At 41.4% G+C, this 288,358-nt stretch overlaps 5 protein-coding genes and 4 long non-coding RNA genes across 14 annotated transcripts; 2 read left to right on the forward strand and 7 right to left on the reverse strand.

The window, feature by feature from the left end:
* The first annotated feature begins 1,194 nt into the window (after positions 1 to 1,194).
* col4a6 (collagen, type IV, alpha 6) lies at positions 1,195 to 146,096 on the forward strand. 3 transcript variants are annotated; one of them, XM_082528136.1, is made up of 49 exons: positions 1,195 to 1,301; positions 1,451 to 1,575; positions 1,732 to 1,777; positions 86,153 to 86,230; positions 107,603 to 107,737; positions 108,774 to 108,818; positions 109,060 to 109,179; positions 109,300 to 109,356; positions 110,587 to 110,631; positions 110,815 to 110,877; positions 111,275 to 111,310; positions 111,438 to 111,479; positions 117,357 to 117,446; positions 120,842 to 120,895; positions 121,009 to 121,071; positions 121,217 to 121,261; positions 121,844 to 121,897; positions 122,762 to 122,828; positions 122,909 to 123,019; positions 123,107 to 123,247; positions 123,576 to 123,614; positions 124,508 to 124,603; positions 124,868 to 125,025; positions 125,177 to 125,359; positions 125,984 to 126,167; positions 127,270 to 127,314; positions 128,946 to 129,017; positions 129,540 to 129,647; positions 131,048 to 131,266; positions 131,419 to 131,577; positions 134,428 to 134,598; positions 135,357 to 135,500; positions 136,038 to 136,160; positions 136,758 to 136,939; positions 137,019 to 137,082; positions 137,710 to 137,784; positions 138,223 to 138,330; positions 138,438 to 138,548; positions 138,680 to 138,751; positions 139,130 to 139,249; positions 139,340 to 139,456; positions 139,653 to 139,814; positions 139,937 to 140,035; positions 140,152 to 140,304; positions 142,464 to 142,580; positions 142,662 to 142,853; positions 142,954 to 143,125; positions 143,219 to 143,333; positions 143,479 to 146,096. In XM_082528136.1, the coding sequence occupies exons 2-49, from the start codon at positions 1,565 to 1,567 to the stop codon at positions 143,737 to 143,739; spliced, it is 5,124 nt and encodes a 1,707-aa protein (XP_082384262.1). In that variant the 5' UTR covers positions 1,195 to 1,301; positions 1,451 to 1,564; the 3' UTR covers positions 143,740 to 146,096. The 3 variants fall into 3 exon arrangements, with proteins under 3 accessions (XP_082384262.1, XP_082384264.1, XP_082384263.1); XM_082528138.1 differs by lacking the exon at positions 127,270 to 127,314; XM_082528137.1 differs by lacking the exon at positions 123,576 to 123,614.
* LOC309703377 lies at positions 131,474 to 150,406 on the reverse strand. Of its 2 annotated transcripts, XR_014275882.1 has the most exons (5): positions 149,962 to 150,406; positions 148,735 to 148,830; positions 137,796 to 137,978; positions 131,724 to 132,228; positions 131,474 to 131,561 (listed from the first exon to the last, which is right to left on the reverse strand). It is a non-coding gene; the product is annotated as an uncharacterized lncRNA (long non-coding RNA). The 2 variants fall into 2 exon arrangements; XR_014275883.1 differs by lacking the exon at positions 149,962 to 150,406 and having other exon boundaries at positions 148,735 to 149,048.
* ankrd46b (ankyrin repeat domain 46b) lies at positions 147,002 to 154,686 on the forward strand. The gene is made up of 4 exons (XM_082528156.1): positions 147,002 to 147,126; positions 151,197 to 151,539; positions 153,305 to 153,463; positions 153,788 to 154,686. Exons 2-4 carry the CDS (start codon positions 151,229 to 151,231, stop codon positions 154,002 to 154,004), a joined length of 687 nt encoding a protein of 228 aa, XP_082384282.1. The 5' UTR covers positions 147,002 to 147,126; positions 151,197 to 151,228; the 3' UTR covers positions 154,005 to 154,686.
* Positions 154,687 to 158,694: 4,008 nt separating this feature from the next.
* On the reverse strand, positions 158,695 to 162,404 carry LOC309703277 (uncharacterized protein). Of its 2 annotated transcripts, none has more exons than XM_082528028.1 (3): positions 162,321 to 162,404; positions 161,266 to 162,239; positions 158,695 to 159,044 (listed from the first exon to the last, which is right to left on the reverse strand). In XM_082528028.1, the coding sequence occupies exons 2-3, from the start codon at positions 161,956 to 161,958 to the stop codon at positions 158,781 to 158,783; spliced, it is 957 nt and encodes a 318-aa protein (XP_082384154.1). In that variant the 5' UTR covers positions 161,959 to 162,239; positions 162,321 to 162,404; the 3' UTR covers positions 158,695 to 158,780. The 2 variants fall into 2 exon arrangements, with proteins under 2 accessions (XP_082384154.1, XP_082384155.1); XM_082528029.1 differs by lacking the exon at positions 158,695 to 159,044 and adding an exon at positions 160,563 to 160,706.
* A 28,034-nt stretch (positions 162,405 to 190,438) lies between these two features.
* On the reverse strand, positions 190,439 to 192,958 carry LOC309698396 (uncharacterized protein; the record flags this gene model as incomplete). The annotated part of the gene is made up of 2 exons (XM_082520808.1): positions 190,439 to 191,780; positions 192,251 to 192,958. The coding sequence occupies 2 exons, from the start codon at positions 192,956 to 192,958 to the stop codon at positions 191,562 to 191,564; spliced, it is 927 nt and encodes a 308-aa protein (XP_082376934.1). The 3' UTR covers positions 190,439 to 191,561.
* Positions 192,959 to 194,146: 1,188 nt separating this feature from the next.
* LOC309696930 lies at positions 194,147 to 194,916 on the reverse strand. The gene is made up of 2 exons (XR_014273703.1): positions 194,869 to 194,916; positions 194,147 to 194,349 (listed from the first exon to the last, which is right to left on the reverse strand). It is a non-coding gene; the product is annotated as an uncharacterized lncRNA (long non-coding RNA).
* Positions 194,917 to 195,459: 543 nt separating this feature from the next.
* On the reverse strand, positions 195,460 to 196,612 carry LOC309703282. Of its 2 annotated transcripts, XR_014275842.1 has the most exons (5): positions 196,467 to 196,612; positions 196,252 to 196,341; positions 196,044 to 196,163; positions 195,816 to 195,965; positions 195,460 to 195,502 (listed from the first exon to the last, which is right to left on the reverse strand). It is a non-coding gene; the product is annotated as an uncharacterized lncRNA (long non-coding RNA). The 2 variants fall into 2 exon arrangements; XR_014275843.1 differs by lacking the exon at positions 195,460 to 195,502 and having other exon boundaries at positions 195,807 to 195,965.
* A 19,882-nt stretch (positions 196,613 to 216,494) lies between these two features.
* LOC309703276 (uncharacterized protein) lies at positions 216,495 to 217,904 on the reverse strand. Its single transcript, XM_082528027.1, has 2 exons — positions 217,149 to 217,904; positions 216,495 to 216,809 (listed from the first exon to the last, which is right to left on the reverse strand). The coding sequence occupies exons 1-2, from the start codon at positions 217,848 to 217,850 to the stop codon at positions 216,522 to 216,524; spliced, it is 990 nt and encodes a 329-aa protein (XP_082384153.1). The 5' UTR covers positions 217,851 to 217,904; the 3' UTR covers positions 216,495 to 216,521.
* A 60,369-nt stretch (positions 217,905 to 278,273) lies between these two features.
* Positions 278,274 to 284,037, reverse strand: LOC309703303. Its single transcript, XR_014275846.1, has 2 exons — positions 282,170 to 284,037; positions 278,274 to 280,355 (listed from the first exon to the last, which is right to left on the reverse strand). It is a non-coding gene; the product is annotated as an uncharacterized lncRNA (long non-coding RNA).
* Between the last annotated feature and the right edge of the window lie 4,321 nt (positions 284,038 to 288,358).

The following is a 288,358-nucleotide window of genomic DNA, read 5'->3' on the forward strand; positions in this document are numbered from 1 at the left end:
AATAGTACAGAATAAAACCTCCGTCCTATAAAAACGTACCTGTTGTCTCGTTTCACACGCGCCTTCCTCTAAATGTGGTGTGAAGCATAAAGACTGTTGCATGAACTTATATGAACACATGCTGCTGAAGTTACTGTGTGATCAAACTGTATGTGCACACACTGGGACTGATAAGCACACATAATCACAGTAAGCAACCATCTCAGCATCCAACCTTTGCAATATTACACTATCTATGTTACAATCACTGGAGTGAAAGAAACCAGAATCAAGACCTGCAGTGGAATAATTTAAAGGTGCACTTTTTGGGAGGATTTTATTGTGAATTTTTAAAGCATCACAGGTGAAGTGATTCTTGCATTTTTGTATGATTTAAAAGTCATCTAATCACAAGTTGGACTTAACATTTTCTCATCTTAAAACATGAAATACGTTGTGTAACTTTCTAAAAACTTTGAAAGCTCTACACTAGTAAGTTTGCTAAAAAATTCTGAAATCAAATTTGATGAAGTACCTTAGTAATGTTATAGTGCAAGGTTATAACTGTAGTGCTACCGGGTTTATGGTTAGGATTGAAATTGGGACTGTAGCAAATAAACATGTGAATAAAAACTATATAGCAAGTCCAAAACCGAAGAGGACCTAGTTAGGATCCTGTGGTGCTAAACAAGCTGCAGAAAAGTCTATGCCAGAAACACAAGACACAAAAATTTAAGATAATGCACTGTAATAAAGGATTTTATAGCCCCTCTAGGGAGAACACGGTGTTGCAAAGCTTAAAGAGTACTCTGCTTAATTCAAGAAGTTTTATGCATTAGCAGAGATCAGGGCAAAGTACACGTGATCCCTAACACTGATCTGCGGTTAAAGTTTTTAAATGTATCATAAGGAGGGTGTTTGGGTGAATGGTATGAAAACACAGTTATGAATTTTAAGATCCATCATGTTGATTCTTTGGGGACTAATTTTGCATAAAGTGTCCTAAGGTCATTTTAAACTTCAGTAACCACCTGAGCGCTAACAACGGTGGGGTTTTGTTTTTATGTGGAATAAAAGTCTTTGTAGTCTCTGAAAGAACTTCTGTATGTTGTTGCTTTTTCACTGATTAAAACCTGGACTGCAGACTTGCTTTACACCGCTGTGCCTCCTTTGCTGGTCCGAACCGTACTTGGTATGTGGGGGTACCTCGGTGGCAGTCAGAGGCATGGAGGCATGTGCTGGCCCCTCCTCTTCGCTGAGGCTGCTGAGTTGAAGCGCACCAGTACGAAGTGCGCAGCAGCGACTGCACCGCTGAAACTTGGGTGAGTTGGACAAGCTCTGATTTTTATGAAAGAAATCGCCAACAAAACGTGTGATTTCAACGCTGGCTGGCTGTTAATGCTTGGAGCTTTATGTGTTAAAATCGGGGTCAGTAGGACTGCTTCTCTCCCTCTCTCTCTGTCTCCGGTAGATGACAGGGGTTTTTTGAAGCCGTCGATGAGCGCGTTTGAAGCGGTGCCTTTTTGGTGAAGATAAGGGGATCGAGCTCTACCTGTGGTCCCCGCCTTCCGCCAGTCGGATCAATATGAAAGTCCTGTAAGGGTTTATTTTTTGATTTCTTTTTAAAACGGCTCTGTAAACGTATTTCTGCAAAGTTAATTTTCGGCTTTGCAGGCTGCCTCTGCCGCTGCTGTACCTGTCGACTAATAAGTTCGGAGGGAAATAACTAAAAGACTTATTTTTGTTTTGCAGGATTTGTGTGATCGCGCTGACCTTCGCGGCGAGGTCTGCACTCGGAGTAAGTCCCTTTCGTTTACTGTGCCACTTCCTCAGGTGGAGAGGATCCCCGCTTGGTTTATTTAGCGCAGATGAAACTCTTAAACACCCGATTTAGATGGAGCTGTGTTTCGTGAAAGAGCAGCTGAGCTGTGACCAAAATGGGGAGCTTGGTGTCTCGTTAAAAACAAGTGTGATAGCTGCTTGACTTACAGTGTTACAAAGTTACTGTCATACATCGCCGACACGCAGGTCATCCATGCTGTGCATGGCCTCTGCCTGAGGCATATGGTGATACTTTTATACATTTCTATTATATTTTCTCTAAAAAACTGTATTTATTAAATAGAGTCAGTCTTTCAGTGCTATTTGTTATTGTCATTTAAAGTAAATAACATTTGCATACGAGCTTGTTGCACCGTTTGTGCCAGACACTGCACGGTATGTGGGTCCCTTTTTTAAGCTTTGAGCTGGAGTCCACATTTTTGCATCGAAAAAAAAAACCCAGTTCATATTTGAGTGGGCCCGCTCGCAGTTATTTGCAATTCAAAGCCCGCCCCGCTGATGAATATTAAGAATTAGGAGGATATCAGCCCTGCGTGCCTTTCCAAGCCACACCTTTCTGCTCACTTGATGAGGTTCTGCAGAGGGGATTGAAAATAGTGGAGGGCTTTGGTACTTCAGGCCCACTTTGTTTCTGTTTATTAATCATTTCAGTTGCACTTTATAATAAGGTTCGCAAAATAGGGTGCAATTCCTCTAGAGGAGAATGGAAAATTATATTCAAGATTCAAAGATTCAAAGTGTTTATTGTCACGTGTCACAAGAGAAAAGGCTTTTCTTTGTGCAATGAAATTCTTTCTTTGCTGTCCACCAACAGATGCCGGTTAATGTATACAATAGAAATATAACATATAAATACAAATAGTACAAATAAATAGCTGAAGTGCATTTTATCTGAAACTGCAGTGTGTGTGTGTGTGTGTGTGTGTGTGTGTGGGGGGGGGGTATTTTCTAATCTTTTAACCTTGCCTTTTTACATTTACTTATGCATTAAATTTCTGTGCATCATTAATGCTTTACTATTCAGTTGTCCTCTTATATTAAATATAAAAATGTGATGAGGACAGCTCTCTCTCTTTTCTGCTTACAAGAAAAATTAAACAGCAAAAACTGCAGGCTTTGGGCCCAAGTGATCTTATAACACATCGTTCCACGCCCTGTCAAACATCCATGGTGCACACCTATTTAATGCATAATAAAAGTGTAAAAAGAAACAACCCCCAAGGTTAATCCACTACATGGTATGGCCCGCACCCCTAAAACTACAGCATACCTACAACGTACGATGTAAAGGTTTTTTTGTTACTCTACTAAGTTATGCACTATTTAAAATTTGATTTGTATCTCCTGTAAAATACCTAAAGTTACAAACGTCTTAAAAATACTTCTAGTATAATTATTTTTGTGTTCAGTATTGTGCAGTATTTAGGACTGCATCTCTACTGCGTTCGTTTACTGTTTTAAAATTAGATTATGGTGTGCACTTATCCATACAGTTATGTTTATCTGGTGTGTGGTGGAAATGTTGTGGGGGCTAAAAGTTCAAAGACAGGTGAAGAGCTTATAGACGTCAAAATAGCTGTTTCGTTGTTGTCCTCTTGCTACAGAAAGGAACACATACTGTACCAAACAGGATTAACAGCAAAATAAAACAACACAATGCTGCTTTAAATATCAAGATATGTAAACATTTAACAATCAGTGTATCTCTATGATTTATCAGCAGTTTTACAGATGTGTTTTGCATTTTTGTAACACATGAAGTGATATCAACACAGATAAAAACCATAATAACCTTCCAGTTGCATCATATTGCTTAAACAACTAGATATTAAACATTTAGAACTTCTTATAAATGGAGGAAATGTGGGAAGAAGTGGTATCCTTCATAAGGTGAGATAATTTTCTTATCTCACAGCTGCATAAACCTGTTAAAAACCAGTTGGAAATCCTTGGAAATTCGTTGGTCTAAAGCTGGATACAGGGCTGTATGTCCTACAGGAGTAAATGAGAAGTTGGGGTCTTGCATTCCTTAATTCCATCTTCTTGACATTGGTGGAAAAGCAAACAATCAAATGAACAGAAGTGGAAATGATAGTTTACTCAGGTTCACACCTGTAAAGAAGCTGATTAAGTTGTGAATGAAGCGCCGAAACCATTACAATAAAAATTAGAATAAGAAAGAGCAGCGGCGTTGTTTGATGATGTCAGAGGTCAAAATTGGTCTTTTCTCTGGGGAAGCCATTGAAAATACAGCACATAGTCTCCACAACTGACAAAATATCAGATCATTGTGTAGATATCGCTGGGCAGGAGCATTTAAAATGTGTTTGACTTTGTCATGCTGGAGAGGATCAGGCTGGCCTCTAAAGGTTTGCTCACTGTCTTTAGTAGAAGGACGAAGTAAAAAAGGAAAAAAGTGCTATAATGCAGTAATTACATGCAGTTTGATCTTGAGCTCTCCCAGCTGAGGGAGTCGCAGGAAATGCCGCTCAGGTTGTGCTTCAGCAAAGACCGACTGACATTAAAGTGATTCAGCGGCAGAAAGCCTCCTGTATCCCAACAGGAATCAGCTGATGGAGCTGCACTGACTTTGAATTGACTCCTCCACCCACTTCCCGCCTCCCTGTTGTTTTGTGTTGTGTATGTGTGTGTGTGTGAGTTGGTGACTGAGTGAGTGACAGATGACTTCATTGGGTGGTCTTGCCTTTCATAACCATGGTAGCTAAGTCTACCGCTGTGGTAGTGCGTGCTAAAGTTTGTTTTGGGATGAATTAAAATATGAAGTTCATTCCTGTCTCTGCACCACTGAGTGCAGGAAGGTGTTTATCAGGTGATGTCAGCGTCATCAGATAAAAGCAAACACTTGTTTATTTCTCAATGGCACAGAGCGAGAAGATAGCCCAAGTTTAGGGTGAATGCATTACTTGCAGAAGCCCAACTCTTAGTTATTTGGAATCTTATCTGGGCATATGTAGTACTAGTATAAGTTAGCATGTTGTAGTTGTATAATATAGTAGCAGTAGATATTCTGAAAGGAAAAATAACAAGTGCAAAGGATTTGATGCAACACAAGATTCGCATTAAGAAGAATTCTGAGTAAAAGCATTTTTGGGTCGTGAAGTTTTTTTTCCTGAATTTTGAGAAAAGTCAGAAGTCTGACTCCTCATTGTTCTTACTGTCCTCCAGAATTTTTATTTAAATTTCAGAATTCTGGACGATAGCTTGAAAATTACAGTGTTTTCTCTCAGAATTACTACTTATTACGACTTTTGTTTCTAAATTTTTAATTTAAATCATATTCCGATTCAAACTCAGAATTCAGATTTTTTCTCTCATCATTCTCAAGCAAAAACCCAACGCCGACACCCACACACGAAAAATAAAACAACGTTTTTGTCATTTGGACGAATCCAGTTCCATAGGTTCCAATTTATAATGTCGATAAGTTAGGATTTGTTAATAACTTTTGTGAGTTCTGGTTGCAGTTGCAGAAGTATAAGGTTTGTGCTCATGAAATGATCTGGAATAACAGGAAAATGCACTGACTTCTGTCAAATAAACCCAAAGAATCTTTGCCTGCCACTTGACCACTCACTCTTACATCTACGAGTACTCAGTGTCGCCGTATTATTTAGTCTAATCAGATAGTTTGCCCTATTTTATCAGATATTTACTTTCCATATTTCATAATTAATTTTAATCTGATTACCAGCTGATGCAGAAAATAGCCACCTCCTCTACCCTCCCTCCCTCCCCCCTTGAATTCCTGCAGTGCTTGGCAGGACTTGTTTCCCGCTCCCTGCAGGTGCTAGAGTGGAACATTCCAGAGACGCTGAGTGAAGGGACCAATCACTGCTTGATTTGTGGGTTCTAGACCCTACACAACACAACAGTCCTCCCCCCACCTCCTTCTTTCTTTCCCTCCTGCCCTCCTCCTCGCCTTTCTTCACCCAATCATTACCCCCCTCCACACCCAGTTTTCCTATCACTTTTTGCCCTCTCTGTTTCCATAAGTCAAGCAATCCATTACCAGTTGATTTGTGGTGTGAATAGTAGTTCCCCACAACCTTTGCCTTTTTTCATTCTTTCTTTAAAAAAAGCTAAAGTGTGATTGATTACTAAAGTAGTGCTCTCCTGTTTAATCATTATTTAGATGCATTTAGGTTGTTCAGTTTATCAAAACAGTTATTATGATAATTGGCGGATAAATTTAGTCAATTTCAAATTAAAAGTATGAAGATTCTTCTGAGTTTTTGGCTCTTGCTCAAATAAAGGAGATACAACATTTTGCTCAGAGAAATGTAAATGGCAATTTTTCACCATTTTCTTATACTTTAGGATCAAGCAATTAATTGATTAATGAGTCATCTGTTTGGGTTAACAGGAGTTATGGCTATATGTTACAGAAACGTCCACACTTTCTTCCCTGATAATTTATTCAGTTAGAAGGTTTTAAAAATGTGCCTTCAGGGCTTAAGTAAGAATTTTTTTGTCGAGTTCAATGTCACGGTGAGGTCATACTGTATAATTCTCACTTTTCAAGGACCTGTTGTATAACCTATGTGAATTATGTAAGAAAGAGGACAGGGTGCAGATTATGACAGATTTTCCTCATACAGTAAATTCTTAAATCAGCCTTATGTCGACAAATCATAATTAAGGGGAACCTGTTAAAAACGTTGCTGTATTTAAGACAGAAAACAAAGATGGTGGCATACAGCCATACTGGGAAAATGTAGTGAAATGAAAGCTGTTCGATCTAATTAAAATGATTTAGGACTTTTCCTCAGGTTGAAATACTTCAGGGGTTGCATATGGGTTTTAGTTTATACGTGCCACAAGTGGCAGTGGGAACGATCGAGACCATAGTGTAGTTTCCTCATGGGAAGAAGGCTTGGGACAGGATGAGATTAGTCAAGTTTATGAAAAAGTTCTGTTGTTGTTTTGAAATGTGATAAAGAGCCACCTGGTCAATCTGGAGCGTGACGTTTGATGTGACCGGGTCGTGCTGCGCTCTCTCAGTTCTCTCAGGCAGACGCCTCTTCTGTCTCTGCTATTTTAACTCTCTCATCTTCTTCATGACGGCCTGCCATTCCTTTTTTTGTTAAATCAGTTTTTACTCACTCGTGCCATTTTTCTGGTTTCTGCTTATGACTTCAAAGCTGGAATCCCCCCCCCCCCCCTCAGGTTTACTTAAAATAGGTAACTAAGTGCCTTAGGAACACTAAACCAAACATAGCAGCTTTAATATGTTGTAGAAAAGCCTAGACCATTCCTCTCCCACACCCACTGATAAGACTCTACTACCTGTGTGGTGCTTGCAAGCACTGGTGCATGTTTCCCCATAAAATCATTCACATCCGCTTAGGTCCACTGCAGGTGGGATGAAAGACACCCTGAGCCTTTTTTTTTTTGTTACCGGGAAATACCCTCATCTAATTATGTAAAAGGAAATGCTGGCTTCTCATGATGTTACAGGTACCATGTACACACATTTCTAATCTCATGTGATGGGAGAGCCAAGAGTCAAAAACCAGACAGAGAAGGTCTGAATGAAACTTCACATAAAATAATTGCGCTGAGTGGTAGCAGAGCACAGTGGTAATGTATATGCTGAGAAACTGTCCATTGCATTCTCTACGTCTAAGTTGGTTTACCTTCAGATTACCTTCAGTTATATTGGCCTGATCAAATCAATCAGATGAAAAGCTGTATAATTTATAGGTTTGATTGATCTTCTTCATTTGCTTCTCTCATCGCCTTCGCCTTATTATGTTATAATTCAGAAACACTGAACTGGAAAGTTTCTGCCAGGAACTGGTTATGTTGATTCCTAATAATGGCACATAATGAAACAAGAAGCATGTTTCATCTTTGGGGAACTATGTTTGTGTTACTCCTGTACAGAAAATATTATGGAATGGTAAATTATCACGAGACAGTCTATATACAGCCAAATCTCTTGATTTAACTTGTAGATTTTAAGGTTTTAATACGTTCTGTTTCGGCTTCAGTAGTGGTGGTTATGGGCAAATATGCTGGAGACGTTAGCACTGTTCAAACTTCAGGATCTGAACCTATCATTGCTCTGGTTTCTGTAGGTGCAAAAGACCAAGTAATTACCAATAACAGGCAAGCGTGAAGACATCTGCACTAACCGTCTGATGATGGACTTTGAATCAAAGCGGACTTGCTGAGGCAAAAAGTATAATCCAAACGTAATGACATAGTATAATGAGTAAAATGTACTTATACATAAGCGTATAGTCATGTCATTGAGAGTTCAAGAATGAAGGTACAAACCACACTGGACTACAAAGAAGTAATACCTCTCAAGGGTGCAGTAACATTACCCTTGAGTGTACAGGCCCGCTGACAAGCTGTTGTTTCCCTAAAGGTACAATAAGATACTTTATTTTACTTGGAAGTCTACAGTGAGGGACCCAGCATAGATCCACTTGCATCTATGCAGAAAAATAAATGGTTCAGTTGGATGGATTAATTGAAAATTAATAGAAACTTGAGTTGGAAGAAGTTTTTTTTTGCTGGAAATAATGTCAACACTGTCAGACACCAGGTCTTTTTCTTCTTTGAATCCTTATTTAACAGAGATTTTGTAACACTGTTTCTGTTATGCAATCCAGCTAAAAGCCCTGATTGTCATGTTTTTGCATTGATCCATGTTTGATTTCATTGCTGTGAAAGTGAACATTGTGAATATTATGTTTTCTTAAAACAGTTTAAAAGCTATGGTTAGAAGCCATGAAACATCTTTTATTGGGTGCGGATCGTGTTCAGGATGATTGAAAGTTTGTCTTTTATGTGTTACAGAAGGTGTGAAGATCGTTATCAGACCTGCAGCTGGGATTTGCCAATATTGAACCCGTTCACTACTGGCGCAAACTGGAACGACTGTGTTTTTGTCTGTCAACTGTTGGTTTTAGCGTCACGGTTGAACTCATGTTATGGCAGTTATGGCAACATTCCCCTCCATTTGCCAATTCTTGGCACAGCTACTTTCACATATCAGGTCTGCCTCATTTTCTTTTGATCAACCGCATGCTGTCAGGTTGTCCCACGATTGGCCGCGGTAAACTCAGAGGTCAGAGTTCGTCTGAGCACAACAAAGGCAGCGGGGGTTTGTGGCTGCAGCGACAGCTTAACATTCCTCCGCCCACTCTCTCCAGATTTGTTTATTGCACTTTGTCCTTTGGTTTTTTGCCTTTCATGAAAGGAAGATGAGCAAATTCACTGCAGATACAGCTAGAGCATTTAGTGATATAAAGAAAAGAAAGGAGTGGGGAAGGAAAGGGGTGTGGGGTGTGTGATGATGTCTTAGCTTGTTTGATGGTATCTTCTTTTATCCTGAAACAACATATTCCCCCACCTATGTTAGTTTGTGGTATTTCATTATTTTTAATAAATTGTGGTTCTCTGGCAGAAATTGGCTGAGTGCCCTCTCCAGTTGATGCCAGACAAGTTGATGTCCCAAGTGGAGGAGTATAAGTATCTGAGGTCTCGTTCATGATTATGGGTAGATTGGCAAACGGATTGGTGCGACTACGACAGTGACGCACCAATCCGAATGCTATACCAATATGCTGAAAAGAGAGCTGAGCATGAAAGTGGAGCTTTCAATTTACCTGCCAGTCTATGTTCCTGTCCATGTCTACGGCCACTAGCTCTGGTGACCAAAAGAACGAGGCTGCAGATAGAAGTGTCTTAAATTAGCTTAATTTGAACGGTTGCTTCAAACAGGAGCACAGGGTAAAGAACCTGGCCATTTGGGAAAGTCTCAGAGTAGAGCTACTACTTGTCCACATGGAAAAGAGCCAGTTGAGGTAGTTTGGGTCCTACCGAGAGGAAACCCTGAGGCAGAATGTCTCTTACGTTGGGCTTGGGAAAACCTCAGTATCCTGATGAATGAGCTGAAGGAGGTGGCTGGGAAGAGGGAGAACTGGACCTCTATTCTTGGAACCCCGACGCTGAATAGTAGCAAACAAAAAAACAACCAAAAAACGATGGATGGATGGATAAAGTGATGGAGGAAAACTAAGAGCTTCATCACCTCGCTTTGTATATCTGAGCCTTTTACTGTCTTAATCTTGTAGTTTCCTCACACCAGTCTTGTCATCCCTCTTCAAGCTAGCATTAGCTTTAAGATTAGCTTGGCAAAACCTCTTCATTTAGCATAAAAAGATAACAGCTAACAGGTAAAATGAATGATTTAGCAGGTAAATGAACCACGCATTTCTTTAAGGAGTCGGAGGAGTCTCCGAGCTAAAAGAGGAGTAAATACTTGATATATCTATTGCAAATAAATGCTAATAATACTCCAAGAATTCAGGATGTGTAAATAGAGGCGACATTGTTAGCATTTTAGCCGTAAGAAGCTTAAATTCCAATTAAAAAAAACTTAGTCTAGCATTTCTTTTTCTAATCTACAACTGCTGTCAGGCTATTTAAAGAATGCTACTCTGTTGACAGCTGTAATATTTAAAGAGCTAAGAGTGAACTAAAATGCATCACAATAGTAGTTTATTTTTTAAATTATGATCAAATCGTGACCAAATGTTCACCCCTGTTGTTAAAAAGAATGACCAACATTAAGACATAATGATCTCATAATGATCTATGAGTTGCTTATAGGCCAAACTATAAGCAACTTTCTATATAAAATCATCATATTAGTGAAGGAAACCCTTAAACCTTGCATGTTGTACTGGCTGACATTTCACCTCTTTATTGTGGACTATACCGCATTTGTATCATAGACATAGCTAAAACTGTGGCCGATACTTTCCACTTTTTTGTTTTGTGGCTTCCTTTTTATTGATTTTACAGTTTTTTACAGACGCTAGGACACATTTCCCAATACTTAGGTCACTTCTGCAAAACACTTCACACAACCCTCCTAACTGACCGTCAGCTTGGCAAAGCAGTTCATTTCACATTCAAAATGCACTACAACTACCAAAACACTTTATTCAGGTCTCAAATAAACTCATTCTTCCAGAACACTAGCAAAGGTTGACAGCCGACAAACACACTTTGTCACCCACAAAACAATGACCTAAAAAACACTAACAACATGTAGCATTACACAGTGTTTTCTTGTGTAAAACAAGGACACATCTCTGTTTATAATTTCAATATATGTTACTGGAATGAATCAGACATCATGCAGAATTTGTTAATATTTGTTTATGTATTTTTATTTTTTTGCACTAAGTAATCCCAAAATACAAGAATTTGTATACACACCATCCACTGATACACATACAATAGTAATGCTATTCTACTCCGTCTCCTCCATTTGGCCACAGGTTCTCATCCACATCACATCTTATGTCATCTAGGGCAATACACCTAGGAAATAATCGTCTGGCATGCCAGAATTGAAGGAGTTGAAAAATTGAAGGAGTAACACCTGTGTAGATGTTCATCTACAATGAGAATAAGCTGTGGCTGGTTAAACTGCATTTTTAGATTTAAAATATGTTTCAATAAAATATTGCTGTTGCATTTTGCTGTCTTTTCAAGTTTTGCATTGTGTTATTGTTTTGGCCATAAGTTTAACAGTTTTGAAAACAGTATGTAAGCACATGCAAAATGTCCTGTCCGTACAAAGATTTTTGGCAGTTGTTGTGTCTGAGTGAGAAGATAATTCATGAAATTTGAGAGATGTAGTCATTGAATGCATTTTGTGCCAAAACAATGATAACTGATCCTCAGTTTAGCCCACATAGACTTCTGTTGTGCTCACTGTGTGAGGAGTTTTGCAAACGTGACCTAAGTATTGAGAAATGTGTCCTAGCGTCTGTAAAAAACTGTAAAGCAGAAACTATAGCAATTTAACCTCCCATCCTCTGTAGACTTTCAGTTTCCTTTACCTTGATGCTCAGTTTTTCCCCCCACGACACCTTTACTTTGGCATACTGATGCATGCCTGTGCAGGAGAAACACATCTTCTTTTGTTTGTCAGTATACTGTGGTGGTGGTCTGGAAAATGCCCCTGTGGAGACAAGGTGTGTGTGTGTGTGTGTGTGTGTGTGTGTGTGTGTGTGTGTGTGTGTGTGTGTCTGTGTGTGTGTGAAGAGAGGCTTTGTCATTACTGCTAATGTTCTTTAATCGACTCATTATTTACCCACTGGAGTCCACAGTAATGCTGCTGTTGTGAGTAGTAATGGCGCAGGTTGCTGGTTTTGTTTAGGGTGATGTATCTGGCTGGCAGCTAATGTAAACTGAACCAAAACAAATGTGTGCACAGCTCTAATATCCTGTTTAACTTTACCTTTAGCAGGTTGGTGTTAACTGCTGGTTTAAAGAGGGAAAGCTCAACTGAAGCAGTCCTGTTTGTCTTTCTTTGCTTTAAGTTAATTTGCCAGCTCAAATGAAGTTTATCAAATCGCTAAAAGGAGGAATTATAAATGCAGACAGCATTTTCAGTCATTGTTTTCTTGTTGTTTTGCAGCTTTTGAAGCGTTTTTATCACAGATGGAGAAAGCAACCCCTTAAAGCAACAAATGTGCGTTTGTGAAGCTGAAATAAATTCTTTATTATAGGAACACAAACATTATGGTAAATAAAAGACACATTTACACTATGACCAGGAAGTTTTTCCCTATAAAATACTCTATTTTTATTCTAAACTTTAGTGTCATATCTCATAAGTTCTTCATATTTTTGTTAATTTATTGTGAAGATGCATGAAGTTCATGAATGAAAACAACGTTTTTTCCTTCCAGAATCAATTCCAGAATTTTTCCCTTCCTATCCCTTGTATACTCCTTGGTTACTGTAACTGCGGCGAGGTAAACCTGGCGACAGCCCCACTATGACAGGAACACTATCATTCGCACGTCAGATGTGTCACGCATTGTGTGCTATTACCGCCTCAGACTCAGGCTGTCCCTGTAATTACAAATACTTCCGCTCTTGTTTTTCCACCTCTTTGTCTCACACTCATCCTTCACTCCCTCCTTTGTGCCAGCCAGGTAATCCAGGCATCCAGGTAACCACCTCAGCCCCACCCGCTTCTGCTCCCGCCTTTCTTCTTTTCCTCTACTTCCTATGAATGTCACAACTTTGGTGGACTGCCCCGACCTTTGTCTTTCTTCTTCCTTTTTTTTTAATTTCACCCGTTACGCTTCCCTGTCTCCCTTTCTCTTGGTTCCCTCTTTTGTTATGACTTCACTGGAGGCAGCTTCCAAAGTTAATGATGCCACTGCTTTGCTTTGAGGAAAACACTGCCTGCAGGCAGGGAAGTGCCACAGCTTATTGCTGTATGTCAGTCAGACACTTCAATGAAGGCAGTAACTTGCAGATATAATACTTGTTTTATGGAGCTGACTTCATGTCTGACCACAGTTCCTGCTCTGTCATGTTGCCTGCAGAATAAATTGACTAGTGAACTCACTTTTAGAGATCATGCATTGCTCTCTTTCCCTAGACATGATTTGCTCTCACAGTTCCCTACATTTGTAACTCTGCTAAAACGCTATCTGTGCTTTTCTCTTTGAACTTGCTACATAACAAACATTACTCCCATTTTTGTTTGATGTAGGCCAGGAAAACGAAAGTAAGTGGTTTAATTATAGGATAGATTAACAGTTTATTACCCAGGTCACATGCTTAACTCAAACATGGGAAACAGAACAGAGGCTTGAAATCCAATGAACTTAAGAGTAAGATGCAGAAATTTCAAAATAAAACAGGAAATGACTACATGGAGCATCAACATTATGACAGTTACACTAAGCACACCTTAAAATCACAGCTTAAATCTGTCAGCCACTGCTTTGCGGCAATCAAACAGTGAAATGTATTGTAATTCTTACTTAACTGCATCTGTAATTAATTTTTATGTGTTTTTTTCTATTAAATGTCACATCAATCGGCACTCTGTGGGGTTTAAGGTCCTAGCGTGGTGGTGAAAAGAAGTGAAGGATGGGCTCACTCAGTAACCTTTGTCAACCGGCGGGGTTTTGTGAGCCACCATAAATTAGAAAGACTTCCCAATTTGTCTCTTAGGCCTATCCAGAGGGGGAAATACCACATGACTCAGGTGTAATTTACTGTGCTTTGTAGATGAAAATGAAGTTACCATCCATGCCCGGCAGTTGAACCCAATCAGCACTGTTCATCATCTGTGCAGCAACCCCTCTTTACTTTTTTGCAGCTAAGTGTGGTTTTCTTGAAATATGAGCTATATCAAGTAACTTGTCTTGTAAATTCTTTCAGTTTATCAGTCTTCATCTACTGTCAGCCTTTAACGTTTTCTAGCAACGCATGAAAATTCAGAGACCTCATCATGGTTCAGGTTTTTCATGAGCGTATCTTCTAGAGTTGTTTACAAGCCAGTCTCTGCTGCGGTTGAAGTCCTTGGAGAGGATATTTTCAGGGACTGGGTCACTGCGTTCTCTGGCACGCGCCCCAAAACCTGACCTACTGTCGGCAAGGACTCCGTCTACACTTGCAAACCCCGACCCAGTTTCTCATGTGCTTACTCATACCTGACTGCATGACTGTGAGGAAGTGTAAGACAGCTTTTGGCAGGTGTAAAGCTGAAAGTCGCATGCAACAAAGGACCTAGTTTCTGTTTCTAGTTCAAAGAATTTCTACTGACAACATAAACAAAAATTATAGTGTACTATTGTGACAACATGACTAATAAAATACATTTTATTGCAGTAATAAATAGCCTTAAACCAAACCTAGTTTTGCAAAGCTGCTCCTCGTGTGTCTTTCTTACCTAAAAACATCAGTTTATCCATTTAATGAAGATTTTCAGGACTTTCACACAAGTGGGCGCTGACTGGCACTGTTGGCTTTGGCTTCAACCCTGAGTTTTAAACTATTAGCTTTAACTGCACTTATTATGGGGTGATGGGCCTCCGCTAGTCCTCTGGCTCAGTTCCCTGTTACCCGCTATGGCCCCAAACAGTCACTAATGAGGGGAGGTAAGGGGTCGGGGGGAGACAACAGCTGATAACTGTGATCATTTATGATCTCAATTTACATTTGAACATTTTAAAATATCCCTCGTCTGTGGTGCTGAGGTGGTCGTAAGCTTCCTAAAGCTGGGGTGTGTTTGTCAACACAGCGCAGTTGCCACTCATATTTATTTAGCCGGCTTGTTCCTAAAATAGCAACTCACTCACTGGCCTAGCTTCATCTGCGTGTCCGTGTGTGTGCCCAGTGAAAGGGCGTGAGCGAGGAGTTCATTATTTCTGAGCGGTGAGTGAGAAAGTGAGTGGGCGCATGTGACAGAGGGGACACAAAGACACTATTAACTCGTACAAGTTCTGTTTCTGTTATAAAGGTGTTGCACGTTGGTCTACAAATATGAAACAAATGGCTAAAAATCTGTCGACCATGACTTCATCAGACAGTGAATTAATTTGACTTAAATCAGTCATGATTGACTCTATTAAAGCAACAACAGTTTCTGACTCATGCTCTGTTTTTGTCCAAAATATAGCAAAGTCAGCAAAAAATCTGGTGTAAAACAGCCATCAGGTCACTTTGGTTAATAAGTTACAAATGTTTGGGCCTCAAATGGGACTAACTCGCTGTCGTCCAAGTACCAGTCCATTTACTCAACTTTAACACTGTAAATATATCTGATAAAACCACCTGCGCGAACATCCTCTGTGGTTATATTCTGTGAGCCAACAGTAACGTGCTGCACAGCATGCTGTGTATATGTACACTTCAAACAGCAACAACATGTAATAATTTGCTTCAGCATATTTCCATTACATATGATTGATATTGATTTGGACAGTTCACAAAGCTTTATCTACTCCCTATATATTTGCATTACTACCATGATCAAAGATTATAGCAGGGAAGGAAGATAACATCACTTCCACTCAGTAGCACACCATACATGCTTCATCTATTAGTTAATACACTTTCTGCCTTCCATGATCTCATCGACTCTCCAAGCAGAGCCTGTTTTAAATCTTTCCAGCCGAATTAGCTGTTTGACATCGCTTAAAGGTTTATGACTTGCAGCCTGCCGTTTGAACATAAAGGTCTTGAAGTGATATTGAGGTCGACACACCAGTTCGATAAGCCATACCCGAACCTGCAGGTGCAAACACACTTAAAAGAAATGGTGCCTTTCTTTGTTTCCGTAGGGCAGAAGATGAAGTGATACAAAATTTGACTGACATAAGTCTTCTGATAATTTTACAGGCCTGTAGCAGCATGAGTGTGAGGAGTGAGGTTAGCATGGGGGGGAAAAGCCTGTAAGGACCCAGATTTTACAGCCCGGGCTCGAAAAAACCTTATCGAGTGTAAATTTCAGTCCTTTTGTATACTTGAGGTGAACTGAAGGTTTGCAGATTCCTGTTTCTGTTCACGTCTTTGTCTTCATATTTGTCTTATTCACGACAGGAGCTCTTTCAAACAGTGGCACCAATAATGTACATAGAGTAACCTTCCAGCCTGTGCAAGTGGAATGACGAGGTATTTGAAATATTTTGTACACAGTATAAGCTTATTAGCTGTGTACTTCAAAACAACCTCTGCCTAAGCTAAAAAAGCTCCTCGTGTACACACTGACCTTGTGAACGTGTCCTTGCTCAGCTTGGTTAAGAATGAACTGACGCTTTAAAAAAAAAATCTCAACAATATATTCATTTAGATCATTTAGTAATGTTGCTTGAATCACTGGCTCTCTTCCACAGTGTTTCTTCCTGTTAAAAGGGAGTTTTTCCTTCCCACTGTTGCTTTTTCAACGAGGGTTATTAAACGTTTTATAGACCAAGCAGTGCATCGATTAATTATTGCAGCTCTTGTCTTTTTGAAATTATGACAAGCACATACTTTCCTTAAATAATCGAGGGTGATAAAATGTAACTGAATGACTACCAACAGGTTGGTGTAAGAGAGTCTCACATGTTTTCGTTCATCAGTGCATCTCACCAGATAACTTTTAGTCCATTGTGACACACAGCGGGGACAGGTCTGGGCTTGGGACTCGTCAGTCTGTGAGACCTAATAGCTAATGAACCATTGCCATGGGCAACATGCGCATTCCATGTCATCGCCATAGCTACTACCACCCCTCACCCCTCCGTTTCAGCCTATACCTCCCACTCCTGCTGCCCTACAGCCCCTCGAAGAGGTCACACACCTGTCTGCACCTCGTCTTTCTTCTACTTCAACTTCTTCTTCTCTTCTCCCCTCATCTCACATTCTCTCTCCTATATTTTTTTCTTTTTTTTCCCATACTTTGGACAGTTTAACCTGAATAAGAGCGACCAACCAAGGTCTGAATGATGGAACAATAAAAGTAATCCTGTAACTTTTGGAGAGCAGAAGGTTAGAATAAGCACAATATTTTTGCCACAATCACCTGTTTTATACTAGAACATATACATATCCTTACAACTCTCAGTTGAAATACTACTGCTACTATTATTGCCTAAATCTAGCCAAGTAGTTTTTAAACGGAATCATCCAGTGAATGAAACTCCCTAACACTATAGTCAGACAAGGTAAAAGATTTATTGTGACAGGATAGTAACCAGGTCTGTCACCACTCGCAGTTACCATCTTCAAAGCAACTTTGGTGCGTCAAGATGGCAATAAGGCGGAGTCAGTCTTCTATCAGTTTGTGACTGAATGGACTCAAGTTGGCAATGAGATGCAATGTGTTTATAATGATATGGCAAACTTTGTCAAAAATACCAAATATTTTTGTTGGTCACCACAGCTATTGGGTTTCGGTTTTCAGCAGCAAAAAAATTGAATGCAGTCAGTGGGCAACCACCAGTTTTACCTAGTTGCAAGAAGTTTGCCGTCTTATTTTTATTCTAGTGTGACTGAGCCATTACAGGACATGAAATGTGGTATCCTAGCTGCCAAACCTATAGTCCACCACTATTTGTTCAGCCTCCAAAAGCAACTCAAAAGCAAGCAAAACAAAAGAAACTCATCAATTAAATCTTAATTTAGTTTTAACCGGTGAGAATTTTTGGTTTTATTATAATTTTCAATCAAATTTGATCATGCAGAGACCTGATGTGTACAGATAGAATAGCTCCAACAATATATTAGTGATATCATAAAACAAGTATATTATAAAATGTGTTAAGGATGTTAATACAACATGCTTAAAACTCAGTCAGCTCTCATCTTCAAAGCAACTTTGGTGTATCGTGCCAAAAATGTACTTAAAAAGAGAGGATGACACGTTCACTTTGAGCCTGCTTGGCTTATGGAGTTTCTTCTAGAAGAACAGTGACTCATAGCTATCATTTAAAATTTAACCCCATATATGTAGTCATAGTTAGTGGGAACTCATCCATCTTTTAAAGCTGTCGTGTGCCAGAGGTCTCTCTATTTGTTTAGTCTGAAAGTTGTTTTGTCTCACGAGGATCTCCTTCAAACAGAAAAAACACTTGTAAAATCACACATGAGTCACAAAACCTTTAAGTCACATTCCAGCTGTGTTTGACAGTTTAAGTAAAATAATATATGCAGACTGTCGTGTGACAACAGTTAAAGCTTAAGCCACAGTCCACAGTTAGAGCTTTCATTTTGCATTATTCTCTGCACAGCACAAAAAGGTTTCTGCTGCCACTTAAATCAACTTTATATTTTGCTTGTTGAACTTCCATCTAGTCTGTTTATGTTTTTTCCCGATGTGAGGTGTTGTTGATGTAGATGTAGGTGATAGCAGAATGGAACCACCATTTTGGTTTCATGACCAAAGATATCACCACGATTCCATCAAGTTGGTCGTCTTTTGCCTGGGACAGCCCAAAGTTTGTTCATCTTTATTTCTATCCTTTTCCATGTAGTCTGCTTCATCATCTATAACTCTGAGCAGACTGTTGTTTCCACGCTACTTCCTCTCCTGTGATGAGCCTGATGCAAACAAGCTTCTGCTACTTCATCTTGATTAGATATTTGGTTGTTTGTTGAAATACTAAAAGTCTAGTTTTGTTTGGCATGGTTTATCTCCATGTGTTTGGCTTTGGTTAGTTAGTTTTTTGGTTGATTTGGCCATGATCAAAGATTCTTTCATTCATCATGTTGCGTCTGGGATAGTCCAGTGTTTCATTAGGCTTTGTGTATTTTTTTCCTGTGAGAAGGTGGTCACAAATACACAGGTTAATTCTTTCCAAAAGACTACAATACCTATAAATCAGTCCATTGGAGAAACCTAATTCTTGGATCACTCCGAAAAGCTGTGAGGGCTGCTGGAGGTAAGAGGTAAGACTGAGTGCCAGCAGGCACACTGTGTGGTAATACTGCACAAGGGTCACTGTTAAAAGGGCAGAAGTCATAATGTTACATTGAGGAATTAGCTAGCAGGAGAGGAGAGTCAAGAGCACAAGTGGGATCATCATCACGCTATGTGATAAAGGTAAACAGCCTCTTTTGGTGACCTTCAGTGACCTTAAAGTTTAATCTGTTTACTGACTTGGAAGTGTGTTTTCTCTGGGTTGTAGCTGATAAGAGGAGAGATGACTGATGGATTTGCAGGTTAGTCAGCTCGGTGCAGCAGGATGTGACCACAGATTCACCTGCTGTCCGGACAGGTGAGAGACAAACTAGAGATTTTCTAGCTGAATCCAGGAGGAGAAGGCATTTGGATTTATCAGTCCAGCAGTTGGAAGTTTCACCATAAACTATGGTTATTTAGCATGTAGCTATAATGTATCCTAACTGTAATGCTACCCAGTTCAGTTGGTGACTATGAAGGTCCACTTGAGCATCCACCATTGTGATGGTATCTACATGAGAGAGTAGAAGAGAAAAGACAAAACAGGTCCCCCCTCATTATTTTTAAACTATGGTTGAACTTTAACTTTGGAATGGGATAATTCTTGCCCAGCCGCTTTTGCTCAAGCCATGGCCTGAGAAAGATTACACCAAAAATAAAAGTAAAGATAATGCAAGATAATAAATGCCTCAAATGACTGAAGAAAAGTTGGATGACCTCAAAACAGAGGGAAAAATGAGGCCAAGACATGTCACTACTAAGAGGGTCTGTTTAAGCCTGACCTCTCCTACAATTTTGAGAAATACTGATGGACTGATGTAGACCTCAGCTGGTGATATGGAGATAATGTCAGTCAATCATAAGAGTAATGAGTCTTTGGAATTGATGAGGTCAGTCAAGGCTCTCAAAGTCGAATCATCTTTCTGGGCAGCTGACTCACAATCTAAGAAGAAATGGCTTTGGGGGTGAAACTGTTGGTCTTTTGATGGTATTGGTCTGAAAATACCTTTTAAATCAGCCTTATTCTGATGAGCCACCAAGTTGCTGTTTAAGATGAACTTTGTCTGATCTTTATGTGTTAACTGGAATCCATTCCAGGTTACATCCATCTTAGACTTTGCCCAAAAGCTAAGATTTTATGTGACAAAGATGGATTCTCAAAAACACAGGAGGTATGTAAAAAGGTGAAGTTAGCTGGTACAACTTCAAGAGATGAAGGAAAATAAAAGGCAAAAACATACTTACTTGAGTTACTTTCTAACTCAAAGTAAACCAATGCTACGTCTCCCCTTACCTTAACAAGCCTTCCCACCACTCTTTTTCTTACCATGTAGGTCATTGTTTATGCGTCAGCAATAACTTTAGCTGTGCACTCTCAGTGTTTAACCATTAGTATGGGCATTTGGTTTCCCTGTTTATGTTGAATCTGCTATCATTCAAGGACTTAAAATACTGTTTGGATCACAAGATTCTCTTATTTGTAACTATATGAAAAAGTTTACACAGTTTAGTTTAGTTTAAAACTGGGCTCAAATATATATGTAAGACCAGGTCAGAGCTGAAATTGACACCGTTGTGGAGGATCTCTCCAATAAGCTGAACTAAGTTGTGCTTAATATTAGTCTTTTCCCTTTATAAGCCAATTCGACTAGACTAAACAGCAGTCCCAGTTTCTCATGTGGTCCCTTGGGATAATTAATTGATTACCCCTGTTATAGAAGGACATTGGTTAATGGTAACAGGGCAACCCGTGTTTTTTTTTTTGTTTTTTTTAAACTTTGCTGTTGGAAAGTTAATTTTGGAGAGCCAAACCGTAAAAATGGACAAATCTTTGCACAGGAAAGAGTTTGGTTTTCTTTGAAGCACATAAGCTGTGGTACAAGGCATTAAAAAGTAGAGGTGGGAATCACCATATATCCCACGATACGAAATTATCACGATACTTAACGCACGATACGATATTATTGCAATTTTTAAAAATATTTTGCGATATTCAGATTCTGTACATAAAGGTAAACTTTATCAATATTCATTTTATCTAATATCAAAGTCTCACACTCAGTCTCTCTCATTTCAGTCAGTTTTATTGTTGACAAACTGAACGGTTTGTATTACAGTCTAGTCCAACTTAACTGAATGCAACCATCTGGTACAATTATAGCTATTCTGAACTATGCAATTTATGAAAACTATGCAGCCCCTTCAGCAACTGAAGAATTTGAAAGTAAATTAAAACAAAATATAATTTTACATTAAATAAAAAAGTTTTAAACTTGATTAAAATAAAACATGTCTTAAATTAAAATAAGTAAACTGTCATGTTTATTGCTGCCAAAAAACAAGTTAAACACATTTGGACAGTGAAGGAATGTCAGGATTCTTGTTCAGAAAAAGGAGCTGATCAACATGCTCTGAAGTCAGAGTTCCAGTCCACAAAAACTTTTTTTGTAACAAAATATCGATTTGTGCTGTCTCTGTATCGATACATTATTAGCAAACAAAATATCACGATACTACACAGTATCGATTTTTCCCCCCACCCCTATTAAAAAGGTGGTTAAGAGAGTTGTCATGTTATGTTTTTGGTTTTGATGCTGAACTGTCTGTCCCTTATATGGAACCTCTTACTGGTACATGTTAATCCATGTTAGATATTAATCCAAAACTGTGTTTATGTTTGTTTATAGATAGGGAAAATGCCCCCTCTAGTGTTGATTCTTTCTTTGATGAATAACATGTTAAACACGCAAAGCAATTTGATACACGGTAGTTTGAATTCAGCGGTGTTGGAAGCATTAACTTTGACCAGAGTTTATCCTTCGGCGGAGCAGATTGGTATGCGAGATGCACAGAGCCGTAGTTGTACATTTACCTGCCCGGACTATTCCTCCCTTTATTGAGCTGATGTCAAACGGACACCGAGAATTCCATTCCCTCCACTCGTCTCAGCCACTCCACAGATAAGGTCAGAGGTCAAGCAGAAGAAGAGAGGGGAGTGGAGGGGTGTTGGTGGTTTGCAATGAGTGTCCTTTATTATCCCTGACTGTTGTGTTAGTTGGCAGGTTCCTCTGTATGTCGCTGGGTAAGGGCGAGGGAGGCAAAAAGAAAATAAAAAACTGCAGAGAGATAGAAAGGGGGAGGAGGAGGGAAGGATGTTTTTCTTTTTGGGAATTCCTCAGGGATTGCTTAATTGGCCGTTAAGCCAAACAGGTTGATGCCTTAGTGACTGCATCATGATCATGATTTCGGTCTGATCAGCACAGACTGTATTCCAGAAACACATTTATGTCGGCTCAGGCTTCACAATATCGCAAAGTCTTGTCTTTTTGTGACTTACAGACATATCAGACTGTGTGCTGCCTTCCAAATCATTCATATTTGTGACCCTTTTTTTTAATGGCGAGCACAAAACACTTCCAATTGTAAAGATTTTTTTTTATAGGAAAACGTTCTGTTTTTCTGGATCTGTTTCTTTTATCTTTGACCAAATAAACACTTTCTTGGTGATGCTATGAGGTAATCTTTAAATTATGTCTCTATTAGTGACCAGAGAAACTGCAATGTAGGGCATGTGTGACTGCTAAGTTACTAACCAGCAGGTTTCCAATGCCCCTTGACTTCCTAGTTGGATCCATGCCTTGCTTGTCACATCTCACGTCTCCAAACAGCAAGATGGCAACAGTGAAAGTGCTTCATTCGAAGCCTCACAGCAGGAATTAGCTAACCAGTAGGTGTACAGCCTATGCACTCTGTGACTGTACGCAGGTGAGTGGGGGGTTTTCACAGATGAGTCATCAGTTTTCGCCCATTATGGCAAAAAATTTGCACAACACGGCTACAGACTGGGTTTTCATGCCCAAACTGTAGCTAGGTTTCTCAATTGGGCCATAATTGCTTTGATATCATGTAGTCTGTAACCAAACCTGTAAAAAAGTTTTTGTCTTCATTTTCTATACTCAGCAGGATCAAACAGCTTCTCATACATCCACCTTGATCATCAGCCTATACTTTTTTATTTAAGTATGGCTAACTTTCTTACATCATTTCTTATATCAATGATTATATCATTTTAGCGTGGTTTGATCCAAAATTACGCTTTCTATTGCCTTTGTTGTTTTTGACTCTCCCTCAATCCCCTTGTATTCATTAGAAGAGTGGTGTCTTACTTGTGTAAAAATGAAGTAGAGAGGCTGACAGCAGGCAGCTTGTTCAGGCAGGACTTCTGTAGTGTGCGAACCTGTGATGCCAGCCAGGTGTGTAAAGCTCAGCTAAGTCCCTGCACTGCTTTTAAAGAATGGCTTTCATTTCACAAAGCAAACAGTGTCCATCATTCACCCATCTTTTTTAATGTCCGCTGCAGTGTCACTTGTTTCAAGAACGTTCTTAAAGAAAGTGATGATTTCTTGTTTTTGAAGCACATCACTCCACCCAGCTCCTGGTGCTGAATCTATGTAATAATGTACTTTTCAGGAGATTGTTTAAACAAGTGGGTTTGCAGGAAGTTGGATACAGTTGTATACACAGTGGTCTTCCAATTAAATTATAGATAAAGAGCATTTCCAAACACCTGAGGTACTATAGCCACGGTTGGGTGCCCTTCAATGCAGGGAGGTGATCCAATATTTATAGTATGTGCAATGTGTGCATATACACATGCACAAAAAAATGAAAAAGATATAAAGGAAAAAGAAAGGTTTCGAGGAGTTTAGGAGTACTAAGATTTTACAGTATTAGAGCAGCACTCACTGTTTATATCTTAAACATACTGTATTTTGCATTAGTGACTAATCGCATTAAAAAATTTTATTCACACTTACAATGGAAAGAAGCTGGCTACTGTTGGCACACATAAACTCCCATGTTAAAATCCCTAATTTAAAAACAACTATACAAAGTGTGAACGTTTTTATAACTCACCTATTTCAGTTGTGCTTAAGTTTGCTTTCCTAAGGGGGCTGTTGCTGACTAGCATATGTTGCCGCAAGTAGCTGGTACCTGTAAGCTAGATTTCCTGCCAGCCTTACAGCTCTGTGCTGCGTTTTTTAATGAATGAAAATCTAGTATTTTATTTGTATTTTTAACACTAAAGCAGGTATCTTTGTCTTTAGAATGCATCCACACAGTTTGAATACGCAGCTTGCTAACCAAACTTGCTACTGTTAGCAAAAAACGTAGCATCCCGCTGTCTAAACATGGTCACTTCTGTCTTCAAAAATGAGGCTCTATAACTAAAACTGTGGCTGTAAAGCCCAATGTGTGATGTAACTTTTTCTGTTTCACCAGGAAACAGAAAGTATTTTTAGCAGAAGCTCCACACCATGTGTTTGTACCTGTTACACTGACATGTGCGTCTTTTGGCTCTTCTGTTCCCTCTTGTTTTCTAGTTGTACTCTTTACTCATGACTGCCATATGTTTACCATCCTCATACCGTACATTCTGCCCCTGATATTTCCATTACAACTATCTGTTTACATACAAACCATTAAGCTGGCGCTGTAAGTCTGTAAAGATACACACTGTCACTTCCTGCCTTTCAGAAACTGCTTTAAACTTTTAGCATTTCACTAAACTCTGCTGCAGTGTGAGAATGCACATGTTTATTAAAGACCACCAAAAGTATTGCAGCTCACACGCACTTCATTCCTGGTTTAGCATGTCTGCGCGAGCAGAAGCTGAGTGCTCAGGTAGCTCAGTGTCCTTAAGGAATGTGTAGTGTGTTCTAGGAGTTCGTCTGCTATGCTTTGTTTGACTCTGGCCTCTGATTTTCCTTTGAGAGAAGACAAATTAACGCACTTTGAAGCAGAACTGAATCAGTGTTGCTTAAGGGAGGGTTGTGCAAAATGCTGCAGCTAGGTTGTTGACAAAATCCTCCAAGTATTCACATGTGACACCATTGCTTTTTCAGCTACACTGGCTTCCTGTTGAATTTAAGGTGCACTTTAAGATCCTGGTCTTGACATTTAGAGCCCTGCATGGACTGGCACCAGCCTACATATTTGATCTGCTACAGCCCTATGTCCCTAGCAGGTCCCTGAGGTCGTCTGATCAGGGCTTACTTGCTATAAAACAGACTAAGATTAGAACTAAGGGTGACAGAGCTTTTGCCACTGTGGCCCCGAGACTGTGGAGCTCTCTCCCTCATACATTAAGAACTGTGGACTCTGTAGTTGTCTTTAAAAAACAACTCAAAACTCACCTTTTTAAAACTGTTTTTGGTTAAATTTCTGCCTGTTTTATATTGTCTGTTTTACCCTTTTATTATTTGTTATCTTATGTGCAGCACTTTGTGATTCTGTCTAGAAAGGTGCTAAATAAAATTTTATTTTTTAAATTTATTTATTTTTTGATGATGCTTTTTAAATATCTCTTGTTTTGTCTTAGAGACAAAGGCAGGCAATCTCTAAATCCCTGTCATTTTTGACTTGCCTTAGTTTTAAAGCACTCTAACTTAAGTTCTCTTTGTGAGCTCTCAATCATCCTTATGTTATGTTGATTTTCACTGGAAGTGTTGACTTGAGAGCAATGGTAGTAAACTATCAGTTGTTTTTTTATATATATAGTTTTTTCAATCTCTGTTTCAGTTCATTGTTAGATCTGGATGACAGCCATATCAGCATATTTACAACAGTTTCTTCTGTGGATGTTATATTTGATTGTGTAAGATAAAATCTTCACTTCGTCAGACATCTCTTAAAGTTAGTGGCTCATCTTCTGTGGTTGAGTGACTCATCATTATACTCCGCGTCACTTTCTTCTCCATACTGATACTGATGTTTTCCCTGACTTTCATCATCAAGCGCAATCACATTTTTCTTAAACTATTTGAAATGTTTTTAGCATATTTAGGTGGTTTTATCATACAGTTCTTTACATGGGACATCGCAGTTATGAAAAGCAAGATGTACAGTCATGTTGAAATAGCAGGTTTTCACATCCATACCTGGGAATATTACAGACTGGAAAATGTCCAACACTTGCGCTTTTATACAGGTGTTCACACTCAGTGCTGATCAGTGCAGTCGATTTGCAGCACCTGCCTGTGACTTACCCTCTTAATTCTTATGAAGCCAGTAAGGATATATGTAGTTTTTCAGAAGATTGGACAGAGTCCTATGGATGGTATGTCAGTCTTTAGACATAATACAGTGGACTTGTTAAAGTGTAACCTTCCTATAACCCAACAGCATGACCACAACCATGATGTTGTTTGAGTAATCATTAACAGATTGTGTAAAGTTTAAAAAATGTTGGAAGCTCCGTGAATGAATGGAAGTTATATATTGTTGTGTTATCCTGTGGGTTGAACAGTTGATACCATCATCTAAAATTAACCTTTTGATATCACAGCCATGAGGATGTGGATTTAGAAAATCCACCAACTAAGCATATTTTACCACAATAACCTATTAACTTGTTTTTGTCAAACATACAGTTTGGTTGGTATATTTCACTGAGAAGTCAAAGGGACGCTATTATGGTGTTTTCTAGAATTACATTCTTGTTGTTAGACTTTACTATGATACTTGTAAACTGGCCATTGATGGTCTTTGACTGTAGGTGCAGGCGACTGTAAAAACAGCATATTTAGAGGGGTGAAATTCGTTAAATGTTTTGTTGACAGAAAAAAGGCATGGCTATGGTCTAGAAAAATTAGCTTAAGGCATAGAGAAACGGGTATGTGTGTGTGTGTGTGTGTGTGTGTGTGTGTGTGTGTGTGTGTGTGTGTGTGTGTGTTTGAAAAGCTGAAGAATACAACCAGTGTGTTTGCAGATCAATTCGCAACTTGTCCCTTGGTTCAAAAGCACTGGGATAGATGGAGGGGGCAATGTAGTGAAAGCAGGGGTGACAAGGAATCAAGGGAGAAAAAAGGGAGCACGTCCATACTTGAAACTTGAGTAATTACTACGTATTGCTAAGTAATATACTAAGATACTAAACCGGAAAATAACCATTGATGCATGAGTTTGTCCATTGTAGACAAAAGTAAGCCCACAGAATAAAGAGTTTAGCATAAATGGGTGAATGTGGTTTTAATTGTTCTTTGTGTACTCAAAATTCTGTAAATAGAGATATCTAATAAAGACATAGCTAGGCAGATATATAGAGGAGCTGCTGAGTCCAAAGTTGGTGAGATTCTCCCTGAGATGCTAAAAGCTCTGCAGTGTTGGGCTGTCTCAGTTGACATTCCAACATGTCCATTGAAGGACAGTGCCTGTGAACTGGCAGACCTGGGTAGTAGTTTTCATTTTTACAAAGAGGGACATGGTAATTCTGTGCATGGTAAATGTTCAGGTATGGATGGATTTGTTTGACTGGTACATCTTTAAGGGGCATCCACTTCCACACAGGAAGTGATTTGTCACAAAGTGGTGACAAGAAACCGTAGAAAATCAATGACAACTGGCAATGCGAAGTTGATGGGTCCAGAGTCCAGGTCTGATTACTAATAAGAGTGAAGAGTGTCGTTGACTGACATGTGACTGGGTGGCAAATACATTAATAGAGTTACCTAGGCAACTGGACCAACTGAATGTCCAATAGGGACTTACTATTAGTGACAAAGTGATGCTTGAGGTGCAAGTCACTTCCTGTGTTTACACACCTGAAGTGTTAAAAAACGTTTGCAATGCCAGACTTAATTACCAGATCCAGATACAGAGACCTGCTTTTACATTTGCAGCAGTCCATTAATGAAGTCATCAGAATAAACGTTCTTGTTCATGCCAATGTCACACCTGTGAGGGGTTTTTATGCTTTCTAGTAACATATTTTTGCTCTGTTTAATGGAAAGAAAATTGCTTTTTCTTCATGCTGCAGCAGCCCCCTCATGTCATGGATTATTTGGTGGTCTATATCTAACTCAGTGAGACAAATGAGAAATATCTCTGTGGATTAAATGGATCACAACACAGGGGTACTCCGTAGCCGATCTGTTAGTTGTGTGTTTGAGTGTGTGTGCTGTGTATCATCTGTCTGATTTTCTCCTGTTTTAATACCTTTTGGCCCAGGAATTAGGCCTGTAGTGCATACCTGTCTGATGGCTTCTTGGCACAGCGTGTGCTTGTGTGAGGGCATCCACAGCGCTGAAAAAAAGGAGTGTCTGTATTGTGTGTTTGGGGACAGATCTGAACAAAAAGGGCTCTGTTTGTTGAATTATGAGGAAGTTTGCAACAACTGGTGAAATCAGAGCTTATGTGACAAAAACAATAAATATTCACAGTGTCAAAGTTTAAGCTACCGAAGAATAGCGACACTTTTTTTGCCAGCTTTAAGCAAATCTTAAACTGTCATTTTCAGTTCGGTCATTCTTCCGCGCAGTCACCCAGGGAACTTGTGGTCTCCGTTTCACTTTCAGTAAATCTGACCTCTCTGCGAGGTTATGTTAGCCAAACGTCACCCTACCTTTATGTACGCGGTTGTTATGAGTGCCCAGCTCAAGGTGAAAAAGCAGAGCTGAAGTTTGATAGAGAGATTCCCAGCAGCTGCCTGACGTGCACACTCACACGCTGCAATGCATGCATTCATTCAGTGAAGGACACCTACTGCCTTCTCCGCCAGTGTCTCCGTGTCACTCGGCCTCTTCCTTGACAAGCTGCTGTGACATTGCTGTGGCTTTTCATGTCCCGCCTTCGCACTCTGCGGCCAGCTTCCACAGCACATAGCTCAGTGACTGTGCCACAGAGTAAGATGAACAAGAATCCACTGAGTTCGCTGAAACAAAATTGGGGAAGAAGCATCAAGAATGCTAAAAAGTTGACAAACAAAAACCTATGGCACAGATATTTTATATGATTACGAGAATATCCTCCCAAACAGTGTAACAAAATGCAGTAAACATAATTTTTGGCCAGTTATCTTTTCTTTGTGAATGCAAATGAGTGTGTCACATGCTGTAAATGCAGTGATTGTTGTGGACAAAAACAATATATATGTATTGATCAATACTTAGACTTTTAGTGATTAATCACATCTGCCTGTGATTATCAGTGTTAAGGGGCGTCCACACTTTGAAGCTGAGGGTGATGGTGGACATTCCAGGTTGTCTAGGTAACTCAGTGATTTATTTGTCACCCTGTCATATGTCAAACAGCAGTATCCTTTGTCCTGGGGTCTACATGTCGTTCTCCTCCTGTTAGGACATGCCTGGAACACCTCATTCAGGAGGCATCTTAGTCCACCTCAGCTGGCTGCTCTAGAGGTGCAAGATGCGACCAATCAGAAAAAAAGTTGAATGGCACTAATGGTATTCAGTCAGAGGATGAACTGCGCAGAAGCTCATTTTGAGATAAATACAGATTATTTTGAGCTGTAAACCATGTAAACCTGTAGAAGTGGGCATAATAATGAAGTCAAATACATCTATCATCATCTCTGCAACCTGTTCTAGTTGGGAAGCTTTTATTTCCTAGGATATGTTGGTTTTACAAGATTTGTGTGTGACAATTTCAAAATGTATATAGAAATAAGTGCTGACTGAGCTCATCACACTCTTGCGTTACTTACCTACGCTTATTTTGAAACAGCACATGTACATTAAATTAAATCTAAGCACGCTGCTCAGAGTACATGTCAGAGACGTATAAACACAGGTGTTTATGGTTCATGTCAGCTGATGTTGGTGGTCCAGTCTTCCTCACAGACATATTTGCTTTATGTTGATATGGAGGCTCTACGTGAAAAAGACTGCTGTGGTCACACAGAGTTGTTTAAAGATTATACAAACCCGCGAGAGAGGCAAATGGATGGAGAGGCAAAGATGGAATGAGTTGTAATATGGTGATAGTTTACCTGAGATTTGCAGTGTTGTGAAGTTTTGTGTCTGTGGAATGCCTTTATGTATGTGCTGATGGATGGCTTGTAAACAGAAGTGTACAAACATAGCTGCACTGAAGCCATCTGGAGGACTGAGGGAGGCCATTTTTCTTCAACCAGGTGTTTTGCAGCAGCGTTTATTTTCATGCTCGAGGATGTCAGTTTCTGAACACAAATAGTTAAATTTCTTAAGTTTGTGTCATTCTCTCCTTTGATTTGTGCAACTGCCTTTTTCTGAACTTACACATTTGTGGTCATGTAGTTGATGCTTTTCTTCTCTTTCAATTACAACTTACTTGTTTCTTCCGAATCCTCTCAGTCGTGCACCTCTCTTCAGTCTCCGTTTTTCACAGTAGCACAGAGGAGTGTGGGTTTCCATCCTTGTCCTCACCTGGGGCTGCAAATTGACAGCTGTACTGACTTGCGATTGGAGGAATGTGCAGAGGACAAAAGTAAAGAGGACGATGATGGGGAGGTAGGGAAGGGGGCTGTGTAGAAAGTAGAGCAATGTGCATTTGGGATGTGCTCCCTCTTTTCTCCCACAATTCCTTGTCATACCTCCTTTCACTTCCACCCCCACCCACCCCACTCCTCTCTATGCATCCCAATCATTTTGAACCACAAGACAAGTTGTGGATTGATATGCCATGTACACTGCAAACACACTGGTTGCATTCCTTAGCTTTCAAACACACATGCCTGTTCATCCATGCCCTAACCTAGTGATTGTCCTGAAGTTTAGCCATGCTTTTTTCCTGACAACAAAAGATGTTAGATGAATTTCACCCCTTCCTTTCAGAGATAAACACGCTGTTTTTACAGTTCTCTGTGATGCTAGTCAAAGGCTTCCATCCGAGACAGGAATTTCTGGGAAGAATGAACAAGGAGAAGAGGGGTGGAAGGTACAGACAAAAAATTGAATGAGGTAGTTCAAGCAAACAACGAGGTAACAGAGGTTAAAACTGATCATCTGTAAGAGAGGTGATGGAGTGATAAGAGAAGCTAAAACACCTTGTTTCAGACAGAGCTTGAGAGCTTGCATGAAGGGCCAGTAGAAGATAAAGACCAAAACATCTGGCTTGTTGATGTAAAGCAATTCTAGTAAAGCCTAAGAATGAAAATGTGAATCTAGAAATGATTGTAATGGCTGCCCCTTATCTTATCAGTAAAATGTACCAAAACAAATAGGATATCTGACCGGCGATCCTTACCTTACATAATAAAGCACCTTGAGGCAGCTGTTGTGATTTGGCTCTATGTAAATAAAACTGAGTTGACTTGAACTAAATTGAAGCCAACCAACCAAAGCTCCAGTGTGAGCTGAAGGCCACCACCTCACAAAGTCAGTGGAACCACATCATCTGCAAATAGCAGAGATGAGATCCGGAGTTTACTTGGTTTCCTCCTAGAAAGTCTCTAGAAATTCCAATTTTGTCCATCTTTTTCTACATATCCAAATCACACTGATTGTGGTGAGTGGTGGGATGCACCCTGGACAGGTTGCCAGCCTCTTGCAAATAAAATTGAGTTCTGAAAACATTAAGCATCAGCATCAAGCTTGTCTGGTGTGAGGGTTTGTAGAGTTCCTGTCTTTAAAATCAATAAAAATGAATCGCCCTTTTTAAGCTTGAAGTTAAAGAAAATTAAATCCCAATGTGATGTATTCAGAAGTAACATCTGTTTAACATCTGTACATATTTCTGCCCATAGTTCATTAGACCTTTGTCGGACAAACACAGTCGTAGGACATATTTTGCTCATCTTGTCATGCAGGAGCAGAGGCAGAAGGAGCCTCATGACTCTGGTAAGCCATGCTGTAGTTTAAGAAACAGACAGCTCTATTAAATAGGGATTTTTAAAAGCACACTATATTTAATGTATTAGTGTGTATCATTGTGTAAGCTTTGCAAACAATTTGCAATTGCTTGCATTTCTGTCTCTGATTGTTGCACCACACTGCCTCCCGTGAACAGAGGCACCTGAATATTTTTGGCACCCCCACCCCGTCTGTGCTGCGCCCCTGACTCTGGGTCACTCAGACAGATAGGTTGATAATCTGACACTCCTCTCTCTCTGGAGCCGACCGTCATTCCGTCCTGGTTATTTTGAACTGAGAGCAGCAATTACACAAAGGGTGGTCTTGGTAACCATTAAAATAGTACTTCCTTAAGTTCGTGTGTTTATTGGATCTAAATAATCTACATGCCTGATCCTTTCAGCGCCTGTCACTTGTTGTCTCCTGATGGATGCTATTTCAGTGCATCACCTGGACCCTGTTCTGTGAATATGGTGTCAATAATCCAAACTAATGTACTGTTTTTGTTTGCTTTGGGTTGATTTTTTTGCGTCACATGTTTTAGATCATTTTTCAATTCTATTTGGGGTTTTGAGATGACCTGGAAGCAGAAACTGGGCTTGTGCTGAACAAGTATACGCTTGTGACAGATTGTAATACGGCTGCACAGTACTTAGTTTAAGCCTGATAATTCACCTTAAACCTTCTTCGATCAAGAGAATACTAAAAAGACACCATGACAGATGAGTGTCTTCATAGAATCAGAGATCTTTGACTGAAGCTTTGAAGCTTGAAGTTTTTTTTTATCCAGACACTACAGATTTAATCTCAGTCTGGCTGTGTGTGACACTGAAATAACTTCTATTTAAATATGAAAAAAGACTGGAATATGCTCAATAAAATGGCAATAGCACCAAACTCAATGAGGTAGGTGGATAATGATGTGGGTACTCATTTCCAATCTTGTCCATTCTGGATAACACTGACAAAAAGCTTTGCATCTTTAACTCTGCCACCTCCATCTCAGCCTCCTGTCTGTGTCAATGCCACTGCTATGACGTAAATCACAGCAACTATCACTAACATCTTGCAAGCCTTCCTTTTCACTGTTTCCCCTAAACTGATAAATATTGACATGATAGCATGAAATTCTAGTTTTGTGTAGCGTTAGTGAGGGCCAGCTAATCAGAATGAAGTTTTCTTGTTAATCTGGAAGACTTCTCTCTGTGATGAGGTTTCAAGTCCTTTTTAATGTTTGAAAGAATCCAAATGAAGTAAGACAGATAAAAAAAGGGCAGCTAAATAATGTGAGCTCCTGCGGGATCCATAGAAATATGAAGTTGCTGAAAGGGCAGTTACATTAAACGGGACACACATCCACACACCCTATATATGCACATTAAGATAAGATAAGATAAGATAAGATAAGATAAGATAAGATAACCTTTATTAGTCCCACACGTGGGAAATTTGTTTTGTCACAGCAGGAAGTGGACAGTGCAAAAGTTATGAGGCAAAAATTAGAATACAATAAGAATAAATACAGTACACAACTGTACAGAATAGAATAAAATAAAATACTATATACAGTAGAATAAAATAAAATAAATATACAATAAGATAAAAATAGAATACAAATACAAATACTATATACAACTGAGTAAAAATACAACGATGACAGAAGGATTATTGCACTTAGTATAATTTCATATGTATGGATGTGTGTGCTTGATCAGTTAAAGTCTTTATTATGGAGTCTGACAGCAGTGGGGAGGAAAGACCTGCGAAATCTCTCCGTCCCACACCGTGGGTGCCGCAGTCTCCCACTGAAGGAGCTGCTCAGTGCTGTCACAGTCTGCTGCATGGGGTGGGAGATGTTGTCCATCAGGGATGACAGCTTAGCCGCCGTTCTCCTGTCACTCACCACCTCCACTGGGTCCAGAGGGCATCCTAGAACAGAGCTGGCCCTTCGGATCACCCTGTTCAGTCTCTTCCTGTCCCCAGCAGAGATGCTGCCGCCCCAGCAGACCACGCCATAAAAGATAGCAGAAGCCACAACAGAGTCATAGAATTTCTTCAGGAGTGGGCCCTCCACTCCAAACGACCTGAGTCTCCGCAGCAGGTACAGCCTGCTCTGCCCTTTCCTGTAGAGGGCGTCTGAGTTATGAGTCCAGTCCAGTCTATTGTTCAGATGAACACCAAGGTACCTGTAGCTGTCCACAGCCTCAATGTCCATACCTTGGATGTTCAGTGGTTGCAGTGGAGAATGCTTGTGCCTGCGGAAGTCTACCACCAGTTCCTTGGTTTTACTGGCGTTGATCTGGAGGTAGTTCAGCTGGCACCAGTCCACAAAGTCTTGGGTCAGACCTCTGTACTCCTTGTCGTCCCCATCAGTGATGAGGCCGACTATTGCAGAGTCATCAGAGAACTTCTGCAGGAAGCACTGGGTGGAATTGTGGGAGAAGTCTGCAGTGTAGATGGTGAAGAGGAACGGAGCCAGAACTGTTCCCTGTGGGGCCCCCGTACTGCAGACGACCCTGTCCGACACACAGCCCTGAGTCCTCACATACTGTGGTCGGTCGGTGAGGTAGTCCAGGATCCAGGTAGTGAGGTGATGGTCCACTCCAGAGTTCACCAGCTTGTCCTTTAGAACCGAGGGAAGAATGGTGTTGAAGGCACTGGAGAAATCAAAGAACATGATTCTCACAGTGCTTCCAGCGGTCTCCAGGTGAGCGAGGGAACGATGTAGGAGGTGAATGACGGCATCATCCGCTCCAATGCCAGGCTGGTAGGCAAACTGAAGTGGGTCCAGTGATGAGCTTATTAGGCGCCGAAGCTGAGCCAGGACCAACCGCTCCAGGGTCTTCATCAGGTGGGATGTCAGAGCCACCGGCCTGTAGCTGTTGAGGTCCTTGGGGCGTGAAGTCTTTGGCACTGGTACAACACAGGAGGTTTTCCAGAGCTGTGGGACTCTTCCCAACCTCAGGCTCAGGTTGAAGAGGTGCTCCATCACCCCACACCCATTAGGCCTGTAGATGGGTATTTAGACCAGGAAGCTAAGCTGATAATTGTCTGCACAGCATGCCAGTACAATGTGTCGCATACCTCTCTGTTGGTGTGCAGGAACACACACACCAGTGCTACAAAACATTTATTGCACGCGTCTCTCTGGACACCTATTGTTGTCTATCCATGGAGGGTTGCAAATGTCATACTTTGATAAAGCATAAACCCTTAGAACTCAAGAACAAAGAGATAAAAGAGTGGGATAAACAACCAAAATGTTGTTCTTTGTCGCTACTGGACACAGTGTAACAGTGACACAGTGTCCATGTTTCACTGTGTGGCAGGCAGGATGAGGACCCAAACGCAGGGCTTGGAACACGGAAAATTATACTTAAAATAGCAGCTTCTTTTCTGGGAAAACTCAACACTGAATACAGGAAAAAACTAAACTAGAAAATTAGGGAACTAAACTGGGAAAGAGGTGATTTGCTCACAAAAAGTGTTACCGTAAAAGCAAACCTCTCTCAGAAGGCTTGTTTCTGAAGTTTCTGAAGTTGTGTCTAATCTTAAATCACATGATTCCTCATGGTCATGGCCTTCAAAGGTGTTTTTACAGTTATGTCCTTTTGTCACCCACATGTACTGAAGGAACCTTGGATTTAAATTTGGTATATACATTCTTAGCCTGTCTTTTATCTTCCTTTTGAACTTGACATAGAACCAAAGCAGCTATGTATTATTGAGACTCATGATTTGTCTCAGCCAGCTGTAGAGGTTAGATTGGAGTCATGTATGGAAAAGCACCAAAGGGTGTGTTGCACAATAACTAAGAAAAAGTCATTTTTTTAACCTTTCATTTTTGAGTCATTGGTTTTTCTCTTTGCTCTCTCTCTTTGTGAAGAGCAGGGTGAACATGAGAAAAGTCACGTTTAATACAGAATCCAGAAATGAGAGTACTAAGGCATTCATCTCCAATGTGACATGCTTATTGAGGGTCACAAATTTAACCTCACCTAGCTAATCTCATTAGTTTAACTAATGCTCTTCTGATGCAGATTGTATATTTAAGCTGTTGTAGGCTGTTCACAGTCCCATTTCAACCCCAGTATATTGAAAGGCATAGAGGCACAGAACTGAGCCATACCACTGAACGTGATCACCACTCCAGATGGAAAATATTTTGTTTTTGACTAATTAGATTTTTTTCCTTCTGTATGTTAAATAAAATTAGAGAATTCTTTTCTTTGATAAAGCATCGGTCCAACTCTGATCTAATGCTCTTTAATTCCCTTTTAGCCTCAAGCTGCTTCTCAGAGGATTCCTTGTTAGTTGTCATAGATGATAATCTAATGTTCATTCAGAGCTGCCACTTGTCTGCCAGTGTTTGTTTGAATACCCACATCCCTCTGGGATGCAGTCTAACACTTCCAAGCCGGTATGATAGATTGCAATTGACAGGTTGAATGGTTTGCAAACTGCCTGTCAGCCAACATGCAGCTGAGTGATAGATTGCGATCAGACAGCAGGGATTGTTGAATTCCCGTCAGGAAGGTGTGCCTGTTTGACCAGTGGTGCAAGAAGAGCTGGAAGTGATGGAGGGTTTGGGAAGGTGGAGCAACTGCCTCCACTGTTTTGTCACTGTCTAGATGTCTGTTCTTCTTTCCCTAACTTTATACATGCTGTAAGCTTTTGCTTTTAAAAAAAAAAGCATAAAGTGTGCGTGTTAGTGGCAGCCACCAGTGCAGCGCCCAGGGAGCAGTGTGTAGGGACGGTCCTTGCTCAGGGGTACCTCAGGGTAGCCATTCAGTGGAGTCGAACCCCCCGACCTTCCGATCATGGGGCCACCACTCTACCTACTGAGCTATCCCTGCCCAGGGATTACTTGGTGTACACCATGGTAAACTAATTTAACTAGCTTGGACTCGTCAAATACACAGCTTTGACTTTATGTGCTGCCAGGCCCATTGCCACAGGTGTATAAAATCAAGTTCCTATCCATGCAATCAACCTTTACAAACATTTGCAAAAGAAAAGTTAAATAAATATAAATAAAGTTAAATGTGGACCTGAAATAAGATGCCACTATTACACAGAGTAAGCCTTCTGCCAAGTCAAATTTCTTCCTTCCCCATAGCAACTTAGCCATGAAGCACACAGTGGTGCATGCCAACACTCTGCTGACTTATTAAATGCAAAGTCCCAAACTTCCTCTGGCATTAGCGTCAACACAACAGCTGTGCGCCGGAGTCTTCATGGATAAGCAGCTCTTAGGTGTAGGTAGGTGTAATATATAGGTGACCCAGTGCCTTTATGCATACTGTGTAGCTTGGTTGCCCAGAGAGATACTTGTGAATTTGTGGTGAAAATTTTTTTTAAAGTAAATGAACTGGTTCTTATATAACACTTTTCTACTCTACCTGAGCGTTCTATACAACATGCTCTATTCACTCTTTCACACTAGCACTTTTTTCTTTGCTTTTCTTTTCTTAAGTGCTTTCAATCTAAAATTCACACATCGGGATAGTATGCCCATCATATTTGGCATGGAGGCTGGAGCAGCAAGGGACTGAGCCCTTTTCCACTAGTACCTACTCGGCTGGACTTTGCTTTGGTCGTTTTTTCCATTACAATCGAGTACCGCGTGATGTGCACAGGGTTGTCATAGCAATGTGGCAATATAAATGCCACAGCAAAGGAGGATGTTGAGGTGATGGGATACCTGCTCTTCGTTTTATGGCTTTTTGTCAGATTGGGACACCGTGGTGTTGTTTTTTGTTGTGTGTGGCCATTTCCCTCATTGTCGGGTTTCAAAAAGGGCTCATCAAGTGACACCACTAACTACCCAGTCAGTTGAAGCCTCTGATCGCCTCAGATCGCTTGGATCCCTGAGCGAGTAGGTACTAAAAAAGCATCTGGTACCAGGTATTACTGTACCACCAAATGGAAGACTTGTAAATCCAAGTTGAGGGTGCTGGTTTGTGAGCACCCTTGGCTTTGTGTGTGAGCAGGCAATTTCCTGTCCAAAACCCCCAAAATAATATAAAAAAAAAAATGAGTCGAGCCCTGCCAAGTCGACCAGAGTAGGTACTGGTGGAAAGAGCGGATAGAGGACTTGCCTTACCCCTTAGCCAATGTGAGGAAAAAGTTCTTGTCTGTTGCGACCAAAGATCCAGTTCATTTACTTTAAACTATCTGAAGGGAAGCCTAGCCATTTTAGTTTCATCCCACACGTCCTACTCCCAAAGTAATAATGCACAACTTCATGATTAACTTTACTATTAACTAACTTTAATATTAAATTGGAAGTTGTGTGTTATGTAAAAATATTTAAACCACTTCTTATCAGGCTGGAAAGATGTTTATTTTTATTTGTAGATTGTATTGTTCTCTTTTCGGTCCCAGCTGTTTCCACTTGGCAAAGCCACAAGTCAGACTCTTGGCCAGGTAGAAACCCCAGAGATGAATGTCACGTGGCAATAATAGTATTAAAGATGGTGTTAAAGATGGACAGCAATTAAATCAGTAACGAAAAACACACATTTTTCAAATATTTCTCTAAATTAATCTTCTCTGCCACCCAAACCTTTCCCCTCTCTCTCCTTGCTTCCTTCTGCTGCATGTTCCCTTCATTCCTAGAAACCTGATTTGTGATTAAAATTCTGTACAGGATTAGCCTCCAGATACATAAAGACAGGCTTCAACAGGAATTTCTATACATTGTGTTGCCTTTAGCTACACTTTGACATGTGTAACACACAATCTCACACAAACAAATAGAAGTTTTTACTTGTCAATACCTTTCACTCGGCACTGTCACCCACAGGTTTATACAAGTCCTACAACACCACAAAGAGAGATTGCAATCACCTTGCAATCTACCTTTTCCTCACATACTCTTTTTTTCTCCACCTTTCCTTCCATTTGCTTCTATTTTGTTGTATATTAAGGTTATGATTTTGAAAACTGCCATGCTTTATTGCTAGGTTTGACTACAGATGTACTGATTTATGCTCAGGTGTACAACAGAGCGAGCACGAGCAGCAGAGTTTCATTATGTACGATTTATGATCTAGGAACATGTCAGTAACAGGTTGAGTGGGTAGCATGCTCCTGCTTGGTCACCGTGTGCATGTGTGGCTGCACGTGTGAATTCTGCAGTCATCTATGAACACCCTTGAAATGTGCCGTCTCGTGCAAGTGCAGATGCTAAATATTATAGTTTAAGGGTGCACTTTTAGTGCCAGTTTAAAAATTTCACTTGATTTAATTTAATTTCATCTGCTCAAGAAAAAGTGAAAGAGAGATTATTTCTTTAAAGGGACACATAGTCCTTGTTTCAGTTCTAATTTGCATTATGAAGCAAAATCAAAAGATTTTGTGACTCTAACCTTTATATCCAACTGCCCCTTCATTTTCTTCAGGGTCATGGGGCTGTCAGAGAGTAAGATGCATCCATGACAGCTCCCCTATGAGATGCGTGCATGTCTTTGGACTGTGGGAGGAAACTTGACTACCAGAGAAAATATTTTATCATCAGATTTGGCTCCTTGTCAGATTTAACAAACTGCGGTTCTTTTAGGAGTCAAGTGGGAGATCCGGGCAAAACAGGAAAAGACAAGAAGTAGTTGAAATCACTTTATTCAATCAGGAAACTATTTAAATGACCTATGGAAAGCACTGGTAACTAAAGTGAGAAAGCATAGACATGAACCTGGAAGAAATGGCAAATCGGCAGTACAGGAGAAGGATGTTAGACAGGGCAGAGTTTCCAGAGAAAGTGCGTCCACAGTAGCATGATGCAATCCACTTCTTACTTTGTTGTATATTAATGTGCTTTTGTTAAAGGTTTTCAGTACAGTATTTATTGCATCAAACATTTGAAGACATTTAATGTGCAAAATGAATAAAATCACTTAAATTAATAATAATAAGTGCAATAAAAAGGTTCTGAAGAACGAAGAGTGACTGGACCTTCATGTCTCATCCAAGAGGCTTCTTCTAAACTTTAAGGTTTTAGTTGTTTCTTTATTTTTTTGCCCATCCTTTTTAACCTCCCAGGACCCAGCGTCCACATATGTGGACATCACATTTTGGGTTGTGTAGACCAAAATGCTAAATTTTGCTCTACAAGGGCCTGATATCCACTTATGAGGACATTATACTGCCACATTGAAATTTAAAAAGAATATCCTCATATGTGGATGTCATCTTTCTCAGAAACAAAAATCAGATAAAAAAAAATCTCGTAATTATTTTTTTTCACATTCATCAGGATCCAATGAGCCCAAATACCAAAGAGAAATTGAAAATGCATGCCATGAACAAGTTCTTAGGAGGATAAAGTCAGGGTTCCCATTTAACTTTAGCATGTTTTGTTGGTCAAAGTCTGATTCTCTGTCTTCTTCAGCCCCGCCTCCTCTTTGGCGTTGCAGAGATATCCATCACCGTTCCTGACATTTTTCAGCATGACATTTTTCTGATGTCTGCAGAGAACAAGAAGACAGAACATAAATATTAGTCATTGCAGTTTTAACCGTCTTTTAATGCTTTCAGTGAAAGTGAAAATCAAAGATTTTACACTGTACAGCTCAACATGAAGACGAGATCTTTAAATACAGTCTCGGTGTCTGTCATGGTCCTGGGTCATTTTGAACCAGCATTCTTAGCTTTCCTGTGGTTTTGGATTTTGTTACTTCTTTATGTTCCTAGGATTGTTCGGTTTAGTTTATTTGGATTCCCTCTGCCCTCTGTCTCCTTGTGTCTGTGCTTATATTGTGGTGTTAGTTCTGGTGCCATGTTCCCACTCCTTGTGTTCCCTGTTCTCCTCATCCCTTCATGTATTTCTTCATGTTCCCTCTCTCTCTCTCCCCAGGCTGTCTCTGTGTACTTCCTGTGTTACTTTTAAGGTCCACATCTTGGTGTCAGCGTTTTCAGTTTTGTGTCCTCCCCATCCTGTCAAGGGTAATTGTCCTCAGCTTTGTTCCCCGTGTGCTTCAGCTTCCCTCATTACCTGTGTATTTATGTCAGTCTCCCTCTGTCCCATGTCGCATCGTCCCTCAGTGTTGTGTGTGCTTGCCTGTGTTCCTCTGTGAGGTTAGCTTAGCCCAGTTTAGTTTTGTATCTCCATGAATAAAAAGCCTTCTTTTACTTTACTCTTTTACTCCCCGTGTCTCGTGAGTCGTGCGTTTTGGTCCCCCCCTGTCTGCACACAGCCATTTCCTGACAGTTTCAGTCCATTTAAAGTCTTTCACTCAGTCTACAGTGATACTCGTTTAAACTGTGAACTCTGAATGTGGAAGAATACCTGAGTAAACAATTAAGTTTTACAATGAAGTGTAAAACTATTTAAATGTGGTTAGTGTACTTACCGTCGGTGTGGTTGTAGGCTGTGAGGTGCTGCCCGGTGGTGGTGGTGATGGTGTGGAGACGTGCAGGTGGACAGCAGAGCGGTGTCTCTCTGTCTTCTCCACGTCACAGTAATACACTCCGTCGTCTCTGAGCTGAGCTCGCTTCACGGTGAGGGACAGGTCTCCTCACTGGTTCCAGTCTGATGGTATGGACACTCGGCTTTCATCATAGCCGTCCCCGTAGGTGATTTGCTTAGACCGAGGATTCAGCTCCAGCACCAGCTCTCCGTCTCTCCTCCAGCGCACAGATTTCACAGCCTGTCCAACTGTAATGGAGTGACATGGCAGCGTGGCATCCTCTCCCCGGAGTGCGACAACTTTATAGGGTAGAAAAACGTGCAACTCTTCCAGCTCCCCCCTCTGTTTGTAGTTGCAGGTAAACGGGTAATAGCCGTGATCGTTGAAATCTGCTCTCTTTAATATCAGAGAGTCAGAGCTGTGAGCCATGTGGTGCCACCCATCAACTGGTGGCGGAGTGTACATTTTCCCGTCTTACACTCTTCTATGAGGTAAAATCTAACATTGTCTCCTATAGTGGCCTGGATCAGTTTACCAGACACCCAGCTGATAAAAAGAAAAAGAAGTAGTAGAAGGAGATGCATTCTGAGAGCGGAGCATCTACCTATCAGCTGGCTTTTTATTGTCACAGTGAATGGTGCAGAGGAGGAGAAGTATGTAGTGGAAGAGAGGAGGAGTCCAGTGGTCAGGCAGGCGAGCAATTAGTATGTAATGTCAGGAAATACTGAGATAATGAGCTGATGGGCTGGCGAAGACTGGTCCTTTTCATTTGGAGGATGTGTCAGAAATTAAAGAGCGGGACCACGGCTCCAATCATTTCCCTTAGATGCTATAAAGAAATTCACTGTATAAAAGGAGTAGTGAGATGTGTGTCTGTCCGTGTGTCTGTGTGCAAGCATGTATTTCACAAGCTTTTGAGGATTATGCCAACAGATGGAAAGCTTTATTAAGACACCAAATTTCTTAAATCTTTTATTTCTTTCTGCATTTATTTCTGTAGGAGCTGATTAGTCACATAACAAAAACCTCTCTCCAGCTAGACTGTGACATCTGTCTTTGGTGAATTTTTGTAGGAAGCCAAGTGATATTTCGCTGCAGTGTTAAGGTGTGTCCGATTTACACAAGCAGCTCACAATCTCTTTTGGATGACCTGTTTTGTGTGGGTGGCACTTCTCACACATTGTTGAGGAAACCTGTGAGAATGCAGTTAATGCGTTTTGTGGACTCTCCTGAAATCTATCCATGTCCAAACGGACAAAAATATTCACAGCTACATGGAACCCAAGTGTTCATGGCAAGCCTCGCTTTTTTGCCAACATGCCAACCCAACACATTTTTGCTTTGCGAGAGAGACTCATCTGTCTCCAAAGCTAAACACACACCCACCCATTTTGCTGGTGGTCTTTGTAACTCCATCATTTTAAAAATGTTGCCAGTAGTAGTTAATCTCCATCTTTTCTTAAGTGTTAAAGTAGCAAAGTCGGAGGTCATGTTTAACTTCTGTATAGGTTACAATCCATTCCTAATGAAGGCACATCTTAAAAGCTAGAGAGAGAAATTTCTGCAGAAATTTGCTGACAGATAGTTCTCATCTGTGCTCAATCAAAAGAGCACCACAAGATTGGCATGTTTTCCAAAAGGTGTCCAAATACTAGGAGGGGACTCATTCGACTCCATGACAGCAGCCTGTGTGCATGCCTTTCCCTTATGTGCTGCTGTCTCTTTCCGTTCTGGCTTGTTGGATGTACAGACAGTGTACAGAAAACCAAACAAGATGAACCGATCAACTAAAAGTCTCAAACTGCATTTAAGGCTGATGGTTGATTTTGAACGAAGGGAAGAAATTGAATCGCAATCCATCAAACAGTATTCAGCACAAATATCAGCTTGATGCTAGTAAAGGAAAAACCACAGGGTCTCGAGAACTTGAAAGAAGGAGGCGACTTGACTTCTTTACATTTTTGAAGATTTTTCACCTTTCATGCAAGAGGTTTCTTCAGAAAAAACAGGGGATATCAAGGGAATAAAAACGGGGAAAAACTCTCATATGTAACTCTTACCTGGAATCATTATTTCGTCAACTGGAAATATTGGAAATACTAAAGCCAAGGAGCTGGCTGGATAGATCATGCGGGAGTGAGCACACACAACATCACTTTCTTTAAATTTGCCCCTAACCTAATTGAACAACACCGACTTTCTCCTGCGGTCCCGGGTGTAATGTCTGGAAAGGTTTAGGGGGAAGTTAAATGTGATTCAAATCTGATAAAAGTGTCTGGTGCAGTCCAGCTTGTGTATAAATACATAGTAGAGATGGTGGTACTGCTAGATCAACCCATCCAATAGCTGTGGAGACATTTTCCTAAAAGATAAAAATGACAGCTTTATGGTGGTCGTTGAAGAAAAGGGGAGAAAGCAAGGAGGATTCAGCCTTGGTGCACATTGACTGATTGCACCCTTCTAATATTTGTTAGGATATTTGACAGATGGTACAGAAGTTTGTGGTTCTCAAGAGGGAAGCTCTTCCTTTTACTGATAAGTGATGGAAACATGCACTGTAGCGCTGTGGAGTCCTTTCTCTGGCCTTGAAGAACAAGATGATCAGTCGCATGAACATTTGATGGTTAACTGCACATTACCATTACCCCATTTGTAGACGTATGTACATACAAACATTCAAACACACATGCAAGCCTTTCTTTTTCACATACACCTCTGTAACTGGCTTTGCTATGGACCCACAGGATTACAAGTCGGATGACCAAACCTTTGGTCTGTCACTCAGACTCGAGCAGTAGATCCTAACCTTTGTGGCTTGTAACCCCTTCTAATAAAGAAACTGCCAGCTCTTATCACTGATTATGGCCTCCTCAGAACATGCCTAAGAGCTGTTGTTCAGTCTCCAGCTGGATCATATGACTATATTTTAGAGGCACGGTGGTTCAATGCTTGCATTTGCACATACAGCCAAATTGATAATCACCGCTTAACTTACCATTCATATCTGGGGGAGGAAGTTGGGATGCTCAGGACTCCATGCGGTAATTAGAAACATGGTGATAAGAAATTGTTAGAATATCAGTACAAACTATAAAAACATGTTTTTCTTTCAAGCTATCTTCTCATTAGCTTGACATAAAACTTGACATGAACTTGAAGTGTAGCCAGGTTAGAGACAGCTGCCAGGACTTTAAAACTACAGTTGACCCTTAGTTTTAAAGTCCTGGCAGCTGCCTCTAATCTGGCTGTACAAATCTCAATCTGTGTTGGTCTGCAGAAGATAATGGATGTGGTTTGTGTTTACATTTCTGGCAGAGTGACATTTTTATTGGAATACACATATTCATAGTTTAACCTAAATTTAACGGTTGAATTCAGACATTGATTCTTCATCCCTAATAATTTTTTCACCCTAGGTTAATATTGAGCAAATTCTGAAATCATGACTTAATATTCCATAATTTCCATTATTTGTGAATGTTTGTATTGTGGGGCTTGCACGTGTTTGGGCATGAGTTAAATGCATGGAAATTATTGATGAGATAACAAAAAACATGCTGTGTAATTGCAGTGATGGGTTTCCCACCAGCAAGATTAATGGCTTCTAGATAACACACACTAACAAACACACACATACATGCACATGCAATCTGTCACCCATCTTCTTTTCCTTGTGGGTGGCCTTGGTGTATTCACCTCGGGAGCCTAGCTGTTAAGAGATCAAATATACACGCACATTCACACTCTCAGATACACACCTTTACTTGTACACTTTTGTAAATCACTCAAATACTTGCTTTATTTTGTCCCTGCATGTGAGTCGGGCAACCTCAACCTTGAACAAAAAAGAATTAGCAAATTCATCTAGAAAATAGCTTGTAGTTACATTTGAGTATTAGTTGGGGTTTAGTTTAGTTTAGTTAGGGTGCTACATTTGGTCCATGCTTTGGATTGGTATACAAATTTGAACCATGACCTACTTACAGGAGTGTTTCAGATTCATGAAGCAAGGCCTACAAGCCTCTTTAGAAGGGGGTGGATTTAAAAAAAATGCAAAGATTTAAAGCAACCTGACACCTGACAAGTCACAGGTTCTCATCTATGGCTACAATGCCACAAGCTGCAACCCAATGTTAAGCTAACGTATACGTGAAACCCAACCTGTCTTGCTAATACATTTACTGATGTGTTAAGCTAATGTTGAAGCTAAGCTAATAAACATGTGCAATTTGAGCTTCTTGTGTCCGTTTAGCTTTTAGAAGATTTGGAGTACAAAAAGGAGATGAGAGGAATACCTGAAAGATTAGAGTCTCTGTTTTCCTTAGACTTTGGGTTACACAAAGCCAGTCTTTTTTTTAATTAGGCACACTTAATATTGAATTTCAATAAATCCATCTTGGATGAAGATGATAAGATGCAGTTGGGGCAGACTACAGTTTATAATGCTGTTGAACTTTATTGGATAAAATCTTTTGTTTTAAAATTTAAAACATTACATTTAGGTGTCTAAAAATCAGAATGCATTATTTTACGTCATAGATTAGACAAACACAAATGTATCAATAAAAGTTTACAGGGGATAAATTTCTAGAGAATATATGACATACAGCCACAAATTTATCTGCATGCTAGTTCTGATTCTAACATTAAAACCACTGTCAGGTGGCCGCATTCAGACCAAGAGCACTTGGCAGCAGCCTCCTCCAACAGGACAGTGCAACCTGCCACAATAGCTTAATAAACATGTCATTGATCATTGACAAGTTATTGATCCAGCTTTCAAACCATCCATGTCCAAAAGCTGACTTGATAACCTAAATTTATGTTTTTTTGCAACTAAAAGTAAATACAAAATTGCCTAAAAGATGATTAATGAACATCATTGGGATTGCTAGGTCTGGATTGTTCCTTCCACTGGGCCCTACATTTTTACTTGTAACTTCCCCCTCCCACACAAACGAATGAAAAGGCTGAAAAATTATAGTCATCCCCATCTTTTTAACGCTTGTTTGTGTCGTAGCCTTCTTAATGTCCTGTGATAAAAGGGAGAGGTGTATTAGAAATGCCATGCTCTTATCAAACTAAATCCATTAGCTCTCAGCTTTAAACACCTGCCCCGCCCTGATCTCATTTACCTCTGTTTTTCTTAAAAAAAGGACTATTTAAGTGGAGCAGTGTCCTCCCTCTTGAGCCAGAAGTATGCCTCTGACCTACAAAGTCACCAGGTTTTTAATTGTCTCCACAGGGGCCCCTTAAGCCCTTCACATGAAGCAGAGTGGTGCCTGGGGCCCATTCTGTTTAAAACCTCAAAGGGTACCACCTTAACTGTATGTGTGTGTGCGTGCGTGGGCATGAAAAACAATGTGTTGGATGTGTGTGTGTGGTCTGCTATCAAATAGAAATCAGCAACAGGTTAAAGTCTGCTAAAGAGGTAGCTAGAAACTCATCGGTCCCATACATGAGTGTGTGTCTGTGGGTGGGTTAAGACCCCCTGCAGAGTAGACCGGTGGAGAAGATGAGCAGTGCATTGTGATGTGCTGTTTTTACCGTAGCTAAGGAGAGAATAGCATTACCATCCAAAAGGCCTTCTGTTGTGCTTGGAGAACCTTTAAGTGCTGCTCTGTTTCGAGCTACTTTTAGTGTGTGTGTGTGTGTGTGTGTGTGTGTGTGTGTGTGTGTGTGTGTGTGTGTGTGTGTGTGTGTGTTCGTGCGTTACCTAATTTTTATTTAGATCATTGAAAGTTGTCTAAAACATAAAAAGGTTGTTTATTAATCCAACTTAAACTCAGTTTTTAGGTCATTAGTGTGTTTTAGTCTTTACAAGTATACAGCTTATATATAGCTTGTATGGGAGAATCACAGTGGTCCAGTGGTTAGCACTGTTCCCTCATAGGAAGAGAGTCCTGGGTTTGAATCCACTGGCCAACTTCCTGTGTGGAGTTTGCATGATCTCCCTAAACTTGCGTGGGTTCTCTCTAGGTGCTCCAGCTTCCTCCCAGAGTCCTAACATGTGCAGTTAGGCATGCAGTTATGGAGTTGGGCTAATTGGCGATTGGCATAAAAAGTGCATTGTTTTTTTTTTTGATGGATAGTTTACAGTGGGGCAAAAAAGTGTTTAGTCAGCCACCGATTGTGCAAGTTCCCCCACTTAAAATGATGACAGAGGTCAGTAATTTGCACCAGAGGTACACTTCAACTGTGAGAGACAGAATGTGAAAAAAAAATCCATGAATCCACATGGTAGGATTTGTAAAGAATTTATTCGTAAATTAGGGTGGAAAATAAGTATTTGGTCACCTCAAACAAGGAAAATCTCTGGCTCTCACAGACCTGTAACGTCTTCTGTAAGAAGCTCTTCTGTCCCCCACTCGTTACCTGTATGAATGGCACCTGTTTGAACTCATCATCTGTATAAAAGACACCTGTCCACAGCCTCAAACAGTCAGACTCCAAACTCCGCCATGGCCAAGACCAAAGAGCTTTGGAAGGACACCAGGAAAAGTATTGTAGACCTGCACCAGACTGGGAAGCGTGAATCTACAATAGGCAAGCAGCTTGGTGTGAAAAAATCAACTGTGGGAGCAATCATCAGAAAATGGAAGACATACAAGACCACTGATAATCTCCCTCGATCTGGGGCTCCACGCAAGATCTCATCCCGTGGGGTCAAAATGATCATGAGAACGGTGAGCAAAGATCCCAGAACCACACGGGGGGACCTGGTGAATGACCTGCAGAGAGCTGGGACCAAAGTAACAAAGGTCACCATCAGTAACACACTACAACGGCAGGGAATCAAATCCCGCAGTGCCAGACGTGTTCCGCTGCTGAAGCCAGTGCATGTCCAGGCCCGTCTGAAGTTTGCCAGAGAGCACATGGATGATACAGCAGAGGATTGGGAGAATGTCATGTGGTCAGATGAAACCAATGTAGAACTTTTTGGTATAAACTCAACTCGTCGTGTTTGGAGGAAGAAGAATACTGAGTTGCATCCCAAGAACACAAAAAAACATATAAAATGAGCTGTAGATCAACATTGTGTCAGGGCTGCTCGCTGTCTTTATTCTGCAAAGGTCATGGACTGATTCACAGACACATACTTGCAGAACTAATAAAAAAGGTACATTGCTTGTGTGCGTGCATGTGTGTGTGTGTGTTTGCATTCATTGGCGAACGGGTCAATAGCTTCACATCAGGACAATTTATTGACTCTTTTGCATCACTATGAAAGCCATAAATTACCGGAGTGATGCTGATCAGCTTCCCAGCCTCCTTTATTTCCCCCTCTGTCCGTCACTCTTTCCTCCCCCGCTGTCCATCTGTAACCCCCCAGCCCCGCCTCTATCTTTCTTTCTTCATGAGTCTGTGTGGAGGCTCATTCAGAGGGCACTGGGGCAGAAGGCTCTGACAGGAGGATGAAAGAGACAAAATTAAAGTGACCAGCAAGCAACGGGGAGGAGGCAGCAGAGGAATTTCACATCAGAGCGTAATAATGTTGTGTTGTAGCTGTGTATAACGCTCACAGCAAATATCTGTTTTTTTTTATGAATAAGTTACTTTAAATAAAAACCAAAAAACCTCTCACAGCTAATTTTCACGTTGTCACTGTATTCATTCCTAAAGCAGCTCCAAACATGATCTGTTGGCGAGTGCTTAAATGAAAACACACTACTGAATTCTTTGTTCTTGCAGTGAAAAAAGCCATGTAGTGACAAGTTTAAATTCCCGTTTCTCACAGCCCAAAGAGATGATAAACTTTGTCCACCCCCAGGTGTTCAGTTCACAGTGACATATATGAAGAAAAGCAAAAATTCGCCTCCTTGCCAACAGTTTTTTTTTCAGTTCCCCAGGCAAAGATATCCAATAATGCCCAACCGCCGTTCCTTTATCCTTCATTCCTCACTACATTCCTCTCCACAACTATGTCTTCTAACTTTTAGGCCTGCAGGCCGTGCAGATGTACCGATGTGCCGAACACATATAACATTTAAAAACACGAAACTGACCTGGTCACAGAGCTTCCAGGATGTGTGTGTGTGCATGTGTGGTGGTGTGTGTGTGTGTTCACAGACCTGCACATGTCCTATCACCTGTTCCAGGTAATTAAGATAATTTCAGCAGATGTCTTCAATTGGAGTGTAATTACAGAGGTATTTCTAGATAAAGACAGACTTTGTGTGTGTGTGTGTTCATGTGTTGCAGAGGTGTTGTTTATCCCATATGTGTTCATGAACACATGAAAGTGATGTGTTAGCTGTGGGCTAAAATACCAGCATGCACACATTAGGTTCAGTAATACTGTATTTAGTTTAGTGCATGATTTTTATGAATGATATTCTTAAAGATACACACGTAAAATCATCAGATTTTCTTGCTAACAGAGAACTCAGAGGAGTTTTTAATATGTATTTCTTTGCTGTTGAAGCTCAGGAGTTTCTTTTTTTTCACATTTTCTTAAAAATGGTGCTTCATTGGATGTGGTGCATTACGTATGTATATATAAATATGTCCATGGCATGACCAGTGATATTGGGACTCATTTGTTATGTCAAGCTACTGCCATTTAATGTTGCTAAATCTGGGTTGTTATAATATTAAAGAGCTGTCTGTCACTTTCAGATGAAATTTATCCTAAAAAAAACTTCCTCCTCTTCTTTTAGCTCTTCTCAGTTTAGTTCATGGTGTCAGTTGCTAGTTTCAAGTTTTCTTCAACAGTGTTTATTTTGTATATTAAGCCTCCTGTTGTTGTAAAATAAGCAGTGATTTCACAGAATTTCACCAATGTGTGAGCATACAGTGTTCTCAGTTTCCCGGTCAGCTCAACCTTTTGCTCGTGTCATATGGGTTCAGTTAACCAACGCAACCCAAATCATCAAGCGGAGACCTCACAACAGCAGTCCACAAACCAGTGGGTGGACTATGAGCCATCGTTTATATACTGAATGATTTCAACAGGATAATAAAAAAAAAATCCTCATAAGCAGGAAATAACTGCACCAATTTGTCCCCCAAAAAGCAGAACTCTTTGGTCCTGGGTCAGTTTTGTTGTCAGACTTTCTTCCTTTCAGGAGCTTGTTTTGAAAGTACAAGCTGCTCCATAAAACATGACCAAAACGACATTTAGAGCATGTTCTGAACATCTAATGGGCTTGGAAAGAAAAGCAACAGGACTTTTTTCAGCTGTCTAGACGCTTAAAGAAGTCATGGCCTGGTTGACCGAGAACCTACACGTCCTGTTCTGGATATTTTTTCCACTGTATTTTAACTCATCACTGAGCTTTTTTTCACTTGATTATTAGGTTTAGGCACCAGGAATTCCTGAGTTAGATTCAAGACAATTTTGTGGCTTTGACACATGATCCCCGAACACTGAAAAAATGATGCCTACCCACTGCGCTTAAACTTGTTCTTCATGAGCATCCTTGTGTGGGAGAAAGAATTTTGTACCACTCCTGTCATAATACAGCAGTGTTTTGTGACCCAGACATGAGAGCAGGACAGCTTGACATATTAGGGCACGCAGAGAACAAATGTAAATAAAAGCAGAGTCCGTAATAAATGCAAGAAATTAGCTGGTGACTCCAAAGTGCTTCTGCATAAGTGTTTATTTCTCTGTGCACATTCATTGCGTGAATGCATGGCAGCACATGGTTAAAGAACCTTAACATACTGGGACAATAAACAGATAAGGACAAGCTCATGCATTTCCAACCTAAAATATGCACGCACATTTACACACTTTGGTGACATTGTTGAGTTGCAATGGTGTAGAACTGTGCATAGGGGCATTGGGGGCAAACAGAGTCAGGCAGCTTCTCTGTCAAATGCGGGCATGTCCATTCAGCGCTCCCATCTGTGATGATTTGGAATGAACTGCACTGAGGTCGAGAAGAGTGCCATCAAATATCACCTTGTGTTTGTTTTAAGGGCCCGTCTGCATTTCCATGATTGGGCCAGTTGGGTTTTCAGTAATCCAAAACCTTGCCAAGTGGACGTGTCATTTCTTGGTGTGATTTTTTTCTCCTATTAGTATTATCATTATTATTATTTTTTGTTATTAATGGTTTTATATTATTATTAGTCAGCAGGTGCTATTTTATAAATGAAGTTGGCTCGACTTGATTTGAGTTGCCAAGATGAACGCCAAGGAGAGGTGTTCTGCAGACGTTGCCTGACCCAAAGTTAGCACACATGTACGTAAGCCGTGACAGAACGATGCCTATGAGTGGATACAAAGAGCAAACTGGGTGAAAGGTTTGAACAGGCAGGAAATTTTAAAGACGTGTGCTTTACATTCCTACTTTGATAGACAAACATGTGAATTACAGGCAGTTGCAGACGGGAAATTTACTGTAAACATTTCTTAAGTCCCCCTTTTTATACCAGTGTATGTCTAAAACAAACACACAATACATCTGCACAAAAACCTAGTCCAGGTGAGCATCCAGACAGGATGTGACCCTCCTCGTCTGTCCACGCTCCGTCTTGACCCCTGCGGTGTTTGGCTTCGAATCAGGATGCTAGCGTGCATGAAAAATTCAAACGAGCAACTCATTCAGAGGAACCCCTCCCGCTAATAATATCTTGTCAATTTCTATTCACTCAGATTTTCAGTCTTCCGGGAACAAGCAAACACCCACTGCAGCGGAGATCAAAAACAAAAGACTCTTAGTGCCAAAGTAGACTTTCTCAAAAATTGTTGGCAGGACAAAAGGTCACATGGTGCTTGTATGGTCTTGTGTCGAGTCATTTTCTTAACTGTTATTCTGGGTTGTTGTTTGTGACTGATAAAGGATAGTCAGGCAGCCTGTTTTTACTTCAGCTGCACTAAAGGCCTGTCATCAACTGTGTAATTGAGGGAATGTTTGAAAATACTACAAAATAGACAGGTGCTATTAACATTTCCAAAGCCCAAGGCGATGCTTCCAACATACTTTCTACAGAGCATGAAATTCTCACAGTTGACCAGTCGTTTGTGTTGGGCACATCGACATGTTATTTACAACTAAAGATGCTCCAAGGAGTTCATTCCTTTGCGGGAAACATTTGCTTGTTTAATACATTTAAACTGAGAACGTATTGGAAAATGTTGAGAAATGTGACATCTCTCCAAACTATTAAGCCCACTGATCATGACCACCCGCCACTGCAGTTGAGAACACGACATTCCTGATCTCTCCGATTCACGTCACTGGAGACCCACTTCTCCCGTGCCCTTGTTCCCCCTTCCTCCTGAGGTCCTTCCTCTACTTCATGGTCAGGGAGTTGGAAGAAAGGATGAACTATAAACTCAAAGGAGGGATTCAGTTCGTCTGGTGATAACTGAGTTTTTGAGTTTTCTAAAATAATGTAGCGGCTACACAAGGGTCATCATAACGTTAGTGCAGGTGGGGAAGAGACTGTCTGGTTGTCTGTTCATAATCATAGTCATCCTTATTTAAAGAAAAGAAAAACAAAGACAGATGCATTTAATCCTTCATTTCAATAACCGGATCTCTAGTTCTCACTTTGTAAGGCCTGACTAGACGTCTCTTACACGGAAACAACATCGGCATCTGCGCGTCTAGGATTCCCTCTTTGTCGTTTTGACCTGGGGGCGATACCGCCAGGGTTTCAGCCATGTTTGCCGGCAATCTGTGTGATTAGGTTCAAAAGGAAAGCAGATCTGAAGAGAGACCTTTTGCTACATACCTGATACAAGCCCCCCCACCACCATCACACACACTCGACTGCACACACCCTTTCTGCACACTCGTATGGTGATGAAGGACAGCTATGTCTGTCTCTTGTCACATCCTGTCGCTCTTGAGAAGATAAAGAAGACATGCAAAGTACACACACACAGACACACACTCAGTCTGTACTTGGCAGCCAGAGAGGTGAGATTGACATCTTGACTTTGGTGTCATGGATGGCTGGTTTTATGTACGACATAGCTCTATATAATAGACATTGTAACACGGTAATTGAACAGTTTATTAATTATCATTTCAAGCTGACAGCTATAAACTTATTTTGAGGTTTCCAACAATGTTGTAGTGCATTAATTCATCAACACCCTCCTCTGTTTTTTTCCTCCCTAACTTCCCCATCAGTGTTTATGGGCTGCTTTATGGTCCCATTAGTTTCTCCACTGGTTGAAGTGCCTCCCTTATACACCATATTTGCCTGAGTCATCACAACCCTGACATAACTTTAGTTCTGTCCATGTTCAGACAGGATAATATCGAGCTGAGGCGATAAAGTGGTTGATAAAAAAGCAGAAAGATTATTGTGTCTGGGCCCTTGACGATCACGTAGATCATTTATTTAAACACAGTGTAGGAGTGGAGTACCTGAGGGGTGCAGACTTACACACCTGGTTTGGAGTTGCTCTTCACTTCCTGGGTCACATCAGCCGTCACCTTGAAGTGCTTCAGGGGAAGAAACATCTGGTCGAGAGTCTGATGATTCAATGGTTTTGGTTTTGGGATTTAGAAAAGAAGCTAGGGCCAGTGTGCTGGCATTAGGAAGTTTCCTACAGCAACTTTTAGCTAATAACCTGATTAACCTTACACTTGCCTCCATTTTTTCATTTTTTAAAAAATATTTTCAAATTGCTATTTTTCCAGCTAAGCAGAGCTCCACCCACAGCACAAACATCAACTTATTTAAATCTATGAGAACCTGGACATATGGAGATTTGTGGGTTGGAAATGAGGTTAAAGGGAAACCACTAGTCTAGGAAATTTGCGTAACACTGACACTTTTATGAGTCTTTTGTGGATTGTCAGGATGAAATACAAGTCCAAGCATTCTGGTTTGCTAGTTTCTTAAAGTTTTTTGAGCTTTTGTAAAGTCTATTCGAAGTCTATTAGAACCAAGATTACAGACCTTCAAACCAAAACATCAGTTCTGTTGTTGCTTCTTTTCATGCATAGTTATTTGCCATTAGTTTGCCAATAACTTTATACATTGGAACGAATTAATTTGCCTCTGATTACAAGTCCACCCAATTCCTTCTACATATAATTGTACCTGTTGATATTTCTGCTAAATTGAGAAGTTGTTGACTTATTTGCATTTGTACATAACAGCAATGCTAGGCTAATAGCCTACAGCCTTTTCTTTCTTTCTTCAGTGTAGACTTGCAGTGCAAAAGTAAGACAGGTGCTTTGCGACAGCTAGATTTCATGCTGTATCGGCTTGTGTGTATATCCAAATATGCTCTGAATGCTTGCAAAACCAATGTCACTAATATTACTCAAAATATGTAAAATATCATGATATAATTTAGCTGTTTAAAAAAAGGACATGAAAAGGCTGGCAGATATTTGCTGTTTGATGCACACCGACAGTGAAATCAGATATCATATCGCTCATCAGATAGAGGGATTCCTTGAGTGCTGTGTCTTGATCTAAGACACGTAACCAACAAAAACAAATGAAGGAGCTGTGTTAGACTTTGGTGTTAAAAGACTTTCTAAGCAGGAGAATTTGTGTGATTATTACAGGGAGTGCAGAATTATTAGGCAAGTTGTATTTTTGAGGAATAATTTTATTATTGAACAACAACCATGTTCTCAATGAACCCAAAAAACTCATTAATATCAAAGCTGAATGTTTTTTGAAGTAGTTTTTAGTTTGTTTTTAGTTTTAGCTATTTTAGGGGGATATCTGTGTGTGCAGGTGACTATTACTGTGCATAATTATTAGGCAACTTAACAAAAAACAAATATATACCCATTTCCATCCATCCATTCGCTTCCGCTTATCCTTTTCAGGGTAGCGGGGGGCGCTGGAGCCTATCCCAGCTGTCATAGGGCGAGAGGCGGGGTACACCCTGGACAGGTCGCCAGTCTGTCGCAGGGCTAACACATAGGGACAAACAACCATTCACACTCACATTCACTCGCACATTCACACCTAGTGGCAATTTGGATTATTCAGTTAACCTATCCCCACAAGCTGCATGTCTTTGGACGGTGGGAGGAAGCCGGAGTACCCGGAGAGAACCCACGCAAACACGGGGAGAACATGCAAACTCCACACAGAAAGACCCCGGCCTGATGGTGGAATTGAACTCAGGACCTTCTTGCTGTGCGGCAACAGTGCTAACCACCGTGCCACCGTGCTGCCCCATTTCAATTATTTATTTTTACCAGTGAAACCAATATAACATCTCCACATTCACAAATATACATTTCTGACATTCAAAAACAAAACAAAAACAAATCAGCGACCAATATAGCCACCTTTCTTTGCAAGGACACTCAAAAGCCTGCCATCCATGGATTCTGTAAGTGTTTTGATCTGTTCACCATCAACATTGCGTGCAGCAGCAACCACAGCCTCCCAGACACTGTTCAGAGAGGTGTACTGTTTTCCCTCCTTGTAAATCTCACATTTGATGATGGACCACAGGTTCTCAATGGGGTTCAGATCAGGTGAACAAGGAGGCCATGTCATTAGTTCTTCTTCTTTTATACCCTTTCTTGCCAGCCACGCTGTGGAGTACTTGGACGCGTGTGATGGAGCATTGTCCTGCATGAAAATCATGTTTTTCTTGAAGGATGCAGACTTCTTCCTGTACCACTGCTTGAAGAAGGTGTCTTCCAGAAACTGGCAGTAGGACTGGGAGTTGAGCTTGACTTCATCCTCAACCCGAAAAGGCCCCACAAGCTCATGTTTGATGATACCAGCCCAAACCAGTACTCCACCTCCACCTTGCTGGCGTCTGAGTCGGACTGGAGCTCTCTGCCCTTTACCATCCAGCCACGGGCCCATCCATCTGGCCCATCAAGACTCACTCTCATTTCATCAGTCCATAAAACCTTAGAAAAACCAGTCTTGAGATATTTCTTGGCCCAGTCTTGACATTTCAGCTTGTGTGTCTTGTTCAGTGGTGGTCGTCTTTCAGCCTTTCTTACCTTGGCCATGTCTCTGAGTATTGCACACCTTGTGCTTTTGGGCACTCCAGTGATGTTGCAGCTCTGAAATATGGCCAAACTGGTGGCAAGTGGCATCTTGGCAGCTGCACGCTTGACTTTTCTCAGTTCATGGGCAGTTATTTTGCGCCTTGGTTTTTCCACACGCTTCTTGCGACCCTGTTGACTATTTTGAATGAAACGCTTGATTGTTCGATGATCACGCTTCAGAAGCTTTGCAATTTTGAGACTGCCGCATCCCTCTGCAAGATATCTCACTATTTTTGACTTTTCTGAGCCTGTCAAGTCCTTCTTTTGACCCATTTTGCCAAAGGAAAGGAAGTTGCCTAATAATTATGCACACCTGATATAGGGTGTTGATGTCATTAGACCACACCCCTTCTCATTACAGAGTTGCACATCACCTAATATGCTTAATTGGTAGTAGGCTTTCGAGCCTATACAGCTTGGAGTAAGACAACATGCATGAAGAGGATGATGTGGACAAAATACTCATTTGCCTAATAATTCTGCACTCCCTGTAGACTGCTGTTGGATATGTGTCAGGCTCAGAAACTCATCTATATTTAGATGTAAGATGTTTGCTCAATAATCTCTGAATACTCTGGCACAGTTTCCGCTGTAACAACACAATGTTGTTCTTGAGTTTGATGTTTTGCAAAGAATGAAAATAGCTTTCTAAGAGTAAGGAAATGAGGCTTTAAAAGGGAAGAATTCACTTTTAGATTTTTGTAGGAACCACACCAAAAAACCTTCAAAGCTCATATCTGGCAGGCCTATAACTGTGTCTCTGATCTTTTTAGATCCCTCGTGATCTTTATCCTGAGATCCAAACTGACTCCTAATCTACAGTGAACAGTTAAAGTGGAACGTGTGAAGGTCAAAATAAAGCGGGATTTTCCCAAAGTAGTGTTTATCAGCATCTTAAAAAGACATACAGTGTCTGACACCTGCTGCTGGGTTAGATGTACTTTGTTGGTCTGGCAGTTGGGGCAACATGTCACATTGCCAGGCTTGTGTGGTGTCGTCCTCCTGCTGCTTGTCTTCATATCATTTTGGACCAAGTTTGCTATGGTTGGTATCAGTTGTGGGATGTGATTTCATTAGAAGGTAAAGACCCTCACAGCGACACAGATGTGATCTGTAGTAAGCATAAGCATAAACGACTTTGTGGAAGGTCAGTTCATCATCCCGTGAATGGACTTGTTCTCCTCTGTGGCCTCGGTGTGGGTAGAGCACCAACATCATTCAGCTCTCCACCATCACCAGCTGTGGTTCAAGACTCAAGACAGCCGAATGACCCTACAATCAAGTTACCCAATACAATGTTGTTGCGAATGACTTAACTACCTGCAAGTCTACCTCGACACAGATAGCTTCAGTGGTGCAGACATGCCCAGCTATTGCAGGGCAGTCTCCATAAAAAATAGCAGCCTTCTTTTGCAGTGTGGCATACAGCAGCTGCAAGCTTCTGTGTGTGTCAATCTCCGATCTACCTTGGTTACTGGATGTACAACTGGTGTACCAACTGCTCCAAACTGGCACGGCTTTCCGAAACACTTTGGCCTACTTCAAGAGCTGGTATTATGCTGTGTTATTAAAATGAATGCTTTTAGGAGATATCTACTACAGATAGATACTCCATACTGCCTGAATAGACACCTGACCAGACTGTCCATAAATTAAACACTAGAGGGGAAGGGTCAAACATAACTGGTTAGCAGCGACTGAACTCTTAAGATAAGAGCCAAGGGATTTTCTAATAGCACTCTTGGTTAAATGATAAGATAAAAAAACTCAACTTGAAAAATAGATCTGGGTGACCATCCCACCCAGTTGCAGTCTCTTTGTGGCTCTTTTTGAACCTGCTTCTGTCTGAGGTTTCTTCCTGTTAAAAGTGGGGTTTTCCTTCCCACTGTCACCAAGTACTTCCTCATAGGGGGAAGTCTGATTGTTGAGGTAACAATTGGGAAATGATCTGGAAATTAACTTATTTTCTTAAACTTCTTGGATTATTCTGATAACAAATATGCTCCGACCGTCACAGCAGAACATGGCAGTGAGTCTACAAAGACATAAGTGATTCTCCCCCAAACCTGAAGACACTGACCTGGAATAATGAAGGCATTCTGTTTTTTTTCTGGTCCTTTGCTTTTTCTTCACCGTCATCTTTCATCAGTAATGCCACAGAGCAAGGAGCCTGTCTCTGTAATTATAACAGTTGCATTTGTAAATCTGTTAACAACAGCTAATTACAGATTCAGGAAGAATTTAACTTTTAAAACAATGTTCGGTGGGTCACATTTGTATGCCGAGCTTGTCATGTAGACATTAAAAATCTGGCTTCAATTCTTTGTAGTGACCCCAGACATATAATGCATTAGGAGCTGATTTGGTCCCGACAGCACATGCTCTTCACATGGATACTGCAGCGTGAGTCTTGGTATGTGGCGCGATGTTTAGTGGGACATTTGGGCTCTGCTTGCATTGCTGTGCACCTAGATACAAAACTAGGAGGCATGGTAAATCTTGGGCATGTAAAGGAAAACCAGACGGCTTGAGTACATTTATTCTTGCATTCAAACATGCATTCTTTAACCCTCAACATGGACTTACCGGCTTTAAGAATCCATGTATTTATTTTCACAGACAGCAAGTCTTATTGAAGGAAATTGCTTTAGTTCTGTCATTTGCCTTTTGTTGCGTGCAGGCAGTCATTGCTCGCATAAGAAAGTATCAAACACTTGTTTTGTTTCAACATGCCAAACCTAACAACCCGTCGGTAAAAAAAAAATTCTGCCCCCAGGTCCAAACTAGGCTAGGATTATTATTATCATCTCTGTCTACGGTATCCAGATTTAGGTTATTTTTTTAATAATAAAAATATGTCAACACTGCTTTGCCTTCAGCAATCACTGACATTTCTCTGTTGTCGCCATCTTCTCGCTGTGCACGATGCTGTTGATTTTACTCCAGCCGTGCAAGCTAAAACATGCATGCAAAAATCAGTGTCTGCATTTCTTTCTTTTTTCATGTTGCTGAGATTAAACAGACACATGACCTGACTTTGTTTTATCTTGTACAAAGTCACTTCGAAGTGGCAGTGCTTCCTGTGAGCATAATCCACTGATGTGTAAAGAATCTTTAGCAATCAAAACATCAAATAATATTACCAATCTGAGTTTGTTTTAGGATGCTGACATGTATTTGTGGGTGAGATGTTTGTGTTTTGCGAGAGTTTGGATGAATTTGGAAGTTGAATACAGAAATCAGAAAAGCAAAGAAGAGTTTTGCACTGAAACAAGAAATTTAAAACGTTTTTTGTGCCAACATTAGGGACGATAAAGAGTTTATTTCAATGTAAGTCACTGTAGAACACGGGTGGACAAAACCTTTTTGATGTGGCTCACAACAGCTGTTTTATGATGAATATCTTAAGAGTTTATCTTTAAAAAATATGTACAGAAAGCTGATTGGATGCATAGAGTTGTTTCACTTTGAACTGAGACATGCAAAGAAGTTTGTTGCAGCTTCATTTCAAAATATGATGTGTGAAAAACCTTTTAGAAAGGAATGATTTTGCTCTTGAATCAGGAACACAAAGAAATATTACCTCTGGGCAAAAGATGGAAAGTCGTCCAGTTTGGACAAGTTTGTTTCCAAAATACAATGTGCAAGTAGAGTTTTGTCCTGAAATAGGACAGGTGAAGGGAAAACTTTGAGTGAGTCATGAGTGTCTCAGTTCCCAACCACAAACTTCTCACCTATGAGGGGTGAGCACAGCAGTGACAGATGTTTGTTTAAGCCGGCCTTTCTTTGCGTTAGTTAGCTGGTCCATCACTTCCTCTTCCCTCTTATCAGTCTCACCACAGGAAGGAGCTGTTAATACCACCCTGCACCGTGTCACCTATGCTTCTTTACTTTCATCATTGCTAACCACAACCGCAGCTTCCGATGAGATTTACCTGTAGAGCTGCTTCCCGCCCAGAAGCACACATAAATACATACATCGCCCGAGGACCCCCAACACCAAAGACAGGCATTTTAACTCTCTTTCTCATTACTTTGAGGCTTCTCGTGTGTGTGTATGTGTGGGTGTCTACAACTTTGTGATTCTGTCGAGTGGAAAGTAGAGAAAAAAAAGCTAATTTCAGCTCCTCCTCTAACTGTCCATCATGTGAAACCTGCTGCTTTCTACTTTCTAGTTTTCATGCCTCACATGTGCAGGGCAATTTAACATTGTCAAAACAATTCAATTAGAATAAAAATTGATGTAAAGTGGAGAAAATGTGAAATTGGCAATACACTGGGCGGAATTCAGTATCAACTTAAAAGATTTAAGGATACTTGTGATTTTGAGTGGCTTTGTTAGGTAGATAGTAAAAGGAAGACATGTTGAGGGAACAGCTAATTTTCCAACCTTAAGACAAAGAAGCAATGTAAAAAATAAAAAAAAAAGAAAAGAAAAGAAAGAAAAGCCAAACAAATACAGGGTGGGCCATTTATATGGATACACCGTAATAACATGGGAATGGTTGGTGATATTAAAATCCTGTGAGGAGCGGATCGAAATTGTGTTGATATCTGGTGAACGCAGTAACTGGGTCATTGCAGCAGATTTCAGTTTTCTTGCGTCCACATTTTGGCAAATCCAACACTGAACCAGTTTCACGAAACTTAGCAAGCAGTTTGCTAACTGTAGCATGGGAGATGGGTGGTCTCGTAGGGTGTCTTGCATTGAAATCTGCTGCAATGACCCGGTTACTGCGTTCACCAGATATCAACACAATTTCGATCCACTCCTCACGTGTTAACCTCTTTGACATGTCAATGGCTGTGAAAAAAGATAAACTTGTAAATAACTCATGAAAGAATAAAGTTACGTTGAAACCAAGCACACCATTGTTTTTCTTGTGACATTACCAATAAGCTTGATGTGTCACATGGCCCTCTTCCTATTGAAAAAACAAAAGTTGTATCCAAGATGGCCGACTTCTAAATGGCCACCATGGTCACCAACCATCTTGAGGAGTTTGTCCCCTCACATATACTAATGTGCCACAAACAGGACTTTAATATCACCAACCATTCCCATTTTATTACGGTGTATCCATATAAATGGCCCACCCTGTATATGCAGTCCTGTGAAAAATGACAGTACACCACCAGTTTAACAGGTTGTAGAACTGCCTCCTGAACCAATAACTTATCAATCTCTTTCATATTGTTGTGGAGCAGTTTTGGTCCACCCTTCTTTACAGCATTGCTTCAGTTCATTGAGGTTTGCCGGCGTTATGCGCCGCTCTCTTTCAATCATATTGAGGTCTAGACTTTGACTGGGCCAGTGTGACACCTCGATTCTTTTCTATTTAAGCCCTTCTGTTGTAGATTTGTTTGATCATTGTGCTGTTGCATGTTTGGTCTTTAGCTGTCAGACAGCCTCAAATTAAGCTCTAGAATAATTTGGCATACAGAGGAGTTTGCGGTCAACTCGATGGCTACAAGGTGCTCAGGTCCTATGGCTGCACGACAAGCCTAGGTCATCATGCCTCCACCACCGTGCTTGACAGTTGCTGTGAGGTGTTTGTGCTGATGTGCTGTGTTTGGTTTTCTTCAAAGGTGGTGCTGTGCATTACGACCAGACATCTCCACTTTGTTCTCTGTCTGACGTTCATTGATCCAGAAGTCTTGTTGTTTGTTCGGATGCAGCTTTGCAAACCTAAACCATGTTTTCTGAAAACTCTTCAAACAAGCCAAAATGAGCCATACTCATTCAGTCATTTTGTACCATCATGAACTTCAACATTTATACCATGCTAAATGAGGCCTGAGATGCAGCTCTTGGGTTTTTAGATGGATATCTAAATAGATGTATATGCCATATGGTTGGTGGTCATATAAAACCAAGCTTAAATTCACCAAATGTTGAGCAGGAATGTAAATATAATATGTTATTATTAAAAACTGTTTGTATCTTTCTGGTTTGTCCTTGGGCTACACAAGTACAGTTCCCTCCTCCTGCCTCCTCTCCATCTGTCCCATTCATGCTTCAGGCTGCATTTTACTGCTTTCCATCAAAGTCTAATGGGCTGTAGGTAACTTTTGTTTTCCCACCAACCCTGGCCTCTCCTCTTTCTACTTGTTTTACACACACACACACACACACACACACACACACACACACACACACACACACACACACACATTCACAGCTATAGGGTGAAGGAGAAACAAGGAGTGTCAGAGTGATATTTTAACCCTTCCATCTCGCTTCAGGATTAGCTGATGGAGGAGGTGGTATGGGTGTGTATACCATAGCTTCATTCTTCCTGTAGGCAAAATGTGCCTGCATTTATTTTAGTGTTTTCTAAAGAGTCCCACACAGACCTTCCCATGTGTTCATTCTTTCTTATTTTCAGTCTTTAACGGTGAGTTTTCTTTTTCAAAAAGATTCATTTATGTAACTGAAAAGAACCCCACTGTATCTCTTTATATCCACCTGAAATACAGTATGTTGAGCTTCGTTTACACACAATATCATGTACAGTTTCGTCCTTTTAAAGACATAAATGGAAATGATTTTGTAATTATATATGCTTTCTTCCTGACAATAACATCAGAAGGTCATTTCAAGCTACACAGGTAAAACTGGTATGCTACTAGCTTAGCTGGGCATAAAAGTCTAAAATCTGATGCTAGCAGACATTTGGTTTGCTTTTGGTTGTAGAAGGAGTAAAGCTGCACGCTATTTAGTGAAGTTTAAAGATTTGGATGTGGGGTTTTTGTTTGGAAATGAGCCATGCTTATTGTTTTGCTCCTCTTCCAGGTTTTATGCTAGGCTAGGCTAACCACTTAGTGGCTACAGATGCAATTCATTTACATATTCTCTGATTTGGTGACATTTATAGTTTTATCATTATTATTATTAGAACAGGTTACTCTAATTGAAATCAAAAGGAACACAAATTACTATTGGATGTCTATTTAGGCACTGAACCCCTAAAGAAGAGGCATTTTCTAGGCGAAGCGTAAGAAAGTCAGATGGAGAGGAATATCAAGGACAAGGGTTTCTTTTTTTCTTTTAGAGCATCGGTCAAATTAAAATGCTGAATGAAACCAGCTTGATTCTCTCTACAGCATTTCTATCAAGCCCTGACCCTGACTCCCAGGAATGCTGTACCATTTATGGACATTTCTCCAAATCAGCCATGAAACTTGTTTTGTATAATTGCTGGCGAATGGATATGTACAAAGTAGAAACCTCAAAAAGTTTGTACACAGTGTGCCACATTCACTTTCCCATTTAAGGGCATTTTCACAGTGCTTTAGGCATGTTAACCCTACACCTCTCATCACATCAGGGGATTCACTGGAGCCTTGATAGGAGAGCTCATAGGACAGAAGTTTGTAGAAATGTATATACAGCAGCTGCAAAATCATATTCTTATTAAAAGGCAGCTTTAACTACATTTAATTGTCTGTTCTGAATTATTTTAGATTGAAAGCGCCAATGTGAGACGGATTTATTGAGAGATGGTAACCTAAGCCACTAAAACACGATCATCTGGGCAGTAGAAAATGCAGACATGCTTCATTATTACAGCTTTTTTAATGCAAGCGAGAAAGCACACTGTAAGATATCACACAGACCTAGAGACTGGTTGGTAACTCACTGCAACCATTGGTATCTATGAAAAAATATGTAATGCTTAAATGGTGATTACATATTTTTGGCAGTTTTGTTATTTTAGGCTGCTACACTAAAAACCTCCCTACGATTGCTTTGGTTGCTAGCAGATTGCAGCAGTCATCTGGAGTTTGCATGCAAGACACTGACTTTGCAGAGTACTAGTGAAAATGAGTAAATGAGACTAAAAACAGAAATGGTAAACCTTCACCTTAAAAGTAAAAGTTGTTAGGCTGTAACCAACACTATTTAAAAAGTCACAGCTTTTACTTTGAAGGTGAATGGTCTCCGTTTCTGGTTTGTGCCTCACTTTTTCACAAGTTTTACAGTTTCACTACTGCATGCAATCGAGATCCAATATTTTTATCTTTTAGTTTTTTTAGATTGTGTCCTATCAATTAAAGTTAAATCCTTGACCCTGACTTTTTGAAGGAAGCGAGTGGAAGGCAAAGGTAAAGACCTTCCATTCTGAAATCATATAATATGAACATCATTACTCAGCACCTTAAACTGTCTCCACCCATGTATTCAGGTTATAACAGTACCTACACCTTGCACCCTGCAGCCAAGTAACTTAGTCACGAGTGATGTTTAACTGACTAAATCTGCTGGTGTTGGTTAGCCAGAAGGATAAAAGTGAAATCAAAAGTGACTGAAGTATTCATGTGGTGTTGCTGCAAGCTCTCCAGGTGTTTGTTTGGGGGTCAGTGAGTTGGATTTCCCCCCTTTTGATACACTTGTCTTACTTATCCCTCGTCACATCGCCCCCTTTGGACAAAATAGGAATTTATACTGTCAGCTGGTCATTTTGGTAAACAGTGAAGCTGGCAGAGATTCAGTGTTTTGCCTGATAACGTTCAACACAAACCCCTTTTTCCTTTCTGGTGCTCACACGAATGGTGAAGGATCATGAATCTGAGTGTATTTTTTTCCTAATGTAGCTTTTGTGGTTCAGTGTGTCTGACTGCACAGTAGCCAGACTGCGGTGACAGTGAAATACCTGCTTTCATTCATGTGGTTAAAAGTGTTTGCACAGTCAGTCATCTTCAATCAGCAAAAGCCAGACTACATGAGAAGTATACACAGCTGATGGACGAACTGGCTAAATGAGTCAGCAGAGGGAATTTTTGTCTGCGGGCTTCACCGTCTCGTACATCCCAAATTTGAACTGATTAAATAGTTTCAAAGGCAAAGAAAGAATCCTTAATGATAGCTTGGGACGTGCCTGGTGGGATAGGTGGACTTCAGTCACAACTAAAAGTTAATCAGGCTTGTGGTTGCCTTTGTTTTGCCAACAAGACTTGACTCACTCAAGAATGAAATAAAGTGAGATCAGAGGAAATTAAAGGATAGATGGAGCAGTTGGAAGACGGAGGAGAAACATTAGATATGTTTTAGAAGAATTTCTGAAGAATTAGGTGAAGGAGGTTCTATTTGATGCTGCTTTAAAGTCTGTTTTTGGAATTATGCTTCTCAAATTTAATAGACCGATATAAGAGGGGAACCAATCCTCCAGCTAGACGAGACATCTAGACACTGCCTCAAGTAATTTACAATGTGTACAACATGAAACTCAAAGTTATGAAATCCAGCACCCCCTCTGGCACTTCGACATTACATAAAAAACAACAATACTTTTGATTTTGGCAACTTAGCCTCACCAAAGATGGTCTGAAAAGAATAAGTTGGCAAAGAATGAGTTATGAACATGAAACATGGCATTTTGAAGTTTCAACATTAGCATTTTGGCCTCCATCATGTTGGTTTTACTGAGCCAGAAATGACTATATTTGGTAGAGAGTGTGAAGTTTGAAGTCAGCAGGTGAGAGCTCGGTTATACACAGACAGGGATAGTTGGCGATCCAATGAGTCTGCTTGAAGTCAGCCCGTTGGAAATAAAATTCTCCACAGACAAGTCTTCATGGTCACAAAAAAGTGGATATGGTGGACATTTGTATGGATTCTCCTACTCAACATCAGATGACTAAAGTTAGTTTGCACAGCCATGTGCAGAATCACGAAGAGGGAGAGTCTAATAATGGCCTAAGATCTTAGTCACACCACATCAACCACCGGTCACTGCGGAAAACTGCTTGTGGTTGCTGGATAGGAAATTGATTACTACAGACCCAAGCATGGCCTAGTATACGTCAACTGTAGGTCACTAAAAAAGTGTGTATATCTTGGTGACTGGTTGCCCGAGGTTGCTGGCAGTTGCTAGGTGAAACTTGTATAAAGGATATGCAGGGATGCATATGCTTTGTAATTGGTTTGGTTACAAGCAGCTACCCAAAGTTTGCATGGAAGATCACTGCAAACACTTGCCAACTGCTCCGCTGAGCAGCAGTGAAACTGCAAATGTTGGCAAATTCCATGCAAACTATGGGTGATCTGAGCAATCTGCTAGCAGCTGAAGCAATTGCAAGCATTTTGCTGAAGCGCCCTCTTTGTGGTCGATTTCACCTAATGATGATCAGAAACCTCTAGCAACCACTTGCCAGCTGGTTGGGGAATACATATTTACCTCTGGTAACTCTACATTACCAAGGCAGCGAGGAAACAGACTGATAAAAATCCTAGAAAAGCAATTATTAATCGTCAGAAGGCACTAAATGGATAAACATGGCAGAGAGGAGTTCAGTGATGGTTTGTTGCTTTTCTGTTCTGGAGGTTATCACAAATTGTTTAGAAAATACAGACAGTAGCTACCTAGTAGTAGTGACGTATGGCCTACTTTGATGGATAAAAGAGAGGCAGAGCATGTTCTGTGCCTCAGTGCCAGAGCCGTGTTTACTTGCAGCCTAGAATTCAACAGTACACACACACACACACAAAGAGAGAGAGATTAGTGTAAGTATAGATCCATGTTCATTACATGAATACACACCCTGAAATACATCAGTCCATGCAGCGATACATACCTGCTAGCTGTCGTGCTTTTGATTACACACTCATAAAAACACACTGATGAGAAATGAGGGCCTGAATTACAACCAGCCATCTATTCACACCTCCCTGACAAGAAGGGGGGGTAGAACTCACATATCTCTCCAAACATCCGCTGCTAAAAATAGGTCCATTTGTCAGCGTTTTATATATAGTGGGAAAATACAGTGAGGTGATTTTAACGCAGTCATATCAACCCGCTAAATCTAAAGCTAAATCTACAAGGTTATCATCATATAATTCTAAAAATCAATGTCAGATTTGCAGAAGTACATAAAATTATAAATGAACTAATGTTTATTGAACATAAAATACATGCTTTGGTCATTTTGGTGTCATCTTAGTTTCATCTGTTGCTCTCTTAGGTGCTATTTTGTTGAGTTGTATTAAACAGTTCAACAAGATGTTAACCCTCTTAGGCTCAAATTAAGTTTTTGTTGCTAATGCACAAAAGGTTGTTAGCTTTTAACTGTTGCAAATCTGCAACGCCTACCTTGAGAGGGTTAAGCTGCCCTGTGGGCCAAAAATGCCACTATGAAGCGACTGTGGTGGACATGAGGATCATCCTAAGTGATCTGTCCAAGACCTTCATCCTGTCACAGCCTCTGCCTTATAAAGACACATACTCACACCTTTCTTTCTTTCTTTCTTTCTTTCTTTCTTTCTTTCTTTCTTTCTTTCTTTCTTTCTTTCTTTCTTTCTTTCTTTCTTTTGCCGGCATGTATTCTTTTACAATCCATAGGGACCAACTGATCGGTTTACACACGTTGTTTAGTTGCAACCCTAAACTATACAGATGAAGCCCTTTCTGTGTCTGTGTGTGTGTTCATTTTACACACAGTAGAGCTATGTGACAAGTTTCGCTGCCCCTTTGCGGCACATTTGGTGTACATCTCAGATTTCTAACATATATGAGCTGTAATTGCTGTGCTATTGTGATGTACAGACAACACACACACATGCACATGCTCTCATACTTAGTCCCTCCCCTGCTCGGTTTTGCTCCGAGGTGAAAAGCAAAAGATCCCACCGGTGAAACCAGACCTTGTTCAGGAGTAATTTTGCCTGTCCCCCACCTTCAGTGGGGGTTCCACCTTTCTCTGTAGATTATTTTCACCCCACCGGTCTCACCTGCCCGCCAATAAGAGTCGGGTTTATCACCAGCTGCTTGCATGTTTGCCTGCTGGAAGCCATTACAACATTAACGCTCTCTCCTCCATTGTTTATCGTCATTATCTACCCCTCTCCATTCGCTTCGCCTCCTCCAGGCATGGAGTGTTTAGTGTACTTCAAAGTGGGTGATTATCAGTTTTTTTCTAGGTGGGGGATTCTTTTGCAGAGTCAGTGAGAACGTGTACAGATGCATGTTTGGGTATGTTAGATTTAAAAGTTGTTTGTTTAACGTAGACCAGGTAGTTTAAAAAAATGTTGCAAAAGTCTACATTAAACAGTGCAACTTTGGGAACAGTTCCCAGTCTCAAGCCCTAAAAGTGGCACCCCCCACCACCCAGAAAAAAAAGGAGCGTTACGATTAAAGACATCGCCTTTTAAGATTACATCAAAGTAGCTCAGGAATTTTGGGTGTGTATAACACAGTGAGCCAGTTTTGTGGGACCGATGAGGCAGGTAGACAAAGCAGTCTACCTGCCTCCATGTGGGATGAATGCTTGTGTATGCTAAGCTAATGTTTACTGCAATGATGTGAGGATCGATTTAACCGCATTTGTCTGTGACACACTCCGCTGCAGTCCTTCATGCTCAGCAGCCTTTGTTAACATTACGGTATCCTCTGATATTTTAATCTGGATATATGTAGTAAACATCATGTTTTATTGACACTCTTTAGAGTCTAATATGTCAAACCAAATAATAACTATTTGGTTTGACAAACTGTGTAAGCATGTTCTGGTGAACTCTCTTGTATAAAACACTTGAAAAGAGGAGGTGATCTGTCAATGAAAGATCCCCTTCAGCTGAGCAAACACGTGTTGTATGAGGGGAAGAGCAGCAGGATGTAACCAAAGCCAAATGCAGAACAGAAATCTAGTTCACAAATCCAGCTGCTTACAAATACACCACCTTTTGTTCTAATAGTTTAACATATTTATTGAAACTGTAAACTAGCCATACTCAACTGCTACTTCAGCATAATGAGGAGAAATAGTTAATTAAAATAATTTATTTATTTTCAAGGAGACAGAACACAAAAGTGTCAAAAACTGCAGTTCCACAAGCGGCCACTTGAGGCTGTCTCCAAAAATCAGAATGGTGTGTTAAAACATATATTTTTTAGAACTGTTATAAAGCACGTTTGGATATTGATTTGAATACTTTCTCGCTTTCAAGGCAGGTATAGATCGGGTGATTGGATATAGGGATGTGGTTAGTTTGACTGGAAAGTGTGAATAACGTACCCTGAGCTTGAAGCTCAGTGGCTGGATGGATGGATGGATGGATGGATGGATGGAACAATGGATGGATGGATCAATAGATGGATGGAACAATGGATCAATGGATGGATGGAACAATGGATGGATGGATCAATCAATGGATGTATGGATGGATCAATGGATGGATGGATGGACCAATGGATGGAACAATGGATCAATGGATGGATGGAACAATGGATGGATGGATCAATAAATAGATGGATCAATGGATAGATGGACCAATGGATGGATAGATGGATGGATCAATGGATTCTAGAGTCATCTTGCTAAGCTAATTTGCTAACCTTCATTGATAACACTCTATCGTCTCTTGATAAAATGTGCACACTTCGAGCTCCAAGCAAACTAACACATTAAAGGCAAAAAAATGATAACATTGAGTCCAAAACCAGTGGGAGACCATGTCCATCTTTTATGTAGAATCCAGACTTGCATGGTCTTCCTTTAGGCTGGACTAGGCAGCTAAGCAGGATTTCCAGATGCTGTAGAGCCTGCATTAAGTCTCATCACCTACCTGTTAATCATCACACTAAAAGCACAAGTTCAGGTGTTCAGGAACTAAATCAGAGCTCCTTTGTTTTCACTATGATCTTATCTGCCAGTCACGTCTCACAAATCAAAACACGACAATTCACCAAAATCTGAGTAAAACCCTCTTCACCTACTTCATCGATCACAACGTGTCCAGCATCCCTCTTTGTCTGCACTATTGTTCGGACACCATCTCGCAGATTGAGTCTCTTCTTGTGACATCCCACTGAAGCTGGCGAGAAGCAGCCCATTTCTGCTTGTTTGTATTGGCTTTGCATGCGGCCTGCCAATTGTCGCTGGAGCGAGAGTTCAAGTAGTTCAAAGTGTGTCTGCAAGAATGCAGATGTAAATCAGACTCACTATCAGTATTTCTACATGACTGCTCATAAAAAATGATGACTAATCATTTCCTTGAGCCAAGATGGAAAAAACTTTGCAGGCTCGGGGAATCCCAAATTGACTTTTGTGATCGACAGCAGCGGTGACCTCATGTCTCCGTGCTTGAGTTATTTCTGCTTTTTTCCTTTTTTGTTTCTAAATGTATTTAAAAAGTAAATTCACACCTGTGATCGCTTTGAAAGATTTGCTTCTAGTACTAAACAGGCCTCTTAAATGATTGTTGACCCTGGATGCACTTTAAAAGAGGCAAAGCAGCACTACGGGAGGAAACTAGAGTCACAACTCCAACAGAGTGACTCTAGGAGCCTGTGGCGGGGACTAAGGACGATAACGGATTACAAAGCACCAACAACCGGTATGACGAACGCGGACGTGACTCTGGCAGACGAACTGAACACCTTCTATGCTCGCTTCGAGGCTGCAGCTAAGGACTCCAACGATGCTAGTGCTAGCGGCGCTAACGGCTGCAGACAGGAAGATACTGCCTACACCGGAAACTTGCTCATCATCAAGAGAGTGAACACCAGGATAAGCAGCAGGACCAGGCGGCGTCTCAGGTCGTATCCTCAGAGACTGCGCATACCAGCTAGCTCCTGTGTTCACTGAGATATTCAACATCTCTTTATCTGCTACCATCTGCTCTGAGCTCCCTGACCTGCACTCAATCTACAGCAGGCGGTGCTGGACCAAGGCCAGGAAGATCGTGAAGGACCTCAGCCATCCCAACAACAGACTGTTCTCTCTGTTGAGGTCAGGAAAGCGATTCCGCTCCCTGAAGACCAACACAGAGAGACTGAGGAGGAGCTTCTTCCCGCAGGCAATACAGTCTCTCAATCACACCACCACACAGTACTGACCCACACATATGGTTCTTACACACACACTGGACATTCTGGACTTTGTTTACACTAATTTGATTAGATGCGTGGTCATCTAATCGAATCACTTCATCAATAAATCACTTTAAGCATTGTTGCACTGCACAAGACACTTACAAATGTGGATTGCACAACACTGGACAGTATATTTCTTCATTTCCATTTAATACGTGTACAGCTGCTGTTATTGTATATATATATTTATATTTCTTCATATATTCTTATATATTTCTGTACTGTGTATTTTGTTGTACAGTTATTTTATTTTCAACTTTAATTTATATATTTTATTTTATTCTTTCCCAGTTAAATTTACCCTTCATTCTAATTTGTTGTTGTACAGTTATTTCATGTTTAACTTTAATTTTTATATTTTATTTTATTCCTTCCTAGTTAAATTTACCCTTTTTAATTTTCATATTTATTTCCTATCTTATTCATAGCCTTTTTTTTTCTTTAGGTCACGAGCAGTTGTGTAAGCATTTCACTGCATATCGTACTGTGTATGACTGTGTATGTGACAAATAAAATTTGAATTTGAATTTGAAAAGTGACTCTATACTTAGTTGGGTTGGGTCTATTTTTATGCGCAGTCTTGCTATCAGAGTGGATTTAAGGATGGGCCGTGGAGCAGGAGAGAGAGAAAGCAGACCTGGACCGGAAGCTCATATTCTGACGATGTAGACAGTGTCTTGGACATGGGGTCTGAAATACCAGTGGGGAGGGGGCGGTCAGGATGGGTGTCTAAACTTGAAGCATAAATAGCAGGAGGGAGGAGATCATGTGACCTCAAAATCCCCCTCCTCTGAGGTCACACTGGTGTCGGTGTCAGCACAGCAGTATTTCTATCCTCGTGGGAAATGCAGTAATTGGATTTGGTGTTTGTGCTCCATGTTGTGAGAACGGGCTCTTAGTTTTTGGAGATGAAGGGCTAAACTCTACTAATGTGTGACACCTACTAAATGATCTTACAAGATTGTGGCAGATTATATTCCCTGCTGTCACAGTGTGACCGGCTACACCCCTGATTTTGTGATGGTCTGATAAGAGAAAAATACTTAATAACCCAGCACAGCGCCCGAGGATCCACAGCCCACATCCCTGTGAGCGGTGTTGGAGGGACACATTGTTTAGCTCCTGTCTGCGTGTCCATTCTCGCCCCAGTTAATTTTGTTCTTAAAAAAACATCCTGCTTTAATTGTGCTTATAGAGGGAGGGGAAAAAAGACAAAAGAAAACAGCAGGGCAGCACGTGAGACAGAGAGCCAGCAAGGCCATACAGGTAGAGTGCTAATCCTGTCTAATAGCAACGCTTCTACTTATCATGGCAGTAACAGAGAGAGAGGGATACATGCGTGTGTGTGTGTGTGTGTGTGTGTGCAGCCAGTGGTGAAAACGTTAATCGAGTACTGCGCAGTGTTGTTTACTTTACTGCTGGTGTGCACTTCACAATAAAAAGCTTTACACAAGTCTAAATGCCTCTCCTAGATTAAACTATCCAGCAGTTATAGCATTATATGCTAATGCAAAATTATATGCTCCGATAAGATATATAATACTTAAGCCCCGTTTGCACAGGGCTGGTATTATTACAGCAGCTCGAGTGAACCTGACACATCCCCATCTTGTAAATTCAACAATCACTGAATCAACATCTCAGTGATTTTGCTCACTTTTCCCCCTTCTTAAAATTTTCTTGTGTTTTTCTTTTTCTTTTACTGTGCACAAGAGTCACCAAGGCTATATCAGCATTTATAAATGAAAGCCTGAAAGCGTTTTGGGACACAGTGTAGGAAAACAATTACCTACATTTTTTTGTTTGTTTGTTTGTTTTTTTCAAATAAACAATATATTGCACAAAAAGGGAAAAGGTCTGCTTGCTGATAGCATGCATATCTTTGCCATTCCTATTCCTACCCTGTATCTATCCATCCACCCGTTCATCTATCTATCCATCCAGCCAGCCATGTCTCTTATCTGGGTCCAGGTTACCAGGCAGCACTATAAGCAAAGTCCTATACTGTATTTCAACCAAGGGGAAACACCGAGGCATTCCCAAGGTGGTTGAGAGACATAATCTTTCCATCATGTCCTGGATCTACCCTGGGGCACCCTCATTTAGTTAATTTATGCTACAGTACTGCAGGCATCTGCCTACAGAGAGCCTACGGAGAGGTGGCTTAACCCACTGCAAATGTGCTCCCTTGCAGTCCTGCAAACTTTCAAGTGGACGATGCCCGATGAAGATGACCATTGCATTGTTTAAGTGCTGAATAGTTTACGAGTTGACAAGAACAGGGAAGGGAGTGACAGTTGTCACCACTGGCCGGCTGGTTGACTGACCAACAACAGCACGAGCAAGAATGTCCCACAAACCGATTACTCCACACTTCTTTTGGATGCTGTCCCCATCTGACAACAGAAGCTGTCTGTAGGCAGACTGACAGCTTGATGCTGCCCACAAACTGCCTGTCCTCCATCCCAGAGGAGTCCTAGTCAGATACCTCAACTGGCTCTGATCACCTGCCGAATGATGTAGCTGTACTGTCTGGCGCATTTTCAGATACATAAATAACAATAAAATAAATGTCAAATTGCATGCACTGTATTTGAGCTGTCAGTGAGACAGATGTTTTGTTTTGTTTTTTTTGCTTCATGCTGGTATCTGAGGTGTTTCAGTTTATACCTGACGCTCGTCTTCATGATGCAGATGTCAGGAGTGAATGCTCACCTGCGTGTAGGGTTTCATATTTGGAAGGTTTCCAAACTCAATGCAACATGATTGATGATGTGGACATCGTGGAGATTTAAATGTCAAATGTTTCCGTGACAGTGGAAGAGTTGTCTCCACCCTACCCCACCACTCCTCCTCCTCCTCCTCCTCCTCCTCCACAGTTCTATGAAAATATTTTCTCCCTGCAAGCTTCATATTTTTATGGCTCAGTTGCTCACGTTAAATGTTGCTGCCTGTCTTTTCTCTATTATGTCATTAAGGTGACTGTGGTAGGCAGGGTATTTTCAGGACATTTGTCAGATAAAATATCCCACCCAGTTTCTCGCTGTCTTGGTTTTTTTGAAGGACTTTCTGTCGGTCATCCTCAAGGAAATGGAGAGACGTGGCAGTTTGTAGGAGCTTAGTTTACTTTTGACTGAATCAAGCAAACCACAGCTGCATTCAGAGGTTAACATTAAATTGTTTCACAACATTAACACAGTCCTAACAGGATTACTGATTGAGAAATGAAAAGGGGGGAGTATCCCCATTATGATGATTATGTTGTTTAGATGAAATCAGTAAAGGAAAAGCTCCTGATTATACTAAAAGTCAACTGTTTGTTAAAGAACCATATCTGTGGGATTTCTGTAGGTTTTAACCCTTTAGCACCAAACTGCATGTGCTCTGCTTTTTTCTTTGTTGTTTTCTGTTAATTTTATGGTAGCAAAGACCAGCAAATTAAAAAAATGGTGCAAAAAGCACACAAAACATAAAAGTTGTTGGAAAACTAAAGCTGACAAAAGACAATGGCAGTGATTTGGGGGAGACAATAATGTGTAGAGCTGAAAAACCTACAATCTGCAGAAGCTGCATGTGAAGAATCTATCAACATATTTTTGAGTTAAAATGTTAAAAACGGCACAGAAAAAAATCTAATAGATAATTTAGGTAAATATATGGATTCATAAATGCATCATTAGCATAACGTTTTCATTCTCCTATAATTTCACATATTAGATGAAAATGAATAATTACACGTTTGCTTTCGTGGTTTGGAAAAATCTGGCACTTTTAAAACATCCTGAATGGGTGAGCGTGCTGTCAGAGTAAAACGTCTTCTCCCTCGTTTGGAGGTTAAGCGGTTTACTTTATTTGCAGCAGATGTCCGGTTTCGATCTGTCATAGTGTCACAAATTTCCGCTGGTTGTTATCGGTGACCTGTCTCGAACTGGGTGGCCCAGTGGAGGGGAACACACACATACAGTAATACACGTGAGCTTGTGGACAAGTACACAAAGCTCTAAACATGTTTAACCACACAAATACATCCATAGATCTGAGATCACCCCACACGCGCATGCAGAGCACATACGCACGGTTACATGCGTGTTTGCCTTCTGTACATATATCCTCGTGCTCGAGTGCTTATATACAGTCTGTCACGCTTAGACATGACACGAACGCACACACCATGACACATGCAGCGTGGAAATAAACAGTTGCAAACAGGGAACGCTGGAGGCCCAAACACAGCTGGCCGGTCTCCTGTGGTGCATGTCAGGGTCACAGATGGCGATGGAAAGAGGCAAAGGGAGGATGAGATGATGAAGGGAGAGGTGGAGTAAAACCTGAGAGATGTGCTGATAAAGAGAGAAAAGAAAAAGTTTATCCTCCTCCATCTGCCTTTTCTTTTCTTTATTTTTTTTTACCACTTTGCCTTTCTTTGTTTTTGGAGCAGCTTCTGATTCTTCTTGTTTTTCCAGTAAAATCATTCCTCAGCTTTCCACGCCGCTCAGCATTTTAACTTCTTTAAGCTGTACACAGGCTGTATATAAAAGATGGGCATAGATGGGCTTTAACATCAGCAAGAGGTTCATTATAGGGTCTGGATTTTAACATTTTGGCATAATCATCTTTGGCAGAGGTGATTTATTTCTATATTTCTAAAAAAATATTAAGTATGACGTTATCAGCTAATGCTAGCTAGCTTGGTTAGCACATTGCATGCATAAACTGGATGGTTGCAACATAAAGAAAGAGATCACTGCCAATTAAAATTGTATTCATGTAAAGTGTTGTAAAGGCTTCTTTCACACTAGATATAATAAAAACTGCACAGGTCACCTTGACTTGTAATTTCAACATCACACATGTTTGGTTGGTCTTTGGTTAAACAGCAATCAAAAATTGTTCAGCTTGTTAAGTTTGAAGAAGGTCACTGGGCTCCATGCTGCTTTCTTCTGTTTAATAGCATTGTTTTCTGGTGATTTCACAGTGGTACATATAACCACAAGGGGTCCTTTGGTGTTGGTGCCTTGGCGCACAGGCTGTGGAAATTCTGAACATTAAGAAATGATGTTGCTCATGCCTTCCAGCATGCCTGGAAACGCCTTGGTGTTCCTCTGGCTGAGATGGAGTAGATGGATGGTCAGGTCTAGGCTTGCTGCTGTTGGCCCCATAGCCACATAGCAGACAGGTCTGGTCGGATCTGGTGTCAAGCTGGCACTGCTGCCTGACTTCTGGCATGGTAAGTGGTATGTCATCCAGATACGGGCCACGCCTGGCATATATGGCACTGTTTATGTGATGGCATGCCACATCTGGCCTGATTTTGGTTTGGTTTATGTGGGCCAGGCTCATAGAAAACAGGTCTTGCCCAGATCTGGCATCAAGCTGGCACCTCTGACTGACTGGTGTCATGGCAGAGTGTATGTCAACCAGATGTGGGTCAGGTCTGGCAATGATGGTACTATTTATGTTCCTATTTTCCTATTTTAGTTAGAAGACCCAAATGCCATGTTGCAATACTATCAATCAATCAAAACTGTATTCGTCACATGCAGGTTGCCCTGCAGTGAAATGGGACCCCCCCCCCCCCCCCAACCTTACACATATAGCACAAACATTACATGGGGATACAGGTCGGAGATTGGTAGAATCAGAGAAAAAAACATTGAAATGTACACTACAATGGGGAAAGTACAAGAGGAAAAAAAGAGACCCCTACTCATGCTGTGCTTCCATGGTAGGACAGCATGAGAACAGGAAACAAAAAAACTCCTCTGCACAAAAAAGCACATAAATGTCTACAGCACAACATGACAAGCCACAGGGGTGGGTGGGGGGTGAGGAGTAATCCGAAGCGAACACAGCAGCCGCCCTGCACAGCGCTACCATTCCAGCGCGGCACAGAGACCCGCCGTGTTCCCTCGCAGGAAACAAGCATTGAAGGCGTTGGAAAGGGAGGGGGGATGAGTGAGTGCCTATCAGTGTAAGTGTATGTGTGTGCGTGTCCATAGTTCAGCTGAGACAGTGTCCTTCGGCCTATCAGGCTAAGTAAACAGTCCTCCAGCCAATTCAGGTGTCCTTGCATGGGATGGGAAGAATAGCCGTAACACAGTCGTTATCAGGGAGTGATTGTTCGGCTCCAGCCTTGGGCCTGCAGCTGGCGCCGTGATGGGGATCCGCAATGTTTATGTTGATTTTGTTAATTTCCATGCGAGCAGCCCAGGAGAATTTTCAGGCTCCTCTTTAGCACTCTGACACTGGTCTCTCGATCTCCCGTTGGAGAGTCGCGAGCCTCCCCATGATGGTATCAAACTTCTGTTCCATGGTGTTGTCATTCTTTTGATTCTGAGACCTCACAACTGCAGTGATCCATTCCGCGATGTTTTCCAACTGTCGCTCAAGGGTCTCATTTTGAGCAGGCCTCTCTCTGATGTTTCCCCCCATACGCTCAATGGTGTTGTTTTGAGCCTTCACAGCAGCTGCAAGCATCTCCAAGGTGTTGACCATATTACGTTTGTTGTGAGAGATTGCGCCTCGTTTCGATTCCAGCGGGCAGCCTTGGGGGGGTTTGAACAGCCGGTTCCGCTCTCTTATTTCTCCGATAAACCAGGGCTAAGCCAACTTCGATCAGCATGAACCCTGTTATCACGGTTCTGAATGGATAGATATCTTCAGCGTCCTCGATCGACAGTCCCGCCAGGCACATGATCCTCCAGTTCTGCCATCCGTCCATCGTGTATCCGGCAGGGAAAGTCCCTCCAGGGCACTCAGGCTCTCCCGAGCCCAGATTTCTCGTTGAGAAAAGGTTGCCAATAGCATTCAGAGACCAGTTCAGTTGATCAAATCCATAATTCTCTTTTAGGTTTTAGAGAACGACAGTGGGAGGCTATTCCAGGGAAAGTAATGCACACAAGACAAGACAAGGACATAGAGGCTAAGCAGGGAAGATAAGGGTGACGAGGAGAGGAGAAAAGTGCGACCGCCTTCGCTGAGAGCTGAAGAAGAACTATACTGCTATGGTAGCCAACGTTTCAAATGCAGGTTTGAAAGGTTTGTGAGTGTACGCTTTATCCAAAACCTAGAGAGGGTTTATGCATGTTTACCACTGTGTGGCTGTAGATCAGGTCACCTACTGATCGGAAGGTTAGTGGTTCGATCCCTGGCTCCTCCAGTCTGCATGTCAAGAGTGTTAATGTCTATAAATGTAGTTAGGAAGCACTCAGTTTAGAGAAAGTGTGTGATTGGGTGAATGTGGCATGCTGTATAGAGCACTTTGAGTAATCCGGGAGAGTAGAAAAGTACTGTAAAAGAATCAGTCCATTCACTGTCTGAACAGAGTTACTTTTGCACTATTATGTTCTGGCACATGTTGTTATTGCATGGCTTGATTAAGGTACACATTAGGCTGACATCTGGGGCCAAAGCTGAAACTGTTCTGGGCCAGCACAGGGCCAGCAGTGTGTCTGCAACTGGCCCGTGGCTGCACACAACTTACACATTGCACACATACTGCAAAGAATGACGGCCCTTTGGTGGCGCAGATCAGGTAATCCACACATGGGCCAGCACAGGAATACCAGTGTGTCTGCAACTGGCCTTGTGCTGGCCCATGTGTGGGCCACCTTTGGCAAACCACATCTGCCCCACCAAAGGGTCGTCATTCTTTGTGGTATGTGGGCCATGTGTAAGCACATTGTGTGAGCCAGATCCAGGCCATACCAATTTTGCTATGTGGGTATAAGTTGTAGAAAATGGATGGATGGATGTTTTATTATGGCACCAAAAACCACTTGATTAGCATTTGAAAAAACAAAACAGTGGTTTGGTTTGAAATATGGCTTACAAAATTGACCAAATATATTTAAAAAAAGGAACTAACCAAATATGCTTTAAAGTGACAACACGGGGGCCTCTACAAGCCACAAGTCACTAGGTCCATCATTGCACAGAGACCAGTATACACCTTGTGCCTCTGACATACCTGTGAAACTGCCACTTCCCATGGTTCAAATGGTTAAACACTTTCACTTTTATAGTGTTTTAGAAGGTTATCATTTTACTTTTTTTTTTGCTCATATGCAGACTATTACCTTAATATGAACTGTTTAAGTGCTCACGCATTCCAGTTGACAATCAAACCACCCCATCATGTTAGAAGGAAGGAATTATATAACATACAAAGCAAACAAAGGTCTATCTCCCCCTTTTTTTAAAAGACAAAAAAAAAACAAAACTGCTACCTTGTTTTATCATGCATTGTTGTCTTACTTCTATAGCTTTAGAAGAGGCAATGCATATGATCTTAAGGGTAACCCTAGACTCAACTTTCTTCTGGATAACATCAGCAGATTCTATAGGAATGAAAAGGCAAGTCCAGACATCAGCCCCTACCCACGAGATGTGCCTCTCAGGTCTATGAAGAGCATGAAAGTAAAGACCCCCTGTCAGACATACACATACATTAAACGTGTTTGGAAAGTATACTGTGGGTAAACACTCAAGATTATTAAGTGAATATAAGTCAGAGTAGAAGTAAACACACAGTGTTGGATCCACGTAGATGATCATGAATAAACATGTTTAACAGTCTTTTGCGAGTAAACATTTGCAAATTGAAAGTTTCAGGCTTTTGTCTGGAGTGAGCTTGTTGTGTATCGTGGCAGATGTTGGATCTGACACTCGACCGTTGGAGGGGTTCTAGACCTGACACTTGACCACTAGTAAGCCTACTTTCAAGGATGCACTTCTGCTGCACCTGGGTCAGAAAAATGAAGGCAGCCATGTATTTAATTGGGCGCATAGCATGCCAAACAACTTAAACTTTGTTTAATATACAGTGAGCACATGTTGCACATTTACTTGATGCTGAAAAGAATTTAGAGAGCTCATATACTCTATACGATTACAATGAAACCTAGGGATGGGTATTGATAAGATTTTCACGATTCCGATTCCATTTTCGATTCTGTTTAACGATTCGATTCTTTATCGATTCCCTTATCGATTCTTTTTAAAAAAGGAGAACACTAAGGTCGATTAGCTTAGAACTTTGTTTTATATCTTCTCTTTGAACAAGATAGAAATTTAGGAGTAACATGGCCTTACAAACTCAACAGTGAGATCTTAAGAGATCCACAGCCTACGGTTCTTCAATGGGGTGTCACAGGGTCCCCAGGAAAAAACATTGTAAATGTAAAATAATAAAATAAATATTCTTCTGTAGCAATAACAAAGTATAACATAAATTATTCTGTAGCAATTACACAAGAATATCCAGTAATGTCCCTGCCTACAATTAAACACATTCACTTACTGAAAATCGGGACATCTGCTGTGGCAAATGGGTGCAAGCCTTTGACCACAAACTTAGTCACTGCTCGGTGACATTCGTCTATCCTGGCCTGAAAGGAGACGCTACCGGTAGACTGCAGCGAGAACTGCCAGCATCTGATCCAGACTCTGTCTCTCTCATCATGGTCACCTAAATGCACAGTAATAGCAGGTTTTGTAATAAGGCAGATCGCGCTAACATAATATGCACTGTTAGTTGATTATTTACCTGCCGCATTAACGGGAGAGGACGTGCAAACGCTGCTGCTGGGTTGAGATTCACGAGTCCGGAGCGGAATTAAAAACACGACATTCATTTAAGGTCATCGCGTGTTTTGTGAGCAAATGCTTTTGCATATTCGTAGTGTTTCCTCCCTTAAATGAAACATCTACTTTGCAAGTATTGCAAGCTGCCCTGTTGTCATCCGTTCTCGTAAAGTAAAACCAAACTTTTGAGCGTTTGAGCCGCTTAGGCGCCGTGTTTCCTGCCAGGTAAATGACGCTCCGCAACGTGGTGACATCATTCGGGGCGACTGGAATTGATAAGGGAATATTTGCAAAAATGGCAAACAATTCCAAGGAATTGAAACAGTGGGAACCTGTTCTCAACAAGAACCGGGTTTCGATACCCATCCCTAATGAAACCTGATTACTGGGAGTACATGTTTTCCACTAATGGACGATTCAAGCAAGTCCAACACAAAGTCACAGACTATGTAATGTCCAAATCTCCCCTGGGATTAACAGTAGCACAAAAACCGCCCTCTGGGAGATTCAGGGACTGAGTTTTCATAGCCCTGCAGCTCCTGTAGGAGGACTGTGTAGGTGGGCCAGTAGTTTTTAAACACACCAGCTTCTCATGTTATGTTTCCCTTCTTTCTGTTTTACTTGCCTAGCTGCCTTTGTATCAGTGTCCTTGTTACCAATTTGTTTCCCCTACAGTTGGATGTAGTCTAAGTTTACCTTCCTGGACTGTCCCGGAGATTTTTGAGTTAAGAAGTTGTTCTTACCAGGAACTGCAACATATGGACCAAGATGCTGAAGTTAGAGTTCATTCTCTACAGACTCACTGTGAAACATGCTCTCATTTGTCGAAAAGTCTAAGTCTGTGAGAAATGTTTGAGTTACTTGAGAGTTAATTTTAACCCTGTAACACAAGAAAGCTTGCTTCTGTCTTCACTTCACATTTTTTGCTTTTATGTTGTCCAGCAGCAGAAAGTGCTCAGCACGCCTTAAACACACGAGAGAACACAAGAGATGATCAAGTAGCATTCACATTGTGAAGCTCATTGTCCTGATATCTTCACCTTTTCTATGAGATAATCTTAGCTGTCTGTAGCTCTGTAAGTGTGTGTGTGCTGAGTTTCATAGAGAGGAAAATTTGACTGTTCTGTCATGTTTAAAGGTCTCCTTTGACATTTATGTTTGAGCTTTAGGGTGTTGGGATTAGCAGTACAGTGTAATACCTGTGTCTGCTTGTCCAAATGTACTCACGTGTTCCTGTTAACAGTAGTTCTTTGCCGCGTGCACGTGACTATGTTTTGTCTCTCCGCGTTCACCGTTACATCACTCGGCTTCTACTCTTGAGTTTTTTCCCCCGCTGATCTGCAGCTTAGCATCTGTTTGCACATATCATCCCTCATCTTTAAAGTCTGGGTGTGGACAGAGGGAAGTGAACAAGCACCAGTGCCCAAGCACATCTCCGCCCTGCTCAGGTGGAACCTGGATTAGAGCCCAGAAGTGAGGATCCCGGGGACAAAGAGAATCTGAATCAGTGCTCTCTCATTCGACAATACACCAGGAAGAATTTGTGGTTTAACAAAAGAAGGATAACAGACCCAAATCAAAAGTTGAAATCTGAGAACTGAGATGCACAGACTATTAATCAGCATCAAATCTGAAGTCTCTCCTTTGCTTTTCTTTCTTTTGCTATTATTTTCTAATTCCATAGATTTCCCATCATCCTTGCCTCTTTTCCTTTAAAAAAATCTTTTAAAGATTTCATTGTGATTAGGAAAAATGCTCCAAATCACTTGCTGTGCTTCTATTTTTAGCTTCTTGTCTCTTTAGCCTCTTTGCCAAAGGTTCAATCTGAGCACCCTCCCTATTTTTTTTTTTTTGGTCTCCCCCCATTCCTACTTTCTCTTTCTCCCTTTTTTCTCCCTCTCTTGTTTCCCTCTCTGTTGCCCTCCTTCTGTCATTGTGATTAGACCAATAGAGGAGATCAGAGGGAATAAAAGCATGACCAGCACCAATGACCTTTCCCCTCCTTCTCTCTTTCTCTCTCCCTACTCTGTGCCAAGCTCACTTTCTCATTGTTGTAAAATTTCCTCTACTTTTTTTTCTCTACAATCACACAATGCAGCAGCAGCAGTTGTAGTACTTGTAGCAGGTGAAGTTGCCAATAGTATTCTTTGGTCTGTCCTTCTCTATTAATATTCTTTGCTAAAAATATTTATAAACTTTGTCTTCTAGAAAAAAATGCCTAATTCCAGGAATCTCTCTAGTTTTATACTCAAAGAAATTTTAAAGCCATTTGGATTGGAACTTTTGAGCGAACCTCAACCTTGATTATTGCTCTCACAGTCTGGGGTCATATGATCTAATACAGAAAACACATAAGCTCCACCCTGCAAACTTTCAAACCTCATCACAACATATCCTCATCCACATCTGTCCTCTTCATCTTCGTCAGATGGCAACTGACGTCTTTCTATCCGTCTCTCCTCTTCATGAGCAGTCAGTGAAATGTCAGCCAAGACCCTCGAGTTTGACCCTGGAGAGAGGTTCAAACAGCTGTTTCATATAGAGCATTTTTTCTTGGGTTCACACAGAAACAATCAAGACTGCAACACTTTATTTGAGCAGGTGACAAAATTTCAGGCATCATCAATAAATTCAGAGATCCATACGAGCACTCGCAGATTTCGTCTATCTCATCATCGGATCCATAAGCACGGATGGATGTGTTTGGGTTTTTTGAAGTTTACAGAGCCTCGTGTAGTTTAAGACTCATGGGTCAGCTTATAAAGGTTCTCTCTCTCTCTCGCTGTCTCTCTCTGGGTGGCCTATAAACTCCAAAAGAGCCGTGTGATGTTCCATAGATATCTCAGGAATGGAACCCAAAAGGTTAATCTGCAGTTCACTTGGAGTTTATAAGCTGCAAAATAGACATGTTCAGGCCTGTGATGACCGGGGAGTCTCTATCATCTGATGCATTGTTGTTCAGTGCCAACAAACTGACATGTAGTGAAGATTTTTTTAGTTTTTGGCCCTCTGAATAAAAAATAAACTTGCCTCTGAGGTCCACATCATTACAACTGAAAACCCTAACCCTTTATTTTGAAGAAAGGCAAACTGGACTTTTTTGGGAAAACTGAACAGTTTTTCATGAGCAAAAGTTATCTGTGTTCCTTGACAAGGCAATCTAGAAATAGAAAGTGACATATTCTTATTGGATGGGATTAGAGTAAGAGTTAAGGTTGGGGTCTTGACTGATGATGACCCAAAAAGTCAGACAGTTAAAGTCAAGAATAAAACTTTATGAGCTTTTCTGCAAATTTCTCCAGATACTACAACATATAAACCAAATTCATTTTTTACCATTAATATGTAACAGATATAATAAAATCAAAGTGTATGACTGAAGAGTTGAAGTTACACCTTTCTAGAAGGTAAATCTGCATCTGAACGTCTTTTCCTTCAGTATTTATAAGCAGTAAAAGATGTTTATCAGCGTTTCGTATTGCATGATCTTTGTTTCAGTTTTTGTAAGTTCATGTAGGATTCATATTCTTGAGCTTGAAATCCGTTCCAGTAGTGGATGTTCATATTACATATTACAAGTAATCCCTGTGACCTGAAAGGCTTTAGACTGCTCTGAATGATCAGTTTCAGACAGCTTTAAGACATCCTAGGCACACCAGCTACACCATCAGCCAATCAGAGGAAAGTTGTCTCAGGAGACAGGAGCTAAAACAGCTTGTTTCAGAGAGAGAATGGACTGCATCGAGGCACCGAGATAAGATAAAGAGGGATCAGTTTGAACTGTGAATCATGCAAAGCTACTCTAGGGCACTCCAAGAATAAAAATATGTCATTTAGAAATTTACACAAAAGGTCTACTTTAAAGTGAGATTGCTTGTTGAGGCCGCTGCTTGAACATTAAAATGAAACTTTATCTATTATAATTTAAAAAAATTTCCATAAGGACCGAATCTCATATAGAAAAGCTCCTGTAAATGCAGATCACCAGAGGAGTGTTTTAGAGCTTCAGTAGCCGAATGTCACGCACACTGAACCTGTGTTGAGTGCAGATAAATGAGAAAACACAAAACTCATTTGGAAGAAGTCAATGCACACACATCAGACATCATTACTGTATGAACTCTGTGTGAGCATGCTGCTTCTCTTACTGGCTGAGTTATGCTGACATGTGCTTCTCTCTGCTGCTGTTTCAGAACCATGAACAGCACTTTTAGTTGCATGCTAGTTGTATGATAGTTCTTCTACTTAACCTGACCATGTGAGCTCTCAACTGATACCATCACTACCTAATACACATGATAAAAAATAATCATAATAATAATGAAAAATACCCAACAAATGTTATAAAAAATCGGCAAACTCCTCTCATCCTCAATCCCGAGAATCAGCACAACCCTAGCGTGCCGTCACATGGCGCAATAATAGTAATAATAACTGTTGAATCGGAAGTTTCTCTCACTGAAAGTGTTTCAGGCTTATTTGTACGCTGACATTAGATCAGATCTCAGATTGTAACTTGAATGCTGGTTTAATCTCTTAACCCCCAACGCCCCCAGATACTGGGGCAAAAGGCAGGAGATGGGTTAGACGTCGGGGCTTAAGAGGTTAAAGCTGGTTTGTATTACAGTTGCGGTCACGTTGGGTTACTTTCAGGTTTGAGGTCACAGAGAGTACAGTCTGGCCTTCTTTAATGCTCGGTGGCCATCAGAAAAAGGTTGTGTGAAGCTGTATCACACAGTGTCCTTGTCATGCTTTGAAAAAGCAGTCCACTCTGATTATGATGGGCTGTTAGTTATGGAGTATAATTAGTCATGCAAAACTGATAAATGCAGAGCCGCGCTTCTTTAAAAACATCGACCACACTTTGCATTTCATGTTGTGAGAACCTTTGAATCCTCCCAATTCAGCATAAATTCAGGAAGCTTTATGAGCCAAGCCTTTAACATGCCGATTGGTACGTTTTGTTATTTAAGCGAATAACAAAGTTGGATTACGATTAGATTCATCCATAAAGCTTTCATTTATTCACTAATACAGACTCTCTTATTTGCCAAATATGAAGCCTCGTCTCTGGCTGAGAAAGCAAACCGGTCACAATGACATTATGATGGCGCCCTGCAGGGTGAAGGGTTTCCCCATCACTGGTTCTGCAGTCTTGGTTCGGTTTTGGACTTGTCACAAGTGCAACAGTGCAACTGGATAATAAACACCATACAGAACGTGATGGCACACATTGTGTTTGGAGAATACATAAAAGAAATTCCTGCACTTCATCAATAAGCACCTCTGCCTTCTCTAAATCCACCTTAACAACTTTTGACCTTTTTAAAATTACATCAAATTTGTCAGTGTCTGGCAGCTGCAGCAGCAGCAGATATTGTCGGTGTGACTCATTGCGTTGCTGTGTTTGATTGTTGCCATATTTTTATCAAGGTGTTTGAAGTGGTGCTCTTGCAGCGGCGTGTTCAGTGTCATACTTTTATACCCCACAGTTCCACTAAAAGGAGGGAGAGGATGTCTCGCCCACTTTGGATAAACACCTGAAAGTTTGATCTGGAACAGCTATCGCATATCTCATGCATTTCCCAGAATTTCTTTCTAATTTGTCACCTTTTTATTTCTTCAGGGTGGCAAGTTTGATGAACCATGTGACGGCTTGGACTGCAGCAGAGGGTGCAGGTGCTTTCCAGAGAAAGGAAGCAGGGTGAGTATTTCACAAGTTTTCAACTGTGTACTCTCCTCTGGAGTTTGGGGAAATGCTTTCCATTTCATGTCCTCTTCACTTGTTTAAGTCCAATAACAACACCTGAGAAACTTGTTGAAAGTCTTCAACTTGGTAGCAAAGTCTGTGTTGAACCCAGTTTCTCAGATAGTTGATGGATCTAAGAAGTTCTTAGTTCAGCTAAACTCTTATTAGTAGATATTTAAATTTTTATTATTAAAAACAAAGTAGTTTTAAAGTTGCTCATGTACATGTACATTTCTCTGTACTTTCCTTCTAGAGAAAGATGTATGTCTTTCTAAAATCGGTGGAATACGAACACATCAAAGTATCATCAGAAATTATAAGATGCCTAAGACAGCTCAGACTGTGTTAAAGAATAAAGGTGGTCACACCAAATATTGTCTTTCAAGCTTGTTAAAATTGTAGAGCCTGTGTTTTTTCCCTTTTCTCTACTGCATTTCTATATGTTTATGCATCCAAAATGAGGGCTGGCTGCAGACTCTGGCACAGTTTTGCAAAAAGAAAAAAACAACTTCAAGTTTCACAGTTGTTCACTCGATGTTAGGAACTATTAAACACTCCTTTATTCATCTAGAGTCATCGTCGTTATCTTACTTAATCTTAATTTTGTTATCTGGCAGCTTTACAGTCACACAGAGGAGTTTATTGTACTGATAACTGCACTGATCCTCTTTGAAGTTTCAGTTAATTATGGTTTTTACTCTGAGGAAACAAGTACATTACCTTCATTTAATTAAGGAATAATTACCTCGAGGCTTCAGTTCCAGGCCTTATCTCTCTCCATCGTACAGCTACATACATTAACACCCAGAAACATTATCGCTATTTGACACGTATCAAAGCGACGCCTGTATCAGACTGTGTAATGCAAGCTCCGACAGTTCTCATCAATAGCTGTAAATGTGGTTTCTCCAGAAGACGAATCAACGAGTAAACACAAAACAGCATGTGGCTCCGGGCGAGGAACTTATTTTCTCATCACCGCTACCATGAAATTAACAATAACATCCAAACAAAGGCTGGCAGAATATGATGGAATCAGCTCACTGATTAGTGGTGATGACACATACGCACAGTATATATCACCCGTCATCTGTTTGCACTTCAGTATCGAGCAAAAGAGCGGCTGACTCCTCTGATTTATGGCTGGAATTTAAGAGGAAACTTTTAAATGTCAGTGTGATCCTGCTGGTCTCTAATAAATTACTGTACGAGGTTTTAAAAAAGCTTCAGCATCATCGGGCCAGACGGGCGAGTGCTGCAAACAAACACAAACTCTCTAAAACAACAGAAGGTGGCGATATTAATGCTTCCAATACAAACTGCTGCTTTATTAGCAAGATTTAAAAATGAGTAAATCACAGTTGCTACAGCAATAAAACATCAGCCATAGTTTTAAATGTTGCTTTTGAGTCAGAATCGACCGAGTGCCGGCGTTAAAAAAAAACAGTACACAAAGAGAGCGAAGTCATAAGATTAATGTAAGAAATGGGAGCCTGTTACATATATATTTCTGAGAGTTCTCATTTTATGAAACAGGGAATATTTAAATGAAGAGCACAAACTGATTTACTCATGTTTGCGACAGTTTTCTGCCAATTGTTTTTTTTTTGGTTTTTTTTGTGGTTAACATTGAAATGAACTGCTTAGAAAACAGCAGAACCACGCCTATGAGCGCTGTTTGAGGATTACACACTATTTTACCCTGCTTTTTAAATCTTACACTCTTGTCACTGCTCTTTGAGCTTTACTTTGTTCCAAATCAGTAACTGAAAGTGCACTAGAACGAAGTGAAAGTGTCATTCTTTTAAATGTTTTTTTATTCCTCAGAAAAATCCTATTTATCCTTGGATTTTTCCCTCTCGGGCTACAAACTGGGTTGTTGATGGGTGAGGCCACCGGTATTACCCTTTAAATGAAGCATGAAAAAAACAGTCGATCTATCCATCCAAAAATCCATAAATCCATCCATCCATCCTCTTCTGCAGAGGTCGTCTCCAGGTACTCTTGCTTCCTCCCACAGCCCAAAGACATAGATGTAGTCGTGTTGGGTTAATCGGTGAGTCTAAATTGTCCACAGGTGTGAGTGTGAGTGCAAATCAGTGAGCATAATCCAAATATTAAATAGTGAAACGCAGCAAAAATCCTTTTAGTATAAATAAACAGGATTTGGTTGTTGCTGCTTATCTAAAATAGCCCTGTTTTTCTTATGTAAATCAGTGAATCGTGCTCTTCAATAAAACAGCAAATTATTATTAGATCATTTCCAAAATTAAATCCCTGCTTAGACGTCCTGACTAAAGCCAGACTAACTGTGAGCTCGGTCTCTTTCAGCCTTTATCCAAACAGCAATTACTGTCTGACACAGCAGCCCTACACTTACTGCCTGCTAACTGTACACCACTTTAGGTAAATAACATGGTGACGAGTGTCGCCTTACCCGTAGGTAAATGTAGGTAAATGATACAGCTCAGGTAATGCCACCTACCTCTGCTCAGCCCCTCTGATAAGCCTAAATGACACAGCCGCTGTGTCTTTAACTGTTACTGTTGGGAGCCGTTTGAGCGGGAAGGTGCTCATTTGTCTCTTTTCAGTTTTACTTTTGTAGTTAGAGCTCAGAGAGCTCAGGCATGCTCCCGATAACGGCCGTTAACGGACGCCCGACTGGGTTCTGTCAGCTGAAGCGTTGAACACAAAGCGAGGTTTAAAGGAGACTCGAGTTATGCCACAAAGGAAAGTTTTTAAATCTCTGTTTCTAAACTTAAAGCAAACCAGTGCTCACAGACCTAAACATTAGCTGTTTGCTTTCAAGGTTGTTTCTCTATAAAGGAATTAAGGGAGCATATTTATGTTTTTGCCTTCAGTGAATGTTATTTATGTATGTACATGTATACAGTGTCTAACAAATGATTAGACCACTAACTAAACGCAATGTTTATGTGACAGCTGCCCTAAATTAACTGTACTAGTAATCGATTTTGAATGTTTCTGTAATGGTTAATCGAGGAATATGTGCAACATCCACAATTAAAATTGTGTTTTTAATGTAAAATATAATTATTATTATTGTAGCCACGAATTGTTTAAATTCAATTAAAGCACAAAAAGTTTGGGAGCCGTTGGGTTAGAAATGACAGATGAATTCCTTCAGGTTTCATTAATGGTCCAGAAAAATAAAAACAACAAAAAATACTGTTGAATGTTGAAAGTCAAGTACAACAGAAAAATAGATAAACTGGATTACTTAATTATTGGTGATCAGTAAGTTGTTTTTAAAGTTCACATTAGACCAATAAAATATAAAGAAATGAGGGCTGGCTCAAGACTTTTGCACAGAACTGTGACTCAGTTTTGAGTTTAAGTACACTCCCGCCTCAGTGGGACTCTAAAAACAGTATCCCAGCATCGATCGTCGTCACGCTCATACATGATGTAAACATTCAGACAAGTAAAAAGATATTCAATATTTCACAGATCATTATCTTTAATTGGGTTTTAAGATCTTTCCCGATATTAAAGACGAGTGGAAGTTCTGCTATCTTGCATCTGCAGCCTCGCAGGCCCCCCTAAATCCTCCTGAAGACATCTCTAATGCTCTTTACCTTGTAAATCCCACTTTAATGGCTTCTCCCCGAGTTCCTGTCACAGCCCTGCCTCTCCAGACACACAGCAGTGAGATGTTTCTACAGTCTGTCAAATATCTTCCTCTGATTTCCTCTTGATAAGTTTGCTTTGGACGAGAAACAGTCAGCCGGCGCTGTCAGGATTTCAGCCGGACGTGAATTGCGTTTATCATCCCGGAGCTGTTTCTGCTGGAAACTTTGTCAGCTTTTATTAACATAGTAAAAAAATGGATGTGCTGATATGAATCAAAGATAGCTGAGGGTAACTGACAACGTTTAAATGTTGTCGCGTATGTTTTGTGCAGATGTGCTCTTGAACCCTTAAGGGGAACTTTTATGTTTTTCTTAAATTTCCTATCTGCACACAAGGACGTCTAAGAACCGGAACAAATGAGGGGGTTTATCAGGAGTTCATCTCACAAAGAAAAAGCAGCACTCTCTATTTATCAGATACTTTGATAGTGGAGAAAAAGCACAACATACCACGAACCATCACTCTTCCATGCATCGATCTCTTATCAGTTGCTCTTTAAGCTGCCTTAGTTTGCCCACAGCTGCTGCACATCAGCACGCTGCATCTGATGTAGTGTTAGCTTACAGCACCTCATTGAATCCACATACATCCCACCTACACCATAGCGGCATAGTGATGTCCACGTTTGCAATGTTACTGCTGGTGTCGCTACATTGATCCGCCTTCACGAGCAGAGCTGAGCTGTTTATGTTGGACTGGAGTTAATAACTCTTGGTCAGTTACTTAAAAAAGAAAAAGATTTCGGAAGAGACTAGACGTGCGGTAATAGACACATCGGCCGATCGACCACCAGAGGAGGATATTTTATTTGAAGCCAACATGAGAAGAATCATGGGAAAACATTTAAAGAGACATCAAAAACACATTTACATGTAAATACATATCAGTCACCAAGCTTAATTGTTTCCAGCGTAGAAGGAGCCTGGGAGGTACTTCATACCTTCTTTGTATTACCTCCCCCTGCTGATACTGTAACTTGAGCATGCATGTCCGTTTCACGCTTTGGAGAGGCAAAGCTTGACATCTACACGGTGGTGGACCAGCGTCTATTACACGCTGTGCCGTGATACTGGGTTGGACTGAGTTGCATTTGTGCAAACTAGATACAATTCATTACAATACAGTTATACTTGTGCTAATAAATGGACTGTAAACATACCGTACAGTGTTTATATTACTAACAAGCAGAAACATGACAGCGGTTAAATTACATCCTCTAACCCATTGTATTTTAAAGTGTGACATATGTGACACAGCATATGAAAACCAGGCCAAAAGGACAAGTTTTCAGTTTCATTACATTTTTTTATGATTCCTAAAACTTTGAAATTAACACGAGAAAATGGAAAAGTTGCCAGCATCACCTTATAACTGAGAGGTTTGCTAGATGAGGTTTTATTTGCATTTTATCTATGAGAAACTATTCAAAAAACTACAGTTTGAACACAGATATGCAGACAGTGATTAGAAACACCAGAGCGCAGCACTACTGCAATTCTTTGGTGGTTTTTTGCTGTGCTGTGGCACATGTTGGGAGTTGAATATAGAGACCAGTAGAATCTCTTATAATATATGTGAAGCTACAGCTAAGAAGAGCTGGTGGAAATGAGGGAAATGCATAGGTTTAGCGTGGCTCTGTTCAGTGGTAGCATAAGTGCTCAAAGTGGTGAAACAGATGAAGTAGAGCAATCTTTTTTTAAATTTTCCTTAGCTTGTTATTGTTGAGTTTCTTTTATGTTTTCACCTGTTGTTCAGTAGAGGTGAAACTGCTTATTTTTGATTAAGTGTAACTATCTTCTTGACTAAGTAAGCCCCACTTAAATGTAGTCTGCAGTGTGGGAAGTTCCAGATTTGCAGCAGCAAATTATTATTAAAACGCTGACTGTTATTATATTTGGGATTCAGTCACCCAAGTGCTAATCATGTTACCTAGCTACATGTAAGTTTGGCCAAGTTTTGATGGCTTTAGAGCCATGGCATCTAAACTATGACAACATGAATGGCTTCTTATTTTACACAAACGATGAAGACTAAATGATCGAACTGCTTTAATATGAGGTTATTATTCCTGCACTTTCCCCAATTTCTCCCTCCAAACATCCAGAAAGACAAAAACTTTACACTGACTTTATTAATAAAATTAGTTTGGTTATCTCTTTTTTCTTTCTGTAAGTCTTTGGAAGTTCCCCTCATTCAGTAAATCACTCGTTTTAGAACGTGTGATGTACAGCGTCTCATTAAAAAAATGTGTTGGGTGTATATCAGTCGTTGACCTTTTAAATATTTGTGATACTTGCATTTGTTGTTCGTGTTTTCCCATGACAATTTTTTTGGCTCATACCTACCCACATCTGTGCGAACAGCACTTGAGGGCACTTTACCTGGAACGGTGGGCAGAGCCAGCATGCCTGGGCGTAAAAATATCAATAGAATAATCATCAGCAAATAAATGTGGCATGTAGCAGACATCTGGTAATAAAGAAAAACAAGTACAAAAAAACCAACCAAATATGTCTTCCCTGTCAGCTTCGCAAACTTAGAAAGGATAAAGAGGCTTTTATATGTGGCATTACATAACACACTGATGTTTTAGTTTTTAGTTTCATTAGATTTGCGCGACGGCTTCAGTTTTTCTTCCACTTAAAAAGTCCTGAGGCTCTGAGAGGATACAGAGCAGAAGTGTTTGAAATCTTGTGTTCACATGTTTCCGTGATGTTTTTTGTTCGGTGGATTTAACATGGATCTATTAAGTCCAAAAACATCCTCTCCAACTGGATGAACCTCGAGGGTCAAAGGGCAGCCCTGGGGACGACAGGATGGTTTGGTTGGGCTTTTCAAATTAAAGAAAGATCAGGAAGCATGTGTTTTATTTAATTTTGTCAGGCCTTTATCTGTGCTGATCAGAAACAGAGACGGAGGGGAAAAGACTTCCTGATTTTGCCGAGGGTCCAGAGGGGTCAGCTCAACATTTTCTGTGTCGTGCTGGAGTGAAGCTCTTCACACTGTCAGCTGCAATATGTGAGTGGCTCACTCAAGAGAAAGACTGCAGAGGCTGATGCTATTGAAGGCGTCTCACTGGTGCTACAGTCAGGTCCAGCCACCTCCTACCTGCAGCCGGGTGATTGGGTTATTTAGCTTAAATGAGGAGTCTTGCAAAGAGACTGATGCTCAGAAGTGATGCAGCACAAGCTGAGATATTCATTCTTGCATCAGCATGACAGCATGAGATGAGGTGACTTTACTAACATACACCCCCCCCCCCCCCCCCTAAAGCTAAACAAACTTATCATTCTTTGAGGTTTCATACCCACAACAGGGAATCAATAAATAAAAAGACATAAATATTTAAAATGACAGACGAGGTTCTGGTAGCTCATTGCCCAGACTGTCCAGTTTTTTAACTGTAACTGTTTTAAAAAAACGACATTTCTATAGTAGAAAGAGAAAACCATGAAAAACATTTCAGTTTAATTGTTTATTGCTTAATTACTCTGTGTAGTATGAATGGTTTCAAGCAAGAAGCTTGAAGACACTTTGTATATAGTTTATTTTATGTAATATTAAATTCTGAACTGTAAATGTAGTCTATTTCAAGGAAGCAAGTTTTTATTCAGTATTTCCATAAATCCTTATTTTTATGGATTTACTACGACTAGTGAGAACACACATGAGGTTTAAGGCCTGGACAATTTTGAGAAGATTCGACTCCCACATACCGACAGACTGTTAGTAACTGACATATGAAACCGCCTCGCGTTTGACACGATCTAACCTAATGAGGTGAGACCTCAGCATTGACTCAAGTACATATGTGTTTGACTTGTGCCATAATCATGCTGGTTAGTTCGGTCTTGGTCTTTAAGTGAATTGGTTGTACATGTAGCAACTATTGCATAGTGTTAGAGGTTCTCAAGAAGTACCTTCCCAGTGCAGATGCTCCTATTTTGGATATTTTCCTGTGAGCATCTTGTAAATGTTACTAACGGTAGTGTAAGCTGATCGTAAGGGCTGCACACTTGCTTGATAAGCCCTTCAATTGATGGCCTAGAAAAGGTTGGCAGATACGTTATTGTTTCTCAATCGTTATCCTTTTATCTGCGGTTATTAACAGCTGATTCCAGTTATCAGTTTTAAGGATGGGCATGGTGCAACTTTAAATGATGGATGTATTTGTTTTTTTATGCTGTTGGCTTGCCAAGGCTGGCAAAGGTGCTTATTTGAAGCCTCTAACATGCAAATTTTTTTTCTTCAAGTTGGTTCAAATGAATTTGTCTTTCAGTGTCTGTCAGTCCTGACAGACTGCGCCAAATTTGAAACTCTGTTCAGGAGAAAAGAAACAGACACACTCTCTGTCTCGCATGGAGACAGACAACAAAAAGGGGGCAGGGATAAAGGATGAATGTAGAGGAAGGTAGAGCGTCTACCTCGGCTAAAGTGAGATGAAGGCATAGGGATAGTAGATGTGTGTCACGGTAGGATGAATCCCCTATGAGGCCGCTCGATGAAAGGCTCCCTGAGGCCTTTACCTTCAGAAAAGATAAGGACACACTGCTCAGACTGTTTGTTCGTAATCCCTAAACAAAGGAGGAGGAATTGGCAGAGAAATAACAGTTTCAAAATGGATTAAGTTTTCTGTCACTGCCACAGAGAGATGGTGTCATCAGAGGTTAAAAAAGAAAGGGTAACGACAGTGGTGTTCACTGTTTGATAAAGAGAGGATACAAAGATCTCAGCAACTTGAGATTTTTGTTTCCTTTCGATAACTTTGATCTCTCGCTTTTCTGTTCCTTATCGTTCAATCTGGAGATTATTAAGTTTGCGTGCACGTCCCTGACTGAGGGCTTGTGAACAAGTGTAGCTAATAGTGGTGCACGCGTGCTTAAATCTCAGGTATTGCTATGTGTGTGTGCGACATATATGGTGATGTTCAGGACCAACTTATCAGCAGTGGCCTGTCATACAAACATCTTCCCACACACACATGCTCCTGGGCCCCAGTCTGATATTTTATCAGGTTCCCCCTTCAGGAAGTCCACCAGTTAAAGCATGCTGGTGGGTTTTGTTTAGGCTTCATCTTACACACACACACACACACACACACACACACTTGTAAAATAGTGGTAAAGGGGCCATTTTGGCTCCCATTGTCAAGAATATCTCAACGTACAAAACCCCGCCTTACTCGTCTGTCAGTCGGAGTTGAAATGAGAGCTTTGAACCTGCGCCTCGCCTTGAATCACTTTATTCAAACACACGAACACCTGACACTCATAGCCCCTCCACTCCCCAAGAAGAGGCAGCCTTTACTCTAAAAAAGGTCAAAGGTCATAGCCACCACAAAGACTAGAAAAGAGCAGAAGGTCAGGGGCACCAGGATCACAGACTCACAGACACAAAGAGACAAGTGTGCGTGCGTGTGTGTGTTTTCATGTGTGTGTTCAGAAAAGTTACTTCCCTGACCTCTGCAGCCTGTTTTCTGTCACTCCTTCTTCATCTTCTCATCTTCTTCAGACTTTGAATATTTTATTATTGTTGTTTCGTGTTAAATCTTAAAGACAGACTTGGACACAAGGTTTAAAGACCTTCTTTATCAAAGTGCATTATCTCAGTGCACTCTACTGCCCTCATATGGCATGTTCAGGAAGTGAAATTTACAACAAGTCTACATTTAGTGTGTGGGGGATTTTCCTCGGAAAAGGGAGTTTGTTTAGTTCAGAAGGGCTCATCTGATAACATGTGGTGATACAGTTTTGGCATTTTCTACTAAACACACAATAACTGATGCTTTTTTTAAAAATTGTTTTATATCATTTTATCTAAGACTTATTTTGTGTGTATGTGTATTTAATTCTGCTTCCTGTTAAAGCTGAGTTATGACAGGTGTAAGAGTGGGTATACTGAAGTGTTCGTGTGCAAGGCGGTGCACCTGTCACTGGTCCTGATAGCAGAATGTGTATACAGCTAAAGTAATAAAGAAGCAGCAAAGCAAAGTATTTTTAACCAAAACTTAAGATTGTTACACTTGCTAGTTCTGCAAAATATACAGCCTTCCAGATGGAAAACGTTCATGTGTTCCAGTATCGTATGAAGTTTAACGACATTCACATTAGTGTTGATTAGAAAATCAAGTGCAGCAGAGTTATATTGTGTGTACATAAGTTGTGTTTGGTCGAGCTTAAAGTTACAGAAGCTGGTTTTAAATGAAGTAATGCCGAATGAAGAGTTGAGTTTTATTAAGTTGCTTATGTGTGCAAAAAAGATAAAAGAGAAGAACCCAGTGTAGTATATGGTAAATGGCCTGTATTTATATAGCGCTTTACTAGTCCCTAAGGACCCCAAAGCGCTTTACATATCCAGTCATCCACACATTCACACACTGGTGATGGCAAGCTACATTGTAGCCAAGGACACAACGACTGAGACTGTCCAAGCCGGGGCTCGAACCGGCAACCTTCCGATTACAAGGCGAACTCCCAACTCTTGAGCCACGATCGCCCCTGAAAGTAAAGGAGTCATACGTCATTTTTAATACATTTTACACCAACTTAATACAACTTTATTTTATCAAAATGTATTACAAAAGCAAAAACAGAAGACTGCCCTGAGTGTTAACAACACTTCTACTCAATATTAACGTTATTTATTAGACAAAATAATGTGTTGTGTTTTTGTGCCCCATTAGTCGCACAGTCACAGGAGCACTGTGATAGCAGGAGATAAACTCTTAACCTGAACACTGACCGAAGCTACAGGAGTCTCAGTTGCAGTCTGCTATAAGGCAAATCTTTACCCAAACACTGGAAACCACGTTACTTATATGCAGTGTTGGGTAAGTTACTTTAAAATAGTAACTTAGTTACATTACTAGTTACTTCTCTCAAAAGTAACTCAGTTACTTCAAGTTACTCGTTACTTTCAAAGTAACTAGTTACTAGGGAAAGTAACTTTGGTTTTACTCAGAATTCTCTTGTTAATGTGTTGCTTCCGTAACTGGATACCCAGCAAGATTGCCAGTCTTCTAGCTTGCTTACTTGCCACAGTGCACTGTGCCACCTACCAATAGAAAGGAAAAGATAATGTGCATATTTCCACGAGAGAAATCCCACACCTGGACCGTCATTGACTGCTGCCATGATTCTAGCCTACGTCACAGCGTCATGTGCGCCTTTTACATCCAACACAAAAACTGCAGTCGTGGTGCTTTCGATTGTACTCAGAACTCGGAAATTCTGCCTTCTGAATAGGAAGATGTAGGCAACACCAGACTGCAGATGAGCCGCATACAGAGCTGGACTGGGACAGAAAATTGGCCCGGGCATTTTGACTAGAGACCGGCCCACCATTATAGGAAAAATCATAAAGCCTTTGAATGAAAATAAACACTGTTGTGACAGTGATGTACACTGTTTTGATGGTATATATGCATCAATCTATCAATCGTTTGTTGAAAGATTCAGATAATTATTTTTTAAAAGCGAGACATTTTAAATGAGAATAAGAAAGAAAAGTATTTCTTTGTGCCCCCCTTTCCCTGTTAATGCCCTACCTGGCCCCCTGGCAACACTTTGCTAGACCCGCCCCTGCACAGTTACCAGCTGTCAGCTACCTAAAAAAGGATCCTGGTGTTATTTGTCTCTCAGAAACAGTTCATAACTTCCCTTCAACTCATTCATGTCACCTAAAAGGTAAACCTGTTTCTCCATCACCTGTTCAGCTCTGATGGTTCAGTAAGGACATCTCCTGGTTTCATCTTCATGTTTCCCTCTCACCAGATAACCAAACCGACATCATGACCAGCAGCTTTGCAGCTGTGGCTCCAGCAAACATCAGCTGATACTAGAAATTAATATTAAATAAATTCTAACAACAGCTGATCAAGCTTAAACGTGCTGCTGTTGTTTAGCGCGACATCCGCTGGTTTCCTCTTTCGGCGCAAAGTGAGCGATAAACAAACAAGAGAGCCGATCAGCTGATCAATGATCAGTTTCATGATTGAAGTAGAAACGGGAGAGGGAGGGGGGAGAATGAAAGAAGAAGAGGCAGCTGTGCAGCAAAGACACAGAACAACTCCAGCTTTGTGTCTTTTTCATTGTAGCTGAATTACGGGACAAACTGTTCCTTTTCACCTCAATAAGAAACGCGTAATATTTTCTCTGAATACCAGACGGGACGGTTGGCAACTCTAATAACTTATTAACAAAATAAAGTTCAACATCATTAACTTCATAGCACCACCCAGCTGTATAGAAACTCCGTCATGCTAGCTAGCACGCAGTACGGAAAAAGTCAGAATTACGAAAATAAACTCCACCTAAACTTGGTTCATATCTGACCCAGAGAGACTGCAGGTCATAACTTCTTACCTGAAGTTCAGTTCACACTTGGACCGGCAGCCGCCTCGGGTCTCTTTTCCTTCTGCGTCCCTTTTCCTTCATCCACCTGCTGGCCTCCACCACTTGCTAATGTTACTGAATCTGTGGAAGCTCCGCGATAGCCACCACACGAAGTAACGAGTAACAACCCTATCTAAATCCCAGTAACGAGTAACGCGTTCCTGATTTTGGCATAATAACTAGTTACCGTGCTCGTTACCACAATAATAACGTAGTTACTGTAACGCGTTACTTAATAACGCGTTAGTCCCAACACTGCTTATATGGACGAATCACAATCTAAACAGCAAACCTGAAATAATCATCACAACACGACTAAAGTGCAAAATTATTCGTACATTACTTCTAATGTGTCTCATTGGATACATATACTTCTTAGTCCCAAAAAGTTACATTTTTTTCTAGTTTTTAAGACATTAAACTTTCATTTTATATGTCTAATACTAGCTGCAATCCTATTTATTTAACTCAAACAAAATTAAAGAATTAAACTGAATAAAAAATAAGTGTTGAGTAAAAGATCCAGAGGCCAGATCTCTGTAGTTTATCCTCACTGCTCCCTTTTCTGTACAAAGTAGGAATTAAATACCTGGGCGATCTAAGTCTAAGCACACAAACACACTCAAACAAAGGTCAACACGTGCAGGAATGTGCAAACCTGATTATTACTGATTTTATAGGCTCTTGTGATTTAAAGTGATGACAGCAAAGTTGTTTTATGACAATTCCACATAAATGCAAACTGTCATTTATGACATTTTATTCTCAGAGCTGCCGTGCCCTTCTTGTTAAGCATAAACTCAGTGAGACCCTGTTAAACATGCAGAAGCTCATCAATTTAAAGGGCAAGACGAAATATGTCACCCAGAAATACAGAACATGCAATTATGTCTGAGCATGTGTGTGGTATTTCTTAATCCGCTCGCACTGCGTGTCTCATACATTGAGTACTGCTTTAAAATAAGCACGATTAAAAGCAAATATGTTGCTCTTGCTGCTTTGATTTAGACCTCGCTGACTCCTCGCTGCACTTTGGGTGGGCGTCAGATGGTATCGCATGGGAGTAGAGGGTCCTCTGCTGTTGTTTCTCCTCTTAGGGCTCTTGTTTTGAAGGAGCAGAGAGGAGATACGTGGAGGAGATATGTCCCACACTGCTGATGGAGACACACACAGATACGCTCTAATATAGAAAATATGCACATTAGCAGAGAGCTCTGCAGGAATCTCAATCCCAGCCTAACTAAACACAGCTGGATGAAGCTCGTCTTCGCACAAGGATGCGCCTCAGCTTTTTGTCATGCACACTTTTAATCTGAGGCAAGCCGAACAATTCAAAAGCTTAACCAAACAAAGAACAGCAAACGGCCTATGGACGAACACGCTCGACCACCGACGCATCACACCTACTAGAGCTGCCCCGCCAGTGGCAACCCACGTCACGAAAACTATGATGAAATGTACTGACACTAGTCAACGATTCAAAACGAGATGAAAATGTGACATTTAATTAGAACTAATGAATTAATTGTACAGAAAGGCAGTTTGGAACTGATCCAATCAGAAGTGATCTCGTTGTGCAGTAAGGGTAGATGCTGCTGAGAAACAGGGAGGGAGGGGAGGAAGCTCCTGCACTCCCTGGAAGAGCAGCGTAGACATATGGACATATTATGTGTTTGAAGTTAAGGAAAATAAGGTTTTTTATAATCCATGTGGAGACGTGTGACAGGCTTGACTGGATTTGAGTTGTTTGCTTTTATCTCCAAGTGTAAAACATTCTCGTTCCCTTCTTCTGCAACTTTCTGGTATGTTGTAAGGAAAGAAGGAATCTAAACCATGAGGACTCACTTAATTCCTCAACTTCTTATTCACATAATTAAGAGCCTCTGTAAAGGGGAATTGAAAATTCCTTCAAAGTAAAAGTCTGGCTGTTTCTAGCGTTTTGGATCATTCGATATGACCAAGTGGACAGCGCTGAGGCCAGATTTGGAGTGATGTCTTGTTTTGATCAAGCTTTAGACTTGTTTGGCATCCCAAAGAGAGCGGAAAAAAGTGCATTCTTGGATATCTCAGCCGTCATTAGAGCAGATATGATTTGGATGAGGTGGTTGGACCTTTAGGTTGGTCTGTAATCCAGACTTTCAGAAGCTTTAGTGACAGTTTCTATGACACAATTCAGCAAAAATGTTATGAAACCAGATTCAAAGAACAGAAGTGAATACTAGATTACTTCTATAGGCGCAATGTTTGCATCTGAAGTCAGCACGTTTAAGCACGTTTAAGCTGAGGTCCCTACTTTAATGGACCTCAGCTCAAAAGTTTTTGCCTTCTCTTAAATTCAGTTCAATTCAATTAAAGTTCATTTATGTAGCACCACATCACAACAAAAGTCACCTCAAGGCACTTTATATTGTAAGGTAAAAAGCCTACAGTAATAGAGAGAAAATCCCAACATTAAGACAACTCCCTTTGAGCAAGGGCACCTGGTGACAGTGGGAAGGAAAAACTCCCTTTAAACAGGAAGAAACCTCCAACAGAACCTGGCCCAGGGAGGGGCGGGGCCATCTGCCGCGACGGGACAGCATTTCCTTTGTGATGCCAACAATGAGATTAAGAAAAAAATCAACATTCATTTGTTTGAACTGATACTCAATATTAACGCAGTTAGGTGTTTGCAACCTAAACTCCTCATGTTCACTTAACACAGCAGTGTGGAAAACACATTTATTACTAAAAAAAAAAACAATTCTGCAAATTTACTTATAATTTAAACAGAAACTTGTTAAAATGGTCAAATTCATGAAACACTCTCCTAAATAAAACAGGAAAGCTGACATTTTTTCCACTCGTAGCTAATCCACCTTTAGTTTTGGGATGTTTGATTGGTATAACTTGTCTTGTTTTTGCTGATACAACAGGATTCATTTGTTGCTTACAGTTTGTATGATTTTCACCCATGTTTTTTATCTTTGAATGCTTTTTAACCTTTAACCTTTTCTTTTTACTCTTTTTTTAACCCTTTAAAGCCTGAATCATGAAATAATTGCCAGAAAATTTGTTTGGTTTTTTAAAATAGTGTATATTTAACTTTATTTTTTTTATTGTTTAAAAATAAATCACATTTCAATTTTCATATATGACATTTAATTTGTATTATATTTGCTATATTTCTATATTTGTTTTTTTTTTCTTCCAATTGCTTAAAAATGTATTGTGCAATTTATTTAGGTTTTTCAGGGGGAAAATTCACACCGATGATGTCGAAGTCCCAAAAACTGGCAAAAAAGCTGTATGCATTAAATATGACACACAATGTTAAGGGGTTAACTGATGCCGACACGCCACTGTGATAATTTATCTTTAAAATGTAATGTAGCACAAAGGTCAAAATAAGATGGTATCATGAGAAAGGGGTGTAGTTGAGACTATTTTCTCAGAACAGGATTACTGTTATCCACTTTAGCTTATTGCAACTGCAATACTGCAGTGAACTGAAGTATTTAAGCACAAAATTCCTCTTCTTTCATTTTCCATTTGTCTCGACCTACCAGATAATTCAACACTGATTACTGTAATTAGTTTTTAAGCCAAACCTGATTATCTACAATACTTGCGCAGTGGTTTAGAGGTTTTAAAGGTTTAGATGAGTTGTGCATGCCAATTACATGTGCTGTTTGCTCTGAGCAGTTGGCATCATTGTGGGCTAACTTTCAGGGTGGACGCATGGGAGTGTAATGTTGCTTTAGCTCCAGTTATACCACTTAATTAAAGTTTCTAAGACCAGGGGATAAAAGGCTGTAAACCATATATACAGCTGTAAAAACCTATTCTGAAACTTTTACCTCATGTTTTAGTCTTTCTTGTAGAGATTCATAGTAGTTTGCATTTAAATAACAAATAGGAAGTTGCTCACTTCCTGGACAACAGCTGAGGAAACTCCACAAATTTATGGCATCGTCCGCTGACCAGTAATAGGGTATTTACTGGTGGGGTAAGCACCTGGGTGAAAACAGAGAACAGTTTGTGTGTAATGGCAGCCATCACCAAACCCAGAGGAGTCAATTGTAGAGCGGAGCTGTAGGAATCTGTCTTATGGAGTATGAAAACCATACAGTGTGTTGAAAACTAACAATCCAGCTCCACCAGGAAATATTAGAAAGTTTGATGCAGCGAGCTTCACTGCAAACCAGAATCAGTAAACTTTGGCTACCATTTAATTAACTTACATTCAATGATAGTTTGGCTGTAATATTTTATACCTAAAGTATGAATAGCGAAAGAAGCTGTTTTATGTTTATATCACAAGGGAAACTGATAAAATATCTGAAAACACTTTGTTTCTTTACCCAAAATAAAAATGTAAGTTTGCAAAGAAACTTGTTTCAGGTATAAAAACCAAAAGAATCAAAGATGCACTGAAATCACTTGTGAACTAAAAATCTTCAGGGTTTTGGAAAGTAGAGCAAATTGACAAAACAGTAAATTATTTCAGCCAGACAGTTAATGAAGGAGAAGCTAAAGAAATATCTCACAATTTTTAAGCTTTGTTGCTTTATTTATGTCAGCAATAAAAAGAAATGTATCATGAGCTTATATGCTGTATTGATTTGAAATTAAACTCTTGAATGTTTGGTCCGATATCACACAAAGAAAAAAATCTGGAAGCCGCGCAGAGGCTTGGAGCTACTCGGGATGAGTTGTGGAGCAGCTGAAAATGTTTGGATGTTTTTCAGCAGTTAATTCAAAGTGTTAAAAGTTTTCAAGTGCTTGTCCAGGTCAGCTGGGTCATTTTTTTATGTTTATGGAGGGACAACTTTCACAGCCATACATACATAAATACCAGGCCACTGAACTGTTTTCTGGGAAAAGAAACCATGTGATTAGTCTTAAATTTGCTTAAAAAAATCGAGGCTTTACTTTCACTTTCTGTCTGTGGTTGGTTTATCCTCAGTCATCTGGAGCAGGACAAACATGCCTGGGATAAACGAGATGTTTAGGTTTGCAGTCGGACCATTAGTGAATAGACCTAACCCAAACATTCCCATCTAAGGAGGATTTCCTTCTTTCTCTTTTGTCTGTAATTTTAAATGGACGGAGTGTGGGAGCTTGTTTCACCTTTAACGGCATCAAGAGTCCCGTCCTTTCAGCCCGTATTTTCACTCTGCCTTTTTGGCAAAGGCGTTTGAGGTTCTGCCGATTCATTTGGCTCCAACCATAATTGGGTTATCAGACTGGTTTGCTGATTAAACTTGCACCCAAAGACCTATCATTTGCCCACCCCTTGCCTCATCTTCAGCCCATCATCAAACCCAAGTGAGCATGCGGTGTGACAGCTAAAATCTTCCCCATAGCACAACCGGCTCACAGAACAATGTGTGCGGATAAACCCTCCAAGGGCCCGAGGGCGTGTGTTCGCGTTTGCATGCGTGTGTGTTCATAAACAGCACACATACACACACACTGGTTATCACACGAATGTTGGCTAGAATCTGTCTGTCCAAGCACTCTCCTCTATCAGGAAGTGAGGTATGCTCGATGGGAGCAGCAAGTCCAGAGAGCTTAGTGGGCCAGAATAGGGTCCATTGTGCCCATTATGCTGGTAGGGATTTGGGCCTACAAACTGACTAGTCTGCTGGAAGGTGATGAGGATGGAAGGTCTGGAAGAGCCGGGCGGAGACCCGACGGGATGGCATGAAAACAAACAGGGATGCCAACTGGCAAATGAGACGGTGTCGGGACTCAGGGAGATGCTGGCAGGGGGAAAGATCAACGATAAAATTTGTCTCCTTGTCTACAAAAAGCAGAGCTAGACATATACTTAATTAAAGGCCATTTAACTACTTAATTCAATCTTACCTATATAGCTCCAAATCACAACAACAGTCCTCGATTTATTTTGTGAGGTAAAACAGAGAAGACCCCAACAATCAGACAGCAAAGTCAGGCAAGAAGAGAGCCAGAGATTAAAGATAACTAATAATTAAATGCAGAGTGCTGTTTAAACACTTAGAGAGTGAAATAAGGCGAGGAAAGAAGAAACACTCAGTGCATGGATGGCTTGTTAATTTACTTCCATTGCTCTAGCTGATTCATCTCCAGCTTTGAGCTCTGTTTCCAGATGCATCAAGAAGCTGTTTTTGAAGATAAATAAAACTGTGATCTTGTGAGGTCTGTTCTCCTTCATTGAACCCACTGTACAGTCTAGCACCAAAGTCCTTGTAGAAGCAAGACCGGACAGTTGTTTGAACAGTCATTGATTGGGAGAGTAGATTTCTTCCATATTGGTTTTCCCCCCTCATTGGTTCTTTTTTGAATCCAGAATTGAATTTCCCGCTCCTCACATACAAGGTCACATACTTGATCACAAGAGCACTTTGGTCTCAGACTGGAGGCTTATTTGTGGCTCCTAGGATATTTAAAAGTAGAATGGGAGACAGAGCCTTCAACTTTCAGGCCCCTCTTTTATGGAACCAGCTCCCAGTTTGGATTTAGGAGACGGACACCCACTCTACTTTTAAATTAGAGTGTCTATTTTCCTGTCTTCGTCCCCTCACCCCTAACCAGTGACGGCAGATGGATGCCCCTCCCTGAGCCTGGGTCTGCCAGAGGTTTCTTCCTGCTGAAAGGAAGTTTTTCCTTCCAACCGTCACCAACTGCTGGCTCATAGGGGGTTTTCTAATTGTTGTGGTTTTCCCTCTATTATTGTAGGATTTTTACTTTGCAATATAAATAAAGTTGAGTTGAAAAGACTCGTTCTAATCCCCCTGGTGAATTTTAGAGCAGCTTTAAATTTATGGCAAATTAAGCCGCCTGGATGTTATTTAAAACTACATGTAACTGTTTTTATGGCGGTTTCACCCACCTTCTTGTTTCATCTCTTCTCTTCCCCCTCCTCTCTCAGTTTTTTAAAACCATACCATGTTAGGGAATACACAGATGCCTTAAACCCTCAGAACCTCCCTCAAAGAGTCAGGGACAATAAACAGCTCAGACTTTCAGAGATTTCGGTTTTGAAGCCATTTTTAGCATTTGTTGGTTATTTTACAAGCTTGTAAACATCTTTTTTTGGTTGAGGCAGAAAAAACACTGTTCACTAACTGACACCAGATCGTCTTTTCACCTTAACCAACTCTTCACCTCTCACCTTTTATGTAAGGCCAGACAGACGCTTTGAAAGTGACCCATGACCTGAAAATAGAAACTAAAAAGACGGTGGAGCCTTTGGACAAGGTGACCCCATGACCTGCTGAGTTTTAAATAAACAAAGAGATACTTAACCCAGTGGTTGGAGGTCTGCTAAGACATTTATAGGTGTATGTTGCTTAAACTGTGATGACAGCTGGGAGGAAGACAGGTCAGAGATTAAGCATTAGGAAGTTGGTGGAAGGTGAAGAGGAAAGGAGAACCAAAAAGAAAGAGGGAGAAGAAATGATGTATAGCAGTTGTTTCAATAAGGAGTGATGGAGGAATGAGGGATGAAAGGAAAGGCGTGAAAGAAAGCAGCTTCCTATGGGATCCCTGCATATTTTCCCTGGGTGAAACCAGGTGTGAGTGTGAACTATGGGCCAGACAACTCAGGCAGGCTGGCACAGCCCTGTCATTAAGCACTACCTGCCTGCCCTGAGGCTGGAAAAAGAGCTGAGAGCTCAGGTAAGACAGTGTGACAAAGACCAGTCTGGCATCACTGTCACTTTACAAAGACAAACACATTTACAGTGTTTAAGTGAAAACCCTGTAAATTTGTTTTTACCTGTAAACTTACAGCAAAATTCTGCTAGCAGGTGTTTCACTGCCACACATTAAAAACGCACTGATATTAATGTGAGTTATTTAATTACTGTCATTAAAGTTGAAAAAGTTGCCATTAAACACGAGAAGGCAAGTACACCCACCTTGAATTCCAAGGTTTCACACATAATAAAATAACATCTGGTCCAAAATTGAGTAAATACAACCTGAAGTGAAGAACAGCCCACAATGTGTTACACTGTGTTCTTGTTTATGTAGCAAAAATTAGGCCAAACTGCAGAAGCAGTGTGAAAAACGTTGTATACCCTATGATTCAGTAGCTTAGCTCGTTTAGCAGCAATAATTTGGATCACTTGTTTCCTTCATGATGTTATGAGTGGCTCACATTGTTGTTGTGGAATTTTGGCCCACTCCTCTTTACAACGTTGCTTCAGTCCATTGAGGTTTGCAAGCGTTTGTTTATGCACAGCTCTCTTAAGGTCCCACACCAGCATTTCAGCAAAGTTCATATCTGGACTTTGACTGGACCATTGCAATATGTTGACTCTTTTCTTTTTAAGTCATTCTGCTGAAGGCTGGTTGTTTGTTCACATGCATTTTTGCCTTATAGCCATTCCCACATTAATGGGCAGCAACAATTATTCGTCTAAGATTATTACTGATGTCTATCCTCCACACATATGCAAACTCCACACAGAAAGACCCCGGCCTGATGTTGGAATTGAACTCAGGACCTTCTTGCTGTGCGGCAACAGTGCTAACCACCGTGCCGCAGTTTATATTCTCAAGGAAATTTAAATCTATTATTTATTCATAATGAGTTTACGAGCCCATTTCTTTGCATGTCGCTGCATTCTTTTACATGCATTCTTTGCACGTAGAAACTGCACTCTTATTTCAGTTTATGATATAAGACAAGCTTACTATGGATTTTGTTTTCGTACTGGATTTATGTTTTTGTTGGGGTTTTTTCCTGCGGCATTTACATAATAACAAGGGCTTAAAATGGCCTCTGTTAGCTTTTTTAGCTGTGAAGTTAAACCTTCACAAACATCTGTCCCACTCTCTGCCCACTCCTCCCTCTGTTCATCTCCCCTCTCCTTATCCAGTCAAACTGCTTAAAATGTGAGCTAATGGGAGGCTGTCAGTACTTCTGGGTGCTGTGTGAGTGTGTGTGCGTTTGCCTGAAGTAGAGCCACCTGTTAGTGTTTGTTGTGTTTATGCTGCCCTCCTGTGGTCACGACTGAGCGGTGCACCTGTGAGCTGTGTGAGTCATTTAGACAACATGAATTTTTGGCTCTTTCAAGACTAAAATGTATTTTTCATTAATTTTACTGTAATTTCTTTGTATTCTCTAACTGAATGTGAACCTACAGTAGCTGTGCCTCTACTAGGACCACATATCACTACTTGTGTTATTACATGGACTACACGTGAGCCACACTCACATGTTAACTCTCCCCGTGGGTGTGCAGTCTAGGTTTTTCTGCTTGCAGTTTGGTGAACAGTGATCATGTCTTCTCTTTGCTCTCAGGGTCGTCCAGGAACTCTCGGTGAAGTTGGACCGTCTGGACAGGATGGGCCACGTGGGGTCCTTGGGCCTTCTGGGCCAAAAGGAGAGAAGGGCCACCTTGGGCTGAAAGGACCGTCGGGTCCAAAGGGAGACAAAGTAGGTGCTTCAGATCTTTACGTTGGTTGTAATTTGTTTTTCCCATTAAATGTGATTCGTTCACTCAGTGGCCACCTTGTTAACCCATTAAAACCAATGGGAGTGCTGGTTTTAGGTCAAACTTTTAGATCAAAGGAAACATTAGCACAAAAAATATCAGCAGTTCCTGAAAGCATCATTTCTGTTCTTTTCCTGTGATGTCATTATGGTAATCCCTGGTAGGGCTGCACATCCAAATCTCAACGAATATCACAGAAAGCAGAAAAAACAAAATAATAAAAAAAAACAAAGTAAAATAAACCCACATTCAAATGTTTGTTTTCTGTAGAGCTGCTTCTCACTCACTCACTTTCTCTTCTCTCAACCAACCTTCTTCTCGGGATTACCGTAATGACCCTAATATCCCTGACACGTGCAGAGTCGCTGCTTTCAAGAACCGTTGGAATTCTTTTAATTTAGCAAAACATTCAGCAGTTACTGGAGTTACAGGTGTTTTTAAAAACATTAGCAAGACACCTGTCTGATGCCAGCATCGGGTCTGGCTATAGAGGGTAAAATACATCTACTACAAAATATCTAAGTTAATGCAAAGATTTAATGAGCTAATCACAACTCCACGTGGCATGTAGACATGTTCAAACTGGGCTTCAGAATATGTAAGAAATGTGATCTCAGTGACCACAAAAGCATCTCTGGAGTTTACAGAATAATCTGAGAACAAAATCTCTGAGCAGTGTTTTCGACACCTTATTGAATCTGTGCCATGAAGAATTAAAGCTGTTCTGAAGGCAAAATATGGTCCAGTCCAGTATCAGCAAGGCGTACCTAATGAAAAGATCCATGATGTATGCACATACTGTGTATAACTAATTAGCAAATACATTTTTTTAATAATATCGCAGTTTGCTAAATATAATGCTTCATGCAAACATTGTACATTCAGATTTTCTACACCAAGCACGCAGTTGCATGTTTTTCCCACAAGGTGTCTCCATTTAAAGTTATTGTATATTTAAAGTATTTATTATCTTTGCAGGGACCAATGGGAGTGCCTGGATTCCAAGGAAGTGATGGTGTGCCTGTAAGTAGACAGATGCAAACGGTATCCATTAATTTCCTTAATGAGGTTTCTTGTCATTAAAGATAACATCAAGTTTTTTTCAGATTTTTTTCTCTTCCTCGTCCTTCACATTAAAAATTCCAGATCATATTGTGTAAAAAGTGCAGGAATATAGAAAAAAATGATCATGGAAATGTAAATATTCTAATGAGAGGTCAAATTATAATTTGTCATCATGTCCTTATTATCCTTCGCTGTGCAGGGTCACCCTGGTCAGCCGGGCAGCAGAGGACCACCGGGACTGGACGGCTGTAACGGGACCAGAGGAGATCCTGGAGATCCCGGCTTTGGGAGGGGATACCCTGGCACCAGTGGATTTCCTGTACGGAAAGACATCCTGTTTCATTCACCTCACATATTTTAATCTCACGTATAGCAATACTTCGAATATTATATTTACATACAGAGACAGAGATACTGATGTTGTGTTTGCCTCCAACAGGGGCTGAGTGGGCCCAAGGGTCAGAAAGGAGAGCCTGTATTCATCTCGGAGAATGCTGTAAGCTCCCACTCATGCACACTGATGCTGCTCACAGGCTGATCTCTTTACCAAGGCAGTTCAGCTGTTTGCAGTATCAAAATATTGCAAAAACTTTACTTTTCCACTTCCATTACTCTAATTTTTTATTAAGTTGGACAAATCTTTTAGTTCCTGCATCTTTTCCTCCTTAATCCCCCATCCCATCATCCTTACACATACAATCACAATCTCCATATAGGGAAGCTATGGATTAGAAAGAAAAGGAAGTCCTCTCTAGCAGTAAAACCACTTAATATTTGAGTTTTGATTGGTTATCTAAATAAACTTTATTTCAGTAGTCAGTAGGACAACTGAAGGTGTGGAAAAGTGAAGCAAAGGTTACTAATATTTTCACAAAGATAATTCTCCCGCAATTGATAGTTCAGATTTCCTCCAGCGGTCATTGATGAGTGGTTGTTGATCAAAGCGATCCAAATGTCGAGTCACAGGCAGGCAGATGTAAACAAAACGTGTCAGAGTTCATGAAATAAAGAGGTAAATTAAGCCTGTGCTACTTTATAAAGAGGCTAGGAACACAGAGTGATGACGACAGAGCCTGAGGAAATGACAACACTATTTGTACATAAAAGGGTAATCAGGGTAATGGAAGGTAACGAGACACAGATGTGTGGTTAGTAAATGTTGTTGTATGTGTTTTCTTTGCATTTTCTAAGCATCTCAATTTGTCAATAAACTCTAACACAAACTGAAACTAACAACCACAAGTTCAGCAACATCTTTATTGAGGAAAAAGTCCAACAACCTAAAAACAAACAAACATAAACCTGCACTGAAAGAGTTTTTAATTTAGGTGATATTTGTTGATCTCTTTGACACATTGAACTGCAAATTACCCAGCATATGAAGGAAACGGGTTACTGTGGCACAACTTTATTGACATTTGCAGCATGAACACATGACATGAGTGAACAGACAGAACGTTTGCGTGCAGCAGGACGACGTTACTCGATGGCATCAGCTGGATCGACTGCCAGCCTGATACAGTTTATTGAAAGCTGCTAACAGATTTAAGTTCTGATTTACCGAAGCTGCTGGAGTGGCATTGAGCCCACTTTGACTCCTGCTGATAACCATGAATAAAAATCCCAATGTTTGCCACAAATGAAGACGACCGTGTTCTGCCATGTGTGCAGAGGTGTTGGTGCATCTTATTTATTGTTTGCTCTTCTCTTTATTGCCCTCATCTAGGCCATACAGGGTCCCTCGGGTGACCCAGGACCCCCTGGCCCACCTGTAAGAGTTTCTTTTACTATTTCACCCAACAGCATAAATATTTAATGCAAGTAGTAGTACGACTGAGCTCTGTGAAATATGCACTGGATGTTAGCAATGTGTGGTCTAAAATAATGTTACACCACAGTGAAAACAGCACCGCTGTGTAACGTGGGTTTGTTTTCATTTGTTTTATGTCTGCAGGGTTTACAAGGTCTTTATGGTCCAGTCGGTTTTTCTGGTCCCGAAGGACCTGAAGGATACCCAGTATGTAAACTCATTTATCTGTTTCCTCTTCCTCAGACCGATCCCTGCATCTACACCTTCACATTTCTTTTCTTTTGTTTAATTAATTTCTAATTTGCAGTATGCTGAATGCAGTGATTATGAAGGAAAAACTGTTCTACTGCCTTGTGTGATGATTGCTTTAATATTGCTTTATTAAATATCGTACATTCATAAAAGTTCTATGCAAGAAGGCATTTAGGTTCTATGTAACAGCGTGTTTAAAACTTAGAGATATTAGTAGCACATTTTTTTAGCTTAAAAGTGGTATAACCTGCAAACCCTGTGATAAGTTAGTTCCAGTCACATTACAGCCAGAATGTAGGTTTATGTATCTTTAACTTATTGAGCTTAGTCTGACTCTTTGTCCTGTTTATAGGGCCCACCAGGTCCTCCCGGTCCCCCAGGGCCAATGGTAAGTATAATGGTACACTAAAGGGACATATCATTTCTTTGAATTTAGACAAATGGCTGCCTTTTGGTAGCCTCTCTTATTCTCTCATTGTTGTCCAGAAGTACATATGAACCTTTTTTGTTTTTAGGGGAGCCGTAGTGACGCATCTCAAGGAGAGAAAGGAGACAAGGTACGCTGTAAACCACAGAGCTCACAACAGATTCATCAATTTAAGTCACACGTACACAAGCAGCACTGCTGATGCTGCTCGTGGCAGTGATTCATTCATCGCACACGCGTGAAAAAGACCGCAAACAGGAACCATGGTTGTGCTCCCTTTATGCTACAAATATGGAAGCAAAGTGTTCTGCGTCTAAAGTTTGCCACAGTCAGTGTAACTATCTATGTGTTCATTTTTTATGGTTTTATCTGCAAAAGCATGTTTTATAAGTTAGATTCCTACTCAGAGTAAAACAGAAGCGTGAGCAGATTGGACAGAGTTAGAAATGAGTGCATCAGAGGAACAGCTCAGGCTGAGCAGCTTGAAGACGGTTAAAGAGAGGCAAGGCTGAGATGGTTTGGATATGTGCAGAGGAGGGAAGAACAGTGAAGATGGAGCTGCCAGTCAGGAGGACAAGAGGAAGACTTCAGGGAAGATGTGTGGCTCTAGTGAAGGTGGGCATGCAGATGTTTGGTGTGACAGAGGAGGATGGAGGGATAAAGGGAACATTTGAAAAGAAAAAAAGATTAACAGCACAGTATAAAGAAGGGTGGGCTTTAAGGTATGAAAGCCTTGTGATTGACAAGTCAGCAAAACGTCCACTGCTCGCTAAACACATTTGACTGCAGGAAAATAAGCCTGTGACTCATCTTTTCTGTACAGTCTGTGTTTAAGATTAGGATGTAGTCTCGTGTCACAGAAAGGAGAAACAGGAAATCAGCAGTGAGGGCATGCAGGAAATAGCTTTGTCTCCTTTTAGAATTTATACCAAGTTACATTTATTTGTTGATGGAAGAATCACTATAAGATGTATATAAATGTCTGCCCCCAGTTTCTTTCCAAAGAAAGAAAAAATCTTTCTATTTGTTGGAGCAAAAACTTGTTTTTAACCTCACGGGGACCCAAATGCTAATAATAAACTGCTATTAAAGCAGAGCTCAGATTTAAGTCATTATGTTGGTGAAAAACGTTCTTTAACCACCGTTTCACGTTGTTTTGTAGTAAAATGTTATGGATTCTATATTGTAAAGCAGCCATTCCCAAAGGGAAAAGTGCTGTGGCCCCCTTAAAGCCAGAAAATTCTGCTTTAATTCACTTTGTTCATAAGTGATAATTTCATATTCATGATAGAATTAGTACACAGTGTTACTGTGGCATGCCTGCAGTACCTGCAAAGTCCACCAGGGGGCCCCAACTGACACTTTGGCAATCAGAATCAGAATCAGAATCAGAATGGGTTTATTGCCAGATGTTGAGGTTTACAACATTAGGAAATTGCTGCGGTGCTTCAGTGCAAACAATAAGAATTAAAGTGCTATGTAGAAAGAAAGATATGTGCATGAGATATACATGAGATATATACATGAGAATAAGAATTATGAGTGCTACGTAGAAAGATATATACATGAGTGCAGGTGGTGATCAGTGCCAGACATGAAATGATGCAGTGACACAGCGTAGGGTCATGTGTTAGTGGCGGGGACAGTCATGTGGTTATTGTTCATGTGTCCAACAGCAGAGGGGAAGAAACTGTTCTTATGGCGAGAGGTTCTGGTGCGAATGGACCGGAGCCTCCTGCCTGAGGGGAGCAGGTCAAACAGACTGTGTCCAGGGTGAGAAGGGTCAGCTGAGATCCGGGCTGCACGCCGCAGTGTCCTGGAGGTGTACAGGTCCTGCAGAGATGGGAGTCTGCAGCCAATCACCTTCTCAGCAGAGCGCACAACACGCTGCAGTCTCTGTTTGTCCCTGATAGTGGCTCCAGCGTACCACACGGTGATGGAGGAGGTGAGGATGGACTCGATGATTGCAGTGTAGAATTGCATCATCGTCCGTGTTGGCAGGTTGAATTTCTTCAGCTGCCTCAGGAAGTACATCCTCTGCTGGGCTTTCTTGATGACGGAGGTGATGGTGGGCTCCCACTTCAGGTCCTGGGTGATGGTGGTACCCAGGAAGCGGAATGAGTCCACAGAGGTGATGGGGGTGTCAGACAGGATGATGGGGGGGAGTGGAGCTGTGTGCTTCCTGAAGTCCACAATAATCTCCACTGTCTTCTGGGCATTTAGCACCAGGTTGTTGTGGCTGCACCAGGACACCAGACGTTCAACCTCCCTCCTGTAGGCAGACTCATCCCCGTCCGAGATGAGCCCAATGACGGTGGTGTCATCTGCGAACTTGATTAGCTTGACAGACTGGTGGGTGGAGGTGCAGCAGTTGGTGTACAGGGAGAAGAGCAGAGGAGAAAGAACACAGCCCTGAGGGGAGCCGGTGCTGATGGTCCGGGAGTCCGAGACATTCTTTCCCAGCCTCACGTGCTGCTTCCTGTCCGTCAGGAAGTCAGTGATCCACCGGCAGATGGGATCAGGCACATTCATCTGGGAAAGCTTGCCTCGGAGATGGTCTGGAAGGATGGTGTTGAAGGCAGAGCTGAAGTCCACAAACAGGATCCTGGCGTAGGTTCCTGGGGAGTCCAGATGCTGCAGGATGAAGTGTAGGGCCATGTTGATGGCGTCATCTACAGACCTGTTGGCTCTATATGCAAACTGCAGGGGGTCCAGGAGGGGGGCCGTGAGGGTCTTGAGATGGGAGAGAACTAGGCGCTCAAATGACTTCATGACCACAGATGTCAGAGCCACGGGTCTGTAGTCATTTAGTCCAGTGATCCTAGGTTTCTTGGGGACAGGGATTATGGTAGAGGACTTGAAGCAGGCAGGCACATGACATGCCTGCAGTGAGGAGTTGAAGATGCCAGAAAACACTGGGGCCAGCTCGTTTGCACAGTGTCTGAGGGTGGCAGGAGACACACCGTCTGGGCCGGGAGCTTTTCGAGCATTCAGACTCTTAAACTGCTTCCTCACATCTGCTTCATGAATATGAAGAGTTGTGGTCGGAGGAGGTGGTGTGAAATCCTCTTTTGTGTGGGGTGAGGAGGGGGGTGTTGTAGGTGAACGGTTTGAAGGTGGTGATGGCTCTATGGAGGGGGGAGAGGTGGGGGAATGAGTGTCCAAAGTGTCTCTATTGTTGGGGCCGTTGGAGGTGTGAAGGCTGCCTGATGGCTCGTCAAAACGGCAGTAGAAGTCGTTGAGGGTGTTGGCTAAGAGCAAGTCATCAGTGGAGTGGGGGGTTTTAGGCTTGTAGTTTGTAATATTCCTAAAACCTTTCCACACAGAGGCCGAGTCATTCTCTGAGATCTGCTGCTGCATCTTCTCAGAGTGCTGATGTTTGGCAATGTCCACTTCCTTAGTGAACTTGTACTTGGCCTCTCTGTAGCAGTCCCTGTCTCCGCTTCTGAACGCCTTACTCTTTTCCAGCCACAGCTTTTTGAGTTTAGGAGTAAACCAGGGTTTGTCATTGTTATAACTCACCCTGGTGCGTGATGGCACAATGCTGTCCTCACAGAAGTGGATATAGGAGGTGACAGTGTCCGTAAACTCGTCCAAGCTGTTAGAAGCAGCCTTCATTGTGTCCCAGTCTGTGGTCTCCAAACACGTGCGAAGCTCCTCCACAGCCTCCACTGCTCTACAACCACTAATGACAACAGCAGGCTTTAAGTGCTCCAGCTGTGTGTGTGTGTGTGTGTGTGTGTGTGTGTGTGTGTGTGTGTGTGTGTGTGTGTGTGTGTGTGTGTGTGTGCGTGTGTGTGTGTGTGTCGGCTCGAATGACACTAAAGTTCATTGATTTAATGCCGTGCATGTTAACATTTTGGTGGTGGCACAGCCTGCTCTTCTTCCGTCCATTGCATCCCTCCCTCCTTCTCCTTTTAACCCCACCCGTTCCTGCATCCCTCCACCTTCCTCCTCTCTCCATCCTCTTCTTGACACATGTGTTGGACTGATTTTTGCATCTGTTTCCTGAATGATAAAAACAATCACATGAGCCTCTGCTTGTTTCGGTCTGGTTTGTTCTTCATGTGATCCGTGCTGCCGCTGAGACAAACGCAGACTCCCTGAGACAGATCGCTCAGCTTAATCCTGACCAGCTCAACTCCAAGTTCAATTATTTTGGCAATTTCTTTTCTTTTCTTTAGATTGGGGAGTTTGTCCGATGTCCAGTGGCTTCACGGACTGATTTCTTTATTGTTGAATGACAGCTCAGAGATTTCTCACCATAATTCACCCAAAATTCGTCCCACCCATCCAGTTTTAAAAACACCTCTCCAGTTCAGATTTGCGAGTGGGCTGGAGCTAATCCCAGCTGACTTTATGTGAGTCTATCCCACCCTGGACTTTTACCAGTTGAAATTTCTGAGTTGTCACTCTGGAGGACTGTAACCTGTCGGCTGTAACTGGGTGCTGCAACCACTCGCTCCTGCTTCCTGTATGATTTTATTTACCCATCTTGACCACATCAGGCCTCTGGTGATGATTGCTGAGACTTGTAGGTCATTCTCCCACTCCTTGACTTCTTATTCACCACCCGCTCATCAATCCACACACCCGCCCATACCGATTGAACAAATGGCACAGGTGCTACTAACATTCATCTTCCTCACACACTGCATGCATGCTGTGATCAACCAAAACCCGTAGCGACTGAGCAAGGATAAAAACAGGGATGAAGTGAATGTGGAAACAGCTGGATCTTCTCCAGCCTGGTGAAATGCACTTTTAGGATTGAATTACACTTTTTTTCAGTAAACAAATGTGCAGCATGTGTATTTCTCTTTAATTCTGGCCTTGAATTTTTATACACTGACTATAATATATAAAGTGTCACTAAGCTTTCTTCTTTTTTATCTATCACGGCTATTATTCCTTTACCTTCTCTAATCTGTTTTTGAGCCTTATATTTATATTTTACCCTCTTTTTTTGCCTCCTTTTTCTTTTTCTAAAATGCAGTAAATTTATATGACAGAAAAGAGTCCAACTGTAAGGCAGCAGTTTCTGCGGACTACAATGTTTGCAGATGACACTGTGATCTGCAGTGAGAGTTGGGAGCAGGTGGAGGGGACCCTGGAGAGGTGGAGGTCTGCTCTGGGGAGAAAAGGGCAAGTCAGTATAAGCAGGACAGAATACATGTCTGTGAATAAGAGGGAGACAGGTGGAAAGGTGAACATGCAAGAAGCAAAGGTGGTCAAGGTACCTGAGGTCAAGCATTCAATCAAGGAGCAGTGCACAAGAGAGGTAGAAAAGAGAGTGCAGTCAAGTGGGAGTGGGTGGAGCCGAGTGTCAGAGGTGATTTGTGACAGAAGGATAACCGCAAGTGGGAAAGAGAAGATTTAAAATATGTTAGTGAGACCTGAAATGGTGTATGGTTCGAAGACAAAAGAACAGGAGGTTGAGCTGAAGACGTTAAGGTTTTCATTGTGAAAGTCCAGAATGGATAAAATTAGACAATTATTTTGTGTGTCAGAGCAATGAGGCGACAGCTAAATGTCACAGCTGCCACCAAAGGCAGACTGTAGGGTAAACGCTGTCTCCAGGTGGAAAACCAGAGGAGTGATACACCTCATGTTGTACAGCGTACAGAGTGTGCAGGTGTCACCTTCTCGCCTAAAGAAGCTTTAAAAAGATCTACTTTCAATATAAGGACTGATGTCCCTTATCGACTGTGTGCACATTTATATGCATAACAGCAGGTTAGATTAACTTTGATTAACATTAGTTGCATCTGATGCTACTCTGCTTCACACTGTACTGAGAGTCCAGATCTGCTCTGTTCAGTGAATATAATTTAATGTGATTTTTCAAGGTGCTGATGCTATTTTCTCACCTTTGCTTCAGTAAAATAATCCTCCCATTCTCTCCTTTTCCTCTCCCCTTCTCTCCTTCCTTCCTTCTTTCCCCTCCTCTGCTCTTTGCGTCTCCTGATTGGCTAACAGTGTGTTTCGTGTGTATTTCGGACTCTAGGGTGACGTGGGTCTTCCCGGACCCAGGGGTAGTCCCGGCGACACGTCGCTAAGCGGCCCAAAAACACTCACTATCTACAAAGGAGATAAGGTAACACAGCAAAGGAAGGGAAGGAGCGAAGGTTTTTGAGCTAACACAACAGACACACAAAAACACACGCAAGGATGTGGTGGGGGTTTCACTGCAGAAAGTAACCAAAAGAAAGAAGTGCAACGATGCAGCAGTAGGCAGGCCAAAGGTCTAATAAAGAAGAGGAGCAGTGATTGCAGCAAACCTTACAAACCTCAGAGAGGAGGACGTGCTGGAGGGAGGAAACAAGGAGCTGAGGGAGGACGTGAGGAGACACGGGGAGAGGTGGAGGAGAGGTCGGTCATCACTGTCCAGACTCACAGAGAGCAGCAGTCGTGCATCTTTAATCAGAATTTGGAGAAAAAATCATTTACATTTTTCAGCCAACCTGATTTTTTTTTATTAAGATCATTTAAGAAATACAGTATTTATCCCATATTTGTTTTACAGCTGTAATAAAAGTAATGAAAGCAACACAGATGCTGCATACTGTGAGTGTGAGAGACAAACTATGGCATTAAAGGTGCTGAATCATTAACTGCTGGAAAACCACTGAGTTTAGGTTCAGTAAAAATTGCTCTGCACCAAAACTAGGAAGCTTTTATTGTGAAAGGTGTTTGGATTAAATAGTTTTTCTTCCTTGGGATGTGTTGTCATTGTGCAATGTGTTTGAGGCTTATAACGTTTATGCATTAAACTGCAGTCTAGTGAAGACGGCAAAGTGGACCCTAGTGAAAAGTTTCTGTTATAAACTTTTATAAACTGTTATAAACTCAGCATGTCTGAGCTTTCAAGTTCAAACTATTGATCCTAAATTTTTTGGTAGCTTTCAAACACATGACACAGACTGACACATCTTGAGTACAGACAATTTTGGAAACATGAGGAGATCTGCCAAAAGAAATCAAATCTGTTTATAATTAGTTAAAAAAAACTTAAAATTGAATCTGACTATTACTGTCTGAACCTCCTTCAAAGTTTCTGTAAGTAGGATTAAAGTTGTAAAGAAACAACAAACACCAGCCTCTCTTCATCCTCATCCATAAAGCTCCTCGCTCCTCTCCTCGGTCTGCGCTCTCTTCAGCCGCTTCCTGCGCGGCCTCATGCCGTCCATCCTCCAGTCCACAGTCTGCCCTCTCTTCCCCTAAACGTTCCAAAAGCTGGGGTTGTTTTTTCCCGCGCTTCGTCAGCGTAAACAGCTCTTTCTTCCTTGGTCACCGCATCCAGGGCGACATGGGCTTGCCTGGTGACCCCGGCCAGCCAATGATCAATGGCGTTGTGGAGTTTGTGGGTTTTCCCAAAGGAGACAAAGGAATGCAGGTTTGTTGGGAAACACGAGTCATAATTAGCGTTTTATTTCACTGTCACAAAAAAATCAGTTTCAAACATAAAAAAGTCATTTTAATGGTGGCAACAGCCTGAAAGTGATCGACACCATCATGTGTTGGTAAACTTGTATGCTTCACTTACTTACATACTTTTCTCCCAGGTTCACTGCTTTATGAATGAGAGAAACGGACATTTTTCTTTGGTGTAACCGACACATCCAAACCAAGACTTCCTGTTATGTCCATGTGTCACTGGGAAAAGTAGATTTTTAATTATTGCCACATGACAGCGATGGTCATCTAGCAGATTTCTTGAAAAGCGAGCTCTCTATTTGCCCAACACATATTGTTTTTGCTTCATGCAACCAAAGCACGCTCCAGCGTGGCTGATCAATATAAACACAAGCAAAAAGCTTCCTGTCCTTTACCAAGACTTTGTGCGAATGCATCTACCTTCTGTTTGTAGAGGCGAGCAGAATAGTTTCTGAGCCTATGGCCACTCAGAAAGTTAAAAACCAACACTATGCTAATGCTGCAGCTTTATATTGAACGCATTCACAACACTAACATCTAGTTTTGTAACGCTATCGCTAATGTCAGGGAACATTTCCCCTGATATAATAAATCAGTTAAAACATGCTTCCCAAAACGTATTAAAGTAGAAAAATGCACGGCAAAAAGGACTCTTCTTTTATTTCCCCTCTACAAAAAAAGGTATCAAAGAGAAAAAAATCTACAAAAATAAAAGAAAAATGGAAACTTTTTCCTGGGAAATGTGATCCTTTTCCAGGGAGGTGACAGACTCCCTGCATCACTGAAAACAGTAGGATAGATGAACAACAAGAACAAAAAATTGGAAGGGTGAAGGTGACCAGCTGACCATATACCTTTTGAGCATATGAATTCCCCTGGGAAATACCACTGAGTGATATTTACTCACCGCGTGGGTGAAATCACCCCATGTTAGTGCTTTAGGGTCTAAGCAGACAGCAGCAGCCACATTAAGCTGTTAAATGACGAGCTGCATGAGACCGTTTTCTTAGCAAGGTGTTGTTTTTATCAGACTGAAGCAGGATTAAATCAGATCAGCCGCACAGCGATGGAAAAACGCCACATACGTCACGATAATGACAACCCTTTCTTTTGGTAGCTCTTGCTCCGAGACCTCAGTGATCTCCAGACTTTTATAAGACCTTTTGTATGCCTGAGTCAGTAAAGGTTTCACAGCTGGAAGGTCAAATAATAAACCTCAGGCTACGTGAATAAGAGACAAATGGAAGGAAAAGATGTGGAAAAATGACGTCTTTAATTCCACTTCATCAAAACTGTAAATTAGGGAGGCACTAACAGTCACTGTTATTAAATTACATGCAACAGACTTGAGGCACAACAGTGCTGCATGCATTTCAACAAGAGGAGTACGTCTACTTGACTGTCCAGCAAACTATGACTGTCGCAGACGATCCTGATTTTAGCACAATTAAATACAAAACCCACTTATCCCCCAAATTGTGACGCTTTAAATGTGCTCTAGATAAGAACTGAATGCAATGATTTGCAAATATTTTATGAATAGCTGAGAAAATGCGTAATGTTAAGAAAAATGGTTAACTGGCCAAAGGTGAGTCACATGACTAGATATAAAAAGAGCCTCTCAGAAGTAATGCAGGGCAGAGGTTCAACAATTTGCAAATTGTCGAATAATTTCAGAATAATGTGCTTCAATATCAAATTATTAATACTTAAAATATGTCGTCATCTACAGCGCATAATATCAAAAGATTTGGAGAATCTGGGGGAATCCAAAGATTCCTATTGGTTGTCTGTGACCTCTGGGTGCTCAGACGGCGCGGCATTAAAAACAGGAATGATTCACTCGTGGAAATCATTCCATGGGTTCAGGAACACTTCCACAAATTCATCCACAAAATGCCAGTTAAAGCTCTACCGCGCAAAGAAGAAACCACACGTGAACAGGATCCATGATTTATTAAAGGCAATGGATGAAAAACAAATGGGGATGGAGTGCGTAACAAGGATGGATTTTTTGCTGTTGTTTACTTTGCTCTCTCGTTGCCTCTCTCAAAGGGTGACCCCGGTCCAAAGGGAACTAAAGGATACCCTGGAATACCCGGCCTACCTGTAAGTATTCAAACAGTTTGCTTGTTTATTTTTTATTTCATGCCCACCATGCAAGATGCATTTTAGGAGAAATTGTGATTCAGGAGACCTTCCTTTTTGTCGCTGAATCACAGAGACCCTTTGGCTATCCTGGAGAATATGGAGAAAAGGGCATTCCTGGATACCCCGGGAGCAGAGTAAGACTCTGTGCTTTTTGGCTTCAGTTAAAGTGCATTTAGTGACATTACTGTTTGAAATTCCTTCCTTATTTCCCTTTGTGAGGGGAACCTCACCATTTCCTCTTCTTCTGTGGTGGGTGTTGTTTGTGTTTCTGCCAAGCAGGGGGCTCCAGGGTTTAACGGACCGCCCGGTGTTCCAGGACTGCAGGTAGGGTTTGTAAGACTGTAAGCACAGAGTAATAGTTCTCACATTAATTATGAGCCACAGAAAATACTCAGCTGGCTTACAGGTGAAAGTAATTGTTTCTTTGCCTTCATCCCCACAGTTATCCTCTTATATTAGACACATGGTCTTTCCTACATAGAAGAGGAGATCCATCTACTGTTGTAGTAGATGGATCTACTATATGGATCAAATATAATTTTACCTTTATTTAGTGAATTGGGGTTTCATGTAAAAATGTAGTTGATGGTCTTAAATCATAGAAAAAAAGAGCAACACATTTGTTGCCCTTACTCCATGTTAAGAATCATATTCATGTGCATTCACAACCAAAAAGTCCCACAAAAACCAAGAAAAAATACAATACATACTTTGAAGTACACTTCAGATAACCTCATAATATCTATAGGAAACTCAGGAGTTACTGCATCCTCTTATTTCCTAACTCATGACAAAATATATATATTATTGTCAACACAGACACCCCTGCTGCATGGCATGATAGCCATTAGACTTTAAACCTGTACAGTATGTTAAATTTAGATTAATTTTTCTTCTTCCACCCAGGGACCCAAAGGACGTCCAGGCACCCCAGGCTCATCGGGCTACCCAGGATTCAAGGTAGAATCACTGTTCCTCTAAAGCAGATGTATGGTACAAGTCAGGGGTATTTTCTTACAGCTGTGTTTTCCTATATCCTAATAATTATAAAGAGACATCAACATTTCTTACTAAAAAGAACTTTTATATCATTTGTAGTGAACCTGTGAATTTATAACACCACAATATATCAGATCCACACGCCGTAGGCATAAAGGCAGCAGCTGAAAGGGCAAAGTTTGTATAAAGCTTCTCTGCTATTTCACCAGCAGATGGGGCTACTGTGCTCACACTGATGGTAGCAATTTTTATTGCTCTATCTGTCACATATACTACTCTTGTTACAGAGGTAATGACAACTTGTAAAAGCGGATATTTTTTAATATAAAACATTAACAATAATTAAATTGCCTAATCACGGATCTTCATTTATAGACACTACCCTAGCTTAGCAGTTACAGGACATTTCATTAAACCCTTTTGACTTCTTGGTAACATATATCTAATCAGCTGATAATATGGCAGCAGTCGTATTTGGACATGTTGACATGGTCAAGATGACCTGCTGAGGTTCAAACAGAGCAAAGAATGAGGAAGCAAGGTGGGTGAAGATGCCTTGTTAATATCAAAGGAGAGCGGCTTGACTACTCTGAGCTGAGAAGAAGGCAGTAACTCAACAACCGCTCATTACAGCCAGAAGAGCAAACGAGCATCACTGAAAGCACAAAATGTTAATATCACTCTGCCACAATGACACATTTTCAGATACACCCTCTGGGTTTTATGGTTAGCTAACTGAAAATGGTTACTTATCTATATGTTGGTTTAGAGAGATGATACCATCAATATTTCTGCTCTAACCTGTTTTTTGGGTACATCTTGTAGGGAGACCAGGGAGACCCCGGACCCCCAGGACCTAGCTCTTTTGTTAATGGGGGTTATGCTATTCAAGGTAACACCTTGAGTTTTTTTTACACATGTGTTCCTGTGAACCACCGGCCCTTTAACCACCTCTTCTGTGATTGGTTGCAGGACCTCCAGGGGACTCGGGTTTACGTGGCTTTCCAGGACCCCGGGGTGACCAGGGACCTCAAGGCTTTCCAGGACCTCCCGGCCAACCAGGACCTGATCGTTTTGGTCCAGGTAATACACACAAATTCACACTGATCACGGAGGATTAACCACCATCAGTAATGATCTTTAGACAACAGAAGCTGTCTGTGCACACAGGTCTTCGAGGTCCTCCTGGGCCCAAAGGTGTAAAAGGAGAAGTGGGTGACCCCGGCTTACGGCCCACTGGTTTTGAAGGTTTCCCAGGACTCCCTGGGCCCCCAGGTCCCAGTGGCCTTCCTGGACCTCAAGGCCCTCCAGGTACATTTACACAAAAACAGCAGATAAAGCTCTGTGGTCCTTCCCTCTCAGGCAAGCAGAAGTAGAAACCGAATATTTGAAAGTACAGCTTTATTTTTATTTCCTCCAAATTTTCTTATACATGTTTGAGCTTTGACTGTTGTGTAAGTTGTGCTCAGTTTCTGTTACTGTTGGGGTTACGGGGATTGAAGCAAAATATTTTTCAGTATATAAAAAATAGGTTTTTACATTTTAAACACAATAAAATTCAACTACTCGGTAGAAGTGAAAGACAAGACATAGAAACACTTTCAAATATAACAGCTGACTGACTTTGCTGTCCTTCAAGGCACAAACGCTGAGCCCTGCTACATCTATCCTGATACAGGTCAGTCCTACAGGTATCCCAAAGGCAGCCATATTTCTTTGAAACTCGCCAGCAACAATCACGCTGCCAAAGTGAAATTCAAAACCACAGACTCAACTTTCACAGCCAGCATCTAGCTGCCACAATGCTTTATTTGATCACTTCTGTGCTGTGGAGGGAGCGGTTGTTAGTATAGAGTGTAGCCAGCTTCAGTCTTGGATATGAGAGGCTCTCTCTACTGATCCAAGCTGCTTCTCTCATCTCTGGTGACAAGGTGTCGCCTGCTGTGAACGTAATTCACAGATCTCATGTGGACATTAACGCTTGCTAGCAAAAGATTTCTTTAATGACTGTTTATTTGTAAAACACACACATGGAAACACAGGAAGAAACAGTCTGTGTAACATACTGGAAGGAAATCATTGGAAAAACAAAAGATGATTTCACTGGCATGGAAGATGACTGTGTTTGGGTATTTTCTTTGCCGGGGTAAGGCTCCGAACTGCAACAGGCTGTGCATGCTGCTTCTGGTGAGTAGCTCTTAACCATGACGGTCGATGTAAAATCACTGAAGGGGTTCATGTTGTTTTACATTTTAAGATGACAAAAAATAAGCCTCTCATCTTGCAACAGCAGCTTAAATCTTTTGTCGAATCTGGAAACCAAACAAAGCAAACTAACCTGATTTTAAACTGTGGCTTCGAGCCGCACTTCCGCTCTGCTGGCTTGAGTAATTCCTTTTCCGGTTATTGAAAGCTTGGTTTCAAAAGCAGAAGCAATAAATCAGTTCAAGAAACTTAAACAAGTATAAAGTGTTTGTGTAAAATCTTAAAGTAACAATTTGTGACTTTTAAAACTACTTTGCGGTCAGTGTAACCTCTAATGGGTGTAGCTTTGCGTGTGTGTTTGTGCAGGTGACTCTGAAGGTCTACCAACTGCTCCCCCTGGAGGCCCCGGGCCGCCTGGTCCCACAGGATTTCCAGGAAACATTGGTGCCAAAGGGTTTAGAGGTACACGCAGATATGCAGACTTCATGAAATGAAATGATTTGTTTCTCGCAAAAAATATATTTAAATCATCGCGTATTTCAAAATGAGTCAAAATTGTTGTCGAGAAGTGAAGAGGTGAGTGAGGAGTTTACCCACACAGTAATAAATGAAAAGCAAGCAGCAAAATACAAATACGAAGCATTGGTATCCAAGGAAACTAAAACACAACTGGAAATGGAAGAAAAAGTGCGACAATCTACAATTCTTAATCCCGCCGTCCTGCAGGCGACCCTGGTGACTGCAGATGTTCTGGAGGAGACTTCTCGGGGTTAGATGGACCACCTGGACGTCCAGGAACCAATGGCAGTCCTGGCCTGCCTGGGGTGAAGGGTTTTCTTGGAGACCCCGGTTCACTAGGCTTCAGTGGTCTTCCAGGACCTAGTGTAAGCAAAACTCTGCCCTTGATATGACTTGAATGGGAATTATTAATAATAATCATCATCATCATCATCATCATCGTATTAATCATAATGATAAGTAATTTAAATGCATGCATACCAGTTTCTGAAGTTTCACATTTCTGTAACTTTGCAGGGTCCTCCTGGTCAGCGGGGCTTCCCCGGGCGTAAGGGAGAGAAGGGGGCTCCATATTACCCCACCCTAAATCTGGGGTTGAAGGGAGTCATAGGAGATCCTGGACCCAGAGGACCTACAGGTGAAACAGGAAATCCTGGAAGAGACGGGCTGCCTGGCTTCCCTGGATTTCCTGGACCCCCAGTGAGTCCTTCGAAACACAGTTTACATATTAGTTCATCTTCAGAAAGATTTTCATTTAATACGTTTTTAAAAAGACGTCCAAATGACGATCATTGTTTCCTCTTTCCTCTCATATATTTTCTGTCCTTTCATTTCGTGTTTTCCCCTTTCTTCTTCTTTTGTTTTTCGTCTCTCGCTTCTTTGCTGTCTTTTCATCTCATTCCCTTATTTCATTTCTTCTCCTGTATAATTTCTGTGCCTTTCTGTTCTTCCCCTTTTATTTTGTATATTATCATCTCTTTCCTTCCTTTTTCTCTTTTCCTTCCTTTTATTTTCTTTTGTCTTCTGTTCTCTCTCCCACCTTTTCATTATCCTTCTTTTGTTTTACTCATATTTTCTACCACTCACCTTCTTTGCTTTCCCTTTTTTGCTTTCTTTACTTTCTTTTTCTTATATTTCCTCTAACTTTCCTTTTCTCCTTCTTCTTGGTTTTCTCTTTCCTTTAATGGCCTATCCTCTTTCCTGTTTCCTTATTTTCCATTCCCTCTTCCATTTCTCACCTTTCTTTCTTTTCTTTTCTTTTCTTTCCTTTCCTTTGCCTTCTTCCCTTTCCTTTCCTTTCCTCTTCTCTCCTCTCCTCTCTAGGGTGATGCAGGCATCGGCTCAAGGGGAGAAAAAGGATTTCAAGGGTTTCCAGGTTCTAAGGGACGTCCTGGAGGCCCTGGTGAGCCGGGCATTGGCTATGATGGAGCACCCGGCTTGCGTGGAGACCCTGGAGAACCCGGTATACCTGGTTCTCCAGGTATACCGGGTTCACCTGGAGAGAAAGGTAAATAATGGTGTTTTGAGTGTGTGTCCGTGAGACAGAGAATGACAGAAAATATGTGAATGTGTGTCATACAGTCTTCTTCCACAGGGCGATATCCACACCACCTCATCCCATCACTGTCCATCCTCAGCACACAACAGTTATCGTCCTCACATGCTAGATCATTATAAGACCTCTGTGAGGCAGCCTGTCCAGGACTTGGACAGAGCTTGTGGCTCTTGTTAGATTTCCTCTTCCAAAGCAGCTTCCTGCTCTCCGTGTTTCCTCGGCTGCAGCAGCAAACGATTAACGAAATGATTAACGGTCTCCATTAATGTACTTACACACTTCACCTGCAGCCAACAATCTATAAACTGCTTCCTTAATGGAATGATTGATGCTTAATGATGATGATGTATTTGCTGATTAAGCTAAAACGACTGTGCTTGTTTAGTCTCAGAACAGGTGAGAAGTTTGATGTTTGCCATGTCTGGCTTTTTACCCAAAAATCTGCTGCTAAACTAAATTTACATAACCAAACCAAAACATAGTTTATGTGTGTTTTTTCCTTTGCAAATCTTTTTTTTTTTTTTTAGCTTATCAACAGTCAGCTTCTAGCTACACTTTTCAGTTTTTTGCTACAGCCACAATGAATATAAAATGATGGCGGCAGCAGACGCCCGCATCTTCCTGAGACTAAATGACACAAGCCTTTCGGCAGCAGCTGGCCACTCATCTTTAGTATGAATGTGTGCTTTCATACCATGACGACTGATTAATTTTTGCTTTTAATATGAAGGTTATTGTCGCTGGCAGGAGTTAAGAGAGAACGAAGTGTTTGGATGCATCGCTGGCGCACAGATGCCCCTCCTTCCTCTCTCTCCTCTCATGTTGACGGCAATAACCTGTTTTTGCCTGAACTGAATGAACTTATTGCTGATTTGCTGATACCTGTTGTGATGAAAACCCAACTCAATGGCTTTATTGGGGCATGCAAATCAACCTAAGTGGCTTTGTATGCTGCCACCTTCTGCCTCTCCCTCTCTCTCTACCTGTCTTTATCTCCCCCATCCATCCATCCCCTCGTCTCTCTGACCTCCTTTGTGCATGTGTATCTATCCAGGTGAAAGCATCTGTGAAGGGCTTAATGACGCCGAGGAGGGACAGGGTGGGTAACTGATTCTTTTATCCACCAGCCAGGCTAGTGAGCCTTTGACAGAACCTCTAGAGTTAGTTGCAGGCAGACGAGCAGCTGGTGGATGACTATGCTGCTGCTATTTACAATGGAAGCAACCTGTTTGGTCTGTCTGATGGGTTTCAAAAAACGAGCATTCCACATTCAATGAATGATGCTTCAATTATATGACTTTCAGAAACTAGAGAAACTTTTTAGGCCAGTAAACCTCCCACAAACAGTTGGGTCCAAAGTTATTGCAATAGTGTGTAAAGAACTGTAAATGTCATAATTCATGAAACTAAAACAGAGAGAAAAGAAGACATGGTATCAATGATGACCATTAAAAATATAACCATGGGTTTTGCTTTAGTCAAGCCTGTAGGACCTCGAAGATAGAAAAGGGAAAAATTACTCAGTATATTTAGGGAGACAAAATAACTTGTGATCATAATCCAAACCTAAGCCTATAATCTGGTTAAACAAAAGTTGTTGTCTTCGTTCCCTAATTGCCAAGATTTGGGCATAAAAAGAAAGAATGATTCTGATTGCTTGGGGTTATAGTTAAGCTTAGGTTTGGCACAGATGATGACTTAGATCTCAGAGGGTTAATGATGTGATAGCCTGGATGTAAGCCATTCATTAGCTTTGGGTTGCCAGGTTCTGCATTTTCCTAAATAGCCCATGTTTATCCTTTTTATCATTCTGCCCTTGTAATATTAGTAGACCCTTGGTAAACACCTAAGAAACTCCAGTGTTTCTGCAGCTCTGTCAAAAAGCATTGTGTCAAAGATATTTTTCACAGTCTGGGAGCCCAGACTATTGTTTGAGGTCTTATTACAGCTTATAAATGTTTCATAAGGGAAGTCTTTTCAGAAAAAGCCCCAGCCTCCTTTAATCATGGGAAACATAGTGCACTCTGGAAACTACTGGCTAACTGTCAATCATTTGTTCATGACGAGGCCGATGGAAGCTTCTCGCTCCCTGCATCTTCAGGGTTTCCACTCAGGCCCAGTCAGTCAATGATTGACTGTCGAGCTTCAGGGCTGTTTATACGCGCTCGGCTTCCAATCAAAGCTGCTGAAATCTTGCGCATGTTTTCAAGCCAAACCTCTGCTAAATGCTTTTAATTAATGAATGAAATGAAACACAAAACCTGCACTGGATTTCTAATTCCCATTATCTTCTTAATATAAAGAATTTGCTTCTAACTCCCTGCACAAAAAGTCTCTGTTGGCGTGAGTGGAGGCGATAGACAATCAGCACCTCAACAAAACATTCACTGAATATAATTATCCAACATTTTACTGTGTCACTGTGTTTATCTTGCAGTTATTTATAATAATACATTATCACATATGTCTACCATGGTGTTAAAGTTGATGTTTCACTATACTGAAGTCTTTGTTTGTATTTAACATGTGATTTTGACCTGTGCTACATTGCGCTACTTCAACTCTTTGCCCTGATTTGATTAGTTGAAAAGAATACACAACTCTAAAACTGTGTATATATATAAATAGGTATACATTTGTAGATGTGCTATTATGTGTCCAAGTGTTCACTCTAAATGTGTATTCAAGTGCTTGAGGTCTGAATGCTAACCTGTGTATGACTGCTACCAGGACAAACTCTGGCTTGCGTATTTACGGGTGAGGCAGGAGACCCAGGCGATTCCGGTTTCCTTGGACAACCAGGTACGATTTAACAGATGTCTTATGGTGATTTTACAGCCTTAAAGCCTTAAACTCTATGATGATCACAGTTAGGCACAAACACACACACATACACCTTTACACCATATGTTCTCTGATTGGCTGCCTATCCCTCTCTATGACATCACGGATCCAAGAATAAATTGTAGTAGTTTAATTTTACACAAGATGACCTCAACATTTCAAACGTTGCCCATGTTTAATGCACCAATCTACCAATGGAACAACAGGAAATGGAGAAAAGCATAATAGGTCCTCTTTGCATGCACTTTCACATTGTTCATTTGTAGATACAGGTGCAAATTGCATGATTTTACTTTGTGGCTCTAGGTTTTGTAGTTGATCTATTAAGATTCTCAATCAGTGTTTACAGAAATAAGATGAATATGTTCATTAATAATTTTATGAAACAACTTTGTCTGTATTACTGCTTGTAATGTTGTTGTGACTATTGCTTACAAACTGGGGAAACAAATCATCAGAATGATTGTGCCTCTTTGCCAGGTCTTAAAGGTAAACCAGGGCTGCAAGGGCCCTCTGGACGTCCAGGGTTTGATGGCCCCAAAGGAGAAAGAGGAGACCCCGGCACCGGAGGCGTGCGTGGACCTGAAGGTAAAATTGCGTGGTGGGGTTTCTCTGTACCAGACTGCAATAAGACATAACATGCAAAAGTCAAATAATTACAAATGAAACTCAAAGTTTTTTTTATTGTAATGTGAATTGAATTGTGTAATTAATTTAATTATCCTCTAATCTCTGATTTAGGCCTTCTTATAATGCAATTACATGGCAGGGATAGCTGGTGTGTTTATGAATTGGACCCAAAAGCAGACACAAGATACAAAAGAAATAGAAGAACGAGGCAAAGACATGAAACTGAATGCGAACATGCAAAAATGTAACTGTGAAATAATCAAAACATGAAAATGAGTATGAGCATGAACATGAACCCGGACAGTTGGAAACTTTGACATGAAGACAACCAAACAGCCCGACACTCAACAGAGGAAGATGGGCGACTTAAACACACCGAAGGGTAATGATGGAAGTGGAAACAGCTGGGGAAACACAGCTGAAACAAATAAACATGACGCCACAGGGGAAGCAAAACTAAACACACTGAACATGGAAACAAGACTTACAAAATCAAGCAGGAAACATAATGGAGCATAGACACGACAGCACAAGGGTGACAATTAGAACATGGATCAGAAGGGAGAGACTAATGCACTGGCATAAATGAAAGTGAAAACACAGAGGACGAGACCGACTACACAGAGGACAGGAAACGACTCGTAAATCAGGAGACATTGATGGAACAAAAACTAGAATAAAACTCAACTAAACCCCAACTAAATAATAACACCAGAACTTAATATTATCTCAATCTTAACATAATAAAATCACAAATACAAAATAAACCCAAAACACCGGGTCACAGACCCAGCCCCTGACAGGTTTTTCTTTTGCTTCTAGTGCTGCATTTATGATTAGGCAGTTACTGGAGGCTGTGCCGTAAACAAAATGACATGTTTAAAACATGTCAATAAACATGGAGATCTTGAAATGTTCGCGTTGCAGGGGCCACGTCTACAACCATGCGCATGGGCAGGTGATGTCTTCAAAGCAACCTTGGTGTTTCAAGATGGCGTTAAAATGGCAAAAAGACAGTCAGTCTGCTATCACTTTGTGATTAAATAGGATCAAGTGGTAATTACATGCAATCTGTTTGTGATAGCAGACTGATTACCTGGGACAAATTGTCAAAAAATCTGTTCACATAAACTGCTTACATTCAGAGTGCACGCAGAACTTCATCTGAAATCAAAAATTCTGAATTTCCCCCACATTCAGTCTATCGATATTTAATCTTTAACCTTGATCTTTGGCGGTTTCCTGTCCTTAACCTTGGTTGGTTACAACTTCCTGTCACAGAGAGAGTGATAGAGAGGGTGCTTCCAACTTCACTATTGTGCATTTTAATGCGTTGCTCGGGATGTCATTCCCTGCAGGTTTCACTGGACCCAGAGGGGACCCTGGTATTCCAGGTATCCCAGGGCAGAGTTTTGATGGGCCCAGGGGTAAGGACGGTCTCCCAGGCCGTCCTGGAGCCAAGGGCCAGCCTGGAGAGGTGCTAGGAGCTACACCTGGATTTCCTGGTCAGAACGGTTTACCAGGAATTCCTGGAGACAAGGGCCAGCCAGGAACACCTGGAGGACCTGGAATGCCTGGTGGGTAGCAGGATTTAAGTCAGTTACTTATTTTAATAAAAACAAATAAAAACATAGTATTCGATGGGTGTCCTGAAATAACAAATGCCAGCTGACTTAGCATTTAAATGCTTCTGCAAGCAACACTTTGTAAACAAAGTCTGTTCTTGAAGGGTTTGATGGACGTCCTGGTGCTCCTGGTCGGAAAGGAGAACGCGGAGTTAACGGTTTTCCTGGTAATCCTGGCCTTCCTGGGCTTCCAGGTGACCCAGATGGTCGCATTCCTGGTCCACCTGGCCCTGATGGTAGTAAGGGTCTGAGAGGACCACCAGGTGAGAGAAAGAAATGATTTGGGGGTTTTGTTATATTTTTTGCACATTTTACACTCGAATTTGTACCTTTGAGAGATTCTTAGTGTGAATTATTGCAAAAGAAGGTGAAATATGACTTTGTTGTGATCTCTACTGAAATCCTTCACCTCTCATCCCTGCACCAGCTCTGGTTCATTCCTCTTTTGTTCACATCGTTCTTTCACAGTCTCCATCATCACAGTTGCCCGTTTGAATCGTGTTGTTTATCAAACACTGCATCACCCACGAGAATGTCTTCTCCCTCTTTGTTTTTGTATTGTTGTATTTTTCCATGTCTCTGTTCTTCCTCCTTGTCACTTTCATCTTTTTTCCCAACACCACCACCACCATCATCATCTCCATCCATCCTCTCATCCCTCCATCCTTTTTTTGTTGGTGTTGGGTCACTCGTTATAGGCTGCCCAGGTGAGACACTCTTTCCCTCGTCCCATTGTCCATCTCTCCTCCCTCCCAGCCGCGCCACCCTTGGCTTGCATTTCCTCCATCCTCTTGCTGTTGGTGTATTAGAACAAACACTTGAACTGCTGCCTTCATTTCTCATCTGCGCTGCACACAAATGTCCATCTCCACAGTGCAGTCGTGGAGTCTCGTATGGGGTGTAACACCACGTCTCTGGAAAAAAAAGATGGTAAAGGAAAGTAATTAATATGAAGGTGAATGAATACAGAGGCAAAGTAAAACATTAACGCCTATATTATTTATTATTTTCAAATTATTTTTGATTAATTGAATGGCATATTAATTTATTTATGTAATTTTTTTTTTGTTCTTTATTTATTTTTGTCTTTTGGGAGGGGGTGGAGCAGCTTACCTCCTCCAAATATAGTGTTACCTCATTATCTAAGAGACGATGACTTTTGCCTATGTTTGATGAGGTGCTTCATCATAATCGTGCCATTTGACTGTGTTTGCATCAATAACTATTTTAAAGTACATAAAACTATGATGCTAGAGGAAATGACATCATCACACCCCACAGAAAGACTGAACCAGATGGATATTTTGTAACAGTTCTGTAAACAAAGCATTTCCGCAGGAAATGTGAAAACCACTGTTTGCTGTTCTTACTTGCAGAAACGACTAACCTCATTGTGAACTAAGTGTTTCTGTCTAATCAGTTCCAGATGTGTTTGATGAATTAACTGTAACAGGTTTGTGTGAAAATTGAAGATTTGGGGGCAAATGCTGTTTAACTCAAAGCTAGAAGCTTTTTATTTTACACTCTTGAAGGGACTTCTTATTTTCAGTGCATCCTTGCATTGATCAAAAAGTGATAAGCTGCAACTTTGCAGCACAGATGTGCTGAAAATGGGTTCATTTTTTAAGAATGTAAACAGTAGCAGTTAGTGTGCTTTAGATGGCTTAACCTTGCTAGTCTGGAATTGCACTCAGAAACAGTATGATTACCAATCGGCTGGTTCTCCTGTAATGTGAGTATCAAAATTAGCCACACTGAGCTTTCATGTCTCTGCAACAAAATCTGCAATCTGGGTGCAATTACAGACCAATCGCAGCAATGAAGTATTGTAAAGAAATGTGTGATGGCATTGTTGTTGCTGTTTGCAAGGCTGCTTTAATATGTGTGTTAAAAGATAGAAAAACTAGCTTAAAACCTGATAGTTGGAGGTAAGTGTATTCCTCATACAAAAGATAATAATACATATTATTATATTATGATACAGTTATGGTCAAAAAGAAAGATTAGCCTCTTAAATTCTAAGGTTGTACCTATAAGAACATAATAAAGATAGTCTGGTCCTTAGCAGGTCTTAAAATTAGGCAAACACAGCCTCAGATGAACTACAAAACATGTTGCATTGTGTATTTAATAAACAAAAACAAAAGCAAAAAGAAGAAGCATTGCGTAAAAAGTGTAGGAGCGGTCCTACCAGCAAATTCGCCTTCAATCAGTCCTGCAATGCTCAGTGAAAATGTGCAAGAGGTACGTCTCAGACTCTACAGGGCTCAGTTGTCATGTTAAATGTTAAAGGTCATTAGCAGAGATGGGCAGTAATGCGTTAAAAGTGATGTAATCCGATTACTTTTTCAAGTAGAGAGAAAAGTCAGGGATTACTACTACAAAAAAGTAATTAGATTACTGTTACTTTACCGTACGCTCAATGTGTTACTGCGTTACTAAGTAACGAAAAAAAAGGCAGCAGACTAATTACACGGAGGATAACGAGATGATGGGAAACAGAGGGAAACACAGCTGGAACTAATCAGACATAACAGACAGGGAGGAAGCAAAACTGACAGGACAACAGACTATCAAAATAAAACAGGAAACATGAGACACACACACTAAAGCATGGACTAACTGAACACAGGGAACCAAGGCAGCGAGAGACACGACTGGGAAACAGATGAATAAACATGGAGACAGAACTTAGCATGCATGATGGAGCATCGACACAGGGGAGACATGGAAACAGAACCAATGACTTAAATGCTCTGTTCAGCTGTGCATAAATTAATTTCTGTAAACCTTCATGAACTGAAGTAACGCTGTCAAGAATACTGAGCCAAGATTATTAGAAAATGATGTGACTGATAAAATCATGCAGAACATTATCAAGTTATTGTTGCTAAAGGTGATGCTAACTACTATTGACTTTTGGACTACATTATGAAATGTGTTGTTGTTCATTTGAGGTTGTATTTGTGTAATTTTAAAATCTGGTAAGCACCCGAAGACTGCATGCTTTTCCAGATAATTAGCCAGCAGCCCTTTTTCCATGTGTCTGTATGAATGTCAGATTGTTGTCAGTGTTTTGTTTTTCTCACTGTCTCTCCTTCCATTATTGACAGGTTTCCCTGGTCGGAAAGGAGAAAGAGGAGAACCAGGTTTCCCAGGGCCTGCTGGGATGAAAGGAACTCCCGGACGACCTGGTGCTACTGGGTTACCAGGAACAAGGGGACGCCCCGGTTTACCAGGACCAGGGACTATAGATGGAATTCCAGGAACGCCAGGAAGAAAGGGTCTGCAGAAGTAGTTTTTTTGTTTTTTTCCAAGGCCACATTTGTCATTTTTAGTGGTGTCGTGTTAGATGTTGATCATGACTTTACTGACTATGATGATGGACAGAGTGATCCTACTGGTTGACTCCCACATTATAAAGGCATGGTTGGGGAATTCATATCACCATTGTACGAACATCAGTAATACGGTCAGTGCTGCAATGTACTGATCATGGTGTGGTGGTGAACAAGATTACTTTTTTAAGATTGTTCAGGGAGTTTTTAAGACAGCCTGATAACAATGAATTACAAATTCTGGTCAAACAATTCCAAGATATCTCACAGTGTTAGTAGAAGCCCAGATAATTAGGTTAGACAATATGTTTGCATGATTTTTAGGGCCAAGTTCAATGACCTCAGTTTCATCAGAATTTAGAGGTCATCAAGTCTGTATGTCTGTAAGACATTCCTGCCGTTTAACGCACACTTTTGCAGGTTTGTGTCGTCAGGCTTCGAGGATAGATAAACCTGAGTGCCATCTGAATAACAAAGAAAATGTGTGCTGTACCCTTGAATGATGCTGCCTAAGGGAAGCACGACCTCTCAGTTCATTTTAATTCTTATTAGCGCAATAGAGCCAACCAATGACGGGCAAACGTTTCACTTTTTTTCTCTGCTTCATATGTTTCAGTTACCTGTCCAGTATTACTGACATTGTCACTGCCATTCTGCTTTGTTACAGATATCATAATAGTGACTAACTACGCTAATTTCCACAGGTGACAGAGGCATCCAAGGAATGATGGGCTTCCCTGGATTTGCAGGACCTCCTGGCAGTTCAGGATTTCCCGGAGTGAAAGGACAGCCTGGAGTGCCTGGAGCAAATGGACGCCCTGGGTCACCTGGATTCTTTGGAACTAAAGGTAAAATATCCCCCACAGGAATAAGTGTACTGATCCTGGGCCAATAAAAGAATGAATTAGCAATGCTGATGCTACTCCTTGAGGTTATCATGAGGCAAACTGTGTGACATGGCTAAGCATGGCTACAATTCCCCCACTGTTTGTTTTGTTCCCGCCTAATACTTGGCTCTGTCACAACAGCATCTAAAGGGCACTTTCTGCAAACAATCTCACATGAACAAGTTAGACTTTTAATGGCATCCCAGATATTTAGTTTTGTACATTTGAATTCCATTTGTCCTAAGGCATTCCCATTGGTTGGTAGGTTTCTGCAGGGCTCACACCATTAGATGCTCATCCTAAATTTTGGGCACCATGAGAAGTTTTTCAAAGACTGTGTTTGGTTGAACCACCACAACAACCGTCTCTCATGATGGGGACCCCTGTTTTGGAACCACGTCATCAACATTTTGGTTATCTTTCAGGGCCAAGAATTTATCAATCAAGTTGCATGAACTTTGGCTTTGCACCAACATTCCTCTGTTTTTACTTTGGCAGGTGACAGAGGATTACCTGGTCCACCCGGATTTCCTGGTAGACCTTTTTCAGCTGAGCTTGTAGAGAAAGGAGACATCGGAGACCCTGGAATAACCGGCCTTTCTGGCTTTACTGGACCCAGAGGTAACATGGTGCTTTGTTTCTTTCAGAACGTCACCGGATAATCTGAAGGGCATAAATTAACTGCACACTTTATTAGGATCTTCTGGTGAATTTTAAATCGTTTAGAGAAGAGATTCATATTTGTTACATATTTTGTAAAATAAGAAATTTTTTCATAGATGAGGACTTCAACACTGAATTGGTGGATGAAGCTGAGAGGACCAACACAATAAAGAGGGCCGGGGCAGTGACTCAGATTAGTGGAAATACTGCCTCGCAGACAGAGAGCATCTACGGTTGCCTGTGTTGGGATACCTCTCAGCTTAACAAACAAACAAAATATCTGTACTGTGCTCTTAAAGAAGGGGGAAATTATCAGTAAACCCCTAAAACAGCATTTTGTTACATGCTGAAAACATGCTGTAAAGTTTAGCACTTTGATACGGGAGTCTCCAGATACTGACCTTCAGAGCCAGCCCCAAGTTCCCACTAGAGGAACTGCAGCTGTTCGCACTTCTGCAAAATGTAGGCTCTCTAATGAAGAATTTAACTGCTTTTTGCTGCTGTGAACATCCATCACCTTGTGTTACAAACTCTGATCTTTCTCTGGGTTAACAGGTGACAAGGGTCAGCCAGGAGCTCCAGGTCGTCCAGGACGACCTGGAGCTCCTGGTTTCCCTGATCTGAGTAAAGGGCTGCCGGGAGAACCTGGCCTTTCTGGGGAAACAGGACTTCCAGGCTTCTCTGGACAAAAAGGAGAATCTGGAATTATGGGATTCCCCGGCACTGTGGGACCAAAAGTAAGAAAAGATGCATATACATGTAGCAAATTTTGCCAGGCAGAGATTAAAATTCGGATGTTTGTTTGTTTGTTTTTAGGGCAATAATGGCTTTCCAGGTTTATCTGGAAGGCCTGGAGAAGTTGGTCGGCCTGGTGCCAAAGGTAAGAGTACATATTAGTGCTGTTGGATATAACGATATGCATCGGATGATGATATGAGAACATCTGTATTACACTATCATTTGTTTCGTTGTGTCCCAAAATAAACTGTTTACGGCAATATTGTAGTGGCTATATTAATTTCTAATAGTTCTCACGTTCTCTTCTATTTAAAAAAAACGCACTATGCATGGGCAAGCGACTGTTTTCTTGCATTGTTGTTTGCAGCATGTGGCTCCGCCATCCGCTTGTTTATTTTCCACATAAAAGTGTCACAATAAAGCTGAAGATCCTGTTCCAACTTTTCAAAATAAACTGACGCGATGATAATATACAGTATTCTCAAACGTCAAATTTTGGAGTATGCATTAATGAAAATACCTAAAATAAGGTACACGACACCCAGCTTCACGCAAGTGGCCCGAGATTCACAGAATTTACAGAAAATGTTACATTTTTGTGATTTATATCGTTGTCGGGACGATAAATGTGTTATATCAGGATATGAGATTTTGTTCATATCGCACAGCACTAGTACATATGAAGTCTACCATCAGTGATAAACATCTTCTTTACATCTGTTCATAATCAAATCAAACATCCATTGACTTAAATGCTTTTTTCTCTTAGGACTACCTGGAGAAACTTTTGGTTATCCTGGAGCACCAGGACTTAAAGGCCGACAAGGAGATTCAGGGATCCCAGGTAAGACTCACCTTACTCGGTTACGGTGAAACTTTATTTGTCATGGCCATTGATCAGCAACCACTGATCAATGGCCATGAGTACCATTCACAGAGAGTTGGGGAACGGCTGCAATCACAGCATTGTAGGATGGTGAAAGATGTACCCTTAGGCCCCCTCCTCGATTCAGAGATGGTCTTTCCCTTTTCACATCTCTGTAAATAAAGAAAAGCATTCAGCATCACATCACTTGTAGTCTTGTTGTTGTCATATTTTATAAACTTGTTGACATGGATCAGAATTTACATTTCCTTTATGTTTTATTTTTAGTAAAATAAATATATTTAGTGCAGGTGAAGAAATTCTTAGTACTGTGGGACAAGCTTTTTGGGAGATCAGAGTTGGTCTCCAATCTCTGATTTCTTCAGAAGTTTTATAACATTTTAAATATGTCGACAGGCGACCAAGGGAAAGTTGGTGAACCTGGCAATAATGGATTTTCAGGAAATCCAGGTTTCCTCGGACAGAAGGGGATTCCTGGTGAACAGGGACGGTATGGAATAATGGGTGAGTAACTCCTAAGAAAACAAAGTCCTGTTGCAGTAATTCCTTCATGACGTCGTAGAGATTTGTATTTACAGAAAGTGTTGAGATGTCGTTTTTCTTCTCTGCAGGCTCTCCTGGTTTCCCTGGACCAAAAGGTCAGCCTGGATTGCCAGGAATAGGAAGGGGGCCTGATGGGCTTCCTGGTCGGCCTGGATTCCTTGGAAATCGTGGGTTTAAAGGTGAAAGGAAAAAAGAAAATCCACTACATTCATACACTAATCTTACAATGATTTTTCCAAATGAGGTTAAAAAAATGGTCTTTCCAGTGTTTTTAATGTTTTGTTTGTTTGTTTTATTTTTGTTATTTTAGGTTTTCCCGGACCACCTGGTTTGGATGGCCTTAATGGCCTAGCAGGACCTAAAGGCCTGCCTGGAAACCCAGGCAAGAATCACATTTCACGCACCAGCTGATTCTATATTTCTTGCTTTATTTCACAGCTCACTACTCACTCAGTACTCAGTAAACCAAAATGAGATGTACAATAAGCCAGATAATCCAAAGCTAAAGCTAATCTTAGCATGATCCAGTAAGAATAGATGAATGTATCAAGTAGTTAAGGCTCGATAACTGAGGAAAGATGAGCAGTTTTGCATTTTGGCCCTTTGTGTGTCTGCAGAAAAGTTCATTATTCAAAGCTGTGAGGCATACTGCTTTGGCAAAGCTCAACCTTTTCGCCCTCTTCATCAGGGTCAACATACGTCTGATTGTTTTAGGCTTGCAAAGATGAAAGATTTAACAACTTTATGTTTTTTAATCTAGGTGCAATTCTGGGAGGTAGCCCTGGCCTTTCTGGTAGTCCAGGGTTGAAGGGAGAAAGAGGTGTTTCCCAACCCGGTGTTCCAGGGTATCCCGGCCAAAAAGGACAAAGAGGAGAACCAGGTGAAATAGACTTCAATGAAATCAAAAATGTGCAGATTCAATGTGCAATAATATATATAGCAATAGATTTTTTTACTTTCTGTATATCAGGTCCTTTTGGATTGAAAGGGAGCCCGGGTATCCCTGGACCTCCTGGACCCAGATCAATAGAAAGCTTTCCTGGACCTACAGGAGATGCAGGTCTCCCTGGACTGGATGGACAGTATGGTAAATACATTTCCTTAATCAACTTGGATGATTTTGTTTTCCATTCTCTTCTTTTTTCACATTTTTTTATTTTTTCCCTTTATATTCTCCTATACTTTTCTATGCTTAGTTTTTCTTTCTTTTCCCTTTAACGTTAATTTATTCAACCTTCCTTGAATTGAATTTCTCTCTTCCTCTCCTTTTTTCTTTCTTACAGGTGTCCAAGGTCCTCCAGGTATTCCCGGCCCACCTGGTCCAGGCACAGCTCAGGGAGACAGAGGTGACCCTGGTCTGCCAGGCTTCCCAGGGAACCCTGGTACAAAGGGTGAACCAGGATTACCTGGAGGTCCTGCATTCCCTGGCAGACCTGGTTTAAAAGGTGGAGTATGGCTAAAATACATGGCATGAACTAAAAATGCTGCTTCTTCTTTTCTATGTTTGCTCCTATATGTTTTCAATTAAAAAAAAGATAAACTGAAACATTATGTATTTGCCCTTCAGGACAAAAGGGTGATGGTGGTTTTGCTGGAATTCCTGGTGTCCAGGGTTTTAGAGGTGACTCTGGTTTTCCTGGAAGCAAAGGAACGGCAGGAATTAGAGGTAGGACAGCATAAGTCTTTAGTTTCCCCCACTCTTTTTCCCACAATTTCTTCTTAATTTTCTTCTACCCTTTATCTTTCCTCCATCCCTCTTTTTCTCCACCCTTTCCCTTCCAGGGTTTCCAGGTCCAAAAGGTTTGCCTGGAGTCATATTTCCAGCTTCACTGCCAAATGGGCCATATCCACAAGGTGATCCAGGTTTTCCTGGTGAAAGAGGAAGCCCTGGTAACCCTGGAGAGCCTGGTCAGTCTGGTTTTCCTGGGCGTAAAGGTGAGTTGAAGACACAAACAAAGTGTAAATTTATTAATTATATCCATCCATCTTTGCATGCATGCATCCATCTATCTGCATCCACTTAACCTGAACAGAGTTACGGGGGCACCATTATAACAGAGACATCCAGACTTCCTTCTCCTCAGTCATTTCTTCCAGCTCTTTTGGGTGGGTCCATCGAGGTTTTCCCAAGCCAGCCAACATACGTAATCTCTCCAGCATGTCCTCAATCTGCCTCAGGGCCCTCACTGAGAACACCTCACCTACGAAGCACCTGGGACGGACCTTAGTCAGATGCCTGAACTACCTCAACTGGCTTCTTTCAATGTCAAGGAGTAGTAAGGGACTTCTCCAAGTCTCTTCCAAGTGGCTGAGCTCCTCATCCTGTCTCTAAGGCTGAACCCAACAACTCTTGAGAGAAAGCTCATTTCCACCTCTCGTATCTGCGATCTGATTCTTTCAGTCACTACCCAGAGCTCTTGACCAGGCCTTATTCATGAGTAAGAGTAGGAATGTAGATTGACCAGTAAATCAGCTCTCTCTTTATCATGATGGACCAATGCAGCATTCACATCACTGCAGATGCAGCCTGAATCCATCTGTCAGCCACCTGCTCCTCTCTCCCCTCACTTGTGAACAAGACCCAGAGATATAAGAGGGAAGTTACTTGTCCCCTACCCCAAAGAGGCACTCTACGCTTTTCCAACTGAGGACCATGGCCTTGAACTTTGAGGTGTTAATTCTCATCTCTCCATGTCTCCTTTTGCCATAAACTGCCCCAGGTGGGATTTGAAGGGGACCCGGGGCTCTGCCGAATGTTTCCAGCACACCCTCGCTGTCTGTTTGTGTGTGCCTGTCCTGTCTAAAATTCCAACCTGCCACCTGGTCCAGCTCGTTCTAACGACAGCTCTACTCCTCTCTTCACCCGAGTCTCCAGAACATACAGCGGCATATCTGACATATCTGATTATGCAATTACAAAGTTGATCATTGACCTTCGGCCCAGGAAGTCCCAGTGCCAGGTCCACTAATGGACTCCCATATATTCGAAGATGGCACTCAGTAAGGGTAAGCTGTCGTTAGAGCAGATGTCCAATGACAGAACACCTTTCGGGTTCAGACAAACTGTTTCTCCCAGTCACACTATACCCAAGGTCACACTGTCATTGTCCCCCAGAAGGACAATGAAGTCACAAAGTGGGGTATTTTTCCACACCCCACTCAGGGAACCCAAGAAGGCTGTGTACTCTGAACTATTATTTGACACATAAGCGCAAACGACAGTCAGGTCCCCGACCCTGTCGTCCTTTAGAGAAAACTCCCAATGTGCATGTACCCAGCCAAGGGATTGCAAGTATACTCAACAGCTCTCACCAAGGGCAGCTGCAGAGTGGAGCAAAGTACAACAACTCTGCATGAAACTGTTTATGAACCCAACCTGTGCATTGAGGCAAGTTCCACTATATCAAGCCGGTATCTCTTGGCCTTAAGCACTAGCTCAGGCTAGTGACATTTCATGTACCCAAAGTCAGTTTTAGCAACTCGGGATCAGACCACCAACCACAGACTTTCAACCACTGCCTAATCCACTCTGCATCAGACTCCTCCTGCAAGTAATGTGTCCACAGGAAGGGTGGCCTCATGGGCTAAACCCTGACCACCATTCACTTGCTGACAATGTTCTCCTCTAGGCTTGGCTCAAGTATGGGGCCTTTTTAGCTCCAGCCCAGCCAAGGAACAATGATCCAAATGGTTTGCGTGATTCAAACTTAGTTTACCCTTTTCACCCAGAATAAGTTGCTTTGGGAGAACATACCAGAGGTTAATTGCCACCAACAACATAGCTTCTACGACACACAAATCCCTCCATCACAATAAGATAGCATTGGAGGAGCGTTATCCTTCATATCCTGCAGGAAACAGGAGCTGTTTGTTCAGCTTAGGGTAAGCTAGTTTGCTTCCATTCAAATGCAAACAAAGTGAAAGAAGGCAAATGTTTTTAACATAGAGTTTTAAAATCTACTTTCCCCCAACATCAGTATAAATAATATGCAGCTAATCTGGCATGTTTTAATGTACAGAGAGAGAAAAAACAATAATAAAGTGAGAAGATGAAAAATGAATGATAAGCAGTGTAAAATATTCTCCTGCTGCAGGTACTGTGGGGAACCCTGGTCCATCGGGTAGACTGGGCAGGACTGGAGTTCCTGGTTTTCAAGGACCTCTTGGGGATCCCGGACCTCCTGGTTTCCCTGGATCCCCAGGAGCACAAGGTCAGGATTTTTGTTTATCTTCGACTTTTTAATAGCTTATCACTTCTAGCATGTTCTTATTCTTTCCCCCATCTTCTTCAGGGTTTCCTGGTACAATTGGCCCTCGCGGCATTCCCGGCAGCGTCGGCCGCAGCCACAGCATCGGCTACACTCTGGTTAAGCACAGCCAGAGCTCCCAGGTTCCCATGTGTCCTCAAGGCATGGCCAAACTGTGGGAGGGCTACAGTCTGCTGTATGTAGAGGGACAGGAGAAGGCACACAACCAAGACCTCGGTATGAAAACACTGTCAGGCTCTTATGAACCATAAATACTAGTTATAGCAGTCTTTGTGTGGCACAATTAAAGGTTTAAAACCTCCCTTTGTCTCTTCAGGTCAGCCGGGGTCGTGTCTCCCCAGGTTCAACACGATCCCCTTCCTCTACTGCTCGCCCAGCGAGATTTGCTACTACGCTAGCCGCAATGATAAATCCTACTGGCTCTCCACAACCGCATCCATACCCATGATGCCCGTGGAAAAGGAGGAGATAAGACCTTACATCAGCAGGTATTGTACACTGTGTTACTTTAGTCAAGCTGCCTGTCATATACATGTGCATACAATTAATGAAGCTTTCATCTGATTATATGAATAACACAGGTGTTCAGTATGTGAGGCTCCATCTCAGGCAGTGGCGGTCCACAGTCAGGATATGACAATCCCCAACTGTCCTATCGGCTGGAGGAGTCTCTGGATAGGATACTCCTTCCTAATGGTACGTAGTTAATGGCAGCTTCTACCAAACAGATTTAGACCAGCAATTAGATGAAGAGGTTATTTCTCCCCATGGTTCTGCATACTGCCAAATTGTCTTCAGAGATGTCATATTTAAAAAAAATGTCCTTTCATTTCTGACACAGCACACAGCAGCTGGTGCAGAGGGCGGCGGTCAGTCCTTGGTGTCTCCTGGTTCCTGTCTGGAGGACTTCCGGGCGACTCCGTTCATCGAGTGCAACGGCGCCAGGGGCACCTGCCACTACTTTGCCAATAAATACAGCTTCTGGCTGACAACCGTGGATCCAGAAAATGAGTTTACCTTCTCGCCAGCCAAGGAGACGCTGAAGGGAGGCCAGGAGCGCTCCAGAGTCAGCCGCTGCCAAGTGTGCAGCAAGATCTTGTAGTAGGCAAAGGTGAAAGATGGAGGAGTGAGGCGGGGAAACATCAGGAGGGGATTCACTAACATTTCAAGAATTTATGATGGAGGATGAGATGGATTTAAAAAAGAACACGTGACTGACTGAATGGACCTTTCTCCTGTGCTGTGATGGTTTCAGAATCGAGTCGAGCAACATCGGCCCCATTTTGAGAGTTTTTTAATCCCCTGTAGGAATGAACGGCTTTTAAAAAAAGAAGAAGAAGCTGGAGGTAGGAGGAGGAAAGAGAAGAGTCCCAGTGTGAGCGATCTTCTCAAGATTATCACTGATAATGGTGCTATTGTTTATGTATGTGTTTATTACGTGTCAGCTTTCTTGTGACAGATGTCAGCGAGAATCATTCTCGGCTACCTCGGAGAGTGCCCCCACCCCCATTTAGCAAACAACTGCCCCGCACACACGTTAAGCACCCAATTTAAAGGTTATCAGCTCAGGAAGTTGGTCGTTATTGGTTCTTGTCGCTCCCATAGATACTGACAGCAGGCAGAAAGTCTCTACACCAACTCTGACGTCTGACTGTCATATCTCTGGGACAGACAAGCCTACAAATGCTTTTCAATGGGCTGATCACGTTCGAAGTGGGTACATAAGAGCTTAATGTGAGATGAGAGTAAAATTACAGATTGCTGGTTGATTTTAAGGTTTTAAAGCGAGTTTGCATTATCTTATTGGGCTGATCTGAGCAAAGCAGATATAAAGCTTCACTGAAATCCCATCTTTGGGAAGATGAAACCTGTTTTCTTCATAAACTTTTTATTCTACGGCAGTTTAGCATCACGAAGGTGCCCACTGTAAACACACTGGGGATTTTTTCATGTGTTGCATCAATACCTGCAGTATATTTGATGTCGGCCACTTCATTATTGGTTTGAAAATCAACTTGCCAAGACATGTGACTTGCTTGAGGTAAAAATGGCGTTGAAGCTATCCTTTGTTTTTAAGTTTTTGTGATATTTGGATTATTTTTTGGTGCCTTACAATCGGACGTGTGAATTAAAGGAGTTTTAGCTTCATGTAAAGATTAAAAAAATCTGTGGAAAACTATAACTCATTAGCAAATTATTTTTTGCATAAACAAAAAAAGACTAGAAGTATTTTTTTTATTGGACTCCAACAAAAAAACATAAACAAAGCAAGTTTCATTTCTTTAAGTGCTGGTTTTCATATAGAAGGTGAGAAGCATCATCTGTTTGGGGAACAGAAGGAACTTAGAAACAATCTAAAGTATTCCTAAACATGTCAAAGTCCCAGCGTAAGCTTCACGTAAGCCTGTGTACATTTCACAGTGGGACTCTCAGGTTGCTGCTACGTTACCGTTAGTATGACTTTAAAGGTCAAGTCAGATTTTTCTGTGCAACAGCTGAAATGACAATAGAGAGCTGTTGTTATTGCACTGATGTGGACACAGATGGTTCAGAACATCAAAGGGGCATACATATCTCCACCTCCACTCTCACAGGTTTTCTCTATGCTGCGACCAAACAAGTATTTCTTTTGATTATATCACACTTTTTAAGGCTGCCATTCGCTTGCATTTTGCAAAAAGACACAAAACACACGCTCTCTGATAGATGAATTATTGCTGTACATAGTGCTTACTGTATTTTTCAGCAAATCATGTTAGCGCAAAGGTCTATGATGTTGTTACTCGGTTCTTTTCTTTTGTTTTTGTGTCCTCGGACAGGTAAGAAGGTGGCAAAAGGACAATTCTGTGCCTTTAAATATAGATTTTGCAAAAACAAATATAAAAACACACAAAAAATTAGAAATTGTATCTGTTTTTGCATTAAATTTGGTTTTCCTCTGAGTCAAACAGGTTCATCTGTGCTTGGACAGTGGAAGCTACAGCATGACTTGTAACCACTACGACCTCTAGCACGTCTCTCTCTGCTGGTAGCCCTGACTTTAACGCTGTGCCACATAGTACATTTGTGTCTGTATTGTTTTTTTTGTAATCTAGATTTGTAATTATTGAGTCGTGACACTAGCCCCTGGTTTTATTTACTGAGAAGTGAGGGAATGGGAAGGTAATGATGTGTACATTAAATTTTATGGAAAGGAAAACATGCCTGTGTTTTTATATGGGAGATATATTCACCGCTGATGATTTAGGATGCTAACAGCACACTTTATTGCCAGTTTGGACTTCACCGCTCGTTCAGAGCCAAATGGAGAAACATGCTTTAAGATCCCTGAGTGACAGAAAAGAAATGCAGTTTTCCTCAAAGAGGATCCATAACAAATCAAAAGTGGCAACGTAACATGTCTGTTCCTGTAACGTGTGTTTCTGTGCTCACACACTTTGAAATAAAGTCTCAAAACTACTTAACAAATGCATGTTTTTTGTTTTTAGCTCAACATGAGGAAGTGAAGTGAATTTAAATATAAAATCTGTAAAACCAAATGTTGCTGCCAGTGGTACTGGTTCATTTCACAAAGTGGATGTAATAGAGAAATAGAAGATACAGCCAGACGGTTGAAACATGAGCACATTTGGGTGTTCTGATAGGACAACGACTCCAAACACACATCAAAACTGTTTTTAGAATAGATAAAGCAGGCTGACATTTACAGAAGGGATAGGCCTTTCCAATGGCTCCATGGTCCATCTCAGAAAACCAACAACCTTTAATTAACTCTGCCATGCTGCCAAGAATAGTGGTCAGTCCAGCTGGAAGTATGCGCTTGTTTATTGCTACCAAAAGCATCTTAGCAAAGGACATTAACCCAAAGCTTAGTGGAGGAATATACTTTTGACCATGTGTGGATTAGAGAAAATCCAAATTAAAATTAAACTTGTGCATCTGAATACCTTTTTTTTAGTCATTACAGATGTGTGCTTTAATCAATCACTACACCCTGGAAAGAAAACAGTTCAAAGAATTTATTAAAAGGCCAAAGTTACCATGCCATGTGACCATGATGATGTAAGATGCGCGAAAGTGATTAAATAAAAATAATTAAGAACAACTATTACAAAAAGGAAAAGGCCAAAACAATATCAGAAATGAAAATTGCAGAAGAGATAGATCACAAATTCTGTTTCTGCCTCTTAGTTTTTATTCACATTAATAATTTTTATATGTTTCTATTTAAAATTGGAATAATAAAAGATAGATAGATAGATAGATAGATAGATAGATAGATAGATAGATAGATAGATAGATAGATAGATAGATAGATAGATAGATAGATAGATAGAACCTTCGCTCCAGTCCAGTAGGTGGCGGTAGTTCACCTTTTCAAAAGAAGAAGAAGAAGCGGAACTCGTAGCACAACAACAACATTGTTAGCAGCATTAGCTCGCAAAAAAGCGAGGAGACTTTTTTCTTCTTATTTGGGTCCCATTAACAGGTGAGTGTAATAACCGAGGGCCGTCAGAGAGTGTGAATGTGCAGTCTGTTGCCCTGTGTGCTTGTACGGTCGGAGAATCGCACATTTGTGAGCCGTTTCAGCTATGTGCACAACGTTAGCTCTCAGGCTAACGCTAGCTCCTAACGTTTTATTTAGTGGTTGTGTGCAAAAGTCACTGCATGCAAAGAGTTCTCGTACAGGATGAAGATTAAGGTGTGATGATGAGGATGCAGTGCTGTTGGATTTGTCCTCCCAGGTGAAATAGTTAGTCGACAGCCAGAAAAAATGACTACACATTCATGAAAGCTGATTTCTCGAGAGCTTTTTGTATTCTGCTCGTTGTATCCTGTTAATTACAACGTATACTCGGATACAGGCGTCATTGATACTTGTGGTAACGAGCGGTGTGCACGGATGGGTCCAGATACTCAGAAGGTTAGACGTCAAGATGTTTTGTGTGTCAGGTTTCTTTACTAAAACTCATATTTCTTGAACCCCAGAGGCCTAGAGATACACGCAAGATTTACCACGGTTACACCAGTTGTCTTTTTTTAAGATCTGAGGAGGTTTATTGCATACTGACTTGTCTCGTTATTAAGGGTTCAACCTTCAAATGGTTGGTGACCTCCACAGTCAACATATCCCAGTTCAACAAGCATCTTTGGGATGTGGTCGAGCGACAGATTCTCATTATGAATGTGCAGCTGACAAATCTGGACTGACACTCAAAGCCATTATACAACACGCCTCATTCATACAAGCACTTGCTCTATGCTTTGAAATGCTTTCTATCTAACATTCATACACATTCATACTCAAATGGATGCATCGAAGAACAGCTTGGTATCTTGCCCAAGGATACACGCAGACTGGCCAACCTTCCAGTCAGTAGATGATCTAGTCTACCGCCTGAGCAACAGCCACCCCATACAGTGTGATGGGGTTAGGGGTGCTGATCATGCAAATGTGGACCAGAATGGTTCCAGCATCTTGTTAAATCTGTGCCTTTTCTAAGCAGCATTTGTATTTTTCTATTCTTTAACTTACTGCTCTGACTGAGGTCGAGCCCGTTGTCCAAACAATTGTGTTTGACCTGGGCTAAAAGTCAATGTTTGAATCAACTGTTATTACTGTTGACAGAGGCCAAGTGGAGATAATCTTGCATAAGAGCACAAAGGAATTTGTGCTTTGATGGCAGAGTGATAAAGTCACAGCTGTGCAGTCACAGCAAACATCAGGTATAAATAAACAGTGCTGAGTAACAATAAGTGACCATAGGTGTGTGAAGTTGAAATAGTGTGTGTGAGGTCAGGCAGAGTAGAGCCAGTGTGACTCATTCAGGAGGTTGGATTTAAAAAAGAAAAGCAAACACCCACAGTGGTGGGGACCATGATTTGATCTGTTAATACCTGGTTAAAGCATGTGTCTGTAGCTGTAATGCTTAAAAGTATAAAAGGTAAATTAAAAAGTTGGAAGTGAACAGCAACAAGATCCACTGTTTGATTTCTCACCGATTTTTAGCTGCCATCAGAACTACTTTAACTCTACTTAACATAGAGTCAGCAAGGTGTTAAAAATGTTCAGTTGGTGAGCCAGTGGGAGTTGTACCCTCAGGAGTTGCATCCAATCTGGTCTTCTGCTGCTGTAGCCCATCTGCTTCAAAGGATGATGCTCTTTTGTCTGCCTGTCAAGAATTAGTCGACTCTGCTCATTCAAAAAGGAAAAAAAAGAAGGTAGTCCACTCCATGTTTTGGGAATAACTTGTCCATTCCAGTCTAGTTAATTGGACGAATAATACTCAACTTCGGGTTTTCAGTTAATCCATGAAGGGTGAACAAGCAAAGAAGTCAGAAGTAGAGCAGGGCGATATGGCCAAAAATATTTATCACGATATACATTTAAAAGTTTGCGATAACGATATAACTGACGATATAATTGACACTAGACAAAATACTTTACAACTCCACAACTTTATTAGTGCAAAAAACCCCATCAATGTATTTTCACTTAAACAAGCAGCTGTTTTTTATGTGCATTAAAGTTATATAAAAATTTTACAGTGCAAATGCAAATTCCTTGCTGACAGTTTAACCAAAAGGCATTTCCAGTGGAAATTGGCCGACATATCCTCAGCATAACCATGTATAATATCCACAAAACTTAAAAAAGGTTATACACACACAATACAGTAATATTATGTTGAAGCACAGTACGTATCACTCCGCGAGGCTCCTGCCTACGATAGCCGTAATGCTCCGACAATCCATCAAGCTGTGGGGGTTCGTAGCTTAGCAAAGTCGCACTAAAACATTTGACAGATTTTCGAGGGCCGTGTACATAAAATCGTTTCGAGGTCAGTAAACACAACCAGAGTTCATACATAAGGCACACAGGATTATAAGGGGCACTGTCGATTTTCAGAAAAATCAAAGGATTTATTTTAAGTGTGCCGTATTTTCCAAAAAACACGGTAATAACGACGGCCCGCTAGCATACTCTACCAAAAATAGTGCTTTGTTGTGTGTCTGACGGACGAAAGCTAAACCAGTTCCACACCAGTGAAGTTGCATTTTTACAAACCAATTCTGGTTCATCTGTTTCATTCAACGATCCGCTTTCGCTCTTCTCATTCTGCGTCGCCGCCATGTGCGTATGTAAACAAACTCACTGCGCATTTTACCCATATTCTATGGCGATATTTCATTTTCTTATCGTTGCCCAAAATTACACCAGTATTACCGTGAATGGTATGATACAGCCCAGCCCTAGTCAGAAGTTCAACAACAGAAACGATGCAAAGCCAAGTCAACTAGATCATCTAGCTAGTGTACTTACGGTGCTGGAGCAGTGTTGATCGGTCCAACGTGAGATTCACTACATGTGGACTTAGTATGACCTGAGGTCCCAAAATCACCACTTCTTGCTGCTACTTTTTCCAGCCCCCCAGAAAACACACAGTGCCTGGTAGACCCCATGAGAAAGGCTTTAATCTGCACTCCTACTGCGCCAAGTCAGAGTGATCTTACTGGCTGACTGTACAAATGAAAACACACAGAAATTCATTACAAAAACCACATTCAAAATAACTAATCTTGCACTCGCAGCAAGGTGTACCTAACGAAGTGGCCAGTGAGTGTAAATAGTTGTTAGACACAGACTTTGACTTGAAATTTAAATAAGTACCCCATAAATACTGCTGGTGTTATACTCCTTGACTTCAATATATCTTAATTTATTTGAATAATTTTTTTTTTTTAAAAAGAGGAAAATACACAAATTTGTAATTTTGGACGACACTGTTGTTGCTGTTTTCTTTTCTTTTTTTAAACTTCCAGTAAAAACTATGCAGAATAAAACCTTTCATAATTAAAGAAAAAAAAGAAAAAACTTATGAGCTATGTGATTCTTTGCCACTAGGTGGCAGTACTCGCTGTCTGAAAGTGAGAGAGGGGAAAGAGCTAATGTAAGAAAGGAGAAATGAGAAATCACTCAGCAAGTCTCGAGTGCAGGTTTCAGAGATGGTGAAGAGAAAGCAGGAGAGGAGGATTCATCAAAAAGTGTGGTGAAAGATGCAAACAAAGAAAACAGGGAGTTTAAATGTGTTTGATAAATGTGCTTAAGAGTTGGCAGATGGACTCAACCTCATTGATCCCTGACGCTTAATTTCAAAAGGCCAGCCGAGTAATCAGGTTCACTTTAAATAACTGTCATGCCAGTTAGACGAGAGAAAGATGAGGTGCAGTGACTTTAACTCTCAGATGAGGCAAGAAGAAAAAAGATGATTTGGATTGTGATGGAAATCCGAGGAGAGGGAGCAGTATTTCCAGTCTGAAACTTGACTTATTTTCTTTAAAAAAGCAGAGAAATCAGAGAAAGTGAGGAAACAAGTTTAAGAACTGAGCCTCTTTCGACACTTGCTGCTCAATTTATACCACCCTTCTTTCTAACAGGGGAGACAGATGCAGGCAGGTGGAGTGGGGTGGGAGTGCTTCCAGAGGGAGCTCAGCATGCATCTTAGTTCAGCATTTAGAAAACATTTCCACATTTTGCCTCTTTGTTCACCGTCTCAGGTACGCTGGAATTTTCGGACACCCACTCGAACATGTCCTATGTCTTCATCAACGACTCGTCGCAGACCAGCGTGCCTCTGCTGCAGTCGTGCATCGATGGAGACCTACCCTTCGCCAAGAGGCTGCTAGAGACCGGATGCGACCCCAACATCCGTGACAACCGGGGCCGCACCGGCCTCCACCTAGCCGCCGCCAGAGGGAACGTGGAAATATGCCGCCTCTTGCACAAGTTTGGGGCCGATCTGCTGGCGACGGATTATCAGGGGAATACGGCGCTGCACCTGTGCGGCCACGTGGATACAATACAGTTCCTGGTGTCCAACGGGCTGAAGATCGACATCTGGTAAGAATTCAGAGTTCAGGTGATGACAGTGAGCTGTTTCCACCCTGAGCAACTTAATGTTCTCTCATTTTAACTCCACTTTTAATTTCATGTATATCAACTATTCAGAATCATGTAGTCATGCATGATTCATGTTGATATGGTAGAAGCTAAAAGCCATGTGGTGTACTGAGACTGTTTGGGTTGTAATACCCTCTCTAAACAACTTAAATCTGCCCTTTAGAGATTTCTGAATGAATGAAAATAGCACTAAACTCAAATTAAACTGCAATGAGCAAAGCTGCTCTAGAGATGATCTGAATCCACAAAGAACTGACAACAGAAAAGAAGCAAAAAGAAACAAATTTAAAATTGAGCAGACAGCAGTACTCTGAATCTTCAGTCGGAGGTTTGTGTTAATTCTGTCAGAGTATTCATTTAATGTTATTTGGGTTGTTTTTTCTTTGTAACTGCTTATTGAGCATCTTAAATATATAAAGTTAGTTGGGGAATTTGAATCAAAGTATCGTAAATGTCATGAATGAAAGAAATATAACTAAAAGATAAGTCTTTTCTATGTAACTGCTGCTAAAATCCCACTGGTGGAATTCACCTTTCACCTCTCAGCAGAGCAAATCGAATGACTTCCTGTCTCCTCGGGGGGAGTGCACTGTTGCTCCCCTCAGAGGAGACGAGAGGAGTATTTGGTTCTGTTTGTTTGCAGTTTTCAAACTATTGTGTTCAAATCGTGTGATGGTAAACACCAATAAGAGTTCGAGCTGATTTCATTTTGAGGGAAAATCGGGTCAAGGTTGCACCAGATGTGAAAATTGTTAAAACCTTTAGATCACGCACATTTTTCTTTTGTATGGATCGTCTTCAACCTTCACAACCATTTACTATCATCTTGGGCACCATGAGTAGCATTTCACCTTTACCAACTTTTGGGTTATCAAGTAAGTTGTGAACAAACTAAAGCTGAATATCTGATGTTTCTCTGGGAGACTTTAAAGCTCTGATAAATAATCCTGTAACTGAAGAGTGCAATAAACCAGACTTTGTGTTTTTGCTGGTACTGTGATATCGCTCCCCAGCAGACACAAAAATGATCACGTGAGCATGAACACAACAGGAAGTCTCTGAACTCTTCATGCATGTAAATCTAAACCAGTGTCTGAAAGTGTCAGACATAGTACACATTTTGCTGTGTGTGTTCAAATGCTTACAAGATGAATGGATACGGATAAGCTAACAGATCTCAGTCACCCCATGGCAAACACAAGAGATGACCTCATGCTGCTGCTGTACTGATTACCCTCTTTTTAGACTGTTAGACTTGTCTGAAAGATGCCCCTGATGAAGCTGCTGAAATATGACACAAATACTTAGATACGTTCTGGTTTTTCAGGGAATATTTGGGAGTTGTGAAATTGTTTTAATTCACTAAATGAGGTCATCACTTACTGCTATGAGTTGATGTTACGTAAATCACCCATACCCGCGACAAAGCCAGTACCAAGGCCACCTGACTCATTGTTTGCTGGGATTACTAAAAAGGATTCAGTGCTTTCAGTTTTCAGCTGAACTTAACTAAAACATTAGCTTTTAATTCTACTGTGCAGACTAATCATATTGTTTTTATCTGCAGGCTACATGTGTGACTGTAGTTATGTATGCACAGTTGTGGAACAGCATATTCACATCATGGAGGTTTCCTGGTTCAAGTTAATACAAAACTCGTGTGTTGGATAAAAGAAATAATAGATTTCTTTTGTTCTTACTGCAGTAACCACAACGGATCGACTCCTCTGGTGCTGGCGAAGAGACGCGGAGTCAACAAGGATGCTATTCGTCTGCTGGAGGGGCTGGAGGAGCAGGAGGTGAAAGGCTTCAACAGAGGAGCCCACTCCAAACTGGAGACCATGCAGATGGCTGACAGTGAGAGGTGAGCAGAGCTGGAAGGAGAGAGGGTGGAGAGCCAATCGGGACAGATCATGCAGCCAAAGCATGATCTGTCCTGATTGGCTCTCTCCTGCAAAGCAGGTAGAGTTTCAAGCAAGACTTCACACAGCTTTAAGAGCAATAATACTGACCCAGAGAACTGTTCTGTGCCTGCTTTAAATTAGACTTAAAATGAGATTCTGGAAGGGTCTATCTTCATTTTAGCTCCTACACTGATTGTGGGTTTTCTTAGCTTTACCACAGAAAAAAGGAACAAGAACAGAGTTACATGTGAGCGATAACAAACTTCTGTGTGTGTGTGTCTCAGTGCGATGGAGAGCCACTCCTTACTGAACCCGAACCTGCAGAGCACCGAGGGCGTCCTGTCCAGCTTCAGGACCACCTGGCAGGAGTTTGTGGAGGACCTGGGCTTTTGGAGGGTCCTGCTGCTGCTGGTGGTCATCGCCCTCCTCTCCCTGGGCATTGCCTACTACGTCAGTGGGGTCCTGCCTTTCTCCACCAGCCAGCTGGAGCTGGTGCACTGAGTAAAGGCTGGGAAGAAGGGTGCGGAAGAGGCAGTAAAATAAATGAATGAAGGTCTGCGTTCAGCTTTGTGTATAGAACAAAAACCCAGAGTTTTGTTTCTTTGTTGCCCACATTTGATCCTTTTTTATTGTGGTCTTAACAACATCATATGATACTGTTAGTAAAGCGACGCAATTTAAAAAATATTATAAATATTTTTAGGTGATTAACGAGAGAGGACGGTGACTCAGAGACTTCATGTGTGGCCTAACACCTCGACTCATTGATAGACTCATTTCCTCTTCCTCACACTTGTCATGTCATCTCTGTTTGCTCTGTTACAAGCTGTATATTGCTGATGTTTTGTATCTTTTCATTGTTTTCTCTCACTTGTTATTTATTCAAATGTCTTTGGTGTGAATTTTTCCCTCGCTGTCTTTCTTTCACACAAATACCTGCAGCCTTTCTGGCTGGAAACAGTTTTGTCAGGATAACAGAGCCGACTGCAGAGAAACACCTGGGCTGAGTTTAGATGAAGCTTCAGGTTTAACTGGGATTATGGCAGCAGATTAATGCTTCTTACTTTGTTGTATATTCATTTTATCTTAATGTGCTTTTGTTAAAGGTTTTCAGTGTTTATTCCATCAAACATTTGAAGTCATTTAATGTGCAAAATGAATAAAATCATGACTGTAATCTGCATCAGGTTAGAGCGTCACTTTGTTACCAACTCAAAACTTTATTGGCACACAGCAGCTAACCTGAGCTTTTTACAAAGCGCAAAGAAAACAGGAAAGACTGCAAATCTGTAGAAACAGGCAGGATTAGTACTCGCTGTAAATGAATATACATACAGAACCTGCTCTCACCAATGGGGGGAAAACCTTCAGCTGTTACTGATCTTTGATGATTCAGCATTTTAATGATCTGGGTGACGGTAAGAAAGATGTTACAAAGAAAAACAAACACTTGAGATTCTTGTTTGTACCGTAAATTGTTGGAAGACCGCAAATCAAGCCTTACTGGAAGCTTTTTCAGGTATAAGCCGTACTTTCATTCAGTGATTGTACACATTGAGTGTACAGTCATTTGTACCCACCTTTTTGCTCACACTCATTTGCAAATGTTCAGTTACCCCGTACCCACTGCTGTTGAAGAGCTTTGAGACACACAGAACAATAACAGTTTCACTGAGGAAGAAAGATGGACAATGTCACACTCCCACCCATGGCTGTTTATTGTCCTGTTTTTTAGTGACATATAGACCCTCCCCTGGATGTGCCCTGTTAGAAAAGAGAATATCCTGTCAAATTAAGGCTAAGACTGTGATGTGTTTGACTTCAACTAATATCAGTACATAAATGTGTCACCGCTTTTTTCCGTTACATAATGTGGTAAAGTGTAGGCTACATGTTTGGTAAAAATGATTTAAAGGGAAGTAGTTTTGTTTTGACATTCTGGTTTTAGTTTGAGTGTGAATATAGCACACAGCCCTGCAAGTTCAAATTTTATTCACCATATGCAGTGGCAGGTTGCCCTGCAGTGGAATGAACCCGACCTTACACACACAACACAGACATCACATGGGGATACAAGTCAGAGAACGGTTGCATTACAGAAAAACCACTGAAATGTACACTGCAATGGGAAAGTACAAGAGGAACAAAAGAGACCTCTACTCATGCTGGGCTATAGGAGGACAGCATGAGAACAGGAAACAAAAAAACTCCTCTGCACAGAAAGCACATAAATGTCCACAGTACAACATTATAGAGCACGTGACCAGCAACAGGGGTGGGTAGGGGATGAGGAGTAATCCCAGGCAACACACTGCGCCGACTCTCCAGCACAGGCCCAGACCCGCCCGTGTTCCCCAGGAGGCAACAAACATCGAAGGCGTTGGAAGGGGAGGGGGATGAGTGAGTGCTTATCAGTGTGTGCGTGTCCATAGTTCAGCTGAGACAGTGTCCTTTGCCCTGCCAGGCTAAGGAAACAGTCTTCCAGCCAACCCAGGTGGCCTTGCAAATATGACATCCATTATTAATTGAAGTCATGTTTAGTCCACATAATGGTTTCAGTGAACCATGCACTGCCCAAACACATTCAGACTTGCTAAACCAAAACAAGGCAAAGCTTCAGATAAACCTGCATAAGGTTACTCTACATTTACACTTTGCTCTTTGAATGCTTTGCCTTGCAGTGTCACACCTAAGAGGATATTCAGTTTTAATAAGCTTCACCAGGCCTTTGCATGTAAGTCGTCATCATGTTCAGTCATCTGATGAGAAAAATCAGCCATGGCATATTGTCAGACTCATGGTAACAGCCCTCGTACGGCCCACTTTGATCTCAAGGGTGCAGAACCAGAAAAACTCCCCTTTGTGTCAGTGTGAACAGTATGACTCATGCAGTTTTACTGCATGATGTAGAAATACTGCCGCAGTGATGTACAAAGATGTGCTCACTAGTATAAAAACAAAAGGTTATGGTAGTGATTAAATTTCAAGAAAGTAACTCACGTTATTTCACAAAAAAAGTCTTTTTATTTTAATCAGAATATATAACAAAAACAAAATCCCCCACAAAAAATTACATTTTCTATGTTTTAAGTGTTATTGTTTATCTATTACTTAATTGTTTTAGTGTAGTATGAATGGCAGTGGGGGATTCTTTTATGCAAACTGTAAAAGAGAAAATACACTATCAATTCAGAATCTCATGTCCAACATCACATATTCCAAGGTTGTCCAGTGGGCCAGATTAGAGTCTCTGCTGGGCCGATTGTGGCCCTCCGGCCATAGGTTTGACACTCCTGCCCTAGAACATGCTGTCCAAACATCTTTCTTTTTTCGCTGTCTTACAGCTGCTAACATTTCAGATTAGGTAAAATTACAGTTGATGACATAATAATGTTGAACTGTCTTAGCAGTTCGTTCAGTGAAACTATGAAATCAGCTCCGCCTGAGAGTCAGGCATCATCCATGCATACATACACTACCACTGTTACAGTATCACGCTATGATATACCGCGCTATATTGTAACATACATACAATTCTATTCTGATGTTGTGTTCTCGTGTTCTACACTGTTCTATGACATTATATTCACGAGACCCCTGGTGGGCTGTGAAGGAACTGCAGTGTCAAATAAACTATTCTAAGTACTTAAGGAAAAAGAAGCTGCTGATTGTTATTTAACAGAATTTGAACTTTGCGCGATTTCTAAATGTCTAAATGAATTAAAAAATAAATAAAATTTTGATCAAAAAGTCAAAAATTAATAACACCGTGATTCTGAAGTGAAGGGGGCAGTATCATTCGGCGTGAGATAAAAACGTCCGAACGCGTAAAGATCGCTCTCCATTTAATAACCGAAATTATATTTTGATCAACAGCTTATTAGTATACAACGGAGAGCTGCAACAGTTATGAAAAATCACGTATTCCGCATAAACCTGTCGTTTTTACCATCGAAAAAAACGATTTACTGTTGATTTATTGACATAAAAATTTGGGTCTAGACTCTCGTGCTTGAGCAATAATTGGCCATCATTAATAATCAGAGCCAGGAGGCCGAGCCTAATACTACAGCGCTGCACACAGGCCTGTGCAAATCGTTTGGCTCAACCTGAGGCCCTTTAGGCCACTAAATCCAATGTGGCCGCTCATCTGATCGTTTTAAACCTGTTTTAAGTCGTTTTTGGTACATTCAAAGTGGAAGTGTAGGCTTTAGGTTTTTAATGTGTATATCGCACATGTGTAGCATTCATTTCATTCTTTAAGGAAATTCGTTTAGTGAATGACACTGACAGAAAACTTTTTTTATTTTTCCAAAGAGAGAAAAAAGACAGATTTAAATAGCTCTACATACTATTATCATGCTGACTTTCCGATCAAGTCAGTGATGAAATAGGACATAATGTTATCAATGTAGTCTTTTCTGTGTGTTGATAATACCACACATAACGATCATACCGCGTTTTGTCAGTTTTCAACCAGTGAATCATTAATTTGACCTTAAACACTTTGGTGGATGTGAGCAATCATTACATCATTTAATCCGAATTCTGTCGGAAAATACAAAGAGAAAAAATATGCAGTGATTTGTGTTAAATAGTAATAAATAAATAAATGCTGATGTAAAAATTACCGAACAATTTGTCTTCTTTGTATCCGCCTCAGAAAATGTTTGTGTGGAGAGCGAGAGGGTTTGCTTCATTAGATTCTGAGAGGTGTGGACTAATTTCTGCTTCTTATTTAACAAAAAATAAATGTAAACATACGTTTAAAAATATTAAAATGAATCCAAGAAGCACTGTGGCCTAAAAATGTATTCATGTGTATTGTTTAATGGCAGAATCACGCGTTTGACGTTTATAAAATGGATTCTAATAAAGAAGGTGAGCCTGGCTTTACATAATTTATTTTCATTTGTCAAACCACGTGTTTCCGTCTGGAAGGAGGAACTCTTAACCTAAGCCGAGGCCTGATGGAGCAGGCGAACCACGAAGTGTCCGTGAAAAACTTCACCGTGAACACATTCAGGCCTGTGAGGCCTGAAGGCACTGAAGGTGAACGTGTGTCACCTCACTCAGGCAGTGGTGTAAGCACACTGTTTATTTAATCACACACAGCTGAAGCAAGATATTAGAAAAATAAGAGAAAAGTAAATTAAGACAGGAAACAAAAGCTTTAATCGGTGTAAAAAATCATAATAATAATTATAAACTGCACACATTAATAAGCTGAAGCGCATTAATAAGTTAAAGGTTGCCAGGTATTGATCCTAAAAGTCTTCAGACGTCTGCCTGGGACGTATTTGATGGATGGTGGCCATTCATCTGCAGAGGAGGGCGATGGCTCAGAGGCTCCGACGCCCCATTTACATCATGGTGTTCATCTCCGGGTCCAAAGCGTGGGAGAAGACGTGACAAGTACGTGGAGCAGCGAGATTTCATCAGCCATCCACACACAAGGCCGCAAACCAAAAAGACCACAGCTGTGATGCAGACAGCGACCAGAGTTCCCAGTCCGCTTACTTCTAAAGTCGTCTGTGTTGGCTGCAGAGGATACAAGAGCAGAAATGTGATCAGATTCATGGAACTTTACATGAAGCTGTTTCAGGTCTGACATATAGCCGTAATGATGTTATCTATTCAATCGGGGGGCACCACGTTACTCTTTATGTGGTGTCTTAATACTGAATCTCTTCCTGTGGCAGGCTAAATATGTGTCAGTAGTGATGTCATATGACATGTTGCAAAAATGGGTTGCATTTATGTTACTGGTATACATTTTTACATAATATAAAGTATCATATCGCATTATCTGTTATATAGCGACATGCATTTATGTTCATTAGCGCACAGAACTGTAGACAAGCCGAGAAAAGTCTCAGAGTGTGGGGCTCCAATGATAATGGCCTCACCAATCGCCAGCAAAGCGCAGTACATGTACATTAATGCAAATATGTATGACATCTGGAAACAACAAACTTGTTTTATTGATTGAGACAAATAAGACGCTCTGCAGTGTCATCAGAATATGAAAGCACGCGAAGAGGAAATACGAGCTGATTCAAGAGTAAACAAATGCGTCAAAGCCTCGATAGTTTCGCCTCACTTGACAGAACTGTGACTGATGTGGACAAGAAGACTGATGTGATGATGTGATTTACTTTTTCAACACTTTGATTTTGTTTTTTTACTCTTTACATATCAGCATAAATAGCAGTATTGTAAATTTCCCTGATATGATTTGGAGGTTGCATCCACACCTGAGCGAGCAGCTTCACCACCAGTTGGGCCTGCAATAAATTAAGAGACACTCAGCTACTGTGTGCAGATTTGAAAATGAATATGCACCTATAGGTAAGACACTGGCCTGATGGGATTGACCTCAGGACTGCTCCACCGTCCTGCACTCAAAGGATATATTAGTTTTAACTGAAGATTAGGTGCTCTGTGAGGCACGAAAATGCTGTTTAACAATATTTGACATGGTTTTAACATGTTTATAATGCCCGTCTTTCATTGAACAGGGTTGAAAATCAGTGTTTTTGTGTTTACTCGGAAAAACAAGGAGTTGTGGATGGACTGTGAAAATCAAAGACAGATGTAGTTCTATAAATAAAGGAACAGAAATTTTGTCTTCCTCTAATAATGTGGGTAACATGGTTGCACTGGTTTCTGACACACTCAGACTTGTAAGAAATATTACATTATGTTTGACTCATAGTGTCAGCATGGGACTCCATCCTTTCACTTCCTCTTCGTCTATCTCAGAACGTGTTGGTCTGTCTCACCCTGTTGCAGGCTGAATGTGTTTCACGAACAGTGTTCTGTTATTTAATATATGTTGAAATCAACATATATTAAATAACAGAAATAAGTAAATTGGTTTAACAATTATAAAATATGAGCAACAGCAGAATATTTTTTAAAGTATTTATAATTTTATTTGACTATTATCAAGAAGTTGGAACAGGATAAAAATCCCATTCTCAAGAGCAGTTTGATTTCAGTTTGTTTGTTGATCAAAATCTGATTATCTGCCCTCTTCAGTGCCTCCTCCTCCTCTTTGCTGTTGCAGAGTTCTCCATAACCACTGCTGATGGATCTCAAATTTGTGTCTTCTCCACATTGTGATCGTTCCCCACCAACACTTGTGTGTACACGGTCTGAATTTATCAGGCATCAGATATCAGAGGATCCAAAAGGCTGCTGTAAAGAAGAACATGGTCCATGTCCAGCGAGGACAAGAAGACAGGACAGAAATGTTGGTCACTGCAGTTTGTAAGTTTTAACTGGATATCCCATTCACATCTGTCTGTGGCTAATAAAAAACTAAAACTGTATACTGCTGGATCCTTTTGGGACTGCCCCCAAATCTTACTTTGTCAAGCGAATAAGAGTTAAAATAAGTCAGCATCTCTGCCAAAAAATAAATAAATAAATCCCTTCATGGAAAGATCTGTGGCTGACCACACAAGGGCCCACCAAGTCAGCACTGAAGACGTGGTCTGACCTCATCACTCCCAGTCTGGGTCAGAAAAGTAAGCTGCGCCTTTGAAATGAAGCGAAAGTCACTTGTGTTCAAGGCTGTAAGGCTTTGTATACAAAGCTATATCTAACCACTTCGCCGTGAAAGTGTGACCAGTAGAAATTAAAACCGAATGCGCAGCAGAAAGACGAACAAACAACACCAATCACGCTGTTTTGTAACTTTGGAGTCACGTGTAAAAATAAATAAAACACACACATTTAGAGTCAATGTACTCACCATCAGTGTAGGCTTTAGCGTGCTGGTCAAGGATTCAGGGACGATCTCTCGAACTCGCAGGCGCACAGCTGAGCTGTGTCGCTCCGTCTTGTCCACGTCACAGAAATAAACGCCTCGATCCCTCAGGTGAACTCGCTTTATGGTGAGGGACAGGTCTGCCCTTTGGTACCAGTCTGATGATATTGATACCCGGCTTTCAAAGCCATTCCCCTCAGTAACCTGGGGAGGATTCAGCTCCAGCACCACCTCTCCGTCTCGCCTCCACTGCGCAGACTTCACCCTCTGACCTGCTGTGATAGAGCGGCACGGCAGTGCAGCATCCTCACCCTCATCTGCAACAACTTCAGAGGGCAGGAATACTTGCAGATCAGTGAGCTCTAGCTTCCCTTTCTTCTTGCATGTAAAGTCATACATGCCCTGGTCATTTAAATCTACACTTGACAGTTTTAAAAAATCGCTGCTTACAGTCACCCGGTCAGTGTAAGCTCGCCCCGGCTCCCAGTCACCATGAAGAGACGCCACCACCTGAATGCTGCCGTCCTTCAGGTGTAGATTCAGTGCCCCGTGTCCCTCCATGCACTCATCTGAGAGGACAAACTTAACATCATCCCCTACACTCGCCTGGATCAAGTCTCCAAAGACCTGGCTGATAAAAACTAGAAGAACAGCTGCAGAAAATGGTAACCGTATCATCCTGTCCGAGTGAAGGGACTTAAATCCAGCTCAACGCGTAAAGGGTCCTTTCGGAAGAGAAAACTCCTTCTAAGCGGGGTAGAGCAGGGCGGGCCAAGGTAGTAGAGAATAAAACTTTGCGAAGTTAATTATAATGTATTTGCCACAGAAACACAATATAAAGCAACCCTGGCCAGTAGCAAGAAGAATGAAATATAAAAAAGAAAAGAAAAATCCAGCGGCGAGCAGACAGCCTCCCCACACGTCCTCTTCCCTCCTTTCGTCGTTCTTTAGTTGCTGAACTAATGTAAAGGGGAACAGCAGCTGTCACTTTTCTTATAAATACCGACCGTATCTCATTGATCATCCGGGTCAATACTTACCCTGAGCAGACGTCTCAGCCATGCCCTGCTCTCCGCTTTATAACGGTGGTTAGCGTTTCGTCCCATCAAGGCTCTACCGTACCTCCAGCTGTCCGCTGAACGGACCCATTCTGCCACCTTATTGGTCTTATGTGCCCCAAGGCTCATCCTGATTGGTTAGCGTCTGAGTCTGTTTACAACCTCTCAGCTGTGGCGACTGTGGGTGGAGTCGAGTGTCTCTCGGTTTGAAAACCTACGTCACTACACACTGCTCGCCGCAACACCCGCTTCCCCCGTGCATTTCCTGCTTTCTTTTCTTTCTCGTCTTACAACTCACTAAGATAAAGGGTAACGGAGGAAGCTGAATAAAAGATAAATACAAATAGAAAAATTATTTATATAATCGGTCTGTAAAGTAAGTTAGTTAAAGGCATGGGAAAGTTAGTAAGGATCTTTTTCTTCACTCTGGATTTAGGAGGACTCCAGCCGTTCAGGTAACTCGTTAGCTTCCCTGACGCTAGCTACAATGTTCACGGTTTCTCATGGATATCCAGCAAGTGTGAAGTTGTTGACACGTCCCCCGGGTTATTGTAACTGCTCAGACAAGGTACAGCTAATGGAAAACGAGGCAACTCTAAAGGAAGGACTAGGCTTAGCATGTTGGCCTTATAGCATGCTAAGTTGGTGTAGCCTGCGCAGACTACGTCGACGAGTACAAATATGGCTTTTTCTTTGGGGGTTTCTCTCCTGTGTGCGACCAGAACTCAAGTTACGTTTGTTTTGACCATGAAAATACACAAATGGTGTTTGTCCAACATTGTACAAATGAGTCTAAAGACACGAGACAAGGCAGGGTGTGGCAGCGGAAGAGCATACACCACACTGCCTAAAAAGTATTCACTTGTCTGCCTTCACAGACGTGTGAACTTGAGTAACATCCCATCGCACGAGTTTTTTAATGAAGACGTTATCTCACTGAGCCACTTAGTGAATACACTGAGCTTCAGCTGGCAGACAGTCTGCTCTCCCCGAGCTGCTGTATAAGCTGTCAGCAGCTGTCTTAATACATGGCGTAGATATTACACCTTGCGCATGGAAACCCCCTTTGTCTGTGCAGAGTAGCATTAATACTCGTAAGGAATGTGACTAGATCTCAAAGATCAGAGCCTCAGGTCAAGCAGGTCGTCTACGAATCACAAGGTTCAGTCCCATCTCCTCCAGACAACATGCTGATATCTCCTTTGGTAAAACACTGAACCGTGGAGTCAGTTTATAACCACCCAGAGCCTAGCGGGGAGAAGACATGATGCTGGCACCAAATTTTAAATGAGCTGTTATTTTTCTTAAAATGTTTACTTTTCTTACTTTAAACATTTAACATTGATTCTTTTTTTCTAAAATCCTGATTTATAAGATTTATTCATTCACGTCTGTGCTGTAGAGCTGATGATAATACATTAATAATAAAATTATCATAATGACTAGATTGATAGAAACAAAAGTTTGACAACAATAATTGCAATTTTTCACAAATGGAAGACACTGAGCAAAGTTGCTAGTTTTCCAGGAACTGACGGCTCAGCAAATCCGCCTGCTTCAATTCACCTCATTTCTGTGAAGCGTGGTGAATTAAGGTGAATTTCCTGAGCTGGGCTCTTCCCCCCTCTATTCTAGAGTCAGATGTGAGGCCATCTGACAGCTAAATGTTGGTTCAAACTGGCTGCTGCAGAACGACAATGACTTTGTTTTCACAACTGCTATGTGTTGATAAAGAATTTTATGATAAAATCAAATACAGTACTGAAAGTATGTGTTTTTTGGTAGAGTTAAGGATTGCGATGGTGCTTAATGATCAAAGTGAGAGAACAAATCTGTACAAGTGAAGAGTAACAGGTGAAGGGGAATATGATGATGCGTCAGTGGGGTTAGATGTGTGATTGAATGAAGACTTAATCTGACACCATCGAGTAAAATGCCCAAAAAAATTATTTTAAATGTGGTTATATGGCTCTCATCCAGTTATAAAGAGAGGCTGAAAAACTATTAAACAGCTGATAGATGATCACCATTAAGATCAGTTAAAAATAGCACAACAGTGACTGAGAGCACACAAAAGATAGAGACAAACACAAATGTTAGAGATGTCTTACAGTATACACAGTCTGATGGTCTTGCAGATTTAGTAATACTCATAAATCCCCCTATTTTTCTATTGTTGTTGTTATTAAGCTTTATTTCATAAATAAAGTGCTGAATTGGCAGCAGGAGAGGAAAGTTTATCTGCTGAATACAAGTAAAACTGACATCATTTTACACTGAAATTGTGCATTTATGCAATTAAAACGAAATGTTATTCAGAAGTAATATTTAGGGTTGTTTCCTCCATGTGTGAGTGAATTCAAGTGTTACATCACAAAAGCTGTCACATTGTGTCACATTAAGACTTTTTCTTTTTCTGGCTTCCTTTGGTAAACATTCTGACTGCAAAACCTCAAGTTCAGGACACATTTGTGGTTCGCGCTGTTGTCTCGATAAGTTTACTTGTGAAACTCAATGTGAAACAAACATTTTAGTACTCAGAGATAACATCACATTAGTTCTTGCCCCAGCATAGAAGTCTCGAGTGACTGCTTGAGGTTTGAGGCTTCACGGGTCACTGAAGCTGAATGACTTGTTTGCTTCACTGAATGCAGAGTGTGTGTGTGTGTGTGAGTCGTCTTTTATCAGTGTTGATGGTGTTTAAACAGGAAATTACTCGCACAATGTAACTGAAGTAGCTTTGAGTGGTTCAAGTCATTCAATAGTAGATTAGCGTTAGTTTAGTGTCATTGAGCCTCTGAATGAGTCCATTGAGATTCAGCTGGCAGACGGCCAGCCTGATATTTATTCTGTCTGATGTACTGATCAGTTGTCTGGCAGTTTTGCTGTGAATGCAGTGGAAGTGAGTGTAGAGAGTGGCAGAGACCAGTTTCAGTTACATTCCAGGGCTCGCAAAATTTCAAAATCCCTGGTAGCCCTTCGGGCAGGAACTCTTCAGTTTTTGGTAGCCGAAAATAAATTTAAGTAGCCCGAATAAAAAAGAGCAATTTTTTGATGGATGTTTTGTTTCCTGTTTTGTTTCCTTTACAATATTATACATTAAAGTATAATATTGTAACGGAAACAAAACATTAATCAAAAAATTGTTGAAACACAAATTACAACATTGTATAAAAATTACAATCATCAACTCAAATACTTGGTTCTAATTGAACAGAAATTTCTATGAACTTGTAAGAACTGTGTAGAACATCAATCAGTCTGTGTCAGATCCTGAATTTGAAATTTCCACTGAAATCACAGGTAAGAGGCAAGTGGAACCAAGATCGAGGCCATTTGCTTTTTGAAGTTTGCAAAGACTGCTAAATTTTGCCAGTGGTAGTTCACTCTTTGCAACATAGTACGCTGTTCTAAACAGATTTTCAGGTTTATTTTTAGTATGTTATTTGCAATCGGTGTTTGTTCCGGGAAAGATATTGCAGACTGAGCAATAATGCATGTCTTGCATTTCTCATGGGTTCTAATGGGGGCCTTTCTTAAAATGACTGGTCCCAGTAACAAAGGCGCTTGTCGACTCAGAAATCGAGAGAAAACCAACAACACACCCGGCAGAACATTATGTTATTTACACGGGTGCACATAAGTGGTCCGCATGTGCGCATTCGCTGTCAACATAAAAGACGCGCACCAGATAAGAAGTTGCAACGCGCGTTTGCGTCCATACTGTTTTTGTCCGCTAGAGTGGGATTTTCACGGCACATTCTGCACCAAATCTCTGTGCGTTCATCATTTGTTTGAAGCCAGCTCACCTCCTGCAACCACTTTTCCGAGAATACGTGCTTCTTTTGTGGTTCGGACTCCTTCTGACATTTCTTTGGAGGTGGAGGAACACCAAAGTAATTGCTTAAAGGAGCTTCTTGACATCTTTAACAGTTGTAAACAAATGTCTGTCCTCCTCCAGAAAATCTTATGTATGCAAACATGCATTGCAACTTCTTATCTTGTACGCGTTTTTTATTTTGACAGCGAATGCGCAGCTGCGGACCACTTATGTGCAGCCCTGGTTATTTAGCTCGTCATATTGCAGCCACGGAAATTCTTTTGTCCATGAAACCATAAAGCTGCACTTTCTTTTTGCCTTATAGTCTGATTTGTCATAACTTTTCCGTTTTGTGGTAAGCTTTTCTTTGGCTGTCACTTCTTCACCCTGACCTGTCTTATTTGGCTCAGCAGAACTAAAATATAAATCCTGCTGCTTTTACACACGCACTCACATAACTCAGCGATTCTCTGCGCGATCAACCTCTCATATGTTTAAGCTTGCTGCAGGAGATTTCACTTGTCATGTTTGCGTAGTAAGCTAACGATTAATAAGATGATGTCAGAGGAATTGGTGCGCAAATTATCATCACTCACAGATCAGTGCTGTCGCTCTCTATACAAATATGCGCAATTTCAAACGCGATTTCAATATGTCACATATTGACAGTGGCTCACCGATGCCAATGACATAATTACCCAGCTACATTTCTGAAAGAATGCAAAAGCATTGACATATATTTTTCCTTCCTATGACAGCCCGACGGGCAGAGATAGATTTTGGTAGCCCGACTGGAAAAATCGCTAGCCCCGGGACGTCGGGCTAGCGATTTTGCGAGCCCCGCATTCAAGCACTCATATTATCGCTGAATGAACCAGTAACCCTTACCAGCAAAGACCCAGATTCAGAGACCTAACTGGGGTGATCCTGACTGTAAAACTGCTGTAATGCCAGCAGTCATTCACAGATCTAATGATTTCTGCTCTTTCTTGTTACAGAGCGCACTAAACATTTTACAGTCGTTTCTAATTCATTGAGCCTTATCCCACACAACTATATTGTAATCCTCTCGGATTAGTCACTGAATAAACATGCTGTGGTAGCACACACGCACATGGCCACTAGAGGGCGTATCTCAGCTATAACTGAGAACCTTCTGGTGGCTTTTTAGGGTTATTTGAGGTGCAGCTGCCATTTTTTTTTTCACAGATTAATGTGCAGATTATTTCCTTGATTGATGTTCTGTTTTTAATAAGGCATTGCAATACGACTACACTGACAAGAGTGAAAGGATTATTTGCTAATGTGATGGCAAAACTGTCAGCCAAGAAAAGAGAGGGATATTTGCTCATTACTGACTGAGTGATTAAATGTTTCAATTCTAAACTCAGAGAAAATCAGATTATGTAAGAGTGTGTGGGAATTTCCATCTAACCTAATAAAGCATTCACACCTTCCCACTTATCCAAATCCTGCAAACACTTATGTTGCTCGGCACACTTCAGAGTTATGACCAATACTGAGATTACTCAGCAGTTTCTGTTTTAGACAGAGGACTTTAGTTGCAGTATTTAGGAAAGCTTTTCACATTTGACCTCTTTGTTCATTAATGCAGGTACGCTGGATTCTTCTGATACTGACTTAAGAGTGTCCAGCAGGCTGACGGTCAACATCTGGTAAGAAATCTGTCTCTCTTTTGATGAACTGTGTCAGTGAAATTTTATACAAAATCAATCATAAAGGGCGTCAAGCAGGCGTCGTCTTTTTGGCTACTGATTGATTTCTCAGTGATTTAGATTTAGCGGAGGGCGTTATAGCCTGAAGGTTTTATGAGGATATTTCAATAAATTTGTGATATTATTTAAAACAATATAGGAAATAAATACTGAATAAATAGTCAAACAAATGAACAACACACTTCTTTGTTTGAAGTGTGCATTTGTTGGCACTTGGTTCACATTCACTGCCTGCTTGTTTCTCTTTGCTCACGCGCCGTCACAGTCTGGTTGCTCTCAGCGGTGTTTGCACCTCAGGCAGTGAAAACAAGTCTGTCGTCTCCACAGTACTTTCTCTGAAACCCAATAACTGCTGTCTGCCCTTCATGTTCGCTTTACATTTCACATATAAAGTGGTTATTTTTCTCAGTTTAAACATTTAATATGTTTTTGTGTTTTGAAATCTTGATTTATTAGATTAGCAAAGTTACATCTGAACAAACCACAAGACTTGTGCAACAGTGTCTGTTGGACAGGTGTGGAGACGTATGGTCGTGATGCAGGGGACCATTTGAGGAAAACCAAACAACATATCAGCACAAACACCTACAAACTACAAAACTTCTTGCAGTCATCGACTGATTCATGACCTGGGCCCTATTTCAGGAAGCCGGTTTAGTGCAAACTCTGACTAAGTATACCGTGAGTTAACGAAAACTCTGGGTTTTCGGTTTCACAAAGCGAGTTCAGATGAAGCCTGAGTGAGTCACTATGACGACACACTCCGTGAAGCTAACCTGCCCCTAGCAGGTTTACTTAAACTAACCCTGACTGTCTCCGCCTCTTTGTCGGAAACCTGACTGTAGGAAGTGTCAGACATGGCGTGTCCCTTCCTTGAAGAGCCAGTAGATGTTGAAGCCCAAATTCTCTGCAGAGCTCTCCGCCGGGAGAGAGTGATTAGAGCGCGTTTGGACATTTTATCATTTCCTGATGATTTTCTGTGTGAACGTTACCGTTTCTCAGCACAATCTATAATTTATTTGAATAACATCCTCAGGCCTAATATTGCTCATGTGACACATCGCGGACATCCTCTCAGTTCTGTACATATTATTTGTATTGCACTTCGTTTTTTTGCAAACGGGAGCTTTCTGTATAATATTGGTGACGCTGAGCACGTTTCCAAGGCTACCGTCTGTCGGGCAGTCAGGAATGTTACAGTTGCACTGAAACGTCTCCTGTACTGGTTTGTGGTGTTCCCCGGTCATAGACCCACAAGATTTATCAAAGAGGGATTCCACAAAATTGCAGGTATCAGGATGACCAAAACTTAATTCATGATGTGGTGATACTTGGACTACTACTTAAATTTTACATTTATTTTCAGGGTTCCCAGGTGTGATTGGCTGTATAGATGGCACTCACATTCCAATCATTGCTCCTTCAGTAAATGAAGGAGACTATGTGAACAGGAAGTCTTTCCACAGCATTAATGTACAGGTACATAGTTCCCTGTAGCATTTCAAACTAACAAATTATTTCATTATTAGTAATGGATGCTAATTTGTGTTCTCTGCACTGTGAAGATCATTTGTGATGCTGCCAACATTGTCACAAATATGGAAGCCAACTGCTCAGCCTCTGTGAGTGGTGGTGGTGGACGACCTCCACCTGTTTTTCGGGCCTCCGCTTTTTTTTCTGTTGGCTATAACGGGTCACATTTGAGCATACAGAGTAAGCAAATATGTACTTGTAATGTGCTCAGATAATTTCAATAAGTGCTTACAGAAAGAAAATTAATGTAGCCTCTAACTGCAATTGATTTACATGGGACAAACAGACCAAGCACTATGGCTCATAATACAATTACACCTTACCTGTTTGGACTATATTTTTATATTTCATTTTTACTTGCTGCCAGGAACGTTTGGGGCCTGTTGGGTTGCACCTGCGCTCACATCACATCACAAAATAAAATGTATAAAATAAAAAATAAAATATAATAAATAACGTGTTAAATGGGTGGAAATCCCTAGATCAATGTTTAAATTAACACTCAGGCATTGACTCTGTCGGCTATGTTTTGCCATGCATGCTCCCTTTCTTTCGCAGCTGAGGCTGTGTTACTTTTTTCCGCGGAATTTGCATGTTATCGGCATATACTGCCATCAGAATTTCGGCCTCAAGCGCTGTGAAATACATTGACCGCGCCTTCTTTCCCTCCGTCTCCATGGTGACTCGCTTAATCTGTGCTCCACTAATCAGGGCTTTATGTATCCTCGTGCGCGCGCTTAACTTGGGGTTAAAGCAACTCCGCGTTGATTGAACTAATTGTTATCAGCCTTTCTGAAACCGAATATTCCGAGTTGGACAGTTCGGGGTTACTCAACCCTGAGTATCGTTTTTCACTCTGAGTTTTCTAAACCGGCTTCCTGAAATAGGGCCCAGCTCTGTATTGGAAACTATTCGAGAGTCAAATGTGAGGTCATCAGTCTGACGCTTAAAGCTTGGCTCAAACTGGCTGCTGCAGAACTTACTTTGTTTTGTGAAGCTCAGTGACTTGTTAAATATAGTGTGTGTTTTCTTTTATCAGTGTTGATGGTGTTTACACAGGGAGTCATTCACATGCTAATTTGTGTAACTGAAGTAGCTTTGAGTGTTTGAAGTCATTCATTCAGATATTCAGGCCCATAAAGCACACTCAAATCATGACTCGTGTCTGTAAAATGAGGCTGTTGGTTAATGGTTTTCGTGAGCAGTCACTGCATGTAGAAAAAGTAAGCTTACTCTGTCAGACTGTATTTTGTAATTTGCCTTGTATGATATTCACAAAGAGCGGCCTAGCTTTGAGTCAACAGTGTCAGCGGTTTCCCCCTGTAGTTTATGCGCTGCCTCAAAATAAATACTTCATTGTCGTCCAGTTGTCATACAGATTTGTTGTGTAGTGTAAGTGAGGGTAGCAGGTGGGAGAGAAGCAAATGAATGTAAGCAGCTAGCAGAAAGACAGCAGAGGTTAACCTCACTAAAGGACAGAATCTCACACACAGCCTTGTCTGCTGGGTAATAAGTCGGCTTTAACCTCTTTAATTTAAACTAGTTCCATTGTCCCTCGTGTCATCTGAAATGTTCTCGGCTTTCATTAGAAAAGTTTTTCTATCATTGCTGCATGTCGGCACTCGCAGTATCATTTCTTGGCAGTATCCCATGGATGCTGAAGAAGTGTGTTTGTCATGTGGGGCTGACGCGGTCCTTGTTTTCCACCCGTCGTTTTCTGTTTCTTGTTTGTTGGTCCTTCTCATGTCACCTTTGATTCCACACTTTTATTACTTGAGCCTCAGTGAGTGTGTCGGGGCAATGATACTCAGCACTCCTGTTATTTCAGCCTCAGAGTTCTCCTTTATTTACAGTCATTTTTATTTGACTGATCAGTTCTGAGTCTAGTCATTATTTACCACAGACGATTGTGGTCCATGCTCTCACTTTCTCACTGTTGACAACACTGTTACTCTTATCGCTGTTATCTTAAATATATTCAGCAGTGCTGTGTCTTTATTACCAAGTGGAACACAAAGCTCTGAAGTAGCTGCAACAGTGAGCTTAGATACCATAATTTTAAAATGTAGCACTAGCAGTGAGTCAGACGTTGTCACCAGGCCCCACTGATGTTATTGTGACAGTCAGAACAAAATGCCTTTGAACTGAACTCAAATGTTGTACTCAGACAGTTAATGCCCCCACTTTTTTCCACTTTCAGTCACATTCAAACACTCACATTATCTCTCGATGAACTGAGCATTTCCAGGAAGGACCCAAATTCAGAAACCATTGATTTCTTTCTTTGAGGTGATCCCGACTGTAAAACTGATGCTGATCATTTTAATGCAAATTTGTTGGCAGGTCAAAGTTATGTCAGTATTTTGCAAAATACTCAGATGTGTAAAGTATTGTGTTTTTGTTGGCGTCTGACCTCTTCTCACCAAACCACTTTCACACTATTGTAGCAGCATCTTCTTGGCTACAAAATCGACACGCTGCTCTCGTCCCAACACGCGTCTGTACTTGTGTCGTGTTGTGCAGGATAAGGAACATGTGGCACAGTGTCACTATATCATTAATATTGTGATGTGACACTTTTTTAATCACATAGAAGTTTATCAGAATCAAAGGGTTTTATTGCCAAATGTTGAGCAGGTTTACAACATTAGGAAATTGCTATTATATTGGGTGGTATAATATGACACAGCCTTAATCAAACTATCAAGTCCAGCACTAAAGCGAGAGAGTCACTGTGAATTTCTTCTGACTTCCTTTGAAAGATAACATGTGGAGTCAAACGACGCTCGCTTGGGGTTTATGCTTAGTAATAATTTGTTTAAAAAAAAAAACCCCAAATAACTGCAGTCTGCTCTTCACGTTCTCCTGAATGTGTTGTTCTGCATATATAGATGTTAATCAGCTGTTCACTAGAATTTACATGAATCACTGTGATATGATTATGTGAATATGCTGGGGTAGTTTACAGTAAAGGCAGTGAGTGAGTGCTGCTTTATTTGACTGAAATCTGTGCGTTTACCTTTTATTTCTGTTAAATCAAAAAGCTTAATAGGGTCATGTAAATGTGCAGGAAAGCTCTGTATATAACAACAGATGGAGCCCACTTTGATCTCTCAGCTGAATCTGACGGTGTCTGCAGCCACACAGTGGCGCTGCCTGCATGTCAGAATCAGAATCAGAATCGTGTTTATTGGCCAAGTATATGTGCAGACACATACAGGGAATGTAATGCACAAACATCCGTATCATATGGCCATGAAGGCGATACCATCCCCTAGAACAACAGTGTTACAAAGAGAAATGAAACTGTTAAAGAGATTCAGTTCTTAAGTATGTGTCCCTTCTTTGCATTAACTGGCCCAACAAAACCTGAAACCACCTCCGAGGTCTCGATGTTGATTTCCTACTTTCTTCTTTCTTCCAGTGTGTGTTTGCTTTCATACTGAAAGTACTTTAACACCTGCTTCAGTCGAAAACAATGACAGAGATCAGTAAAGGATGTAAAAAATACAAAAGCAAAACAACTGCACTGGAGGAAGATAAGTGAGGAGTGCTGCAGAAGTTCAATGATCTGCACTCTGACTATTCATCTAAGGGTGGAAAGTACACAGATGGAAGTGTTGTCATCGCAGTCAGTGACATTTCACTTTGCTCTGTCACCATGTAACCACATCCCTGTAATCAAAACAGTCTCAAATATGTTAAGGTTCAAATAGCAGCCTGCCTCGAAGACAAGGAGTGTGAGCCAGTGCACGTGACTGACACCATCAAATATATTTAACCAGTTACTCCACTCATTTTACACTCATGCATCGTTCATATGCTTTGCTTTACGCTCACCGGTTCTGTAGTAAATCCCACCCAGTTAGTCTTTAGAGACTGGAATGTCTAAGTGTGTCTATCTGATGTTGTTAATTAGAGAAATCCAATCAGCCACTTGAATTTTCAGTTTTCATCTCAGAAAATTAAGAACATTATTTTAGGCTTAGAAAGCTGCAATTTTACTGCAGAATTTCAGACCGTGCACCATTTAAGAAGTTTCCTCTTTCAACATTTCTTTGTTTCACTTTTAACCAAAACGTGCAGTTGAAACGTAAAACACAGGTTGATTGGCTCGATTCTGTCATTGCAGTGGAGTGAATACTGAAGGGAAAGTTATTTGCATATACTACAGACACACTATTGATGGATAGGAATCCTTCACAGTTTGAACATCACATTAACATGAAATTGGGCAGATTTAGTGACATTTTGAACATTCACTAAGTGCTGTGCAGCTGAGTGACTTCAGTCTATTTATGCATTACCTCTTTGTTGTGGTCTGGCACATACTGTGCATTCACACACAGTTAAAATGTGGTTTTATTTGCATAAACTGCTGAGGAGCATCAGTTCATTCATGTACAAGTAAACACAAAACCCCATTTGAGTTTTTATCTGATGCTGCCTGCCTCATGAACTGATGAGAGTTTCTTAACAGCAGCCTGACATCAGCTGAGGACTGATTTATAATACTTTATTTATCCTGAGGATCAACTGAGGATGATCCTCTTCTTAGTGTCATAAAGGACGGGTACTCGAGAGGGGATATTTGATTAGTCACAGTGAGTGAGTGACAAATCTCTGTCATCTTCAGAGATGCTGTAGTTCTGCAACACATGCACTAGTTATCATGCAAACCATCTTGTACAGGAAGTTGATAAAATCTAAAGGACACTCGCTGTACCAGATGTTTTACAGGGTGTGAATATGATCTAGTTTTAATCTATATTTTGATTAAAATTATGAAGTCAAAACAGTTTTTACAGAGACAGTCATAACTCCAAAAATGTATGTTCATAAAATTTGTAAATACATTCTGTATAAAAGTTTAAAAGTGAGAGATTAATCTGAATTTGTGATGTATTCTATTGAATCTAATAGTGCCGATGATGTTGATCTGCTTGATCTGAATCCGTACTGACTCTCAGTGAGTAGTTTATGTTTATCTATAAATTTTTCCAGTCTGTTTTTAAACAGTTTTTCAAGAACTTTTGAGAATTGAGGTAGTAAAGAGACAGGCCTGTAGTTTGTGAAATGGTGTTTGTTTCCAGATTTGTATAGAGGTATAACTTTTGCTATTTTCATTCTGTCTGGAAATCGACCAGTTTGAAATGATAAATTACAGATGTATGTAAATGGTTTTATAATAGCCTCAATGACTCTTTTAACCACTATCATATCAATATCATTACAATCCAAAGATTTGTGATTTTTACATTTTTTGACAATTTCAAGAACTTCATTTTCATCAACGGCTGTGAGAAACATAGAATATGGATTTCTGTCAATCAGTGTATCGGGTTTTTCCTGTGCTTTCCCAGGATGAGTGATTGTTCTTGCTAAATTTGGTCCAGCAGTTACAAAGAATTCATTGAGACTATTTGCCACAACATCCATATTGTATTCTTCATGGTCATTACAAATGAAATACTTGGGATAGTTCTTTTGTCCAGTCCCACATTTTATAACACTGTTCAGTTTGATTATTAACTGAGGAGTTAAAAGGCAGGAGTTTGTGGAGGACCTGGGCTTCTGAGGGTCCTGCTGCTGCTGGTGGTCATCACCCTCCTCTGCCTGGGCATGGCATGCTTTAATACCCAGTTAATGTGCAGCCTTGTGTACATGCTGCAGTTTGGAGAGCAACACCTGCACTTCAGGTAACATTGTATTATTGCTATACAAGTATTATTTGCTTTGCCTGTTGTAAGGCTAATAGGCTAACAAACCTATGCCACCCTTAGTACTGAACTGAATCATTCAGGAATTCCAGGTTAAAAATCTTTAAAAACATTAGATTATGTGAGAGTGACACTAGAGGACTACTACTATTTCTTCTTCTTCCTACTCTGCTGTGTATCCTTCCTTAGTCTGTCTCTAATCTTATCTCTGTATCTTGTTTTTAGGTTACTGTAAGTGTTTATTGCAGAGTCATGTTGCTCATCACAGTAGTGTGCTGCACACACTATGACGACTGCATAAAAATCTGATACTGGATAAAAATAATGTTGGAAAAAAGTCGGTGGCACGGCGGTTAGAGCACGGTGGCACGGTGGTTAGCACTGTTGCCTCACAGCAAGAAGGTCCTGAGTTCAATTCCACCATCAGGCCGGGGTCTTTCTGTGTGGAGTTTGCATGTTCTCCCCGTGTTTGCGTGGGTTCTCTCCGGGTACTCCGGCTTCCTCCCACCGTCCAAAGACATGCAGCTTGTGGGGATAGGTTAATTGGATAATCCAAAATTGTCACTAGGTGTGAATGAATGTGAGTGTGAATGGTTGTCTGTCCCTGTGTGTTGGCCCTGCGACAGACTGGCGAACTGTCCAGGGTGTACCCCGCCTCTCGCCCTACGACAGCTGGGATAGGCTCCAGCGCCCCCCGCGACCCTGAAAAGGATAAGCGGAAGCGAATGGATGGATGGATGGATGGAAAAAAGTCTGACTGCAAGGCAAGTTTACACTATAGCATTTTTGATAGAAAATGAAGAAATTTGGCACATTGTTCACCAACCTTGATGCTTTTTGTCTTGCAACAATAAGTATTACATGTTTATTTATATATACATATAAGCCATTATTTATTTTTCCTGCTGCTCGTGGTTGAGATATGAGTGTAACATTGTTGCAGTGAGTCTGAGCGCTCAGATGTTAATTTGGTCACTAACAGGGGCTCAAAGTCCAAGTTAGTGCTGGTGTATAAGGTGAAATTGGTCCTACCACCAACAACCCACTTAATGAGCATGTTTGTATGTCAAAGATTTGGCTTTCACTCAGAGTTTTCCTAGACAGTTTTTTTGGGAAGTAGATCTTTTCAGATTCCATTTGTTTCCTTTTTTTCTCTTTTCTTACCACTGATTACTTCCTTGAGGAAGTAAAAAAAGGGGAAAAAAAGAGCACATGCTTTCATCAATCTCGTAAAAGTTTTAATAGCAAAGTGATGGAAAGTGTTTCCATAGAAAAAGAAAAAGAAAATAAAAACAAACACGAAAACACTAGACATTATGATACAGACTTATAATTTACTTATAATTTACACCGATGTTTGTTTGTTGTTGTTTTTTTTTAAATTCTACACGCGAAAGGTGAGCGCGAGAGTCCTCGGTGGACCTGCTCGCTGCTGAAGTCAAAGTAAACTTTATTGTCATCTCCGCGTGACGTTGCTAATAAAGTTACACAATTACACAGTGAATTTGTGTATTGTTTGTATGTATGTATGAATGAATGAATGAATGAATGAATGAATGAATGAATGAAAAACCACAGTTTTTGTCTCGGCCGTGTGATTTTATTTTGTTGTATTTATCTGCGACACCTTAAAGGCCGCTCAGTGACAATATTGTCGGACATTAAACTGGTCCGTGGCTCAAAAAAGTTTGGGGACCTCTGATTTACAGTATAGGAGCAGTTTGTCTGGAAACAACAACTGTAATCTGCACATTCATAGGCTTTTTTATTGAAATAAAATTCATACTTGTATATTATGTACTATACGAGTGGCTGAATAGGCGCAGTGGCATGAAATAATAACTTCCCGTCAAATGTGTTAAACCTAAAGTAAGGAGCCTGCTTTGAAAATGTCAGAAGGAACATAGGAAGTAGACGTAAATTACATATACCTGAACTTTAAACTGAAGCAATACATGCATAAGGGTAGAATTTTGTATTACATGAACTTATTTCAAGCTGCAGCAGTAATCGGATTTCCTGCAGAGAGGAAAGGAGGCCGAGGTTTCTCCCGTGGGCCACACGCAGGCCTCAAACAAGAAGCTGCAGCACGAACATAACTTGTACCTAAAACATGAATTCAGCGATATTAATGCTCACTGTGATCTTTGAAACTTTGGATAATAGCGTTAACTCAAATGTGTCCCAGATAAAAAATAATTCAAATTATTTTTTTAAATTTAAAACACGCGTGATGTGATTTCGTTTTTTGTGTTGAATTCTTATTTGGACGGAGGCTCCATGGTGGAGCACTGCGGGACTACATAACAGTGTTAACAGAAGGACTGCAGGTAGACTGAAGAATATTTATCGTGAATTACTGAAGTAATTATTCATTACGCAGACATTGATTGAATATTTAGTGCCACAGCTTGTATGAAGCGCCTTTCCTGCATCCTCAGTGTACATATCGTGCCTCCTGTTCTTCTCTTGCTTTGCCTCCGCAGTCTAAAGGCCTTTACACACCACAGCCGCAGCTTTCCTGGGAATATTAAAAATATTTTTCACATAATTTCACGGGACGAATTTGCAAATTTTATTAATTTTATTTCATTATTTGCATCAAGCTCGATTTCCCAATTTCTTCGCAGTTCTGAAGAACCACGATCGCAATTAACACACGCGTCGGTGCTGACTATAAAACGACATGTATATAATCAAATGATCCTATACGAGGGAGTACTAGGGCCACATTAATAAAAAAAAATATATAATATTGACGATTGATGTGTATATAATAAAATGATCCTATTATACCTAAGACAGCGCGATAAGGAGTAGTAGGAGTAAAATATATACGATTGATGATTTTGAGATTAAAGTCAAAATAATATTTTGAGAGGAAGAAACTCGAATTACTTCTGTTTCCAGAAAATCTTCCACGGCTGCTCTGCAAAATACTTCGTGTGGACGAGACGGCGAAAGCGTCCTTTGGAATCAGTTTACTGTCCGAGAGAGTGATTCTCCTTCATCACGTAATCACGATGCGTGTTAGTGGTTTGTCTTGAAAGTGCGACTGTAATTGTTACCCCGAAAATACTATTTCGAGTTCAATCACAAGAGGACATCGATTTTATTTATTTTTTTAAATTTTGTAATTGGTCGTCATACTGCTCTAATGTGAAACCCGGCTGTAAAAGGAGATGATGGGCTACTTACCGCTGCTGGCGATCCCTGCTTCTCTTCTTGACCTTCAGCCTAACGATAAATGGATCCCCCTCTCTTTATTCTCCGTCTTCATCTTGGCTGTAGCAGAAATACCCCCCTTATCTTCCTTCTTCGCCTGCGCAGAGTTAAGGAAAAGTCTCCATGTAAGAACCGGTCAGGTGATACAGAGTGTCGGCCGTCAGCAGTCCCGTTACCGGCGTCGGTGCAGGATTTCCGCTGGAACACCATGTTGGTGAACATCGCCGTGTGTGCACATCCGTTAAAAGTTACTTACTTGTTGAAAGCTACTTTATTTTTCAGTGTTACTTTAATGAATCCAGTTCTTCTTTGCCAATTCAAATATCTTTAAAGCTATTATGTTATATTTGTGGCAATTGACTATTGTTGGCGGCTTAAACTGACTCATCCATAAGAGATGCGCATGAATCAATGTATCTACTGCAATGTTTGTGGTGCTTCTACGACAGATGTGTTAGGCACCTGCAGTTATTGCTAACACAATGCTCATAAAGCCCAGTTTAAACACTCATTTTAAACTAATAAACTAGCTGCGCTTGTAAATGTTTCTAACTTCAGTGACGCAGCCAAAGGACTGATGATCTTATGCCTTTCACAACACTCGCTTCTTCTCAGGATTTACATTCACATCTGGGGATTTACAGAAAGTAATCTGTGAACTGTGATGGATAAGATCTGGATGAGCTGCTGTCATTCATGTTTCTGGTGTAGTCTGCTATTATAGACTAATGGCGATGCAGACATGCCAGTTGGATGTGGTTGGTTCCTCTGTGCTGCTGATAACAGACATTATGATGGCGTAGACATAATTGATATTAATAATAATTCAGTGCTCAGTAAATGCACAGATAATTCGTAATAAGCATTTAAAAAAATTATATTTGTATTCTAAGTGTGATTATTGAACTAATATTGATCATTGCAGATAGTTGTGGCAATTGTTTTTTTAAATGTGAGGTTGTCGTTGCAGATTTTTTTCTGATGTATTAATCAGATATTTTAACCGTGTCATATTAGTAACAGTAATATCACTTTCTCACTTTAGTATTGGAAGACGACTCCTGACACCAGTTGTATGCCTGCATGTAGAGTGTAACCACAAGTGGGCCCCGTGTTTATTGCACCTTCACAGAGGGCCCATTGTAAGACATCCAGGCACCCTGGTCAAGGGAGGAGACTTTTCTTAGAGTGGGAGGTTCAAGGATGAGCTGGACTGAAGGGATATCTGATGTGCTGTGGAATGTTCTTTGTTTGAGTGTCTGTGTGTGTGTATAAGATGTGAGGGCGGTGGCCAAATGTCAGAGATCACCCTGGTGTTTTGGCTGGGATGTTTCTCTCCACACTGCAGTGTGTTTAATAAACCCACTTCAAATTATTGCTATACTATTGCTATACTTGTATAGCAATAGTATAGCTTTTTTTTTTTTTAACCAATGGTCCTTTACAACACATTCTCCACTTATTGTGTCATTGCACATACTTAAGTATAATTTAAAGCTTTATGGAAGATATGTATGTATGTTTGCCTGATTCCAGCATGGCAACAAGTCTTTAATGAATTTTGTTATTGTAGAGACAGAATGTGAAAATGAATGCATCCCCCCTCTCTTCTGCTACCTTCCTGTGTGCTCATTTGTCGTGTCCAAAAATAAATAATTGAAAGGCTGAGTGTTCACCTTTAATGGGGAAAAAAAAAAGTGTGAACATCCGCATGAAGTGAATTATTCAGAAATTTCAGGTTAAAATTCTTCTAAAACATCAGATTATTTGTGATACTTTCATGACTTCTTATTATTCTTTGCGCTCTTCAGAGTATCCTGTCTGTATTTTTATCTCAATATCCTGTTTTTAGGTTAGTGTGAGCGAGTGTAGACATTGGTTGAATCTTTGTAGAAAGAAGAAATGCGTGGGAGTTTTCTGTTTTTCCTGCACACTTTTGGCATCCATGCAGCTGGTGCTTACACTTATTGATTACCGTACTGTTACTTAAGCTTGCTTTGAGCTCTGTGTGGTTTATTCTTTGAAAAAATGAAAAACGACAGCACATCGTAACCTGCCAAGTCATCAAAGACAAGTAACAAAGGTTTAAGTCTCACTTTTCCTTTGAACTGCCCTTAAAACAAAAACAAACAAACAAACAAACAAAAAAAAACAAGTGCCACAGTGTTGTTTTCATCTTTTTTCTGCCTGCACTGTGACACACAGCAGTGTTGTTATGGGCCATACTTAATGTTACTGTTTGCAGTTAGAGACGTTAAGAAGGAGAAATGGGAAAGTCTGTTTGTTCATGTTGTTCGTGTCAAGAAGAAAAATCAGCATTTGCAATAAAGCGCTGCTGATATAAGTACAGGTTGTTGTTAGTCGTTGGCTGAGTGCAGTGTTTTCTACTTTGCTTTCAGATTTTTCACCCAAGCAGAAATAACAAGAATGAACTGTTATTACAAATGTATAAACTTAATATTGTTAATAGAGTTTTGATCATTATATGCACTAGTTTTGGTCACAAGTGTGGGTAAAAGCTGAACTTAGTTTTAAAGTGAGAACAGTTTCTGAGTGTGGCTGTGATCTACCAGATACACAAGGCATGTTGTCCTCCTCAGGTCACTCTTTGGCTTCAGCTGTAAATTATAAACTTAAAAAAAATGGTGAATTTAAAAAAAAAGAAATAAGTTCTTCTAAAGAAAAGGAATGTATGATTGAAATAATCATATATCTCTTCTCCAAACTGGAACATCTGTTGTTTTGCTTATTTTGCATCCAGAGAGATGAGATGTTACAGGGGAGGCGTAATCTGTGATCAGTGGGTTAGATTAGTCAGGTATATACTTCTCTCTTTTTCCACTTTGAGCTTGGCCCGGGCGCCAGGCCAGGCCAAGCTGCCTACTTGGCAGGGCTGCCTGCTTGGCAGCCCTGCCAAGCAGTCTTGGGAGTGAGCCAGTACATACCTGAGCCCTGATGCACCGACGCCACCAGCCACCTGCAGGGAGTGTGGTTAGGGGAGGTATTTAACTGTGTTTAAATATTCATTCAGGAATTTTTAACATGACATGAATGGTTGGCTGCACTCATTCTGTGAGGATTTGCTTCCTTTTTTTTCCTTCTTCTTTTTTTCACAAATATTTTCTGTTCCCTTTCATTTTTCCTTCCACTGATAACTTCCTAGAAGTTAGAAGAAAAAAAAAAACGGTGCCTATTTATCACTTTTGAAAAAATAAAAAATGCTGATGTCTGGGCTCTGAGCAACCATGTGTTTTTTTTTTTTTTTTTTTTTTTTTTTTAAGAAACGCCTGACAGTTGGCTGGTTAACTAGTGTGGTGTGGAGTGGGAAGCTTTTGGCTAATAGTTCTTCTGGAATGACCTTATTCATACAAAAATGCTATTTTAATATTGTCTTATTATTGACATGTAGATTCAGATACACAAATGAAAACAAAGTGTTACGTGTGTGTGTGTGTGTGTGTGTGTGTGTGTGTGTGTGTGTGTGCTTTAATGATTAATATCACTTAATACTACTTAGAAAATGACAAAGTCTGGCTGTTCTAAAGCAAAATATGAAGAAGCAAGGGCTGAGACAAGACTTCTCTTAAGCACATTAGAACTGTACAGCTGTGCTCATAAATGGGGGTGGGTTTCGATAATTGATTTTCCAATTGAAATCGATTTTAGCTTGAATAGCGCAATTTGTTAAATCCTGAATCGATTTTTAAATATAAATGTATTTTGCCAGAAACCAATTTCAGCAATCACCAAACAGCTCAAACAGCAAACCAGAGCAGGTAAACGGATTCTGCACAAAGACGTAAACACAAAGCGCGGACCCAACGCATCAGGATCAGCGAGCTGTCGGCTTTCTCACCCGACGCCACAGACACGGGGCTGAAAAGCCGACATATCACAGATTCTGATGCTGCAGGTTTTGTCACTCTCCAACCAAAATGGATTGAACCAGGAGCAAAAGAAGATCCAAACTATGCTTCACATTTCGCTTCACTTAAACTTTGTCATGAATTCACTATTACTTTTGCCGTTTTGCTTCCACCACGATAAAATCCCAGTGGTTTAAGCTGGTTTAGATATTTCACTCTTGCAGTTTCACAGCATCCTGATTGTCATTCTTCAGTTGAGTTTTCACTGGTTTTCAAACCATCAAACACTTGAGATTCACACGTGTTTGTTTGTGTGTTGCAGGAGTTTCGCTCTGAATCGTGACCTCCTCTTTGTGCTTCTGTGGCTCGTGGGACCATAAATTGGTCACCGTGGCGACCAGCAGGATGATTGAAAGTCCCCCGTCTGACTTTCTGAGGTCAGCCGCCACTGTTAGTGTTTATCTCATATTACGTCACATCTAAAATCCTGTGTAAATATGAATGAATGGTGATTAAATTAAACAAATAAAATGTATTTTTCTTTTTTCCAGTGTTCACCATCACTCTGCTCTGCAGCTGGTCTCCTTTTCCACAGTGCAGTGACACAGTGTTGAAGAGGTGAGTGTGTTAGTGTCACAATGGGACTGAACAGACTCACGTGCAGGCTCTAAGTTTAGGAAACACAAGAGTCTTTATTACAGCACAGCAGGTGATCTATTTACAAAGGTGAGGGGAAAGCCGGGCTCCAAGGGTCCACACACAAATGGGAAAGACGCTGAAAGTCCACACGCACTCCGTCCACTCCTCACGCTCCTCTTCACACTCCACAGAAAACACGATGGCGCACTCCACTCCTCGCACACTCGATCACTCAGGAAACACAGGGGTTGGTCCAGCGACGAGAAACGCAGAGCTGCCGTCTTATAAAGGAGCTGGAACACTCTCGTGATGAGCCACAGGTGCGTGATTGCAACCAGGTGCGTGGGTCAAGGGCAGGAGCCCACAGGAGAGCTCCGCCCAGGCAGAGGGAGGAGGGAGAGAGAGGAAGGGAGAGAGCACGAACAAAAATGAAAGTAAAAACATGTAGCCATGCTGAGCCGACCGGGTAGGCACAGGGACCCTGACAGTTAGAGGAAATGTTCATGTCAGGGTTAGTCTGTATGCACTCAGAGGTCATTTGTACCTGCTGCTGCTGCTGCTGCGGTTGTAATGATGTAAACCCTGATTGGTTGGATAGTTTGGTAGGATTTATCATTGATAAAATGACACAGCACTTTGGAGTCTGTACCTGCTAAGAAACAAACCCAGCAGACTGTTTCACTCTGTCAGTGACTTTATGTTTGTTGTATGTTTTTCTCCTCAGATCCTTCAGAGTGTTTAGAGCTCATCATTAATGAATATTTGGGTTTCAGCTGCGTACTTAAATATCATCAGGGTTTACACAGGCAGTTATTTGTATACAAAGGTGACTGTTTAAAGTCATAAGCTGCAGATTTATTTTCATGCAGTGATTGTTTACTGAATCAGTTCACTGGTGATCTTGGACATTCAGGGATTCTTGCACTGGGGACAGCTCTAAAGCACAGTTACAGGTAGCAGAAGGAAGATTGTTCCACTGAGCTTCCACCCTGATATTGATCATCTTGTACACTTCAGGCTCAGATGGATCAGAACAGCCGCAGTCAGGATTCGTGATCTGAGTGACTCTTTGAGGTTTCATCTCGATGATCATCCCAAAGACTGGTGGTGGTGAAATTCTTAGTTCTGTTAGAAAGTAAGCAGCTTGTCCACTGTATGTATATTTTCACCCTTAATAATTACCTTATTGAAAATGAGTGCTGTGTATATGACCGGTTTAAGAAATGACACGGGTCGAATCGTCCTACGTTTCACGCATGCGCCGTACAGGAGCGTTTTCAGTGTGGATGAACAACTCTTTGGAAACGATTGAAAACGACTCAGAGCGTTTTTAGACAAAAACGCTGTTTTCAAATGTATCCGGATTAGTGTAGACGTAGCCTTAATTGAATTGCCTCTACACTATTTAGATTTTTAATGCTGTAACTGCCCACATCAATATCATCCATACTTTCTTTTTTTCTCTGCTTTTTTTTTTTAGCTTTAAAGATAGTGATGGACTCAATATTGTGGTGCAGTACGTCAGCTGAAATCTCTGAAGCACTAAAGTTTCTACGCCCCACGTGTCTCATGTTGAAATGAAGAGCACTTAATTATCAGCCTCCTTTTAATCAGATATGTCTGATGGTGAACACAAGCCTCCAGCAGCCAGCTGTCTGAGCTGAGGAAACAAAAGGCACACTTACAGTCTAAGCTTTAGTTTCCCACGAGCGTTAGAGTTAGCCTCACTGCTACGGTGTCATGTTGCTTTCACATGGATGCCACAGGGATCCTGCGCTCACTCTTCATAGAAAGTGACTGCGGTAAATTACATTACACAGATTTAGTGGTTTCAGTTTATTTATTAACTGTACTTACTGCACGGGAGCAGAGAGTCCAAGATGAGTCCGTCTCTGTGTTGTGACTTTATGAGATTTCCAAATCATTGCATTTAGATTTAAAACACAGAGTTTGTAAAACTGTGATTCAGATTAATTTAATTTTAGCTCATTGTTCTCCTGCTGGGCCCCATCTGTTGGTTCATGCTCACTGCTCTCAGACTGTGTAGTTTGCAGAAGCAACAGTGTATTCTCAGCACAAAGCAGAGCACGTTACTTAATAGCTAGTGGAAACAGTGCAAACCTCAGGAGTGGAAACCAAAGTGATTCAAGTCTTAACATTTATTGAAGGCTGTGTGGGAGCGCTGAGTAAACAAGTGCTGCTGTGGAGCTAATTTGGAGCAAACTGCTTTATGTTTCCTTTAACAGGGTGATTCTCTTCAGTATTACTGGTCAACAACTGCACATAATCCACACTGGAACTGTTTGTGTGTGAAAGCAGTTACAAAACTAAAGCAGCTCCTGTTACATGTGCTAATGTGTTGGTGGCTGAGGAGGTTACAGAGCAGATCACTTTCTAGTCTCCCCGTCTAAATGAAAGTGTTGTGTAAAAAAACACCAGTGTTATCCTTTTACTGTCTGATATGTTGTACAGGGTGTATCAGAAAGAAACCTCAGGTCAGCTGATCACATGGTCCAAGTTAAAGTCCTCCTGGAGCTCAGTGCACTGGATCCAGCTCTAACTCCAGATGATGATGATGATGATGACGGTCAAACTCTTGGTTAATATGAAGGCTGTCAGGAGGCTTGTTAAGACTCATCATAACTCTGCTGCTCCCTCTCTGCAGGTGCTGTGTTCAGCTGAGACGATGATGCTGCTCGTCTTCAGCTGTGTGGGTGGAGCAGCAGCAGAGGTGGAGGCTGGAGGATGGTGTGGATGATCAGGTGTGTTTTTTTTTAATTTTTTTACAAGATTTATTTTCATTTTTAAATTGAAAAACAAACAAAGCGAACAAACAAACAAACAGCTCACAACTATGGCACACAGCAAACATCTACAACTAACCACAACATGGCAGGCTGTTGTGACCACAGGAGCACGTCTAGGTGCACACTCTTGTATCCATGCCTTTCAAGGATAACCTCAGACTTCTGAAAACTACGGAGCCAACGTACGGAGCGAGATCTCGCAAAAGTTTTAGCCGCATTCTTCGGAGGCCGCCAGCTCGAAGCCAACTGGGATGTCAAGGCACGATGTGCCGGGAGAGCGGTGTTCCCCCCGGCTGTAGCAGGTCTCAACCTGCCGTTAGCTTCAAGATAGTGGGTGTCAGACGTCTCCGAAAACATCAGAGCACTTTTGCAAATATGTGATGTCTTGTAAACTGAGCAGATATTTGACATTTACACAACTACATTCACACCTCAAAATATCTTAAAAGTTATTATTGTGACCCAGAAAGAGTAATATTACAACTAAGTAGCTGCCGCCATCAATCATCTTAATTTTTTTTCTCCCATGTCCCTTGCGGGGCTCCATAGAAAACCAAACACAAAAAGTAATAACATAATGACATCAGGCACTCAGCTGTTCTACAACTTTTACCTCAGGGGATTTGAGCCACCTACAGATTCTCCTGTACCTGCCAGCACACTGACACTTTGACTATCACAGGCCTGTGTGTGGACATGTGGACGCTCTGTGTAACAATGATATTCATTTTCGCACTACTTACTACTGACACGCAAGAGAGAAAGGTCAGTTTCCATTTCTGTGCTTATATCTTACTAAATGCAGGGTAATGACTGTGTAATGTGTTGAATTTAATGTAGTGGACTGTCTGAGCATATCTGCTGATAAGCTGAGTCAATAGAAGCACATCCTGTAGATAAGCAGCTCTAAGATTTACTGTCTCTGCTGCTCTGAACGAGTCCTCTGAGCTTCAGCCGCAGACACAAACCCTCAGATTTATCCAGTCAGATTCATTTACAGGACCTGAGGGAGCAAAGCAGACACAAAATGCAGAATATTTTATTTATTGGTCTGTCAGCACCTAATCAAGCCTCTCTGACCAACTATTGTTGAAGTGCTGGCTGATTGTGTGAGGCTGCAGCTCCATCTGTCTAATGTTGGTGTAGAGATCATCCTTTCATCAGCTGCTGCGACAAAACCTTAAAGCTCAGATAGAGATAACAGGTGTCACACAGTAACTGTGAGATGAGCTGTATCTGCTGATGGGAGGCTGAGGTGGAGGTGGCTGTGATAAAGGTGCTTAGATTTGCACTGGGAATGACAGCTGTCAGGTATAAGAGTAAATATATCTGATGGACTGATTAGTTTGGACTGTAGAGGATTATATTAATTTGATATTGAGCTGGGAGTGGTGGGAGGATTGCTGTGGTAGGTGTGACAGCAGAAGTGAGTGATTGAAGGAGAATGATTAGTTTACTAAAATGAAATAAAATGTCTTCACATGTCTGTGAAATACTCAGCTTCGAAATAGAAAGTGCTGTCTCACTGTGACATCTGTTAGAGGATAGTCTGTACTGATCCGTCAGTGCATTATGTGCTCAGTTGAATCTGACAGTGTTTGCTGCCACTCACTGCTCTGGTGTGTACACATGTTATACGGCCATAAAACTGTGAGAGATTCAGTTCTTGAGTGTTTCATGAGGCAGATCCTGATTCTGTCAGCACAGCTTTTGATTTCTTATTTCCTGATGTTCACAGAGTGTCTTGACTCCACATGTAGAGTTAGTACTACCACCATAAAAACTGAACTACAAAGCAAGTCCAGCATAGCTTAGCTTTCTTTGCATTAGCGGGCTCATAAAAGCTCAGATATAACAGACATGCTTCAGTCTCTGTTTGCTCTCACACTGAAAGTGATGTCACGCCTCCTTTCACACCTACTTCAGTCCAAAACAATATCAGAGGAAGTGTTGATAGAGGTCAATAGAATATATAAGAAATACAATAGAAACACAGCAGTGGTGCTGATAAGTGAGGAAGAGGAGTAAGCAGTGCTGCAGACGAACAGTATGTAAGCAGTGAGAGAAAGTCCACAACAAAGTTATTAAATCATTGTTGACTCATCTGCAGCTCTGAACACATGACCCACTCAGATTATCTGTTTCCATATGTTACCATATCACAGAGACGCCTTCCTGATAATGAAACTTGACTTTGGGCTCCGTGTACCTCTCAGCCTCTTAAGTCACTCTGTGGTGCTCTTCATGTCAGCTGTGGTATTTGCTGTGTGTTTAATCTGTGCACACAAGTTGTTTTGCATGATAAATACTAACACACTGATGTGTAAACACTGAGAACAGTGACTAACAAACAAACCCATAAACAGGAACGACCCACCGCCACCTCTTATATGGTTAATGAGAAAAAGTCAGTTTTTTATTTACATGCACAAACCAGCAACACTTTACTGCAAACAACTTCAGACCCTTGAGCAGTTTTCAGGAAGTTGGGACTGAAATAATCTCTGTTGTTGTTTGTTTGATGATCTTAGTGCTGATTTATCTTTTCAGCTTGTTTAACTGAGTCTTAATGTGTGTGTGTGTGTGTGTGTGTGTGTGTGTGTGTGTGTGTGTGTGTGTGTCGCAGTGCAATGCAGAGCTTCTCCTTACTGAAAAGGTCCTGATAATCTGCTCCTGCCTTCCAGTGAGAGGCGATCAGGTGACCAGATGTTGTCTTGCAGGTGTCGATTGCATTTCTGTGAGAGCGGAAATGTTACATCATCACCTACAGTTGGACGAATTGTGGTTGATTAAAAACTAGAAAAGGTAGAAAGCCACTGCTGGTTTCAATTTCACAGCGCCTGTGATGCTCACCGCTTTGGGGTTTAAAGTGACATTTGCCAAAACTCTAGCTGACTGTAATTGAGACCCCACTCAAACACATTCTTCAGTGTGTGTGTGTGTGAGAGAGAGAAAGGAGGATGGTGCCATTGAGTAGTGTTTTTATTTCTCTAAGTAGTTTCATTCATGTACCACATTAACCACAGCACCAGCTGTTTACACAGTTATTTATTGGTCTGTTAACGCCTGCTGAGGGGAAACTGTAGAGCAGAGAGGGCCACAAACAGCCCACTTTGGTCTCAAGTGGGTTAAATCACTGCAACTCTCTGTCAGTGTGAAATGTTTAACTACAGCACCATCCTATCATTACTTGTTTTTTCTTCAGCACACATACAGTAACAGGATAAAATGCCAAAGTGTGATTTTTTTTGCTGACAGGCAGCAGCAGCAGCAGCAGCAGCAGCAGCAGGCGATGTACTTTCAGTCATGCTATTGTTACTCTTACCAAAGAGCTGACTATATTATGGTCACACTTCTCTCTGTGTAACAGCACAGTTCAGCACAAATGCACACCAACAAACAAACAAAACTTAATAAAACACATAAAAATCAATCACAGTATGCTCCCAATGAATAATCTGACAGTCAGAAATATATATGCTCCTCCTGTTTTCTCTCATATGATGATGATTCCGGTGGATCCTTGTAGCCCAGTGACTGTAAGAGATTTTATACAGTCATTGTATTATATTGTATTAAACATCCACAAACACATTAAGTTCAAATCTCACAGAAGTGGCACACCCACATACGTCTTTGTTTGAAATCAGAGTTATTGCCAATAAGTTGGGGGGGGGAGTAAATTGATAGTATCTTGATATTTTGCATGATGATATGAAAATATCATCATTTTATATTACGGCCCGTCTCATGCACGGCCATCATGAGGCACGTTAGCCGAGTAAACTCACATTAAATCATCTCAACACAAGTGCCATGGAGCACTGGATGCACTCAGTTTGATAAACCTGCCTCCTAATTCATAACAAATCACAACAACAGCTGCTTCAAGGCACTTTATCTTGCAGAGTAAAGACCTACAATAATCACAGACTGATATCATATTGACTGTCTCGTGGCAGCAATTATGTCAGGATTTGTTGACAGTGTCGGTGTGTTTGATCGTCTCATTTAGGTGCAAAAATAGTTGATCTGACTGGATGAAACCGATGTTGACAAAGTTTAACTTTGAGGACATAATTTGCAGAAACAAAGTGATAAATCACAGTTGTTGTTTTTTTTTTTGCAGAAACAAAGTGATAAATCACAGTGTTTTTTATTGCAATACTCAGAATATCGCAAAATGTTTCAAAAATGCAACAATATACTATCATGAGTGAAGTATGGTGATAGGATCCCGTCGTGTGCTGTCTGGTGATTCCTGCCTCTAGACTTTGATCTTTGCTGATCGGCAACATTAACGTCCATCAGCACAGCGTTTCCCACTGAGAGCTGAGCTGTGGACTGGCTGCACCTTGTTGACAGGCTGAGTGACACTTGGAGAGATGTGGACTGACCTCCTCAGCTCCTCAGGAGCTCAATTCTGCAGGAGGGCACTGAGCCTCAGCAGGCAGACAGACTGCCTGACATTTATTAACTGTACTTACTGCACGGGTGCTTAGATTTGCACTGGGAATGACAGCTGCAAACAACTTCAGACCCTTGAGCTGTTTTCAGGAAGTTAGGACTGAAATAATCTCTGTTGTTGTTTGTTTGATGATCTTAGTGCTGATTTATCTTTTCAGCTTGTTTAACTGAGTCTTAATGTTAATGCTCTGTGTGTGTGTGTGTGTGTGTGTGTGTGTGTGTGTGTGTGTGTGTGTGTGTGTGTGTGTGTGTGTGTGTGTGTGTGTGTGTGTGTGTGTGTGTCACAGTGTAATCCAGAGCTGCTCCTTACTGAACTCGACCCTGCAGAGCACTGAGGGCGTCCTGTCCAGCATCAGGACCAACTGGCAGGAGTTTGTGGAGGACCTGGACTTCTGGAGGGTCCTGCTGCTGCTGGTGGTCATCGCCCTCCTCTCCCTGGGCCTCGCCTACTACGTCAGCAGAATCCTGCCTTTCTCAGGGTGGAGAGGAGGCAGGAAAATAAATGAAGATCTTTATGTAGAATAAAAACTCTGGTATTTATTTGTTGTGCAAATCTGATCATTTTATTGGAATCTGAACAACATCATGTGATGCTGTCAGCACGAAGAAGAGAGGACGGTGACTCAGAGACACCGACAGCTTCATGTGTGGCCTAAAACCTTTACAAGCACTCATTGATAAAGTCACCTTTACATCCCTGTTTGCTCTGTTACAAGCTGTATATTGCTGATGTTTTGTATCTTTTCATTGTTTTCTCCTCACTTGTTATTTATTCAAATGTCTTTGGTGTGAATTTTTCCCTCGCTGGCTGCAGGTATTTATGTGAAATAAATACCTGCAGCCTTTCTCACTGGAAACAGTTTTGTCAGGATATCTTGATGTTCTTTGTTCAAAGATTTTCAGTGTTTATTCCATCAAACATTTGACGTCATTTAATGTGCAAATTGAATAAAATCATGAATGACTGTAATCATCATCAGGTCACTTTATTATCCACTTAAAACTTTATTGGCACACAGCAGCTTCCCTGAGTTTTTTACAGTAAACACAGTAAAGACTAAATCTGTACAAACAGGCAGGACAATATACAAATTCCCTGTATGTGTCTGCACATATACTTGGCCAATAAACACGATTCTGATTCTGTTACTGAATAGATCTCATTCATCCATCTTGAAGCTAAATTATGCATTGATTATGTAAGCAGATGATTTACAGGTATTACTTCATTGATTGGAAGACAAACGCAAAATAATACAGACAATCTCAAACATTGTAACAGCAGTCAGCCTGAGCAGAAGGAAAACGGAGGATTTCTAAACCTGAGACAGTGGAGTTGCACAGTGGTGCCGACATAAAGGTGGCGAGTTCAAATACTTAAAGGGATGAGCTGTTGTTGTTCTTCACTCATCAGTTGTGGGTAAAGTCAGGGTTTCCATTTGACTTTAGCATCCTGTGCTGGTCACAGTCTGATTCTCTACCCTCTTCAGTGCCTCCTCCTCCTCGAGTGCGCACATTAAATTTCCTGTCCCTCAGAAACCAGCCGAGCCAAACAAGCAGGGCAACGATCACAAATACAGCTGCTGTTATGAAGAATGTTCTCCACGACCACTCGGAGCACTCTGATGGCTGCAGAGGACAAGAAGACAGAGCAGAAATATTAGTTAGCAGTTTTAACTGACTTTAAATGCTTTCAGTTAAAGTTAAAATAAAACAGCTTTACACTGTAAAGCTCAACATAAAGGTGAGATCTTTATATACAGTCTGTGTGTCAGTCCTCGGTGGACAGACCACAACCCTCTATCTTTGCACATCTGCAAGGCAAGTTTACTTGTATAGCACAATTCAACAACAAGGTGATTCAAAGTGCTTTACAGAGACATTAGAAACAAAAACAAATAAAAAGCATGTAAGCACATGTTCCTGCTGACCCGCTGCGTCTGAATTTTGACTGTTCTTTGCTGACAGGACCGCTTGCCTTTGGCCTGTCCTACTAATCTTTATGGCCACGTTACTTAAAGTCTTTCAGTCAGTCTGCAGTGATTAAACTGTGGACGATTAAGGTATAGAGTGACGTGTGAAACCACTTAAATTCTTACCGTCGGTGTGGTTGTAGGCTGTGAGGTGCTGCCCGGTGGTGGTGATGGTGTGGAGACGTGCAGGTGGACAGCAGAGCGGTGTTTCTCTGTCTTCTCCACGTCACAGTAATACACTCCGTCGTCTCGGAGCTGAGCTCGCTTCACGGTGAGGGACAGGTCTCCTCGCTGGTACCAGTCCGATGGTATGGACACTCGGCTTTCATCATAGCCGTCCCCGTAGGTGATTTGCTTAGACCGAGGATTCAGCTCCAGCACCAGCTCTCCGTCTCTCCTCCAGCGCACAGATTTCACAGCCTGACCGACTGTAACGGAGCGACACGGCAGGGTGGCACCTTCATCCCGGGGTGCGACAACTTTATAGGGCAGAAAAACGTGCAACTCTTCCAGCTCCCCCCTCTGTTTGTCGTTGCAGGTAAACGCGTAATAGCCGTGATCGTTGAAATCTGCTCTCTTTAATATCAGAGAGTCGGAGCTGTAAACCACCCGGTTAATGTAACCCGGTCCCGGCTTCCAGACACCGGCAAGAAAGGCGACCAGCCGATCGGTGCCATCCATCAGCTGATGTGTGACTTTTCCCGTCTTGCACTGCTCTGTCAGGGCAAACCTAACATCGTCTCCTGCAGCGGCCTGGATCAGTTTCCCAGACACCCGGCCGATAAAAAGAAGAAGAAGAACAATGTAAGTGAGGCGGACTGATGTAGCACTCATCTTGCACGCGGAGGAAAAATGTGCAAGTGCAAGCGCGCAAGCTGACTTTTTATAGTCGGTGGTGGGTGGCGCCGGGGTTCCACACAGTCCGAAAACCGGTCTGACCTGCACTCCTATGACTCAGAATCAGAATGGGGTTTATTGCCAAATGTTGAGCAGGTTTACAACATCAGGAAATTGCTGCGGTGCTTCAGTGCAAACATAGTGTCATAAGTTGCGCTTAAATAGACATGAAAAAATAAAAGTAAGAATAAGAATTAAAAGTGCTACGTAGAAAGATATATACATGAGTGCAGGTGGTGATCAGTGCCAAACATGGAATGATGCAGTGACACAGCGTAGGGTCATGTGTTAGTGGCGGGGACTCAACTGTTATTATTATTATTACACACCGCAGTTTGGAAACAACGTCTGGACTTCAGGTAACATCTTACTAGCTGAACTTGAGCTAACTAGCTAAAACCTTTGAGAAATATCCAGAAAATGTGAAGATGTTCAGGCGTCCCCATGATTATTGATGCCGCTCAAATACATCCCAGCTAATGAGACACTAGTTAAGTGTTTCAACTGAACCAGAGGAAGGACTAGAACAATGCTTAGCTTAGCACGGCTAATAAGCACGACGACATCGACAAAAGTCTGTTTATAATCCACTTTTAGTGTATCTTATGGTTTTATTGAAACTAGTCTTAATTTTTCTGACCCCAATATAAGAAAGAAGTTAATGCAATATAATTTTAAAGCGTTTTTATTATTCAACTGGCTGCGCAAGCCGTTGTTCTGACAAACAGTCCTACTTTGGCAAAATGTCCTACTGTATGTAATTTATGCACATTTCTGCTGCCAAACAATAATTCCAGCACAAATTTAAGTAGGTATGACGGTTTGCCACTTAACTTTGCCCATCAGAGTATGTTTGTAGCTGATATTCATAAAGCCAATTCGGTTTGACACTTCTTTTTACCCCTTTAAAGTGTGCTTGTAGGTCACATTCACAAAGGTAGCATGTTTTGGCACATAATTCTTCCTGTCAGAATTATGCTTCTAGTTTATAATAACAACAGTAGCATGGTTCGGCACTTGTTTGTAGAAGCAGTCTGCATGCCAAGGTGCTTAAGTTATACAGCTGTCACCACTGAAGTGATTGGAACACCTGACTATATAAACTTTGACAATGAACTCACTCCATTATAGTTACAGTATATATTTACTGAATATATTTACAGATACATATATTTGACATTTATAGATCCAACAGAACACAGGGAGAAAGAACTGAAAAAGAAACAGTGTACAAATTATGCACATTTGTCGCACAGGTACTTGACCAGGCTGCTCTCATATTGAGCACATCCAAAATGTGCCCATCTGGAACAAAACTCGCACTGCACCTGAAGAGGGAGAAGGGGGGGGGGGGGGTGTAAGTGTGTTAACCAACATTATGAATTTGATGAGAAAATAATTACTACAGTGGCTTGCAAAAGTATTCAGCCCCTGTGAACTTTTCCACATTTTGTCAGATTGCATTCACAAACATGAATCAATTTTATTGGAATTCCACGTGAAAGACCAATGTCTCTACCAGTCTCTAGCTGGTAGAGACAGACCCTAAAAGACTGGCAGCTGTAATTGCAGATAAAGGTAGTTCTACAAAGTATTGACTCAGGGGGCTGAATAATTATACACACCCCACTTTTCAGTTATTCATTTGTAAAAAATTGTTTGGAATCATGTATGATTGTTGTTCCACTTCTCACGTGTACAGCACTTTGTGTTGGTCTTTCACGTGGAATTCCAATTAAAATTGATTTGTGTTTGTGGCTGTAATGTGACAAAATGTGGAAAAGTTCAAGGGGGCCGAATACTATTGCAAGCCACTGTATATTGCATTTGTGGTTTATTTGTTTTACCATTTCAATCATACTGGACTCAGGATCGGCTTCCAGCATGGAACAAACTACACAGCATTACCTAGAAACACACTGACATTAAACCTAACAGTTTTAAACAAAACTGAAAGTGCTATTGCAACACAAAACCACATGACTCAACTTACTTTGATGTTCTAGCAGTTCGCAAGCAATTTCAGTGCGGTGCAGCCCAATGGCTTCTGGAGTGGACAGCACCCTAGTAACCTCTCCACTCAGAAGGTAGTGTTCGGCAAACTGTAAAATATGTTACAGTAATTGCAATTGATTAACTTAATTCTAGTTAAATACATTAAATACAATTGCTTATTAAATACCTTCAACACTAAAACTCCACAACTGCTGGAGTCCATCTGCTTGTTGTGTGGCAGAGTCTCCATTTTCCAATCCACTCGGGACTCTTCCTTTCCTTTCATCTTCAGAAAATTCCTAATAAAAACAAATCAAGTCTTTAAAATGTAGCCAGCCAGTTGGCAAACCCTCCTGCCTTTATGAATATGAGCTACAAGCATAGTTTGATGGGTAAACGGGGCATAATATTTACCTGAATACACTGTAACGGTTGTACAGCAGTCAGTGGTTTCCCAACTTTTTGACACTGGTCACATTCCTGAATCTTTAAGGTAAAAATATTTATGGAGTTCACGTAAATGTTCAACATTCTCATTTGTAAAAACCAAAAACACTTAATGACATATTCTCTAACGAACAAACTATTTAGCAACAATAGTTTGTGTGCGTGTCTTCAAATCTCTGCCAGGCCTACAGGTTATTACTGTAATGTCACTAATTAACCATATTTATTTATATTTTGCAAGTGTACAGTTTCTCTTTTAACTGATATCAAAAAAATTTGCTTATTTTAAACACTGTTTAACAACAGTACAAACAGTTAATACATACCCATGTTTTATGGTCAACTGTCATACCAAACCAGTAAAATCTGGAACACACTGCATTTAGCGTTTTGTGTGTGCCAGTGTGTCCTCCAATTGGAGATGAATGAAACTCATGAAATATCTTCCTGGCATCATCCATGGTTTTTACTACTCTTCTGGTTCCAACAAAGAGTTCTCCATCTGCAGTAAAACAATGTATATTTAGAAATGAATTTAACCACATATATGAGTTGTTAGTATTAACAATAAATTACTGACCCTTTTGTTTGAATTTTGAGGCATATCTTCTGAGGTTTTGCCTCTGAGCCTTGTCATATCCTGAAGGGTAGGAGCCCGCAGAAAAGAACGCGTAAATCTCTTCCCACTTCTTCTCCATATCTACGAATGTCAGTAAACATTTTCTTATGAGCTTCAATATGTGCAGTTGACAATGCAAATAATTTAACTTATTAAATAACAAAATTACCAAAACAGCCTTAAAACACCGAAGCTGCGGACTCAAAAGTGTTGTGCAAATACCACGCGGCCAGTAACTTGACAGCAGACTTCACCGAATCTGCAAATTCGACAGTTTTGTGCAGAAAACAGATAGCGACTTCACTTTAATATTGACAAACAATCACAAAGGCTTAAAAAATCAAGTATCAACGTCAATAAAAAGTACTAATACTTACTACTTACCTATTCTCCTGCAAATATGACAATGGAGTAGCGTGAAATCACAGCCGGATGCGCTTAGCTTCCCTTTTTGTGTTGTGCGCATGCGCGCACATGCTCAGGAACAACGGGTAGGACGGTTTACGGGGTAGGAGAAATTCCCAGAACACCGTCACTTTCAGTTCTCCACTGTCGCCACCCTGGTCTGAAAACTACTGTTTTTAAAGACCAGAGAGACACGATTAACCAACTGGCCACAGCTGGGTTGACCAGTCTCTCCCCTTAGCACTGCCCCTTAATCCGCTGGACCACCCCTCCCCTGCAGCTGAGCCACAAACCAAACCCTGCTGCCACTGTGACATTTTCTACGATTTACCCACCCAGGCCACTCCTGTTCTCTTGAATACCAGGGGCCTGAGGGGATTTTTTTGTCAGTAGGATGGGGCTTAAGTGTGGGTACCTGGGTCCTGCTGGAGGCCAAGGTCTATGGTGGGTAGGTGGTGGAATGTGGTTGTAAGATAGCAAGCTATCGGGAGACTTGACCAGGGTAGGGTGTTGGTGTTGGAGGTCAAGATGGTGGAGGGCGAATGTGTGTGCCAGGGCAAGCTACTGAGGGAGTGGACCAGGTTATGATGTGAGTACCCAGAGCCTGCTGGAGGTCAGGGTCAGGGTTCAGCTTTCTTTCTGTTTGCTCAACTGTCTCAACTGGTTTAATCCCAACATCTGCTCCAGTCTGCCCCAAAATATCCTTGGGCAAGATACTAGATACAGGTTGCTTTTCGATGCATATGCAAATGTTAGCTAGAAAGCAGTGCTCAGAGATATTCAGATATTCAGACATTCAGATATTCAGCTCATTCAGATATTGAAGTGGTGATTATTTTTAGTTATAATGAGGTGATCATTGTTATTTATTCACAAAAAGGTCAAAAGCTGTGGTGGAAAAAGTGGCCAAAAATGCACAAGAAGGATTATCATTCCCGAACAGGTCAGCCAAGATTTTTAGCCGTCTTTTCCTGTGCTGAGTCACACATGTGCTGTGATGAAACTTGTTAGACCACAAACATCTGTAGTGTTTCTCATTTTCTCCCTGAGAACTGTGGATACTCTGTTTAATCGAAGTCTGATCAGTGGGTTAGTTTGATCAGAAATTTTCTTGCTTTTTCTTCTTTGTATACTTTGAACTAATAAAAAAATGAATCTGGTGCTCACACTGTCTGTGCAGTCTGCCAGCAGGGTGTCAGTAAGAGCAGTGTTCAGCCCATAAGATCAGTCTGTGTCTTTCTTATTGTTTTGGAGGTAGAACTCTGTCGGCATGTCAAGTTTCTTTCTGACAAATGCAGAATCTTGCAGTAAAATCTGCCATCATTTATCTTTCCGGCGTTTCCATTGTTTATATTGAAGAGAAACAATGATGGAGTGACTGAGCGCTCAAAGTGCCTGTTAGTGTTGGTGTATGAGGTGAAATAGTCCCACTTACAACTCACAATTTCAGTTTTCTGTGAGTCACAGCTCAGCAGCATGAGATGTTCATTTATAGCTTTTTGTGGAAGTACATGTTTGCAGATTACATTTGTTTTCTCACTGATCAAGCTAGAGAGGGAGAGCTAGTGTTCTGCCTCATGCTGTAGACGAGTGGCTCTATGAGTCCACAGTGTTGGCTTCACTCAACTACGAAGGCAACACTGTAGTGCTGTCTGTTGTTCAGGGAGGTTTATAATAAAGTGTGGCCTGTGGTGGGTTGTGTTGTGGAAAGTAGTTCCTGTTACATTTGTTGTGGGTCAGGATGCAGCAGGCATGTTAACACTCACAGCTGTGGGTCACATATGCAGTTTGTAGTTCTGTTCCTGGTGAACTCTGCATGAACTCCCAACCAATCAGCATTCAACAGACTTCTGTGTCCAGCGGGTAGCGGGTGAACACCCCTCTCTTTATGAATTACTCTCAGCAGTCAGGCCCTCGTCCTCCTTCAGGAAGGCCAGTGTAAGAGCCAAAGTCAATGTTTATGTTTTTCCTTTTTGTTTTGGTGGCACAGGTGTATAGCTTTTTCTGCGTCTCAGGTGATGGTATGTGGGTGTGGTCACAGTCTATTTACCTGATGTCGGTGTTCGCAGCAGGTGTGTTGGGTGAGTGGTTTGTGGGCAAACTTTTCTGTTGACTGTCATTTTTTGGCACACCAGTTAATCCATGCGCTAGTTGTAAATTGATTGAAAGTGCAAATGTTTGTTTTTGTTTTGTTCTTAAAAATAAATGCGCAAAGTACAAGTACGACTCATTATGGATTATTGGAGGCGCGTCACAGGGACACAACCAACTCAGCCGGCCGCGGCTTTATTTACGGATGAAAGTTGCAACAGCCAGGTTTCCGTCTGCTCCTGCTGAGATCTTTGTGTGTGATGCTGACTCGTCTCCTTTGGGCTTGAAGATTTTTCTCGAGGCTTCTAGAGCAGTGAATCTTTCTGCTCTGGTCTGTTAGCCTTATTCACCGTAATCATTTATAATGTCGTTATTGTTATTAAGCGTGGAAAATTAGTTTAAAAAACCAAACATGATTTACACAACTTCCCATTAACCTCAGCGCACCAAACTACCAGTTCTTATATTAAAAAATGGAGAAGGATCGACAAATTCATGGCTTAAAACTATCACAGTAGAACTACTTCTTTTCTTTTGTTCTCCACTTTCAGTTTACTCTGGGTTTTCTTTTGAGGAAACACTGCACACCAGGTGAGATGTGTCATGTTTTTCAGCAAACGTTTTCTGCCACACTAGCTCTTTGCATTTAGAGCACAACGTTCAACTTTGGTCTCGTCTGACCTGAGCACCTTCTTCCACAAGTTTGCAGCGTCTCCTACATGGCTCATGGTAAACTGCACTTTTTATGTCTTTCTGTCAACAATGGCTTTCTTCTTGTCACTCTTACAGTTACAGTTGTCCTGTGGACAGATTCTCCCACCTGAGCTGTGGATTTCTGCAGCTTCTTCAGACTGACCATGGGCCTCCTGGAAGCTTCTCTGACCAGGATGACCATGTCTTGGTAGGTTTGCAGTTGTAGCATGCTTTCTCTATTTTTGGATGATGGAGTGCTGCTTGAGATGTTCTTGGGATATTTTTGTATAACCTATCTACAACCTTATCCCTGTCTGGTGACTTCCTTGGTCTTCATAATCCTGTTTATCAGCTAATGTTATCTAACAAACCACTGAGGCTTCACAGAGCAGATGTATTTATAATGAGACTAAATGACACACAGGTCAACTCTATTATCTAATTCGGTGACTCTGAAGGATATTGATTGCACTGGATTTTAATTAGGGGTATCAGAGTACAGGGGGCTGAACACAAATGCACTGCACACTTTTTAGATTTTTATTTGCTTAAAAAAAAAAAACGATATTCACAAAGTTTAGCTTTGAGGACATCATTTGCAGTGAAAACGTGATAAATCACTTTGTCTTATTGCAATACTCAGAATGTTGCAAAATGTTTATAAATCACATTAATCTACTATCATGAGGGAAGTATTGTAATAGGAGCCTATCGTGGGCTGTGGGATTCCCGCCTCTAGTTGCCCACCGTATTTATTCGCTGATCTGCAACATTAACATCCATCAGCACAGCCCCAGCAGGCAGCCAGTGTAAACCACAGTGATTCAGCTATCTTTTTGCCACAGTTGCACTGGTGCACCTAACTTTTTTCTTAGGCTCACCAGCACAAAAGTTAGGCACGCCCACATTTTTCAACCGCATCCCTTAACACCGCAGTTTTACATGTGCACTTTTTTGGGGGGGAAATTTGCTGTCCATATAAACAATATTGATTTGTAAAAAGAACGCCAGCTGCTGAACCTCATCTCTGTACACTGAGTCATCGTTGCTGCTGATGAGTCCAACCACGGTTTTGTCATCAGCAAACGTGGTTACAGTTGTGTAGAGCGGTGCAGTCATGTGTCAGGAGAGTGAACAACAGTGGGCTGAGAACACAGCCCTGAGGAGCTCCTGTGCTCAGCCTGATGGTGCTGGAGAGGTTGTCGCCAATTTGGACGGACTGAGGCCTCTGACAGGAAATCTAGTATCTGCAGAGAGCGGTACTCAGTTCCAACTTGCTGAGTTAGTCAAACAGTTTTTGGGGGATAATGGAAACCCTCTGTTATTAGTGTCACAGCTGCCGAGGCAAGCCCTGGGGTATTTGTGGAGAAAGGGACCCAAAATGCAACATGCAAAGGCTGTGATGTGAGTGAGTGTTTTTTTTACAAGTGACCAAAGTGGCAGAAACTGGGAACGAGGAATGAAAAGCTACCAAAACCTATACTGGGAAAACTAAAGACAAACCTGAAAACATGACACGAGACGCAGAACGATGAACAAAACACCGTCAAACGCAGACGAACCAACAAAGAGCACAGACCGACACCCACTATAAATACACACACAATCAGGCATTGAAGCACAGCTGACCCTAATTCACGTGATGACAGGAAGACACAAGCTAAACACAGAAATAACAGACACAGACCTTCAAAGTAAAACAGGAAGTACACAGTTTTAAAGCTTGGTTCAAACTGGCTGCTGCAGAACGACAATGACTTTGCTTTTCATAACTGACATGTGTGCATAAAGAATTTTATGATAACATCAAATACAGTACTGTTAAGTTCAAGATGGTGCTTAATGATCAAAGTGTGAGAACAAATGTGTACGAGTGAAGAGTAACAGGTGAGGGGGAATATATGATGCTGCTTCACTGTGGTTAGATGTGTGGTTGAATGAAGACTTAATCTGACACCATCGAGTAAAATGTCCAAAGGAAAGGGTTAGGGTTAGGCTTTCATCCAGATGTAAAGACAGAGTGAAAAACTATTAAACGACTGATAGATGATCACCATTAATATCAGTTAAAACAGCACAACAGTGACTGAGAGCACAAAAGATCACATTAGTTAATTTTTTGTTTGTGTTCCTGTCATGTTTTAAACACAAACCTTAGAGATGTCTTACAGTATACAGCAGTCTACTAATGGTGTGTGTGTGTGTGTGTGTGTGTGTGTGTGTGTGTGTGTGTGTGTGTGTGTGTGTGTGTGTGTGTGTGTGTGTGTGTGTGTGAGAGAGAGAGAGTCGTCTTTTATCAGTGTTGATGGTGTTTAAACAGGAAATTACAATCACAATGTAACTGAAGTAGCTTTGAGTGGTTCAGTCATTCAATAGTAGATTAGCGTTAGTTTAGTGTCACTGAGCTACTGAATGAGTCCACTGAGCCTCAGCTGGCAGACGGCCAGCCTGTCAGTTGTCTGACAGTATTGTTGTGAGTGCAGTGGAAGTGAGTGTAGAGAGAGGGAGAGACCAGGCCTCACTGTTGGGCCATCACTGATGTTATTGTGACAGTCAGAACAAAATGCCCATGGCCTGAATTTAAAAAGTGGACTCCAGACGACTAATGCCCTCAGTTTGTTCCACTATCAGTTACATTCAAGCACTCATATTATTGCTGAATGAACCAGTAACCCTTACCAGCAAAGTCCCAGATTCAGAGACCTACGTCCTGACTGTAAAACTGCTGCTTGAACAGTGCTGATCATTTTAGTGCAAATTTGGCAGCATTCAAAGTTATGTCTGTGTGAAGGACTGAAACCTGCCTGGTTACACAGAAACTTCCTTTGATAGTTCTTATGATACACAAGCGAGTACATAGTTTACTCCACTGTAGGTCTTATTGGTCTGTTTCTACACATTAATGTCTCTGCTGAAATACATACTTGCCCTTCATGGTGGTAATGCAGTCTTTTAGGGGCAGCCAGTTTAGGCAGAGCTGGCTGGGTGTTTATATTTGTTCTGAGATAAATGCTGGAAGGAGTGTGTGTGAATTTCTGTGTAACCTAATAAGCGTTCACATCTTCCCTTTTTTTCTTCTTCTTCTTTTTGCTTCAGTCTCTGTTCACTCACTTGAATGTGAAACACTTTCCTTATGACCAATGCTCAGATTACCGGTACTCAGCAGTTTCTTTTTTACACCTGTGACTTCAGTTGCAGTATTTAGGAAAGCTTTTCACATTTGACCTCTTTGTTCATTAATGCAGGTACGCTGGATTCTTCTGATACTGACTTAAGAGTGTCCAGCAGGCTGATGGTCGACATCTGGTAAGAAATCTTGTGCTTTCTCTCTTTTGATGAACTGCCCTTTTCTTGATGTGTAATACAAAATCCAGCATTGATCATAAAGGTAGTAAAGCAGGCGACATCTTTTTGCCTGTTGATTGATTGCTCTGTGATTTAAATTTAGGGCGCTATTTTTTTATCAGGATATATCAACAAATTTTGTTATATTATTCACAACAATATAGGAAAAAATACTGAATAAAGTGTGTTGTTAATTCAAAAAAATTAAGAACACACTTCTTTGTTTGAACTCATTTGTTGATGCTTGGTTCACATTCCTGCCTGCTTGTTTCTCTTCACTCACGCACTGTCACAGTTTGGGTGTTATCAGTCTAAAGTTTAGACTAAGCTTCAGGTTCCGGCCTGCCTTGAAGACGAGGAGTGTGAGTCAGTGCACGTGACTGACACCATCAAATATATTTAAAGTTAACCAGTTACTCCACTCATTTTACACTCATGCATAGATCATATGCTTTGTGTATGCTCACACAGTCAGTCTGGAGTCATTAATTACAGAGGAATTTTCAGAGTTTTCATCTCAGAAAATTAAAAACATTATTTTAGGCTTAAAAAGCTGCAATTTTACTGCAGAATTTCAGACAGTGCACCATTTAAGAAGTTTCCTCTTTCAACATTTCTTTGTTTCACTTTTAACCAAAACGTGCAGTTGAAACGTGAAACACAGGTTGATTGGCTCGATTCTGTCATTGCAGTGGAGTGAATACTGAAGGGAAAGTTATTTGCATATACTACAGACACACTATTGATGGATAGGAATCCTTCACAGTTTGAAATAGGGCTGGGCGATATGACCCAAAATTCATATCTCGATATTTTTTAGCTGGATGGCGATATAAGATATATATCTCGATATATTTTTTTAAAGCCATAAAGTAAGAACAAAAAGAGAGTTCTTAGTCAAAGCTGTGTCCCAGATGTCACACAGGCACTTTTATTAACATAGAGCAGATGTACATAAAATTTACTCAAAAATAAATTATGAGCATTTATTAAATAACATTGCTCCATAAATAAAAGAAAACAATGTTGTTTTTGTGCATAACAAAAAGCTCACAATTGTGCAGTCAAAATGTAAACTAAAAGACGATGAGCATAGTAACAAAGACAGATTTCACAGCTGCTCTGTTCCCAACTTGTACTGCGTGACTGACAGCCTGGAGTTTGAAATCCGCTTTGCAACCACGTCTCTTAACAGCTGCCATTTATGGTCCTTATACTATAGGGCAAGCCTATTCAAATGGCGGCCCGTGGGCCAAATGCGGCCCAGAAGCAACCTGCGAGTGGCCCTGCCTGTGGTCCTGGCAGAAACACAGAGAAAACGCAAAAAATTAGTTAATTTAAAAAAAAAAAAAAAATTCCTACAGCGTAGTGTAGACTGTGAATGCAGGCCATCAAGCACAACCAGAATTCATACACAAGGCGCGCTGTCAACTTTTGAGAAAATGAAAGGATTTTAGTCCGTGCAGCACCTCTGGGCTGCATGGCGTTAGCGTGGTTAGCTCGTTAGCGTGGTTAGCTAGCTAACACGTTGACGCAGTCCAGCCCCACGCACGGGTCGATGCGCAGTAACTCGCTAACGAAGATTTGCCATGTCCATCTTGTCGCTTCCTGCAGGTGAAGCGATGGGGGAGGAGGGGGAGTTGTTGATAGGTTTGTAGCATAAACCTACTCGCTGGAACGTTGAAGACAATATAATTACACCGCAAAGCAAGAGACAAAGTAGGCAAGTTCTTCATGTTACTCGTGCACGGGAGAGACTGGACAGAGCGCCGTCCCTTCGCTTGACCCCAGTTGCTCTCGTCCGTCCTCCCGTACCACTGTCCTTTTATTGAGGTTACATGAATATGCATAAGTTCACTAACATGTGACGTCTACATACACACAAAGAGTACCTTGCCTGTGTGTGTGTGTGTGTGTGTGGGGGGGTACTGCTGATCAAAGGGTCATAAAAGCACACAAGCAAACATCCTTGGTCAGGAAGAGGGTAGACCCCCCCTCATCCTAGATAACACAGTAAGGAAGTCCAGCAGTTCATCTAAACAGAAAAGCACTTAGACTAGAACAAACATAGCTACGGTAATCCTACCATGAAACTATAAGGCAAGATGCGAACTTTTCCCATGCCCCCAAGATGCAGGTGTGCATTCCCGGAATGCACACCAAGCCTCTGTAGCCTGTTAAAGATCACACAACTTATCACTACACAATTGATTATACACCTCTTAGCATATATGGTTAAATATTTCTAAGCATAAATGACAATCAACAATACAAACTCTAACAGTTGTGTTCAGTGAAGGAGAGGCGAGGCAGAGTAACGTTGCGTAAAGACGAAAGTGGACGAAAGAGAGGCAAACTTGCGGCTCCACAAGTATAATTATAACGTAACAGACTATATCGATATAAAGGATATTGTCACATCTTAAATCTCGTATAAAAATATATCGATATTTTTTAAAAACTTGATCTATCGCCCAGCTCTAGTTTGAACATCACATTAACATAAAATTGGGCAGATTTAGTGACATTTTGAACATTCACTAAGGGCTGTGCAGCTGAGTGACTTCGGTCTATTTATGCATTACCTCTTTGTTGTGTGCTGGCACATACTGTGCATTCACACACAGTTAAAATGTGGTTTTATTTGCATAAACTGCTGAGGAGCATCAGTTCATTCATGTAAACACAAAACCCCATTTGAGTTTTTGTCCTGATGATCATGTTTTTGATCCTGAGGATCAACTGAGGATGATCCTCTTGTTAGTATCATAAAGGACGGGTACTCGAGAGGGGATATTTGATTAGTCACAGTGAGTGAGTGACAAATGCAGGGTCTTCTGAAGCAAAACATGAAGAAACAAGTAGTGGTTCAAGACTTTTGCACAGCACTGTGTAACTGTATAGCTGTACTCATAAATGCCCCACTCGTTCCACGATGTTGAAGTGTGCATTTGTTGACACTTGGTTCACATTCACTGCCTGCTTGTTTCTCTTTACTCGTGTCATCACAGTCTGGTTCTTATCCACAGTGTATGTTTGCCTCAGGCAGTGAAAACAAGTCTTGTCTTTGCAAAATACCCAAATATGCAAAGTATTGTTTTGTTGGAAGTCTGACCTCTTGTCACCAAAGGAATATATGGTATAGTGTCACATTAAGAATTTATGATGAATGAAGGAAGTTGGCAAAAAAGCATACATGTGCATATCTAGATGGAGCTTCATGTTAATCGGTTGTTAAGTGCCACAGAATTTGCATGAATCACTGTGATATAATTATGTAAATACGGTGGGTTAGTGCACAGTAAGATAGATAAGATAAGACTTTATTGATCCCACAACGGGGAAATTTTTGCGCCACCTCAGCTCAGGTACAGATATCAGAAGGAAATACAAAAATACAAATAAATGCAATCAATGAAAAAAGTAAGATAATACACTGTATACAATGGTAGCATACACAGTATGTGATTATGGATATGGTTGGAAATATGGAAGACATAAACTATATAGCTTGATATAGCTATTGTACCACCACTATTCCTGTTTATAGACATGTACACACTAAATATACATATGTATAGATATAAATACATATATACCTGCACATGTCCATACACATGGAAGGTCCATTATCCATGAAGTGGTGACCGTGGATGTTCACAGTGTCCAGTGACTTATGACATCGTGATTGAGGAGTTATAGAGTCTAACTGCTGTTGGGATGAATGATCTGCGAAAGCGCTCCTTCCTGCAGCGAGGGTGTTTCAGTCTCTGACTAAAGGAGCTGCTCAGCCCACTCACATACACACGAAGTGGGTGATGTGGGTTGTTCAGGATGGAGGTCAGCTTTACTAACATCCTCCCCTCACCAACCACCTCCGTAGACTCCAGGGGACATCCCAGCACGGAGCTAGACCTCCGCACCAAGTTTGTCAATCCTGCTCCTGTCCCTCCTCCTGTTTGCCTACTCCGGCTCCCTCCAGCTTCCCTCTCAGTAGTGCGGGTTGGATGGTGTTGAAAGCACTGGAGAAGTCATAAAACATGATCCTCACAGTGCTCCCCGCCTGCTCGAAGTGAGAGAGGGATCGGTGTACCAGGTAGATGACAGCGTCATCCACCCCAATTCCAGAACGGTAGGCGAACTGCAGGGGTCCAACACTGAGTCCACCAGTGGCCGAAGGTGGTGCAGGATGAGCATTTCCATGGTCTTCATCAGATGAGAAGTCAAGGCAACAGGCCTGAAGTGGTTGGGCTCCCTGGGGTGTGCGATTTTTGGCACCGGAACCACACAGGAAGTCTTCCGCAGTTCAGGAACCCTCTCCAGGCTCAGGCTCAGGTTGAAGATACACAGGGCCAGCTGACAGAGCTGGTCTGCACAGTCCCTGAGCAGTCTGGAGCAGATTCCATCCGGACCTGCTGCCTTCCTTGCCTTCATCCTCTTGAGCTGATTTCTCACCTGATCAGCTGCGAAGTAGATGTGAGGCTGGGCTGGAGTGGGGGTGTGGCTGGCTTTGTTGTGGGTAGATGTGTGGATAGGGGTGATGCACTGTAAGCCTGCTTTGTGTTGGCAAACAATAGATCCAGGGTTTTGCTGTCCCTTGAATGGCAGTCAACGTACTGGGAGAAGTCAGGGAGAGTGACAGATAGTGAGGCATGATTGAAGTCCCCAGAAATAATAATGAGGGACTGCAGATGTGCCATCTGTAGCTGAGAGACAGTGGAGTGAATGTAATCACAGGCTGCTGTAGCGTCGGCTGAGGGTGGGATGTAAACAGTCAGCACAATAACGTGTGAAAATTCCCTGGCCAGGTGGTATGGCCGGATGCTAACTGCCAACAGTTCAATGTCTTTGGTACAGCTCTGTTCCTTCACAGTGATGTGTCCTGGGTTACGCTATCTCTCATTGACATACATTGCTAGTCCCCCACCTCTCCTCTTACCACTCTCCATTGCATTCCGGTCCGCTCTAACCAGTTGAAAGCCATCCAGAGTTATGACAGAGTCCGGTGTGTGGTTCGTGAGCCATGTCTCAGTGAACAGGAGGAGGCTGCTCTGCTTGTACTCTCACTCCAGTCTGGTTAGCACAATTACTTCTTCCATCTTGTTGGGTAAAGATCTCACATTACCCATGAGAATAGATGGAATGCTTGGTTTGTACCGTCTCCTTCTTTCCTGGTACTTTGACTGAAATCTGGACTTTTAATTTTTTTCCTGTTAAACAAAAAAGCTTAATATGCTCATGTAAATGTGGAGGAAAGTAGATGGAGCCCACATTGATCTCTCAGTACGTTAAATCTGACTCGGCTGAATCTGAAAGAGTCTGCAGTCACACAATGGTGCTGCCTGCATCTAGTGCAAAACATGCATATACGACCATGTAAGGTCATCCAAGACAACAGTGTAATGTGCAAACAAAGAGGAATTACACTAAAGAGATTCAGTTCTCAAGTGTGTACCACTTGTTTGCATTACATGGCTCAACAAAACGTGAAACCTCAGCAAACTCTTGATTGTGTTTTTTCTTTTTTTTAGTCTCTGTGCACTCTCCCTTGAACTTCTTTCACATCTACTTCAGATTACTTTTGACTTGACCTACTTGAGTGCTTAATAAAGAATATAACAAATACAGCAGCTAAAGCAGCACTGGCACTGATGAGTGCAGAATTCAATGATCTGTGCATTTTGTTGCTGTTCATTCAAAAGGGTGAGGCAGGACATGTTGTCTTCAGTCAGTGACAGCATTCACGTTGCGCTGTCACCATGTAACCACATGTAATCAAAACAGTGTAAACCATGTTAAGGTTCCAGCCTGCCTCGAAGACAGGGAGTGTGAGTCAGTGCACATAACCGGCACCATCAAATATATTTAACCAGTTACTCCACTCATTTTACACTCATGCATCGTTCATATACTTTGTGTCACGTTCACCAGTCCTGTAGTAAATCCCACCCAGTCAGTCTATATACACTGTAAGGATCTTTTAAGTGTGTCTGTTTGGAGTCATTAATCAGAAAACCCCCTATAGTCGTTTGAATTTTCACCTTTGATCTTAGAAAACTGTGAAAACCATCTTAGGGCTTGTTTACAGCTTAGGAAGCTTCAGTCTAACGCGCCAGCTTCAGACAGTGAAACATTTTAAGAAGTTTTGCTCTTCCTTTGACTGTTTTTTTATTTTTTTACTTTGGCACAGTCGAATATACAACTTCAAAACATCTTCAGAGCTCTTTGTTTTACTTTTAACCAAAAACTGTGGAGTTACAACATGAAACATGTTTAAACACCACATCAAGCATTCGATCCATTATTCCATTGATTAATCGAGTAATTGAAAAGGAATAACATTTGTCTTCTGAGCAATGATAAATATTCAAAAGGAAAAAAAACTGAGAATACACAGTACGTCTCTTTCTCTCTCTCTCTGAAAAAAGTGAGAACATCTGCATGAACTGAGTCATTCAGAAACTTCAAAGACCTCAGATTATTTGTGATACTTTCACAACTTCTCCTCTTCTTTGTGCTCCGCAGAATATTCTGCCTCTGTCCTTCTGTGGTTTTATCTCGATATCCTGTTTGTGTGAGCCTTTTTTTGCAGTCACGTAGACATTTGTGGAGTCTTTGTAAGAGAGAAATGTGTGTTTTTTTTCTGTCTGCGTCTTGCATCCATGCAGCTGGAGCTTACCTCCCCCGTCCTTTACAACATATTCACCCGCTCAGTGTTGTCACCCTCCACGTTTTTCTTCTTTTCAAGGATTTTACTGGCTGGACCAATTTTCTCTTAGGCAACCAAGACAAACTGGGATAAATGTAACTACTGTTGCTGATTACTTACTTATTGATTACCGTACTGTTACTCAAGCTTGCTTTGAGCTCTGTGTGGTTTATTTTTTGGAAAAATGAAAAACAACAACACATCTTAAACTGCCAAGACAAATAACGAAAGTTTGACTCTCACAGTGTGATGGCTGAACTACCCTTAAACGTTTTTTTAAATCCAAAACCAAGTGACACTGTGTATCTTTTATCTACCTGCACTGTGACACTCTGCGGTGTTGTCATGGGCCATACTTAATGTTACTGATGTGCAGATTGAGAAGTTAAGAAGGCTGACAGTGAAACTCTGTTGCATGTTTCTTTGTGACTAATGCAGTAAAATCTGACTTAGGATAAAATAATAATGTGGGAAAACAGTCTGACTGCAAAGCAAGGTTACACGATAGAGCAAGGTTTTCATAGAAAATGAAGGAATTTGGTACATTTTTCATGAAGCTTGATGCTTGTCGTCTTGCAACAATAATATTACACGTTTATTTCTGCATCTCTGTATACTATTGTTTATTTTTCTTGCTGCTTGGTGGCTCAGATTGGAGTGTAACATTGATGCAGATGTTAATTTGTTCAACTTCAGGGACTCACAGAGTGTGTTAGTGTTGGTGTATAAGGTCCTTACATTTAATGAACATGTTTCTGTGTGTTACAGTTTAGCTTTCACTGAGAGCTTTCCTGGACAGTTTTTATTTATGCACATCTTTTCAGGATGCATTTGTTTCCTTTGTTTCAGCAAGAGTGAGAGAACTATTGTTGAAGGAACAGAGGCAAAACACTCAAATTGTGATTCTCATTCTATATATGAACTGTGAGGTTTCATGTTGAGGATCTTCTAAAAGAATCCACCCTTAGTTTTATCAGTGTATAAATAGTTTTCCAGGAATACATATACAGACGTGACATGAATGTTGGCTGCACTCATTCAGACAGGATTTCCTTCCTTTTTTTTAACAAATGTTTTCCCTCACCTTTCATTTGTCCTTACTACTCATGACTTCCCAGAGGTTTAACAAAAAAGAGGTCTCTATGCTTTCATCACTTTTAAAAAAGTATAAAGGGCAAAAAAATAAAAAAAACACTGGCATCTGGAGAAGCCTGTGGTTTTTTGTTGTTTCCTTTTTTTTTTTTTTTTTTTTATAAAGACCTGATACTTGGCCGGTTACCCAGTGGTGTGGAGTGGGAAGCTTTTGACTAATAGATCTTTGGGAGTGACCTTATTGGTACAAAAGTGTGTGTGTGTGTTAATGATTAATATCCCTCAAGACCACTTGGAAAATGACAAAGTCTGGCTGCTCTGAAGCAAAATATGAAGAAACAAGGAGTGGCACATGACTTCTCTTCACACTCTATAACCAAACAGCTGTGCTCACAAATGACTCACTCGGTCACATTAAGATCAAAGCTGTGCTGATCTGCTGTTCTCACTACTTTGTGTTTTGGTCCAAAGCTGAGCTCGGCTCTAAGCTGGTTTCAGAATCACAATACTTTATTGATCCCTAGGAGAAATTATGTCTTTACAGTGCTCTAGTACAAACAGTAACAAAAACAGACAATACAAGAAGTAAGTAATAGCACAATATACAGTGGGGCAAAAAAGTATTTAGTCAGCCACCGATTGTGCAAGTTCCCCCACCTAAAATGATGATTTTTTTTTCACATTCTGTCTCTCACAGTTGAAGTGTACCTCTGGTGCAAATTACTGACCTCTGTCATCATTTTAAGTGGGGGAACTTGCACAATCGGTGGCTGACTAAACACTTTTTTGCCCCACTGTACATATGAGTCACTTACTCATTAATATCTCAATAAGAAAGATGAGCATGTGTAAAAAGGATGTAGCTATTGCAGTAAACGGTGTGTTAGGTGGAGGAGTTGTACAGGGAAATGGTCACAGGCTGGAATGACTTCCTGTGCCGTTCAATGGTGGTTTTTGGTAATCTCAGTCACTCACTGAATGTGTTCCTGTGGCTAGCCAGTACATCACGGGGTGGGTGGGAGGAGTTATCCAACATTGTCTTTATTTTGGACAACATTCCCCTCTCCGACACCACCTTAAGAGAGTCCATCAGCAACCCTCTACTCCCCCAGCATGCAACAGCATAGAGGATCGCACTGACCACAACAGACATGTAGAAAATCCTGAGCATTGTCCGACAGATGTTGAAGGACCTCAGCTGCCTCAAAAAATAGAGATGACTCTGGCCCTTCCTGTAAAGTACTGTGGTGTTTTTAGCCCAGTCCAGTTTGTCAGTGTATACTTCGAGGTATTTATAGTCCTCCACAATGTCAACACTGACCCCCTGGATTGAAACAGGGGTCAAGTGTTTCCTGGTCTTCCTGAAGTCCACGATCAGTTCCTTGGTCTTTGCCACGTTGAGCTGCAGATGATTCTGCTCACACCACGTGACAAAGGAGTCGACCACAGCCCGGTACTCTGTCTCATCATCCCTGCTGATGCATCCAACCACCGCAGAGTCATCAGAAAACTTCTGAAGATGGCAGGTCTCTGTGCAGTGGCTGAAGTCTGTGGTGTAGAGGGTGAAGAGGAAGGGGGAGAGGACAGTCCCCTGTGGTGCCCCTGTCTTGCTTATTACCTTGTCAGACACACACTGTGAAGGATGCACATATTGTGGTCTTCCTGTCAGGTAATCAACAATCCAGGACACCAAAGAAGCATCCACCTGCATCGCTGCTAACTTATCACCCAGGAGGGTCGGCCTGATGGTGTTGAAAGCACTGGAAAAGTAAAAAAACATGACCCTCACAGTGCTCGCCGGCTGGTCCAGATGGGTGTAGACATGATTAAGTAGGTAGATGATGGCGTCCACGGCTCCAAGGCATGGCTGGCAAATTAAAGGGGATCCAGATGTGGTCTTACTATGGGTCGCAGCTATTCCAGGATGAGCCTTTCCAGGGTCTTCATGATGTGGGAGGTCAGTGCCACAGGCCTGTAATCCTGGTGGCCACTGGGATGTGGCGTCTTTGGTACAAGGACGAGGCAGGATGTCTTCCACAGCACTGGGACCCTCTGCAGACTCAGACTAAGCATGAACAGTTTATGGAAGACTCCACAAAGCTGGGGGTCACAGGCCTTGAGGACGCGGGGGCTCACCCCGCCTGGTCCAGCAGACTTGCCTGAGTGGAGTCTCCTCATTTGCTTCTGAACCTGGTCATCAGTGAAAGTGTTGGGGCGGGGAGGGGTGTCAGGATTCTCACCAGAGGCAACATGTGAAGAGAGAGGCAGGTACAGCGGTGTGGCTCTGGATTTCAGGCTGACTGCAGGTGAGGTAGTAGGATGTGTGAGCTGCCCCTGCAGTGCCAAATCTGTTTTTACATGTTTCATTCTTGCAGTTTCACAGCATCAGGCCCTGATTGTCGTTCCTCAGTTGAGTTTTCACTCTGAAAACCATCAAACACTTGAGATTCACACGTGTTTGTTTATTTGTTGCAGGAGTTTCGCTCTGAATCCTGACCTCCTCTTTGTGCTTCTGTGGCTTATGAGACCATAAATTGGTCACCGTGGCGACCAGCAGGATTATTGAAAGTCCCTCGTCTGACTTACTGAGGTCAGCCGTCACTGTTAGTGTTTATCTCTTATAATGTCACATCTAAAATCCTGTGTAAATATGAATGAATGGGGATTAGATTAAACAGATAAAACGTATTTTCTTTTTTCCAGTGTTCACCATCACTCTGCTCTGCAGCTGGTCTCCTTTTCCACTTTGTGGTCACTTGATGTTGAAGAGGTGAGTGTGTTAGAGGAAATGTTAATGTCAGGTTTAGTCTGTATGCACTCAGAGGTCATTTGCTGCTGCTGCTGCTGCTGCTGCTGTGGTTGTAATGATGTAAACCCTGGTTGGTTGGATAGTTTGAGTGACATCATTTACTGAGGCAAAGCAGAACAGCTGCTGATCCTGAGCTACTCTTACAAATGAAAGATCAGTGAAGAGCTTCCCTCACACAGCATATCCTCTACTGCACATGTGTCAAAGTCAAGGCCCGCGGGCCACATCCAGCCCGGTGGAGATTTATATCCGGCCCGCGAGATCATTTTATATAGACGTACTATTATTGTTATGCATGGCCCGGCGATATGAGGCGCTAATAATGTACAAACTACAGATCCCATAATGCAGCGCTGCAGCCTCTTTGCTGAACGCTAGACTAAGTCAAACTTTTTGCGAAGCTAGCTCCTCACAATGGTGGAGAGAAAAGTTGATTCTGAAAGCAGAGCCTTTCAGCGCAGTGGGTGACTGAATATATGTTTACAGACATGCTGGTAAACCTGTGTGTCTTATTAGTGGAGCTAATGTAGCTGTAATTAAGGAATTTAATTTAAGATGAGACAAAACGTCAGGATAAGCTGAAAAACCTAAATGCAGAGCAGAAACTACAGAAAGTAGAAGAATGAAGAAGAATCTGACATTTCAGCAGACGGTTTTCACCAGAGCAAAATCACAAAGTCAAGCTGTTGTGAAAGCAAGTTTTATTGTAGCAGAGGAGAAAGCCACATCAGCCTTGCACTCTGAAGAGCTTCATGATGGAGGTGTCCAACGTCTTGTGTCCAGACAAAACGCAGATTTTGGCAAATGTGAGCCTGAGGAGAAATACGATTGCTGATCGGGTTAGTGAGATGGCCACTGATTTAAGATATGTCAAAGTGTAACTGACGTGAAACTTACAACAGATGGAGGGCCGGTGCTGTGCGGTGAAAAAAGCGGACTAGTCAGCAGGATGTGAGTAAAGATGCAGGAGGAGAACTGTACCGGTGAGTTGACAGCATATCACTGCATCACACACCAGGAAAGGCTGTGTGGTAAAGTCCTAAAAATGGAGCATGTAATGATCACCGTAACGCAAACCGTAAATTTTGTCTGAGCTAAAGGTTTAAATCACCGTCAATTTCAGTCTTTTATGTGGGAAATAGATTCAGAGTTTGCCGACATTCCTCATCATACAGAGGTCCGCTGGCTGAGTTGGGATAAAAGTTCTCAATAGAGTTTTTGAGCTCAGCAAGGAAACCTGTCAGTTCATGGACATGACATGTATGATGTGGTGAAGGCATTTCAAGTGAAGCTGTCACAAATGCACCAGTGCAGCCTGCCTCACTTTCCCTGTTGCCAAGTAATGTTGAACCAAGTCAGCACACTTTGCTGAACTACACCTGTGCAGGATTCAGATGGAGCTGCAGTGTAATGATGCACTCAGGCAAAGTACGACACTGAATGGCCTGAAGAGTTTATTAGTTTACTAGTTCCATTCCTGAAGCAACGCCCAGCTCCGTCTACATGCGGCTCCAACCTTGTGTTTGCTTTCATTTATTTTTTCTGGGGTTTTTGGCAGCATGTTCATATTTCTAACTTGCATAATTTTGACAGGATATATTTTTATGAAGAACAAAATATTTAAAGTTAAAGTTTGTTTTTTTAAGTTTATTTAATCTGGAATAATATTCCTGTCTGTTTTTATTCCTATTTATGTTTAAAAAACATTGTTTTAGTGTTCAATAAATGTTTATCTTGTTTGGCCCGCGACCTAAAGTGTGCCTTGAGTTTGACACCCCTGCTCTATTGGACCTGACTGAACAGCCAGAGCCTGATGTTCACTACAGTCATGGGCAGAAGAAGCACCAGTGTCAAAAATGAATCACAAAGCTGGTTTTTTTTGTATATTTATATGGTAATAAAAAGTCTGTAAAGTGGTGATCTGTGTTGGGGTCCTTAATGCTGACTGAAAATAGTTTCTGACTTCTTAATGAAAAGTACCTTAAAAAACCCTTTTTTAAAATAAATATGACAGGGAGGGTTTTATGGAAATAAAGTAGATGTATTATTTAGCTGTATCTGAAAATCCTTATCAGGTGATTAATTGAATTCACCCTGTTTTGGTGAACTTTGTGTAGATTCACACTTTTATTTAAAGCCAATAAATGTCTTGCCTTTTAATTTGACTTTGTCTGCCTCTGTGTCCTGCATTTGGTTGCGCTGTCATGAAAGTGTTGGTCATTTTACAACATGAGCATTATTTTGTCTTTCCTGAAGGCATATTCAGGAAATGAGGATTAAAACGAGCGTGTCTGTTCATTTGCTTTTGATTCATGAACAGCCTGGATCAGGTCCAGACACTTTCTCCCAGTGTGTAACAGCCTGAGTGTTTCCTGAACCATTTGCCTCCAATAACCTTTGTCTTTGTTGGGCTACACTGGGAAACTCTCCACAGAGGCATTCAAAGGGAAAAGAATCATTCTTGTGTGTGTTGCCTAATTTCTACAGTTTAGACAATTTAATCAGTTTGTCAGCAAATAAAACCTCTTATATCCATCAGAGATGCTGGCTGTAACCTCATGTTTGAGATCGTTTCTCCTCCTGATTTATAGCTGTTAAATTACTGCCTGTTCGTAGCTTGAACGAGGACCTCTCCCTGTCTCACAGCACCACATCGCTGCCCAAGGAGGCTCAAACTCGCTTCTACTTCCTCTGGAAATTGAGGAAAGCACAAGTCCCACCTGCCATAATGTGCTCCTTCTACTGGGAATTTTTATTTAAATATGAATAAGTGAATGAACGAGATTCACAGCTTTAGCAAGGACAAGCTTACCAAGAAACCATACTACAGAAAGAAAATACCAAACTTTACTTATGCTTGTCCATATTTGATTCTTTGAAATATTTTCTCATTAAGTCTAAATGTTCCAGAACAGATGCGATGAGCTTTCGTTTCCTGTGGCTTTTTGCCCTCTTGTGATTGTTCTGGGTCGCTGAAGTTTTCCATCACCACCTCATCCTACAACCGATAATCTAAAATTAAATCTTATAAGAGGTTTATAAACGGATTATTTCCTCTTGGCAGAAAACACCAATAAATCAATAAAACACAAAAGTGTATGTGTTTGTGTGTTTTGTTTTGTTTTTCTTTATGGTCCAAGTTACTGAAGTTACTGGTGTGCAGATACTGTGTAACTTGATACATGTAAACACAGACGGTGAATTTAGACACGATAGGAAGACATGGAGACACTGATGAGCATCTCCAAGTAAAAGAACCAGTTCCTTTATTTAAAAAAGATGTTTATTTAATTTTTTATTCCTTATCATTGTTGTTATTATCATTAGGCAGTAGGGTAATTTCCTCTGGAGCATCAGGTGGCATTTTAAAGCCATTTGTAGAGACGTGCTGATCTCCTGATGACTGGTCGTGATTGGTGGTATGGCACCCGTTTAGTTGGGCTCCGGTCTCCTCATCTCTCGTTTCTCTCCTCCGTTTCCGGCCCAAGAGGAAAGCCAGAGGACCAACGATCCCAGATGTTACAGCTGCTGTTACAAGGAATGTGATCACTGTGATCCCTGTCCTATCAGAGGACTCTGATGGCTGTGAGGACAAGAAAACAGGAACCAGACATGTTAGTGAGTGTGGTTTGTACGAAGGTTTCAGCCAGCGTAAATTTAAACAACCCAAAAACACAATACATGTTTCTGTGTAGTTATGTTATCTACTATGCAAGGCATCAAATTCAGGTGTTGGTGGAAAGCCTGCGTGCTGTGACATCACCCCACTATCCTCCACTCAAACACTGACCCACTGCTCCGAAGCGCTGACTGCAAATCTGGCAGAGTGGCGCCAGATTCAGATGCGCCAAACGCGCCAATAACGAGCCATCAAAGCTTGCTGTTCAGTGTGCAGCTATTTAAATGTGGTCGGTGTACTTACCGTTGGTGTGGTTGTAGGCAGAGGTGTGCTACCGGCTGCTGTGGGGAGTTGAGGGTGGACTCGCAGGCGGACAGCAGATCGGTGTCTCTCTGGCTTGTCTAGGTCACAGTAATAAACTCCTTCATCTTGTTGCTGGACTCCCTTTATGGTGAGGGACAGGTCTGCTTGTCGGTCCCACTCTGATGATATCGACACCCGGCTTGTGTCAACGTCTTCCCCGTATGTGATCCCCCCTGTTTTAGCATCCAGCTGAAGCACCGCGTTTCCATTTGTCCTCCAGCGCGCAGATTTCACCGACTGGCCCGCGGTGGCGGAGCGGCACGGGAGTGTGGCATCCGCGCCCTCGGTTACATCAACTTCAGAGGGGACAAATACTTCCAGCTTGATCGCTTCCAAGTCTTTGCCGTTGCAGGTAAACTCGTACAGCCCTTCGTCGTTCAGATCTGCGTTGTCCAGGATGAGAGAGAGCCCTCTTTGATTCACGCGGTGTGAATGTTGTGGTCCGGGTTTCCAGACGTTTTCCAGGGAGGCGATCAGCTCCGTGCTGGCATCATTCCTTCGTAGATTCAGTGTTCCCCGTCCCTTCAGGCACTCCTCTGACAGCAGAAACTCAACGTCATCTCCTAAAGGAGCTTGGATCAACTTTCCGAAAACCTCGCTGCATAAAAATAGAAGAATGCACAAAAAGCTCAGAGTCTTCATCCTGTGAATGAGGAGGTAAAGTGCCTAGCTCGTGCGCTTTTAAATAAGGAGAATGTTACCTAGGTAGAGGCGGTAACGCCCACCGAAGGGCAGCACCGCCTAGCGAAGCAGGTTTTGAAGTGTGCATTCCTGTCATCACGAATGGTTTCACCACTCCCTGAGTTACTCATACCGTAGTTTTGCCGGGGCCCATCACCTAATCAGTGTAGTAGAGGAGAGGAGAGGGAAATGATGATATTTCTTTGCAACAGAAGCCTCATCATAACATTACAACACACGCAGAAGCAATAAGAATAATAATAATGACTGTATTATGGTCTATATTACTACACTCAACAAAAATATAAACGCAACACTTTTGTTTTTGCTCCCATTCCCCATGGGATGGACGTAGAGACCTAAAATTCATTCCAGATACACAATATAACCATCCCTCCCAAACAGTGGTCACAAATCAGTCCAAATGTGTGGTAGTGGGCACATCTGCCATATTGAGATAATCCATCCCACCTCACAGGTGTGTCACATCAGGATGCTGATCTGACATCATGAGTAGTGCACAGGTGTACCTCAGACTGCCCACAACAAAAGGCCACCCTGGAATGTGCAGTTTTGTCTCACAGCAAAATGCCACAGATGCCACAAGCAATGAGGGAGCGTGCAACTGGCATGCTGACAGCAGGAATGTCAACCAGATCTGTCGCCCGTGCATTGAATGTTCATTTCTCAACCATAAGCCGTCTCCACAGGCGTTTCAGAGAATATGGCAGCACATCCAACCGGCCTCACAGCCGCAGACCTCGTGTAACCACACCAGCCCAGGACCTCCACATCCAGCAGGTTCACCTCCAAGATCGTCTGAGACCAGCCACCCAGACAGCTGCTGGAACAATTGGTTTGCACAACCAAACAATTTCTGCACAAACTGTCAGAAACCGTCTCAGGGACGCTCAACTGCATGCCCGTCGTCCTCATCGGGGTCTTGACCTGACTCCAGCTCGTCGCCGTAACAGACTTGTGTGGGCAAATGCTCACATTCGATGGCGTCTGGCACGTTGGAGAGGTGTGCGCTTCACGGATGAATCATGGTTCACATTGTTCAGGGCAGATGGCAGCTGAGAATGTCCCAGTTCTTGCATGGCCAGCATACTCACCGGACATGTCACCCATTGAGCATGTTCGGGATGTGCTTGACCGGCGTATATGACAGCGTGTACCAGTTCCCACGAATATCCAACAACCTCGCACAGCCATTGAAGTGGAGTGGACCAACATTCCACAGGCCACAATTGACAATCTGATAGACTCCATGCGACGATGTGTTGCACTGCATGAGGCAAATGGTGGTCACACCAGATACTGACCGGTTCTGGGTCCCCAGACCCCCAATAGCGCAAAAAACTGCACATTCCAGGGTGGCCTTTTGTTGTGGGCAGTCTGAGGTACACCTGTGCACTACTCATGATGTCAGATCAGCATCCTGATGTGGCACACCTGTGAGGTGGGATGGATTATCTCAATATAGCAGATGTGCCCACTACCACACATTTGGACTGATTTGTGACCACTGTTTGGGAGGGATGGTTATATTGTGTATCTGGAATGAATTTTAGGTCTCTACGTCCATCCCATGGGGAATGGGAGCAGTAACAAAGGTGTTGCGTTTATATTTTTGTTGAGTGTATATTATAGCATGTCTTCTTTTTAAAACGTCTGTGTGACTTTAATCATGAACAATATAGACTTTCTCTATTGTACTGTTATGTTATTCTTTTAGTTGTAGACTACAGTACAGCTCTTTGGTCAACAGTCAATACTTGCTGTTTTTAAATGTGCTAATAAATGTTTTGACTTAACTGTGACAATCAGCTGCGTTTTACTTTAAATGCATGCAGTTTATTGTGTTTATTCACTGTAATAAAGATTATTAGTAGAAACGGGTCAAAAAAGGCGAAAGGAAGGGAAAAAGGAAAGTGACGTGCTGCGCTCCGGTGTTCCAGATCTACTGGCGTTTAGATCAACTGGCCTTGGTCGAACAGATGTGTGGCAGTCTTGCGTTTCAGGAGCTGCGACCGACAAACCAGCAAAAAAACGCCAAATGTGTCATCTGTGACACTTGTGAGGTTATCTCAAACACACTCCGTCAGTCTTGATGCTGTTGAACAACAAAATGTTTAAAAATGTGGCGAGTTTACCTGGGCCCTATTTCAGGAAGCCGGTTTAGAAAACTCAGAGTGAAAAACGATACTCAGGGTTGAGTAACCCCGAACTGTCCAACTCGGAATATTCGGTTTCAGAAAGGCTGATAACAAGTAGTTCAATCAACGCGGAGTTGCTTTAACCCCAAGTTAAGCACGCGCACGAGGATACATAAAGCCCTGATTAGTGGAGCACAGATTAAGCGAGTCACCATGGAGACGGAGGGAAAGAAGGCGCGGTCAATGTATTTTACAGCGCTTGAGGCCGAAATTCTGATGGCAGCATATGCCGATAACATGCAAATTTTGCGGAAAAAAGTAACACAGCCACAGCTGCAAAAGAAAGGGAGCATGCATGGCAAAACAAAGCTGACAGAGTCAATGCGTGAGTGTTAATTTAAACATTGATCTAGGGATTTCCACCCATTTAACACGTTATTTTATTATATTTTATTTGTTATTTTATACATTTTATTTTGTGACGTGATGTGAGCGCAGGTGCAACCCAACAGGCCCCAAACGTTCCTGGCAGCAAGTAAAAATGAAATATAAAAATATAGTCCAAACAGGTAAGGTGTAATTGTATTATGAGCCATAGTGCTTGGTCTGTTTGTCCCATGTAAATCAATTGCAGTTAGAGGCTACATTAATTTTCTTTCTGTAAGCACTTATTGAAATTATCTGAGCACATTACAAGTACATATTTGCTTACTCTGTATGCTCAAATGTGACCCGTTATGGCCAACAGAAAAAAAGCGGAGGCCCGAAAAACAGGTGGGGGTCCTCCACCACCACCACTCACAGAGCCTGAGCAGTTGGCTTCCACATTTGTGATAATGGGAACACCACAAACGAGTGCAGGAGACGTTTCAGTGCAACTGTGACATTCCTGACTGCCCGACAGACGGTAGCCTTGGAAACGTGCTCAGCGTCACCAATATTATACAGAAAGCTCCCGTTTGCAAAAAACCGAAGTGCAATACAAATAATATGTACAGAACTGAGAGGATGTCCGCGATGTGTCACAAGAGCAATATTAGGCCTGAGGATGTTATTCAAATAAAGTATAGATTGTGCTGAAAAACGGTAACGTTCACACAGAAAATCATCAGGAAATGATAAAATGTCCAAACGCGCTCGAATCACTCTCTCCCGGCGGAGAGCTCTGCGGAGAATTTGGGCTTCAACATCTACTGGCTCTTCAAGGACGGGGCACGCCATGTCTGACACTTCCTACAGTCAGGTTTCCGACACAGAGGCGGAGACAGTCAGGGTTAGTTGAAGTAAACCTGCTAGGGGGCAGGTTAGCTTCACGGAGTGTGTCGTCATAGTGACTCACTCAGGATGAATCTAAACTCGCTTTGTGAAACTGAAAACCCAGAGTTTTCGTTAACTCAGGGTATACTTAGTCAGAGTTTGCACTAAACCAGCTTCCTGAAATAGGGCCCTGGGGCCCGTTCTTCGTACGTCGCTCACTACATCCAAGATCAAATGACACATCCAAGACCAAACCATCGCGCTAACCGTGAACTCGCTAATCCGGTTCCCCGAACCCACCTGTTGTTGACGATTAGTACAGCTGGACGCAGTAATGTGACATCACTGGGTGTCGTAAAAGGGGCTACGCATCGATAGTAGAAACATTGATCGGCAACCCGCTGATTGGTCGGCGAAAATGTCGAAGGAGCGCGCTCGGTATTTTCCGGCAGCAGAGCAAGAACTCTTGAGTGAGGGATTTCAGGAGTTTCAGAGTTTAATTAAAACGCAAGGGAACACTGCAAAGGCTGCAAAAGCAAGGAGAGAGGGCTGGCAGAAAGTTGCTGACAAATTAAACTCGTAAGTAATCCAATAATAACAATAATAATGGAGTGGATTGATATAGCGCTTTTCAAGGCACCCAAAGCGCATGACAATACCACTATTCAGTCACTTTATTATTTAGCCTATTTATAGATTTATTATATTACACTATATTATCCAATATTACATTACATTATATTATATTATACTATGTTATATTATATCCTCTTTCACATTAGAGCCACAACAGGACCCACTAGAACATGGGAACAAGTAAAAGTGAAATATAAGAATATTCTACAGAATGGTAATATTTATCACTTATATTGCTTTTCGTCTCTTGGAAAGAGACCCTGGAATAATCTGTTTGTTTGTTCATAACAGCAACCAAGAAAAGGGCAGAGCAAAAACAAAGACAGGTGGTGGTCCTGCACCCCCTCGTCAACAAGTTGGTTAAGTGAATAATACCCTCACGGGAAAATCGATATCTCTCAATGAGCACACTGTCGCGCTGAGCTAAAGGATCCTGTCTGTCCCGCAATATACGCTGAATTCTGAAAACTCTCCTTATCAATCTTGCACCTTCCGCAATGGGTTGCTCGCGTAAACGGACAGGATATGACTGCGACAGACTTCCCAAATCCACCTTCGCTTTTATAGCCGTGGTCTCTCATCTTGATTACACGAAGTAATTTACAATTACTACTCTGAAATATGAATTACATCTGTAATAATCACATACATGTAATATAATGTTTATAGTACATTTCCCTTTTTTTAGGAAATGACCTGTATGTATCTGTGTGACATCAATAAAAGGATCAAGTGCTGCATTATCTTTAGTTACATTGGTGTTATTTATTTATGGTGAAACAGTGGTGGAATATCGCTGTTGCTTTCGTGTAAATGAAGCGGACATACCTGCGTGGCCGCGATCTAATCCTGTTTACATAAAGTAAACCTGCTCCCGAGCAGGTTTACGCTTACGGGTCTGTTGCTATGACAGCAAGTCCTGGATGAGCTTCGGGGAACCGACTGATCCAGGATCACGCGAAATCGTCAACAATCTAATCCAGCTAACTTACTTAGCGAGGTACGAAGAACAGGCCCCAGGTGATATCCTCATGCGCGATCGCGAAAACAGCAAACAATTAACACCACACCGATGTTGTTCACAGGACAGCAAGAGTAAACGATCGGGAGACTCTTGTCGTCGTTATCGTTCCCCTTGCACGGTTTATTTCTCCGATTTCAGCGTTTTCGCTTCACAACTAAAGCGAGCAGTTTACTTTGTGCACTAACATGGACTCGAGTCAACCAGCGCCACCTCTGACCAAGTACCACAGCCTACAGCCAGATCAACTTATGACACACATCTGCAGCACGTTTGAATTCGTGTCATGCACAACACTGTGCATCTGACTCTAATTACAACCCCGCTTATGCACATTCTCCAGTGTGTGTGTATGAGAGAGAAAGGAGGGTGGTGCCATTGAGTAAATGTTTTTATTTCCATGAGTAGTCTAATTCATGGTTAAGTATCACATTAAATGGTAAATGGCCTGTATTTATATAGCGCTTTACTAGTCCCTAAGGACCCCAAAGCGCTTTACATATCCAGTCATCCACCCATTCAAGCACACATTCACACACTGGTGATGGCAGCTACATTGTAGCCACAGCCACCCTGGGGCGCACTGACAGAGGCGAGGCTGCCGGACACTGGCGCCACTGTTTATTGTTCTACTAAATCCTGCTGAGGGGAAGCTTTAGAGCAGAGAGAGCCACATACAACCCACTTTGATGTAAAGTGGGTTAAATCACGGCAACTTTCTTCTCTGCCAGTGTAAAATGTTTACCTATAACACCGTCCTAGCCTTGTTGTGTTTTTTCATGCCAGTATGGAAGCTTTTATCTCTGAGTTGATCAGCGCACATAACAGGAAAAAATGACTGAATGTCTGAGTTTGACTTTTGCTCTGAGAGTCAGCAGCAGGATTGGTCGATGTCCTTTCAGTCATGCTATTGTTACTTTGTCACAACGCTGATGACTAAAGGAATGGCCAAAGAGCAGACTATTTTATGATTGCACTTCTCTCTCTGTAACAGGTAAAATGTAGCACAAACGAACACCAATAAACAAACAAAAATTAATAAAACACACATAAAAAGCAGTCACACTCACAGTATACTCACATTTCAAAATCTGACAGTCAGAAATATATATGCTCCTGTTGTTTTCTCTTGTATGATGATGATTCTGATGGATCAGTATAGCCACCACACACACACACACACACACACACACACACACACACACACACACACACACACACACACACACACACACACACACACACACACACACACACCAACTTCACGCCCAGTCATGACTTTGTTTGAAATTAGAGTTATTGCCGTTAGGTTTGGGGGGAAATAAATTGATAGAGCATAGTATCTAGATATTTTAATGACGTTTGATGATGATGATTGACTGTCTCATGGCAACATTTATGGCAGATTTTGTTGACAGCGTTGGTGTGTTTGATCGTCTCATTTTAGTGCAAAAAAAATAGCTGATCTGACTGGATGAAACAGATATTGACAAAGTTTAACTTTGAGGAAATATTTTGCAGTAAAAACGTGATAAATCACAGTGTGTTTTATTGCAATACTCAGAAGGCTGCAAAATGTTTATAAATGTGTGGTGCAACACATAGAGTCATGTAGTTTTCTTTATTTGAATTTCAGCAATCTCTCTCCAGATATTTCACTGGTGATACATTGAAGTGGTGATTATTTTTAGTTATAATGAGGTGATCATTGTTATTTATTCACAAAAAGGTCAAAAGCTGTGGTGGAAAAAGTGGCCAGAAATGCACAGGAAGGATTGTCATTACTGAACAGGTCAGCCAAGATTTTTAGCCGTCTTTTCCATTGCTGAGTCACACATGTGCTGGGATGAAACTTGTTAGACCACAAACATCTGTAGTGTTTCTCATTTTCTCCCTGAGAACTGTGGATACTCTGTTTAATCGAAGTCTGATCAGTGGGCCACTGGTGTTGGCCAGAGGGGCCGATGGCGCGATATGGCAGCCTCGCTTCTGTCAGTTTGCCGCAGGGCAGCTGTGGCTACAACTGTAGCTGCCTCCACCAGTGTGTGAATGTGAGAGTGAATGAATAGTGGCATTGTAAAGAGCTTTGGGTGCCTTGAAAAGCGCTATATAAATCCAATCCATTATTATTATTATTATTAGTTTGATCGGAAATTTTCTTGCTTTTTCTTCTTTGTATACTTTGAACTAATAAAAAAATGAATCTGGTGCTCACACTGTCTGTGCAGTCTGCCAGCAGGGTGTCAGTAAAGAGCAGTGTTCAGCCCAGGTAGAACTCTGTCGGCATGTCAAGTTTCTTTCTGACAAATGCAGAATCTTGCAGTAAAATCTGCCACTGGATTAAAATAATATTGGAAAACAACCTGATTGCAAGTGACTTTGCACGTTAGCATACATTAATACATTAATCCTCAGTTTAATTTATGGTTTGATATCTGCCATAATTTATCTTTCCGGCGTTTCCATTGTTTATATTGAAGAGTAACAATGATGGAGTGACTGAGCGCTCAAAGTGCCTGTTAGTGTTGGTGTATGAGGTGAAATAGTCCCACTTACTTTTAATTTCAGTTTTCTGTGAGTCACAGCTCAGCAGCATGAGATGTTCATTTATAGCTTTTTGTGGAAGTACATGTTTTCAGATTACATTTGTTTTCTCACTGATCAAGCTAGAGAGGGAGAGCTAGTGTTCTGCCTCATGCTGTAGACGAGTGGCTCTACGAGTCCACAGTGCTGGCTTCACTCAACTATGAAGGTGGCATGTTTTCTCCCACTGTCGATCCTGTTATAGCTGAACAATTAGATGCCCCTTTTAGGTTGGATGAAATTGTGCATGCAATCAAGACCATGCACAATATTAAGGCACCAGGACCTGACGGGTTTTCAGTTGAATTTTTAAAAACATTTATAGACAAGTTAGCCCCACTACTTCTTTCAGTGTATAATGAATCTTTTGAATGTGGTCTATTGCCCCCTACATTGTCTCAAGTACTAATTACTGTTCTCTTAAAGAAGGGTAAGGATCCTACGTCTTGCACCTCGTATAGGCCTACTGAATGTGGATGTTAAAGTCTTGGCTAAAATTTTAGCAATTCGCCTTGAAAAGGTTCTTCCTACTATTATTTCAGATGAACAGAATGGCTTTATTAAAGGCCGCCAGCTGTTCTTTAATGTTCGCACGCTTTTGAATGTCATTCTTTCCCAACACTCAACCACTAATCCAGAAGTAGTTATCTCACTTGACGCTGAGAAAGCTTTCAGTCGTGTAGAGTGGAGCTTTCTCTTTGCGGTCTTACAAAGATTTGATTTCAAGGACAGATTCATTTCATGGATTCGACTGTTGTACAAGGCACCCCAAGCCAGTGTCTATACAAATGGTGTTTCCTCTGGCTACTTCTCATTGTCACGCGGCATGAGACAGGGTTGCCCCCTGTCCCCCCTACTTTTTGCTATTGCAATTGAACCCCTATCTATAGCTTTAAAGGCCCTTCCTCATTTTCATGGTATTTACCGGTCAGGCCTTGACTTAAAATTGTCTTTATATGCAGATGACCTGCTTCTATATGTTTCTGATCTCTTATCTAGCATGCCATCAATTGTGTCTCTATTAAACAATTTCAGCTCTCTGTCAGGTTACAAAATAAATCTTATTAAAAGTGAATGTTTCCCCATAAATTCTTTAAGTTTTACACTTAAACAATCTGACATTCCTTTTAGACTTAGCCCTACCGGCTTTAAATATTTGGGAGTTAACGTGACTCGTACTTTGTCTTCTTTATACTCTTCCAATTTCTCCCCTTTAATCATTCAAATTCAATCAGATTTTCAGAGATGGAAATCGCTACCTTTGTCCCTAATTGGTCGGATCAATGCTGTAAAGACGAACATTTTGCCTCGATTGTTATTTCTGTTTCAGAGTATTCCTATATTTTTACCTAAAGCTTTTTTCAAAAAGTTAGACCAGCTAGTTACATCGTTTTTGTGGGGAGGGAAACATCCCAAGGTGAGGAAATCATTATTACAGAGACTGACGTTTGATGGTGGTCTTGCTTTGCCTAACTTTTTATTTTATTATTGGTCCTCTCATATTCACAAATTGACCCATTGGCTTGAATCTCAAGAACTGCTGTGGTGCAAACTGGAGCGCCTGTCGTGCACTTCCTCATCCTTACAAGCTTTATTGTTCTCTCCACTACCACTTAAGCCTTCTCATTTCACCAAAAATCCCGTGGTACAGTCTAGTCTAAGGATCTGGTCACAATTCAGGAGTCATTTTAAGTACATCTCTGCGTCAGTACACATGCCCATCACACAGAACCATCTGTTTAGTCCTGGTCTCATTGATGGTGCCTATGTACAGTGGAAGCATCATGGTATTAATACGTTTAAGGATCTCTATAAAGATGGCACTTTCTTAACTTTTTTAGACCTGTGTTCAGAAACAAATCTTCCGGCTACCGATCTATTCCGTTATTTTCAGGCACGACATTGCACTTCTGCTCTCTTCCCCTCCTACCCTCTTCTTCCAAATGTCCAACCGTGGGAGGAATTCTTATCCCTTAAATCCAATAAGAAGTCAATTATATCTTTAATATATAAACAACTTATGGATTTAAATGTCCATTCAGTTGTTAAAATTAGGAGAAGGCTCTTGGGACCCAAATCTGCATGGACCCTTTTCTAGCTGTTTTTGGGCTTCCAGTCAACACCGTACTAACCGACCCTACACACTTCAAAATATTAGCCTTTACATCACTTTTGGCTAGACGTTGCATCTTACTCCTTTGGAAATCTTCAAAGCCACCTTCAGTTTCTTTTAGGTTTAGAGATGTGATGTCATTTCTTAAATTGCAAAAGATAGGCCTTGTGGCGAAGGGCAAATACAGAGAATTTTATTGTATCTGGGACCCCTTCGTAAACTATTGCAAGTCATTAAACGCTCTACCAGCTCATTAATATCATCTCTTCCCCCCCCCCTTTTTTTTGTGTGTGTGTTTTGGGGTTTGTTTGTGTTTGTTTTGGGTTTCTTCTTAGGTTTTGTTTTGTTTGTTTGTTTTTTCAATTTTATTTAAGCGTGTCTGTGGGTGTGCCTGAGTGTGTGTGTGCCTGTGTGTGTGTGTGTGTGTGTGTATTATTGTATCTGTTCATGTAAGAAAAACTAATAAATATGTGTGGGGCACAGATTGTATTGTCATTGTAAACTAATGTACACTTGTCTCTCAATAAAAATATGCAAAAAAAAAAAACTATGAAGGCAACACTGTGTAAAGAAGGGCTGTCTGTTGTTCAGGGAGGTTTATAATAAAGTGTGGCTTGTGGTGGGTGGTGTTGTGGAAAATAGTTCATGTTACATTTGCTGTAGGTCAGGATGCAGCAGGCATCTTAACACTCATATCACAGCTGTGGGTCACATATGCAGTTTGTAGTTCTGTTCCTGGTGAACTCTGCGTGAACTCCCAACCAATCAGCATTCAACAGTCTTCTGTGTCCAGTGGGTAGTGGGTGAACACCCCTCTCTTTATGAATTACTCTCAGCAGTCAGGCCCTCGTCCTCCTTCAGGAACTTGTGGCCAGGTTCGTGTCTGATCTTGCTGAGATCTTTGTGTGTGATGCTGACTCATCTCCTGTGGGGCTTGAAGATTTTTCTCGAGGCTTCTAGAGCAGTGAATCTTTCTGCTCTGGTCTGTTAGCCTTATTCACCGTAATCATTTATAATGTTGTTATTGTCATTAGGCGTGGAAAATTAGTTTAAAAAACAAACATGATTTACACAACTTTCCATTAAACTCAGGATACAAAACAACCAGTTCTTATATTTAAAAAATGGAGAAGAAGGATTGAAGGAACTTCATGGCTTAAAAATATCACAACAGAAATTCTTCTTTTCTTTTCCCCTCTCTCCACTTTACTCAGTATTTTTGAGGAAACACTGCACACCAGCTGAGATGTGTCATGTTTTCAGCTAAAGCTGAGCTCAGCTCTAAGATGGTTCACATGTCACACAGACACACACACACGCGAACTTCAAATCTCACAGAAGTGGCACGCCCAGATATGTCTTTGCTTGAAATTAGAGTTATTGCTGCTAATAGTTTTGGGGGAAATAAATTGATAGAGCATAGTATCTCGTAGGGCTGCTCGATTATGGCAAAAATGATAATCACGATTATTTTCACTGAAATTGAGATCTCGATTATTTGATGATAATTATTTAACCCTTTAAGACCTACCATAGATCCAAGTCCGCCAGAGCTTACAGTATATTATTTTTTTACATGTTGCAGTGTCTTTTGGGGGAGCATTTCAAGTTGCTATACATCAATACAACTGTTATAGCCCATATTTTAATAATATGTATGCATTAAGTCCATAGTAACTACATTAATTGCAAAAAGTGCAATAAACTACTAAAAAAATGAAAATCATTTTTGTTTTTTTTACGTATATTTCTACTTGGAGAAATTTAAGAGATTTATAACTCAAAACTTTAAATACAAAAAAGTTGCAAAAAATAGTTTATAACAACAGGAAATTTATTTTGAGTGTCTTCATAGTTTTATTTTGGAGATACAGCAATTTTTATATACTGCAGGAAAAACAAAAAAACAATCCTATGATGCAAATTTGCAGAGAAAACAGCATGTGCATCAAAATAAACTATTTCCAGCTGTGCAATTCGAGTTCTAAGCATCACAGAAACTATTCAGAAAAGTCAAACATGACTTATAAAAACACCAGTATAGGCTTTTAAGGCCTACAAGTAAAAAACTACATTTTCCGCGAAAATGACGTCACTTCCTGTTTCGGGCAGGAAATGGCGGACATGCGATAGTTCGCTGATGTCTGTTTCACTGTGGGAAGTGTTACGAACAGCTGATCGAATCGGCAAAGCGTGTTTCTGGAATATTGTGTTTTTGTTCCTGCAAGCGCTTTTTATGCAGTTTTTGCAAAGCTGAAGGAAACTGTGACCTAGGACAAGCTGATGGCATAAGATGTAAGTTTCATATGCAAAAAAATTATTGCGCTAGCTTACACGGTCCAGGTTCTACAGGGATTTAAAAATAGTTACACAAAACGGAGCGTGCAGCTCTGACCGGCTTTAAAGGGTTAACAATAACAATGTATTGAATAATGACTTTAAAAAATAATATAAAATAGTGTGCAAATACTGATAACAGTGCAAATGTTTGCAATATAAAAAATAAATAAAAAATGTAAACATCTAAGTTTAGTGAACTTTGCAGTGTAGCTCTGTGGTGCAGCTACGACACCGTAGCAAAGTTTACACACGTCAGTTGTCACGTGGTGTGAGCAGAATCATCTGCAGCTCAACGTGGCAAAGACCAAGGAACTGATCGTGGACTTCAGGAAGACTGGGTGTGTGCAATCCCGTAGGATGCTGCGTGCCCTCATGAGACAGCGAATGCTGTGCAGATCGTTCAGGGAGGAAAGAGGATGTCCAACGATTTTTTGGGCCATTTTAATGACCCTCTGAAGTGCTTTTTTTGACCATGCTGTGGTGCAGTATGTCAGCACACCTTCAATGGAGCAACCGTAGAAGGCGATCAGCAGCTCCTTCTTCAGGTCCATTTTTCTGAGGATTCTCAGAAAATGGAGACGCCGTTAGGCCTTCTTCTACACTGAGGTGTTTGAGCTCCATTGGAGGTCTGTGTCTATGTGCACATCCAGGAACTTGAATCTTGACACCCTTTCAACTAACTCCCTGTTGATGCTGATTGGGTTGTAGCACTTGTAGCACAGACTTCCTCCTTTTGAAGTAGACTTTCAGCTCTTTTGTCCTGGTGGTATTGAGGTTCATGTTGTTGTATTGTATGATATGTTCATCTGAATTTAAAAGGCTATATTTTTCTACATTAATGGACAAAGTAGCGTGTGGTAAATTTTAATGCAGTTTGTTAAATCAACAAAAACAAAGAAACCTCAGGTCAACTGATCACATGGTCCAAATTCACTTCACTGAATCCAGCTCAAACGCCAGATGGATGAAGATGATGATGATGACAACAACGGTCAACAGACTTGTTTGATTGGTGTCGTTTTCACAGCTTCAGGTCCTGTTTGTGTTTCACTCTGAAAACCATCAAACACTTTACATTCACATGTTTGTTTGCTGCAGGAGCTTCACTCTGAGTCCTGACCTCCTCCTTGTGCTTCTGTGCCTCCATAATTTTGGTCACCATGGCGACCAGCTGGATGATTGGAGTCCTTCCTCTCACTTTCTGAGGTCAGTCATCACTGTTAGCCACTGTGTGTAACAAACTTTATTTACTCCATTTAAAAAACAAAGTAGAGTGTTGTGTTCATGACCTGGTAAAATACAAAATAACTGATGATGTTAGATCAGCCTTCACACAGCCCCGACCTCCAGCCACGACTATAAAGACTATATGTCCTCATAAAAAACCCACTGTGAAAAAAATGTAGTCGACATCCAGTGATGATGAGCTGATGTTTCTAAACATGAAAAGGAGGAAACTGAGATTCTGGGTTCATCTGATTCTCAGCAGCAGACAGAATTTCATGGTTTGTGAACGATTTAGCAAAGTGATCCAAAGAGCTTGGAAAGAAAGTGAGTGGACCTTCACCTCTCATCCCAGAAGCTTCTTCTACAATTTAAGGGTTGAGTTGTTTTTTGTTTTTGACTCATCATTTATAAAGTCAGGGTTTGACTTGATTATGTTTTGTTGGTCACAGTCTGATTCTCTGCCCTCTTCAGGCCCTCCTCCTCCTCCCTCCTCTGTGCCGTTGCAGAGGTGTCCGTCACCATTACTAATGGTAACATTTTCCAAGTTTATTTCTTCCTGCTCTGAGGATCCTCCACCAAAATCTCAAGTGCACACATTGAATATCCTGTCCCTCAGAAACCAGCAGAACCAAACAAGCAGGGCAACGATCACAAATACAGCTGCCGTTATGAAGAATGTTCTCCACGACCAGTTGGAGCACTCTGATGGCTGCAGAGGACAAGAAGACAGAGCAGAAATGTTAGTGAGCAGTTTTAACTGACTTTAAATGCTTTCAGTTAAAGTTAAAATAAAACAACGTAAAGCTCAACATAAAGATGAGATATTTATATGCATCAGTTAAGTGAAGAGTCTGAAACTTGGACAGCAGATATGGTGACATTAAATTTGCAGAAAATTGTAGAATGTCGACAAAACAGGAAAAACGTGGGCTTCTGGATTTTATTACGACACCGACTATGTTATCAGAGCCCATGACTGCCCTAAACGCCTAATCCCCCCCCAACCCCCACTCCCTTCCCCATATACAACATATCTTGTTGATCTGTTATCTGCACTGTGTGTGGCTGAATGTGTGGTTGTGTGGAAGAATACCTCAGTAGACCTTTAATGTTCACAGTGAAGTCTAAAACGAATGCAGTCTGTGTTCTTACCCTCTCTGTGGTTGTAGGCTGGGATGTGGTGCTCAGTGGTGTTGGTGGTGTGGAGACGTGCAGGCGGACAGCGTAGCGGTGTTTATGATGAGGGACAGGTTTGCTCGTTGGTCCCAGTCTGATGGTATTGAGACCCGGCTTTCATCAAAGCTTTTTCCATATGTGGTTTTCCCCGACCCGACATCCAGCTCCAGCACCACCTCTCCATCTCTCCTCCAGCGCACAGACTTCACCCACTGACCTGCTGTGATGGAGCGGCACGGGAGGATGGCATCCTCGCCCTCGCGTACAAAAACATCAGAAGGTATGAATACCTGCAGCTGTGCAGTCTCTTCTTTCTTGTTGTTGCAGTCAAACTCGTAATAGCCTTCATCACTGATATCTGCACTGGTCAGTATCACAGAGTCGCTGCTTTGGAAAAGCCTGTTAATATAACCTGGAGCCGGCTTCCAGCTGCCGTCGAGATCCCCGACTGAATGGAGGCTGTTGTCCTGCAGGCCACGTTTCAGCGTGCCTCTTCCTTTCATGCACTCCTCTGTGAGGGGAAACGTTACATCGTCTCCTGCAGCGGCTTGAATCAGTTTCCCAGAAACGCCGCTGATAAAAAGAAGAGGAATGAACACAAAAAACGAAGGCTGAGGGTAAATCTCTGTTGGCGTGTCAGGTTTCTTATTAAAATAATGCTGGAAAACAGCCTGATTGACATTACACGTTCCTCGGTTTAATTTATGTATGGATATGTGACATCACTTATCTTTAATGGACCTCCACTGTTTATGTCTAACAGTGGAGGTCTAATAGCTCAGAGAGAGAACTTCTGTGGCGGTCCCAGAGACTGGATGCTTTTATATCAATAAAACTAAACTCTGACCATTTATTCTTACATGGCTGTGGCTTTACTGAGGTGTGGTGAACAAATGTCATTTTCGTTGTATCTCACAAGTTCATGAGTGGAGAGCTCAGGCTTGTTGGCTTTGTTTGTGAGACCTGCTAAGTTGCATGACTCATATTGAAGATCGAGCTGCTGACTGCAGTGTTAAATCTGAAAAGCTGAAAGCAGGGAAATGAGAGTAACACATTTATGGGCAAACGTTTGCCAGTGTTTTGGCCAACATCCTGAGACTGAAGATTTTGTAGTAAAATATAAAGAAGTGTTTCAGCTCCCTTTTGGAGTGTAAATGATGTGTAAGTTAGATCTGTTGTCTTTCTTTTTTAAAAGCTTTTGTTTGGAAAGATGAACCTTTAACATAAACTGAAATCCATAATAGGACAGGTCTCTGTTGAAAATGAAATTTGAATCTCAATTACTCGGATACATAAAGGATTCGTTAAAAAAAAACAAAAAAAACAAAACAAAACAGTGCAATCAGCAAATGTCCAGACTTTCCTGATAATCTAACAGGAGGCCTTTTCGAATGTCCTCACTCAGACAGGAACTGGACAGTTTATTGAGAAAATATATATACAAATATCTAAAAATACAGGATAGCATAGATTAAATAAAACAGATCAAATGGGAGTTTTAATATAAAATCACATGTGAATAGTCATTGTTATCATTTGTTTCTATAAAAACGTCGACATCATTAAAGTGCACACTAAACACTAAAGCGCGTTCATAAAAGCTGGCATTGTGCAGGAGACGCAGCTGTGGTGGCAGATGTGCTGAAGAGGAGGAGGGAGTACTTTAAAGATCTTGTAGTGGCATTTCCTTTTGTTTGACAAACCAAACATCCCACAATTAAAAGTCCACAAGCCACTGCTGCACCGAGATACTATTTCGTTCGCAGGCAAAAGAAGTCCACTGTCCAAACGAGGAAGTTGCGTTTTTATGGTTTATTTATCCACTTTGGCAAGCAATAACAAGATCCATTTTTGTTACTTCCTGCTCTGGTAAAAAAAAAAAAAAAAAAACCATAGGCCCACCCCAGTGCATGCTGGTCCTGTACCAGTCTCTTTATTTATACAAACAAAACGGCCCTACAGCTCTTACTGACTAACAAGGTAACATCAAACAAACAAAACATTGAAACAAAATATTAACCTACAAATAAACTTGTAAATAAACCCCAAAATATAAACAAACTGACAACAAATATGAATAATATTTCTTACAACTGGCTATGTTTAACCTTCATACAGTGACCAGTCATGGGAAAACGTTAACAGTGTAAGAGAGCAGATAACCTTAGCACATTGGCTCAGTGTGCTCACGTGATAGAGCGGCTGTGTGTATTTGTAGCCTCGCTACCAAACCAGCATTTCATCTCCGAGGAAGTGATCCCAGAGAGAAGTAAAGCAAGTGTGTAAGTTCACCTCTGAATGTTTGTAAAGCATTCCCGCATTAAGCTTAACAACCGATATATGGAGCGGCTGCCTCTTCTTGCTGCTATTTCACTCATGAAACTGATCAATGATCAGCTGATCCGCTTTTCTGTCGCGACTCCGTCTCTCTTCTTTGTTTTTGTCCCACTTCGTGCCAGAAAGAGGAAACCAGCGGCTGAACAACAGCAGCACGTTTAACCTTGATAAGCTGTTGTTAGAATTTATTTAATATTACTTTCTACACCAGGATCTTTTTCTACGTAGCTGACGGCTGGTAACTGTGCAGGGGCGGATCTAGCAAAGTTTAGCCAGGGGGGCCGATAGGGCATTAACAGGGAAAAGGGGGCACAAAGACATACTTTTCTTTCTTATTCTCATTTAAAATGTCTAGCTTTTAATAAATAATTATCTGAATCTTACACCCAAAGTTTTAATCTGATGTAAAATGTATAGAAGTCAATTACTGTATATAGTAACTGTTAAGTCTAATATACCCTAGTAAGCTACAGTGGGGCAAAAATGTATTTAGCCACCGATTGTGCAAGTTCCCCCACCTAAAATGATGACAGAGGTCAGTAATTTGCACCAGAGGTACACTTCAACTGTGAGAGACAGAATGTGAAAAAAAATCCATGAATTCACATGGTAGGATTTGTAAAGAATTTATTCGTAAATCAGGGTGGAAAATAAGTATTTGGTCACCTCAAACAAGGAAAATCTCTGGCTCTCACAGACCTGTAACGTCTTCTGTAAGACGCTTTTCTGTCCCCCACTCGTTACCTGTATGAATGGCACCTGTTTGAACTCATCATCTGTATAAAAGACACCTGTCCACAGCCTCAAACAGTCAGACTCCAAACTCCGCCATGGCCAAGACCAAAGAGCTTTCGAAGGACACCAGGAAAAGTATTGTAGACCTGCACCAGACTGGGAAGAGTGAATCTACAATAGGCAAGCAGCTTGGTGTGAAAAAATCAACTGTGGGAGCAATCATCAGAAACTGGAAGACATACAAGACCACTGATAATCTCCCACGATCTGGGGCTCCACGCAAGATCTCATCCCGTGGGGTCAAAATGATCATGAGAACGGTGAGCAAAGATCCCAGGACCACACGGGGGGACCTGGTGAATGACCTGCAGAGAGCTGGGACCAAAGTAACAAAGGTCACCATCAGTAACACACTACAACGGCAGGGAATCAAATCCCGCAGTGCCAGACGTGTTCCGCTGCTGAAGCCAGTGCATGTCCAGGCCCGTCTGAAGTTCGCCAGAGAGCACATGGATGATACAGCAGAGGATTGGGAGAATGTCATGTGGTCAGATGAAACCAAAGTAGAACTTTTTGGTATAAACTCAACTCGTCGTGTTTGGAGGAAGAAGAATACTGAGTTGTGTTATATGTCCACTGTAGTGTCAATACACTATTAAAGATTATGCCGAGTCAGACTGCACATACAACAGTTTGTTTACAAGTTGACTTCTTCTTTATTGGGATCACACAGAAGTAACACACACACATAACTGGGCGTGGTGCCCCCTACTGGCGATGGCTTGCATAGCACACAATAATTCTTGGTTCATACATAACATCTCCTCCCCACTAAGCTATGCGACCGTGGCACCACCCGCAGAAACATTTCCCATAACCAAAGTAGCACCTTTTTTTTTTTTTTATATTACAACATTCATGAAAACTGGAACTAATGTTGCTTTCTGTATGAATTTCTTTTTAGTTGAGAATAATGTCTCTGAACGCCAACACTCTCACTGAACTACTTAATACGCTCACCCATCACAATAACGAGCGGGTGGCTTGGTGACTCTCACTGGGTAACGTCTTACAGGCTCTGTAACCTGTGTACAGTCAGTCGGTGATGATTTAAGAGACTGGGGTGTATCTGGAGGTACGGTGGTCCCCATAACTTGTTCAACAGTCTCTTCCTGCAGAGTTGTACAAGGGTAAAGCATGGTGTCACTACCACTCTGGGCTGGTGACATCTGAGAGCTTGTCGGAGGATCCACTGTGACCTGCTGAGATACTGACTCAGGTCGTGTCAGCATCTGATCCACATGACGTTTCCACACCCCTTGGGCTCCCACATTCACCTTGTATGACACTGGCCCAGTCTTCTCCAGTACGACACCGTGCGTCCACTTGTCCTCTCCCTTCCTATAATCGCGCACCAGGACAGGCTCGCCCACAGTGAACCGTCTGTCCCTGGAGTGTTGCTGTCGGCATTGTTGTTGCGCATCCTGTGACCGACGCACAGCTCCGGCCACACTGGGCTTCAAAAAATCCAGTCGAGAGCGCAGCTTGCGTCCAATGAACAATATAGCTGGCGTTTCTCTAGTTGTTGCATGCGGAGTGTTGCGATATGTCAAGAGGAACGTGTCAAGGCGTTGTTGCACAGGTGCTGTACCCCTGGAGGCTTTCAGTGCATGCTTGAATGTCTGCACAAAACGCTCAGCCAAACCATTAGTGGCAGGATGGTACGGCGCAGAGCGGATGTGTTTGACTCCATTAGCTTTCAGGAACACCCTGAATTCCTCAGAACAGAACTGCGGTCCGTTATCACTCACCAGGACGTGGGGAATGCCGTGGCGACTAAAGAGACCCCGTAGCACTTGTATGGTTTTACCAGCTGTGGTGCTATCCATAATATGCACTTCAGGCCACTTGGAATGTGCATCTACCACCACCAGGTACATGTGACTTTCAAATGGACCCGCAAAATCCACATGGATCCGTTCCCATGGACAGGAAGGCCACAGCCAAGGGTGTAAAGGCGCTAACCCAGGCTCTTTTTGCACACGCTGACAAGAGTGGCAGGCTTTAGCTTGAAGCTCAATTTGAGAATCAATGCCAGGCCACCAAACATAGCTGCGAGCTAAGCTCTTCATCCTCACCATCCCTGGATGTGCAGTGTGGAGCTCTTTCAGTACATGAGAGCGCAGCTTAGGTGGCACAACCACCCTCAAGCCCCACATGAGGCATCCCTGCTGTATTGTGAGTTCATGTCTGCGCATCAGATAGGGTGACAGCTCTTGATCTGTGTCCTTTGTTGCTGGAAAACGTCCAGTTATTACCATTTCCAGCACACGAGACAAAGTGACATCAGACAAAGTGTCACGTCTGATCTCGGCGACACTGACTGGTAATGTGTCCAGCTGAGATGCGTAGAATACCTCAACTGCTCCCTGTTTCTCTTTCTGTGCAAGGGGCAGAGGTAAACGTGACAGACCGTCAGCATTGGCGTGATGTGCCCCCTTCCGATACTGTAAGGTGTAATTATGTGCTGACAGAAGGAGCGCCCAACGCTGCATTCGCGCAGCTGCCATTGATGGTGTACCTTTTACTGGACTCAGAATTGAGGTCAGTGGGCGATGATCAGTGAGCAAGGTGAACTTGTTACCATGGAGATACTGGTGAAACTTGCGCACTCCAAAAACAATTGCCAACGCCTCCCTCTCGATCTGAGCATAGTTTCGTTCTGCTTTGCTGAGGGTTCGTGAAGCATAAGCAATTGGCCGTTCTTGGCCATCAGGCATGACATGTGAGAGCACGGCTCCAACGCCATATGGTGAAGCGTCACATGCCAAATGGAGAGGCAGTTCAGGATTGTAGTGGGTGAGTATTTTTGGTGAGGCCAGACGTTCTTTAGCTTTCTGGAAAGCTGACTCGCAGGCTGATGTCCACTGCCATTTCTTCTCTTTAATGAGTAGCTCATTCAGCGGCTTCAGGACTGTAGCTAAATCAGGTATGAAACGTCCATAATAGTTGAGCATTCCCAGAAAAGAACGTAACTGGCTGACATCAGCTGGTGCTGGAGCTTCCATAACGGCACGCACCTTTTCTGGTGATTTGTGTAACCCTGCCGCATCAATTATGTGGCCCAGGTATTCCACCGATTCTTGGAAAAACAGGCACTTCTCCTGTTTGAGACGCAGGCCATAGTCCTCCAGCCTGCCCAAAACTGCCTTAAGGGATCTCAGGTGTGTCTCTTTATCTGGACCACTGACGAGGATGTCATCCAGATAACAATGGGTGTATGGTAGGCCGAGAAGCACTTGATCCATAGCCTTCTGAAACAATGCAGGTGAAGACGCCACTCCAAAAGGCAAGCGATTGAAACGGAACAGCCCTTTTTGTGTCGAAATAGTCAGCAGCTTCTTAGACTCCTCTTCTACCTCCATCTGTAAGTAGGCATTTGCTAAGTCTAGCTTACTGAAATGCTGACCTCCTGCTAGAGAAGCAAACAGGTCCTCAATGCGTGGAAGTGGGTACTTATCCACACAGAGCTGCGAATTAAGAGTGACCTTGAAATCACCACAGAGTCTCACTGAGCCATCCTTCTTGTTGACAGGGACCACGGGCGTAGCCCAATCACTATGCTCCACTGGTGTGATCACCCCAAGCTCAGTCAGGCGTTTCAGTTCTGCCTCCACCCGAGGGCGGAGAGCATAAGGCACGTTACGTGGTGGACAGAATTTGGGGACACTATCAGGCCTAAGAGTCAATCTGGCTTTAATTCCTTTCATTGTGCCCAGCTCCTTAGAGAAAACGGCAGAGTGTTTCTTTAGCACAGCCTCCAGATTGTCATTTCCGCTTTGCTCTCTGGCATGGACCATCTTTAAGTCTTTCCAGTTCAGCTTAATCACTCTCAGCCACTCCCTACCAAACAGTGGTGGAGCATCCACCTTTACCACGTACAAGGGTAGAGTTGCACGCTGCTTATTCAGTTCAACTTGCACCTTGATGACCCCTTCTGGTGCCAGCGGCTCCCCAGTGTACGTTTTCAGCATGATGTCAGTGGGTTGCAGCGGCAACTGACTCAGCATACTTTTATATTGTTCCCATGGAATCAAAGACACAGCAGCCCCTGTATCCAGCTCCATCTCCATTTTCTTCCCGTTAACTACAGGCATTAGGGAGATACGTGAATATTTCTCTTTTCGTGACAAAGAATACAGCTCCAACTCACTATCAGTGTCGGGTCTGGTTCCTTCACTTTCACTCTCCTCTGCGGCAACATGATGAATTCTCCTCTTTTTGTCCTTTGCTCTGTTTTTAACTGCATTGCCTTTCAGCTCATGTTTCCCCTCTTTCTCTTTCCTGTTCCAATCTTGACTGCTTCTGGCTCTACCTTTGCACATGCGTTTCGTGTGGCCCTTCCTTCCACACTGGTGACAGTCACGGTCTTTGTACCAGCAGTTATCATCAGTATGATTCATTTTCCCGCAGCGGCGGCATTTTTCACCTCTTTGTGACAGCACTGCATTCACTTTAAGGGAACCACTCAACTGCTGCACTTCACGTGTTGCTGTCTCTGCCGACACAGCATAATCAACTGCTTTGCGAAACGTGAGATCCTTCTCAGTCAAAAGACGCTTCTGCACAGTTTCACACTTTAATCCACACACAAATCTGTCTCGTAGAGCATCTTCCAGATACGCACCAAACTCGCAATGTTCTGACAGTCTTTTCAGCACCGCCACATACTGTGCGACCGTTTCTTCTTCCCCCTGATTCCTCTTGTGGAACCGGAACCTTTCAGCTATTACCAGCGGTTTGGGAGCAAAATGAGCTTGCAAAACACCCACAATATTGTCATACTGCATTCTCCCAGGCTTGCTTGGCGCCACTAGATTACGCAGCAGACCGTACGTCTTGGGACCCATCACACTCAGCAGCACTGGGACCCGTTTCTCAGGCTGAATGTCATTAGCAAGGATGTAATGCTCAAAACGTTCAATATACGTCGCCCATTGCTCACCAGCATCATCAAAGGGGTCCATCTGCCCAATCATTCCAGCCATGATGTATCCGCTGTCCACAGCCAACACTGTCGTCTCTGACTCGTCGGCGAAAAATCAGCTAGCAGCTAGCTCCGATGCTAATTCACCACGCGATTGTCCGTTTTCCGTCCAAACTCGGCCACGCAGTCAGTTCATGCTCAGTAGACGGCCAAGTCTTCCAGACGTCACAACTCGTCGCCAGTTTATGTTATATGTCCACTGTAGTGTCAATACACTATTAAAGATTATGCCGAGTCAGACTGCACATACAACAGTTTGTTTACAAGTTGACTTCTTCTTTATTGGGATCACACAGAAGTAACACACACACATAACTGGGCGTGGTGCCCCCTACTGGCGATGGCTTGCATAGCACACTATAATTCTTGGTTCATACATAACAAGTTGCATCCCAAGAACACCATACCTACTGTGAAGCATGGGGGTGGAAACATCATGCTATGGGGCTGTTTTTCTGCCAAGGGGACAGGACGACTGATCCGTGTTAAGGACAGAATGAATGGGGCCATGTATCGTGAGATTTTGAGCCAAAACCTCCTTCCATCAGTGAGAACTTTGAAGATGAAACGAGGCTGGGTCTTCCAACATGACAATGATCCAAAACACACCGCCCGGGCAACAAAGGAGTGGCTCCGTAAGAAGCATTTGAAAGTCCTGGAGTGGCCTAGCCAGTCTCCAGACCTCAACCCCATAGAAAATCTGTGGCGGGAGTTGAAAGTCCGTGTTGCTTGGCGACAGCCCCAAAACATCACTGCTCTCGAGAAGATCTGCATGGAGGAATGGGCCAAAATACCAGCTACTGTGTGTGCAAACCTGGTAAAGACCTATAGTAAACGTTTGACCTCTGTTATTGCCAACAAAGGTTATGTTACAAAGTATTGAGTTGTATTTTTGTTATTGACCAAATACTTATTTTCCACCCTGATTTACGAATAAATTCTTTACAAATCCTACCATGTGAATTCATGGATTTTTTTTTCACATTCTGTCTCTCACAGTTGAAGTGTACCTCTGGTGCAAATTACTGACCTCTGTCATCATTTTAGGTGGGGGAACTTGCACAATCGGTGGCTGACTAAATACTTTTTTGCCCCACTGTATACTACTTTTTCCTTTGGGAAGGTACCATCTGTGCAGTCTGCAATTCTGTTGAAGAAAGATGTTGAATCTATTTAATTATGCTTGAAAAATAATTTATTTCTGTGCATTTTTTCCCCACACTGCATCAAATTAAAGTTGATTATGTTGATTAAGCATCATCAGTGTTGGGAAGGTTACTTTTAAAATGTATTCCATTACAGAATACATGCCCTAAAATGTATTCTGTAACGTATTCCGTTACGTTACTCAATGACAGTAACGTATTCTGAATACTTTGGATTACTTAATATATTATCGTGCTTTTTACAACAACGTGAATGTACTATTGCTGTGTGATTTATTACTATTACTGAAGGTCTGCGACTCCGAACTGTAGTAAAGGGACCTCTGACTAATACGGCGGGGTCCCTGTCGGCTCGTAGCCGAAAAATAGCTTTACTTTGTTGTGTGGGTCAACTTTTCTTGCGACAGACAGAGAGAGGCGTTGAAAGGCTGCTCCAACGGAACTTATTGTTTTCGGAGGAAAACACGAACACGGTGTACAGTCGAGTCTTAATAGCTTACTTACAACTGGGCTCGTCAGGCACTCTTCTTGGCTGCAGTGGTTATTATTATATTTACATGCTTCCAGCTCCCGTTTTTCCTCGATGACAACTCGTACCTTTCCACTCGCCTTTTTCTCCCTCCTCGCGCTCACAGACCCATAACGTGTATGGCAGTCCATTCTCCCTGCAACACGGACTACACTGCGCATGATGCTACATTCTTTAGAGCTATGCTTGTAGCATTCTGCCTGTTAGCTTAGCACAACAACAACAACGACGAAAAGGCGCTCTCTCACCCAGGAAACACACAGTCGCAGAGAGCGAGAGAGCGTCGCCCTGTAACCATGGCAACCGTAACGCTGCCGCCTGGAACAACAGAACGTAGCTGTCAAACAAAACCCAAACAGTCCTGACCCGCGACAAAATGAAACAGGAAAGTACCGCAGTGTAATCCATTTATTTCAACAAAGTAACTGTATTCTGAATACCACCTTTTTAAACGGTAACTGTAACGGAATACAGTTACTCATATTTTGTATTCTAAATACGTAACGGCGGTACATGTATTCCGTTACTCCCCAACACTGAGCATCATGAGTTGGAGGGTGGGTGGTTCCCTATTTTTTTTTTTTTTTTTTTTTGCTGGGAGTTTGCAACCCTATTAGTTAGGTTGCTTAATATTTCTTCTAAGTAGTCTTTAAAATACCAGAATAGGAAGGATGGAGCAGGTTTAAGTTTATTAGATTGATCAGTGTTGCTGAACTATGAAATATTTTGGGTGCAGTGTATTTTTTTACATACAGGTATAACAGAATAGCTTTAGTGTTGTTGTTATTTGAACTTGAGTATGAACTTATACAAAATGCAGCAAGATATTAAAAAAAACAGTTTTATTGATTAAAAAACACACTATATCAGATTCATATCGGTATTGGCAGATATCCAAATTTATGGTATCGGTGTCGGACATAAAAAAGTGGCATCGTGCCATCTCTAGTTAGGTCACAAGTTGGCCTAATTTTGGTACATTATAACATTGTGTGCAAAATAGCATACCGCAATGTACTTTCTATAGTACATGAAATCTGTGGTCTACCAGTTCTAAAGCGAGGTTGAAAACTGCTCATGGTTATCACACTGTGCTTAAGCCGATTATTTCCTCAACATTGAGCTTTACATTTCTAATCCATATCTGTATGTCAGATTGAAGGTGTGTTTTAGCCTGATAAGTTGTTATCAGGCTGAAATTGTTTGTATCGTTATCATTTTCAGCACAGTTGATCTTTAAAGCTTCCAGACAGTCCCTGGAACGTCCTGCATGTTTGGAGCTCTCAACCAATGTTTAACTTACAGAGGAGCTGATAGGATTTCATATTTAATCAAAGCTCCATTATTAGTTAAAATAAACGTGTATAGCAGGTTGTTTAAATAAAGGTAATCAGAACCAAGATGGTGAAACTTGGAGAAGGTGTTTTGAGCACAGTTTACATGTGTTTCTTATGAAATGTGCATGTAAATCTCCCCCACATTTATGAAGTTACAAGAGGTGAGAATCACCGGACACCCCACCATATGATATTGTGATTTTTGTAATGTTTTGTGATACAGAACATTGTGATTTATCACCTTTTTTCAACTGCAAAGTGTTTTAATAATAATACAACAAAGTCCTCAGTCTTTCTGTCACTTCAGTCATTTTTGTTGCTGACAGGCTGAACTGTTTGTATTACATTTGAGTTTCACGTCCCTTGTTAAAAAAAAATCCTAAATGTGCACAGACATTTGCCTTAAACACAGATGGTGTTTTCCTGATTTCTTTCTCTGCCTCCATCCTTGTTTTCCCAACATTATCCCACATGCTGGCCATCACCTCTGCTGACCTCACTAAAGAAAAAACTCAACTGTAAAAGCAATTAATGTTGTTATTCTTGTACAAAAACAAATTATAACATGTACATGTATGTATATTTTAGGGCTGAACGATTATGGAAAATAATCTAATTGCGATTTTTTGCCCCAATATTGCGATTGCGATGCGATATGCGATTATTTTTTAAGGTCTTTGTCTTCTGTATTATTAAACAAAGACAAGCAATACATCATATAGTATGGCCAATACTATATTACATTAATTTTAAACTGTTCTTTCCTGGAAGACAGACCTCTGTTATGATGACATGAGGTGATGCATGAATTGATGACTGACATTTTTATTTAACTTCTTCAATCACAACAGTATATTTGAACATACACAATAGTTTATTTTTAGCTTACAAACATCTGAGCATAAAGTGCTGACAAGGAACCCTGGTGTAAACATTAAAATGAAAGTCAGTACAATGTGCAGATTGCAGAAATATACATAAACAAAATCAGTGGCTTTACCACACTCAGTTTTTCGACATCTGTGAACTACTAGACAGTCATTCAATTAAAAAATAATATTAAATAAATAAAACTAATAAATAAAAAATACACACATCTTACTGATCTCTGCAGTCAGTAACATTACACATAAAGTGCAAACATAATAGCAATTGTATAAACACACACACAAACACGCCTTTAAAATTTAAAGGCGTGAAATTGGACGGTCTAGTTCTGATTAGCGTCACCGCTGTCTCGGTGGAGTTTAATAAACTCGGCCGTCTGCTTCTTGCTATCTAAAATATAACCAGACACTGGTGTAAATTCTCGACTGTCTCATACTTCTGTTTAATAAGTTTTCTGTTTGACGTTTAGTCAGCTGTGTGAAAACCAAGGAGGAACCCACCCGGGGGATTAATAAAGTTTTATTTTATCTAATCTAATAACTTTAATCTCAGCCAAACCGATTTACTCACGAACAAACAAAACACTGAAAAAAGCCCAACAATAACATTTTTAGGTTGTCTAAGTGACTTATATATTACGTTTAACCCGAGCAGCGAAACTCCGCGGTGATCTGAAAATGATGTGCCGGGAGTTGTGCCGTTCTCGGCCGCATCAGTAACCCTCGAGCTCCCGGCTAGCTGTCGAGCTGGTGGGTAGCAGACGCCTCTGAAAACGTCGAAGCACTTTTGCAAATATGGGATATCTTGATAAACCGAGCAGATATTTGATGTTTACACAGCTACTTTCTCGCCTGAAAATATGTTACCTCCCGTGTCCTTTTTTCCTTTAGGGTGTGGCGTCTTTATAAGGATCTTTATAAAGTATATAGTGAGGTTGAGCCTTTGTTGTACAGTTGTTTGAACTGATGATCTTTGGATATGCAGTTTTTTAGGAATGACTCCAAGAAACATTCCCAGTGTAGTATGAATTTATTTGGATTTATACAGGATAAGGCTGTTACTGTGTGACATTTAATAAGTCACACAGAGGTGTGTAACTAAAGTGGCTTTCAGTGTTTGACGTCATCCTCTTTCACATTTACTTTGATTTAGTGTCACTCCTCCATCATCATCCGTCATCATTTCTGCTACACTGGCAGGGCTAGGGGCCAGGACTCTCCTCTTCGGGTTTTTGGGGGATGTTGCATAACAGGCAACCCACCCGCAGTAGATGTGCTCGGTGTGAGGTCTCGCAGCAAGCTATCAAATACGGCGCATTTCTTGGCTTTTAAAAAGAACGCTATGCGTCGCCAGGTGTTTCATCAGATTTGAGGTGTTACCTCCTTTGACAGTATCACAGTATCAGCTTAAAGCACTTGTTGCAGGCTGCTGAGTTTGCATATTTTGCTGTGAAGTACAGCCAGACTTTTGACCACTTCGCCCTGGGCGTTTTTAATCTGTAGCTCTGCTCTAACAGAACGTACGTACCTGGACCCGCCTACTATGCTTGCAAAGGTAAAATGATTGGCTAGAATCTAAAGTGTATCACAGCTCAGGGGGGGAAAAAGCACCGAAATGTGCACTGCTTTTCGGTCTGGTTACTACCGTTTATGTCAGAATCGGTGCCATCATGGCACCGGATACCGGTACCCATCCCTACTAATGAAGTTATGAGGGCTCAAAAATACTAAAATTAAAAATCAAATTTCAAGAAAGCCCTTTGTACTTACTGTAATGTTTATAGTAAGAGTGTAAATTTTTACTTTGCTGCATTATATGGATCTTAATGTACCGTATGTAAATTTAGTGAAGTCTACCAAAAAAGAGAGCAGCTGGTTAAAGTTCAGCCCTGAATAATATTTCCTGCTCTTGAGGTAACGTTTAGTATATGTCAACAGAACCGGCTCTGAGCTGCTTTTATTTAAATTTCATTTCAAATCAAAGCCACATAAAACATTTTAGACACTTGAGAATAAAAGTGTTTGTTACTCTCTGCTCTGACTGAGCTCTTTCTAATTTAAATATCAGACAAAGATAACGTGAGTCATTTATTATAGTGGGAAAAAATCCAAACCTTCATGGTTCATGATTACTCATGAAAGTGGCCACTTCCATGAGTAAGCCTTATATGATTTACTCATGGAAGTGGCCACTTCCATGAGTAAGCCTTATATGATTTACTCATGAAAGTGCCACTTCCATGAGTAAGCCTTATATGATTTACTCATGGAAGTGGCCACTTCCATGAGTAAGCCTTATATGATTTACTCATGGAAGTGGCCACTTCCATGAGTAAGCCTTATATGATTTACTCACTCCACCAAACAGCCCTGGTGGAGCGAGGAGCTGTAAAGAGAAGCAGATGCTCTGTCTATTCTAAAAATGTTTTAAACTGGTTTCAAAGATTCTGTACAGCAGGTTTAAATGTTTTCTAAAAGCACACATACACTTAACTTATCAGTGTTTCTTAAACTTTTTACAGTGTGAGAAAATGCCAAGCTCTCAAGTACCACTATGAAAGCATGAAACTCATAAATCTTACAACACAAAATTAGTATTATTGAATTAGTAAAATTAGTGTCTGCAGTAAAGATACACAGGCAAAGTTGCCTCAATTTTTATAGTTTTTTATTAATATTTTGTAATAATTTATTTGTAATTATTCTGTTTTGGGATCATTTTTTGTTTCTGTAGTATATTACACATTAAAAGTGAATCTCTGTCCATAAATTGCACTCAGTTTACTTCTTACTCACTATGAGCATCATTCATTATTCTCCCCCAGTAATTAAGGTTAAATATGTTTGTTTTTTTTATTCCAATCCATTCTTCTTTTGCAGCATTTAAATAACCTTGATCAGATTTGATGGTTTTGTTACAGACTTTTCAAAACAAGTGTTTTGCTTTTCTTTCACAAATATGGGGGTTAAGTTGTGTTAAAATGTACAAAACAGTGATGTCATGTTTTGAGACGAGGACCCAGACACAGGGAGACTTGATGAATTTAAGAATCTTATGATTTAATAAAGAAGTTTACAGACTTGCACAGAGATGGTAAAATGATGATGACTGATAACGGAGACGAAGACAACAGACGATGAGGACAGGGAGGAACAGGGTTATTCTCATTTTCATTATCAGACTTTGTTCTGTTGTTGGCTGATTGTTGTAAACTTGTTATAACAGAGGGGAAGGTCATTCTGGGCAGCAGAAATGTGGAAACATGAAAAATGGAAAAACACTGACAGCAATTTATTAAAGTATCAGATTCATTCATTAAGGTCTGTTCTGGGTTGTTGGGGCCACTTTTTCTTCTCCTGTACAGTCTGTCTGTCTCTCTGTCCTTGGCAGGTGATTCGTTCAAGCACCGTGTGACTTCTGTGCTTCATAGGATTCCTGTCTGTTTGGACTTTGTTCAGTTTGTGCCTTTTTAAAAGAACGAACAGCTCATTTGACCTGCAGTGCCCTGCATTTACGTTGTCTGTCCATTACACCTCATGACAGACATTGTTAAATCGAAATAAAGGTTGAAATACTTGAAAGGTGCACTTTGCCTCCACAAACAGTAAAGTGAGTAAAGTGAAGGGTTAAAGTGAGATTTTGCAGGTGCTAATATCCACTCCCTGCACTGACTGTATACTGTTCACGCGGTCTTTATACCAGAAACTTCAGTCTGTATAAAGGTTGAATTGATTTAAGCCTCATCACTGACCATGAGCAGCGTCTAATGGATTGCATTTATATAGCGCTTTAGTGAAATAAATGTATATAAAAAACACTTGTATGTGCATGAATAATTTAAGAAGTATATTTGATTGTTTGTTCTACTTTTTAAAATTTATTTATACAGTAAAACTGTTAATTTTCATTCGTTGCCTCAAGGCAACACTGTGCAGTTAGCCTAATTTTTTTCAGGCAAAATAATGCATATGTATGTAGAGATGTGTTTGTGTGCATTTATAGGATCATAGTCAATGTTTTTTACTTTACAATCTACTGATAATTACAGGACATGGACGTAAAAACCTTTTATGCAAGGAAACCAAGGGAATGTGCAGTTAGGGACATTCCCTCAGAAAGTGAGGACAGTGAGCTTTCAGGGAGTGACAGGGAAGTGGAGGAGTGGATCCCTGAATCAGGTTTGAGGGATAGGAGCTCAGGGGTCAGTTGGTAAAGTAATTGTGTGTGTGTGTGTGTGTGTGTGTGTGTGTGTGTGTGTGTGTGTGTGTGTGTGTGTGTGTGTGTGCGCGCGCACACACGTGCATGGGGTTAGGGTCAAATGTCGGATGTATTTTGGTGGTTTATTGTTCTGTGAAATGTTTACATTGTTTATTTGTTGTTTGATTATTGGTTCATCCTTGTTGTACTAATAAAACGTATTATAGAATAACTTGGTTTTGACTACCCTTGTCGCACAATGTTACCTTGAAGCAACAAACCAATAACTGTTTAGGGGGAGGGTGTCAAACTTTATGATTGATATGCTTAGAACTCAAATTGCACTGCTGGAAATAGTTTATTTTGATGCACATGCTGTTTTCTTTGCAAATTTGCATCATAGGATTGTTTTTTTGTTTTTCCTGCAGTATATAAAAATTGCTGTATCTCCAAAATAAAACTATGAAGATACTAAAAATAAATTTCCTGTTGTTGTAAACTATTTTTTGCAACTTTTTTGTATTTAAAGTTTTGAGGGATAAACCTTTCTCCAAGTAGAAATATATGTAAAAAAAACAAAACAAAAACGATTTTCAATTTTTTTGCCATAATTTGCCAACATTTTTGCCATAATCGAGCAGCCCTATGCCGTAAATGGTAAATGGCCTGTATTTATATAGCGCATTACTAGTCCCTAAGGACCCCAAAGCGCTTTACATATCCAGTCATCCACCCATTCACACACACATTCACACACTGCCGTGGTATGTTTTCAATGGAACTTCTGCTCCCGAACCTCTGGCACAGCGTCTGCAAATCGGGGCTTTACAAAGTCACTTTCATGTTTACGCAGGACTGTAAGCTGTCATCTTTGAGGCGTGAGCGGTGTTTGTTTTTAACATAGTTCACGGTGGAGACCAGCTGCTGACAAAATGTAGATCCGAAGATCCATAATTGGCTTACCTGGGGTTGAAAGTCTCGATAAATGCACGGTGTTTCGGCGGGTACACCGGCTTCCGCGAGTGTGACGCTTATTTTGAGCGATGAAAAAATAATAGAATATAATTTTGTTTTTACATTTCAATATTACAGTAATCTTCAAATTGAGAACTACAAGTTAAATAAATAAAATAATAATTAAATAAAATACACTTCAGCTAAATACTTCTAATTTATTTTCCCAAACCACGCAGAGCCGCACTAAGGCTCCGGAGCCGCAGGTTGCCGAGCCCTGTACTAATGTTTGAATGCGCGCAGTGACGTGAAATAATAACTTCCCGTCAAATGTGTTAAACCTAAAAGAGCCTGTTTTGAAAATGTCATGAGTAGAAAATACAGATACTTGTGTTAAAATATAGCAAGTAGAAGTAAATTACGTATACCTGAAATTTAAACTGAAGTAGGCCTACAGTATAAATGCATAAGGGTAGAATTTTGTATTACATGAACTTATTTCAAGCTGCAGCAGTAATCGGATTTCCTGCAGAGAGGAAAGGAGGCCGAGGTTTCTCCCGTGGGCCACACGCAGGCCTCAAACAAGAAGCTGCAGTTATTCTGCATCGTAGAAAATTATTTTTTATATTCAAATGTAACCTAAAATCATCGGCAACACAAACATAACTTGTACCTAAAACATTTATTCAGTGACAGTAATGTTCACCATAATCGTTGACACTCTGGATAATAATATTAACTCAAGTGTGTCCCAGAAAACAAATAATTCGCATTATTTTTGTGATTTTAAAAACTTAAATTATTCATTACTCAGACATTCATTGAATAGTTTATTTAGTGACAGTCTGTATAAATATACATGCAGTTGGATAAAATGTTACATAAACAAAAGGCTTATTAACGGAATGTTTCAAAAAATGCAAACTTGAAGATTAAATGAACGGAATAAAATACATATTAATATGAATTCCCTTTCCTGCATCCTCAAACACATTCAGAGGGTATGCTTTTACACGCTGAAAATATGCAGCTAGCAGTAATATATTTAACCGGTTGCAGCAACTGATGAGCGCAGGGGCAGGGAGGTAACGCATCTGCGCTGGGTGGTTCACCAGCATCCAGCACAAGGCCGACACTTCAAATCTTCTCCTCCACAGGACTGACGGGAATCAAAACTCCAGGCTGGCAGTCCAAAATCCTCTACTGCTGGCAGCTACTTGTCGATGTTCGGCTGGAGTTTCTGTGTCAGAGTACAGGGAACATAAGATAATTAGCTGAATTCCAGGAGCGAGACACACGTTAATAAAAGCTTATAAGGAGGACATACTCAGAATTCCACGCTGCTCTCTTCGTTTTCGTGCCACACCTATCTGGTCACGAGGCCTCTCTTTCCCCCCTCCACCCCCCAGCTACACAGTCAATCGCTGTTAGTATGCAAATGCAAATCAATATGAATTCCTTATACTAAACTTCATAAAACCGATTCGGAGATTTTTTCGACACACACACACACACACACACACACACACACACACACACACACACACACACACACACACACACTCTCCTTGTTTCGGCTCAAGATATGGCTACTTACCGATGCTCTCTTCTTGACCTTCAGGACCACAACAGAGGGATATCCCCTCACTTTTTCTCCGCTTTCCACTTGTCTGGAACAGTAATAAACCCCTTTATCTGCTTTCTCTGTCTGTTGTAGTGTTAAAAAAAATCTTCCATCTTCCTCCCAGCCAGATGACACAGAAAATCGGCCATCAATTCCGTTTCTTTGGTCTTCGTAGGAATTGCGCTCAACTACAACATGCGTTTTTTTCTCCCACCTTGCAGACACAGATTTATTGGTTATTAGAAAGTAACACGGTAGTAATGCAGATTGTCCTTCTTCCACAGTTACGTTAAAGGAAATCCCAGATTTAGGAGCTTTGGTCGACTTTCCAAATACTTGGCTGATACCAAATAAAACGGGGAAATAGCTCCAAGGATTCATCTTGAGAAGGACTAGAGCGTTTCTTTGATGCGAAGTAGGAGGAAACATATGATGGGCGGTGCCTGTTTTTTTTTTTGAACACTGATTGGTTACTTTTCTTAACTGGTGAGTGGAAGAGAGGGGTGGGGACTATTTTGCAGACATGGAATGTTTGTAGTCCAGAGCAATGATTGGTTTTTTTTCGCACACTTCCATCCTGTAGGGGAGACCGGGGATAGTCTTAACATTTTTGACATTTCTGTCTGTAAATTGGAGCTCTTTTAAGGTAGTGGATTCAAAATGTAATGCAAAGTATTTACATGTCTCGGCTATTAAATAGTGCAGCTATTTTCTCTGCAGCACAATTACCCATTGCATGGTATGGTGTCAAACACAAAGAGTGAAATGTTACAATTAACCCCATAGTCTGGGTTAGTTGTAACATATTCTGGGGTGAAATGTAACACAATGAAATAAGGGTACTAACAAAACATTAACATGTAATCTTTGTTTATTCAACACATGAATGCACTTAGAGCCATTAATGTAGCTGTGTGTGTGTGTGTGTGTGTGTGTGTGTGTGTGTGTGTGTGTGTGTGTGTGTGACAGAATGCAGAAATCTAGCTTTTGAACATATTCCAACCCCCCAAAAAAGACAAATTCTGGAATTTTCTGCAACTGAATATTTCATTCATTTTGGTTGGTCTTCCTTGAGTTTGGCCTCATTGGCTCAGTGGGCATTATAACCTACAACTCTTGCACCAATTTTGAACATAACAATGAAGCTGGAAAAATGTAGTTGTTCACCAGCATCGCAATTCCATTACTTTTTATCATGGCTTACCTTGGTGTGGTTTGCAAAGTGCTTCAGAAAGATGAGGAAATCTGTTTCTTGCACCCATCCTGATTTATTTCCACTACCAGTACTTCCTACTGGTCCATCTCTGACACAGAGGTCTGCATAATGTATGTGTGGGAACACAAACAGTGGAGGAATTGTGTTGCCAATGGCATTAACCTCATATAGAAAGGTGCAGTGAACGTCTCTCTGCTGATGTCGTTGCCCCAACTTGTTTAATATAAGTTAAAGTAATAGTGTGGTAAGTTGTAACATCTGCATTAAGCCAACGGCTAAAACATTAGCACTAAAGACCTACACAGAATATATCCCCACAGACATACAAATAACATAATTTAAGTTTGATGAGTTTAACTGAAAAGCAGATAATGCTATTAGAAGTTTAAATAATTTTAAAAAAACACTTACTTTTTGGCATACAAATTACTTTTTTTCGTGTTAAATTGTCTGTGTTTGACAAAATGTGCAAATCTTTCACATGTGATAGCAGAACTGAATTGGGCATGCACAGGATGAATCACATCATTTGAAACTTAGCCCTGATTGGAGAAACTGGAAGTGTTACAACTGACCCACGTTACAACTATCCCCGGTCTGCCCTATGCTTCTGACATCTGTGTGCTTCTGGCAGCTGCTGCTTACCCTGCCCCGATTACAACATTTGAATGAGTGAAATAGTAAAACAGTGTAGGAGCATAAAATAGGAGCCGCAAAGAGCGGAAAATGTTAAAATGTCCGCACAGTATGTGCGTTAAACCGGCTACAGACATGAGGACGTTACTCAGTAGTCTTTTATTCATCCCGGATACTCCTGCATAACTTCAGGTAAACTGTTTTGTTGTTTTTATTATTATTATCATTTTAGCTCATCGTTCCCAGATAGCAAGGAAACATTGAAACACTGTTGAGTCAATATCAGGCTGTGTCATTGAACCAACGTTGAAATGTGACGTTGACCTAACGTCACTCTTGCACCCTTTTTTAACGTTGAAACGTCAGGTTTTGATGTTGAATCAATGTTGAAACCTGACATTGATTCAACGTTATGTTTTCTAATACTGCTGACATTGAAACAATGTCAGATTCTGATATTGAAACACTGTTGAGCTATGGTGTTGATTTTCCACCTCTTTCGCACAGTTGCTTTTTATTAAAACAACAGTTAAATCATGACTGGAAATCTACCTTTCTTTATAGGTATTTTAACCAATACTAAACTACTGCATGTTTCCATCAATACTTAAACCACCTAAACACATAATTGTACTTATTCCTTAAATTGGACACCCTTTATAAAAAAAACCCCCAAATGTCTCACAATGTATCATGTCAATATTAATATCCTAAAATAAGAAAGCATTGCATGTGATGTAACAGAGAAAAAAAAAAAAAAAAGGTCAATAGGCATGTTTCGTTTGCTAAATACTTTATTAAAAGACAGTTTCCTATTTACATTTATATGTTTCACAGAAGTTTGTAATTTTTTACTCTGGGATGGGGATGCATGATGTGCGTCCTGCACCACCCAAACGATCTGGGGCGTATCGGAGCCATTTCTGCACTGCTTGTGCAAAGACAAACTCTGACATAGAGTTTGCCCCTAACTGCTGCGTCAGGCCATCTAGGACAAAAATACACACACACACACACACACACACACACACACACACACACACACACACACACACACACACACACACACACACACACACCAACTTCACGCCCAGTCATGACTTTGTTTGAAATTAGAGTTATTGCCGTTAGGTTTGGGGGGAAATAAATTGATAGAGCATAGTATCTAGATATTTTAATGACGTTTGATGATGATGATTGACTGTCTCATGGCAACATTTATGGCAGATTTTGTTGACAGCGTTGGTGTGTTTGATCGTCTCATTTTAGTGCAAAAAAATAGCTGATCTGACTGGATGAAACAGATATTGACAAAGTTTAACTTTGAGGAAATATTTTGCAGTAAAAACGTGATAAATCACAGTGTGTTTTATTGCAATACTCAGAAGGCTGCAAAATGTTTATAAATGTGTGGTGCAACACATAGAGTCATGTAGTTTTCTTTATTTGAATTTCAGCAATCTCTCTCCCGATATTTCACTGGTGATATATTGAAGTGGTGATTATTTTTAATTATAATGAGGTGATCATTGTTATTTGTTCACAAAAAGGTCAAAAGCTGTGGTGGAAAAAGTGGCCAGAAATGCACAGGAAGGATTGTCATTACTGAACAGGTCAGCCAAGATTTTTAGCCGTCTTTTCCATTGCTGAGTCACACATGTGCTGGGATGAAACTTGTTAGACCACAAACATCTGGTTTGAATCCGTTAGTGTGACTTTCAATAACTTATAACAAAAAAAAGTGACAATATTCAAATATCAAGAATTGCTGGATTTCTTTGTGTCTACATGACTCAACTATGTGGTGCAGCACATAGTTGAGTCATGTAGTTTTCTTTATTTGAATTTCAGCAATCTCTCTCCAGATATTGAAGTGGTGATTATTTTTAGTTATAATGAGGTGATCATTGTTGTTTATTCACAAAAAGGTCAAAAGCTGTGGTGGAAAAAGTGGCCAGAAATGCACAGGAAGGATTGTCATTACTGAACAGGTCAGCCAAGATTTTTAGCCGTCTTTTCCATTGCTGAGTCACACATGTGCTGGGATGAAACTTGTTAGACCACAAACATCTGGTTTGAATCCGTTAGTGTGACTTTCAATAACTTATAACAAAAAAAAGTGACAATATTCAAATATCAAGAATTGCTGGATTTCTTTGTGTCTACATGACTCAACTATGTGGTGCAGCACATAGTTGAGTCATGTAGTTTTCTTTATTTGAATTTCAGCAATCTCTCTCCAGATATTGAAGTGGTGATTATTTTTAGTTATAATGAGGTGATCATTGTTGTTTATTCACAAAAAGGTCAAAAGCTGTGGTGGAAAAAGTGGGCAGAAATGCACAAGAATGTTAGGGTCCCTGGGTCGTTGACCCAGTGTTTTTGTGTTTTTGGTTCTTTGATTTTGTTATTTCATTATATTCTAGCTTTGCTTTATGGGTTTTAGGATTATTCTTAGTTTAGGTTCTCTGGGTGGGGTTTGGTTAGAGTTTTAGTGTTCTGGTTTTCTGTCTGTGTTCCATGTTGCTGTCTCCCCTTTCTGCTGTATCCCCACATCCAGTCAGTGTCTCTGTTCCCTTTGTTAAAGTGCCTGCCCGTGTCTGGTTTTGCTTCCCCTGGTCTCGTTAGGCCTGATTTGCCCCAGCTGTGTTTCCCTCCTGTTACTCATTCCCTGATTGCTCCCTCTGTGTATTTAAGCCCTGTGTTTCTTAGTGTCTGTGTCGCGATCTACCGTTTATTTTGCTGTGTGTTTTGCCTGTCCACCGGTGTTAGTTTATTTTGAGTTTTTCTAGTTATGTCATGTTGCGTTCAGAATTAAAGCCTTTGTTGAGTTCAAGTCTGTCTCTGGAGTCTGCACCTTGGGTCCTATTCCTGTCTGCACACAGCCACACCTAACAAAGAAGGATTATCATCCAACAGGTCAGCCAACATTTTTAGCCGTCCTGTGCTGAGTCACACATGAGCTGTGATGAAACTTGTTAGACCACAAACATCTGTAGTGTTTCTCATTTTCTCCCTGAGAACTGTGGATACTCTGTTTAATCGAAGTCTGATCAGTGGGTTAGTTTGATCAGAAATTTTCTTGCTTTTTCTTCTTTGTATACTTTGAACTAATGAAAAAATGAATCTGGCACTCAGTCTGTGCAGTCTGCCAGCAGGGTGTCAGTAAGAGCAGTGTTCAGCCCATAAGATCAGTCTGTGTCTTTCTTATTGTTTTGGAGGTAGAACTCTGTCAGCATGTCAAGTTTCTTTCTGACAAATGCAGAATCTTGCAGTAAAATCTGCCATCATTTATCTTTCCGGCGTTTCCATTGTTTATATTGAAGAGTAACAATGATGGAGTGACTGAGCGCTCAAAGTGCCTGTTAGTGTTGGTGTATGAGGTGAAATAGTCCCACTTACTTTTAATTTCAGTTTTCTGTGAGTCACAGCTCAGCAGCATGAGATGTTCATTTATAGCTTTTTGTGGAAGTACATGTTTGCAGATTACATTTGTTTTCTCACTGATCAAGCTAGAGAGGGAGAGCTAGTGTTCTGCCTCATGCTGTAGACGAGTGGCTCTACGAGTCCACAGTGTTGGCTTCACTCAACTATGAAGGTGGCATGTTTTCTCCCACTGTCGATCCTGTTATAGCTGAACAATTAGATGCCCCTTTTAGGTTGGATGAAATTGTGCATGCAATCAAGACCATGCACAATATTAAGGCACCAGGACCTGACGGGTTTTCAGTTGAATTTTTAAAAACATTTATAGACAAGTTAGCCCCACTACTTCTTTCAGTGTATAATGAATCTTTTGAACGTGGTCTATTGCCCCCTACATTGTCTCAAGTACTAATTACTGTTCTCTTAAAGAAGGGTAAGGATCCTACGTCTTGCACCTCGTATAGGCCTACTGAATGTGGATGTTAAAGTCTTGGCTAAAATGTTAGCAATTCGCCTTGAAAAGGTTCTTCCTACTATTATTTCAGATGAACAGAATGGCTTTATTAAAGGCCGCCAGCTGTTCTTTAATGTTCGCACGCTTTTGAATGTCATTCTTTCCCAACACTCAACCACTAATCCAGAAGTAGTTATCTCACTTGACGCTGAGAAAGCTTTCAGTCGTGTAGAGTGGAGCTTTCTCTTTGCGGTCTTACAAAGATTTGGTTTCAAGGACAGATTCATTTCATGGATTCGACTGTTGTACAAGACACCCCAAACCAGATCAGAACCAATCTGATCCCTTATCTAGCATGCCATCAATTGTGTCTCTATAAACAAGTTCAGCTCTCTGTCAGGTTACAAAATAAATCTTATTAAAAGTGAATGTTTCCCCATAAATTTTTTAAGTTTTACACTTAAACAATCTGACATTCCTTTTAGACTTAGCCCTACCGGCTTTAAATATTTGGGAGTTAACGTGACTCGTACTTTGTCTTCTTTATACTCTTCCAATTTCTCCCCTTTAATGACTCAAATTCAATCAGATTTTCAGAGATGGAAATCGCTACCTTTGTCCCTAATTGGTCGGATCAATGCTGTAAAGATGAACATTTTGCCTCGATTGTTATTTCTGTTTCAGAGTATTCCTATATTTTTACCTAAAGCTTTTTTCAAAAAGTTAGACCAGCTAGTTACATCGTTTTTGTGGGGAGGGAAACATCCCAAGGTGAGGAAATCATTATTACAGAGACTGACGTTTGATGGTGGTCTTGCTTTGCCTAACTTTTTATTTTATTATTGGTCCTCTCATATTCACAAATTGACCCATTGGCTTGAATCTCAAGAACTGCTGTGGTGCAAACTGGAGCGCCTGTCTTGCACTTCCTCATCCTTAGAAGCTTTATTGTTCTCTCCACTACCACTTAAGCCTTCTCATTTCACCAAAAATCCCGTGGTACAGTCTAGTCTAAGGATCTGGTCACAATTCAGGAGTCATTTTAAGTACATCTCTGCATCAGTACACATGCCCATCACACAGAACCATCTGTTTAGTCCTGGTCTCATTGATGGTGCCTATGTACAGTGGAAGCGTCATGGTATTAATACGTTTAAGGATCTCTATAAAGATGGCACTTAACTTTTTTAGACCTGTGTTCAGAAACAAATCTTCCGGCTACCGATCTATTCCGTTATTTTCAGGCACGACATTGCACTTCTGCTCTCTTCCCCTCCTACCCTCTTCTTCCAAATGTCCAACCGTGGGAGGAATTCTTATCCCTTAAACCCAATAAGAAGTCAATTATATCTTTAATATATAAACAACTTATGGATTTAAATGTCCATTCAGTTGTTAAAATTAGGAGAAGGCTCTTGGGACCCAAATCTGCATGGACCCTTTTCTAGCTGTTTTTGGGCTTCCAGTCAACACCGTACTAACCGACCCTACACACTTCAAAATATTAGCCTTTACATCACTTTTGGCTAGACGTTGCATCTTACTCCTTTGGAAATCTTCAAAGCCACCTTCAGTTTCTTTTAGGTTTAGAGATGTGATGTCATTTCTTAAATTGCAAAAGATAGGCCTTGTGGCGAAGGGCAAATACAGAGAATTTTATTGTATCTGGGACCCCTTCGTAAACTATTGCAAGTCATTAAACGCTCTACCAGCTGGTTAATATCATCTCTCCCCCCCCCCCTTTTTTTTTGTGTGTGTTTTGGGGTTTGTTGTTAGTGTTTGTTTTGGGTTTCTTCTTAGGTTTTGTTTTGTTTGTTTGTTTGTTTTTTCAATTTTATTTAAGCGTGTCTGTGGGTGTGTGGGGGTGTGGGTGTGTGGGTGTGGGGTGTCTTCTTAGGTTTTGGGTGTCTTCTTAGGTTTTGGGTGTGTTATTGTATCTGTTCATGTAAGAAAAACTAATGTACACTTGTCTCTCAATAAAAATATGAAAAAAAAAAACTATGAAGGCAACACTGTGTAAAGAAGGGCTGTCTGTTGTTCAGGGAGGTTTATTATAAAGTGTTGGTTGTGGTGGGTTGTGTTGTGGAAAATAGTTCCTGTCACATTTGCTGTGGGTCAGGATGCAGCAGGCATCTTAACACTCATATCACAGCTGTGGGTCACATATGCAGTTTGTAGTTCTGTTCCTGGTGAACTCTGTATGAACTCCCAACCAATCAGCATCCAACAGTCTTCTGTGTCCAGTGGGTAGTGGGTGAACACCCCTCTCTGCATAAATTACTCTCAGCAGTCAGGCCCTCGTCCTCCTTCAGGAACTTGTGGCCAGGTTCGTGTCTGATCTCGCTGAGATCTTTGTGTGTGATGCTGACTCGTCTCCTGTGGGGCTTGAAGATTTTTCTCGAGGCTTCTAGAGCAGTGAATCTTTCTGCTCTGGTCCTATTAGCCTTAATCACTGTAATCATTTATAATGTCGTTATTGTTATTAGGCGTGGAAAATTAGTTTAAAAAAACCAAACATGATTTACACAACTTCCCATTAAACTCAGGATACAAAACAACCAGTTCTTAAATCAAATCAAATCACTTTTATTGTCACATCACATGTGCAGGTACATTGGTACAGTACATGTGAGTGAAATTCTTGTGTGCGAGCCCCACAAGCAACAGAGATGTGCAAAACACAACAACACAAACGAGCAAAATACAAGAATGGCTACATCTGAAGCTAATAAATATATGTACAATATATAATAGTGTATGCATTTCTGGATGTGTATACTAAATATTTTTCTGTGTGTGTGTGTGTGTGTGTGTGTGTGTGTGTACACATTTTTACAAATTAAATAGTAAAAAATAATAAAATAAAATATATAAAAATATACAGAGTTGAGACATGTGCAAAACAGTGGCATTACTGTACAGTATGGAGTGCATAATGTTGAAGTTCCAGTAGTGAAGCTGAGGTGTCTATGACGTGTTCAGCAGTCTGATGGCCTGGTGGAAGAAGCTGTCTCTCAGTCTGCTGGTTCGGGACCGGATGCTGCAGAACCTCCTTCCTGATGGAAGCAGTCTGAACAGTTTATGGCTGGGGTGACTGGAGTCCTTGATGATCCTCCCCGCTTTCCTCAGGCACCGCTTCCTGTAGATGTCTTGGAGGGAGGGAAGCTCACCTCCAATTATCCGTTCAGAGCACCGCACTACTCGCTGGAGAGCTTTGCAGTTGTAGGCGGTGCTGTTGCCATACCAGGTGGTGATGCATCCAGTGAGGATGCTCTCAATGGCACAGTGATAGAAGGTCCTGAGGATGCGGGGGCTCATGCCGAATCTTTTCAGTCTCCTGAGAAAGAAGAGGCGCTGCTGCGCCTTCTTCACTGTTTTGTTTGTGTGTACTGACCACGTGAGATCCTCAGCCAGATGTACCCCAAGGAACCGGAAGCTGCTCACTCTCTCCACAGCAGCGCCGTTGATGGTGATGGGGGTGTGTACTTCTCTGCACCTCCGGAAGTCCACTATCAACTCCTTTGTCTTTGCGATGTTGAGGGTGAGATGGTTGTCTTGACACCAGTGGGTCAGGGTGCTGACCTCCTCCCTGTAAGCCGTCTCATCACCGTTGGTGATAAGACCCACCACTGTAGTGTCGTCCGCAAACTTCACAATGATGTTGGAGTTGTTAGTGGCTGTGCAGTCGTAGGTGTAGAGTGAGTACAGGAGAGGGCTCAGTACACACCCCTGTGGAGCACCAGTGTTCAGTGTGAACGGGACAGACATGACTGTGGGATAGGACAGGGGGAAAGAATGAAAGAGAGGGAGAGAAAGAAAACCAAAGGGGAGAAGAGACAGTGAGAAGGGGGGGAAGAGAGAAAAAACAAACAAACAAACAAAAAAAAAAAAACACCTGGATCACCTGTATGGAGAGAAAAAAAAAACAGAAGAGAAAGCAAACAACAAAGAGCAACATAATAAGAAAAAAAAAAGCACCATCACAATAAACTAGCTAGCAATAGATATCAATAATTACTACATAATAAACGATATTGTGCAGCACGCAAGATAGACAGCGCACAATGTGCTTTGAGGCAGCAGCCAAGAAAGCTGTAGTCCACGTCTGTGAATACCCGTGTGTACACCTGTGTGCATACCTGTGTGGATCAGCATGCTTGCATTCCAAAGGTTTCTCCATGTAATGATCTGCTAGGGAGTGTGGGGAGCCACAGCCCTGTCCTTTATGGTATCAAGCAGGTATGGAGGAGATCAAAACTCCAGACATCCAGAGGCCCCCAGAGCACAAGAGACCAAGGAAGAACCACAGAGGGGCAGCCGCGCCACTGTTCTAGTAAGAGCTGAGGAGAGTCCCAGATGAGGGCTCATTCAGCAGCCGCGGAGCAGAAGCCAGGGGGAGTTGCAGTGACGCGCCCGTGAGCTCCGCCGGCAGCCAGCTGTGCCTGAGTGACCGAGCCCCAGGCCGAGAGGCCGGGGGCACCCCACCTCCGAAATGGCCCGAGCGAGCCCCAATAAGCGGCCGCCAAGGAGTGAGCCGGTGTGTACCCGGACGCCCACCCCCAGATACAAAGAACCACCAACGCACCGACACCTGAGGGAGTCCGCCACCGGCAGGGGAAGTGGTGGTGGGTGGAGATAGGCCTCCAAACCTTGGAGGGCCTGAGATGTCCCCAGAGAGGTGGCGTCTGATACCCAACCTGACATATAGACACAGACATACAGGCACACACAGACACAAACATCCATTCCCACCCTCATGCTCTCATGTGCACTTCACACTCAACCAACGTGGAGACAGACATAAAGAGACGCTGTACACACGATCACACTCCCCAAGCGTACTCTACAAACCGGGTCTAGGTACCCTTGCCCCTGGAGGGGGGAACTGCACCCAGACCCAGGTGGTGTTACCCTTTTCCCTGCGGTGGGGAGAGGCAGACCGCCCCGACTCCGCAGCAGCAGGAAGGCCCCACACCCCAGACCGCAGCCGGACGGCCAACTCCTCCTAGCCCCCCCGCTCCAGCAGGCCGCAGAGAATGGGGGTGAGAGAAGACTCCAAACCTCCCTCCACCCGCTCATTCTAGTGTTGATGCATGTGTGTTCTAAGGTGCAATTAAAACCCAGGAGGGCATGGAGCTACCTGCCAGAGAGCAGCAGGTAAGCACATGGTCCCTCCTGCTAGCCCTCAATGTCTACATGTATTTAAAATTGAGAGGTGGGCAACGATGCCAGGGGTGAGGTGTACACCCTGATGGTAACTTGGACTCCGTGTATTGTGCCCACCCCCAAGATCCTATATGTATGTGTAATGAGAGTGTGAATAATGTGAATGTCTAAGTTGTGGGATAAAATTGAGGCAGAGGCAGCCAGAAGGGGACAGGGGGGGGGTAGCCTCCTCTGCACCCTGGTGACATACCCCTACTCCAAGGCCCTGCATGTGTGGGTGGTTGTGGTGGAGCGGGAAGGGGGAGGCAGCTGGAGATGGGGAGGGAAGGAAGGGAGGGGCAGGTGACCCCTCCCTGGGGCCAGCTCCCCCGCTGACCCCAGTAGGCACTCCCATACTCCGCGACCCGCCAGGGAAAGGAGGCCCAGGCCCATCCAGACCGGGGCCCAGCGCAGCAGCGCCCCCCGGCCCCACAGAGCCCGGGACAGTCCACCCAACCCCACCACAGAGAAAACTGCACCCACCCCACCATCCACTCGTCTTCCAGACTACATGAGACAATAGACGCCCAGGCTGAGATCTTCCTCCACCTCTCCTGTATCTCCCCCTCCTGCAGAGAGTTCCTGAGGGGAGGAAAGCTCCTGCAAGGTGTGACAATCTCCCCCACCGGTTGAAGAGCCCCACAGGCGGCTCGACGCACCGGCGGCACCCTGCGCCAGGGATGGGCCCCCATGCACCCACCCGCCCACAACCCCGGCAACACACAAACCAGGACCCAAGGCCCCGAATGAGTATGAGCAAAATAAAATAAAAATAAATGACTTAATAAATAAATAAATAAGAGTGAATGTTTATTGCACGTTGTTGTTATTAATATTATTATTGTTGTTATTGTTAAAGTCCAGGGAGGTAGCCAATCAGGTCAGCTGTTAGCATTGATTAGGACTATTGTATAAGTTTTCCTTGAGTCTGTTTGTCTGTGACCTCAGCAGCCTGACTCTCCTGGCAGACAGCAGCAGCTTAAACACCCGGTGTCCTGGGTGTGTGCAATCCCGTAGGATGCTGCGTGCCCTCATGAGACAGCGAATGCTGTGCAGATCGTTCAGGGAGGAAAGAGGATGTCCAACGATTTTTTTGGGCCATTTTAATGACCCTCTGAAGTGCTTTTTTTGACCATGCTGTGGTGCAGTATGTCAGCACACCTTCAATGGAGCAACCGTAGAAGGCGATCAGCAGCTCCTTCTTCAGGTCCATTTTTCTGAGGATTCTCAGAAAATGGAGACGCCGTTAGGCCTTCTTCTACACTGAGGTGTTTGAGCTCCATTGGAGGTCTGTGTCTATGTGCACACCCAGGAACTTGAATCTTGACACCCTTTCAACTAACTCCCTGTTGATGCTGATTGGGTTGTAGCACTTGTAGCACAGACTTCCTCCTTTTGAAGTAGACTTTCAGCTCTTTTGTCCTGGTGGTATTGAGGTTCATGTTGTTGTATTGTATGATATGTTCATCTGAATTTAAAAGGCTATATTTTTCTACATTAATGGACAAAGTAGCGTGTGGTAAATTTTAATGCAGTTTGTTAAATCAACAAAAACAAAGAAACCTCAGGTCAACTGATCACATGGTCCAAATTCACTGCACTGAATCCAGCTCAAACGCCAGATGGATGAAGATGATGATGATGACAACAACGGTCAACAGACTTGTTTGATTGGTGTCGTTTTCACAGCTTCAGGTCCTGTTTGTGTTTCACTCTGAAAACCATCAAACACTTTACATTCACATGTTTGTTTGCTGCAGGAGCTTCACTCTGAGTCCTGACCTCCTCCTTGTGCTTCTGTGCCTCCATAATTTTGGTCACCATGGTGACCAGCTGGATGATTGGAGTCCTTCCTCTCACTTTCTGAGGTCAGTCATCACTGTTAGCCACTGTGTGTAACAAACTTTATTTACTCCATTTAAAAAACAAAGTAGAGTGTTGTGTTCATGACCTGGTAAAATACAAAATAACTGATGATGTTAGATCAGCCTTCACACAGCCCCGACCTCCAGCCACGACTATAAAGACTATATGTCCTCATAAAAAACCCACTGTGAAAAAAATGTAGTCGACATCCAGTGATGATGAGCTGATGTTTCTAAACATGAAAAGGAGGAAACTGAGATTCTGGGTTCATCTGATTCTCAGCAGCAGACAGAATTTCATGGTTTGATCCGAGAGTTGAAGCTTTCGTACATGTTTCAGGATGTCAGTGGAGCCGGTGGAGCTTTTGTTAGCAGAGTTGGGATCAGATCTGAGGATCCAAGCAAAACCTCTTTGGAAGTAAAATGTCTCTGTTCAGGTGAAACTTCTGTCCCACTGTGACAACTCTTATAGAATACACTGCATTAATCTCTCAGTGCATTATGTGCTGAGTCAGTTGAATCTGACAATGTTTGCTGCCACACACTGCTGTAGTGTGTACACACACCTATCTAACAGCAAACAAAGAGAAATAAATCAGCGAGAGAGATTCTGTTCTTGAGTGTTTCATGCAGGCAGATCCTGATTATATCAGCATGGCTTGGGATTTCTTATTTCCTGATGTTCACAGAGTGTCTCGACTCCACATGTAGAGTTGGTTCCACTACCCTGAGGGCTGAACTACAAAGCAAGTCCAGCATAGCTTAGCTTTCTTTGCATTAGCTGGCTCATAAAACCTCAGTCAGATATAACAGACATGCTTCAGTCTCTGTTTGCTCTCACACTGAAAGTGATTTCACGCCTCCTTTCACACCTACTTCAGTCCAAAACAATATTAGAAGAACTGTTGATAGAGATCAATAGAGATTAGCAAATACAACAAACGAACAGCAGTGGTGCTGATAAGTGAGTAAGGAGAGTAAGCAGTGCTGCAGACGATCAGTATGTAAGCACTGCGAGAAAGTTAACAACAAAGTCATTGAATCATTGTTGTACTTTCATCTGATGCCTTGTGTGTGCACACACCTTGTTTTGCATGGCAATAGCTGACAAATTGATGTGTAAAGACTGAGAACAGTTACTGACAGAGGCCACAAACCCATAAACAGAAAAGAAAACACTACCTCCTTGTACGTTTAAATGGTTAATGAAAATCTGAAGTCTACTTTTAGCTTTACATGCACAGATCAGCAACACTTCAGAGACACTTCAGACCCTTGAGCAGTTGTCAGGAAGTTAGAACTGAACTCATCTCTACTGTTATTTGTTTAATGATCTTATCAGGTTCATACCAAATAAATACACTGTCAGTGTTTGAGCTTGTTGTCCTGCTCTCAGGGTGGAGAGGATGCAGTAAAGTAAATGAAGGTCTTTGTGTAGAACAAAGACCCTGTTTGCTCTTTTACAAGCTGATATTGCTGATATTGCTGATGTTTTGTATCTTTGATTTTCATCGTTTCCGCCTCACTTGTTATTTCCTCAAATATCTTTGGAATGAACTTTTTCCTTGCTGTATTTATTTCACACAAATACCTCCAGCAATCATTTAAAAAACGTCTCAATATGTACAATGTGCAATATGAACAAAATGTCTGAATGACTGTAATCTTCATCAGGGGAGTGTCACTTTGTTATCAACTCAACCTTATTGGCACATAGCAGCTTCCCTGAGCTTTTTATAAAGAGCAAAGTAAAAAGAGTAACGACTGTAAATCTGTACAAACAAACAAGACATGGGCTCACTGTAAATGAATAGTTTTAATATAAAAAGAGTAAATAAGTAGTGTTCAAGTTACTTGAAAAAAGTAATCAGTAGCTAATTACTGATTACTTCCCCAAAAAAGAAATCCCGTTACTTTACTGATTACTTATTTTCAAAAGTAATTAATTACTTAGTTACTTTTTAAAAACACGATTTACAACCTGAAGAGGTGATAAAGCGATAGATATTTTAGCCCAATTCTACTTTTTCTGCATAATCCATCATACAAAATGTAATCAAATGGAAAAGTCTCTTTTTAAAACTTGTTTTATCAGTTTTAATCTTTTAACTTCATGCATCTGGCAAAAATTTAATTATATGCAACATTCTCTGACTGGAAGTAATTTGTTTAACATTTAAACCTATTTTCTGCACATTCCAGCACATGAAATAAAATATTTTTTGTGTTCACACTCACTCTTTCAAATAGATGCAAGTAAAACACAGCAGAAAATAAATAAAGTCAAAGACTCAGCGGTCCTGTTGCTCTATTTTCACCTGTAAAGCAGGAGCAGGGTAGGCGGAGGTTTACCCTGGTGCAGGTGTGCAGCGGTCAGTGGAAGAATCCGCGAGTTTCTCTGTGAATTTCCCATTACGTTGTTGCGCACTCGGTGCTTGCTTGGAAGTTTAGGGGTTTTGTCGCTGTAAAAAGAAGTTTTCTTCCCACGCACGATGGACACTAATGTTTTTGTCACTTTTTATGGAATCAAACTCAAAGTAAGGTCAGTACTTCCACGCTTTAAACGCTGCACGCTCATACTCTCTCACAATCGATATGTGATCCATTGTTGATCTGCACACAGCTGTTGTCACGAACGGCGCACTCGCTTACGTCACTGCCATGAGACATTCTCGCAAAAAAATCACGGTTTTAGTAACGCAGTAACGCAGCGTTCCTATGGGAAAGTAACGGTAATCTAATTACCGTTTTTGCAATAGTAATCCCTTACTTTACTCGTTACTTGAAAAAAGTAATCAGATTACAAGTAACGCGTTACTGCCCATCTCTGTAAATAAGTAAGTTGAATAAATAAAAGTGAAGTAAAAAAGTTATGAAGAGTGAACGATTTAGCAAAGTGATCCGAAGAGCTTGGAAAGAAAGTGAGTGGACCTTCACCTCTCATCCCAGAAGCTTCTTCTACAATTTAAGGGTTGAGTTGTTTTTTGTTTTTGACTCATCATTTATAAAGTCAGGGTTTGACTTGATTATGTTTTGTTGGTCACAGTCTGATTCTCTGCCCTCTTCAGGCCCTCCTCCTCCTCCCTCCTCTGTGCCGTTGCAGAGGTGTCCGTCACCATTACTAATGGTAACATTTTCCAAGTTTATTTCTTCCTGCTCTGAGGATCCTCCACCAAAATCTCAAGTGCACACATTGAATATCCTGTCCCTCAGAAACCAGCAGAACCAAACAAGCAGGGCAACGATCACAAATACAGCTGCCGTTATGAAGAATGTTCTCCACGACCAGTCGGAGCACTCTGATGGCTGCAGAGGACAAGAAGACAGAGCAGAAATGTTAGTGAGCAGTTTTAACTGACTTTAAATGCTTTCAGTTAAAGTGAAAATAAAACAACGTAAAGCTCAACATAAAGATGAGATATTTATATGCATCAGTTAAGTGATGAGTCTGAAACTTGGACAGCAGATATGGTGACATTAAATTTGCAGAAAATTGTAGAATGTCGACAAAACAGGAAAAACGTGGGCTTCTGAATTTTATTACGACACAGACTATGTTATCAGAGCCCATGACTGCCCTAAACGCCTAATCCCCCCCCAACCCCCACTCCCTTCCCCATATACAACATATCTTGTTGATCTGTTATCTGCACTGTGTGTGGCTGAATGTGTGGTTGTGTGGAAGAATACCTCAGTAGACCTTTAATGTTCACAGTGAAGTCTAAAACTAATGCAGTCTGTGTTCTTACCCTCTCTGTGGTTGTAGGCTGGGATGTGGTGCTCGGTGGTGTTGGTGGTGTGGAGACGTGCAGGCGGACAGCGTAGCGGTGTTTATGATGAGGGACAGGTTTGCTCGTTGGTCCCAGTCTGATGGTATTGAGACCCAGCTTTCATCAAAGCTTTTTCCATATGTGGTTTTCCCCGACCCGACATCCAGCTCCAGCACCACCTCTCCATCTCTCCTCCAGCGCACAGACTTCACCCACTGACCTGCTGTGATGGAGCGGCACGGGAGGATGGCATCCTCGCCCTCGCGTACAAAAACATCAGAAGGTATGAATACCTGCAGCTGTGCACTCTCTTCTTTCTTGTTGTTGCAGTCAAACTCGTAATAGCCTTCATCACTGATATCTGCACTGGTCAGTATCACAGAGTCGCTGCTTTGGAAAAGCCTGTTAATATAACCTGGAGCCGGCTTCCAGCTGCCGTCGAGATCCCCGACTGAATGGAGGCTGTTGTCCTGCAGGCGACGTTTCAGCGTGCCTCTTCCTTTCATGCACTCCTCTGTGAGGGGAAACGTTACATCGTCTCCTGCAGCGGCTTGAATCAGTTTCCCAGAAACGCCGCTGATAAAAAGAAGAGGAATGAACACAAAAAACGAAGGCTGAGGGTAAATCTCTGTTGGCGTGTCAGGTTTCTTATTAAAATAATGCTGGAAAACAGCCTGATTGACATTACACGTTCCTCAGTTTAATTTATGTATGGATATGTGACATCACTTATCTTTAATGGACCTCCACTGTTTATGTCTAACAGTGGAGGTCTAATAGCTCAGAGAGAGAACTTCTGTGGCGGTCCCAGAGACTGGATGCTTTTATATCAATAAAACTAAACTCTGACCATTTATTCTTACATGGCTGTGGCTTTACTGAGGTGTGGTGAACAAATGTCATTTTCGTTGTATCTCACAAGTTCATGAGTGGAGAGCTCAGGCTTGTTGGCTTTGTTTGTGAGACCTGCTAAGTTGCATGACTCATATTGAAGATCGAGCTGCTGACTGCAGTGTTAAATCTGAAAAGCTGAAAGCAGGGAAATGAGAGTAACACATTTATGGGCAAACGTTTGCCAGTGTTTTGGCCAACATCCTGAGACTGAAGATTTTGTAGTAAAATATAAAGAAGTGTTTCAGCTCCCTTTTGGAGTGTAAATGATGTGTAAGTTAGATCTGTTGTCTTTCTTTTTTAAAAGCTTTTGTTTGGAAAGATGAACCTTTAACATAAACTGAAATCCATAATAGGACAGGTCTCTGTTGAAAATGAAATTTGAATCTCAATTACTCGGATACATAAAGGATTCGTTAAAAAAAAACAAAAAAAACAAAACAGTGCAATCAGCAAATGTCCAAACTTTCCTGATAATCTAACAGGAGGCCTTTTCGAATGTCCTCACTCAGACAGGAACTGGACAGTTTATTGAGAAAATATATATACAAATATCTAAAAATACAGGATAGCATAGATTAAATAAAACAGATCAAATGGGAGTTTTAATATAAAATCACATGTGAATAGTCATTGTTATCATTTGTTTCTATAAAAACGTCGACATCATTAAAGTGCACACTAAACACTAAAGCGCGTTCATAAAAGCTGGCATTGTGCAGGAGACGCAGCTGTGGTGGCAGATGTGCTGAAGAGGAGGAGGGAGTACTTTAAAGATCTTGTAGTGGCATTTCCTTTTGTTTGACAAACCAAACATCCCACAATTAAAAGTCCACAAGCCACTGCTGCACCGAGATACTATTTCGTTCGCAGGCAAAAGAAGTCCACTGTCCAAACGAGGAAGTTGCGTTTTTATGGTTTATTTATCCACTTTGGCAAGCAATAACAAGATCCATTTTTGTTACTTCCTGCTCTGGTAAAAAAAAAAACAAAAAAACCATAGGCCCACCCCAGTGCATGCTGGTCCTGTACCAGTCTCTTTATTTATACAAACAAAACGGCCCTACAGCTCTTACTGACTAACAAGGTAACATCAAACAAACAAAACATTGAAACAAAATATTAACCTACAAATAAACTTGTAAATAAACCCCAAAATATAAACAAACTGACAACAAATATGAATAATATTTCTTACAACTGGCTATGTTTAACCTTCATACAGTGACCAGTCATGGGAAAACGTTAACAGTGTAAGAGAGCAGATAACCTTAGCACATTGGCTCAGTGTGCTCACGTGATAGAGCGGCTGTGTGTATTTGTAGCCTCGCTACCAAACCAGCATTTCATCTCCGAGGAAGTGATCCCAGAGAGAAGTAAAGCAAGTGTGTAAGTTCACCTCTGAATGTTTGTAAAGCATTCCCGCATTAAGCTTAACAACCGATATATGGAGCGGCTGCCTCTTCTTGCTGCTATTTCACTCATGAAACTGATCAATGATCAGCTGATCCGCTTTTCTGTCGCGACTCCGTCTCTCTTCTTTGTTTTTGTCCCACTTCGTGCCAGAAAGAGGAAACCAGCGGCTGAACAACAGCAGCACGTTTAACCTTGATAAGCTGTTGTTAGAATTTATTTAATATTACTTTCTACACCAGGATCTTTTTCTACGTAGCTGACGGCTGGTAACTGTGCAGGGGCGGATCTAGCAAAGTTTAGCCAGGGGGGCCGATAGGGCATTAACAGGGAAAAGGGGGCACAAAGACATACTTTTCTTTCTTATTCTCATTTAAAATGTCTAGCTTTTAATAAATAATTATCTGAATCTTACACCCAAAGTTTTAATCTGATGTAAAATGTATAGAAGTCAATTACTGTATATAGTAACTGTTAAGTCTAATATACCCTAGTAAGCTACAGTGGGGCAAAAATGTATTTAGCCACCGATTGTGCAAGTTCCCCCACCTAAAATGATGACAGAGGTCAGTAATTTGCACCAGAGGTACACTTCAACTGTGAGAGACAGAATGTGAAAAAAAATCCATGAATTCACATGGTAGGATTTGTAAAGAATTTATTCGTAAATCAGGGTGGAAAATAAGTATTTGGTCACCTCAAACAAGGAAAATCTCTGGCTCTCACAGACCTGTAACGTCTTCTGTAAGACGCTTTTCTGTCCCCCACTCGTTACCTGTATGAATGGCACCTGTTTGAACTCATCATCTGTATAAAAGACACCTGTCCACAGCCTCAAACAGTCAGACTCCAAACTCCGCCATGGCCAAGACCAAAGAGCTTTCGAAGGACACCAGGAAAAGTATTGTAGACCTGCACCAGACTGGGAAGAGTGAATCTACAATAGGCAAGCAGCTTGGTGTGAAAAAATCAACTGTGGGAGCAATCATCAGAAACTGGAAGACATACAAGACCACTGATAATCTCCCACGATCTGGGGCTCCACGCAAGATCTCATCCCGTGGGGTCAAAATGATCATGAGAACGGTGAGCAAAGATCCCAGGACCACACGGGGGGACCTGGTGAATGACCTGCAGAGAGCTGGGACCAAAGTAACAAAGGTCACCATCAGTAACACACTACAACGGCAGGGAATCAAATCCCGCAGTGCCAGACGTGTTCCGCTGCTGAAGCCAGTGCATGTCCAGGCCCGTCTGAAGTTCGCCAGAGAGCACATGGATGATACAGCAGAGGATTGGGAGAATGTCATGTGGTCAGATGAAACCAAAGTAGAACTTTTTGGTATAAACTCAACTCGTCGTGTTTGGAGGAAGAAGAATACTGAGTTGTGTTATATGTCCACTGTAGTGTCAATACACTATTAAAGATTATGCCGAGTCAGACTGCACATACAACAGTTTGTTTACAAGTTGACTTCTTCTTTATTGGGATCACACAGAAGTAACACACACACATAACTGGGCGTGGTGCCCCCTACTGGCGATGGCTTGCATAGCACACAATAATTCTTGGTTCATACATAACATCTCCTCCCCACTAAGCTATGCGACCGTGGCACCACCCGCAGAAACATTTCCCATAACCAAAGTAGCACCTTTTTTTTTTTTTTATATTACAACATTCATGAAAACTGGAACTAATGTTGCTTTCTGTATGAATTTCTTTTTAGTTGAGAATAATGTCTCTGAACGCCAACACTCTCACTGAACTACTTAATACGCTCACCCATCACAATAACGAGCGGGTGGCTTGGTGACTCTCACTGGGTAACGTCTTACAGGCTCTGTAACCTGTGTACAGTCAGTCGGTGATGATTTAAGAGACTGGGGTGTATCTGGAGGTACGGTGGTCCCCATAACTTGTTCAACAGTCTCTTCCTGCAGAGTTGTACAAGGGTAAAGCATGGTGTCACTACCACTCTGGGCTGGTGACATCTGAGAGCTTGTCGGAGGATCCACTGTGACCTGCTGAGATACTGACTCAGGTCGTGTCAGCATCTGATCCACATGACGTTTCCACACCCCTTGGGCTCCCACATTCACCTTGTATGACACTGGCCCAGTCTTCTCCAGTACGACACCGTGCGTCCACTTGTCCTCTCCCTTCCTATAATCGCGCACCAGGACAGGCTCGCCCACAGTGAACCGTCTGTCCCTGGAGTGTTGCTGTCGGCATTGTTGTTGCGCATCCTGTGACCGACGCACAGCTCCGGCCACACTGGGCTTCAAAAAATCCAGTCGAGAGCGCAGCTTGCGTCCAATGAACAATATAGCTGGCGTTTCTCTAGTTGTTGCATGCGGAGTGTTGCGATATGTCAAGAGGAACGTGTCAAGGCGTTGTTGCACAGGTGCTGTACCCCTGGAGGCTTTCAGTGCATGCTTGAATGTCTGCACAAAACGCTCAGCCAAACCATTAGTGGCAGGATGGTACGGCGCAGAGCGGATGTGTTTGACTCCATTAGCTTTCAGGAACACCCTGAATTCCTCAGAACAGAACTGCGGTCCGTTATCACTCACCAGGACGTGGGGAATGCCATGGCGACTAAAGAGACCCCGTAGCACTTGTATGGTTTTACCAGCTGTGGTGCTATCCATAATATGCACTTCAGGCCACTTGGAATGTGCATCTACCACCACCAGGTACATGTGACTTTCAAATGGACCCGCAAAATCCACATGGATCCGTTCCCATGGACAGGAAGGCCACAGCCAAGGGTGTAAAGGCGCTAACCCAGGCTCTTTTTGCACACGCTGACAAGAGTGGCAGGCTTTAGCTTGAAGCTCAATTTGAGAATCAATGCCAGGCCACCAAACATAGCTGCGAGCTAAGCTCTTCATCCTCACCATCCCTGGATGTGCAGTGTGGAGCTCTTTCAGTACATGAGAGCGCAGCTTAGGTGGCACAACCACCCTCAAGCCCCACATGAGGCATCCCTGCTGTATTGTGAGTTCATGTCTGCGCATCAGATAGGGTGACAGCTCTTGATCTGTGTCCTTTGTTGCTGGAAAACGTCCAGTTATTACCATTTCCAGCACACGAGACAAAGTGACATCAGACAAAGTGTCACGTCTGATCTCGGCGACACTGACTGGTAATGTGTCCAGCTGAGATGCGTAGAATACCTCAACTGCTCCCTGTTTCTCTTTCTGTGCAAGGGGCAGAGGTAAACGTGACAGACCGTCAGCATTGGCGTGATGTGCCCCCTTCCGATACTGTAAGGTGTAATTATGTGCTGACAGAAGGAGCGCCCAACGCTGCATTCGCGCAGCTGCCATTGATGGTGTACCTTTTACTGGACTCAGAATTGAGGTCAGTGGGCGATGATCAGTGAGCAAGGTGAACTTGTTACCATGGAGATACTGGTGAAACTTGCGCACTCCAAAAACAATTGCCAACGCCTCCCTCTCGATCTGAGCATAGTTTCGTTCTGCTTTGCTGAGGGTTCGTGAAGCATAAGCAATTGGCCGTTCTTGGCCATCAGGCATGACATGTGAGAGCACGGCTCCAACGCCATATGGTGAAGCGTCACATGCCAAATGGAGAGGCAGTTCAGGATTGTAGTGGGTGAGTATTTTTGGTGAGGCCAGACGTTCTTTAGCTTTCTGGAAAGCTGACTCGCAGGCTGATGTCCACTGCCATTTCTTCTCTTTACTGAGTAGCTCATTCAGCGGTTTCAGGACTGTAGCTAAATCAGGTATGAAACGTCCATAATAGTTGAGCATTCCCAGAAAAGAACGTAACTGGCTGACATCAGCTGGTGCTGGAGCTTCCATAACGGCACGCACCTTTTCTGGTGATTTGTGTAACCCTGCCGCATCAATTATGTGGCCCAGGTATTCCACCGATTCTTGGAAAAACAGGCACTTCTCCTGTTTGAGACGCAGGCCATAGTCCTCCAGCCTGCCCAAAACTGCCTTAAGGGATCTCAGGTGTGTCTCTTTATCTGGACCACTGACGAGGATGTCATCCAGATAACAATGGGTGTATGGTAGGCCGAGAAGCACTTGATCCATAGCCTTCTGAAACAATGCAGGTGAAGACGCCACTCCAAAAGGCAAGCGATTGAAACGGAACAGCCCTTTTTGTGTCGAAATAGTCAGCAGCTTCTTAGACTCCTCTTCTACCTCCATCTGTAAGTAGGCATTTGCTAAGTCTAGCTTACTGAAATGCTGACCTCCTGCTAGAGAAGCAAACAGGTCCTCAATGCGTGGAAGTGGGTACTTATCCACACAGAGCTGCGAATTAAGAGTGACCTTGAAATCACCACAGAGTCTCACTGAGCCATCCTTCTTGTTGACAGGGACCACGGGCGTAGCCCAATCACTATGCTCCACTGGTGTGATCACCCCAAGCTCAGTCAGGCGTTTCAGTTCTGCCTCCACCCGAGGGCGGAGAGCATAAGGCACGTTACGTGGTGGACAGAATTTGGGGACACTATCAGGCCTAAGAGTCAATCTGGCTTTAATTCCTTTCATTGTGCCCAGCTCCTTAGAGAAAACGGCAGAGTGTTTCTTTAGCACAGCCTCCAGATTGTCATTTCCGCTTTGCTCTCTGGCATGGACCATCTTTAAGTCTTTCCAGTTCAGCTTAATCACTCTCAGCCACTCCCTACCAAACAGTGGTGGAGCATCCACCTTTACCACGTACAAGGGTAGAGTTGCACGCTGCTTATTCAGTTCAACTTGCACCTTGATGACCCCTTCTGGTGCCAGCGGCTCCCCAGTGTACGTTTTCAGCATGATGTCAGTGGGTTGCAGCGGCAACTGACTCAGCATACTTTTATATTGTTCCCATGGAATCAAAGACACAGCAGCCCCTGTATCCAGCTCCATCTCCATTTTCTTCCCGTTAACTACAGGCATTAGGGAGATACGTGAATATTTCTCTTTTCGTGACAAAGAATACAGCTCCAACTCACTATCAGTGTTCCTTCACTTTCACTCTCCTCTGCGGCAACATGATGAATTCTCCTCTTTTTGTCCTTTGCTCTGTTTTTAACTGCATTGCCTTTCAGCTCATGTTTCCCCTCTTTCTCTTTCCTGTTCCAATCTTGACTGCTTCTGGCTCTACCTTTGCACATGCGTTTCGTGTGGCCCTTCCTTCCACACTGGTGACAGTCACGGTCTTTGTACCAGCAGTTATCATCAGTATGATTCATTTTCCCGCAGCGGCGGCATTTTTCACCTCTTTGTGACAGCACTGCATTCACTTTAAGGGAACCACTCAACTGCTGCACTTCACGTGTTGCTGTCTCTGCCGACACAGCATAATCAACTGCTTTGCGAAACGTGAGATCCTTCTCAGTCAAAAGACGCTTCTGCACAGTTTCACACTTTAATCCACACACAAATCTGTCTCGTAGAGCATCTTCCAGATACGCACCAAACTCGCAATGTTCTGACAGTCTTTTCAGCACCGCCACATACTGTGCGACCGTTTCTTCTTCCCCCTGATTCCTCTTGTGGAACCGGAACCTTTCAGCTATTACCAGCGGTTTGGGAGCAAAATGAGCTTGCAAAACACCCACAATATTGTCATACTGCATTCTCCCAGGCTTGCTTGGCGCCACTAGATTACGCAGCAGACCGTACGTCTTGGGACCCATCACACTCAGCAGCACTGGGACCCGTTTCTCAGGCTGAATGTCATTAGCAAGGATGTAATGCTCAAAACGTTCAATATACGTCGCCCATTGCTCACCAGCATCATCAAAGGGGTCCATCTGCCCAATCATTCCAGCCATGATGTATCCGCTGTCCACAGCCAACACTGTCGTCTCTGACTCGTCGGCGAAAAATCAGCTAGCAGCTAGCTCCGATGCTAATTCACCACGCGATTGTCCGTTTTCCGTCCAAACTCGGCCACGCAGTCAGTTCATGCTCAGTAGACGGCCAAGTCTTCCAGACGTCACAACTCGTCGCCAGTTTATGTTATATGTCCACTGTAGTGTCAATACACTATTAAAGATTATGCCGAGTCAGACTGCACATACAACAGTTTGTTTACAAGTTGACTTCTTCTTTATTGGGATCACACAGAAGTAACACACACACATAACTGGGCGTGGTGCCCCCTACTGGCGATGGCTTGCATAGCACACAATAATTCTTGGTTCATACATAACAAGTTGCATCCCAAGAACACCATACCTACTGTGAAGCATGGGGGTGGAAACATCATGCTATGGGGCTGTTTTTCTGCCAAGGGGACAGGACGACTGATCCGTGTTAAGGACAGAATGAATGGGGCCATGTATCGTGAGATTTTGAGCCAAAACCTCCTTCCATCAGTGAGAACTTTGAAGATGAAACCAGGCTGGGTCTTCCAACATGACAATGATCCAAAACACACCGCCCGGGCAACAAAGGAGTGGCTCCGTAAGAAGCATTTGAAAGTCCTGGAGTGGCCTAGCCAGTCTCCAGACCTCAACCCCATAGAAAATCTGTGGCGGGAGTTGAAAGTCCGTGTTGCTCGGCGACAGCCCCAAAACATCACTGCTCTCGAGAAGATCTGCATGGAGGAATGGGCCAAAATACCAGCTACTGTGTGTGCAAACCTGGTAAAGACCTATAGTAAACGTTTGACCTCTGTTATTGCCAACAAAGGTTATGTTACAAAGTATTGAGTTGTATTTTTGTTATTGACCAAATACTTATTTTCCACCCTGATTTACGAATAAATTCTTTACAAATCCTACCATGTGAATTCATGGATTTTTTTTTCACATTCTGTCTCTCACAGTTGAAGTGTACCTCTGGTGCAAATTACTGACCTCTGTCATCATTTTAGGTGGGGGAACTTGCACAATCGGTGGCTGACTAAATACTTTTTTGCCCCACTGTATACTACTTTTTCCTTTGGGAAGGTACCATCTGTGCAGTCTGCAATTCTGTTGAAGAAAGATGTTGAATCTATTTAATTATGCTTGAAAAATAATTTATTTCTGTGCATTTTTTCCCCACACTGCATCAAATTAAAGTTGATTATGTTGATTAAGCATCATCAGTGTTGGGAAGGTTACTTTTAAAATGTATTCCATTACAGAATACATGCCCTAAAATGTATTCTGTAACGTATTCCGTTACGTTACTCAATGACAGTAACGTATTCTGAATACTTTGGATTACTTAATATATTATCGTGCTTTTTACAACAACGTGAATGTACTATTGCTGTGTGATTTATTACTATTACTGAAGGTCTGCGACTCCGAACTGTAGTAAAGGGACCTCTGACTAATACGGCGGGGTCCCTGTCGGCTCGTAGCCGAAAAATAGCTTTACTTTGTTGTGTGGGTCAACTTTTCTTGCGACAGACAGAGAGAGGCGTTGAAAGGCTGCTCCAACGGAACTTATTGTTTTCGGAGGAAAACACGAACACGGTGTACAGTCGAGTCTTAATAGCTTACTTACAACTGGGCTCGTCAGGCACTCTTCTTGGCTGCAGTGGTTATTATTATATTTACATGCTTCCAGCTCCCGTTTTTCCTCGATGACAACTCGTACCTTTCCACTCGCCTTTTTCTCCCTCCTCGCGCTCACAGACCCATAACGTGTATGGCAGTCCATTCTCCCTGCAACACGGACTACACTGCGCATGATGCTACATTCTTTAGAGCTATGCTTGTAGCATTCTGCCTGTTAGCTTAGCACAACAACAACAACGACGAAAAGGCGCTCTCTCACCCAGGAAACACACAGTCGCAGAGAGCGAGAGAGCGTCGCCCTGTAACCATGGCAACCGTAACGCTGCCGCCTGGAACAACAGAGCGTAGCTGTCAAACAAAACCCAAACAGTCCTGACCCGCGACAAAATGAAACAGGAAAGTACCGCAGTGTAATCCATTTATTTCAACAAAGTAACTGTATTCTGAATACCACCTTTTTAAACGGTAACTGTAACTGAAGGAAACGGTTTCCAGGGCCTAATCCGTGGATCGACTTCCTCCGAGGCGTGGACGTCTATCAGCAGAGAATGTACCTTCACCTATCAGCAGAGAATGTCCCTTAGTCTGTAACACAGTCAAATATATTCTCAAGTAATATTCAAGCATGCCATTCAGCGTGTTAGTACGAGCTCGGGAGCAGCTTGGGAGAACAAGAAAACAGAGACTGCTTTAGATTGTCTTCCCAAAGTGACTCAACTTTATTCACAAGTACAACAGTTTATATAGAGGGTAAAATTCATGAGACAGCAGATTATCAGTTTAAACCAGTACAGACCAAGATAAGGCAGTGTCTTCCTGCCCATGGGTGAAGAAGCATCCTTTGTGTAGTGTATCAGTTCAGCTACAATTGTGATTATCTCAGCGACATATTTTCAAGGCACAAAACGAAGAGTTCTTACATTAGTGAAATCTGAAACAAACCATTTGGCCTCAACAGGCGTCTCCTAAAAGATTAAGAAACTAATGTAGCTGAGGGAGTGATCTCTGTGGTATTTCAACCTTGTACCAGCCTGTGATTCTCACACATCAATTCTTGGGTCAAAGAGAAAAATAACTAAAACAAAGGGGCCTTATTGAATGACAGAGTTTTCCTGCATAATGTCACTATAAAACAATATCCAGTAAATGCTACCATGGTACTAAAATACCTAACAGTTCCCCTCTTTTATTATTTTTAAAAATAATAACTCAAATAGAAAGGAAAAATCACAAATGTAATAACATAATATAAAAAGCAAATCATAAAATGTAATAGTTCACAACCTAATGTTCAATATACACATCAGGAACATCATTGGTAACATCTGGCACATCCTCAGGATCAATTTGTGCTAATTGCAAATACATTGAAGTAGCTGTACTAGTAGCTATATGGGTTATCATTGAAAATGTGGCTTGCAGAAATTTGAACAGGGTTGCACTTTACAATACGAAATAGTAAATAAAAATCCTAAGGTTAATGCAGTAGATATGATTAATAACCTAAATATATAAAAAAGACAGTTCTTTAGTCGTCTCCTGGCCTGGTCCCAGGTTCGAGAGACACAGAATAAGCGTCGTGTGATGACAATGGGCATTTCATTTTCTCCATTATCAGGATGGAATGAGTCTAGCTTTATCAGGTTAGACATCATGTGGTACTTTTGGCTTTCTGTTCCTGCTGGATGTTTGAGTACCTTGTTGTTGTTCTTTCAGACGTTGTGTGTTAATCAGTGATTGCGTGTGTGTAGGTGTATTGGATCCGGGCGCTGGCTCGCCTGAGTCGTCATCTATAGGTGTATTGAATCCGGGCGCTGGCTCGCCGGAGACGTCATCTACTTGATCCGACGCCTTAGGTGGTTTGGTGGGGCTGGTCTTAACCCTGCTGGCATGAATCCACTGAGGTTGTCCGTCTGTGAGGATGCTGGTTCTTCGTCACTGCCAGTACAGTCTGGGGCTGGAACACGCGCGGCCTCCCAGAGTGTCCTTGGTTTTAGTGACTTCTCCAACACGCATCTCCTTGTCTCCACTTGTGGAACCGTGGAGGGGAAAGGCTGAGAGAGACAAACTTTCTGATAGTTATTATTCAGTTTTTCTACCAGGTTGTGAACATCAGTGGACAATGCAATATACATCACCTTCTACTAGCGGTGCCCCTCTGGAAGCTGACCATGGTGTTGGAAATAGTCTTATTTCAAATGGAAATAATTTGGTTACTGCAGATGGAGTCATAATGTATGAAATGGAAAATCTGGTTGTGGTAAATGCTGATGTTTTGCTTTTGGTTTTCCTACATTAGTTCGTGCACATGTTAGACAGGTTGCTAATATGCTTTTACTGCATGTGATGTTTTCTCAATTACAAATCTTGATTTTATTGCCCCTATTACCCCTCTTTGTCCGACATGACTCACACAGTGAAAATGTCGGGCAAGGACTGGCATCAGGGAATATGGGAGGGCAATCAAACCCTTAAGATTTTGTATAAGCCATCTCTGTCATCTATGGTACAGTCATTATTCTCCCAACAGGTGTAATCACATGCAGAGGCTTGCTCTTGTATAAATTTTAAATCAACATTTGTTTCTAAATAGTCTGGGAGTGTAACAAGTGGCAGCTGTAGGGGCACAGATAATACTTCCTGCGGAGGTGGGAGCTGCAGCCTTGGCTGTCACGTCTGCTAAGGCATTACCTGTTGCTTCGTCTGTGTCAGCTGTACTGTGTCCTTTCGTTTTTACAACTGCAACGGCCGATGGTAGCTGTATAGCCTGAAAAAGTCTTTGCACAAGATCAGAATTAGCAATTTATTTTCCATCAGCAGATCTAAATCCTCTCTGTCTCCACAATGTGCCAAAGTCATGCACAACGCCAAATGCATAGCGGCTGTCTGCGTAAATTGTCACATGCTTATCCAAATGTAGCTCACAGGCGCGTATTAAAGCCATGAGCTCTGCTTTTTGTGCTGAGTGAAATGGTAATGAGTGAGCCTCTAGTATGATGTCAGGTACTGTTACCACTGAATAGCCACAAAGAAATGAGTTGTCACTCGGCCTTGAACAGGACCCGTCCACATAAACCGTGGCTGAGTCTGGGATAGGTGTTTGCTCTAAATCTGGACATGGTGCTGTGGATTCCTGTATACGTGTCATGCAGTCATGATCGTCAGGGTCGTCTGAACCATCCTGTCGGTCAGAGGAACACAGCATACGAATAAGTAAGTGTGCTGGCGAATTGGGTGTGCTGCTTGCTTTTATAGTGAGATTTGCTGTTGAAGTCAGTGTAGCTTCATAACCTGAGCGACGTTGTGCGGTCATGTGTTGTGTAGTTATGTTTGCTAGAATGGTCGTGACCTGGTGATTGGTGTGTAGAATAGTGTCATGTGAGAGTGTGAGCTTCTCGCAGTCCCTTATCATGATAGAGCAAGCTGCTACTGCTCTCAGGCAGGCCGGCATTCCCTGAACAATTCAGGCAGCACCTTTGAGTGGCGGAGGTCAGCACTCCCTTTAATGCATTGAAAGAGGCAGTCATTTCTGTGGACCACAGTATTCGAGGAGGCTTGTCTTTTTTACAACAGTCACGCAGAATGTGGTCATGAAAAGAACAGTCTGGTATCCACTGTCTGCAATAGTTCACCATGCCCAGGAAGGACAACATTTCCTTCTGTGTAGTGGGCCGAGGGACGGAGGTCACAGCTTTGACCCTGTCTGCAGTCATGGAACGTTTTCCGTGAGACAGTGTGAATCCCAAATATTGAACAGAAGTCTGACAGTACTGCATTTTCTTTGCTGATGCTTTGTGGCCAGTCTTTTGGAGGTGCTGGAGAAGCATGTGTGTAGCAGTTTGACATAGTTTTTCACTCGGAGCACAGAGGAGGAGGTCATCCACGTGTGGATCAGGGTGCAGCCCTGGAGGAGTAAAGCTGTCCAGGGTAGCACAGATCACCATTGAGAAAGCAGCAGGGCTGTCTATCATGCCTTGAGGCAGACGAGTCCAAGTGTACTGCTTATTTCTATGTGTGAATGCAAATAACGGCTGTGTGTCTTCATGCACAGGTACTGAGAAAAAGGAGCGGAGCATAAATCCACCACGGTAAAATGTGTATGCAATGCATGTCAATATGCTGTGAACATCTGAAACGAGAGGTGGCAGAGGAATGTTGACTGCATTAATTTGCCTTAAGTCTTGTATGAAACGCCATACGCCAGGTTTGTTAGGCTTTGGCACAGGATTGACAGGAGTGTGGGCTTTATTACTCCTGTAGTCAATAAATCTCCTATCATGACATCTAGGGCTGCGGCTTTTTCCGTGGAAATGGGATGTTGCTTGACATATACTGGCTTGTTGTGTTTTAATAGGTGTACGTGATAAAGTGTACAGTCAATAAATCCTATATCATTCTCACTTTTAGACCACAATGTCATATTCTGGTATTCAGCTGGCAAGGTAAGTGCAGAAATAGTACAGTCGATAGGGTAGGTTAGATCTATGTGACGACATGGTGTAGTTATGTCATAAACTATGTCTGAGTTATGTGACAAAATCACTGTTTGACCTTAGAGAAACAAAAGTGTGGCTCCCAGTCATGGGATTACCTGGTAGTGGCGTCTGTACACGTTTTTTTGGCACAGTGTGTGACATAGAGTACCGGACAAAAAGGATGTTGAGTTCATTCTCTGCTGAGGGTCCAGCTGACACAGAGGATGTTCCTTCTCCATCATGTCGGTACATAGGGCAGAGAAAACATAAGCTGTTATCAGTGCCAGCAAACATTTCACCCTTTATGTTAAATGAAATACACAAATTCATTTTTGCTCTGGGTGTCTGCGGCTGCTGGAAAACTGAGCCACAATAAAAACACATATCTCTACTTTTATCCTTCCGTCCTCTGAAACTTCCTTGCTGTGCTGGAGCGGGTAATCCTGCATACATTAGTTTCTCACTTTCCTCTGAGCCTTCTACATCAAAATTCAACTTTATCTTAACACTTTTAGCTTTCGTGGTAGTATCTGCACTGGCCTTCAGTTTTACTGACCTGTTTTCTGGCGATAATCGTTCGGGATAGGGCTCCGGAAATAAATTAGAATGCATTGAACTTACAGTCCGTAAGTTGTAAACAAAGTCAGTCACATAAGCACTTCCACACGTTCTGGATACGTGATCATGGACGTCTTCACCGATTCGCGGACGTGGGTTACACGTAACCGGAAATGGGTGTTGTACTGAGCCGTTATTTGAGACTTTATTTTGTATTTTATTAATTTTTGGTTTTACAGGTACTTTAGATTTTTTATCGGACCTGTCTGTGGTCTTTGAATAATTCTGACCCATGTTCAGTGATTTCCAGAGGGGTTTACACGCTAGGAGGATTTAGGTTAGTATTTATTTTTGCTGTGGCACACCTGAGGTTACTTGATTTTTTGCTAGCAATTTTATCTTTTTAGTGAGCAACCTTCTCGTTTTATGACCCCAGGCAACTTCCTGTGTCCTTTCTGCTGGTGAGCAACTTCTTAGTTTATGACAGCAGGCAACTTCCTGTGTCCTTTCTGCTTTTATTTACAAAACAACAGGCAACTTCCTGTGTTTCTATGTGGGCCACTAAAGAAGGCTCCTCAGTGTATCCCACTTGTTACTATGTGGGCCACCGAAGAAGGCCTCGTCAGCGTATCCCGTTTCTATGTGGATCACTGAGAAAGGCATAACACAGTCTTATAAAATAAAAGACGAGTGCCTACCTTCGTCAGGATCCCACTTCTGACACCAAAATTGAAGGAAACTGTTTCCAGGGCCTAATCCGTGGATCGACTTCCTCCGAGGCGTGGACGTCTATCAGCAGAGAATGTACCTTCACCTATCAGCAGAGAATGTCCCTTAGTCTGTAACACAGTCAAATATATTCTCAAGTAATATTCAAGCATGCCATTCAGCGTGTTAGTACGAGCTCGGGAGCAGCTTGGGAGAACAAGAAAACAGAGACTGCTTTAGATTGTCTTCCCAAAGTGACTCAACTTTATTCACAAGTACAACAGTTTATATAGAGGGTAAAATTCATGAGACAGCAGATTATCAGTTTAAACCAGTACAGACCAAGATAAGGCAGCGTCTTCCTGCCCTTGGGTGAAGAAGCATCCTTTGTGTAGTGTATCAGTTCAGCTACAATTGTGATTATCTCAGCGACATATTTTCAAGGCACAAAACGAAGAGTTCTTACATTAGTGAAATCTGAAACAAACCATTTGGCCTCAACAGGCGTCTCCTAAAAGATTAAGAAACTAATGTAGCTGAGGGAGTGATCTCTGTGGTATTTCAACCTTGTACCAGCCTGTGATTCTCACACATCAATTCTTGGGTCAAAGAGAAAAATAACTAAAACAAAGGGGCCTTATTGAATGACAGAGTTTTCCTGCATAATGTCACTATAAAACAATATCCAGTAAATGCTACCATGGTACTAAAATACCTAACAGTAACGGAATACAGTTACTCATATTTTGTATTCTAAATACGTAACGGCGGTACATGTATTCCGTTACTCCCCAACACTGAGCATCATGAGTTGGAGGGTGGGTGGTTCCCTATTTTTTTTTTTTTTTTTTTTTGCTGGGAGTTTGCAACCCTATTAGTTAGGTTGCTTAATATTTCTTCTAAGTAGTCTTTAAAATACCAGAATAGGCAGGATGGAGCAGGTTTAAGTTTATTAGATTGATCAGTGTTGCTGAACTATGAAATATTTTGGGTGCAGTGTATTTTTTTACATACAGGTATAACAGAATAGCTTTAGTGTTGTTGTTATTTGAACTTGAGTATGAACTTATACAAAATGCAGCAAGATATTAAAAAAAACAGTTTTATTGATTAAAAAACACACTATATCAGATTCATATCGGTATTGGCAGATATCCAAATTTATGGTATCGGTGTCGGACATAAAAAAGTGGCATCGTGCCATCTCTAGTTAGGTCACAAGTTGGCCTAATTTTGGTACATTATAACATTGTGTGCAAAATAGCATACCGCAATGTACTTTCTATAGTACATGAAATCTGTGGTCTACCAGTTCTAAAGCGAGGTTGAAAACTGCTCATGGTTATCACACTGTGCTTAAGCCGATTATTTCCTCAACATTGAGCTTTACATTTCTAATCCATATCTGTATGTCAGATTGAAGGTGTGTTTTAGCCTGATAAGTTGTTATCAGGCTGAAATTGTTTGTATCGTTATCATTTTCAGCACAGTTGATCTTTAAAGCTTCCAGACAGTCCCTGGAACGTCCTGCATGTTTGGAGCTCTCAACCAATGTTTAACTTACAGAGGAGCTGATAGGATTTCATATTTAATCAAAGCTCCATTATTAGTTAAAATAAACGTGTATAGCAGGTTGTTTAAATAAAGGTAATCAGAACCAAGATGGTGAAACTTGGAGAAGGTGTTTTGAGCACAGTTTACATGTGTTTCTTATGAAATGTGCATGTAAATCTCCCCCACATTTATGAAGTTACAAGAGGTGAGAATCACCGGACACCCCACCATATGATATTGTGATTTTTGTAATGTTTTGTGATACAGAACATTGTGATTTATCACCTTTTTTCAACTGCAAAGTGTTTTAATAATAATACAACAAAGTCCTCAGTCTTTCTGTCACTTCAGTCATTTTTGTTGCTGACAGGCTGAACTGTTTGTATTACATTTGAGTTTCACGTCCCTTGTTAAAAAAAAATCCTAAATGTGCACAGACATTTGCCTTAAACACAGATGGTGTTTTCCTGATTTCTTTCTCTGCCTCCATCCTTGTTTTCCCAACATTATCCCACATGCTGGCCATCACCTCTGCTGACCTCACTAAAGAAAAAACTCAACTGTAAAAGCAATTAATGTTGTTATTCTTGTACAAAAACAAATTATAACATGTACATGTATGTATATTTTAGGGCTGAACGATTATGGAAAATAATCTAATTGCGATTTTTTGCCCCAATATTGCGATTGCGATGCGATATGCGATTATTTTTTAAGGTCTTTGTCTTCTGTATTATTAAACAAAGACAAGCAATACATCATATAGTATGGCCAATACTATATTACATTAATTTTAAACTGTTCTTTCCTGGAAGACAGACCTCTGTTATGATGACATGAGGTGATGCATGAATTGATGACTGACATTTTTATTTAACTTCTTCAATCACAACAGTATATTTGAACATACACAATAGTTTATTTTTAGCTTACAAACATCTGAGCATAAAGTGCTGACAAGGAACCCTGGTGTAAACATTAAAATGAAAGTCAGTACAATGTGCAGATTGCAGAAATATACATAAACAAAATCAGTGGCTTTACCACACTCAGTTTTTCGACATCTGTGAACTACTAGACAGTCATTCAATTAAAAAATAATATTAAATAAATAAAACTAATAAATAAAAAATACACACATCTTACTGATCTCTGCAGTCAGTAACATTACACATAAAGTGCAAACATAATAGCAATTGTATAAACACACACACAAACACGCCTTTAAAGTTTAAAGGCGTGAAATTGGACGGTCTAGTTCTGATTAGCGTCACCGCTGTCTCGGTGGAGTTTAATAAACTCGGCCGTCTGCTTCTTGCTATCTAAAATATAACCAGACACTGGCGTAAATTCTCGACTGTCTCATACTTCTGTTTAATCAGTTTTCTGTTTGACGTTTAGTCAGCTGTGTGAAAACCAAGGAGGAACCCACCCGGGGGATTAATAAAGTTTTATTTTATCTAATCTAATAACTTTAATCTCAGCCAAACCGATTTACTCACGAACAAACAAAACACTGAAAAAAGCCCAACAATAACATTTTTAGGTTGTCTAAGTGACTTATATATTACGTTTAACCCGAGCAGCGAAACTCCGCGGTGATCTGAAAATGATGTGCCGGGAGTTGTGCCGTTCTCGGCCGCATCAGTAACCCTCGAGCTCCCGGCTAGCTGTCGAGCTGGTGGGTAGCAGACGCCTCTGAAAACGTCGAAGCACTTTTGCAAATATGGGATATCTTGATAAACCGAGCAGATATTTGATGTTTACACAACTACTTTCTCGCCTGAAAATATGTTACCTCCCGTGTCCTTTTTTCCTTTAGGGTGTGGCGTCTTTATAAGGATCTTTATAAAGTATATAGTGAGGTTGAGCCTTTGTTGTACAGTTGTTTGAACTGATGATCTTTGGATATGCAGTTTTTTAGGAATGACTCCAAGAAACATTCCCAGTGTAGTATGAATTTATTTGGATTTATACAGGATAAGGCTGTTACTGTGTGACATTTAATAAGTCACACAGAGGTGTGTAACTAAAGTGGCTTTCAGTGTTTGACGTCATCCTCTTTCACATTTACTTTGATTTAGTGTCACTCCTCCATCATCATCCGTCATCATTTCTGCTACACTGGCAGGGCTAGGGGCCAGGACTCTCCTCTTCGGGTTTTTGGGGGATGTTGCATAACAGGCAACCCACCCGCAGTAGATGTGCTCGGTGTGAGGTCTCGCAGCAAGCTATCAAATACGGCGCATTTCTTGGCTTTTAAAAAGAACGCTATGCGTCGCCAGGTGTTTCATCAGATTTGAGGTGTTACCTCCTTTGACAGTATCACAGTATCAGCTTAAAGCACTTGTTGCAGGCTGCTGAGTTTGCATATTTTGCTGTGAAGTACAGCCAGACTTTTGACCACTTCGCCCTGGGCGTTTTTAATCTGTAGCTCTGCTCTAAAAGAACATGCGTACCTGGCCCCGCCTACTACGCTTGCAAAGGTAAAATGATTGGCTAGAATCTAAAGTGTATCACAGCTCAGGGGGAAAAAAGCACCGAAATGTGCGCTGCTTTTCGGTCTGGTTACTACCGTTTATGTCAGAATCGGTGCCATCATGGCACCGGATACCGGTACCCATCCCTACTAATGAAGTTATGAGGGCTCAAAAATACTAAAATTAAAAATCAAATTTCAAGAAAGCCCTTTGTACTTACTGTAATGTTTATAGTAAGAGTGTAAATTTTTACTTTGCTGCATTATATGGATCTTAATGTACCGTATGTAAATTTAGTGAAGTCTACCAAAAAAGAGAGCAGCTGGTTAAAGTTCAGCCCTGAATAATATTTCCTGCTCTTGAGGTAACGTTTAGTATATGTCAACAGAACCGGCTCTGAGCTGCTTTTATTTAAATTTCATTTCAAATCAAAGCCACATAAAACATTTTAGACACTTGAGAATAAAAGTGTTTGTTACTCTCTGCTCTGACTGAGCTCTTTCTAATTTAAATATCAGACAAAGATAACGTGAGTAATTTATTATAGTGGGAAAAAATCCAAACCTTCATGGTTCATGATTACTCATGGAAGTGGCCACTTCCATGAGTAATCATGTAAGCCTTATATGATTTACTCATGAAAGTGCCACTTCCATGAGTAAATCATATAAGGCTTACTCATGAAAGTGCCACTTCCATGAGTAAGCCTTATATGATTTACTCACTCCACCAAACAGCCCTGGTGGAGCGAGGAGCTGTAAAGAGAAGCAGATGCTCTGTTTATTCTAAAAATGTTTTAAACTGGTTTCAAAGATTCTGTACAGCAGGTTTAAATGTTTTCTAAAAGCACACATACACTTAACTTATCAGTGTTTCTTAAACTTTTTACAGTGTGAGAAAATGCCAAGCTCTCAAGTACCACTATGAAAGCATGAAACTCATAAATCTTACAACACAAAATTAGTATTATTGAATTAGTAAAATTAGTGTCTGCAGTAAAGATAC

Source organism: Aulonocara stuartgranti, assembly GCF_965226115.1.
Source record: "Aulonocara stuartgranti genome assembly, chromosome: 3".
Classification (NCBI taxonomy): Eukaryota; Metazoa; Chordata; class Actinopteri; order Cichliformes; family Cichlidae; genus Aulonocara; species Aulonocara stuartgranti.

Bases quoted from the DNA above. Each gene is read 5' to 3' on its own strand.
- LOC309703277 (XM_082528028.1), bottom strand. From the start codon at position 161,958: ATGATACGGTTACCATTTTCTGCAGCTGTTCTTCTAGTTTTTATCAGC. The intron at 159,045-161,265 runs GTGAGTACATTG...TATCCTCTGCAG, and splicing joins CGCTAAAGCCTACACTGATG to CCAACACAGACGACTTTAGA.
- col4a6 (XM_082528136.1), top strand. The intron at 125,026-125,176 runs GTAAGCAAAACT...GTAACTTTGCAG, and splicing joins GTGGTCTTCCAGGACCTAGT to GGTCCTCCTGGTCAGCGGGG. The intron at 140,036-140,151 runs GTAGGACAGCAT...TTTCCCTTCCAG, and splicing joins AGGAACGGCAGGAATTAGAG to GGTTTCCAGGTCCAAAAGGT.
- LOC309703276 (XM_082528027.1), bottom strand. From the start codon at position 217,850: ATGAAGACTCTGAGCTTTTTGTGCATTCTTCTATTTTTATGCAGCGAG. The intron at 216,810-217,148 runs GTAAGTACACCG...TTGTCCTCACAG, and splicing joins TGCCTACAACCACACCAACG to CCATCAGAGTCCTCTGATAG.
- ankrd46b (XM_082528156.1), top strand. From the start codon at position 151,229: ATGTCCTATGTCTTCATCAACGACTCGTCGCAGACCAGCGTGCCTCTG. The intron at 151,540-153,304 runs GTAAGAATTCAG...TTCTTACTGCAG, and splicing joins GGGCTGAAGATCGACATCTG to TAACCACAACGGATCGACTC. The intron at 153,464-153,787 runs GTGAGCAGAGCT...TGTGTGTCTCAG, and splicing joins CAGATGGCTGACAGTGAGAG to TGCGATGGAGAGCCACTCCT.